General features: G+C 35.2%; 3 long non-coding RNA genes across 3 annotated transcripts; 2 read left to right on the top strand and 1 right to left on the bottom strand.

The window, feature by feature from the left end:
- The first annotated feature begins 10,406 nt into the window (after positions 1-10,406).
- LOC144291889 (uncharacterized) lies at positions 10,407-13,709 on the top strand. Its single transcript, XR_013359447.1, has 3 exons — positions 10,407-10,852; positions 13,123-13,162; positions 13,517-13,709. It is a non-coding gene; the product is annotated as an uncharacterized LOC144291889 (long non-coding RNA).
- A 4,493-nt stretch (positions 13,710-18,202) lies between these two features.
- On the bottom strand, positions 18,203-201,316 carry LOC144291890 (uncharacterized). The gene is made up of 3 exons (XR_013359448.1): positions 201,223-201,316; positions 21,141-21,188; positions 18,203-19,966 (listed from the first exon to the last, which is right to left on the bottom strand). It is a non-coding gene; the product is annotated as an uncharacterized LOC144291890 (long non-coding RNA).
- Positions 201,317-245,384: 44,068 nt separating this feature from the next.
- On the top strand, positions 245,385-276,432 carry LOC144291891 (uncharacterized). The gene is made up of 6 exons (XR_013359449.1): positions 245,385-245,602; positions 250,332-250,439; positions 252,258-252,310; positions 264,839-264,914; positions 267,117-267,242; positions 276,304-276,432. It is a non-coding gene; the product is annotated as an uncharacterized LOC144291891 (long non-coding RNA).
- Positions 276,433-288,358: the final 11,926 nt, after the last annotated feature.

Here is a 288,358-nt window from a genome sequence, read left to right on the forward strand (position 1 = left end):
TGAATTTCCTGTAAACTACATGCAAAAATATGTTTCCATTTTGAAAAGAATGAAACAAAACATGTAAATTTTTGTCCATATTTGTCTTTTTAGAGCTAAAAATAAAGTTCTTCATAGCTCATATCATGTACTCTAAATATGTACAGCCTAAAGCACAATTTTACAGCTGAATTTTAAGCCCCTGTGAAATGGGGTTTCTAATGGAAATGCTGACAGACTGCTAGCTGCAGGGACACCAGCAGGCACCATTATAATAAATGGGTCTGAGGGAGACATGATACAGGCCCACAGGTAATTAATGGCAGGAGTAAAATAAAATATAGGCGCACCATCCCACTGAGAGCATGACGCAATGGAAGAAACTTGTAATAAAACACAAAGAATGTCTTCAGCAAAGAAGTGTGAGGAAAGTCTTGTAAAATAAATCATGAGCCCGGTCTGTAACTGTAAGAGTCATTGCATATTCTTTTATAATTAGGATTTTTTAAAAAACATACTATAAAAATCATTTTTGGCTAAGCAAAAATGCTCTGTGTTGTCAATGAAATATAAACTCAACTACTCAAAACAGCTAATAATAACCAGAGCTTTCAAGTTGGAAAGTCTACTTGTAAGAAGTCCAACATTATGACTCCAGATTACAGAAGAATTAACTGTAAAATATATTCTTAGATTGCAGAATGATATAGTGGTTTTTTCTCTTTCAAATGTCTTGATTTGGTCTCCTAGTTGCATTTTTTATTTAATTCTGTTGACCAAGAAGGTTCTAAGTACTTTGACGATAGTTTTTCTTGACCTTTTAAGTCTGTAGTAACTTTTGGCTTTCTCTTTTTTCTTAGAGGGTAGCTGAAATCAACTTAAGTGACTGAAATCCACTTTAATTTCATTTCTACATAGGATGTTGGCTTAGCCATTGTCTTCCAGAAAGATTGCACTTCCAAATAAGTGTTCAACTATTCCTTTTTGGAAAAAATTGTATCTTAAGAAGCAGAGCATGCAGATTAAGACAGTACAAATCAGTTAGAAGAATACATAGTGAGGTGGGTGGTAATTGGGGGAGGATAGAAGAAAAATGAAAAGGAAAAATGAATGAATTACTATGACAGATTATTGACCTAAAATTTTTAAGAGATTTCCATCAATACTTAATCTTGCTTCGGCCTCAGGGTAGCAATAAATTAATCCCATATGTTAAATGGGATGACTGAGTCCCCAAAAGTTTGAATGACTTGGCAAGGTCTTGTAGCCAAGAAACTGGAGGAGAAATGACAAATATCAACCACTTCCTCCTGCTAACATTTTTCCATTTTAATGTAGTGCTCTTGTAATTTCAGAAAAGAATACAATTTTTGCCTGAGTTGGAAATATTCTCAGTTGATTTACAAGCATAGATTTGGGATGAATAATTCAGATAAACTGACTTTTGCTAAGAATATCTGCATAGATGTTGAGATACAGTTTCCTATACATGAAAGTATCATCAATAAAAATCCACTACCAGTATTTTCTCATTAATTACTTATTAGAAAAAATTCACCTTGTCAAGTGATCTTTTTAATGTCTTTTTTTTTTCTGGTAAAATTTGTAAAAAATGCTGAAAGCCTATTACATTTTTGCAAATTCATTTCTTTTTTCTCCCTTTCTTATTTGACTAACAAAAGCTATCTCCTTGACAATGTTTCTGAGTCCAATTCTCTGAGATGAAGGAAGAATAGAGTAACTTATGAAAAATTCATTAATTCTTTATTTCTGATTATAAAATCGTGAAATTTACAGGAATGTACTTCATTTACCTTTGGTTGACTGACTGATATTATCTACTTCAAATTTCTGGGTTAGTCAAATTATAATTTTGCAGTTGAAATGTGTCAATAACTGAATTGTTTTCAAATTATTTATCTTAGGAATAAAATGGAAGTATAGTAGATCAGTATTTTTAAATTCTAATTTATTTATTTGAGAATAGAACATGAGCTGGGTGGGGGAGGGGAACAGAGGGGGAAGCAGACTCCCTGCTGAGCAGGGAAACCCCCCCAACAATGTGGGGCTCAATCCCAGGACCTCCAAATAATCACTTGAGCTGAAGGCAGACGCTTATTGACTGTGCCATCCAGGCACCCCTTAAATTCTATTCTAATTGCATTTCTGACCTTGTATGATAGTAAGAAAAATCCTTTAAGATATAAATTGAATGTGGGAATCTAGGGAGATGAGCAGGTGAGATGAAAGTATCTACAATCTCCATTCACCTTGTACTTGTGTTTTGACAGCTACAGGAGGCAAAACCTAGCACCACCCAACATAGGATGTTGACTGGAAGATATGCAATAAAGTCCCAAAGAATACACCCTAAGTGAAAGAATGAATTTGGATAAGGCTCACTCTATTAAGATATGCAGTTAGGGAACCAGGCCCATTTTTCCCAAGTGGAGGAAAAGTATTTACCATGAAGCAACTTCATGGAAAATTCACAGGACAGCTTTTGTGTGAATTTGTAGCCTAAGTACATATGACCTTTCTTGTCCAAAATACGTTCAGCTCAGTGTTTGGTTGTATGATCTCTGATATTTATTTACTATGTAGTCAGTGAACTTCCTGTGTGTCTAGGATTTGACGTTAATTTCTTCAAAATCAGGATGTTTTCCTTAAAGTCGTTAATCAATAAACCAGGTGCTAGGCCTCAAAGATTATCAAAGCACAGTTAATGATTTGGCTTCAAATTATTCATAAAAATGATACTCACTTTTGTATTTTTTATTGCTGTATAGTTAAGCAATGGAAGTCCTTTCAATGATATTATCAGTATCTGATTGGAATTTTTATGTGTAAATGACTATTTGCATTGCCTGTGTTTAAATCAATAGTTTACTTATTAAAACCATAAGTTTTAATAACTATTTTTATCAAGTTTAACATATAAGTTTTGCTTTTAATTTATAAATCTGATAGCTTTTGTAAAAAACATTCCTTTCATTCTTTGATCATTGTTATCTCAATTTAACTTACATAATTGATTATATTTAAAAATACATCTCAAACTATAGCCAAAGACTTCATATATCTGAATCTCGCAATTATCAAAATGATGGATTTACAAATCTACCAATACAACTTAATGCACTTAAACTCACAAATTAGTGTCTAAATTTTTAAATATAAAAATTCATGTTATGTATCAATCCAAATATAGTTTGAAAACCTAAGCTAATTTTCTTATACTATTAAAGTTAAAAACTTAATATGATCGGTCTTCAAATAGATGATATTCTTTTATGAAGAAATGATCAACATGGTTAGAAAACTTGTTGCTCAGCTTAAACAATGAATATTATTGTTCTGATTTGCTTCTTTTTGTATTTATTTCAGTACCTTCCAGAGGTTACAAACTGATTAATAATACAAATAAGGATTGGAATTAAGATCTCAGCCAGACTAAAGTTTCTTGGGCCAAAATACAGTTATAGATTTGGATTATGGCACAAAATTCTGATAGGCATATAGAATCTGTGCTTGATTACTTGATAATTTCACTTGAATTGCCGGTTAATATGGCCATTTTAGGGGTATAGTTCTATGTGTATTGACAAATGAAGGAAAAGTGGATACTTAAAACTCATGCTTTTCAGATTGAATTTATCTGATTTAATTTTTAAACTCCGTTCATAGTGTTCCCTAGGTAATTTTGAAGGCTCATCCTCACCATATTTTGGTTTTAACCAAAAAGTCTTTTGACTTTTTTTTAAAAAAAATGTTTTTTTGCCTTTTTTTTTTAAAAATGTTTTTTTAAAGATTTTATTTATTTATTCATGGGAGACACAGAGAGAGAGAGAGAGAGAGAGGCAGAGACACAGGCAGAGGGAGAAACAGGCTCCATGCAGGGAGCCCTACATGGGACTCCATCCCAGGTCTCTAGGATCATGCCCTGGGCTGAAGGAGGCGCTAAACTGCTGAGCCACCTAGGCTGCCCCTCTTTTGACTTTTTAACCTTATTTGGAAGATGGGATTCTGTACTCTACAACAAAGAACAACTGATCTCTTTGCTCTTGGATCACAATGAATACGATTGATGCTGCAGTTACTGGTAATACAACTTATTTAAGTAAAAAATAATTGACCTCTGCATGCTTTTTATATTTTACTTTCTTATTTGTCTAATTGATTGCCATTTCACACTAGGACTCAATTCCTGATTACTTTCAAAATTAGTGATTTGTAAACCAGTTAGTAATACTTTTTTTGTGTGTGTGTGTGGTGTTTCACAATTTTGTGAGCCAGGAATTTGAAAAAAGTCCAATTGTTGGTTGTAGCTACAGTTATTTTCAGGCTTGACTGAGCTAGGCATCCAACATAACTGACTCATGTGATTGGCAGCTAATGTTGTTGGCTGGTTGTTCAACTAGAACAGACAACTAGAGAGCCTAGTCTTTCCATATGGTGGCTCACAGAATAGTGACCTTAGGGTATTTGAATTCCTTCTGTGGCAGCTCAGAGCACCACTGTGAGAAGCCCCACAAATAGGTTGGAAGCTGCATTTCTTTTATGACCTAGCCTTGGAAGTTACATAATTTCACTATCTCAATATGCTAGTGATCAAAATGGTCACATGCCCATAAAATTTCAAGAGAAGAGCATAGACTTGAACTCTAGATGAGGGAAGTGTCGAAGACATTGTTGTTGCCATTTTAAAGGGAAATTCTATACATATTTATTGATAAAGGTGAAGTAACTTAAATGAAATTGACTTGTTATATGGACTTTTTCATTTACGTCAATTAAAAAAAACCTCTTTGTATCTGAACTGTTTAATTCATTAAATTTATCACCTAATTTTGCGTACCATAAATTAAGTTGGTACTTTTAATTCAAGTAGCGAACGGTTGCTTGCAATGGAAGATAAGAAATTAATTATGATTCACTTTGTAATATTTTCCCATTTAAGAATATTTTTTAGTTTGTGATATTTTTAACGAAATATGCTCTTACTACCAGAAATAAGGCATTCTTAATTGGTTAATAAAACTTTAAGGGCTTTATTACAGATGTTACAAATGAAAATATCAAGGGCACTTCTCTGATCAAGCGAACAGAAAGACGGTTGCTTGCACATAAGGTACATCAAATCACACAAGTACCAATGGAGAACCAAGGCAGATTCTTAGGAAGAAAAAAATGGCAAAGACAGTTTTAAAACCAATGTTCTGATTTGTGGTGATCAGATGGATATGTCCAGGGGTAGGATGCTGACCAATATTTCCAGCAGCTCTGGACGACGTTCTTACAGTATTGCCGAGTCACAAGGAATCTTACCTAGACGTATATAGCGCAACTGGAATCTGTGATTGTCTGTGAATTAATACCTCCTTGTCTTCCTTGACTCTGTCCTCTCCCTGACCTCTCCCTTCATACGAGTTTCCTGAGTTGCTTTTGTTTCTAAAGTACTTAAAAAAGAAACTTTTATTTTGAGATAATTGTAGATCCACATGCAGTATTCAGAAATTATGCCTTCCCACGGTTGCCCCCAATGGTAACAGCTTGCAGTGGTATGGTACGGTATCATGGGCTTGAAAATGACACTGATGTCATCTGGTAATCTGAGATTTCACTAGTTCTACATGTATGTGTGTGTGTGTGTGTGTGTGTGTGTGTGTGTGTGTGTTTATAACACATATAGATTGGGCAGCCTGGGTGGCTTAGCAGTTTAGTGTTGCCTTCAGCCCAGGGCCTGATCCTGGAGACCCAGGGATCCAGGGGATCTAGTCCCACGTCAGGCTCCCTGCATGGAGACTGCTTCTCCCTCTGCTTGTGTCTCTGCCTCTTTCTCTGTGTGTCTCATGAATAAATAAATAAAATCTTAAAAAACACACACATATAGATTCATTTATTTAGCATCATAATCAAGATTTCAGAAAGTTATATTACCACAAGAACCCCTTTCCTGGGTTTCTTTTCTTTGTAAACTCCTTCGGTTGATTTTGTTGTGGGCTCTCTATATCTCTTGGATTTGGATTTCTGTTTCCTTCCCCAGATTAGTGAACTTTCAGCTATTATTTCTTTATGTTTTTATTTTTTGTTTTTTATTATTTCTTTAAATACATTTTATGCCTTCTTTTCTCTGTCTTTTCCTTCTGGGATCCCTATGATGTGAATGTTATTACATTTGATGGTGTTGCTGATTTCTCTAATTCTGTTTTCATTTTTTAATGTTGATTTCTCTCTCTCTCTCCTGTTTAGGTTGATTGCTTTTCATTACTCTGTCCTCCAGGTCACTGATGCATTCTTCTGCTTCCTCTAGTCCACTATTTATTTCCTCTAATATATTTTTAATTTCACTTATTGAGTTCTTCATCTCTGATTCTTTTTGTTTTCTGTCTCTTTGTTAAGCGTCTCACTGAGGTCCTCCACTTTTTTCTCAGGTGCAGTGAGTATCTTTCTGATCATTACTTTAAATTATCTATCAGGCATATTACTTATCTCTTTTTCATTTTTAGGTCTCTTGCTGTGATTTTTTTCTCTTCTCTCATTTGGGACATATTCTTTGGTCTCCACATTTTGTCTAATTGTCTGTGTCTATTCCTGTGTGTTAGGAAAGTCAGCTGGTCCTCCTGCTCTAGAAAGCCATGGCCTTGTGAAGAAGAGATCCTACAGTGTCCTGCAGTGCAATGTACCCTATTCACCAGAACCTGGCCCTTCAGGGGTCGTCGCCCTACTGTTGTGGCTAAGCCATGCTCTCCTTCAATGCAGTCATCTACAAGGCTCTTCCTGCCTGTTGTCATCAGGGTTTGGTCTCTGTGGTGGCAGTGTGCCTGTCTGGGTTTGTCTCAGGCTTGAGTTGGATCAGACCAGGCATTTGCCAGAGCTGTAGTTGTACCAAACTGCAGGGTTCTCTGTCTGTGGTGTTTTCTGAGAAGCATCATGGGTGGGTGGGGCCTGCAGTATACCAGAAGTCTGCCTCCAGCCCAGTGGTAGGCCTGTCAAACTGGTGTGTGTGTGTGATCTTCTTGGTCTTCTTCCTCTCTGCCTGGAGCAGGAGTTATTTTGGGGTGGTGCTGAGCCCTGTTGGGGCTACATACACACTGTCACTCTCGTGGTGCCACTTAGGGTGGACTCCCAGCAAGGTAGGTGGAGAGTGTTAGTGCTCTGCTGTCTTCCCCTCAGTTGTCCATGAAATCCAGGCTGGTGGGTGGGAAATGACACCCACTTGCTCCTTTGTTCTTAGAAAAATCTCTCAATGATCCCTACTCCTCCAGCACATGCTCTGAAATTAATAAACAATTCTCCCTCCTGTGTATCCCAGGCATTTTTTGAACTGCTGCTTCTGTGCTGTATCTCAGTGGCGGGGTTAGTCATGCTGTCTTTTTTCAGGGCGGGGACTCAGTGTCCTATAGTCCTGGGCTCTCCCAGGGCAAAACCAGCTGATTTTTAAAGGTCCAGGTGTTAAGCCTCACTGATTGTAAGGACTTACAAAGTTAAGCTCTTCTGGTTACCAAAGCCAAATGTTACGGGTACTTGTATTCCCAGGGCAGCTCATCTATGTCTCCGGTGCCTTGTGTGGTGTCTGCTCCTCTCCCCTCTCTGTGCCAGTGGCATCCCTCCTTTCCGCGGAGAGTCCCACAGGTCCATTTGGCTCCAGACCACGTCTCTGCCCTTCCTCACCTCTGTGCTATTGGCTTTTCCCCACATTTACCTGCAGAGAATCGGTTTTGCCAGTCTGTAGGTCATTTTCTGGGTTATTTAGACTAATGTGGGTATTACCAGGTATATCCATGGGACAAGGTGGGACTCTCCTACTCTACCATCTTTCTGTTTGGATCTTGTTTTGGTGAAAAATAAGATTTTCTAAGTCATGCACTGCAATAGCATCTACTCTGTGTCCATAATCTATTTCATTGATAATTATGGGAAATATCTGTTCTTCCATAAATCCAACTTTTGTTTTAGGCCTGAAAACAAGTAAGATTAAGTCCTTAATCTTATCTAGTATTTTTTTTTAAATGATACATTTTTTTTGTTTTGTTTTGTTTGGATGTATTAAAATTTTAAAACACTAAAGATGAATAATCAAGTGTGGTGGAACAATTTACATCTTTAACAGTTTGGACAAAACCAAAACTTATTTTTAGACACACTAAGAATTTGTTCCATAGTCCCAACATTAACACAGAACCTTTCTCCTTGATAAGCATTGTACACTTGCGTGCAGTGACAGTTATTTATGATAGGCAACCGATTATAATTTTAATAGCATAGTCTTTAAGGGATTAACTTTTATATAACATAATTCATGTTATGTTATGCGACACACTGTTCAGTTTAGCTGATATTTATCAGACTTTCTCAGTGAACAAAGCAATGAGTTGATTTATATTCCGGTGCAATCTTAATCTGAGTATCTACTCACACATATTATAAATAAATATATTTTCCTGGGGTTACAGCTGGACCATCAGAAGGTAATCCTATCCAGAATTTAAACTCCAAACCGCATTTATCTGACAGGGATAACATATTCATGTGGCACAGCAATGTCAAATGAATAACAGATGCCCTCTCAATTTCTGAATTTAGCTTGTTTGATAAGTTTAAATTGTGTATCAGTGTGTGTACCAGCACTGGTCTCTGTTCTACACTTGGAATGACACTGCTTTAGATCCTTTTTCAACCTAAAATAGATTCTTTCTCAACTCCTGTGTGCCTCCTGAGGATGAAGACTGAACTATCACACTTGTATTCCTCAAGAAGAGGCATTGGGGGGTGCTAAGAATATCGGATTTTAAAAATGCATGAGTACATATTTTTAAATTTTCTAAAATGAACAATCTGAGAGAAAATAACCTCTGTATTTTTGATATGATGGTTTACTAGGAAAGGTTACCTTAAACACTACCCACCAATCAATAGTTTTTTCACTTATGAAGCAAATAACCTGTCTGAAAAATGACTAGAAATATTTCCCTAAGCCTTCAGTTTTGAGATATCTTGGCTTAGCTTTTCTTTGCTTTTTATTTTCATCTGTCTCACCAGTGTTGGTGTTCTGGTGGTTTCCACTGCTATGAAATAAAAGTGATCCACGTGTCATCTGTTAGATGTGATCCTATTATGTGCTGTTCTTATTCTCAGACTTCACACAAGTTAAAAACTGTCCAGGAGAGAGAACTCCTTTTCAATTCAATTTTGGTCAAGTACAAACAGGTTGTATGTACCATAAATTCTGCTGATATTCTTTGGTAGAGTATAAACTTCCAGTTTCAGGGATTTTTTTTTTTTAAAGTTGTGATCATAATACAAATTTATAGTTTTATCTTTGTGGTTATACAGGTTTTGAGTTGTTAAAAACCAAACTGAATGGTTTTTGGAGCTATTGTTTACGTGCTTTTTCTGAGCACTGTAGTTTCATTTGTACACAGATTAGCAATAAACCAATCCATAAACCATTCTCCATATATAATTTCTGAATTTCCTCCTTCCTTTATAACTAGAAAATATTTTACGTGCATTTGTGACATACACAGTATCCAAAAAATAATATCCTTGGGTGGCTTTTAAAAATTACATTGATTTTGAGACTTCTCACACACAGCAGTAAACTTTTTAACTGAGGAAAATATGATCGGTTAGTGTCATTCAGGGTATATACCAAGAGGAAATGTGAACACCATAAATGTAAGTGCCAAAATGGTTAAAATCATACCGATTACATTTTACAGGGAAAAATCACCTCATCTTAACATTTATTAGAAGCAGGAAAAACGATATGCGTACCTTTTTATTTATTCCACTTAAAGTTTCTCACATTGAAAATGTTTCTTATTTGCCTCTTGGAATGACATGTTTGTTAGTAGCATGGGGAACTAGCTCTGAGGGTATAGCACGAGAGTTTAAAGTCTTTCATAGTTTAAATTTATTCTGTGAAACACTTCTGCTTCTGCATGCAGATGGGCTAATGGTACTGCGACTGTCATTAACCCAGAGTCATTTCCAAAGTGCTATGCTGAGAGATTATTTTCTGTGATTATAGTCTTGGGCTTTCAGTTGCATGGCCTATTTTTGAGCGTAAAGTCATTTTTTTTTTTCAGTCTCTTAGCAAAACACAAAGATTTTGCTAAAATGAATTAACTCTGTGGTTGATTGCCTCCCGACTTCATATTCTCTCAACTGCAGCTCCTGTCTTTTCCAAAGCACAATGCATTGCTCCAGGTCATGCCCCAGTAAGTCACTGACATATCTTTAAATGTGCTTGCGTCCATCAGTTCATTGGGTGGCACGGCTCTGTTCCTCATTGATTCTTTTCACACAACCAGCTTAGCAAATCTGAATTCAAATAAGCAGCACTTTGGTGCTGATGAAGTCGCTATTCTGCAGCACTTCCATTTCATGGCAACAGCAGAATGTTGATGGCACTGGTAAAATGGAATCTGAGTAAGACTTCCCACATGTTACTGTTCCATATTTCATTGGGATTTGTATCTTGGCTCCTTAACTCTTAGCTTCATCAGGGATTATGTCCCTTCTTTACATATCTAGATTATTAATCTCTGTTATATGTGTCTATCCCATATCTAATCACTTCCCTTGAAAGTTTCTTGTGTTCTTGTGTCTGAGTTTTTTCAGAACCACTGCTGCTTGTCACCCAGGTGTGAAAGCCAGAAGCCATATATACTTCCTTTTTCAGTCTTAACTAAACATCCTCTCACCCTGTCACTCTGTAAATCCTGTTTAAACTTCTTGTGTTCCTCAAATTACTCTTTCCTTTGCTTCACTGCATTTCAGCCCTTCGGTGACTTCCTATTTTTACTCAGTAAAAGCTGAAGTCCTTTAATGACCCACATGGTGGAAAACAGAGCATTGTAAAGTGGTAAGCTGGGGGGATTTGGGGCACAGGCACATTTAGTAAGAAAATAATCTGAAACGGACACAATAGTCTATGTATGAATCTACTGCACACAATTAAAATTGCCTTTCATTATAATCTTCCTGTGGATGATGTTTCTTTGTATCAACTCTGCCTCTGGAGCCATATATATCCACTTGTTAATGATATACTTGCTAGAAATTCTGTTTTGGAGAATCTTCACAGAAAATTATAATTTTTAGACTCTTTGCAGTTCCTTCCATATTAACTTTTATCCTCATTTCAACCCCAGGTTGTCTAATGGATTTTCATTCTAATTTTATGCATGCCATATCTTTTTTGCATTGTTCTTTTAGAATGGCAAATGTTTACCTGTCATTTTTTTCTGGATACAGCAGTAGAATAATTTCAGAAGTGTTTACTTTCTATAAATCCTCAGGATGATTTCACAGTCCCTCCACCTGCCCCCCCCCAACCCCCCACTGTTTTTTGTTGTTGTTGTTGTTGTTGTTTTGTATTGTTCAGCAAACAAGAACAGTCTTTTTCTTGCTTTACTCATTCTTAGATGAGCTCCCACGAGTGTTGGTTTTGGTTAAAAGATAAATGGTTGGAAGGTACTTGCCTCAGATCACTGTTGTCTTGGTGATGGTCACAGGCCCCTCTAGATCCACAGCTGGAGTTTAGGTTGACTGGTCCAAATGTTAGTCTAACACTTGATTTCTGGAAAATATTCTTCTCTTAAAATTTCCTACCTCTACTACTCTAAAAAGACATGAAAAGTAAAGAAAGCCTTCTATTCTCTAAACTCAGTATCATTAGGTTTGTATTTTCTCAGAAATATTGTCCATTACTTATGGAATCATTTATCCCAGGAAGCAATAGTGGTGACATCCCATCCCCATCACCTTTCTTTTCACGGCCCTCTCACTACTTGGCTTATTCCAGGTTGTTGCCTTTAAGACTAGCTATTTCAGAATTGACGTACAAAGCTAAAAGGGGATGGAGAAAGAACTCCCTGCCTCAAAAGTAATTAAGAAGACAAATGCCTATTTTTTCTGACTGGTACGAAGTTTAGATCTAAGGCAGTAGGTAACTCGCCACTTTGTGACTCTGTGTCATGAGATGAAATCTGCATATTATTGAAACAGAGCTAGTATTTCCTAAAATCAGTGATATTTTTCTGTTAACAATAGTCCCCCAAATGTTTATAGTAAGTTGTCTTTGAGTCTTGTTTTTAAGGTTTCACATTTTCTGAGTCATTTAAAAATATTTAGGAATCTGAAAGAGGTGAGCCAGATAACATTTAAGCTGAGAAGTTTTATGGTCTTGGTTTGGCTCCCTTGTTTTGAGATGAATTCCCAGAATTTCATTGCAGTTTTCCCTTTCAGAACTCAGTTGTGAGAGTAGAACACTCAGGGTGATCTCTGTTTCAAATGTAATAGTATATAAATTGAGGGTTGCGGACAGTTCAGCCATATTGTTTTAAAGCTGTTGAATTGGAAATATTTCTTACCATTAAAATATATTTTAAAAAAGTGACTTCAACTAATTTAATTTAAAAGCAATGCTTCCTTAATAGAACACTACAGATTGTGTAAAAAAATTGAATGTCATTTCAAGAAGGTAGATATAATCATAATAAAACATTTGGCAATTGTGTGCTTGATATTTAATATGTGTATAAAAATAAGGCATAACTCAATTCAATCATCTGGCACAGAGATAAACTAAGTACTGAACTTAAATTTGAGATCTGCAACTGTAGACTCTGTTTGTAGCCCCTAATAAGGAAGTTTAAAATTGCCAGTGGAATAGAGAACATGATTTCTGACCTTAGGAAATTTGCAATTTGATGGATATCCCAAACTTTTGATGTTATGCAGACCAAATAACTCAATATATTTTTTAAAAGTAAAACCAAACACATAGCTGATCCTTGAAATGCTGATTTTTCAGCACAGATCAAAACAGCAATAAACAGAGAGGAAAAGGAATATTTTCCCATGAAGGGTAAGTGAGTTGAAAGAACTTACACTTTGAACATTTCATCAAATCAGTATGTTTTAAATGACTAATCTGTTCATAGATGTTTGCCTTCTCTTAGTCTTGACTACACTGAACTCTCAAAGGCCAAGGACTCGTGATACTGAATACATAGTAGACATATATTAAATGTTTCTTGAATAATAAACAACGAATATGTAATGTTATTAACTTAAAATAAGGAAACATGATTGACTTGCATCTGAAACTTTTTTCTATTTTACTTTTAGATTTCTTTAAAACTTTGTCAGACTCCTAAGAAATGTACAGGTGAATAAACCATTTTTATGCTTTGTTTAAACAACAGGCAGATTATTAGTGCATTAAAAGTCACGCCTTATCATTAATCTTTTAATGTCTACTAATCTTATTTGCTGTTTTCTTATAGTAGAATCTGCTATCAGAGGTTGTCAAAGGTCTTTGTAACATGGGTTTTTAGCTTAGCAAAATCCCAGCAGCATTTTGTTTTCCCCCAGATAACAAGCTAAGAACCTGGGAACTTAATCTGAGATTTTTAGATGCTAGGTTAATCTCATTTGCCCCTCAGGTCAGCTCTTTACTTTGAGTCTTTGTTCTGTTCCCATAAGGCTGTTCTGTTCCCATTCTCTGTTCTGTTCCCATAAGGCTGATGCGAGTGTACATTACTGGCTTCCAACAGAAGAACCTATGCAGCAGATTAGAAGGATTCAAGAGTGGGAGATAGATACAGCTTCTCTCCAGGAAGCTCTTCCCTGTAACTATACCATCCTTTATTTCTCAGGCCGAGCCTTGGGGATCTAGAAACAGTGCTGTGATCTGACATTATCACTAAGTTTCTTTCCATGTACCCTGTGTACTTGTTTATTAATATTCTTTATTAAATCTTTCTAGAATAATCATAATTGGAGTATTCATTCTATTTCCTATTGGGAGCCTGAAAGAAAAGAGCTTTCTTATTTTTATACTCTATGCTATAATATCAAAACATCACCTTTCTCAAAAAGAGTCTGACATGTTATGATTTTAAGACAAACTTTAGGAAAATAGTTAAAGCACCATTAAATTTTTTAAAAATATTTTAATTTATTTACTCATGAGAGGCATAGAGAGAGGCAGAGACAGGAAGACAGAGAAGCAGGCTTCATGCAGGGAGCCCGATGTGGGACTCGATTTCCAGACCCCAGGATCATGCCCTGAGCCAAAGGCAGACGCTCAAGCACTGAGCCACCCAGGCGTCCCACCATTACATTTTTATTTGATTCACTACAAACCTTTTTTTTTTTCTTTTTCAAAATGAAATGATGAAACCACAAAAGGATTTTTCAGTTGGTGAAAGATTTTTTTCCTGTCTCATTCCTACAAGTGTATTTATCAGAAAGAATGCAACTATCATGCATTATGAAATAAAATCATTCACTGGGAAATGCTCACAGACATCTAAATTAATGAACTAAATCTGTCAATTTCAAAATGCTAAACTCATTGGATTTTTCAAGGAAACGAAATCAGGTCTGCTGCCTGAAATTTTTTTAGAAAGACAAAACATTCCACTGAAACACTGACAATTGATATTGTAAAATCTGTTTTAACAGTGCATTGCAAGACTTTTTATTAGTGTTGTATAAATCAAACTGCTTCATGGTATTTTTATTCATCAGATTTTAATTTGGGAATGTTATCCATCCTTGAATTCAGGCTGTTTAAATCAAATTATATTCATGATCTACAAGTAAACACGATCCACATTAATCTTTCGGTTATTTGGTATTTTCTTAATGCCTGTACAACAGTCTTTATATATCATATGCTCTTGCTTATTGCTACCTTAGATGTTTTCTTCAAGTTGTTTACCATAAGAAAAAATTCATTTCTGTATCAGGATTATGAGTGTCTTTGGTTCACAGTTACGTACTTCTTTAGGATTCTCCAAAGCACATGTTACAAAGCAATGCAAGCCCTACAAATGTGTGTTGGTAGATTTCAGTGATTGGATACTCTGTAGCATATGCTGAATTCTCTGATTATGTAATTTCTAGGGATATAAAAATAGTTATTTGAATCCAGCTTTAGAAAACATGGAATATTGGCCTGAAAGAGACTATTATACCTCTATTCAGGAGCCTGTTGGCAGGCGTTAAACTGCATACCTTGTAACCAACTCTGCTTTAAGCAGGGTGAGGAATGCAAAAATGAGGTACAAATGAATCCGTGACATCAATGAGTTTGTATTATAAATTGAGAAATATGGTAGGCCCCTCTACCCTTTTTTGCTTATTCAAATTTAAACATTTTTGCCATTTGGGAGGAGCCCTCATAGAGTAAGTTGTGTTAAGAGTCAAGGCTCCACTGCCACCATATTGAAAATAAATAAGCTAGATATTTCTTCTTTTAATTGCTGGGGAGGGAAGATATAACCTGCTGAGACTTTGAATCTAAGAATTTAATGCAAAAATATAGGGAGGTTAAGACATTATTTTTAGCTTTGAGGTTGAGATATTGTAGCAGTAGAGATGAAGAGTACATCTTATTCAGACTGTTTTTGGAACCAACCTGGACTGTTTTCCTGTTTGCTAGCATCCTTGGATCCTGCTTCTATCCCAAGCCTGGTTCTACAGGCTTCATTGATTCTGCAAATTCTTTTTATGCTGAAGTTATCTCGAGTTGCTTGCAGTCAAAAACTTGAACTGATGCATAAGATAAAAACAAAAGCCTATGCGAAACATTAATCAGTGCTCATATATGAACACTTTTGTACTGAATCAATTGGACCCAATCTGTTGAGCTCTTACATGTACTAAATCCACAGGTGCTGCTGATGTTCTTGCCTTGATTGGTGGTTATGAAAAGAGGCAGATATAGGAACTTAAGAAATACTTTGAGTCAACTCTTGAATGTCTGGCCCACAGTTAGATCAAAAATATTTCAGGGGTGCCTGTGTGGTACAGTTGGTTAAGCAGCCAACTCTTGGTTTCACCTCAAGTTGTGATCTCAGGGCCCTGGGATTAAGCCCCAAGTGGGCTCCATACTAAGCATAGAGTCTGCTTGAGATTCTCTTTCCTTCTCCCTCTGCCTCTCCCGCTTGTACATTCACTCTCACTCTCTCTCAAATAAATAAATAAATTAAAAATAATATTTCAGTGACTTAGGGCAATGTTTACAAAGGTCAATATTAAATCAAATGTGAATTTAAATATATCAGGTTGAGTACAAGCAACAGAAATTTAAGGTTCAAAGTGCTATAAAATTATTATATTTTTGTATAAAGAGGTGTTTTTATTTTTCTTTCTTTTAGTTATTTAATTATTTTATCTATCTCTACCTCTCAATTTCAAAAACAAAATAATCATTAAGGCCATTTTTGTCAGTTCAAGTTAAATCTCATAATTTGGCTGAAAACAAACAAATGTTTGTGCTTTAGATTTAATTAAATTAAGCTCAGTTTAAAAAAAATTAAGCTCAGTTTTATTGAGTTTCTTCCCATTTGCTAGTCAGTTCTTTAGTAGGAGAAGAACAATGAATGATAAATAGGAGGAGATGCTTGGGCTTCAAGAGGCTTTCATCTTAGAGAAAAAGACATTTTTTTCTTCCTTTCTAGAGGACTGTGTGGGCTTCATCCTGAGGTATGAATGCAAACTCATCTGTGGGAAGGTGGGAAATGCAAATGAAACTTCAAAAATATTGACTCAGAAAAAGAAATATTGACTCAGGAATATGCCCCTCAAAGATTAATATTTCCCATTTAAAATTGAGAGGTAAATTACTTTTTATCAGAATTATTAGATGTATTTTATAACTGCTTTTGTGATTCTTCAGGAAGGGGAAATAATCTTAATTATTAATAAAGAAAAAATTTAGGAGCACCTTGTCTCTTGAACTTAGAGCTGTTTCTGCAATCACTCTCAATAAATTCTTTATGCAAAACCACTATTTAATAATATCCTTTAATGTGTAACGTTGTTTTAATGGTTGCAGCTCTTCCATGGACAAGTTTCTTTAGAGAGAGATATAAGAGACTGAGATAACAAAATTCTTGGTATAACTTTGGTTCTTGTGCTTACCAGCTGTGTAACCTTTTAAAAGTGCAGTAACCACACCCAGTTTGCCTACATCATATGCTTGTTGTAGGATGATATACAATAATTAATATAAAATTTCAAATGAAGTGTGAAATGCTACAAATAGAAGCAATTATATTTTTTAGTTTAAAAATGATGCTAAGTAGAAAATGGTACAGTACATTTATCGTTTAACAACTAATCAGTTTCTTATAGTCCTTGACTTTGAAGACCTTGTAATTTCTTAGGAGAGAAAGACAAGATTTTGCATTTACCTTACGCCCAACAAGATATACTTGACACAGATTTGTCATAGAAGTGTTCAACAAGGATTTATAAAGAGGTAAATCTGCTTCAATGCAGCTTGCCAAAATGTGTGCCATGACTATGGACTAAGTCAACTTTGAGGAGAGAGGATCCTTTTTGCGTTTGTAACCTATTTTCAGTTTGCACAAGATTCTCTGATGTGTTAGGAGCATCCTAACTACCTTCCATACATTAGGAAAGAACCTTTAAAATTATCCATTTTTATTTATATTGTCTGCAATATACTATCCCCCACAGTAAAATGTGGTCTCTTAATATCAGATTTATTATTTGAGGTTGAAGAAATTGTTCTGATGGTTTTTTTGTTCTTCTTAGGACTAGTAAACATAATGCGTTCTATTTCTGTGCATGGACTAATTTAATAAAACTATCAAATTGTAATATTTTAATTATAAGCATAATTTAGTTATTTAAAATTATTAAATTGTGACAAACAAGTATTCTTCTGTCATCAAAATAGTCACTGTGGTTCACTATTGATCATCTTAATGATTAATTTATTAATCCTCCCAACCCATTTAACAATGGCTTCTGATTTGTTACACTATGATTTTGGAATTATACCAAATTTCCATTATATTTGGGATATCAGTAATTACAGATTAAGAATTCAATGAGCATGAAATAAAACTATCATAAATTAAACACTTAGAACCATTTAAAGCGAATATATATATATATATATATATATATATATGTCCTATATTAAAAATATTCTACATTAATACCCATGCAAAATTTTGCAGAATACAAAAGATTGCTCCTCTTCAAATATATGTAGAATGCCTTTTCATTGTTAACTGGTCTATTAAAATTTTAAAATTCAACACAGACACAAGTATTCAACACAGACACAATTTCCAACACTTCATGCCTCCTCTTTTAGTAGTTAAAAATACACATTAAATAGTCACGATCACATTCAGTTTTGTGTATATTTTTACTGAAGTAACATGATGAACTTTAAAACAAAAATAAATGTATTAATCTACTACTCTTTGCTTTTCCTGCATTATTATTTCATTATTATTATTTCCTGCATTATTATTATTATACCAGTTTATTATGAAATCCAGATGAGATATCATAATAGGAAATGCCATCAACAATGGAGTGTCTTTTTTTTTTTTTTTCATGGAATAGACTAGCTAGGTATCTTAAAATTCTGAGATTGCCTTCTCATGTTTGATATATATCTACCACAGGATCTCCTCTTCTTGCTGGATAATGTTTCTCATAGACATACTTACATTTTAGTATTAGAAGAGTCACAAAAATGCATCAGAGCAATTAGTTTAAATATTTAAACAAGCAGTCCAACTCATATTTAACTGGTTTTTAATTATTAGGACAAAATATATTCTTTTGGTTAATTTTCATAGATTACCAGCTTTTGTTCAAAAATTAAATTAATTTGCAGGAGTAGTAATATTCTCTAAAGAAGAGCCTACGAAATATTTTTTCTGATGAGTTTCGCATGCTGTGGTGAAAAGGTATGCTGGAGACTTGAGTTCAAGTAACACACATCCACACTGTATGTAGTAAGGCGTAACTTTTCACAATACAATGGGAGAAAAAATGATCTTATAAAACTTGTCTGGGACCAAACCTCTATTACATGATGGAGTTCATGATCTTCTGGAAATAAATTAACTCTCCTGGTACAAAGCTTAAGTTAACACATGATGAATTTTAATGGGAATAAAACGTGTTTAGGAAACTGCTCCTCATCCAATTCTAAATTGACTATGAAATAGATTAAATATCTTTAAAAATGCATTAATTTCTTTTTGTATATAGTTTAACAATGGCTATTGAATAATTCTCCTGTAATTTGAATAATTATTGAATACTGAATAACTTTCCTATAAAGTATCTCTACCAAAAATTAATCTTTGAGTTGGATTAGGTATTTTTTTCTTTAATTTTTAAAGAAGTTTTAGGGGATGCCTGGGTGGCTAAGTGGTTGAGCATCTGCCTTCAGCTCAGGGCGTTATCCTTAAGATTTTATAACAGCCTTTTATAAGAAGTCTTTTGCAACCATTTTCTTCCAGTATGTGGTTTGTCTTCTCATCTCTTGACGTTGTCTTTTGAAGAGCAGTTCTTAATATTAATGAAGTCCAGTTTATATCAATTTTTTCTTTCATGGGTCATGCTTTGGTATTATATCTAAAAAATCATCACCATGTCCAAGGCCATCTAGATTTTTTCCTATTTTCTAGGAGATTTATGGCTTGGCATTTTATATTTAGGTCTATGATCCATTTTAAGTTAATTTTTATGAACAGTGTAACTTCGGTGTCTACGTTCATTTTTTTCCTTTCTTTCTTTCTTTCTTTCTTTCTTTCTTTCTTTCTTTCTTTCTTTCTTTCTTTCTTTCTGTATGTGGATGCCAGATGTTCTAGTACCATTTGTTGAAGAGATTATCTTTGCTTTATTATATTACCTTTGCTGTTTTGCAAAGAGCAGTTGATTATATTTCTGGATATATGATTGTGCTATTCTGTTCCATTGATTCTCTGATTAATTGTAGCTTTATAGTAAGTTATAATGTCAGTCTTCCAACTCTGATCTCCTTCTTTTATATTATTTTAAATATTCAGGTATTTTTCCTCTCCATATAAACTTTAGAATCAGTTTGTTGATAACCACAAAAATAACTTCTTAGAATTTGTTCATGGTTTTTGACAATAAATTATATTGAAGAAATTACCTATATGGGCCAAGTTAATGACAAAAAACATTAATTATTCCAGTAATTCAAAATTCAAATCTAGTAATACATAAATTATTGTTGAATTTTTAAATTAAATTCACCTGGCTAGCGAATTAGTCACTAGCATTGGCTCAAAATGTGAGGCAAAATTTCCTTATGAACTTAATCAGCTGCCCATAACCAGAAGACATTTATCCTGTGTTTGTTCTCAATAGTGTCTTTATTATCAACTTGGGATGTTAGGAAGGTGATAAAATAAATATAATAAAAAGAATTTAAAAATGTTTATACTATATTTGAGATGTATGGAAAGAGAAATACAACAAATGTGAAAAACTAATCCACCAGAGAAAAGAGTTTTGCCTTCCAATGGTGAGAAATATAACTTAGTATAAGATGTGAAAATATCAGTATGTCGATGTTTGGGTTCCTCAGTGTATAGTGTTTTAGTTAGCATAAAAAAAGAATGCAAGAGCAAAATGAAAAGCCTATGTTAAAAGGGAAGTGCATTATGGTTACATTGTTATTGCATATGTATTAAGGAATTTGTGTACAGAAATAACCACTATAGGTTTATCCTTTATTTTTTAAATTACAGATTAAAAAAAAAAACTCCTACAAATCAAAGCCTAATTCTTTTTTATACTTTTGAGTTGGGCATGAGAAATTTTTAAGTTTTGTAAACCTGACAGATTTTAGTAATAATTTTCATTAAAACATTGGATCATGACTGGTCCCATTTAAAAATTCATTTAAACACTTTAGGGGCACGTGAGTAGCTCAATCAGTTAAATATGGCATCTTGATTTTGGTGGCTCAGCCTATGATCTCAGGTCATGATCTCAAGATCAAGCTCCCTACTGGGCATTGAGCCTGCTTATAATTCTCCCTTTTCCTCTGTCCCTCTCCCACCTCTCTCTCTCCCCCTCTCTTAAATAAATAAGAATAAATAAATAAGACTTATTTAAACATTTTATAATATTTTAAACTACATTTATACATTCAATATTCAGTTTAAGTAGCTCAGTTTTTAAAAGATCTTTCTGCATATTTAAATAGTTAGAAATGCAATGCATTACACAGAATGAAGCTTAGTCTCTTTGATATTTCAAAATTAAATATAAATATTTTTGAATAATCACACATCTAAATTACCGTATTACATACGTACCTTGAAGTCACAGAATTCTAATTCTCGTCAGGAAAGAATGTTGAATATCTGGAAGGAACATAAAAAACTACTGGGTACAGAGCTCTGGGCAATGTCAACTAGACTCACAGCATTATAGTATTTTTGTGGAGGGGAGCAATTTTGATTGACGGGTGTACAATTTGGTAGAGACAGAGGTTAAGTTGTAGAAACTGATAACAATGCAAGTTGTTGACCCCAGAAATACAAATCATTCCTGTAAATGACAATATAAATGAATTCAGTCTCATAGGTAATAACAATCTCTGCCAGTCAAATTTTCATTTGAACTGGTTTTAACATCTTACAGGTTCCCTTGGCAATTAATAAATTAAATATAATCTTTGATAGTAGTCATTTTATATTTTTATGAGAATCATGGTTTTACTCTTTTGGAAATTCTACTTTAACACTAATAGGACAACACTCTAACACTCTAGTAGTTGACATAAATTATCAAAAAAAGGAACAATGTCTTTCTTAACACAAAACTAAAATATCAGTGTCTTATTTGAACTTTACTTAGCTTGTTTTCTTCTCAGAGTTGAAAGATAGATACTAAAAAACACAAAGTAATTCAATTAAATCATGCGCTACCAGAAGTTTCTTCCTGGTAAGACCTGAAGCTACAAGTATTCATAGATTGTTCTCATCCCTAAAACTATTATGTTGAGCTCTTTTTTTAGAACGAGCTCAATTGGTCTAAAGAATCTTGTTTCTGTTAACTAATGGCACTTCCTCCGCTTTCACCCAAGTTACTCACTTGATGGAACTATACATTGTGTTTTCTCTTAAAGGACAGAAATGTCAGTCTCAACACCTTAGAACCTGACGAGATTCTAAATTCTTCTATATTTTCAGTACCATTCTATTTCTAAGGGTATTTAAAATGCTATATAATTGGTTTATAGGTATTTTTACACAAGTTTTTTTTTTTTTTTCTCTGTTAGGTTCGTTCTACTGACAGGTTGAATTCTTAATAAATACACATAGATTTTTTTTTACAAATATTTGATAATTTTAGGGGAGACAGGAAAGCTTTACGACATAGATAAAAGTCTTTCAGGGCTAAGTAACATAAACATTTACAGGTTTTATAAAGATTTTCTGGATTAAAAACTGTTGCTCTACTTCTGTTAAAAATGCTTTTGGTATTTTGCAGGGGCATGCATTAGATCTGTAGATTGCTTTGGGTTGTATGGGTATTTTAACAATATTTGTTTTCACCAAACGTGAGCATGAAATAACTCTCCATTTTTTGTGTCATCTTTAATTTCTCTCATTAGTCCTTTATATCATCAACAAAACAAAAAGACAACCCACCAAATGGGAGAAGATACTTACAGCTCAACATCAAAAAACCAAATAATTCAATTTAAAAAATAGGTAGAAGACTTGAGTAGACATTTTTCCAAAGAAGATGTCCAGATAGCCAATAGACACATTAAAAAGATCACTCGTTATCATGGAAATGCAAATCAAAACTGCAATGACATATCACTTCACACCTGTCAGACATGCTAAAATAAAAAACACAAGAAGCAAGTTTTGGTGAAGATATGGAAAAAAAGGAACCCTCATGGGAATGCAAGCTTGTACAGCTACTGTGGAAAACAGTATGGAGTTTTCTCAAAGAGTTAAAAATAGAATTTACTGTGTAGTCTGGTAATTCCACTCCTGAATATTTACCCAAAGAAAACAAAAACACTGATTCAAAAAAATACATGCGCCGCTATGTTTACTGCAGTATTATTTACAATAGTCAAGATATAGAAGCAACCTAAGTATCCATTGATAGACGAATGGGTAAAGAAGAAGTTTATATAAATATACAATGGAATATCGCTCAAGTAGGAAAAAAATGAGAAAAAAAATAAAAAAAAGTCTTGCAGATGGATCTAAAGGGTATAATGCTAAATAAAATAATTCAGAGAAAGACAAATACTTAATGATTTCACTCATGTGGATTTTTAAAAAGATTTTATTTATTCATGAGAAACACACAGAGAGAGGCAGAGACACAGAGGCAGAGGGAGAAGCAGGCTCCCTGCAGGACCTGAACCCAGGACTCTGGGATCACAACCTGAACCAAAGGTAAATGCTCAACCACTGAGCCATCCATCCAGGCGGCCTTCATGTGTAGAATTTAAGAAACAAAATGAACAAAGAAAAAAATATAACAAAAAACCTCAGACTCTTAATGATAGAAAAAAAACCTGGTGTTTGCTAAAAGGGAGATGGATAGAGGAATGGGTGAAATAGGTGAAATAGATTAAGGATACACTTATCCTGATAAGCACTCATTAATGTATGAGTTAAGTAAATCTTAGAAGATCTATTAGTTTACTGTTATTAGCCAAATGATATGAAAGAAATCACAGTGTACCTATGAAAAATGGAAAGTTCATATATTTAAGATATTTTACATTTTTATTTCTCATCCACTCAATTACCATGAATGTTTACCAAAACCAGTACTTGACCTTCGGTGGTGATTTATACCCTTATTTTAAGCCCAGAAATGACACCTTTATTCAGTATGGGTTTGGAAATCACATGGCACTCCACAGGCCCTTTGCTTAAGGGAGACCTTCAGGGCAGTTGCACTGGTTTAAGACAATAATGAGCTCTCTATAAGGCTGACTATGGAAACTTATCTGTCATCCTGACATGTTAGAAGAAATCTACTGGAAATGTTGGTGGCAAGAACATGAAATGGACTTGTTGCGATATAAGATATCCAAAAGGAGATACATTTAAAGACATCCCATTAATCAAACTGACAGTGGAAAAGCCCAAACAGAAAGAAAAGTACAGATGTCTTACTAAACTATGGCTCATTAATTTTTCTTTTTTCCCCCCTTTCTTTTTCTGTATTTCCTATTGCAACATTTCTTGAGTCTGAATATAATCAGTTTCATGGGGATGATTTAAAGCTTGGCAGTTACATTACACAGCAATTTATTTCAGAAATAATTAAAAAAATCCAACCTCACTCTTGAGATTTAAACTTATTTTTTTTCTAAGCTAGGATTAAAATAGCATGTAATGGAATGTACCATGGGAGATCTGTAAGGGTTTCCACAAACCAGTGGAATCCAAAGTGTTAATGAACCAAATGCTTTGCAAAGGATGTCCTACCACATGTTAGTCAAAGTGCTCACTCTGGTATTAGCAATAGCAAAAGTCGAAACACAATGTAAATTTTAAAAAGACCTTAAAACCTTATTTTTAAATATTATAACTGGTAAACAAATGTAACTCATGAAATGGGAATATGAAGATCTTTTATTATTTTTTTCCTACTGACATTTTATTTGTAGTTCTAGTTTTTCCCCCAACTAGATAAAAAGACTACCTTGCTTTTCTTGTGAATATTAGGCATAAGAAAATTATTTGGCCACTTAGTCTTACAGGAAGCGGAATGTTGGGAGTTAACGTGCCTGGTCCAGAGCAATAGTAATACAAATTCAAATTCCTTTTGGGTTTCCATCTCTTGAGCTAAGTCAGGTTGTAATGAGACAGAGCTGGCATGGTCAGGCTCTTCTCACTCTCCTATGTCAGTTCCAAGCTCTCTGCTTATTTAGCCATGACTTCTGATCCTTGGAAGGAAGGAAAATAGAAAAGGGACAGGAACAGTCAAACTTATTTGCCACTATTCCGGCATTATCCCTTTCTGAACCCACTAGACTCTCCTCAGTGGCTGTCATTTTTCTTTTGAGAATGTTCCCATCTGCCACCCCTCAATTTCAATGGATTAGTCAACTGTGATGTTTTTGATGAGGTAAATGAATTGCTGCTTTCCTGGTTCCTTGTTTGTTCTTCAGTGGCTATACATTCAGTGTCAATTTTACCTTATTTCTGCAAAGGTTTTTTTTTTTTTTTCCTCCAGATGGTTGTCTTGTCAGTATCCAGCATGATCCCACACCAACTCTTTCAGCTAATTAAAGTCCATATTTGGTCCGAGGAAATATTCGTTCTCCTAGAAAATTCTGGAAATGAAATTCTGCTAAAAATGTGGCTCATGTTCTGCTATGACAAAGAATCTCTGCCAGTCCTTCTATCCATTTAAATTTCTAAAGAATGACTCAGACACCAGTTTACTGATCACCCTACAAATAAAGGATGTTGACCAAGCTTTTACTGAACACCTTTGAAGCCTTTACATGAGGCTTGCATTCGAGGGGAAGCAAACTCTGTGTTCTTTGGGAGTGGTGAGACTATAAAATTCTTTTCAAGTAAACCCTCTTTGAATGTCATTTATTCTAACTTTCTAGCCATTTTTCTCCAGAAATGTGTGGTTAACTAAGACTATATGACTGGTGTTCTTACAACTTCATTATATGCCCTGCATCTGGGTCTCAGATCTTAATTTTGAAAACTTAGCAAATGGTTCCAGCAATTTAGCTGAAGCATAGACTAAGAGAATTCCATTTTAAAATCCAGACCAAGATAACTTTAGGAGACAAAATACATGGGGATGGTCCTTAGTCACATTTCTCCCCCAAGTTCCTCTTCAATAACTTAACAGTTGACCAAGTAGAAGAATAGTGGATTATCAGCTATTAAGATCACTCGTCCACCAGGGACCTTCCGTTGCTTCATAGACACAAATACGTTTCCTGCTCCTCATTCTCATAAATCTGAAGGGCATTTCAAAGATCAAACTCTTCTCTAGTAGGACATTTGCCATGGTGCATACAGTCTAACTTTATCTGGTCTAAGAATGCCTCCGGTTATGGGGAGCCTAAAGGGTCCAGTGTGCTTTGCTACTTCACCAATTATTTTTTTCTTAACAAACTCTGTTTTGTATTTCTACTAGCTGGATCTGTGTGCACCACTTGCACAGGAGTTGGCAACACTGAAGGGACAAATACCACTCTGTCCCTGTGCTATGTGTTTTTGGAAGTGACAATGTTTTACTGGCTTAGCTTGCAGATGAGAAATATTCCTTTTTAGGGACAGTGGCTGTAGAGAGAAGTACTGAGAGAGGCATTTTTTCTGCCATGGGCAGGGGTCCACAGTGTTATTTCATAGCTCAGGATGAAGCTGGGTGGCCAGTGTTCAGAAGCCCTAGAGATGGCAGAGTAACCATGGAATCTAGAAGCCCAGTAGCCTGTGGGGGCTCTTGGCCTATATCCAAGGACTGGAAGAAATGGTATTAAGCCGCCATAGGCCCCAAAGAAGCAAGCTTTTCTAAAGGGAAGTAGATACATTACAAAAGGAAATCACGGATAATCGGGATTACAGTTAGCCAATGAAAAGGAGGCTAGATTTTGTGGAGTCTGGGGCAAACCCACATAAATGATAACGTGTTGTAGCTAAATACTGGAGGACAACACAATTATAAGGATGAGTCATCATGGTTATTGTTGCAGCCCTTTCTCGTAGCATGAATGGGACATTCCAGCTCACGAAAAAACAAAACGAAACCTGGAATTATTATTATTATTATTATTATTTTTTTTTTGCTATTTCCAGGGAGCAAAAACTCAAACCAATTGACAGAATATAAATTCCCACGTAAGAGAATTATGTTGACAGAATAAACTGGAACAAGTCTAAGATGTACTGCAACAATCTGAACCACCCCCTCCCCAGGCCCCAGAGGAAGCTCTTCAAATTCCCAAACTTAATGGAGTAAGAGTTAACATGACTTTTGTTTTTGGATTGACTTGCTATTTTTTATGTCAACTTACATAACTGATAGGGATATCTAGGGTGTGCAAATGTACATTCTTTTGATTGGATAAATTAATTTACAGCCCTGTTGTTGGATTCTGTAACAATTGGTTACATGTATGGCCAAGAAAGTCTTGAATGATGCCTAAAGCTGACCAGGATCGTACAATGGAAACATTGTTCCTCTGCTAAGAGGAGAATATGAATTTCATCTTTTCATACAAGATTTAACATAGATGGGAATAGTAAGCAATGTCAGCTTCTGCTTTACTGGCCTTGTCTGGCTGGTAAAAGTTACTGATGCTATAAACCACGGAGGAAGTAGTCACCATCGTTCCCAATGTGCCTGACATCATTGCAAATTGCTGGCAGTTGGCGTGCTGCTCTTAATATTGCACATGCTCTCCTTTTAAAATACCTTTCCTGAAATACAGTCATGCCAGTTTGTCTTCATCTGGAAAGGCATCCAATGTACTTCCACGGCCCCATATCCCAAACTATGGTATTTATTTGCTGGACCAACTCTAGAATTTTGTATACTGATTGAAATTTAACCAGTCTATTACATTGATGACATAATGTTAATTTTAGAGATGCTAATAAAAATGCCTTCATGACATTGCAAGACATCCAAGCTAGCTGACTATATGGGTCACAAATGGGCTCAAAACTTAAGACTCCTGGTTGTATTGCCTAAGAGCCTGAGAGGACATTCTACTTCCTTCTATTAGAAAGAAAAAAGAAAAAGAAAAGAAAAGAGAAAGAAAGAAAAAGAGAAAGAAAGAAAGAAAGAAAGAAAGAAAGAAAGAAAGAAAGAAAAAAGAAAAGAGAAGAAAGCAAGCTATGCCTGTAGTCACTACACAGCCAGAGGCCTGATCCTTTTTTTTTTTTTTTTTTTTTATTTATTTATTTATGATAGTCACAGAGAGAGAAAGAGAGAGAGGCAGAGACATAGGCAGAGGGAGAAGCAGGCTCCATGCACCGGGAGCCTGATGTGGGATTCGATCCCGGGTCTCCAGGATCACGCCCTGGGCCAAAGGCAGGCGCCAAACCACTGCGCCACCCAGGGATCCCTAGAGGCCTGATCCTTGATTGGGCTTTTATATTTTGAAAACAGTACACTCCAGACCTGGGTGTTTTGCGAAATTCTCTCTACCAACTCAACAAACAATTTTGAATGAGAGTCTTACAGTGAGGAACTTTGCAATCAATCTTGAGAGCAATAAGACAAAGTCTTCTCTCGAGCCATGTATTTCCTTCAGAATCCATAAAATTACAGGTGTTGGTGACCACAAATTTTTAATGTTTAGTCACGAAAATTTCAGAACTACTTGGTGTCTTTGGCACTGATACTCACCTGTACTTTAAATTTTGGAGTACGGGCCTCCTCCCCCCCATCCAACTGTTTTGTGGCAAGTGTGAATCTGCAGCTGGGCCCTAGTAAAGATCATTTCTCTGGTACAAAGTCAGGATTTTCAGGAGTTTTACCCAATATCCTGACTCTGTAATGGGTTCTCATTAAGTCAAAATCATATAGGCTGCATAAGTCCCAGAATTTCACTGTGAAATGGAAATTGCACTTCTGATCAAGAGACAGCCTCTTTTAATCTAAATAAGCCTTGGGGACTCCTGGGTGGCTCAGCAGTTGAGCATCTGCCTTTGGCTCAGGGCATGATCCTGGAGTCTCAGGATCAAGTCCCACGTCGGGCTCCCTGCATGGAGCCTGCTTCTCCCTCTGCCTCTCTCTGTCTCTCATGAATAAATAAATAAAATCTAAAAAAAAAATCTAAGCCACATGGGGAGATAATAAAATGAAAACTAAGAAACAACAGAAAACGGAACCAAATCTACAGGAGTTCTAATTTAGATAATTATTGTTATATATATATATATTTTAAATTTTTATTTATTTATGATAGTCACAGAGGAGAGAGAGAGAGAGAGAAAGAGAGAGAGAGAGAAAGAGGCAGAGACACAGGCAGAGGGAGAAGCAGGCTCCATGCACCGGGAGCCCGACGTGGGATTCGATCCCGGGTCTCCAGGATCGCGCCCTGGGCCAAAGGCAGGCGCTAAACCGCTGCGCCACCCAGGGATCCCTGTTATATTTTTAATAAGTAAATCGTTGCTTAACGGGGACGTCATCTATACAACTTGCTGCCCAGCCAAACATAGGCTATTTTCTTACTGTATAGAATTAAATACATATGAGAACTTTGGGAGAGATATGAAAACTATAAAAATAACCATATGTGAATCCTACAACTAAAAATCACAGTAACTAAAGCAAAAAAAATAAAAATCAAGAACTAAAATGAAGCTAAGTAGACATAACAGGAGAGAGTGAGTAAGCTACAAAATGGATGAGAAGAAAACACTCAGAAAGAGGTAGACATGGATAAATGGCTGAAAAATGCAGAAGGGAAAATAAATTTCACAGGAGAAAGATGAAAATGGTCTAATATTCACACAGCTTCTGTGAGAGGATAGAGGACTTGGGCAGAAGCATAAGGAAATAATGGCTAACAATGTTGTTTGTTTGTTTATTTATTTATTTTTGGCTAAGAATTTTCTAAAACTTTACACATAATAAATTCTCTCAAATTTTTCTTACTCCATACTGGTTTCTGGGGGCTCTGGAGGTTTTTACCACCAAATGAAATGACATTTCTACATAGAAAAATAATACTGGTTCCAATGCATTTGAAACAAAACATTGTAAATTTGGGCTCCTTATTACACATGAGAACACAATTTGTGTTTTTTTTAAAGGTAGACCTGTTACATTGTTGGATGACTAATTTTCAATAATATTTCTGCCATGTTAGTGGAATTCCCTAAGTGTTACGTTGTGTTGTCACCTGTAAATGTTAACCATCCAGGGCAAGATCCACATGGACTTAGATTCATCTGTAATAAAGATATCTGGCAAAAACTCTTGATAGAAGTATTGGCCTGATGCCTGTAGAACATGAAAGTGGGTAAAGGAATGGCCTCTTAACTAGCCACAGGGATTAAGACTCACTGATGATAGTCATAGTAATTTTTTTTAAATGAATTAGGACTTATGATCATTGAATGTTATATTTGCTTTTTCCAAATAGTCTGTACAAGCTATATTGGCAATGTCTGAAAGTTTCAAAGGTGACAGAATGACATTAACCTCATTATTGGATTTTTGATCCTGGAAACAGCATATATCATAGAACTGTAGTGTTAACTGTTAACAGAATGAATTGACTAAATGTCTCTTTGAGGAGAGAGTAGGTGTTCTTAACTATACGTGGGGTAATATTAGGTGTATGGATAATATTAAAAAATGCTTGGGATCATAGTGCTGAATGTATTATTATTCCTAACTCCTGCTTGCTCATCATCCTTCTTGTCTAGTCAGACATGTCAAATGAACAATAATTTATACCATGTAATGACCCTTTCCTCTTACACTCCCCGCTGACCAGAGTTGATTGACTCTGATATAAGAAAGTCAGGCTATGAGCTGATTAAATACACATGGTTTATGTACTAACTGAACAAAAAACCTCAGGAAACATCTTTTTTTTTTTTTTTGGTTGAATAGAGATTTGGGGAAATGAGTCAATCAGCAGTAGAACTGGAGTCTAAATACAGTGTAAGGATAGGTCTGGGGAAGCAATTATGGCCAAATTGCTGGTCCTATGAGTAATTAATGCATGTTTATTCATATCCTTAAAATTTTTATAGTAAATATTTGTAATGAGGTATGGAAAATCTACAGGACCCAGTCCCTATTCGCCTGGGGTGGGGGGAACTGAAGACAATGATGCTATATTTATATATCCTTTCCTGATCAATATTCACAGAATTGAATATAGATTTAACAATCTTGGTAATTTCTAACTTTGCATCGAGGCAGTGGTGAAAATACAAACCAAATTTTGCATATTGAGACTGAATCCATGCTTCTTTTTAAAGTTAGAATTAATTTATTACTACTTAGAACTGTGAGATGAGGATAAACCAAGAGGGAAAAGGCAAATCCAATCTAATCCTCTCCCAGGTCAAATAAAACCTTATTAATTTTTTTCTACACTTAAATACTATTAATGCATTGAGAAAATGGGAGGAAAGGAATAAAAACATCAGGAAATGCACAGTAAAGCAAAAAGAAGACAGGGAATAATAGCGGGTTTTAAAAAAATTGTTGTTTAGGGTTTTGTTTTTACCTTGAAGGACCAAGGACTGAAAACTGAAAGTTCCCAACTAAGCACAGAAAGCAATTTTTTTTTTTCAGAAACCAAATTTTATTTTTTTACTTTCATTTATGGTTACCTCCAGGTCAGTTGTACAATGGAGTGATTTGACAAGTCTATATGCCGCGTTCACCATAAGTTGGCTACCATCTGTTACTGTACGATATTATTACTATTGATTCTACTCCGAAGCTGTACCTTTTGTTGTTGTGACTGATTCAGCCCATAACTAGGAGCCTGCATTTCTTCTCCCTTTCACCGGTTTTCCCTATTTCCTCAACCACTCTCCCCTCTAGCAACCTTCAGTCTGTTCTCTGTATCTACAGATCTGTTTCTGCTTTTGTTTGTTCATTTGTTTATTACAAGTGAAATCCAATGGTTTTTGTCTTTCTGTGTCTGATTTATTTCACTTAACATAATATCCTTGGGTAGATCCATCCATGTTGCAAATGGCAAGATCTCAGTCTTTTTTATGACCTTTTAAAAAAAATGGTTATTTTTATTTTTAATTTTTATTTTTTTATTTTTATATTTTAATTTCAGTACAGTTGACATACAGTGTTGTGAGTCAACAATCTATACACTAGTCAGTGCTCGTCATCCTAAATGCACTCTTTAATCTCTATCCCCTATTTCATCCATCCCCCCTCCCACATCCCCTCTGGGTAACCATCAGTTTGTTCCCTATAGTTAAGAGTCTGTTCCTGGGTTTGTCTCTCCTTCCCCCCACCCCCCAACTACGCTCATCTGTTTCCTTTCTTGAATTCCACGTATGAGTGAAATCATTTGGTATTTGTCTTTCTCTGACTGGTTTATTTCGGTTACCACTACACTGTCTACCTCCAACTATGCTGTTGCAAATGGCAAGCTTTTATATTTTTTACGGCTAAATCATATTCCTGTGTATGTGTATTTGTGTGTGTGTACACACACCATCTCTCCTTTATCCATCCACCTATTGATGAATGTTTGCGCTGCTTTCATAATTTGGCTATCGTAAATAATGCTGTAATAAACAGAGTAGTGCATGTATCCCTTTGTGGAGTTTTTTTTTTTGGGGGGGGGGAGGTAAATACCCAATAGTGCAATTACTGAATTGTAGGATAGTTCTATTTTTAACTCACTGAGGAACCCCCATACTCTTTTTCGCAGTGGCTATAACCAGTCTGCACTCCCACCAACAGTATACGAGAGTTCCTATTTCTCCATATCCTCTCCAATGCTTTTTGCTTTTTTTCTATTTTTGGTTTTAGCCATTCTGACCAGTGTGATGTGATATGTCACTGTAGTTTAATTTTGATTTGCATTTCCTGAATGAAGACTGATGTTGAGCATCTTTCCAAGTGTTTTTGACCATCTTTTTTTTTAATTTTTATTTATTTTTATGATAGTAACAGAGAGACAGAGAGAGAGAGAGAGAGGCAGAGACACAGGCAGAGGGAGAAGCAGGCTCCATGCACCGGGAGCCCGACGTGGGATTCGATCCCGGGTCTTCAGGATCGCGCCCTGGGCCAAAGGCAGGCGCTAAACCTCTGCGCCACCCAGGGATCCCTGTTTTTGACCATCTGTACATGTTCTTTGGAGAAAAGTATGTTCCCGTCTTCTGCCCATTTTTTATTTTTATTTTTTTCCCCTGCTCATTTTTAAATTGAATTTTTTTTTTTTTTTTTAAGGTTTGAGTCGTATCACTTCTTTATATATTTTGGGTCCTAACCCTTTAAGATGTAATTTGCAAATATCTTCTCCCATTCAGCAGGTTGTCTTTTAGTTTTGTTGACTGCTTCCTTTAATGTGCAGAAGCTTTTTATTTTGATGGAGTCCCAGTAGTTTACTTATGCTTCTGTTCCCCTTGCTTCCAGAGACATATCTAGAAAAAAAGTTGCTACAGCCAACACCAGAGAAATTACTGCCTGTGCTCTCTTCTATTTTCGTAGTTTCAGGCCTCATGCTTAGGCCCTTAATCCACTCTGAATTTATTTTTGTGTATGGTGTAAGAAAATGGTCCAGTTTCATTCTTTTGCATGTAGTTGTCCAGTTTTCCCAACACCATCTGTTGAAAAGACTTTTTCCCATTGTATATTCTTTCCTCCTTTGTCAAAGACTAATTGATCATATAAATGAGGGTTTATTTATGGCCTTTCTATTCCATTGATCTATGTGTCTACTTTTATGCCAGGGCCATACTGGGTTGATTACACTGGCTTTGTAGTGTACTTGAAATCTGGAATGGTGCTATCTCCAGATTTTTTTTTCTATTTTTCAAGATTGTATTGACGATTTGGGGCCTTAGGGTTCCACATAAATTTTACCATTGTTTATTCTAGAACTATGCAAAATGTTGTGGGTATTGTGATAGGGATTGCATCAAATCTATAGATTACTCTGAGTAGTATGGACATCTTAACAATGTTTTTCTTCCAATCTATGAACATGGGGTATCTTTTCACTTGTTTGGGTCATCTTCAATATCTTGCGTTAATGTTTTGTAGTTTTCAGAGTACAGGTCTTTCACCTCCTTGCTTAAGTTTATATCTAGGTATTTTATTATCTTCGGTGTATTGCAAATGTGACTGTTCCTTAATTTCTCTTTCTGTTGCTTCATTATTAATATATAAAAATGCCACAGATATCTGTAGTTTGATTTTGTATCCTGCAACCTTACTGAATTCATTTATCAGTTCTAGTAGTTTTTTGGTGGAGTATTTAAGGCTTTCTATACAGAGAATCTTGTCTGCAAGCAGAGACAATTTTACTTCTTCCTTACTAAGTTGGATGCCTTTTATTCCTTCCTCTTGCCTGACTGCTGTGGCCAGGACTTCCAGTACTATGTCAAATAATAGCGGTGAGAGTGGACATCTCTGTCTTGTTCCTGACCTTAGGGGAAATGCTCTCAGTTTTCACCTTTGAGTATGATGTTGGCTGTGGGTTTTTCACATATGACCTCTATTATGTTAAAGAATGTTCCCTTTAATCCCCCTTTAAAAAAAAAAAAAAAACTTGAATGGATGTTGTACTGTGTCAAATATTTTTTCAGCATCTGTTGAAATAATCATATGGTTTTTATCCCTTCTTTTACTAATGTGATGTATCACATTGGTTAATTTGTGAATATTGAAGCACGCTGGCATTCCAGGGATGAATTCCACTTGATTGCGGTGAATGATCTTTTAATGTATAATTTTTGTAATGATTTGGTTTCTTAATATTTTGTTGAGGATTTTTGCATCTGTGTTCATCAGCAGTATTGACCTGTAGTTCTCTCTCTTTTTTTTTTTTTCCTGATGTCTTTATCTGGTTTTGGTATCAGGGCAATGCTGGCTTTATAGAATAAATTAGGAAGTTTTCCTTCCTCTCCTATTTTTTTTTTGAATAGTTTGAGAATAGGTGTTAACTCTTCTTTAACTGTTTGGTAGAATTCGCCTGTGAAGCCTGGTGGCCCTGGACCTTTATTTGCTGGGAGTTTTTTTGATTATTGATCCAATTCCATTGCCAGCTATCTGTTCAAATGTTCTGCTTCTTCCTGATTCAGTTTTGGGAGGTTATATGTTTCTAGGAATTTATTCATGTCTTGTAGGTTGTCCAATTTGTTGGCATATAATTTTTCAAAATATTCTTTTACAATCTGTTGCATTTCTGTGGTGTTGGTGGTTATTTCTTCCTTTTCATTTCTGATATTATGTCTTCTTTTTTATTTTTTTTTCTGATGAGTATATCTAAAGGTTTATACATTTTGTTGATATTTTCCAAAAACCAGCTCCTGGTTTCATTGACCCGTTCTATATTTTTAGTTTCCATTTTGTTTATTATTCCTCTAATCTTTATTATTTCCTTTCTTTTATTTTTGGGCTTATTGTTTTTGTTTGTTGTCCTTTTTCTAGTTCATTTAGATGTTAGGTGTTTTTATTTGAGATTTTTCTTCATGAAGTAGGATTTTTGGATATAACCTTCCTTCTTACAACAGCTTTTGCTGTATCTCATAGATTTTGGACCCCTACAAGTATTGATACTCTGGCTTTCCTTTAATGTCCATTTGTATGATAATTGTTTCTCCATCCCTTCATTTTCAGTCTGCATATGTCTTTAGGTCTGAAATTAATCTCTTGTAGGCAGCATATACCTGGGTCTAGTTTATTTATTTTTTAACCATTCTGTCACACTGTGTCTTTTGATTGGAGCATTTAGTCCATTTGCATTTAAAGTAATCATTGATACATGTTTATTTTTTGCCATTTTGTTATTTGTTTATGGTTGTTTTTGTAGTTCCTTTCTGTGCCTTTCTTCTCTTGTTCTCTCCTATCATGATTAGTTGGCTTTCTTTAGCAAAATGCTTGGATTCCTTACCCTATATTTTTTTGCATATTGATTACTGTTTTTTGATTTGTGATTGCCATTCATTCTATATATAACATCTGCATATAGCAGTCTCTATTAAGCTGATGGTCACTTAATTATGAACTCATTCTTCTCTCACCCCTCTACATTTCAGATATTTGGCATTATATTTTATATCCTTTTTATTTTTTTCATATTTTATATCCTTTTGTGCTTCTCTTGGCTGATTTTTACAGATATACATATTTTTTGCTCTTGCTTTTGTGCTTCCTATGATTCTTACTCTTACTTATGATTTTTGTTTTCCACTCAGAGTCCCTCTTAACATTTCCTGTAGCCTATGTTTCATGGTTATGAATTCTTTTAACTTATTTCTCTGGGAAGCTCTTCATCTGTCCTACTATTTTGAATGATAGCCTTATTAGATAGAGTATTCTTGCTTGTAATTTTTTTTCCTTTTTGCATTTGAATATTTCATGCCACTTTTTTCTGGCTTGTAAAGTTTCTGCTGAAAAATCAATTCATAGTCTTACAGGGTTTTCTTTGTATATAACTGTCCTCTTTCCTTTTGCAATCTTTAACATACTTCCTTTATCACTATTTTGCCATTTTAATTACTATGTGTCTTGGTGTGGACCTCCTTGGTTTAAATTTGGGGACTTTCTGTGCCTCCTAAATTTGGATCTCTTTTTCCCTACTCAGATTCAGGAAGTTTTCGGCTATTATTTCTTTAAATGTATTATCCACTTCCTTTTCTCTCTCTTCTTCTGGGATCCCTACAATGTGAATGTTACTATCTTGATGGTGTTGCTGAATTCTCTAAGTCTATTCTCATTATGCAGTATTTGTTTCTCAGCTGTTCAGCTTGATTTTTTCCATTACCCTTTCCTCCAGGTCACTTATACATTCCTCTGCTTCCTGTAGTATTCCATCTATTGTATTTTTAATTTCATTTATTGTTCTTCATCTCTGATACATTTTTAATCTTTTTGCCAAGGATCTCACTGGTATCCTTCACCATTTTCTGAAGTCCAGTGACTATCTTTTTGATCATTAACTTAAATTTTCTTTCAGGCATATTACTTATTTCTGTTTCACTTAGATGTCCTGCAATTATTTTGTTCTGTTCTTTCATTTGGGATGTATTCCTTGGTCTCATTTTTCCTACCTTTGTGTTCGTTTCTGTGTTTTAGAAAAGTCAGCTACTTCTTCTGCTCTTGAAGGTAGTGGCTTTATGAAGAAGTCCTGTAGTGCCCCCCCCCAGTGCAGTATCCCCTGTTCACCAGAACCTGACACTTCAGGGGGGTTTCCTGCATGTGTTGCTTGCATCCTCCTGCTGTATCTGAGTCACTTTCCCTTTCACCCAGAGATCTGCTATGACTCTCTGGCTGTTGTGGTCTATGCTTGCTCTCTGTGGTATTAGTGAGACCCAGACAGGCTGGCTCTGAGGGACTGTGATTGCAGATGGAATCCTGGGCAAAGTTGTGGTATTAGCAAAATTTGCACTGAGCTGCTAGTCCTAGGCCAGATCCACCAAAGCACAGTCACTTCTGGCTGGGGGCCCAGCACAGAGAGATTGCAGCAGGACAAAGCATATGCCATGTGGTATCACTGCACGTGTTGGTTGGGTAGGGCATGTGCATGCAATGTTAGCAAAATTTGCACTGAGCCCAAGGCAGAGGCCACGAGGCCTGGGGTAAGCAAGTCCTCAGTAGAATGTGTGAGCAGGATGCACTGCTAATAGGTTAAGTAGCAAGGGGCTATACAGTGCTGTGCAGGAAGATTCAATAAAATGGATGTTTCTCCCATTTGTCCTAGGTATTATATGAACTATTACTTCCATGTTGCTTCTCCAAAAGCTCCTATCTCTTTAAGGAAGGGATCCAGTTGTCATTTGCCCTCCTGGCTCACCCATTGCTGAGTCAGCTGATTTTTAAAGCTCCAGACTCCAAGTCCTACTGATTATTCAAATTCACAGAATTTAGCTCCTCTGTTTTTAAAGCCAGACATTATATGGATTCATCTTTCCTATGTGGGCTCCCTAGTGTGAGGAACCATTTATTTCCCCTAACCACACCTATAGCATTTTCTCTCCTGTGAGCAGCTCATGACCACCATTTTTGTCCTTCTTAACCTTTTGCCCAGATGTGGCTTCTTCTCTACATTTATTTGTGGAGTGTTTTGCTGCTGTTGTTTTTAGAGAGAGAGCACACAGTTGAGTGAGGAGAGACAGAGGAGAAAGAGAGAGAGAGAGAGAATGAATATATATTAAACAGGATCCAACATAGGGCTCAGTCTCACAACTCTGAGATCATGACCTGAGCTGAAATCAAGAGTCAGATGCTTAACTGACTAAGTCACCAAGGCACCTGAATTGGGGAGTTGTTCTGACAGAGTTTGGATCACTCTCCAGTTTCTTTACACAGATGTGAGGTCTTATTGTAAACGTGAAGTGGTTTACATCCACCACCTTCCCAAGCTCCTTTCCTAGTTCTTCTTTACATATATATATGTGTGTGTATACATCTTTACATATATATGTATATATACACATATGTGTACACACACAAACACACCCTTCATCAGTTCAACTATTGATGGACAATTGCATTCCTCCTTTATCTTGAATGTTGTAAACAATGCTGCAATAAACATAGAGGTACATGTATCTTTTTGAAGTAGTGTTTTTGTTTTCTTTGGATAAGTACACAGTACTGGAGCAAGTGAATAATCTGGTATTTCCGTTTTAATTTTTTGAGAAAACTTCACACTTTTTACTAGTGGGTGCACCAATTTATATTTCCACTAACAGTGAACAAGGGTTCCTTTTTCTCCATATCCTCATTAACATTTGTTATTATCTTTTTTAATTCTAACTATTCTGAAAGGTGTGAGGTGGTATCTCAATATGGTTTTGATTTACATGTCCCTGATGATTAGTGATGTTGAGCATCTTTTCATGTATCTGTTGCCTATCTGTATGTCTTCTTTAGAAAAGTTTCCATTCAGTTGTCCATTTTATTTTTTTTTTATTTTTTTATTTTTTATTTTTTTTTTTAAAGATTTTTTTTTTTAATTTTTATTTATGATAGTCACACAGAGAGAGAGAGAGAGAGGCAGAGACACAGGCAGAGGGAGAAGCAGGCTCCATGCACCGGGAGCCCGATGTGGGATTCGATCCCGGGTCTCCAGGATCGCGCCCTGGGCCAAAGGCAGGCGCCAAACCGCCGCGCCACCCAGGGATCCCAGTTGTCCATTTTAAAATTAGATTATTTTTATTATTGTTATTAGGTATTGAGTTATATAGTTATTTGTATATTTTGGATATTTATCCCTTACCAGATACATGATTTTTAAGCAACTTCCATTTTGTAGGTTGCCTTTTATGTTTTTAAAATCATTTTATTTTATTGTATCTTTTATCACAATAAGTGTACTCTTTAATCTCCATCACCTATTTTTCTCACTCTCCACTTACCTCCTCTCTGGTAACCATCAGTTTGTCCTTTACAGTTAAAAGTCTTTCTTGATTTCTCTCTCTCTCTCTCTCTCTCTCTCTCTATTCCTTTGCTTATTCGTTTTCTTTCTTAAATTCCACATATGAGTGGGATCATATGGTTTTTTATCTCTGACTGGTTTATTTCACATACTATTATACTCTCTAGCTCCATCCATGTTGTTTCAAATGGCAAGATTTCATTCCTATGGTTGAATAATATTCCATTATACACACACACACACACACACACACACACACACACACTACCTCTTCTTTATCCTTTCATCCTTTGATGGACATGGGCTGTTTCCATAATTTGGCTATTATAAACAATGCTTCAATAAACACAGTGGTGCATATATATCCCTTTGAACTCATGTTTTTGTAATTTTGGGTAAATACCCAATAGTACCATTACTGTATCATAGGGTATTTCTCTTTTTGAATTTTTTTGAGGAACCTCCATATTATTTTCCAGTCACTGTAAACCAGTCTTCATTCCCACCAAAAATGAATGTGTTCCTTTTTTTCCATAACTCTCCAACACTTGTTATTTCTTGTATTTTTGGTTTTAGTCATTCTGACCAGCATGAGGTGATATGTCATTGTAGTTTTGATTTTCATTTTCCTAATAATGACTGATGTTGGGCATCTTTCCATGTGTCTATTGATTGGCCATCTGCACATATTCTTTGGAGAAAAATGTGTTCATGTCTTCTTGCCCATTTTTTAATTGGATCATTTGTTTTTTCGGTGTTGTATCAGTTCTTTATATATTTAGATCTTAACCTCTTATCAGAGATGTCATTTGCAAATATCTTCTCCCATTCAGTAGGTTGTCATTTAGTTTTGAAAGCTTCTTTTTTTAAGATTTTATTTTTTTTTATTCATGAGAGAGACAGAGAGAGAGAGAGTCAGAGACACAGGAAGAGGGAGAAGCAGGCTCCATGCAGGGAGCCTAACGTGGGTCACTCGATCCTGAGTCTCCAGGATCACTCCCTGGACTGAAGGCGGCGCTAAACCGCTGAGCCACCTGGGCTGCCCTGTCATTTAGTCTTGTTGATTGTTTCCTTCACTGTGCAGAAACATTTTTATTTTAATGTAGTCCTAGTAGTTCACTTATGCTTCTGTTTCCCTTGACAATATATCTAGAAAAATGTTACAGCTGATGTCAAAGAGATTACTGTCTGTACTCTCTTCAAGGATCTTCATAGTTTCAGTTCTCATATTTGATCTGTTATCTATTTTGAGTTTATTTTTGTGTATGGTGAAAGTGGTCCAGTTTCATTCTTTTGCATGTGGCTGTCCAGTTTTCTGAAAACAATTAGAAGAGACTTTTTCCCATTGTATATTCATTCCTCCTTTGTTGAAGATTAATTGACCATATATTGTGGGTTTATTTCTGGGTTTCTGTTCTATTCTATTGATCTATGTGTCTATCTCTATGCCAAGACCATATTGTTTTGATTACTACCGCTTTGTAATATAACTTTAAATATGAAATTGTCATACTTCCAGTTTTGTTTTTCTTTTTCATGACTGCTTTGGCCATTTGAGGTATTTTGTGTTTCCATACAAATGTTAGGATTATTTGTTCTAGTTCTGTGAAAAATGCTGTGGGTGTTTTGATGGGGGTTGCATTAAATCTGCAGATTGCATAGTGTAGACATTTTAACGTTCATTAAATCCATGAGCATAGACTGTCTTCCCATTTCTTTGCATTGTATTGAATTTATTTCATCAGGGTTTTACACTTTTCTGAGTACAGATATTTTACCTGCTTTTTAGTTTTCTTAGTAGTTCTGTCCCTGTGCAAAAGCCTTTTATTTTGGATAGTCTGGATAGTTTATTTTTGCTTTTGTTTCCCTTGCCTGAGACAACATATCTAGAAAAATATTGCTACATCCATTGTAAAAGAAATTACTACCTATGTTTTCTTCTAGGAGTTTTACAGAAAAATCATTTTTATCTCTATTTCCAACAAATGTAATTTCTTCACCTATCCCCAGCACTTGCACATATACACGCACATGCCATAAAGCCCTTCATCCGTGTTGTTTGTTCACCTTAGGTTACAAGTAACTTTAAAAGGGTCTACGTTAAGCATATTTCTGGACTGTGTTAGAACTGGAAGAAATAGTAGGCACTTAAGCATAAAGGTTACTCTTATCTCAAGAATTCTGTAATTTCTCTCTGTCTCTCTGTCTCTCTCTCGGTCTCTCTCTCTCTCTCTCTCTCTCTCTCACACACACACACACACACACACACACACACACACACACACAAAATCCCAGGACAGCTACATGGTGCTTAGCAACTACTATATACAGAAATAATGCTTTTGAGGTGATCATTTGCATCCTGCATCTTAGCAAATCCTCTGGGATATCTGATATTGTCATAAATCTCCTCCTCCTTAAAAATAACTTTTCCCTTTATGACTTACCTCTTAACATTCACTAAGTCTCATGTCCTGGAATATAAATCTGTTTCTTCCTATGTATGGAATTCTCAAACCTGAATCTCCAAACTCAGTTTTTCTTAGTTCTTTTCTAGGATTTTAATGTACATCTCTGAATATTTCACAAGTTATTATTTTCATTTTAAACCAACTGTGTTTTTTTAAATCAGTTTTTTAAATTAACTTTTTAAAACATTTCAAAGCACTATGCATATTATATCAGTCTTAATGCCTGTGTGGTGTTTGAAGAAGCAAAAAAATCACTCATCTATCCTAAGTTTTGGATTAATTTGCACATAGGACAAAATAATAAGTAGATGGAGAAGACAAATCTAACTTTTATTAATGTCAAAGCTGTTTTGGAAAATGTGGCTAACATCTAGTCTTAATATTGAGACTCAGAATCAGAGAGATTCAGCCACCTATCCCAGACAGCTCTGGACTGGGGTAGGGGCCTCACTGAGGGGATCAAGTTTGATTTTCTATAACTACTGGAAGTGGGACAGAGTAGAGTACTCTCTAGATACAGATCACCTCAAAGGAAATAGAGAGGAAGGGGCTGGGATATGCTCTTTAAATAATTGTCTATCCTCTGAGAAGAGTGAGTCAAGGTTGAGAGAAGTCAGGAAAGCTAAACTAATGCTACTCCCTCCATAGGGGAGGAAACACTAGGAAGCAAAAGAATAGATGTTCACACCACCAGGAATTATAACTGAACTAATTCACTACCAGTTCTTTTTAGCCTTTTCCTTTAATGTATTTAAGGTGTTTTATTTTGTTTGGTTTTGTTTTTTGCTGGTTAAAAATGGATATCTCAGCTTCAAAGTGTTTTTATTTGGTCTTATATTTCGTTCCTTGTTCTCTTGTTTTGTCTGTTTACCATTTTTTTCTTTCCAACCAATAATCATACATTCTGTACTCTTCAACTTATGTCTTTAGTTTCTGATAATCTTCCTCAATATTTCTCCTTTCATTACATCTGCCTTCAATCTATATTTCATGATAACAAGAGTCATCTTTCATATACATGATTTTCATTCTATTTATCTGTTTAGTTCTTTCTTCATACTACATATTTAGAGGTAAAACTGAATAATAGTTAATAGTGGTTAAGAGTGTAAGCAATGGAATCAGTGAAACCTGAGCTAAATTTTCATCTTTGCCAGCAAATGGCAATGGAAAATTGGATAAATTAGTTTTCTGAGAATGAGAAAAAAATAACCTAACAGATCAAAAAGCAATAAAGAAACTAAAATGGTCATTGAGGTTTTCTTTTCTCAAAAGGCTACAACCTGAGGAGGATCTATGTGTGAGTTCTGTGAAACTTTGAAAAACAGCTATTTTTCTATTAATGAAAATAAATGCAAAATTCATAAATAAGGTATTGGCTAAATAAACATAGTACATTTGAAATAAAATTATGGAAAAATTGGTTTTATCACAAAATATAAGTTTCTAATATCATATAACTGATTAATGTATTTAATGACAGGCATTAGATAAAAAGAAAAATAATTATTTTAACTAATGTGGAAAAACATTTGATAAACATTTTTTTCTGCTAAAAATTAAACTCTTAGCAGAATAAGAAGGGAAATTCCTTAATTTGAAAAGGTTTTATTATTTCCCAAACCCAAATAAAATATTGCATTCGTTCCTTTTAAGTTAGGGAACATGACAAAGATGCTCACTATCTGCATGTTAGTATTTAAAAGAAAATTGAAAATTCTAGCCAACTGTATAAAAAAAGAAACATAGAAAACTGTCATAAAAATTGAAAAAGGTTTGATTTATGGATTGTATGATGGTTTACCTCATGATTTATGGATTGTATGATTGTCTACCTAGAAAAAAATAACCAACAAAATCAACACTTAGAACTAATTATTGTTCTTCATTAGTTCTGGAAAGAACAGTTTACTAAAGCAATAACCAAGAAAAAAATAGTAAACAGAAATGCTTTTTATAATAACAATCTATAAAATACCAAGGATTTTACCTAATTAAATTTACAACAGAAGTGTCTGAGGACATAGAAAAATAGAAGATAATCAGGCATTATAGGGAGACATTCCATGCACTTAGATGATGAGTTAATACTATGTTAATTGTCAATTGACAACCATTGCCAGGTCATGCCCAGTGTCACTATTATCTTCCTAGATAGTGTCCACACAATCACTCCACATTGAAAAGCTATAGGAAGCACATAGGAGAAAGCTATACATTGTCATAGAAAAGAAAATCTATATACTTTAGTGAGGAAAAAAAAAAGTAATAGGGATTTTCTTTTGTGCAATGCTATTAGACAATAGATCTCCAAAATGCTATACAGTAGATAAACAGATGATGGAAGGTGATAGCTAAAATATAAGGGAATTATTAATGTGACATTTCTTAAGCAGGGTGGCTAGTGCATAGTTCCTCATTTTATTGTTACTTAAAAAAATACATACCAGCATAGCTCATTTTATTGCACTCTGCTTTATTCCACTTCTTGGATATTGTGTGTTTTTTTTTTTTTTTGTTTTGTTTTTTTTTACTAATTGAAGGTCTATGGCAGCCCTGTGTTGAACAAGTTTATCAGTACCATTTTCCCATCAGCATTTACTCAACTCATTTGTGTCACATTTTGGCAATTCTTGTAGTATTTCAAACTTTTTCATTCATATGTTATGATTATCTGTGATCGGTGAACTTTGCTGTTACTGTTGTAGTTGTTTTGGGGTGCCACAAATTGTACCCATATAAGACAGCAAACTTAATAAATGTTCCATGTGTTCTGAACACTCTTCAACCAGCCATTCCCCCATCTCTCTTCTCTTCTTGGGTCTCCCTATTCTCTAGGACACAACAATCTTGAAATCAGGCCAGCAAATAGCCCTACAAAGGCCTCTACAAGTTCAAGTGAAAGGAAGAGTCACTTATCTCTCACTTTAAATAAAAAGCTCTAATTGATTAAGCTTAGTGAAGAAGGCATGTCAAAACCCAGATGAGCTGAAAGCTAGGCTTTTCCACCAAATAGCTAGCTAAGTTATGAATGCAAAGGAAAGGTTCTTGAAGGAAATTAAAAGTTCTACTCCAGTGAACACATGAATAATAAAAGAACAAAACAGCCTTATTACTGCTCTGGGAAAAAGTTTTTGGTAATCTGCATAGTAGATCAAATTGTCATAACATTCCCTTAAGCCAAAAAGCCTAATTCAGAGCAAGGCCCTAAGTCTCTTCAGTTCTGTGAAGGCTGAGAGAGCTGAGGAAATAGCCGAAGAAAAGTTTGAAAATTGCAGAGACTTGTTGATGAGGTTTAAGGAAAGACACCATCTCCCTGACATTCAGGTGGAAAGTGAAGCAGCAGGTGCTGCTGGAGAAGCTTCAGCAAGTTATCCAGAAGACGTAGTTAAAATCATTAAGGTGGTTACACTAAACAACAGATTTTCAGTGAGGCAGCCTTCTACTGGAAGCTTTCTATGAAATGGTTTCCTATTGGAAGAAGATGGCATCTAGGAGTTTCATAGCTAGAGAAGATAAGTCAATCTGGCTTCAGATCTTCAAAGGACAGGCTGACTCTTGTTGGCTAATGTAGCTAGTGACTTTAGATTGAAGCCAGTGCTCATTTCCATTCCCAAATCCTTGAGCCCTGAAGAATTATGCTAAATCTATTATGCCTGTGACCTATAAATGGAGCAACAAAGCCTGGATGACAGTATATATGTTAACATGGTTTACTGAATATTTTAAGCCTGCTGCTGATATCTACTATTCAGAAAAAAAATCCTTTCAAAATATGACTGCTCACTGACAATGAACCTGGTAATCCACGAGCTCTGGTGGAGATGGACAGTGAGATGAACGGTCCATGCCTGCTAATATAAGATCCATGCTTACATTTTTAAGGCTATAGCTGCAATAGATCCTGATTCTTCTGATGGATTGGGCAATAAACTGAAAATCTTCTGGAAATAATTTATCATTCTATGTGCTATTAAGGACATTTATGCTTCATGTGAAGAGGACAGAATATCAACATAAATAGCTTAGAAGAAGTTGATTCCAATCTCACAGATGAATTTGAGAGGTTCAAGACTTCAATGAAGGAAGTAACTGCAGATATGGTGGAAATAGAAAGAGAACTAGAATTAGAAGTGCAGCCTCAAGATGGGGGTGATACTATAATACCATGATAACACTGGAATATATGAGTTGCTCCAAATAGATCAGCAAAGAAAGTGGTTTCTTAAGATGGAATCTCTTCCTGGTGAAGATACTGTGAAGGTTGTTGAAACAACAACAAACAATTTAGAATATTGCATAATGTTAATTGAGAAAACAGCAGCATGGTTTGAGAGGATTAACTGCAATTCTGAAAGAAATTCTATGAGCAAAAGGCTTTCAAACAGCATTGTATACTGCAGAGGAATCATTCATAAAAGGAAGTCAATCAATGCAGCAAACTTTATTATTGTCTTATTTTAAGAAATTGCCATGGTCACCCTAACCTTCAGCAACCATCAACATCGAGGCAGGAAACCTCCATCAGCAAAAAGATTATGACTCATTAAAGGCTTAGATGAGGTTAGCATTCTTTTTTTTTAAGCAATGAAATACATTTAAATACGATATATACATTGCTTTTTAAGACATAATACTATTGCGCATATAATAGGCTATAGTATAAATATAACTTGTATATGCACTGGGAAACCAAAAAATTCATTTGACTCACTTTATTGAGATATGCATTTATTGCAGTGGTTTGGAACTGAGCTAACAATATCTCTGAGGTGGGCATGTGTAGGTTATGTATATTTTCCATGTAAAATAATTCTAAATTTACGTAGAAAGCAAACTATATATACATGCTTTCATATATAAGCATAAATATGTTTAAAAGTATACTAAAGATTCATAACATTAGATGCCTCTGGTTAAGGGAAGAGTGTTTTAGGGAAGCAAGAGAGACTTGAAATATGCTAATAGATATTAAAAAGTTAATAAAATCATTTAAAGTAAATGTTGAAAAATGCTACTGAAATAGCGTCAAATTTAGAAGTTGACTTAGAAATAAACATTGAAAGAAGCACGGAACTATAGAAAATAACAATAATGCCAAAATGCACATAAACATTAAAAAACTGAAATAAAATGAACTAAAATAATTGTATGGAAAGATTTAGGTAATCAGTATATTAAGTATGTCAATTCACTAAATTATCCTATATATTCAACTAAAGCCACAAAGAATTTTTAGTGGAACTCAAGTCTCTTTTACAAGTATCATGGAAGGGTACATGATAGAATAATTTTGACAAAAAAAAAGGAACAAATATTGTGACTTGCTCTGCCAAATATCAGGAAAAAATAAAGATATGGCAGTTAGGACAATGTGGTTGGCTTCCAGATATAGGAGACCTGGGAAACAAAACAGACAACTAAGAAACAAGCTCATATAGTCCATAAATGGGATGTCAATGCTGATGAGGATGAAAAAAGGGCAATTAGATAAGCGGTAGTAGGGGAAATTGCTAATCTCACAACATAAATCTGTTCTGAAGTTTGTAAGATAGAATTCTAAAAGTCAGAAGGATATTTAGGAACATATATTTATGACTCGGGGGCAGGGAAAAGTTTTCTAAACAAGTTAAAGATGGAATCTTGAAAAAGAGATTGGTAAATCCAAATAAATTAAACCTTTAAAAATTTGTATGTCAAAGGAAAACAATACAACACAAAAAGACAGCCTACACACTAGAATACTAAATTCGGAATGTGTAAAGAGTTCCTACGAACCAATTAAAAATACAGTTCTATAGAAGACTATTCCAATCATATGTAGAGACCTTTGTCAAAAAAAGGAAGCCTAAGTTACCAATAAGCAAATGAAAAGATGCTCTACTTTGCTAATAAATAGATAAATGCAACCTGAAACCACAATGTGATTACACACTCAAGAAATTAGGAAACATTAAAATATTAGAATACAAAAAAAACCCAAAAAAAACAAAAACAAACAAAAATAATATTAGAATACACATTAGTGAAAATGTAAAATATTATGAACACATTAATTTTACTTGTGATACTCTAAATTACTTCTACTACTTTTTTAAGAATTTGGAAATTAGCTTACAAATGCATACATACTTTTACCTAGCAATTTCTTTTGTAGGAAGAGGCAAATTTAGATAAATATTTTCAGGTATAAGAATGCTCATAGCTGTATTTTTTCATTGTAGTAGAAAAATAAAAAAAAAAAATCCTTGAGGCAACACAAATTAATAAATGTGAAATTATCCATGAGTAAATAATTCTCAGAAACCTGAGTGAAAAAAGAAATTATACAAAGATGATGCAACTCCTATAAATTTTGTAAATATTCAAACACTATATATGGTTTAGATACACATGCATGTATAGTAAACATAATCCCTTTCTTTTTTTTTTAATTTTTATTTATTTATGATAGTCACAGAGAGAGAAAGAGAGAGAGGCAGAGACACAGGCAGAGGGAGAAGCAGGCTCCATGCAACAGAAGCCCGATGTGGGATTCGATCCCGGGTCTCCAGGATCACGCCCTGGGCCAAAGGCAGGCGCCAAACCACTGCACCACCCAGGGATCCCCATAATCCCTTTCTAAGACTGTTTACCTCTGAGGATGTAGGAAAGGAATACAGTCAGGAAAAGAATTTTAGGTGGGGTTTCCTAGAAACAGAGATTGAGATGGGAATTTTTGTGAAAGTTACTTATTAAGGAAATTCTTTCAGGGGAAGGAAGGTGAGGGAAGTAGGAAAGGGCAGGGGGAAGACAGCTAATCAACAACGTGGTCTCTGCTGGAAAATAGACTTAGTCTGGTCCTACGGGAAAGCTGGAGCACAAATTTTACATCACAAGACACCACCGCATTGGCTTCACCCTGATGCCTCATTACCCTCTGTCAGTTGTTGGCTAAAGTTTGCCACCAGGGTCCTTCCAGAGAGAAAAGGCTGCTTTTTGGCAAGCAAAGTCTTCCAGAAAAAGGGCAGCTGTAATCTGCTGGCAACGTAGCATCCAGTTGATGGATGAACTCACTGATCCCAGTGAAGAGGATCTGGGTGGAGTACCAAGAGCATCTATTACAGTTGACTGTACCATTCAGGTCCTCTTGCTTGTCACATTTCATTTGTTACATTCAAGCACAGCTTATTTAGGATTCTGGTTGGCCACAATTTCCAGGAATCATAGAAGGGTCTGTGAACTGAAGTCCTAGCTATTACATTTATTCTTGAGGGATTAGCTAGTTATTCCTCATCTCTTTTTTCTACCACCTATTCTATATTTGCTTACTCCCTTGGCTAGCCTTTCTTCTCATCTAGATGGCTTCCCATTTAGGGGTGACCTTCTCATAGGTCTCTCTCAGGTTTGGAAACTGGGGGGAAAAGGATCATGATTTTCCATTTGTATAGCTGACCTCTACCTTCTCATCTGTTCTTGATTTTTTTTTATTATATATAGTAAGAAATGACCTTGTTGGTGGCCCATCAAACATGCCTTTGATAAAATTGTATTCTACTAGCTATGACAATAGATCCCTACAGATCTTTATTATTTGCTGTTCTGACCCTGCTGCTCATTATAAAAATTATGTCCACTGCTATTTGGAGATAATATCATCTCACTACTACTTGGGGCGCCTTGTACGTTAAGAGCATCTCTTACCCTCAATCCCAGCCTGCAGAGCAACCATTAGTGAGTTTCTCAACAGACCTAGTGCCCCTTTGCAATCTTTTGTTGTCCTTATTTCTTTGTCGTTGTTGTTGTTGTCGTCCTTATTTTCTGTGGTAAGTGTAAACAAGGTCAAATTTTTGTTGTTAATTCTTAGATAGTAGAACCGTTCTAAATCCCCTCAGCTTTGAGTTTTCAAAATTTAATTTCATCTAATTTTTGTTGTTGTTTTTTAATCTCTTCCTCCATAGTCTGAATTGGCACTTCTGGAACTTCTAACTTATTTAATTTGGACCATCACTTTCCTTGAGCTTCTGAAAGCCATACCCAGCAGTGTATTTGGCCCATCTCCTTGGGGATATTAAATCTTGCATCACAGGAATGTACCCCATATCCAGTTTTACATTCTATCTCTCTTGACCCAACAATCTTAGAATTCACTTCCAGGCATACTCTTGTTTCCTGTTAGTAGAAAGTAGCCAGATTCTGTCACTGTCCTGTCTTAGCAGGCCTAGAATACTGCTAGCCAGATTTTTCTAAAATTTGACCCCAATTATATATGAATTATGGGGGGCAAAAAATGGAGATGAGAGCAAATCCCAAGGAACACAAGCATTATCTTATAGGGTATCTATAGATCACCTGCTATATTTGGGAACTCTATGGTCGTTATGTAAAGGAGTCCCCCTATCTTCAACAAGGGCTTCTTTTTCTGCTGTTATTACAGGGCTTAGAGGAGTCTGGGAGTTCAACTATTCAAGGACATCTATCCTGGATATGTCTATCCGGAGTCTCAGGGCTTGCAGAGATTTCCTGGACTATTGATACTATGTGAATAATTGGACTTCTAAAAATGTTATATATATTTTGAAAATGCATTTTACTTTTTGAATATTGTAAGAGGACGTTTGTTTCTGTAGTCCTATGTGCCTAGGAATGACAAATGGTTACTAGGGTTAATTATCTCTTGGTTTGGAAACTGTTTTGTCAGTTTCCATGGAATTTTTCAATATTCAACTTAGATTTTGAAAGGCTTTTCTGTTTCAAGTTGGTTGATCCCTTCTAAAATGGACCTAGATAAAAGTGTTTATATTCTGTAAGTGCTTCTAGGAACTGACAAGAAAAGACCCAGGATTACTCTGACTTTATGTTGACATCTAAGGGAAGATGAACCTATTCATCCAGGCAAGGTTGAAAGTTGATGTTTAATGTTTAAAGTGTAGTTATAGGGCTTACACTCTAGAACCTCAGACCTAGACATAAACATGGGGTAAAAGTGCCACAAAAGGGCAAAGAGTCGGCCAGTACTTTCTTTTTTTCTAGATGGCTATAATAAATATGAGTCATATTGGCTAACAATAACTGACACAGATGGTGAGCTGAGTCATTACTTTAAGCTTATCAGAAATATGAAACAATTTCAGTGGCTAGAAGCAAGAATACTGGTAACCTAGATCTGTAGAGTCACAGGGCTCTGATAATTAATAACACTAAGATCTTGGGCAAATTAATTAATCTCTGTCTCTGTTTCCTCTCTGGCATCACGGGGATAATACCATCCTCAGTAAGCTATTGTGAAGATTAAATGAGATGATGTGTGAAAAGCTTCAACACAGTGCCTGGGAACAATTAGGACTGGAAATGATAATTTTAAAATTAAATTGCTCTATTCCTTTTCTCTCACTCCGGATGTAATTCTAGCAAGGCTTGAGACATTTGGAGCTGTTAAAAGAATTCTATGTTATGTTATTTGTAGAGATTCGTGTTAAAAGCAATGAAATTGACTCTTACTGATGAAGCAGAAAAGGCATTTTTTTTTTTTTTTTTAAATGGGCAGTTCATGGAATGCTAAGGTATCTGAAGAACCAAACTCAAGATTCAGCTTCCAGGAACATTGGCCCAAACCATGTCACAGAGCTGACTTGCTGACCAAAGTCGGCCACTCCCAGCCTCCACACCCTATAGCCAGGAGCCACAGTTTACTGCCCCGTCCCTCCCCCACCAGACTCCTTTCAGAGCCAGGAATGCAATCTTGCAACCACTGCCCCTCAGAAAGCCAGCCCCCTCTGCTACTACCCTCAGAGCAAAGTGAATTTTGTGCAGATTCTTTGTGTGGCTCAGTGCCGAAGTAATTTTTTGCATTAGTGATCTCTGATCTCATTAGTTTAGCTTAAATCCCAAAGATGAGGGAATCAAGTTTTGTGGGTTCTACCTTGGAGAAAGCTCAAATCATCAGGGTGGAAAATTTCCAAAATAATGAGGCTGTTCAAAAGTTGCTAAACAGCCAGAGAAACAGAAAATCATCTATAGTAAATCACTATGGAGAAGGCTTTTTCTTTTTTTAGTGCTTCGGGCAACTACTGTTTAAATAAGAGCTACATTGATGGGTTTGTTCTTAAGTGAAGGGTCTGCTTGATTTGTGGAGGTTTGCCTCTGAGCTAGCTCAGAACATTTTGGCTACTTGTCTCCTGGTGTATTAGAATCTACTTCTTTCCTTTGCATCGTTCCATAGGACTTTTAAAACCCTATGGAAAAGCAGCATGGTAGATATTGTCAACTTCTAAACTATCTATTTGTACATATAATAAATCTGGCTAATAAATATTTTAGGATTTCATGCTTGGAGTAATGGTTCCATTCAGCTTAAAGGAAAAAAAATGACTTAAATACAATGGCACAATAAGGTTGGTAATAGTAATGAGTGGGTGTTAGTTAAAAAACCTCATTTGGGGGACGCCTGGGTGGCTCAGTAGTTGAGCCTCTGCCTTCCGCTCAGGGTGTGATCCCCGAGTTCTGGGATCAAGTCTCACATCAGGCTCCCTATAGGGAGCCTGCTTCTCTCTCTGCCTGTGTCTCTGCCCCTCTCTCTCTCTGTGTCTCTCATGAATAAATAAATAAAATCTTTAAAAAAAAATCTCATTTGGTTCAGCATGATAAAATATCAAGGGAATGAGTACTACATGACATGCTCTATCACAGCAAATGCTACACATTGGAATGAGGAAGTCATAGAAATGTGCTATTAAAATTTCATAACCAAAGGAGAAAATAGTAGAAATAGTTAAAAATTCAATCTTTCCATTAATAAAGTTAATATAAAATTAACCCTCTAAAAAGAATACATCTAAGGGAAAGAATCTATAAAATTATGCCTGGAGTCATAACTCAGTAATCCTGAGAAGCAATCTAAAAATAGCAAGAGAGTAAATATTTTACCTTTACTACATAGAAAAAAAGAAATAGCACTTTTTTTTTTCTCCAGATGGGCCAGTTCATGGGAAGTTACTTTTCATTTAAGTTACTATTAATTTTAATTTCTTGAACTTGGTACTCCTGAACATTTGCACCTAATGTGCATAGTCGGGGCATCTATTTTTAATTAATTTAATTAATTAATTAAAATGAAAAAATAAATGAATGATAAAGATTCTCAAGTGAGGTTAGAGGAACTGAAGTTTGTATGTCAAATTTCCTAATGCTACAGCTGTAAACGAACAAGATTTTAACTTAAACAAGAACTTTTCTCTCTCCCAAATCAACTGTCTAATATGATCTAACATTAGCATTAGTTGGTTTGTTTTTACTAAGCACTTTTGGTTACTCTGATTTTATGGGGAAGAGGAACTTGATGCTCTGCAAAAGTGAGTTAGTTGACCAAGATGACAAGATTAGAGTGTATCAAAGCAAAGCTTTGGACATAGACAGTCTGGCCCTACATTTCCCTGCTTCAAACTTTAGTAATAATAATAATAGTTGGCAGATATATTGTAGGTTTACCATGTGCAGACACTACTGCAAGCACTGTGAAAGTATTATTTAACCTTCACAGCAAAACTGTGAGGTATGTATGACTATCTTCATATTAGAGGTGAGCCAAAGAGCATAGAGATATTTCAGTAACTTGCCCAAGGTCACACTGCTTGTAATGGGCAGATCTAAATTATGAAATCAGGCTATAGGTCTCAGAACCCAGGCTACTCAATAACCCTCTTCCTCAAATGTAAATTGGCGTAAAAAAAAAATGTTTTAGGTTCTGATGTAGGATGTCCAAACCCTGAACCTCAAGTTCGAAATTACTTTTTTTTGTTTGTTTCTGCTTCAAAATGCTGGGCATGTGGTAGAAATTCATATTCCACCAGAGAACAAGGTAGAAAGATCCACAACCCCCACACACTTAAAAAGCTCATGAAAGACAACTAGGAGAGACAAGAAAGAATACAGGAAGAGTGTTAATAAAGAGGAAATACAAGGATCTTTGGGAATTCATTCAGGGACATGATTTAATGTAATAAGCCAGAGAAGGTCTCCTGGCTTATCTGATGTTTAGATTGATATGTGAATAATGGGCAGGTGTTATTCAGAGGCTTGTGGGGATGAGTATCAGGCAGATATTAAGGGTGTAATGGTAGAAATAATAATTTATTAGAGGAACTGAAAGCAGTTTAATACAGTACCTCTGAAGGGATGGTGAGCACACCAGTGTTTGAGGGTGTAAAATGTTTTGGGAAAAAAATTGTGGAGGGAATTTGCAAAGTGTGGTCTTTATTCTCATTAAAGAAGGGGAGTCATCAAGGAATTTTTAACAAAGGAATGAATCATCGGTTTTGTGTTTTAGTTGAGATTGGCCTGCAAAATGGAGGAATGATTATAATGGAGCAAGACTAGAAGCCGAGATCATTACAAAGCTGTTCTAAATGCCTAAGCAAGAGATGTTGGTGGCCTGTATTGGGAGGCTCTCCCTGGGGGAGAGAGAGAAGTAAACAGATGGTGGAAATATTTAGGAGGTAGGATTTATCATCATGGCCAAGTAGATGAGGTTTAACACCTAATGTAGTAGCTAATGCACCACTAATTTATAACCAGGTTTACTCGGGTAAATGACAGTGCTATGTACTAAAACAGGGAACACAGTAAGCAGGTTTTGGGGGAGGATGGTGCTCAGTTTTAGAAAGAGAAATAAGTGGATGGATCAATAAGTAATAAAGATTAAAAGCCAGAGAAAGAATTTTAAGCTGGGAATGAGCATTTTGAAGGCATTGGGTGTATACCAGGTATTACTAGGGAGAAATTCTAGAGAGGTTACCCCTCTCTCTTGCGAGAGCCACAAAGACAAAATGTTTTATAGGATCCAAAAATGTGGAATTTTAGCCAATTAAATACAGAATACATTTATAAATATTACAATGGATTGTTCATAATTATTTTAAAAATAGTGTACATTCATTATTAGAAGATCTGTTTCATTTTTTATATCATTGATGTCTGTTATAATTTGAATTATTCGTACCGCTTAATGTTGTATAACATTAAAGCAAGGAGAACACTTTAGTACTGAGATCCAAAGACGGGAATTCTGAAGAATAAAGGTGACAGTTTCCTTGTACTGAAAAGAATGAGCCTGCTCTCCTTGTAATGACTTTGCTTGCTTGCAGTAATGAGTGAATGACTTTGAATTATACGAAGGTTAATTAACTGGTCATTCTTGATGAGAGTATAACTCTGTTGTGGGTCATTTGTGAGACATAGTAAGTGCATGGCAGATTTAACTTGCCATTCCTGTTTTAGGCCATCCTTTGTTTTGAACACGGTTCTAAATTCACTTTCTGTTAGATTTTGACTGCTGCCATATGTATGAATTAGCAAAGTCTAAACAGCTGGATGAATGTACAGCTTAGATGTATTAGATTTATTCAAAGTCACAAGTGCCTGTAGAGATAGGAGTTTGAAATGTCTCTAATGGAAAAATGGCTCCAAGAGGGTCCCTGCAGTAGCAGCCAAAGCAACACTAATTGATAAAAAAGAAGTTTCACAAAAAGTCAACTACTCCACATTAAGGCCAAAAAACATTGGAAATGTCCAGAAAGGCTTATGCAAAGGATAAGTATAATGGGTAGGAATTAAAGATGATGTATCATTTTCTTAAATAGTGGATTCTTCAGATGATTCCACTCAACGCCACCACAGTTCATTGTGTAAGCCATAAACTGCACAACTGGGTAATGTGAATGGTGCCTCCTAGACGCGAGGCTAGCAGGAATATTCACCTATCCCTCTATGACTTTGTGAAGGATCCTACTTCTAGCCAACAATCTTTTTTTTTTTTTTTTTGCTTTAGCCAAACATTTCACCTTAATGAATAAGATAAAAAAGAAGTACATTCCATTTCTATTAAGCACTACCATAAGTGGTGTTTTTATAAATACAGAATGGCATAGTTTAGTGAATTAGAAATTTATGGTTCAGTGCATAATTCCCTAACCTATAATTTTGAAAATCTAAACTATATTAAGGATGTTGCTTTATGTATGTAACATAAAATATATATCGTCTAGTAATACTTTATATATTTAGCGTTTTTAATTATTCTACTCAGCCAATTACATAGCTGAAATTATTCTAAAATTGTTGAAAATGTCAATTCACGTTAAGGTGACAAAATGACATCTGACTGGAATCTGTTATAACTGACATTGTGGTTCTTTTGATTTATTTTCAGTGCTGAACACAGATATCATTTATTTTAATATTCCTCTTTTCTGGCAATGTAATAAGAGCCTAGTAAGCCAAGACTTATAAATAAAGCATGTGCTCATTTCATTAATATTTTCATGATTAGCTGTTTGGGGATTTATGAATATGTTGTAGGGAACTATGATTGAGCTAGAGTATGGATTCCCTCCAGATAGAGCCAGATGCCATGCATTTTTGTAAATACAAATAAGTTGTGTTGATTGTCAAATTTTTTATTATAACTATAAATACCCAAATTCCCTTATTTTATTAGTCCATGGATAACAAAATAAAACAAAATATAAGGATTGCTTATTTAAAGGCATCTCTCATAATTGTTGTGTGAAGAAGGTATTGTTCTATACTATAAATGTTTTTGTATGTATGTGTGTGAGTAAAATGAAAGAGAAGAAATCTCCCATGTTACCCTAATTTTTCATACTTTTTTTATATTCTCAAGTGCACACACACACATACCCCTACAGCACTTGCCTAAATCAAAACTGTTACTTTCTATTTTCAAGACTTTATTTAATCTGATTTGAGTTTAAGTTGAGATCATCTGCTTATAGTTAAGGAAGTCAAAGCATATATAGTTTTAACAGTGGATATATATACTGCATGCTCTATGTCTCTGATAATTTGTGATTTCTCAGTTTGGCGGTTAAGCACACGTTCTAATGCATAGAAATGTTTTCCTCATACGTTATTCAAATTGTATAAAGATATGATTCAATAAATGTCACGTAAAAATAAGTATTTGAATATAGATTGTGATTTGTTTTAAAATAGTGCTCAATATAACATAAAGACTCTGTTCCTTCAATTTTTATATATTTGTGTCTACTCCATATTTTACATGATATGCATTTATAAACGGTAGTCTTAAAATCTACGTTTTCTTCTGCAAAATGGGATGGCAATTCTCACACATAATACTTTAAACACTGAATGACTAGAAGGACATGGACCAATTGGAAGAACTGCTGCTAGTTACATGGCGATGGGCGAAGCACCTGAATGTCAGTCAGTCCCTGTAACATCACCTTACATGTGAAGTGAGATAAGTGTGAGAATAAAATAAACTGAATACGACAATATATTGATAGAACCAGGAGAGGGTGTTTAACAGAAGTCAGTCAAGTTCACAAATATTAGCTGAGTGCTTTATTTCCTTATTTGGCTGACCTCTCAACATTAATTGAACAATGTAAAGCAGAGAGCAAGGTAGTTTAAAATATTTAGGATTGAATTAAGGACTGATAAAATGGATGAATAATTTTCAAATCTTGTTTAAACCTGGCTAAAGGCAAAGTAAACCATCGCAAAGAAGTTGTTTCTATGTTCTATGATGAGTTATAATGTAAATTCCATGATAAATGGAGGACATAGGAATCAATACATTTTCTGCTTCATTGTGACCTCTCCTTGTGCTTATTTGCAATTCCCTGATTGCTAAAATGAAGGTTGAGAAGTTAATGCCTGTGCATAAAGCACATCCTAATCTCTCTGGAAAATCTTAGTGGAAGACATAGTGACTAGGACTGCATTTTCAGGTTTTTTTTTTTTTTTAAGATTTTATTTATTTGAGACAGAGCATGAGAGCGAGGATGAGCATGGGGGTTTGGCTGAGGGAGAGGGAGACGCAGACTCCCTGCTGAGCAGGGAGGCTGACTGTGGCTTGGTCCATCCCAGGACCCTGAGATCATGACCTGAGCTGAAGGCAGATGCATAACAACTGAGCCACCCAGGCACCCCCTGTGTTTTCAGTTTTAAGTCTATTCATAAACACTAGTGGTTAAATTTCCAAAGCACTGTAAAAAAAAAAATTCAGTGAAAATGTTTATCTCAAAAGGAACTACAAGTCTTTCTTGACTTATTGTGAGGTTTTGTCCTAATAAACATATCATAAGATGAAAATATAAGTCAAAAAATATACTTAAGTCACCTAGCCTACTGAACATCATAGCTTAGCCTAGCCTACATTAGCCTACAGTTGGGCGAAATCATTTCACAGAAAGCCAATTTATAATGAAGTGTTGAATATATCATGTAATTTATTTATTTTTTATTTTTTTAAAGATGTTATTTATTCATGAGAGACACATAAAGAGAGGCAGAGACATAGAGGGAGAAGCAGTCTCCATGCAGGGAGCCCGATGTGGCACTCGATCCTGGGACCCCAGGACCACACCTGGGACGAAGGTAAGCGCTCAACTGCTGAGCCACCTAGGCGTCCTCTCATGTAATTTATTGAATATGGTACTAATAGTGAAAAACAGAATGATTGTTAAGCAAATCCTTGTTTACCCTTGTGATTGTGTGGCTCACACTGCCCAGCATCATGAGAGAGTCTCACGCTGCATATCGTAAGCCCAGGAAAAGATCACAATTCAAAGTATGGTTTCAACCAAATGCATATTGCACTCAAACTGTCATAAAGTTGAAAAATCTTAAGTGGAACCATGGTAAATCAGGGCCTGTCTGTACTTAGTAGAGCTCACCACAGCATAGTCAAAAGAGATATTAATCACAAAACAATTTGTTTGGCTTTTGAACAGGGTTATTGCCCAGGATGCCATTACAACTTCTATTTTAAGACTCCCCTTACCAGCTGTGAATATCCATCCTACACAGCAGTTTACAACCTTTAATAACTGCTTATATCATTAGTTTCTTAACTTGCAGAATTTTCTTCTTTTTGTAATACATTTATCATTGGCTTACAGAAAGTGAGTACTAAAGGAGATTTTATTATGTTTTCCTGTTAAATCAACAAAATGCTTAATAACAACATTTTGAGCCTAGATCCTTTTTGTGGAATATTGTAACTACCTGCTGTAAGAGCCTGGTGTTCAGTGAGGTATTGTACTTGTATGTAGTAAAGTAAAAGATGTGAAATACCTACTAAACATTTTCATGTCTTGCATTGTTCAAGGAATGCCACTTTATATGTATAAATGATGAGAAATCAGGCATGGGAGAGACGGGCTGGGTGTTCATCACACTCATTTATTTTGCCTCTTAGCTTCAAACTTCAATTCCCTGTGCTGTGAAATGTGGCTGAATGATGAATTCCTGATAATTAAATGTGGGTGGACGTGCTGCTGACCTCTTTTAAGGCCTGGCCCATAAAAGGCCTCTGTTTGCCCTTTAAGATCTCCTTCACCAGATCTGCAGGGGAGTGACAGATGTATTTCACTAGTTAGCCACATTTTGAAGATGGTGGGGCCACTGACAGCCTGAACCCCTGAATGATGGTTGAGCAGAATCTTTCTGTGCCAAAACAAAAATACCCATTCCTATTCTGCAGGGTCATCAGAACAATTTACAATCCCACTAGTAATGGATGAGAATCCTCTTTCTTGAATCTCAGCTGAAAGCATGATGTCTTAATCACAATCTTTTCTTCTGGAAGCCCTGACCTTTGACCTTGATTTTTGCCTCCTCAGCAATATTAGATTGCTGAAAGCTCTAATGTTTTAGCCTGTTAGCCATCACGCTACTAATCTTAGTTTCTCATCCTATGAAACTTTGGAGTGAACAAATCTCGAGTGAAAATGAGCCTTAGAACACTGCCTCACTTCTCTGGCACTCCTATTATTCCTAGGATTTGTCTTTACACTTTCTGGCTGCTTTGGTACCCAAATTCCAACTATTCCTTCCCAGTGGTGTAAGATTGCTAAAAGCTCTGCTTAATGTTCAGTTTCGTAGATGCCATTTTCTTTTAGGATTCTCTTAATGCATGCACATTAAGAATAAGTAAGTGTCTCAAGTATAATAGAAAAGAAAATGTCAGGGGAATACCTGAGTGGCTCTGTCGGTTGAGCACCCAAGTCTTGATTTCAGCTCAGGTCATGATCGGTGTTCTGGGATCATGTCTCACAGTGGTCTCTGCATTGACTGTAGAGCCTGCTTAAGATTCTCTTTCTGCCCTACGCTCATATGTTCTCTCTCTCTCTCTATCTCTTTCTCTCAAAAGAAAGGAAAAAAAAAAAAAAGAAAGAAAATGTCAGGTTCACTTCAGTGATTTTGCCCATTCTCTGAGACCTTGACCCTTCAAATCTTGATGCCTTGATTGCTTTGTAATGCCATAAAAAAATCTTTGTTTTTTTTTGTTTGTTTGTTTTTTCTTTTCTTTTTTTAATTTCTATTTTATTTGACTATTTTGGCTACTTTTGAGAGGTTTGGACTAAAACAAACTACGTTGTCTGCATATCTAGAAAGAGAGATCTCTTGATTCCCTTGCAAATGCATGTGACCATTTCTTTGTAGAATGATGGTAATTTACCTTAGTGCTGATACTGTGAAATGCACTTTTTTTCTGAGGCCATACAACTGTATGCACCAAACACTAGGCCATTTCAGTTACTACATGGTCAAGTCTTCTACATGTGCTCTGTGTTGCTCCTCATCTTCCCAACATTACCCTTGGAGTATCTTCTCCCAATTCCAACATCCTTTAAAATAGCAAACAATGGGTGGTTTTCAATAATGACAATCTGGAAATATAATGCACGATTGGCAGTTATTCAAGAGACTGAGAAAAAATTCTGATACTCAAAATTCCTATAATTTTAAATGATCCTGGCTACTCAATAGGAAGTAATCTTCCCTCCATTTGGAGAAACCTATAATATTGTTTAGTCCCATAATGTCATAGTTACTACATGCTTTTTTTTTTTAACAAAGTAGAATTATACTTTAAAAGTATATTTTCCATGAAAGTCTTCTAGGTTTACTTATAAAAATATTTTTATAATTTTTTAAAAAACATTTTTATGTTTATGTAATGCTGTATGTGTAAACTTTTCTGGGCAAACTGAAGGTGTCAGGAAAGTAAGATGATTATTTATATCTCCCTTTCTGTGGCTGCTAAAGTATTAACTACATGCAATGGATGATTACAAGAAAACTCATGTGTGACATGAAATAAAAGAATGTAAAATGTTTGAATTGCTGAAGAGATCTTGATGAGTCCTAGAGGAAAGACAGTTACCATTTTCACCCAGGTCACATACCTTCTCTTCTCTTAAGCTTTATTTGACTGCATGCCTTTCTTGTGTCTAAATTTTACCATATTTATGAACATTTACTACACATAAGGGATCATATTAGGCAGTTAAGATAAAATATTTGAAAATTTTGATATGTTTCTCCAGATACATAGAATTCATATTTTGCGTTTTTCTTATTTGAAATCCTATGTGTAGATTGCTGAGTCTTTTAAAGTATTTATTGATCTTTTTATCTACTGCTTTCTAATAAACTACTCCAAAGCTTAGTAACTTAAAACAACAGTTTATAATTATCTCTCATAATTCAATGTTGACTGGGCTCAGCTGAGCAATTCCTACATGTCTCCTCCAGTCATAATACTGAAAGCTCAGCTGGGCTCAATGTCCAAGATGGCTCATGCACACGGCCTGTAGTTGATATTGACTAATAGCTGGGGACTGTTGACTTCTCATGACTCAGGCTTCTTACTGCATCCTGGCTGGGGTTCCCAGAGGGAACAACCTGAGAATATTCCGAGAGCAGAAATCGAAGCAGCAGGTTATTAAGGCCTGAGCCTGGAAACTAGTGCAACATCGGTGCCTCCATATTCTATGGTCAGTGCAGCTCAAGAGATGGAATGTACCCTGATCCAAAGGGAAGATGTATAGATGCCACTCGTCAGAGGGAAGAATGTCAAAGAATTTGTGGCCATTCATATAATGTGTGTGTGTATTGTTTTATGTGCTTATGCATTTATAAATGAACCCGTGGTTACTTTAGAATTTTAAATATACAGAGTAAAAGTGAAAACTTTCTTTTTTCCCCTCCCCAAATCAAACTATCTTTTCCAATATTATTGTTATTAGTTGGCCTTTATTCATGTGTATCTAAATGCATTTTGGTTTTATTTACTTTTACATAAGTAGAATCAAGTCTACATTTTTCTGAAAAATACTATATTTATTTAACAATATATTTTAGATACTCTATATGTAAATAACATGTAACTGATGAATTACTGAACTCTACATCTGAAACTAATGATGTACTATATGTTATCTAATTGAATTTAAATTTAAAAAGTAAATAATACATATGATTTTAAATCACTACCTAATATTCTATAGTGTTCATATATTTACTTAATTTTATATATAATTTAGATTGTTTATAGCCTTTGATTATTGCATGAAATATCATTCTTTTTCATTCCTCTTTGTACATGTGCAAAAGTTTCACTAAGATATATACCCAAAATGGAATTGCTAAGTTGGAGAATATTAAGTTAAAAAAAAAAAAAAGGATGCTGTCATCTTGTTCTTCAAACAGGCAATGCCATTTTACTCTTTCTTAAGCATTATATGAGAATCCCTTTTTCCTCATCATTGTCAACTCTGGATATTATCTGTGTTTTCAGCTTTATGAATCAAGGCAATTTTGTATTCTGTGAATTGCCAGTTTTTATAATTTATGTATTTTCCTATTGGGTCGTATGTCCTTTTCTGAAGTGATTTAAAGATACCATCTACAGATTCAGTACCTTAATTTTTTTTTTTTTGTCATCATATGTCACATATAATTTCATCAAATGGGGCCTCTGTCTTGCTCCATGCCTTATAACTCATTGGCATAAATGTGTTCTCATTGTTCTCCCTACCTCCGGGGATGTCAGAGCCAGTTTCAGGTTGATAAAGTTTTGTGATCCACAGCATTGGCACCAGGAAAACAGAGTGTACATGGTGGAAGATTGGATTGTGTATGCTGCCCAGGATGCTAAGACTGCCAGGCATTGAAGGCACCTCAGTGGTGAATTAGTTAGGCAATAGAAACCACAATGCCCACAGGTATCTGAATTAGTATATATCTCTTCTTATTTTAGTTGAAATGAAAGCATAAACAAAAATAATTTTAAGTCACCATTTTTCTAGTATATGAACTTGGATTTGATTGTGTGATATGATCAATTTGTTTGATGTAGTCTATGAAGTAGGTAAGAATGGCATCATACTTTACACGGATGGTAAGTGGAGAAAAATGACAAGCATCGAATCTGAAAATAGTGGATTTTACCTTTTTCTTCATATTCATTGCTGGGCAAAAGACCTATAGTGTTGCCACTTGAGCAACAAGCTCTTTGTGAGGCATTAAGAAAAATATTATGGTGTGGGAGGCTGATTAAGTGCTGCTCAGCCACTCTCTGAAGTGTTGTAAATGATATAAGAAAGTTTTATAGTGGGACAGTGTTAGATCCTGCCCCTCTAGCCAGTCTAGCTTTGGCCTCGTGGCCACAGCAAAGGAGACCATGCCACAGGTTGTCTCAGGTGTGAGAGAGACCTGGAAAGTTGACCTGGACTTCCCAGGGAAACCGCTGCACCCTCCACACTCTGCTATCCATTTGTGGCAGCTTGATTGTGGTAGAGGAGTAGCTTGGAGTCAGAATCTTCCTTCTTCTACGTATGTGCCTGGACAGAGGTTTTAGAGAAATTACAGGACTCCTAAATTTGAATTTTGAGTAAACCATGAAAAATTTTAGTCTAAGTGTTTCTCCTGTAATATCTGGATATAACCATATTAAAAATGTGTTCTTATTTATTTGAATTTCAAAATTAACTGGCTGTTCTATATTTTTATTTGTGAAATTTGCCAGCCCTACCCCTGGGTTTTTATTTTGTGTAGTTTCTTCTCTTAGTCTGCACCTTTACTCGATTTAGAACTAGTGCAGAACAGAGAATTATTTTTCAACATCATGATTCCAGAGCCCTTATAGAAGTCTGTGGAAATTATCAAGTCCATGAGGTCTTTGATTGCAGTCATTGGCACTGTTCAAGATAGAACATGAAGTTTAAAGGAGAATTTGAATCTTCCTCTGGTTTCATGAGTGTGCTGCAAAGATTGGGTCTGTTTCCCCTCAGATGAAGAGAAGGGATGTGAGTTTCCAAGTAGTCTCCATCAGCAGCTCCCTGCAGTTTGGTGCCCCTGGTGCCGACAACCCATAATGGCACCAACTGAGTGGAGCGGAGGAAAACATGCATCCGTGTTATTTCCTCTATCAAGCTATTTTACCCATGTGAACACTGACAAGAAGGGGGTCCATACCTCAATCTTAGATGATTTTCAAATAAAAACCACCAGAGAATGTGAACTTCTCTATTGAGGATTTAGTTTTATGGGACAAATATGCAGATTAGACATTCTGAAATGACCTGAGCTCCAAAGCTGGACTAAAAAATAGACAAGTTACGTTGAAAAGGTGAAAATATAAGGAAAATTGGGATATTCAGAGTTCACATCCTCCAAATGGAGCCTGTTTTTTTTTTTTTTTAAAGAATTTATTTATTTATTCGTGAGAGACAGAGAGAGAGAGAGAGGCAGAGACACAGGCAGAGAGAGAAGCAGGCTCCATGCAGGGAGCCCGATGTGGGACTTGATCCCCGGTCCCCAGGATCACACCCTGGGCTGCAGGTGGCGCTAAACCGCTGCGCCACTGGGGCTGCCCAATGGAGCCTGTTTTAAGAAAAAAATGAAAGCTCCTCCTTTTGTCTCTGTGTGAAATCTACACCAAAGGTTGAATGTTCCCAGAAAAAAGAAGTAGAGGTTTTGATAGGTCCAAACTTTTCCTTTAATACCTCGAATGTGTCTTGTTAGAAAAGCAAGCTGAATGTGTGGGACCTAGCAGATTATTTTGAATTAAATAAACTGTCGTGCCATCATACTGGCAGTAATAGAGACCAGGTTGCTGTTTGAAAATACAGGTTTTATTATAATTTAGGTATGGTAAGGCCAACAGATTAGGAGACAACTGCCATTGAAAAGTTAGCTATACTCACACTATGCTATGAAGGACCAGATGGGGAAGCATTCTTGTAGTTGATTAGGAGGCAGAGAGGAAAGGGTGAATGGGGAGGGGATGAGAGCCTTTACCAGTGGTTTCCTAGGAAGGAATGGGTGAGGGAGGTTAGGAAGGCTAAGCAGGCTTGGTATTGATGAGTTTAAATACATTCAGCAGGCTCTGGGGTATAGGGTTCTTGGCCCAAGGGTGTTTGGTGTTGAAGGGTTGGTGGCCTAAAGTGTGAAATGTGGGCTCTGGATTGGTTAGTTTGCACATGAGAGGCCTGTTTTCTAACTCTAGGAATTAGCTAACTCTGAGAGGGCAGTCCCTCCAGGATCAGTAAGGCCCCAGGTGTCAGAGCGTCACAATACAGAAAAATTATGAATATGGTTAATACAGTTGTCCAGGCACCAGTAGAATGGTATGAAGTAACTGATTTTAAAATTTCATTTTCTCCATCCCAACAGTGAAGTTTAGCTAGCAACAACTTTTTATGGAATACCTAGAGCTGAGAAGATGGCTCTGAGTTTTCACAATAAAGCTGAAAAACTGGTCAGGACCCCCAAATGCTTATAGGGAAACTTCAAAGGAGGTGCCTTCCACAACAAAGGCACCATTGTGGCTGGGTCTCACGTAGAATATGATTATAAATGGGCAGGTGGATTTTAATCATCTCATGACTAAAGGTTCTGAAAAAGGGTAGCTGTACAGTGGTGGATGCCTTTTCAGGGGAAGAATTATAGTGTCTATCTGAGCTTCTTTAGATGTGAAGAAATCATACAAATTTTGGTGAATGGATAACCTTTAACTTTCACCAATCAAGAAAGCCACTTCATTGCCCATGAAAGAATTAAGCCTGCTCTTAGAATGTGACTTTGATTTTTCATCCATCACACTGTCTTTAGGAAAGAGGGATAATTGAGACATGGGATGTAATTCTAAAGGAGCAGTAAAAGAAAGAAAACAACTTCAATTAACACCATTAGACACTTTTCCTGTCAAAAATTTTAAAGATTAATAGAACTTACACAAAAAAGAGGAGAAATCCTGTATTTTTCCTTCATGGAAGTCTCCAGAATATCAAGTAGACATGTATATAGAACAGATACCACTCCTCTTTTCATTATGGCACTACCGCTAATCTGTAAATCAGAAATCCACAAATGAGGACTATGATGCTTCATCTGAGGAATGCTGGACCCTGAAAAAATGGCAAAAACTTACAGAAGCTACAAAAACACCAGCTCTCCGGGGTGGCTGGGTAATTGCACCAAATGGTAGCCATGGTGGTAGTATACAATGACTTATTTTCACTGTTGTGGGGAGGATAAGAAAATGATATTGTGACATGTGCCCATTTAATAGTTGCCCGTTTAATAGTTGCAAGGTAGTAGTCTTCTTGCCTGGCTCTTTTCTCCAGTCTCTAGGTAAAGGTAAAGGCCTGGAAAGCTCCAGAGATACTACCCCTGGGAAATGAGGGTTTAAATTTACATGGCCATTGTATAATTCCAGGTTGAAACTGGGCCAGCCAGCTAGGCGCATTGAATGAATGCAAAGAGAGGAACGAAGCTGAGAAAATTGCATTCTTAGGTTAAACTAGATGCAATGGTAATGCATTCTGCATCCGAGAACAGAGCAACTCCCTCTGTCAGATATTGCCCCACTAGACCAGATAGTCTCAGCTGTGGGTTGAACATGTGGAGCCTGGTTTTCTGTTGCAAATGTTGCTGGTCACAGCCAGCATCAACCTACAGTCATTGTAAAATTAGCTATGTTCTTCCCATAGGGTAGGGAACCATGAAACACATCCTTGTTAGTGAGTCCTACAGAGTAGACAAGTCTTGAGGATCTGTCTGGTGGTGAGGGCAGGCCATGTAATCACAACTTCGTAACTGAAAACTGTGAGATAAAACACATCAAGTCACTCTAACGGCCTTACAAACTCAAAGAGTCCTATAATATACAGTGCAACTAGATTTCTGCCCAATTATAAAGTCATTTGCATGTACCATCAAGAGTTAGAGGTTGATAGTCAATAGGGGATAGACACCCATGTTTACAATCAAGGGTTGAATGTTTGAAGAGTATGACATAGAGGCCCTTTGCACCAGAACTTCCAGTAGTCGTATGATGTGGGAAAAATATTGAATGTGAAAATAAATACTTATATTTTCTTACATAGTAAGAAGATGGGTCCTAGAACATTAGCATGACCTCATTCCCATGTATTTAAAAGAAAGTCCAGAGATATTACTTCCTGACCTGTGCATCCTTCACTCCATGTAAGCTAAGATTGCAGAATTTCAAGAATACGTCCTCGAGGAAGTCAGAAAGGCCTGTCTAATCTTTGATTAGATTCTCCAGACACGGGGCTTGGGATGGGAATTCTTATTCAAGTGATTTGCCCGGGAGAGTGTTGTCAGTAGAAGGGAGATAGGAAAGGGAAAAAATGCTATGGAGAGGATGTGAAACTAGCTTTATCCTGATCCCAGAGAGAACTCTAGAGTTGAATTATATTACACAGTTGTTCCAGCTTTGAGGCTGGTGAGGTGAGTCATTGAGGGTGAGGGACAGCCTTTATTTCATATCAGTTGAATTGTTGGGTAGGGTTGATGGGGGGAATTCACATTCTAAGGCACCTCCGTTTGGCCCAAGTCAGTTCTCTAGAGAAAGGGGCAGCAGCATGAGCCAATAGTAAACAGTATCCACAAATAGTTAGGATGGAGTCATTACCCTGGTAAAGAGGGTCTACAGAGGCTTCAACAGCATTTATACACCATCTCATTAGTTTCCTTGTGTGTGTATGTTTCTTCCTGTAGGTTTTGTTGATTCTATTTTAAAACAATTCTATGATCACCAATACTGGTCCCAATCTAGCCTTATTTTCTGGCCCAGCTCTACCCTAATTCGTTCAAATATCCTGATTTTTTCCTGCCAATCACCTAAGAGATTTTATTCATAGTTTGGATTCATGTGCCTTTGAGTAAATGGAAAACTCCATCCACCAATTTTATTAGGGACCATCTGTAGGAATCTAAGTACTTTTTATAAAAGTCTTTCTTTATTCTCTGATTTTTTTTTCCTTCCCAGTATAGTTAAGATCTGTTCTTACCTGTGTCTTTAATCATTCTTGTACATCTTTTACATACAGGGAGAGAATCTTGCTTATTACTGGCTCTACTCAAAATCACTATGTGGATAGGCTTGCTAATAGACTAAGATGAATTTTTCCACCATGAGACTCCCAATAATTGATAGTGTTTGCTTATTTATTAACAAACATATTTAAGATACGAAGACAAAAAACTAAGTCCTAGAACACAGTGAGGGAGAAAGATCCTCAAATAGAGTGATAAACAGAAATACCTGAGCTAGGTTTAAGCATTTGTATAAATAATTAGTCTTGAAGAAGTAATCTATTTCAGAAAACCCCAAACTAAGTAATAAAATGTCTGAAACTCTGTATCTCCATGCTAAAAGTATCAATCAACTATTTTGAAAATGCTATGAAATAAGAAAATGAATATCTCAAAGAAAATAATAGCCAGCTTCTTAAAATTTAAGAAATGTGCCCATATTTAAATGCAGAAGTCTAATAATACATAATATGTCTATAGTTGGTGCCCACAGACTTTTACTATTATATGATCCAAATAAGAGTTTACCTTCTAATAATCATATTGCAACAGTAAGGAAAAAAAAGAGTGTGTTACTAAAATACTCTCCTATATGAAGTTCATTTACAAAATAGGATAAGCCCACGACACCTTTTCTGCCTATTTGGTACACTTCTCACAGAGATTGAATGGAGAGTGCTTTTCAAATATCACTGTGAATTATACTTAGATTCCTAACTTCATGATTTTCAGGTCTCTGTGGGTGGGTGAGGGTGATGCACCCTGATAGACTACTCTTTGACTAATATACCTTCCTCAGTAGTGCGACTCTACATAGGATTTTAACCTCAGGTTAAACCACAGGTTCCGGAGTATTTTGTTCATATTTTGGTCTTTACATGCATAAAACTAATGCTTTACCTTAAGCTATCTACACGACAACCTTTAGACCTTGGGGCCATCAATCGTAGGCTGGTCAGTTTATCCAGTGTCAGGTAAAATTAAATCCACATGGGGCACTGGGTTTTTCAGGGTAGAGTGATTGTGACTTGTTCTAGCATAGCAATTCTCAAACTTGGCTGCATTTTGCAAACTCCTGCCAAGATTTTAAAATGAACTGCTTCTTGGGTCCCATCACCACAGATCCTGATTTAATTGACTTGGGTGTGGCCAGGACATTAGAATTTTAAAAATAACCCTGCAGGTAATTTCTAATATAGGTTAAGGGTGCAGCCACTGGGGAAGTTCACATGCATCTGCCTGAGGTTCTGTTAAAGACTCTGCTTTCTAGAAGGTAATGTGCTTGAGTTAAGGCACCAGACAGAAGGGCAAACGTCATTAGGTTCTGCTATGAAGACTACTCTTTTAAGGTCTTAAGAGTCGAGAGAGATATTTTAGGGTGGTGAACATGTGGCATTTATTCTGTAAACGATTATGGTCCTCTCAATTCTAAAAACCTGCTTGTACTTCTTTGTGGTACGTGGACTTAAATATTACACTTTTCCAACTCTTTAGTTTTTTATGTCACAGATTATTTTATTTGCCACAGTATTTTTTAATTATTAATTACCATTTTAGAGGTTATACCTAGTAAATATTTCTCTCAAAGCTAATGACAGTATCCTTTGATTAATATTGTTTTTAAATGGTTTTATTCCATGCAAGCATAACAAACATTTATTGAAGGTTTACTGTATGCCAGTGTTCTAATTTTTATTTTACAGATTAAGAAGCAGGTAGAGAGAAGTTATGGATATTGTCAGAAGTTTCGTTAAATATTAAGTGCATACAAAATTACATTTATAACCTTTGGTCAGTTATAGAGTAACAGGCACACACCTGTGTACCTATCAGCCACCCAGCATAAGAAATACAGTAGCATTCCTATGTTCCTATAGACATTATATATATTACAACTATATTCTGTGCTATTTTATATATATTTCTATACTAGTATTTCTTTGTATTTTGAGTTTCTTTGAAATCCCTTATGCTCTTTTCCAATCCTATTAGCTTTCCCTCACGTTCCATAACCTATATCCTAAATTTTGTTTCTTATTTTCTTTAATTTAATATATATTTATCTCTAAATAATACATTACATGTATATATTTTTAAAAGTGTATCAATTAAAGCATACATGTGTACTGTTCTAGAATTTGATTTATCTAACAGTTTCTAAATTTCATTTTCATATTTCTACCTGTAGCTATATTTAATTTTTTCCTTCTATATTAGTGTAGTACAATTTATCTTACTGGTTTTGGTATATCTTTGGTTGTTTTTAGTTTGTTATTTGCTATTACTAATATTGTTCCCATAAATATTGTTACCATATCATTTGTCTCCTTGCTCTAGGGTGTATGTCTAAATGTGGCATTCCAAAAAAATAAAACGTGGCATTCCTGGGTTGTAAGATATGTACATCTTCACCTTTAATAGGTAAGCACTAACTTGATTTCCAAGTAGTCACAGAAATTTATCTTTTACTGACATTATTTAACAGTTGCACCTGTTCGCCATCTTTGTCATTATTTTATCTTGTGAAATTTTGAAATCTTGCTTAGCTGGTGAGTGTAAAGTCTGATCTCACTATGGTTTTAATCCTAACTTCCTTAAAAGCTCATAATGTACTGCATCTTTCATGTATTTAATGGTCATTTGTCTTATTTTCTCCTCTGATGTAAGAATTACCATCTTGTCATATTTTTCTAAAGGATTTTGTCTCATTTGTAGATTTTTAAAAATTACACTTTCTACATAAAATTGTTTTACGTGATGCAAATGTTTTCATGAAGTTTGGCTAATATTTTAGCAATATAGGCTCTAATTTTTAATGTAATGAAACTTGAAAATTATTTTTGTGTTTTTACATTTATTTAAAATTTCTCCCCCGATATATGTATTCCACTATGTTGTCTTTCAGTAGCTTTATGGTTTGCACACTGTTTGTAACACACCTGTGATTTTTTTGTGTATGGTAAGAAGTAGGGATTCAATTTCACTTTTCAATATTTCACTTGTCCAAACAAACACCATTGATCATGCTTCCATGCACATCTGGATGCCTTCTCTGGTGCTCTCTTCTATTACATTAATTGGTCTATCTCTACGTTCATGATATTTTGCATTTGTTTCTGTGGCATTGTGTCGGGGGAAGGCAAATCTCTTTATCTTGTTTTATTTATTCAGAAGTGTCTTTGAGCTCTTCAATTGAATTATTTCTTTGATTTATTCTTTTTTATTAAAGTATAGTTGACGTGCAATGTTCTATTAGTTTCAGGTGCATAGCAGAGTGATTTGACAATCTATTAAAATACGATTTACTATATTCCTACGTTTTATTCCTGTAACTTATTTATTCCATAATGGAAAGACTCTATCTTCTACTCCCCTTCACTCCCTTTTACTATTCTCACTTGCATCTTCTCTGGGAACCATCAGTTTGTTCCCTGTATTTGTGGGTCTGTTTCTGTTTTTGTTGTTGTTGTTTTTGTTGTTTGTTTGTTTGTTTGTTTTGTGTTTTTCTGATTCCATATATACATGAAATCACATGGCATTTGTCTTTTTATCTGACTTACTCACTCAGCATAATACCCTCCAGGTCTTTGCATGTTGTCACAAATGGTGAGATCTCATCCATTTTATGGTGAGCAATATTCTTCCGTTATGTATATATACTACGTCTTTATCCACTCATGTATTGATAGGCATGATTTGCTTCCATCTGTTGGCTATTGGAAATAATGCTGCAGTAAACATAGGGGTGCACATATCTTTTAGAATTAGTGTTTTCTTTTTCTTTGTATAAATACTTAATAGTGGAATGACTAGGTCATATGATACTTTTTTTTTCTTAAGCTTTTAAAAAAGTTTTGAGAGAGTGCTTGAAGAGGAAAGAAGGGGAAAAGGGAGAGGGAGAGTGTCTCAAGCAGGATCAATGCCTAGCATGGATGCCAGTGTGGGGCTCAGTTCCACAACCCTGATGTCATGACCTGAACTGAAACCAAGAGTCGGACACTTAACTGACTGAGCCACCCAGGCTCCCTGGTCATATACTATTTCTATTTTCAATTTTTTGAAGGAAATCCATACTGTTTTCCATGGAGGCTATACCAGTTTACACTCTCACCAACAGCACGTGAGGGTTCCTCTTTCTACATACCCTTGCTAACACTTGGCATTTCTTCTCTTTTTGATTCCAGTATTCCAACAGGTGTGGGGTGATATTTCATCATGGGTTTGATTTGCATTTCCCTGATGGTTAGGAATGTTGAGTATCTTTTATTGTGTCCATTGGCCATCTGTATGGTTTCTTTGCAAAAGTGTCTATTCGGGTCCTCTGCCCATTTTTTAATCAGATCATTTGTTTTTTGGTGTTAAGTCGTGTAAGTTCTTTATGTATTTGAAAACTAACTCCTTATAAGATATATCATTTGCTAATATCTTCTCTCAGTAGCTTGCCTTTTAGTTTTGTTCATGCTTTCCTTCACTGTGCAAAAGCTTTTTGTTTTGGTATAGTCCCTTCCCTGAGGAGACACATCTAGAAAAATGCTGCTAAAGCCAATGTCAAATAAATTGCTGCCTATATTTTCTTTTAATGGTATCAGGTCCCACATTTAGGTCTTTAATCCATTTTGAGTTTATTTTTTGTGTATGGTGCAAGAAAGTAGTCTAGTTCCATTCTGTTACAGGTAGCTGTCCAGTTTTCCCAGTATCATTTGTTGATGAGATTGTGTTTGCCTACTGTATATTCTTGACTCCTTTATCATAGATTAATAATCATATAAATATGGATTTGTTTCTGGGCTTTCTACTCTATTAATTTAGATGTCTGTTTTTATGCCACAACCATACTTTTTGGTTACTATAGCTTTGTAGTATATCTTGAAATCCAGAATTGTGATACTTCCAGCTTTGTTCTTTCTCAAGATTGTTTTGAGTATCAAGGTCTTTTATAGTTCATACAAATTTTAGGATTATTTGTTCGAGTTCTGTGAGAATTCCTGTTGGTATTTTGATAGATGTTGCATTGAATATGTACATTGTTTTGGGTAATATGGAATATTTCTCTTTCAATCCATGAACATGGCATGCCTTTCAGCTTGTTTGTGTCATCTTCAGTTTCCTTCATCAGTGTTTTATATCTTTTACAGTACAGGTCTTTTAATAGATTAGGGAAGATAGATATTAACTTTTCTTTAAATGTTTGGTAGAATTCACCTATGAAACTATTTGGTACTGACCTTCTTGATTCAGTTTTGGAAGAACGTATTTCTAGGAATGTATCCATTTCTTTTAGATTTCCAACTTGTTGGGATATAATTTTTCATAGTAATCTTTTATAATCCTTTGCATTTTATTTTATTATTATTTTTTTAAGATTTTGTTTATTTATTCATAGAGACACAGAGAGAGAGAGAGGCAGAGACACAGGCAGAGGGAGAAGAAGGCCCCCTGCAGGAAGCCTGATGTGGGACTCGATCCCGGGACCCAGGATCACACCATAGGCTGCAGGTGGCACTAAACCTCCATTTTTTAAGTGAGATCTTTTTTTTTTTTTTTTTTTTTTTGGTATTTTGTATAAGTTATTTATATATTTAGATATTAACCCTTTATCAGCTATATTATTTGAAAATATCTTCTCCCATTCAGTAGGCTTTTCTAGTTGATCTTTTAAACAGTAGCTATTTTCTGTTCCCCAGGTTGCCTGAGGCTGGTGTGGGCTAGGTCCCAGGGCTCACTGAGGTGGTGGGCTAGCTATGGTGACTGGACCCTGCTCTTATCAGCATTATTAAAATGGAAGGGGAGTGTAAGCCATGGATGGCATTCACTAGTCCTTCCAGCCCAGAGAGAGTCCCAGCAGCTTCCTCACCATTTGGTGGAGTTCAGGATTAGATCTTTTACATACCAGTTGCTCCTTTGAACTGCTCTTTTTCCTGTGTTTTAGAAAGATGAATCTGCTCATGGTCCCTCAGTATCATCTTCCCCCATTGTAGTTTGAAGCATTGGGGGTGGAGATTCCCTATGTTAATCTTTATCTTTTGTTCTGCAGAAACTGGTTTGTCACCCTTTCAGTGCTTCTTCAGGAGGAGTTGCTCTATAAAGAGAGGTCCAGTTGGTGTGTCAGTAGAGGAGGTGAGTTTAGGGTCTTCCTACATCACCATGTTGGACTAGAATTCCTCAATTCAATTTTTATTTATTTTTTATTATTTTTAAAAATATCTTATTTATTTATTGATGAGAGACACAGAGAGAGAGGCAGAGACATAGGCAGAGGGAGAAGGAGGCTCCTTGAGGGGAGCCTGATGTGGGACTCAATCCTAGGACCTCGGGATCACGCCCCGAGCCAAAGGCATTCCTCAACCACTGAGCCACCCAGGTGGTCCCCTCAATTCAATTTTTAGAAAGTGATTTACTAACCTGATTAATTTTAATATTATACCAAACTTGAACTCCCAAGATAAATCCAACCTGCTCATAGTATATCTTGATTTTATATCTTAAAAGATCATCTTCTTAATTATTTACTCAGGATTTTTGTTTTCATATTTATGAATGGAATTTATTTTCTTACTTTCACATGCTCTTCCCTGCTGCTGGTAAGATAATGCTGGCTTCCTACAGCGAGTTGAGGTCTTCATCTTTTCTTCTCATCCTCCTTTCTCCTTTTCTCCTCTCTTCCTTGCCTCCTCCTCTCCTCTTCCCCCTCCTTTTCTCTTCCCCCTCTCCTTTGAATGAGTCTTTAGAGAGTCGTAGTTGTCTTTTGATTACTTGGTAATCCTCATAAGTAATATCGCTAAGGTCTGTGGGTTTTTGTGAGAGAAAGATGTTTAATTATTGATTCAATCTTAAGTATTTACTATTCAGATTGTCAATGTCTTCAATTTTGATGCATTTTACTTTTCTAGAAAGTTGTCCATTTCTTATAGCTTTTCAAATTTATTAGACAACATTTTTATTATTCTCATCATAGGTTTTTAAACATTAATCTTGATAAACTTTTATCTTTTGACTTTTCTACCTTTGGTTTCGATGTCATGCATTTTTTTCTTTTTATCGTTCTCTGTTTTCATATTCTTCTAATGTAGTCTGATGATATTTTCCTTCTTATATTAGTGGATTAGCCCAACAATTTTAATCCTATATACAATTCTAAGATTAGCACCTAAAAGATGCTTTAAACTTAGTTTAATTTTTCTCAATATATTTCATAAGCTGAATCCTATAAGGATTTCCTTATGATTCACATCTAAATTTAATGTTTCTTGGTATAACTTCTCTTTGATCCAGGGTTTATTTAGATTTGCACTCTTAAATTTTTAGATGAATGGGAAGTTCTAGTTATCTTTAAAATTTTTAAAATTAATTTAGAGCATGATGTTTTTTTTTTTTTTAATTTTTTTATTTATTTATGACAGTCACAGAGAGAGAGAGAGAGAGGCAGAGACACAGGCAGAGGGAGAAGCAGGCTCCATGCACCGGGAGCCCGACATGGGATTCGATCCCGGGTCTCCAGGATCACGCCCTGAGCCAAAGGCAGGCGCCAAACCGCTGCGCCACCCAGGGATCCCTAGAGCATGATGTTTTATGTTAATCATTTTGGTTTGTAGAATTGATATAACTTTTAATTAGCACTTAATGAATGCTTAAATATCTTGAGGAATATGTTCTTCATGCCTATTGTGCTAGGCTTATTAATTTTGTTATTTAGTTTATCTAATACTTTTTGGTTTGGGTTGATGGATCTATCCAAGAAAGCTCTGTTAAAATCATACTACTGTGGTGAATTTGTGAATTTCTTCTTGTAATTCTATCCGTTGGTTTTCACTTTACAAAATCATTATTTTATGTATAGAAGTTTAGAACTGTTTTTTCTTAAAATAAACGGAAATAAAATAAATAAATAAGATTTATCAATATATGAATCCATTTATTTTTAATATTTGTTTTTATTTGTTTAAAGTCTAGTTTTCTATATCTATGAAGCAGTATGAACTTTCTTTTGGATAAAATTTTCCTGCTATATTCTTGTTTGAGTTCTTAAAAATTGCAACCTGATAACCTACTTTTCACTGTGGGCTTACTGTGCTTTTTTTTTTTTTTTTTTTTTTTTTTTTCGTATATTCCCATTTTTCATAATACCTATATATTTGGATTTACTCTATCATCGTCCTTTGGACTTTATGCAAGAGCTCCTTGCGCCCTAGGAGATGGTCCTAGTTTTCGTCTTTTGTTCTCCTGTCCTTGACAGCCATGAAAATGCAAGGTTCAGAACTTACTTAGCCACGCTAGCTGAAACTGCTGAGAAATACAAAGAAATGAGCAAACATGTTGGTGAGTAAAATATTTCATCTTATCCCAGATTTACTTAGCAAACTCTAAGTACTTAGTTAGCTGAAAGATGTTAGTAAAAAATCTGGGCTAGAATGTATAATTGGTTTGGGATACTGTGAAACTGCATATTTTTATGAGAAAGCTTTTGAATTATTGGTTATATATTCATGATTTGACTAAAAACAATTATTTGTGCTGAAGTTTTCTTACTAGTTTGCAAAGTGGAAATGCTGCTGGCCACCCTTCCTGTTATTCAGTTCTCTGCCATCCTTGGGCATGCCGCTGCTGCTTGGCCCAGTTTTATAGCTGTTTTGCTACATGCTGCCATCTCTGCGCTTTTCTCCTTTGTTCTGTGCCAATAATAACAGCTGCTGCTGTTTGTTGCCTGCTTTCCCAGATGTTTTTTATATTTAGGATGGCAACAGGAGAAAGAATAAGCTGCGGTGATTTTAGAGGTTTGATAAATGAACAACAGAAAGCTAGACCTGGAGTATTTCACTAATGCTCTCACCACTTTCCAGTGGCCCCTGGGGGTGATTTCTAGTTTCCCACCATCCATGGAATCTTACTTCATGACTTGGCCTCTTTTCATTCTCTTACTACGCAACTGTTTCAAATTTTATTGATGAGTTACAATTTAAGAACTCTACTATAAAAAATACCCTAATATTACCCTTTCTCATTTTTTCTCTTCAAACATCATGGTGCACTTTATTAAAATACACGACAACTAAATATACAGCTTATGCTTTTATACATGTGTACCCATATAATTACTGGCCAGATAAAAATTTTAAAACTTTTATTTTTGCAAAAGCTTTCCTTCTGTCCCTTCCCAGGCAATGCCTAGTAACCAACTCACCACCAGAGCTATCCATTGTTCTTTTATTACCACCATTTAGTTTTGTCTGTTCTTGAATATGATATAACTGGAACACATGGTATTATTTGTGTGTGTGTGAAATTTTTTACCTATATAAAACCATATCCCTTATACTTTGATGTGTAATAATGAAACAATGGAGAGACAAGAACAAACAAAACTAAAACCCAGTTTATTTAAAATTGCTGGTCAGGGATTCCTGGGTGGCTCAGTGGTTGAACATCTACCTTCAGCTCAGGGTGTGACCCCAGGGTCCTGGGATTGACCGACATCGAGCTCCCCACAGGAAGTCTGCTTCTCCCTCTGCCTGTGTCTCTACCTCCCTCTCTGTCTCTCTCATGAATAAATAAATACAATCATAAATAAATAAATAAAATCATAAATAAATAAATAAATAAATAAATAAATAAATAAATAAATAAATGTAGGTAGGTAGGTAGGTGCTGGTCAGGATATATAGGTATATACTTTTTAGTATAAGACCCTCTACACAGGAGAGGGACTATGGACATGTTAAAAGTCATCATTACAGTAGCACAACAAATGCATGTGGCTTCGGAAATGAAATAGAAACCAGATTTATGACTGTCAAATTAAACCTTACTTCAGATCACTAACAAAGTTGCAACTGAAAAGGAAAATTCCATGAATATTATCACATAACTTGACAGCAAGTTAAAAGCAGAGGTATAAATGAAATATAAATATTAATTTATGAAAATGAGGATTTTTGTACCAAATCAAATTCATATCTAATCTTAAAATTTCCTAGGAAAGACAGAAGTTAGTGTTCTTTGAATCTCTCTTTATTAAATATCTAAACCATTAACTTGCCTGCAGAAATCTTTTACAGATTTAGAGAGCAAACATAGAAAGACTTTATGTACTTTTCTGGGAGAGTCTTAACTATATGCATCTGGTATTGTGTTTAACTCATTAAATATAGTGAAGGAAAATTTTTTCTATTATTAAAAGCATTAAATTCTTAAAACACACAGAAAAAGTATAAAATGCATCATTTCTTCTCAGTGTTGTAGCATCTGGAGTATATTATTTTGTTGTTTAAAGGGTTAAATCAAATGGGTTAAGTAATACAGAATATGGACTTGTATTTTTTTGTGCAAACAATCCTGCCACTACATTAGAATGATATTCTTTTCCATAATCTCCCCATCATTTTTAGTCTTTCACTTACCACACAAAATGTTTTTTCTCATTCTTTTCTATGCTTTAAGTATTATTCTCAAGATTAAGAATAGCTCTGCTATTGACCTTTAGCTCTTTATTAGGATTAATATAAGCAAATTTGTGAATTAATTTATATTACTTTGTTGTTATTACATAATATCTCTGAATTTTGAAGGTGGTTTTCCTGGAGATAAATGTTGAAAACGACATTTATGTTTATAAAACTTAAATTTAAAAATGTAGTTAAAAGCAAAAATTGCTAATTCCTCTGTTAGGCTGTATTTTGATGGCCTCCCATATAATAACCCATAGAATTCTCACAACAACCCTCTGAGTTGTGTGCTACTATGATTAGAAATCAAATATTGATGTACAGAGATAATATGTCCCTTCATAAGGTCTCAAAGGTGGAAAATGGAGGAGTCAGGGTTCAGACTTCAGGGCCTATGCTCTTAGCAGCTCTCCCAACTTAAAGTAATAAATGTTTGGTTTGGGAAACCTTTTCTTTTGTATGTTGCTAGGATGCAGCAATTCCCAGACTAATAAATAATCTGTCATATGGAAACACACAGGGTACAATTGTTAAGGTTGCCAAAATATTTATAACTAATAAACCCCAAAATCTCAGTGGCTTATGGAAACTGATATGAGGATGGGTCAAGGAAAAGACTGATAAGTGGGTCTCTTTCTTTTGATTTTTTTTTTTTTTTGGAACAATGGTCAATTCAGTTCTAAGAATAGCACTAACATTCTACAAAGAAAGACATTTTCTCACAAAGTAACAATATGATATAACAAATCAGGAAATTAACATACACGTTACTATCATCAAATCCTCAGCACCCTTTCAACTTTTGCTAATCGTCTCAATAATGTCTAGGATCACACATTACTTTAGTTGTCATGTCTCTTTAGTCCTCTTTAACCTGGAACAGTTCCTCAGCTCTCCTTAACTTTCATTTCCCAGGTACTTTTGAAGATCACTATTATTTTGTAGAATGTCCCTACACTTGGATTTGTCTCTTTTCCTCATTAGATTCAGGTGACACATTTTTGTGAAGAATGCCATAGAAATGATACGGTTTCCTTGCATTCTATTAGATGGAACTTGATCAGAGTTTTCCTTTTCCAGCTGATGTTAGCTTTTGTTGTGTCTGGTTTTATTGAGATATAATTAACACACAGCACTATATAATTTTAAGGTGTACAGCATGATGATTTGACTTACATATATTGTGAAATGATTACCACAATAAATTTAGTTGACATCCATCAACTCCTATAAATTAAAAAGTATATTTTCCTTTTGTGATGAGAACTCATAAAATATAGTCTTATAACAATGTTCAACTACACCACACAGCAGGGTTAACTAGAGTCACCATATTGTACATTAGATCCCGGGGCTTATCTCATAACTAGAAGTGTGTACCTTTTGACCATTTTCCTCCAGTTCCTCTCCCCTCCCCCCTGCATCTTATCTCTTTTTGTAGGAGTTTGTTTGCTTAATTCCACATATAAGTGACATCATACACGATGTGTCTTACTCTGACAGACCACACCTAGTATAATGCCCTCAACGTCCATCTATGTTGTTGCAAATAGTTAAGATTTTACTTTACTTGTTGCTTAATAACATTCCATTTTATTGTTGAAGACTTCATTCTGTTTTCCATAGTGACTGTATGAATTTACAATCCTACCACAAGTGCACTAGAATTCCCTTTCCTTCACTTCTTCCCCAGCATTTATTTCTTGTCTTTTTGATGATAGTCATTCTAACAGAAGTGAGGTGAATCTTATTGTGGTTTTGATTTGCATTTTTCAAATGATTAGTGCTGTTGAACACTTTTGCATGTACCTATTGACCATTTATAGATCTTCTTTGAAAAAAAATGTCTATTCCAATCCTTTGCTCATTTTTACAATCAGGTTATTTGGTCTTATTTATTCATTTTGCAATTTTATATTTTTTTAAATTTGGAATATTGAGCCCTTATCAGATATACGGTTTACAAATATTCTTGTTCAATTCTGTAGGTTGTCTTTTGCCTTTGTTGATAGGTTTTGGGTTTTTTGTTTTATTGCCATGCAAACTTTTTCGTTAATATAATCTCACTGTTTTAATTTTGATTTTATTGCTTGTGCTTAGTGCATTATGTGAACATTATTTCTAAAGCCCACATCAAGAAGCTTACTCTTATATTTTCTTGTAGGAATTCTATGGTTTTTGATCTTACATTTAAGTCTTTACACTATTTAGAGTTAATTTTTGTGAGTAATGTAAGATACAATTTAGTTTCATTCATTTACATTTGAATATCCAACTTTCTCAGTAGCATGTATTGAAAAGACTATCTTTTCTCCAATGAATATTCTTGACTTCCTCACCAAGTCTTAGTTGGTTTTATATACATGAGTTAATTTGGCGGCCCTTGATACTGTTCTGTTGGTCAATGTGTCCATTTTTGTGCTGGTACCATACTGTTCTGATTACCAGAGCCTTATAATGTAGCTGGAAATAAGATAGTGTGATGCCTCCTACTTTGTTATTTCTCAGAATTATTTTAGCTCTTCAAGGTCTGTGGTGTTTCCATATATGTTTTAGGATTATTTTTTTCTGTTTCTTTAAATAAATGGCATTGGAATTGTTTTTGTATTTTATTGAATAATTGACATGGAATATGGTATTACTTTCAGGTGTACAATATAGGGATTCAATAGTTATATACATCATGAAGTAGTTACCACAATAAGTCTAGTAGTTATGTGTCAAACTACCAAGTCATTACAATATTGTTGGTTATATTCCCTTTGCTGTATATTATATCCCCATGTCTTATTTATTTTATGACTCTAAGATTGTACCTTAGTCCCTTTTACTTATTTCATCCATCCTCCGACTCTCCGCCCTTTTGGAAACCATCAACTTGTTCTCTATCTATAAATCTGTTCCTGTTTTGTTTGTTCATTTTTTTTATTCTACATATAAGTAAAATCATATGGTTCCTCTGACTAACTTATTTCACTTGGTATGATGTCCTAGTTCCATTCATGTTGTTGCAAATGGTGAGATTTTATTCTTTTTTATGGCAGAGTAATATTCCTCTGTGTGTGTATACACATCACATTTTCTCTATTCATCTGTCAATAGACATTTAGGTTTTAGGTTGCTTCCATATCTCAGCTATTGTAAATAATGCTGCAATGGACAGAGTGATGTGTAGGTGTTTTTAAATTAGTATTTTCATTTGCTTCATGAAATGCATCACATGACAGTTTTATTTTTAATTTTTTGAGGAACCTTCATATTGCTTTCATAGTGGCTATACCACTGTTAGTTTACAGAAATACCATTAATTATTGTGTATTAATTTCGTTTCCTGGAACTTTCCTGAATTGGTTGATTAGATATAACATTTTTTTATGGATTCTGTGGGATCTTCCATGCATTAGTGCCAATTTTACTTCCTTTACAATTCTGATGACTTTTGTTTTTTATTTTTTTGACCTAATTGCTCTAGATAGGACTTCCAGTACTATATCGAATAAGAATAGTGAGAGCAGGCACCTTGTATTGTTCAGCTTGGAGAAAAAATTTTGAAACTTTAGCCACTGAGTATGATGTTAGCTGTGATCTTCTCATATATGGCCTTTGTTATGTTGAGGTACATTCCTTCTATATCTAATTTGTTGAGTTTTTTTTTTTGTCATGAAAGGATGTTAATTTTATTTTATTCTATTGATGTAATGGATCACATTTATTGATTTGCATATGTTGAACCATCTTTACATCACACCACTTGATCATGATGAACAATCCTTTTAATGTGCCGAATTCAATTTGCTAATATTTTGTTAACAATTTTTTTATCTATATTCATCAGGGATATTAATCTGTAGTTTTCTTCTCTGATAGAGTCCTTTTCTGCCTTTGATATCAGGGTGATGCTGCCCTGGTAAAATGAATTTGGGAGTGTTCCCTCCCCTTTGATTTTTTTGGAAGAATTTGAGAAGGATTGATATTAGTTCTTTAAATCTTTGGAAAATATACCAGTATAGCCATCTGGTCCCAGCTTTTACTTTGTTGGGAGATTTATGATTAGAGATTGGTCTGTTTCAATTTTCTATTTATTTTTTAAGATTTATTTATTTTAGAGAACATGCACAAATGAGAGGGGCAGAATGAGAGAGAATCTTCAAGCAGACTCCCTGCTAAGCGCAGACTCTGACATGGGACTTGATGTCACAACCCTGAGATCATGACCTGCGCTGAAAAATCAATAGTCAGCCTCTTAACCAAGTAATCCACTCAGGTGCCCCTAGATTTTCTATTTCTTATTCAGTTTTGATAAATTATATGTTTTTTTAAGAGTTTTTCCATGTATTTTAGGTTGTCCAGTCATTGATTTATTGTTGTTCAGAGTAGCCTCTTAATGATCTTTTGTATTTCTGTGTTATCATTTGTAATATATTCCTATTCAAATTTTGTTGATTTGTATCCTCTCTTTGTTCCTTGGTTAGTCTAGCTAAAGGCTTACTCAATTTGGTTGATCTTTTCTATTGTTTTCAACTTCATTAATTTCTTCTTTAATCTGTTTATTTTTTCCTTCTACTTTTGGGCTCTTTTTTACCCTAGTGTTTTTTAATTTTTATTTATTTATGATAGTCACAGAGAGAGAGAGAGAGGCAGAGACACAGGCAGAGGGAGAAGCAGGCTCCATGCACTGGGAGCCCGATGTGGGATTCGATCCCGGGTCTCCAGGATCGCGCCCTGGGCCAAAGGCAGGCGCTAAACCGCTGCGCCACCCAGGGATCCCTACCCTAGTGTTTTTGAAGTGTATAGTTAGGCTGTTGAATTTTGTTCATTTTTTTTTTAATGTAGGTATTTCTTAATATGAACTTCCCTCTTCAGACTGCTTTTGCTTCATCCTGTGAGTGTTGATATGTTGTATTTTCATTTTTGTTTGTGTCTATATCCTTCTTTTTTTTCCCCCTTTAATTTAAAAGCATTCATGAGATTTCCTCCTGTTACTGATTTCTAGCATCCTACCATTGTGGTCAAAGATACTGGCATGATTTCAATCTTCTTGAATTTGGTAAGACTTTCTATAGACTAACACCTGGTCTGTCCAGGATAATGTTCTGTGTGCACTTGAAGAAAATGTGTATGTTGTTAGAATAGTCTTTATATGTCTCATAGGTCCATTTGATCTGTAGTTTTATTTAATTCTACTGTTTCTTTATTGATTTTTTTCTGGATGATCTATCCATTTTTGAAAGTTGTGTATTAAGTCCCTAACCTAATGGTATTGCTATTTGTTTCTCTTTTTAGTTTTGTTAGTTTTGCTTTATATATGTAGGTGCTCTGATATTAGGGACAGAAATACTTATAATGATTAATTTTCCAGATAGATTGAACCGTTTATTATTATATAATTATCTTCTTGTCTTCTTTTTACTATTTTAAAAGTCCATTTTGTATTAAGTAAGTATAGCTACTCCTGCTTTTTAGTTACCATCTACTTGAAATAACTTTTTCCGTCCCACTAGCTTTAGACTGAGAGTAAAGTGAGCCTCATGTAGACCACATATTGTTGGATCTTGTTTTTTAATCTAGTGAGTCATTCTTTATCTTGATTGGCTAGTTTTATTGGTAAGAATCTACTATTTCCATTTTCTTCATCATATTCTAGCTGTTTGTTTAATTTATTATTTCTTGTTTCTTATCTTACTGTCTTTTTTAATGTTTTGATGTCTTTGGTATCAGTAGTTTTGTCTTCTTTATTATGTTCTTTTGCATAATTACTGCATGTTTTTCTCTTGTAATTACCATGAAACTTATTTTTATATATGGCATCTTAAAATCATAACACCTTGAAGTGATGGCAACTTAACTTTGATAGCATTTCTACACTTTCAGCTTTATATCTTTCCTTTCATCTTATGTTTTTGTTATTGTTACAGTTTATATAATATTATGTATACAATGACATTACTATTACTTTTTTTAGCTTTTAAATGAATTGTGAATGAATTATGCGCCAACATTACTCTATTATATAATCTAAATTTGACTACAGATTCTTCATAACTGGTGAGTTTTAGGTGCTTTTTAATGTTTTTATGATGTTAATTAGTATACTTTTACTTTCAAATAACTGTCTTTGGCATTTTTATGTAATGCAGACTTAGTGGTGGGTGATTAACTCTCTTAGCTTTTGTTTACTTGGGAGAGTATCTCTCTATAGTCAGCAATGCTGTCCCTTTAGTATTAAATTGAATTCAGTGTTGAAGAAATTGAATTTTTGGTTGACTTTTTTTTTTATTTCAGCATTTTGAATACTTTATCACATTTTCTTTTAGCCTAAAATTTTTGTTCAGAAATCTGCCAGTTATTTTATGAGGGTTTGTTTTATGTAAACTCTCTTTTCTCTTGCTGAAACGCTGGGACACCTGCACCCCGATGTTTCTAGCAGCAATGGCCACGATAGCCAAACTGTGGAAGGAGCCTCGGTGTCCAACGAAAGATGAATGGATAAAGAAGATGTGGTTTATGTATACAATGGAATATTACTCAGCTATTAGAAATGACAAATACCCACCATTTGCTTCAACGTGGATGGAACTGGAGGGTATTATGCTGAGTGAAGTAAGTCAGTCGGAGAAGGACAAACATTATATGTTCTCATTCATTTGGGGAATATAAATAATAGTGAAAGGGAAAATAAGGGAAGGGAGAAGAAATGTGTGGGAAATATCAGAAAGGGAGACAGAACGTAAAGACTGCTAACTCTGGGAAACGAACTAGGGGTGGTAGAAGGGGAGGAGGGTGGGGGGTGGGAGTGAATGGGTGACGGGCACTGGGTGTTATTCTGTATGTTAGTAAATTGAACACCAATAAAAAAATAAATTAAAAAAAATTTTTCTTTATCTTTGAGTTTGGGCAATTTAATTTTAATGTGTCCTAGTACAGCCCTATTTGTTTCAATATTTTTTGGATCTTTTGCACCTCATGGATCTGGATGTCCATTTTTATCCCCAGATGTGGGAAGTTGTCAACTATCTTTGTATTAAATATACTTTCTGTCCCTTTCTCTTCTCCTCCTGGAATTCCCCTAATGAGGATATTGTTTCTTTTAATTTTCTTTTACTTTTTCTCCTCTTGGTGTATAATTTTAAATGTCCTGTCTTCTGGAGTCAATGATATTTTCTTCTGCATTATTGATTCTGCTTTTGAAGCTCTCTGTTGGGTTCTTCAGTTATAGTATTTTTCAGCTCTGGGATTTTTTCCCTAACTTTATTTAGTGGTGTACTCTTGTATTTTACTGAACTCCTTTAAGAAGATTATTTTGAATTCTTTGTCTAAAGTTTATGCATCCCCATTTCTTTAGGATCAGTTATTAGAGCTTTATATGCTTCCTTTGCTTGTGTCATGCTTGCCTGCTTTATTTCATGGCCTTTGATTTGTTTATGTTGGTATGTGCAGATTTGAGTAAATGCTCTCTTCCTCTAGACCTTATGGGTTTACTTTGGCAAAGACAAATCTTCAGGGCAGCTCACTTTGGATTTCTGAACATGTTTGCTGGTAACATCCTTGGGGATGTGAGGCTTTCAATCATAGCCTGTTTTGGGGTGAAACCACTGATTGTGCTCTGACATCTAGAGAGAATGGTACCATTGGATGAAAATAGTTGGGCAAGATTGTTGGCTTGACTTCCTGTCTAAGTGAGGCTGTATGATAGGCTTGGCAGTTAGTTGCCTGAATTCTTTGGTCAGTCTAGTGGTCAGAACTTGGGGTTATAAATTAGCTTCCTTGCCCTGGCAGTACAGAACAGGCCCTAGGGAATCCTTGTGGTTTGGGGACCTAAATCACACAACCATGCAATGAATTCCCTGGACAAACAGGCCACCAGTTTTGCTTTACTGAAGGAGAAAGCCACAGAATGTATTCTCTACTCAAGTTATACTGTGAGCAATTTTCCTAGATGGGCTATACAATTTCCCATGTGTTCTGAAGGCTGTATTTGGCAATGGGCAGGGCTATGGATTAGTTGCTCTACAAGTAGAACTGGCTCCAAGCCAGCAAAGCTCTTTTTTTTTTTAAGATTTTATTTATTTATTCATGAAAGACAGAGAGAGAGAGAGAGAGAGAGAGATTGAAAGAGAGAGAAAGAGGGAGAGGCAGAGGCATAGGCAGAGGGAGAAGCAGGCTCCATGCAGGGAGCCCAATGTGGGACAACATCCTGGATCTCCAGGATCAGGCCCTGGGCTGAATGCAGTGTTAAACCGCTGAGCCACCTGGGCTGCCCCTAGCAAAGCTCTTTGTGATCTTTAGTCAAATTAACCTAGGCCCCAAGTTTCCTGGCTGAACAGGACCACTGGCTTAGCTCTGTGGATGATTGGTTCTACCTACCAGAATTTTCCACTAAAGTGTACCTGGGTTAAAATTTTTTCATGTGTCCTGGCCAGGTTTTCTGGTTGGTTGGGGCTGAGGGGCTGCACTCAGCAGAAATGAGGCTATTAATTAACTCTTTACTGGACTGAAATAGGAAGGCCAGCTCCAGGGAGACTCTCTGGTGTTCCTGGCCAGGTTTTTGGTCAGCAGGTGTCAGGAGCTATACTCAGCAGTAGGCTACAGTATGATTAGCTCTTTCCCTTGTCTAGGTTGGGGCAAACCAGTCAAAGAGGAGCTTGGGTTTAATACCTGAATCAGGAAGACTTACACCTCATTAAGTTCCCTAGTCAGATTGCATTATCATCTTGACTTTATAGATGAGTACAACCACTGTGATTACTATTTGAGCACTGAAAGTAGAACTTGGTCTTCTAAGATTTGAAAGCTGGTTATTGGAAGCCTCTTCTCTCTCACAATCAGATTCCCAGTGGCCAAGACCTTCATATTCTCTAGCAATCCCCATGTGGTAAAACCAAAGTAGAGGCTCCCAAGAAGAGACCCATAATACTAAGGGAGATGGATCTCTCACCTGGGCTCTCTTTTCCCACTAGGGAAAAGGTGATGTGATCAGTCCTCTTACCTCTCTAATGTAGTCTGTCTATAGTCTGAATTTTATAGCACTAATTTCCCCATATGATTTCTAAATAAATTGGGAAATAAGATCAACACAGTAAGATAGATGAAAGATCAAATATGACTGTTTCTTTAATTGACATAGTTAATATTGGCATATATCTGCAGCCAAATAACATACTTTATTTTGAAGGATTAAACAGCTTTACCTACTAATCAAAGCAATGCTGGAAGTACGAAGACCATCTTCTATAAAACTTTCTTTACATGGTTTATCGTACAGAGGAGCAAAACATAGAATTGGATACATCCTGGTATCTCATTCTTAAAGGAAAAAACTGGCAAGTCATAGAAATTATCCATTTGCCATAAGGTAGAGTGAGAGGCAGGAAGAAGCAGAGAAATGCTAGGAGAATTGAGCTGGAAGAACTCTCTCCCTGTGGAGGGTAACTAATTTGATTGGGACAGACGAGAGCAGTGTTTCCATACTCTAAGTTTGAATCAGTCACCTAGAGCTAAATAATAACTTATGAATGTACGTAAAATTAAATTTTTATTGTTTTCTTAGAAATATAAATAGCTGCTTATTTTTTACATTGATGCCTTTGTATATTTCCTTAAGTTTTAATTGTACATCTGAATGAAAATAGAAATCAACTAGAGACATATAAGAAACTGTTATATTAACGGTGCCTTCAAAGTTTCATAAATCCAACAAGGAATTTATGATACATTTAATGAGAATACAACCAGATTTTAAAGATTTATTACTGGGAATTTACAATTGAAAGGTAGATGTGCTCATGTAAAATCAAATGGTCTGATATGCCAAGAAAGCAAAACACTAAACAAAGCTGAAAAAGTAAACCATTAATTGATACTGAGAGAACATTTTTGTACCTTTTACCCTTTTAAAATATGCAAAAAGACTTTCAGAAAGAAATAAATTTGACACTATTTGAGAAAGTGATATTTGAGAGTTGTATATTTTTATTTGAACATGCTCTCCTTTTCTTATTAAAAAAACTAATAAAATAACAAATGGTTGCTAGTTCATTTAATTGTATAGTAATTCATTTAAAGGGTGTGAATATATCTCTTATATCAAGATATGCTTTTTCACTTTCTTTAAAGAATTTGGAGTTCTATTTTGAAGATTTGTTATAATTTTGCAATATGTCATGTGAATCACCACTGCATTTAGAACTACTGTCCTGTAAAATCCACTGCAGTGAAAGTGACTTAAACCTTTCCTCAATGGCCAGGTAGTTGATGTGAAAGTATAAATGCAGAGCAAGAAATGCACTGTGGATTTCATGGAAATACATACATAATCAAGTGAGCTAGATTCAATTCATAAAGTGAAATTCAGAAGAGATATATAATCAGTGATCAAAATGAGAATAAAAAAAGATTATAAAGAAAGATGGCAAAGCAGTAGCCTGTTTATATTCCATTACCTTCTGAAACCTAATAAAAAAGTGTGGATGAAGGAAGCATACGTTTATGAATCAACTCTATGTTCTGCAATCTCCATTACTGGTGCAAGAAAAGCATTATGGTGGGTTAATCATAATGAAGGGAGAGAATATGAAAGACATTCAAGTTTATAGCAGAGGACTGAATTGACAAAGTAGAGATCAATACTAACCATCAAATAAAATACATAAGGACTACAAGCTTCAATGAGAATGAGTATCTTCTATCTGGGTGACCACTTGTTTAAAGGAGGGGAGATGCCAAAGCTGATTTATCAGTGCAGGGTTCTTTTTCCCTTAAAGTTGTGATCCCAGATCAATACCCGTCTGCTTGGCTTAGTATAGTTGTTTGCTAAGAAGTGATTAACTAGGTAAAATTTCTTGTTCAAAAATTAATTAGAAAAAAAGCTTCAACACTAACCATATGCACAGGGAGAAAAAAAAGGAAAGAAAAGAGTAAAACAGAGCACACTTGAACCAGAAAGCAAGAGGAATAAATCCTACTGGAAACAGAGACAGGAATAATAACCAATACCAGAAGAATATGCAAAATAAAGTATTTAATAGCAAATAAAAATGTAATTAATAAGACAATACACATGGGAAAATAAAGGAAATCAAAGACAAATTGTGATTACATTTATAGAAAAAAAAGTGAATATAAGAAAACAAACCAAAACAAAGAGATATTAACTGAAATAGAATTTCTAGACCAAAAATGCAAAATAGGTTCCAGGAAAAGTTGGTACAAAATGATGAATACTGATGTGTATGTTAATAATAGTAATAAACTTGAAGGATTAAGAATGAATCCTATGATATTCAGACAGGAAAATTGAGTTGCATGAAAAACTGGTTTCATTATTCTCTTCAGCAAATTCGATGTCAGCCAACAGTTGAGCAATACACAGAGTTCTAGGAAGAAATATAACTTAAAATTTTCTATCACTTTTATTTAAAATATGAATAGAAAGTCTTTCCTAATATGTATACATTCAACAAATGGAGCCATCTATAAACTTTTCCTGAGAAAGAAAATTACCCAATAGAAATATTTAACCAACTAAGAGATAAATTAGCATATACAAACCACTCAGATCCTCTGCTTTGCGACAATGGCAGGGTTTTGTACACACTCATCTACTGGGAGCCACTTAAAAAATAGGCTGAATGGTCAATCACAAAGTATTGAGAGACAACCAAGATCTAGGGAATCATTGAATGATAAGTTTCATTTCATACACAGGGCTACTCCCTTGATACACAGAGAGGTAGAAGTATATAAGAACAAACACAGAGATAAGCAAAATGAGAAAACAGAGGAATGCATTCTGAAGAAAAAGAAGCAGTGACAAGTAATTTGCCTTATAAAAAATTCAAAGTAATTGTCATAAAGATGGTCTGTGAAATCAGAATGAAGGAACACAATGAGAATGTCAACGAAAAGAAAATATAAGAAAGTACTATACAGATGTTACAGAGTGAAAAAATACAATAACGAAACTGAAAAAAAAATGCAATAGCAGGGTTCAAAAGCAGACTAGATGATACAGAAGAATGGATCAGTGACCTGGAAGACAGTGTGGTGGAATTCATTCAAATAGGCAAAAAGAAAAGAATTTTTGAAAGAGAATGTAGCTTAAGGATTTTATGTGACAACATCAAGTGGAGTAACATTTGTATTTTAGGGATCCCAGAAGAAAGGAGAAAGAAAAGAAGAGGCAGAGAACTTTATGAAGAAATAATGGCTGAAAACCTCCTTAATCTAGAGAAGGAAATAGACATCTAGACCAGGAAACCCAGAGAAGTTCAAATAAGATGAACCTAAAGGAACCCAAATCCAGATGCATAATTAAAATGTCAAAAGTTAAAGACAAGAAAGAATCTTGAAAGCAGCAGCAAGAGAGAGAGAGAGAGAGAAAAAAAACTTGTTATATACAAGGGAATCACTGTAAGACTATTAAGTAGATATTTTTGTTTTAAGTAGGAACTTTTCAGGCTAAAAGGGAATGGCAGGATATAATCAAAATGCTGAAAGAAAGGAAAACAATTTAGAACCAGGAATACTTTATAAGGCAAGGTTGCCATTCACAGTTAAGAGATGGGAGTTTTCCAGACAAACAAAAGCTGAAAGAGTTCATCACCATTAAATGAGTCTTATAAGAAATGTTATAAGAAATGAGTCTTATAAGAAATTAAATGAGTCTTATAAGAAATGTTATAAGAAATGAGTCTTATAAGAAATGTTAAAGGGACATCTGTAAGCTGAAAAGAAAAGTTTTTAACTAGTAACAGGAAAACATATGAAAGTATAAATTCCACTAGAAAATATGTACAATAAAATTTAGAATAGTCTAATGTAAAGGTGGTAGATTAATCACTTGCAAAGCAAGAAGGAAGGCTGAAAGACAAAATAAAAATATATAACTACATTAGTTAAGAAATATACAAAACAAAAAAGATATAGAAAGGGACATCCAAAACATGAAACATTGGAGAGGAGTAAAAATGTAAAATTTAAGTTTGAATGCATTCTAGAGTTGTTACTAATGTAGACTATTAAAAATGTGTTATATGAAAGCCACACAGTAATTAAAAAGCAAAATCCTATAGTAGATCCACAAAAGATAAACATGTTACTAAAGGAAATCATCAAATGCTAAAGGAAGAGACCAAGAGAAGAAATTACAGAGTAATTACAAAACCTATAGAAATAAATTAACAGAAGGGAAATATGTACATACTTATTATTGATGACTACAAGTGTAAATGGACTAAACTCACCAATCAAAAGACAAGGTGGGTACATAGATTAAAAAAATAAGAACCATCTGTATGTTCCTTACAAAAAACTCATTTCAGTTTTAAGGATACACAGGATGAAAGACAAGGGATAGAAAAAGATGATCCATGAAAGTGGAAATGAAAAGGAAGCTGGGGTAGCTATGCTTCTATCAGATAAAATAGACTTTAAGACAAATACTGTAAGAAGAGACAAAGAAGGGCATTACATGACAATGAAGGAGTCAATCCAACAATGGATGTATCATTTGTAAATAATTATGTACCCAACAAATCTTAAAAAAAATTATGTACCCAATATAGGAACACCTAAATTTACATATATATATATATATATATTTATATATATATAAATTGCCATACCTAAAAGGAGAAATATCTTTTATCATGGATAATTCATCCAGACAGAAAGTCGAAACGAAACACTGGCCTTAAATGACACATAAGACCAGATGGACTTAAAAGGTATATACAGAACATTCCACCAAAAAGCTCCAAATATACATTTTTATCAAGTATACACAGTTTATTCTCTAAGATAGATCATGTTAGACCACAAAACAAGTCTTATTAAATTTAAGAAACTTAAAATCATATAAGGCATTCTTTTCAACCACATCAATTACAAAATGCCAAGTGGAAAATTCACAAATACATGGAGATTAAAAATATGGTAATGAACAACCAATGAGCAGAAATGGAGACAAAAAATAAAAGACCAATGAAACCAAGAGCTGATTCTCTGAAAATATAAGAATTGATAAACTTTTAGCCTGATTCCTCAAGAATAAAAGAAGACCCAAATAAATGAGAAATGAAAGAGAACAATTAATATGACAAAAATACAAAGGATTATGATACTATTATGAAAAATTATATGCTAACAAATGGACAATGTAGATACAATGGATACATTTTTAGAAACACAGTCTTCCAAAACTGAATCATGAAAAAATAGAAATCTGAACAGACCAATTACTAGTAATGAAATTGATTAGGTAATCAAAAATCTTAGAACAAATGTCCAGGACCGGACAGATTCACAGAGAAATTCTACCAAACATTTGAAGAAGCTTTACTACCTATTCCCAAAAAGAGAAGAGAAATGAAAGCTTCCAAATACATTCTATAAATCCAGCGCTACCTTGATACCAAACTCAAACACACTACCAAAAAAAAAAAAAAAGGATGAATAATAAGAAAACTATAGGCTAACATCCCTGATGAACATGAGAGCAAATATCCTTCACAAAATATTAGCAAATCATATTCAATAGTACAGCAAAAGGGTCATTCTTTAAGGACCTGTATGTGTGACCTGGAACCATATAAATCCTAGAAAAGAACATAGGTAGTAATTTCTCTGACATTGCCCATAGCAAGAATTCTCTGGAGATGTCTCCTGAGGCAAGTGAAACAAAAGCAAAAATGAACTATTGGGAATCACCAAAATAAAAAAAAAAAACTTTTGTACAGAATAGGAAATAATTAAGAAGTTGGAACAGAACCTACTGACTGGGGAAGCTATTTGCAAATGATATATTTAATAAGAGGTAAATATTCAAAAAATACAAAGGATTATGCAATTCAACACACCAAAACCAATCAAACCAAATAAAAAATGGGTAGAGGACCTGAATAGACATTTTTCCCAAGAAGACACATGGATGGCCACCAGACAAATGAAAAGATGGTCAACATCACCAATCATCAGGGAAATGCAAATCGAAACCATGATGAGATATCAGCTCGCACCTGTCAGAATGGATAGCATCAAAAAGACAGGTAGTATTAAGTGTGGATGAGCATGTGGAGAGAAAGGAACATTTCCGCACTACTGGGGGAACATAAATTGGTGCAGGCACTTTGGAAAACAGGATGGGTGTTCCTAAAAAAGTTGATATAAAAATACCGATGATCCAGTAATCTGTATTTACCCAAAGAAAAATAAAACACAAATTTGAAAGGACTTATGCAGCCCTATTTATGGCAGCATTATTCATAAAACTTGAGATATGGAAGCAACCTAAGTGTCTATTGATAGATGAAAAGGAAGAGAAGGAAGAGGACACAACACACACACACACACCGGAATACTACTCAGCTATAAAAAAGAATGGGATCTTGCCATTTGTGATAGCATTAATGGACCTACAGGATATTATACTAAGTGAAATAAGTCAGAAAGACAAATACTGAATGATGTCACTTACGTGTGGAATCTGAAAAATGAAGCAAATAAATAAAGAAGCAGGCACATACCCAAACATAAAGAACAAACTGGTTATTGCCAGAGGGGAGAGGATGGGGGAACAGACAATGTATATGACTGGAAGTGGGAGGTGCAGGCTTGTGGTTGTGGAACGAAGTCACTGGGATGAAAGGTGCAACGTGGGGAATATCGTCAATGATACTGTGAGAACATTGCATGTGACAGGTATTAGCTACTCTTGTGGTGAGCGCAGCACATTGTCTAGAGTTGTTGACCCACTGTACTGTGCCGCTGAAATTAATGTGACGTTGTGTGTCAACTATACTTCAATATAAACAAAACATAGGACAAAACCATTCGGAAAGGAAAAGGGAGAGTACACAATTAATAAAATAACTGAATAAAAGCCCCAAATACATATGATGAATATAAATTGCATAAAATTACTTAGTGAAACAGAAGTATTCCTATATTGGAAGAGAAAACTAATCCAAAATATATGCTCTTGTATTAACGAAATCTAGGTCCATAACGCAGCTTTCCCTTTTTTTGAGCCATGTATCCACAGATAAGCTACTTTACTAATAAAATTATCTATCCCACTGGATTGTTCTGGAGATGAAGTCACTGATATTTGTATAGTACTTAGGACAATAATTATCTTAAATGTTACAGAGATATTATTAAATAAGCAAGTAAATTAATAGGGTGATTTAGAAATAAACTGTGAGGCATGCATAGTTTGGAAAAGGATATCTGCAGTGATTGGGAAAATGTTAAAGACGTGCAGTTAAAAGATTGCAGAATTGCATTATGCCCTTTGAATGTTTTGAAGTACTAAAACGCAACAACAACAAAAACACATTTTAACAATGGCACCCTCTGGTGTGAGATCGGCAAATTTGGAGTAATTCACCTGAAACAATTCTCTTGGTATTAATTAAATTTTTCACAACGAGTAGGCATGATTTTACACTAAATTTATGGAGGGAGGACATAGAATCATTTGAGGAATGGTAGTAAACATGCTTTTTTGTGCCACGGCTGCATGACCATGACCATGGCAAAGTGACTTTGCTAAACTCCAACGTCCATCTCATTCTGCTTAGTTGCCTTGCCAACTAGGGAAATTTCAAGACTTAGCTGATGCGGGTGGGCCCATCAGCACAGGGTCTTTTCTCACTTTTTCTGTTCTTATCACTTCCCAAAGTCTATTTCGTGCTCAACTCCTTAGCTCGCATTTCTGACCGTTAGCCATCTGCTCGACTTCTGTTTAGATTCTTTTCCACCTCATTTGTAGAGGCAAGTAGGTAATAAATATTGTGGGTTCCAGGCTGCTTTTGAATCCCAGCTCCACCCTTGACTCAACGGGTACCTAGATAAAGATGACACTCCCCTCGGACTGAGAAGATTGAGCGGTATATGGTCATGTCTTTCTGTCCTTCTGTCTTTCTCTCTTTTTCTCCCTCAATGTATTTTTTCCTCCTCTTTCTCAGCAGTCAGTGGGTCATAAAATATGCAAGCATTCATGTTGTAATAACAGTAATATGCTTCCCTGTGTTTAGTGGCTGCTTAAATAATTCTTTCTGTAGCTCTGAAGGAAATGAGAAATCTCCGTCTGCGTTCCTTGTTCCTCACCTGCAACATGTTACCAGTGAAATGCAGATTTACAGACTTTGCCTTGAAGTTATCTTTCGTAACAAAGTGCCTCTTCAACCTGTTCTAACTTAAATTACTTTATTAATTCTGCATCCTTACATCCCAGCACTTTATGTGTCCCATAAAGGATTAATCATTTCATTCTCTTGCAGGTCACCAATAAGTTATCTCAAGTTTCTAGAATTTTGGGAAATGCCAGCAAAACAAGGGCTAAATCTTAATTAATCCAATTTAACCAGATCAGTAAGGATCTTTTTTGGACTAACGTACAATGGCTTTCTCTGCAGGTAAACCACAAGAAAGAAGAAATCGTGTTTTAGCGCTCATTTATCCAAAAACATTTATGGAGAATCTTAATTATCAGTGACAGTTTGATGTCTGGCAAGTTTGATAATCTTGTTTCTTTATAATTAAAAGAAGTAGTGTTAATACTATCAGTAAAATTTACAAAGGATATAACTCACCGAATTATTATGATTAAATTAAATGATGCAATGGAAAATCACTCTGCTTTGTGTCTGGGATATATCAAATGCCCAGTAATTATTCAGTTTTCTTCTCCCAGAGAGTTGGCCCATACAACACATGCACATAAAACAGCCACGCTGTCTACAGGGTGCAAAGCCAAGTAAACAACATAGCAGTCCCGAAACAAGATGATTCTAGCCAGAAATCATTTTGGGGGAATACAAAACTACAATGCCTCTTGCCTCTCAGTTCTGAGATATGTAGCTTGGATAGGTCCATCTCCCAAAGAATGGCTTTTTTGGCCTTTGCTCTATTTTCCTGTTCGTCCAAACCGGATTCCCTGCCAATCCTATTTCAAGATTGACGTGATTCCAGGAGCTATCACTGCCAATTCTACATCTTACCTGATTCCCACCACAGTATTGTAAGGACAGTTAATGAGAGAGACAGATCTTCACTGCCTTCTGTGGCAATAAGCCTGCCCCTATGGTCACCTTGGCTTTCACTTTCTTTATGTTGGATCTGGCTCTATTTTTAAATTACCTGTCTTGGATTTGGATGTAGAGCTTTTGAGATTAATACCATAAGCCTTACCTCCTAAATTACCCAGAGTATCCTTTCCATTATATAAATGCTCATAGCATGAATGCCATTTAGCAGACATTTAGGAAGCAAACACTAATGATCAAGTACATCCTAAGTATTAGGGACGTAAAGATCACTAACCATGACTCCCCACCCTTAAAAGCGTCAGCTAATAAAATAACTTTTCAGCGTTTTTTTTTTCCTAATTATTTTTGTTATTACTCACATCCCTAAGAGGACAGAGATCCAGGGATCAGAAACTCTACATGTCATTCGGCCAAATTGCTGTACCAGATTTCTTAGCATAAGCGGTCAGGGGATATTGGCAAAGAAATTCGACAAAGTAATAATAAAAACAACCTCCAACGTTTACTGAGAGTGTATTCTTACAAAAAGGGTTTTACATATATTAACTCATTTATTCCACATACTCATAGTGTGATTCCATTAGTATTTCTGTTTTACAGATGAAATGGAAGTGGTGGAAAACTGACGCAGGCCATATAACTAGTAAATTACAGTCATATTTTGAACTCAGCTCCCCAGGACTGGAAAAAATGACTCACACACAAGCACACACACACGCGCGCGCACACACACACACACACACACACACACGATTACTAGTAATAGATATAATTATAGGCAGAGATGTTACTCCACCAGTGGAATGCTAGACTATTACTAGACTAGACTCTTGCATTGCTACATTGGTATTCTGAAGTTCACCTACTGCAAATTGAGTCATATACTACAGCCATTTCAATCAATATATATGGGTTTTAATTTCAATAAATCTTTGCATTATACAGTATAAACATATCCTTGACACATAACTGAAAGTCTAATAGCACGCAAAGGCCAAGACCTAGCATGCATATACCAGCCATCCACTGAATTATTTTCTTAGGCTTATACTTCTGGTGTCTCAATTTGAAGATTACTATTTATCGTCCTACTTAACATTTATTTATTCATTATAACATTTATTTATTGGGATCCCTGGGTGGCGCAGCAGTTTGGCACCTGCCTTTGGCCCAGGGCGCGATCCTGAAGACCCGGGATCGAATCCCATGTCAGGCTCCCGGTGCATGGAGCCTGCTTCTCCCTCTGCCTGTGTCTCTGCCTCTCTCTCTGTGTGACTATCATAAATAAATAAAAATAAAAAAAAACATTTATTTATTTATTTATTTACTTACTTACTTAACATTTATTTCCTACTTAACATTTATTTATCTTCCTACTTCACATTTAGGCTTTCTCTAATCAAACGTGAGTACATGCAAGAATGTGAATTTCTCAACAAACTTGATGCAACTGTCCATTTATACGCAATTTGCTTTCTGTGAGCATGAATTTTGTTGATGTAACCAATATTGTATTTTCAGGTATATATATCTCATCTAGTAAACAAGGAAAGAAAGAATTTCATAAACTTCACAAGCTTTAGTACTAGAACAGAACACTTTCAGAAGATGGTTATTTTCAGTGCAGGGATTGTTTCAAATACCAGACATATTCAGGTATAAAGGGCATACTATAATATGTGCAGTAGCTTTTTTATATTTCCTTTATGCTCTCATTTCTATAAACTTCTTACTACATTTAAGTTGCTACAAGATAGGGTTCCCATGTAGGGACAGCCATGCTTTTAGCTTTTGTAGATGTTCTGGTATCAATGTCAAGCTTTATAGGCTGCTACTCAGGATTAATCTAATCTAAAATCTATGGCCTGACACATTCTGTATAGTAGCCTTTTCAGTATTGCACACTGATTTGAATTCTAGCTAAACTGGAAGTTCTAAATTCCTGAACTTCTGAAGAAATCAGAGCTATCTAAACTCTATTTTTCATACTTTCTAGAAAATGCATAGTGGCATTTCCCCCATCTCTCTAAAAGACATTTTTTTTCAGCTTATTTCTCCCCCAGTATCTATTAATGAGCTTTCTATGCCCAGCTGATTCTGAATAAGTTAATAGTCTTATTGGGTATAACAAATCTCATGTTCCTTGGACTTTTATCCCTCTAATTAGAAATGTGGCACTTCAAATACCCATGTGTAATTGAGAATTTATAAAGCTATGGAAAATAAGACCCTTTAAATATAAAAACATCTTGGGCACCTCACCTATGTGTTGACTGCTGAGCAACAGTAAATGCTGGAGCAATAATTGCCAAACTTTAGGATGTCCATAACAATCACGTAGGGGGTAGTTAGGTGGCTCAATGGGTTAAGCCTCTGCCTTGGGCTCAGGTCATATTCTTATGGTCCTGGATCAAGCCTCATGTTTGGTCAGGCTCCCTGCTCAATGGGGAGTCTGCTTCTCTCTTTCCTTCTGCCCCTCCCCCCAGGCTCATCTATGCTCTCTTTCTCTCTCTCAAATAAATAAATAAAATCTTTAAAAAAATTACCAGTCACTCAGGATACACAGACATCCTTGAGGTATCGGATAACTAATTGACACAAGTGTTAAGAACCACATTTTAGGGGATCCCTGGGTGGTTCAGCGGTTTAGTGCCTGCCTTGGGCTTAGGGTGTGGTCCTGGAGAGCTGGGATCAAGTCGCACATCAGACTCCTAGCAGAGAGCCTGCTTCTCCCTCTGCCTGTGTCTCTGTCTCTCTCTCTCTCTCTCAATCTGTCTCGAATAAATAAATAAAATCTTAAAAAGACCCACATTTTAAGAAATGTTTACTAGGAGATTAGGGTATCCTCAGAAAATTTTAACCATTTAAAAAATATGGAATGTGCTAATAAAACCAAGAAAGAGAATGGACACTAATACTGATTTTCTTTGCCGAAAAAGAGTGCAGTGAACAGGAGCCTTTAAAGATGCAGTATTGTAAGGTGTGGCCAGTTGTGGAAATATGCTCTGTAAGTTCATACTTGACAGTAAAGATTGCATATGAGGTTTGATTCTTGGTATTTATAATTTTACACACTGTCCTGATTTGTAAATATATGATTAACTTTACAACTTATTATTTAGGAATGAAACTGATTTTCTCCTTTAGACTTACTCTGAATGTTGAACAATGTGGTTTTTAGTCCAGATGTTAGCTATATCTTGCTTACATGGAATTGTCATGCTGTATGTTGGCAGAAATGTAGGTGTTTTGCAGCTTGAAATAAGCTGGCTCACTTTTTAGATAGAAAAAAAAATGAACAATCAGAGGACTTGACATAATCTCAAGAAATCCATTCAGTAGCTAACATTAGCTCTAAGATTTGACAAGCTTGGACAATATTAAGTTTTAAATTATGTCTATAATATGCATATAATTTATATAGCCTTATCAGTACAACTTTAAAGATTGTAGCACATTGGCATCACAACAGAGGACATTAATCATTAGAATCTCAAGGAATGCAAAATGAAATCCAATATGGATTTTTTGTTGTTAGCCTTAACCTATAGAATATTTTAATCTAATAGGTAAGACATGTGAAAGCGATTTAAAGAATTTTTCTAAATGCCCTTTTTTTCAAAATATATAATAAACTCTTTAATATTTGATTTAATAAATGCTTGGTGTGGCTTAATTCCCCTTTAATAAGATAATGAGCCTTTTCTGAACATACTTCACTACATTCTCATAAAAAATGCTCCTGAAGCATCTGCTGTAGACTTGATATCCAAGAGACTGTCCTTTACGTAGAGTAATGAAAAGCCATCTGTCTCAGTTTTATAATCATTAGAGTTGTACTACCTAAAAATGAGACCTAATTCCAAGATCTTCTTGGAATTAGAAAGTATGCCCTTCCAACTAACTTTGTAATATAAAATTGTCTATTCTAAATGGAAGGACAATTTTTGAAAAATAAATTATCTTAATTTTCTCTTAGTTCTTAATATTTCCCTTATATTTTCATGGTCAAAATAATGGAAGAGTCCTAAGGAAGGAATTTGTTTTATTGAAAAACAAATCCTGTTTTTTATATACGAAGATTAACCAAAGCTTATATTCATTGTAATTTAGAAGCAGCATTGCACTTGTCTTATTGCTGACTTTTGTAGTGCCACATCAGCAGACACAAATGTATGTTATAGAATATATTTACCTCTATAGGAGAAATTACAATGCGTATTAAAGGGCTCCTGTTTTTCAAAGCGTATCTAGTAATCTTAAAGATATGCCAAAGTGAGCAGTCAAATAAGAACATGGACTGTTGAGGTTAAAGATACAGAACTCAAAGATGTTGCAGTTTGAGTGGGGGAGTGGAGTTCTTCCCAGTGGGGGAGGGAAGAACTGGATTGCAGGACAAATTTTATTCACTGGAAAGTAGGAATCAATTCTGTAAAAAACAACTACCAATCAAAATTAGACTGACAAACATACCTGAGTATTATGAATCCAAGAGAACAACTAGTATATAGCAAAGTACTCAGGTTAATTACACTTCATCCAGAAGATGAAGAATAAGTGATGTCGGTCTAGGGGAGGATGAAAACACAGAGGGATAATTTAGTCTGGAGATTTGTCTATTGGCAGATGTTGGCAGAGCACATGGGGAAAAGGTCTAGTCTTTCAAGAAAAGAGAATAATGGAGGTGTGTTCTTACTACTGTAAGATTAAGTATTCTTTCAAAAATCCATTTAAAACTTTTTTTCCTCTTCACAGAGTGTTTCTTGTTTTCCATTTGATTTGTTGAGATCATTCTGTAGTATTTTCATTTATATGTGTGGTAAATATCTTCTCCCTGTGGATGGATTGACTTTTAACTTGTTTATGCTGATTTGAGTGTCCAGATATCAATTTTAAAATAGTCAAATGTATTGTTTCCTTAGTGATTTATGCTATTTTGATTCTTGCCTAAAAAATTGTTCCTTGCCCTACATTCAGAAAGATTTTCTCCTATATTTTTTACAGAATTTATATTTTGCTATAAATATTTAGGCTGAATTTTACTGCAATTGTTTTTATGCATGCATATCTATATATAGTGAATAGATGTAACTTTGTATTTGTAAATGTTCATAATACATTTTCCCAGAAAAATTACCAAATGTTTTTACATTTTCCACAGATTTGGGAAACTATCTGTATCAAAAAGTAAAGTCTCACTATTCAGTTTATTTTGAACTCTATTTCATGGTTTCCTTGTCCCTCCACTGTCTTAATTCTTTGGGTTCTCATCCTCATTTCCCTTCTCCTTATTTTCTCTGTATAGAATTTCACATTTTTTATTTTCATTTTTTAAATTACCACATCAATACTATTTTACTGTTGATCCAAATGAGGTACCATATTCACATAGCTTTTCTTATACTACCTCTTAATCTTTTCTCTGGCTTAATTCCCTATTGGTTTTCTTTTTTAATTTGCATTTATTAACTCTCTGGCTAATTTTGGATAGTCTCTAATCTCTCTGGAAGTCACCTATCAAATGTTTATTATATTCCTTAAAATTTTTTCTTTCTTGGAAACATCCTTTTTGTATTCCCTGTAAAACTTACACCTGGTATCTTTTATTCCCCTTTCTTTTTCTTTCTTTCTTTCTTTTTTTTTCTGTTGATACAACTTCCTTAATGGTTATTGATTTATCCTGATTTTTTCTTCCTCTCTTATGATAATTTTTATCTTTTCTAGAAAATCATCTACTTAGTATAAGCTTCTAAATTTATAAACATTAATTTTTCACATTCTTTTTAAGTTTATTTAAATCTCTATTTTATCTATATTAATGACAGTTTAAAAAAAATCTTGTTCTTGAGCAGCCCCGGTGGCTCAGTGGTTTAGCACTGCCTTCAGTCCAGGGCCTGATCCTGGAGACCCGGAATCAAGTCCCATGTCAGGCTCTCTGCGTGGAGCCTACTTCTCCCTCTGGCTGTGACTCTGCCTCTCTCTCTCTCTCTCATAAATAAATAAAATCTTTAAAAAAATCCTGTTCTTTTTCTATCTGTTTTGCTGTTGGTTATTATTTACGTTTTACAGGGTGTGAGCTTTTGGTTTGGAAGATTCTTTTTATCTCTTTGTATTCCATTATTTTTTTATGTTCTAGTTCTTATTACATCAAATTTCTTTAGCTTCATGATATTTCCTCCTTCCATTTGTTTATGTACACAAATATATGTTTCCTAATACGCTGGAGAGGCTCTGAATTACCCTCTAATTACTTCATTATACCCCACAAGTTTGTTTTTTTTCTTACTGTGAAGTAAGATAAAGTAAAAGAAAAAGTAAATAAAGTTGGACAGTAGAAGGCAAGGAGCATGGAAGAGCATGAGGGCATCAAGTGAGGATATACTACGAATATTTTCATGTTTGGAATTAAGCATTCCCCAAGGTTTTTTCAGATACATTCCTATTATCAAGGACCAGGTGCTACCTTTCTTCTCTGCCATTTTTAGTACATAAGTGGATTCCACCACAGAGTCAGAGCTCTAAGGAGCATCCTTACCTGAAATAATCCTAGACAAAATTGTTCCTCAAACCAATTAAGAAAGAGGGGAATAGGGGCATGGGTGGTTCAGTCGATTAAGTGACTGACTTGATTTCTGCTCAGGCCATGATCTTAGGATCACATAATCAAACCTACGTTCCTGGTGTAGCAGACCCCCTCCATCAAAACACTTGTGCAAAATCCCACCAACATCATAGCTCTCAACCCATACATTTGTGGGGTTTTGGTTCTGGTGGTGACAGCAGCAGGTCTCATTTCACAAACAGACCAGCATGCAGTTTGTTAAAATGTGTCCCACCCCTGCTGGAAATCAAACATTGCCACAATAGGCAAAGAGAGCTTCGGTAGATGACTCAACAGAAAAGAAAAAGAGCCCAGACATAATAGCAGAACACATACAACACACATAGGAGACACTGCCCAGAGCACCAGGTCCTGGGGAACAGGGGACATTCCACTGTAGAGCACTAGAGGACCTCTTCTTCATAAGGCCATTACCTTCAAGACTAGTATATATAATGGACTTTCCTAATACACAGAAGCAGACAAAGAGAGTTAGATAAAAATGAGGAGATAGAGGAATATGTTCCAAATGAAAGAACAGGATGAAACCACAGCAGGGAATCTAAGTAAAATGGATATAAGTGATATGCCTGAAAGAGAATTTAAGGATACCCACTGGCCTTGAGAGACTGTTAACATCAGTGAGACCATTAACAAAGAGATAAAAAAGAACCAATCAGAGATGAAGAACACAGTCATTGACGTTAAAAATGCACTTATAGAATAAATAGCAGTTTAGAGGAAGCAGAGGAACAAATTAATGACCTAGAAGACAGAGTAATGGAAAGTAATCAAGCTGAGAAGAGAAAAAAAATATTATGCAAAGCAAAAATAAACTTAGGGAACTCAGTGACTTCATCAGGCACAGTAACATTCACATTATAAGGATCCTAGAAGAATAAGAGGGAGCAGAAAGTAAAGAGAGCAGAAAATTTAAAGAAACAGCTGAAAATTTCCCTAATCTACGGAAGGAAATGGATAAGCAGATGCAGGAGACACAGAGATCAGATTCCTCAAGCACATTAACCTCAGAAGGTCCATACCAAGATACAGAATAACTGAAATGGCAAAAATAGTCATAAAAAAAGTTTTAAAGCAGCAAGAAAAAAGAAGACAGTGACATACCAGGGAAACCACATAAGGCTATCAGTGGTGTTCAGTGAAAACTTTGCAGGCCAAAAGAGAGTGGCATACTTTATTCAAAAAGCTGAAAGGAAAAATTTTCAGCCAAGAATACTATATCTCCCTCTCTATTCTGAATGATAGCCTTGTTGGTTAAAGAGTTTCTCAGATAAAAACTAATGAAGTTCTTGACCACTAAACTAGCCCTAAAAAAATATCAAAGGAGATTCTTTGAGTGGAAAAGAAAGACAAAAAATAAGAGTATGAAAAAATATATACAACTCTAGAAATCAGTAGAGGGATTCACAAAATAAGAGGATATAAAATATAATATCATATGCCTAAAACATGGTGGGAAAAGGAGTAAGAATGAGTTCAAACTTAAGTGACCATCGACCTAGTATAGACTACTATATGCATAAGATGTTATATACAAACTTATTGGTAACCACAGATCAAAAATCAATAGAAATGCAAAGAACAAAGAGTAAGGAATCCAAGTATATCATTAAAGAAAACCAGCAAACTACGTGAGTGAGAAGGATCAGAGAAAAACTACAAAACAACCACAAAACAAGTAACAAAATGGTAATAAATACATATCTATTGATAATTACTTTGAGTGGAAATGAACTACATGTTCCAATACAAAGATATAGGGTAACTAAATGAATAAAAAATAAACAAAAGAAACCTCAAGCCCCATCTATTTGCTGCCTACAAAAGATTAATTTCAGATTCAAAATTACCTGCAGATTGAAAATGAGGGGATATATAAAACACTTACAGTGCAAATGGATGTCAAAAGAAAGCTGGGGTAGCAAATCGACTTAATATCTAGTTTATATCAGACAAAATAGATATTAAAACAAAGACTGCAACAAAAGACAGAGGGCACTATGTAATAACACAAGGGACAATGTAAGAAAAAGTTATAATAATTGTAAGTATTTAAGTGCCCAATACAGGAGTACACAAATACATAAAATGGCTAACAGTAAACATAAAGGAACTAATTGATAGTAATACAATAATAGTAGGGAACTTTAATGCCCTACTTACATCAAATGGACAGATCATCCAAACAGAAAATAATCAAGGAACCAGTGGCTTTGAAGGACATATTGCACCAGATGGACTTAACATATATTGAGAGCATTCCACTCAAAACAGAAGAATACATATTCAAGTGCATATGAAATGATCTCTGAAATAGATTACATATTAGGTGACAAAATAAGTCTCAACAAACTCAAGAAGGTCAAATTATACATACCATGCGTCTTTTCTGACCACAACACCATCAAACTAGGAATGTCACAAGAAAAAAATCTAGAAAAAGCATAAATATATGGAAGCTAAATAACATGCTACTCACAATGAATTGTTCAACCAAGAAATCAAAGAAGAAATAAAAATTTACATGGAGACAAATGAAAATAAAAACATTATGGTCCAAAATCTTTGGGATGCGGCAAAGTGGTTCTTAGAAGGAAGTTTATAAGCAATACAGGCTTACCTCAAGAAGCAAGAAAAATCTCAAACAACCCAAACTTACATGTAAAGGAGCTAGAAAAACAAACAAACAAACAAGCAAACCCAGAACCAGCAGAAGGAAAGATATCATAAAGATTAGAGCAGAAATAAATGATATAGAAACTTTAAAACCCTTAAAAGAAAAAGAAAAAAACCAAACCGAAAACAAACAAACGAACAAAAACAGAAACAAAAAACAACAATAGAACAGATCAATGAAACCAGGATCTCGTTTCTGAAAGGGTCAACAAAATTGACAAAAATTTAGACAGTCATAAAAAAAAAGGCTCAAAAGCACAAATAAGAGAGGAGAAATAATCACCAACATCAAAAAAAATACAACTGTAAAGGAATATCATAAAGAACTATATGCCAACAAATTGGACAACCTAGAAGAAATGGATAATTCCTAGAAACATACAACCTACCAAAACTGAAGCAGGGATAAATAGAAAATTTGAACAGACCAATTACTAGCAATGATATTGAATCAGGAATTTCAAAACTCCCAGCAAACAAAAGACCAGAGCCAGGTGGATTCCCAGGTGAATTCTACCAAACATTTAAAGAGTTAATACCTCAAGCTATTTCAAAAAATAGAAATAGAGGGAAAACTTTCAAAATCATTCCATGAGACCAGTATTATCCTGATACCAAAACCAAAGACACCAGAAAAAAACAAACAAAAAAAAGAGGCCAATATCTCTGATGAATTAGATGCAAAATCCTCAACAAAATACTAACAAACCAAATCTAACAATTCCTTAAAGAAATTATTGACAATCAAGTGGAACTTATTCTTGGGATGCAAAAGTTCAATATTCACACATCATTCAATGTGCTATGTCACATCAGTAAGAGAATGGGTTAAACCATATGATTATTTCAATAGAGTAAGAAAAAAATGACAAAGTACACCATCCTTTCATGATAAAAACCCTTAACCAAGTAACTTTAGAGGGAATATACCTTAATAATAAAGACCTTCTATGAAAAACCCATAGCTAACATCATATTCAATGGGGAAATACTGAACACATTTCTCCACAATTCAGGAACAAGATAAGGATGTCCACTTTCACCACTTTTATTCAACATAGTACTGGAAGTCCTAGCCACAGCAATCAGACAACAAAAAGAAATAAAAGGCATCCAAATCAGCAAGGAGGAAGTATAATTTTCACTACTTGCAGATGACATGATATTATACATAGAAAACCCTAAATACCACCAAAATACTACTAAACTAAGGAATGGATTCAGTAGTCATAGGATACAAAATCAACATATGGAAATCTGTTACATTTCTATACACTAATCATGAAGTAGAAGAAAAATTAAGAAAACAATCCCATTTATAATCACACCAAAACAATAAAGAACCTCGGAATAGACCTAACAAAGGGGTGAAAGACCTATTCTCTAAAGACTATAAAGTATTGATGAAAGAAATTAAAGACAACACAAAGAGATGGAAAGATACTCCCTGCTTATGGATTGGAAGAACAGATATTGTTAAAATGTCTATACTACCCAAAGCAATCTACAGATTCAATGAAATCCCTATCAAAATACTGAGAGCATTTTCTACAGAACTAAAGAAAAAAATCCCAAAATTTGTACAGAATCACAAAAGACCCCATATAACCCAAGTGATCTTGAAAAAGAAAAGCAAAACTGGAGGTATCACAAGTCCAGAGTTCAAGTTACACTACAAAACCGCAGTAATCAAAACAGTATGTTATTGGCACAACAATAGATGCATAGATCAATAAGGTATATCAGAGAACCCTGAAATAAGTTCAAAATTATATGGTTAATCTTTGAAAAATGAAAAATGAATATACAGTGGGGACATGACAACCTCTTTAACAAATGGTGCTGGAAAAAGTGGACAGCTACATGCAAAAGAATGAAAGTACGCCAATTTCTTACATCATACACAAAAAATAAATTCAAAACAAATTAAAGACCTAAATGTGAGACCTGAAATCATAAAAACTCTAGAAGGAGGTACAGGCAGTAATATCTCTAACATCACCCATAGCAAGAGTTTTCTAGACATGTCTTCTGAGGCAAGGGAAAAAAGCAAAATTAAACTATTGGGACTACATCAAAATGAAAAGCTACTGCACAGCAAAAGAAACTATCAATAAGACTAAAAGGCTGAATGGGAGAAGATATTCAAATGGCATGTGCAATAAAGGGTTAGTATCCAAAAATATCCAAAAGACTTCTATAACCCAACACCCAAAAAACAAATAATCCAATAAAAATGGGCAGAAGGCACGAACAGATATTTCTCCAAGATGACAAATATTTGGCCATCAGATACATGAAAAGATGCTCAATATCACTCATCAAAACTACAATCAAAACTACACTGAGATATCATTTCATACGTGCCAGAATGGCTCAACTCAAAAACACAAAACAAGTGTTGGCAAGAATGTGGAGCAAAAGGAACTCTCCTGCATTGGTGGGGAGAATAAAACCTGGTACAACCACAGTGGAAAACAATATGGAGGTTTCCCAAACAACTAAAAATAGAACTTCTATATGGTCCAGTAATCATTCTACTGGGTATTTATCCCCAAAATACAAAAACATGCATTTCAAGTGGATGAAGCACCCCTATGTTTACTGAGCATTATTTACAATAGTCAAATTATGGAAGCAACCCAAGTGTCCATTAATAGATGAATGAACAAAGAGGAGGTGGTATATATGTACAAAAGAATATTATTCAGTCTTAAAAAAGAATGAAATATTGCCATTTGCAACAACTTTGGTGGAGCTAGAGAGTCTAATGCTAAGCAAATAAGTCAGAGAAAGACAAATGCCATATAACTTCACTCATATGTGGAACTTTTTAAAGATTTTATTTATTTATTTATTTATTTATTTATTTATTTATTTATTTATTTATTTATGAGAGACACAGAGAGAGAGAGGCAGAGACACCGGCAGACAGAAAAGCAGGCTCTCTGCAGGAAGCCCGATGAGGGACTCGATTCCGGGACCCCGGGATCACACTCTGAGCCAAAGGCAGACAGTCAACTGCTGAGTCCCCCAGGCATCCCTCATATGTGGAATTTAAGGAACAAACGAACAAAGGCAAGAGAGAGAGAGAGAGAGACAACCAAGAATCAGACTCTTAACTATAAACAAAGTCAGGGTACTACAGGGGAGGTGGGTGAGAGGAGGGTGAAATAGGGGATGGGGATTAAAGAGTACACTTACATGATGAGCACTAAGTAATGTATAGAATCGTTGAATCACTATATTGTATAACTAATTAACATAACACTATATGTTAACTATACTGGAATTAAAACCCAAAGTTTAATTTAAAAATATGAGAATATATTTTTATTTCTTATTTTTATTTTTTTAATATTTTTAGATAAATTTAGATTTCAGTAAAAAATATCTTTTTTTAAAAAAAAACACAGAGTTTAGAAACACAGGAGAGAGAGAGAGAGAGAGAAAGGCAGAGGCACAGGCAGAGGGAGAAGCAGATTTCAGTAAAGAATATCTAGGAGACCTCGATGTGCTTTTTTTTTTTTTTTTTTTTTTTTTTCCTGCAAGGAACAGAATAACATATAAAAATGAAGAGAGAAGGGATAGTTGCTTTTTAGGTCAAGTAAATATGTTCCATTTTTTTTTTTTTAAATCATGTGCTTAGTTTGTTTGATCAGAACTTAGAGCATTTACTTTTCCACCAGGTCTTTTCGCTAAGAGGGAAGATTAACTGTCATCATAGTAGGTCTTTTACTTCCTCCTCTATGTATATTAAAAAAGAAATATATCCGTGTCAAAATCCATTCCTTCCATTTTAGTTTCTTTGAAGCATCTAGTATTTTCTCAGAAATTGATAGGCCACATCTTCAATGTGTATTATAATTCAGTGAGAACTCCATCGCTTTGAAGTTGGCTCTATTATATTTCCCAAACACTGATGCTCAAGCTAACTGGAAAGTCTACGGTGCAGCACTGTTGCTCTGATTCTGCCCTGTGTCATTTTCGGCCCCCTTATTCCAGGTCTCTCTCTACACGTGTGTGCATACGCACACTTTCCTAAGTGATATAATCCTTAACTCAAGAATCCTTTCAATCCTCTGTAATTTCTTTAAAGCATTCTTGAACAATGACATAAATCTTCGACACTAGCTGGTAGTACTCTGTGTCACCATGGAGCACAGCACAGCCGTTTTCTAATGTTCTGACCGGAGTCACAGCCATCTACTGGCTTCATCATGTCAGAGTATTTTTAAAGAACTTTGCTCATGACACAAGACATTTAATAGGACTTTCAGTAGGGTCAGTGGGTACCCAGTGCTGACTCCTGAGGACCAAGAGGATTTATGTGCCTCAGTTCTAAAGGGAGTTTCAAAAATTAGGACTAGATAATCCCTAAGGTCTTTATGAAGGGACATAACTGGCCCAACCACAGTCCAGCGCTACCATTGTTGCCTTGGAATTAGAATTCTATGTCTAGGAGCTGGTGTAGGGTCTTTCAGAAGAGGCTCTTCAGGATAGAACCAGTATTTTATACTTACCACACAGAGGTCATCAAAGGCCAGACTGTATTGGTGAAAGATAGAGACAATCAGTAGAAGGGTCAGGGTGTCAGACTCCTCTGCTCTAAGGTGGTACAGTGGGAAGAAAAGTAAACAGCACGACAGGCTGGCCTGCACAAGCCCTGACGTTGCTTGCCGGACTGGGTGAGTAGGTATGGAGAAGACAATCAGACTCTTAGTTACAACATTATGAAACGCTTTCTAAATTATGAGCTATGCTCCAAGTGTCAACATTTAATTATGTACTATTTAGCGTTCCTCTAGACCCTTAATTTGACATAAATTAAATGGTTCAACTGGCTGGAATTGAGATAGCAAAATAAAACACTATCTTTTGAGCTTTCTTTATCAAGAATTGGGCATATTCCTAGAATATAGTCCTAGGGTCATAGTCAATACACTTCCTATAACCCTTAGGCATTTCTGAGGGATTCTTTTTGTGAAAACACATACACACAATCCCACAATAGGTTAGTGTGCCTTAGAAAGGGATAGAGGAAAAGTCAAAAATAAAGGGAGGGGAAAATGAAAGGCTAATAGAACAGAAGTTGATGGATATGTGGATTGTAAGAGACGGAATTTGTTTTCTATGTCTGTATTTATTTATTTGAGTTTGTTGAGGTAAAATCCCAATTAAGAGAATTGATATGTACATAGTTGTGACTGTCTCTTAAGCTACAAAAATTTCTTTATGTTGTTACTTCTGTTGTGACTATGAGAAGTCTGTAACCTCCTGTTATCCTTAGATTAGACTCCATTTCCCACCCCCTAACTGCAGAGCACTTGCTATTTCTCCCAGACCACTATGGACTCGATCACATAAGCATGTTTTACATACGACGCTTATGATTTAGTAATTGTAGTATAAGATTTTATCTGCTCAGAAGTCAGAAGTAATGTTGAAGTATAAAGCCCAGCTATAAATATGGTAAAACATCAAAAGAAGCGAAAACTTTTCCTTTTTGCTGGAAAAAAAAAATCCTTTGAAAGAGAATACAACAATCCATTTTGGGTTAGACATATGTGTTACACAAAGCAGCCATTTTTTTCCAGAACATTTCATGTCTACCAATGCTATTTTCCTAACCCAGTTCCTCTGTAGACTTTAAGTGCCTGAACACTTGCTTTATTTCCTGAGCATTTTGGAGTCTTCATTCAAATTAGCAATATCAGTGGTGTGCTTCTGAAAATATGACTTCACAAGATTCAAATTTTATGATCGCTGAGTTTTTTCACTGGGATAACTAATCAATTGTTTAACATTTAACCGAAGCTATAACGGCAAAGTTGTTAGGCTCCACCATTAAAATTATCAAAAAAAGAAGAAAAATTAACAGCTCAAAGTTCAACTAAGCTTTGGTGAATTTCCCTTTAAAGCAGCATTTATTACTTTTATTGATAAATAATGTGCTCTACATGTAAATGCTACATAATCCATTTCCATGCCTCACTTGATTCAAGTGCTCAACTCCCTAATTAGGCATCTGTTAGACAATGAAACTTTGTTTTCCTGCACATAATATTGGTCTCTTTACTAATGTAGCTTGAATAATAACAACTTCTTTCTCAAGAGATTAATTTGATGCCTAAAGTGTCAGGAACAAAGATTCAACATTTACATTATATTAATTGATAGGGTGTGAATATTGTTATTATACAAATCCATGTATTTTTAAGTAATAGAAACTAAAATTTGACAGTCTTGAACACACAAAAAACTGCATTAGTAACAAAAATGAGATAGGAATATAGTTTCCATGACTATTTGTTTTCTAGGCTGTTATTTTCAAATAGACCAACGACATATCCCTCTTCTGGGCTCTGTAGATCTGCATATACATAGCCTGTATTTTCATCTATATTCTTAGAAGAGGATATCTTCTCCATTAGAAAATTCACCATGTGAGCAGCCCAGGTGGCTCAGTGGTTCAGCACCTCCTTCAGCCCAGGACATGATCCTGGAGACCCGGGATCCAGTCCCATGTAGGGCTCCCTGCATGGAGCCTGCTTCTCCCTCTGCCTGGGTCTCTGCCTCTCTCTCTGTGTCTCTCATGAGTAAATAAAATCTTAAAAAAAAAAAAAAAAGAATAAAAATTCACCATGTCCAAAAATTTCTGTTGGTAATGACCAAATGGTCATTAGTTTTATAAAAGGAAATTGTTCAATGTAAACTATCAAGTGAAAAGTGCAGAGTTCTAAATCTCACGAAGCTCTCCAAACTCCAGGTGGTCAACGAAGACAGGAGCTGAACTGCAGGTTAAGAATCATGCCTACTCACTTACTGTCATAGGGGAATAAGAGGCAAAAATAGATGCCAGCCCCTCAATGTCCCATTTCTCCACATGGAACAGCAAGGCAACGGTGAGATGGGATGAGTTCAGACAGGGCATCATTGCCTAACAGCCAGGGAGCCCCAAAAGAAGGCCCTGCCTTTTTGTGGGCCTGAGGGGTTTGGGGAAAAGAGAGGGGAACAGTGAAGAGTGGAGAAAGGCTGAGCCAAATTGGGGAAAAGTGTCTTCGTTCCCCATGTGGAAGGTCTTGGCTGAGACACCTGAGAAGTGCTTTAGCCGGTTCCCCTGATGAAGAGATTTCTGGATGGAGCTGCCTAGGATAGGAATACAGATATGTATATGAGCAGAGCTAGCCTGAGGGACCAGTCCTTAACTGCAACTCCTTCCAGAAAACTGTAATGCACAGGCTGTGCACCAAGTCTAGTCTGAGAGGGCAGCTTTCCCTGTGGGGCCTGCAAGCCAAAGCCTGTGCAATCGCCTATGGCCAGGCCTGAAAGGTCATGTAGGGCATGTCGGCCTGCAGCCAAGCTGCACTTCCCAAATCAATAGTGTCACATTCGACAAATTATTCCATATTTCTCAAGACCCGTAGCCTTCACAAATAGCATAACAGAAATTGCGCTCTGTTTCATCACTGATACTAAAGTTCAATTCTCCATTCAAATATTCTACTCTATGTCTTTTTCTTTATATATCGTTGAATCTGGTATAAGCATGGTGAAGTGTTACATAGCTGTAATTTCAGTGTTCCTAGAACACCTGACCTCAGATGCTATGGCATGTGACATTTCTCCTGTGGATGCAATACTCTCTCAGCCTGTGAAAGACCACTTTCTGAGGCTGGGATTTACTGCAGCAATGGGTGTAGCTTCTCTAAAAGAAAAACAATATTTTGTAAAGATGAATCATTGTGAAGCAAAAAAAATAATGGTTACAACGATGCAGTTATGCACAATAATGAGGAAATAATGAGGAAAAAAGAATTATTGTTGAGCTGGAAAGCTTTGAAATTAATAGTTAAATAGTTATTTATTGAAGGGAACTGTACATGAAATGTTATAAAGATGAAAATTTTACTGAAGTAATTTTCTCTTCATTATGGAAACATTTCTGATAATATTGAAAAAGCGATATAAAGAAAAAAAAATCCTGTGTAGCTTTAAAGAGTTGTTTGAAAAAAATAATGGATACATAGAGAAGTTATACTAGCTGTAAATCCAAATTATTATTACCTTACTAAGAAATCACAGCTTTTAATCAAATACAACTATCATCTCATTTTTAAATCAGTTTTTTAAGGCAAAAAGAAATATATGAGTTCTATAGAATAATGAGAAGAAATAAACAGGGAAATTAACTTAGTTATATTATAAATGTATATTACATGTTTTTAATATAGTATAGCAGAATACATAATATAAATATATGTTATATATTATGAATTATTATATATCCCACATTTTTACACAAATCCTAACTCTTGAAAAAGTATCACCAAGTTTCAATTGAACGATTTTGCTGTAAATGTTTTTATTAGTTTTAAGTCAGAATTTCATCTGACTTAACAAAAATATGAATAGAATCTGAGGAAAGCACTGAAAGTAATAACCACAAAAATATACACATGCAAAACGTGTACATAAGAGGATGTGATACACACTATCTTATAGTTCCCTTTACAAAATCACGTGGCTTACAGAGATGATCTAGAGCCCAGAAACTGCATTTTCCCAGATGTCTCTGGTTTGTTCCCTGGCTTGTGAGGTAACCTAAGACATTGACATAGCAGTCATGACAAACTCTCTGAACTAATGGATCTACTCTGAGTAGTTCAAGAATAAAAAATATGAATGACTTGGGAATTACGTAGGAATGTTTAGACTAATCTTTAAAGTAATGACATATTTTGCAGAAAACTGAGCCATGACACCAATATATCTTCCTAACCTAGAGCTGGAAAATCATAAAATTATACATGAAATAATATAAACAGAATTCAAGTGTCCTTGCACTGTCATGACACAGATCACATTACTTTATATTTCTCTTCTTATAGTAATGTGGTGCTACTAGCAAGATTTTCAACATTCATATCCTTAAATAAGTTCTTTCACACTTAATTAATCAGGTAGTTTGATTACTTACGGTCCTGTGATTTCAACAAATGTAAATATTGCAAACAAGTGTAACAACAATTTAGTCTTATACAAAATCAAATGTTTTTCTTTCAAATATATGTTCCTATATAATTTAAATTACAAAGAACACACGTATAAAATTGAAGCTGTAGTTATTAATTCATAAAACTAAACACATACTGTCTTATCAAGGATAAGGATAAGTAACAAGGATGCTCAAAGACTCCACATATAACAAACCAAGTCATATTTTTGTCCTGATTCCTGTATCGCACTTAAACATCTACCACGTTCAAGTGAAACTGACAGTGCTGCAACAATTTTTGTTTGCTTTAGATATTTGTTTATTTATTTGTTTGTTTGTTTGTTTATTTATTTATTTAAGAAAGAGAGAGAGCTAGCACAAGCATGAGCAAGGGGAGGGGTGGGTACCAGGAGCAGACTCCCCACAGAGCAGGGAGCCAGATGTGGGGCTGGATCCCACGACTTTGGGATCATGACCTGAGCCAAAGGCAGACACTTAACCAACTGAGCCACCCCGGTGCTCCCATTTTTTGTTTCCTAAACAGGCAAATAGCATAGTGAATTGTATGGATCTTCTTAATTCTAATTCAAAAATAATTCTAGCATCAAATTATTTTTGATATTTGAGTTAGAAATTCAACATAAGCAAGTATAGAGTTCCAAAAAAAATGATAAAGCAAAATTCAAGTAGTCAGATTTACCTCAGCTGCTTCTTCCTTGCAGTGTAATCAAATTTGTGAGACTTTATAACTTTTGGGGAGTCATAATGTTACAAAATACTTTTAAGAATCAAAAGACAGAGTCAGTGCTATGCTTTGGAAACTGAAACTACTTTTAGTAGTTTTACTTCACAAAATAGCATGACTAATTTAGCAACTTTGCTAAGAATATACGTTTCTGCTTCATCTATCCTGTGTCCTCTAAACATAATGACAAACCCTGTGCTAGGGTAAAGAAGTCCTTACTTGCAGCATAGAAAAAAAAGATTCAGTAGCCAAATGATAATACCATCATGTCTTTTTTATTTTTGACTTTTCTGGAGATTTTCACTTTGACCTAAAAGTGCGTATAAAACTACAAGTCAATCTCCAATTACAAGGATTTAAGGAACATATATTTGTATATCCCTTCAGTATAGCTATAAGCAATCTTCTTACATAATCTTGATATAGGATTTCAGTCTTGAAAATTTATGCAGAGTAAATCTGGTTTTGGATATTTGGATAAATTGATAATGTATCTTTAATCCCTGATCCTGACCTCGAAAAACTAACCCTGTTAGAAATACAAGGTAAAGTTTAAGAAGCGCTCTCCCAGAGGGAAAGGGAAATCCCCCAGCAAAATAAGCAAAATAGACCTTTGGCATGGATTATAACTAAATAAGCAGGCACTGGGGCCATGGGGAGGTCTTGGTTATTGCTCTTTAGAATCTAAGGATTTAGTACAGAGATCCCATGTAGAGTTAAGACCCTCAGAGGCTCCATTCATGTGAAGAAGGTGCACAGAGAAAATCTGCCTAATTGCACATGGGGATGAGGAAGATAGTGTGTCTATCTGGATCCTGAGTGGGGAAACATATCTTGAAATTCAAAGCAATACATCCTCATTCACTGAGTTTTTAGTTCAGTTTATAGTAATCAAATGGTTCTGGAAACCCTACGCTAAGAAACCTATACTATGAAATATGCATTGGCCCCAAACACAGAGGTGGGCTTGGGGTGCTAAGAAGAAGCAAATGCAAAATCTCTCTGACCATACAGAACCCCTATAAATCAAGCCCTGGGAAGACAAGCTCACAATCCAAAGTTACAAAACACTCAAAATATATATGTATCTATATCCCCTATAAGAGCATCACAACCATGACAAACTCGATGAATAGAACCTCAGAACATTCGATATACACTAATTAGATATACACTAGATTAGATATACATTAGATATATACTAATTAGATATACATTAGATATGCACTAATTAGATATACACCTGTTATGCCAACAGGTGGACATTATGAAAATGGGTGTGCAAAATGATTAAAAACACTATATAAAATTGAAATAATAAGAAATAAAAAATAAAAAATGAGAATAGGAATATTTGAAAAAGAACTAATTATAAATTTCAGAAATGAAAAACTGCCATTGGAATTACAATTTTAACAAATCGGTTGATTAGAACTAGGTGAATAGAAGATTAGTGACCTGGAAACTGGATAATAACAATGCCCGTTGAGTGCTTATCAAGATTGTGGAGGATGAAATGTAAATGTCTAATATTTATCTCTAAATACTCTTCCTTAATGCTCTTTTGAGATGCACACATTCCTGGATTTCTCTAGGTTCTTCACTGGCTACTATGTGTCATGCTCTTTTGCTTGTTCTTCCTCTTGTCTCTGACTTCACACTGACCCATCCAGGGTCCAGTCTGCAAACTAGTACTCCTCTGTGGGTTATTCACTTGATCTCATATAGTCCCAAAGTTTTCAATCTTATATATCCTCAGGCTGATAATTCATATATATATATATATACAACTACCTATGTGGTATCCCAAATTAACATTCTCCCAGTCGGTTCTCACAGTATTTCCCATTTTAGTTCCTTCCAGGTCTCCAAGACATTTATTTTCTCTTATAAACCACATCTAAAAACAAAACAAAATGAAAGATAAAAACATACATCTAATTTATCAAAAAATCCTGTTGACTCAAGGATCTAACCACTGCTCACCACCTGCACCAGTAACTACCCTAGTCCAAGCTACCATTATCATTAGCCCCTCCTAACTCAATCTACTTCTGTCTTAGATCCCCTTCAATCTATTCTGAATATTGAAGTTTGTATGATCCTACTTAAATCTAAGTCAAATGATGTCACGTCTTTGCTCAAGGTTTCCTAATTCACCTAGAGAAATAAAAGCTTCTGATTTTGTAAATAATTAGGCTATCATAAGTAGTCATTCTTATAATTTTCCACTCATCTCTTTTTTCACTGTAATTCAGTCACATAGACCTCCTTTAATATCGTAGGCATACTTTTACCTCAGCATATTTGCACAAGTTTGTCTCTTCATGGAAAATTCTTCCCCTAGATATCCACATGGCATCTTCCTTTACTTCCTTTTTCATTCACTTGTATATCATCTTCCCCTACCATCTGCATAAAATTATAACCCTTAATAATTAATCATTTCCTATACCTGCTTTAGGTTTCTCTTTAGCACTTACTACTGTACGTAAAATATATTACTTTAATTTTGTTTAGTATACATCTCCTTTAAGGTAAACTTACATGTTACTACTGAATCCTCAAAGCCTGAAAAGAATGTGGGCTCATGCAGGTCCCAAAGACATAAATAAGTTGCATGACCAGAAAGCTTGCACTCCCAGTGCACATATTCACCTTGTTTTATTGCTATTTGTTTTTCAATTTTTAGTTATGGTCTCATGATAAGTTCCTATGAGTAGGTGACTAAGAAAAAAATTGTACCTGTCATCTAGATGATTCTGTGTGGTATGATATCACCAAACTAAAATGGAAATCTATAGCATTAAAACCTTCTTTATAGGGCTAATGGGAAGAGAAATCTTTGGAGTGAGTAGAATTTTGGTTGTCTACCAAACTTGTCTATTTTGATCTATACTGATTTATGAATGATGAAGAATGGTTGAATGACGAGGAACTTAGATAAAATAAAATCAGTAGGTTAAATAAAAGACAGAAAAAGGCTACAAGCCTCTGACTCTGGGCTCTTCAGTTCCAGCAGATTCTTTCCACCACACAGGTTTCTCTGACCAAAAATTCATGTGCACCTTTGTGAGGCTCTGGGGAAAAAACTGAGGAGCAGCTTTCAATCATGTTGATTCTTTCCTCATTTTCATGGCTTCTCCTGGTTCTCAGATTAACAACAACCTTGAACCCATCTGAGATTCTTTCTAATAACTTTTGTAATCTAGTTGCCCCCAAAGGTTTGACATAGCTTGCTTTAAGTTCTTTATGTTGGACGTATTTCAGAATTAAAATATAAGTATTTATAAATGGAAAAGAAAAGCTATGAGAATATTTCAAAAGTGGTACAAAGCATCAAAGCAGATGGGTCAAGACAAAATAGTTAGGAGAGTTATTTTAGTCTCCTTTATATGTTCTAAATCTATTCATCTCCATAATCTTCAGTAACTTTTACTTTACTGTTCTCTAGTTGACCATACCCTACCATAACGTCTTATCCAGATTGCCCCCAAACTCCTAAATTTCTTCTATAATTTTTGTTTTTCATTTCTAGGTCAAAATTCTTCTTTCCTTATATTTAACATTTCTTGGTTTGAAGTCTTCATACTTAAATCCTCAAACTATAAAACTATTCGCATTCTGATTTCTTCAAATTTCTGGGAATTATGAAAGAGGATGCTGTTGATCTTAATGACTATTCTCTCTCAAATTCCATTTCCTAAAATAATAGACCTCTTTTTTTTTCTTTTTTTTTTTCAAATAGGCTCCATGCCCAGCATGAAGCTCAATGCAGGGCTCAAACTCATGACTCTGAGATCAAGATCTGAGCTGAGATCAAGAGTTGGATGCCCAATAGACAGAGCCACCCATGTACCCCAAGAGACATCTTTTTGTCAGACACCCAAGAGAGGAGAGTAAGATCAGCTTTGGTCAAGGGAAAGCCCAGAAGTGGTTTCAATTTTTGCCCTTCCTTTTTCTCTTCTGCCTCTCTCTTCCAGCTCCTGCCTGTCTATCCCATCTTAATTTACTTATCACAAGGAAAATCTTCTCGCACGTATAAATATTTTATAGTTAGTAATTATGTTACTTATTTTTTCTTTGCATATAACATGATTATTTCCTGCTCCGACATTCAGAGCCCCTGATTTTTCATAATCTTATTTCTTTTGTCTATACTGAATGTGGAGGATTTTGAATAAATTATTGTCCAAGAGTATTAAATTTTAAGACAACAAGCATAGGCCTATCATAAAAATTTATATTAGCTTACTTATATATTAAACCTTAAAACCATGAGTAAAAGGCAAGCTAATTTTAATTTAAAAATAAAGCAAGTTACAAAGAAAACAAAACCACTAACTCAAAAAGATACATGCACCCCTATGTTTATGGTAGCATTATTTACAATAACCAAGCTATGGAAACAACCTAAATGTCCATCAATAGATGAATGGATAAAGAGTATATCTATATACATATCAGAATATTACTTAGCCATAAAAAAGAATGAGATCTTGCCATTTGCAACAAGAATAACAGGCCTCAAAATTAATGCCAAGTGAAATAAATCAGATGGAGAAAAACACAATACTATATCATGTTACTTATTGTGAATCTAAAAATCCCCCTAAAACCCAGAAACAGACCTATAAATATAGAGAACAGATGATAGTTGCTAGGAGGTGGGAGTGATGAGCAAAATGGGTAAGGAGAATGGGAGGTACAGGCTTCCAGTTAGGAAATGAATAAGCAATTGGGATAAAAGCATAGGGAATATGGCCAATGGTATTGTAATAGCTCTGTATGGTTGATAGATGGTGGCTATGCTTGTGGTGAGCACAGCACAACATACAGAGTTGTCAAATCAGCATATTGTATACCTGAAAAGGATGCAACATTGTGTGTCAAGTATACTTCAATTAAAAAAATAAAAATTTCAAAAAATAAGGCAAGTTAAGGAATAAAATCCTACCCCTAAATAGGGCTGAACATTGAAAATTCCTTGTCAAAATATGGAAGCATTTTTATGCCCCAATTGCAATTATGGATCTAAAAAAAACTAGCATTTTTACATTTATATAAAATGTTTATATTATCCAGAATAAAAACAGGTAAACATTAAATTACATTTCCCCAGCATTTTAATGCTTAAGGGGGAATCTTTGGAAATACATTTATTAAGCAGAACTTTACTTTGAAAGTATTTCTAAATTTTCTATTATGTTTTTCAATTTTATAAAAATGAAAAATCTCTACAATTGAAATACCACTTTATCTTAAAGTCCTATATAAAAATGCCAAATGACTTGATATTTTGTATCATTGAAGGACACTTAACCTGAGTCTTTGAAATGTTTTGGAAGAAAAATCTAGTGAAGAATTGGTTGGGGGCACCTGGGTGGCTCAGTGGTTGAGTATCTGCCTTTGGCTCAGGTCATGATTCTGGGGTCCTGGGATCGAGTCCCACATCAGGCTCCCCATAGGCAACCTGATTCTCCCTCTGTCTATGTTTTTGCCTCTCTCTGTGTGTCTCTCATGATTAAATAAATAAAATATTTTTTTAAAAAAAGAAAGAATTGGTCAGCTGTAGATACTTGTATGGTTAGATCTAGTGTACCAAAAGATGATTGTGAAGAATAACTTAATTTATGATAAAAAGTAGCCATTTCAATGATCTTATTGCCATTATTGGGTGGCATATAGAGCCAAGGGATTATTTCTAGTCTTAGTGCTTCCATATGTGATATCTATCTGTATCTTAATAATCAAAATGCTTTGGGTTTGGGTTCATGTTGGTAATATAGGAGACTCCTGAACTTAAACCCAGACACACCACATCTGCAGCTACATATGAACAAACTTCCTCTGGGAGGAAAAAACCCTAAAAACTGGCTGAGCAACTTCTACACATTGGGATATAAAAGAAGGTCCACATCAATGTAGGTAAAAGAGGCTGGGGAAAAATGTCACCATACACTTCATCCCCACCCTAACAACTCACATTTGGAAGGGAACTTAAAACCTGGAGCTTCTTTCTTTCTGAGGAACAAAGAGTTTGAACCCCTCATGGGTACCATAACTTTTAGACCTGCACAAGAGAGACAAGACCCTAAAACACTTAGCTTTGGAAACTACTCTTAAAGGGCTCACACACAAATTCACTGCCATGGGGCTCAGAGCAGAGGAAGGTTATTTGAAAGAAACCTAGACTTTATGTGATGGAGGCTCGTTTGCTTATCATAAGGCATCAGCCTAAGGGGCAGCCATTAACATATATCTAGAGGCCTGTTGGTTGATGGGCAATATATTTGCACTCTCATTCTGTCTCCAACCAGTAGGCACTTTTTTCTTCCACCAGTCTGATGGCACCATCTACACATTCTCTTTCTGTCTTATTGTATCCAGGGGTACCACTTTTTTCATTGCTGTTTTTAACCTCTAAGCCTTTTTATTTTCTCCAAGCACTACATGTATGTCTCCTTCTTCCTGTTTCAGCTGGTGGATTCCATATTCACTCTCCCCATGTGCCATACTCCAGAGCACCAGTTTCTTCCAGATGGGAACTTGGACATGCATCTGGTTCCCCAGGATTTTTAGCTGCTACCCAGAGGATACCCCTTGATTGGCTGGCTTTGGAGGCCATGGGGACTTGTGATCCTGAGGCACATGGGACTGAAACAGTTGAAGAGACAGTTCTTGACAGAATTCCAGAATAGGGCAATGCACACATAGCAGAGCAAAACATACCTCAGTCTTTCTGTGAAAGAAACCTATTTGCTTGTTGCAGACCTTTGGCCTGAGGGACAGGCTTCAGGTGTGGCACATATTTAGAGGGTCTATGCAATGACTCCCAGGGAGTGCAAACCGATGGATGCCATCTTTGTTGTCCTTCTCTGCCTTGCTATAGCTCCCTGGTAACTCACAGAAAGAAACTTATATGTTCATCTGGCTCCCTGAGTTTTGTGACTGACATTCAGGAGATACCTATTGACCACCTGGCTTTGGTGGCCGGTGGGCTTATACTTGAAGTCCAACAGTACTGTATATACTTGCATACATTAAAAGCTGCTGCCTGAGTGACTTCCAACAGCCCGAATCTAGGTGCCGACTCAGACTTTTCCCTTTGGGACAATGGCATGTCTTGGCATCCTTATCTACTTAGAGCCATAAAATGTAAAATACATTGCTTGTATAATCTCCAAGGTTTGAGAGACAATCAGGATCTAGGGCAGGTTTGAATGAAACTGTTAATTTTCTCCAGGAGGCCTCTCATTCAAGACTAGAAGTCATGGCTGTTTTATCTAATGAATAGAAACTAACACAGAGTCAAGAAAAATGAAGAAATGGAGAAATACATTCCAAATGAAAGAAGATAAAACCACAGGAAAAAAAATCTTAATGAATTGGAGATAAGTAACTTACCTTATACAGAATTCAAAGTAATGGTTATAAAGGTGCTCACTGAACAAAGTGAGAACTTCAACAAGGACATAGAATATAAGAAAGTACTAAATAGAAGCCACAGAACATAAGAATGCAATAATTGAACTTAAAATTACACTGGAGAGGCTCAACAGCAGACAAGATGAGACAGGAGAAAGAATCAGGAACTTGCCAATAGGACAGTGATCATATCGAATGAAAGTGGCTAAAAGAAAAATGAAAAAAGAGTACAAATAGCTTAAGATACCTATAGGACAACATCACATGGACTAATTTTGCATTGTAAGAGTTCTATAGGTATTATATAGCTTCTAGGGTGCCTGAGTGGCTCAGTCTGACTCTTGATTTTGGCTTATGTCATGATCTCAGGGTTGTGAGATTAAGCCCAACATAGGGCTCCATGCTGGGTGTGGAGCCTGCTTAAGATTCCCTCTCTCTCTGCCCCACTTCCCCACCCCCCAAAAAAGCTTCTCTACAGCAAAAGACACAATGAAAAAAGGAGGCAATTAGATAAGGGATTAAAATCCAAATTATATAAAGAACTCATAAAATTCAAAAAACCCAAATTAAAAATGGGTAAGAGTAACTAAATAGAAAATATAAAGAATTCTTAAAAGAAGAAATTAAAATAGCCAACAAGTACATAAAACATGCTCAAAATCACTAATCAGGGACGTGCAAATCAAAACCACAATGTATATCTTCTCATATCACCACACATCTGCTGGAATGGCCATCATGATGAAGACAAGGGATAACAGGTGTTGCTGATAATCTGAAGAAAAGGGAACTCTTATACACTGTTTGTGGGAATGTAAATTGCTCAGCCAATTGGAAGTTCCTCAAAAAATTAAAAATAGATCATATGATCCAGCAATTTTGGGTATATGCCCAAAGGAAATGAAAACAGAGCATCAAAGAGGTGATGCACTTCTATGTTCATGAGAGCATTATTCATAATGGCTAAGAAATGGAAACAACATAAGTGCCTGTCAACTGATTAGTGGTTAACAAGATGTGACATATACATAATGAAATATTATTCAGTCATGAGAAATAAGAACATAATGCCATTTTTAAAGATTTTATTTATTTATTCGTGAGAGACACAGAGAGAGGCAGAGACAAAGGCAGAGGGAGAAGCAGTCTCCATGCAGGGAGGCGGATGTGGGACTTGATCCCGGGTCTCCAGGATCACGCCCTGAGCTGAAGGTGGCACTGAACCACTGAGCCACCTGGCCTGCCCCCATAATGCCATTTGTTACAGCATAGATGGAACTTGAGGATTTTATGCTGAGAGAAAGACAAATATTGTATGTTATCGCTTATATGTAGAACCCAAAAAAGCCAAACTAAAAAAAACAGAGTAAAATGGTGATTACTGGGGGTTGGAAGTCGAAGGGATAGGATACATGGGTAAGAGTAAAGAAGTCCTAGAGTTTTAACGCATCGTATAGTGAATATAAACAACAGTACTGTATTATAATCATCAAACTTGCTAGGAGACTAAATCTTGTTTATTGCAAACACATAAAAGAAATGATAAATATATGATAAGATAGACATGCTACTTATCACCATGATAGTAGTAACTAAATGTACCAAATTGACATACATCTTAAAATCATACATAAGTCAAATATATTAAAAATTTAAAAATAAAAAAAAACATGTAATAAAGATATTTGGAAGTGCTATATATGAGGAAAAAGAAATTTATTTTTCAAATAAGATAAAATTGAAGCAGGGGATTCCTGTTTCTTTAGAAAATCATTTTTAGGTCAACTGCCACATTTTTGGTCTCATAGAAGAAACTTTCACAGAAGTTAACAAGTTTAAATTATTAAATATGATTAAAATACAGCAACTTAAATAATGTATGGAATAGTATGTAGAGTAGCTCCATCCAGTTTAATAGACTGATGATGTGCTTTATTAATTTTAGTCCTAAGAGCTAAGAAAAATTGGTTATCTCAACCGCTTCTAATTTTTGTAAAACCTCATGTAGTAAGCACTATTGTTATCTCCGTTTAATAGATGAATAAGACCAGGAGTTGTTATTTCTTCACAGAGTCAAATCTGTGCTTCATACCCAGACAATAAAGCTCTCTGAATCACATTTTCAACCAATATACCAACAGGTTCTCAAAGTGAGTTCTGTAGAACCCCAGGGTTCCCAGAGAATTTTCACAGTTTGTAAGGTAAAAATTATTTTCAAAGTAATACTGAGGAGATATATATATATATATATAGAGAGAGAGAGAGAGGATAGAGAGATAGAGAGATAGGTAGATAGATAGATTTATTATTATTATTATTTTTTACTGTGTTGCCTTTGAATTGATGGTGCAAAAATAAACAATAGCAACAATAAGGAAACATAGGAAAAACTACTGGCATCTTTGCATGAATCAAGGCAGTAGCATCTAAGTATATTAGTGATCATTATATTCATCATCATCATGTATTTGCTAAAAACAATTTTTTATAAGCTACTTTAAGATTTTCCTTAAGGACAAACATTATATGGTCTCATTCATTTGGGGAATATAAATAATAGTGAAAGGGAATATAAGGGAAGGTAGAAGAAGTGTGTGGGAAATATCAGAAAGGGAGACAGAACATAAAGACTCCTAACTCTGGGAAACGAACTAGGGGTGGTGGAAGGGGAGGAGGGCGGGGGGTGGGGGTGAATGGGTGACGGGCACTGAGGGGGGCACTTGAAGAGATGAGCACTGGGTGTTATTCTTTAAGTTGGCAAATTGAACACCAATAAAAAATAAATTTATTATAAAAAAAAGATTTTCCTTAAGGAAACACTAATAATTATGTTTTTAAATCTCTACTTGTGAGTGTACATCTTTCTTATTTATCCATATAACTAAATAGAAAATACATACTAAGGGACGCCTGGGTGGCTCAGTGGTTGGGCATCTGCCTTCAACTTAGAGCGTGATCCTGGAGTCCCAGGACCGAGTCCCACATGGGGCTCCCTGCAGGGAGCCTGCTTCTCCTTATGCCTGTGCCTCTGCCTCTCTGTGTCTGTCATAAATAAATAAATAAAATCTTAAAAAAAAAAGAAAAGAAAATACATATTAAAAAACTCAATGCTATAATATCATGGTTGTCAATAAACTACTCAAGCAGGGAGCAATTGTTTGAGTTGTGAACTGAAATGGCCACTTTTTCACAAATGCTATTTTTTTTTTTTTTTTTTTTTTTTGGACAGTCAGGGGTACCTGGGTAGCTCAGTTTGTTAAGCATCTGACTCTTGGTTTCTGCTCAAGTCATGATCTCAGTGGTCATCTGAGCCCCATGTTGGGCTCTGTGCTAAGCAATGAGTGGGCTTCGAGTTTCTCTCTGCCTGCCCCTCCCACCACTTGCACACTGCTCTCTCAAATAAATAAATATCATAAAACAACAAAAAACAATAGTCATACAAAGTAAGATTATCCAGATATGGGGTATTTTGTAGCCCTTAAAATATGAATGCAGTAAACTTGTTATGTCAAGGAAAACTACTGATAGTGTCTATTGTCAATAATAAAATTTGAGCTCAAAAGCTCAAGTTTTAAAAGATTGTATCTACCACTAAATTTCACAGCTTCCCAATCAATATACACAGGTTTCTTTGAGGAGATTGGTGATAGTATAAATGAATGTGATTTTTTTATACTTTCTTTTCTTTTATACTTTGTAATGAAATAAATTCTCTTTGAAGATCTGCATAAGTCAGTGAACCAATATTTTCCAAATGATTAACACGTGATGTTACAAGATCATTCATGATAATCCAGCCATCCATCCATTACATCCAGTGTAAAACAGATCAAAGGATTTTATTAATAGCAGAGAAGAACATATTCATTGATATACTTTTAGATTTCACCTTGCAAATAACATTTACTAAGCCACCATTTGTTGAGTTTTAGTATAATATTAAAAAAGCGGGGGGCGGGGGGGATGCCTGGGTGGCTCATCCTTTAAGCATCTGCCTTCAGTTCAGAGTCTGATCCCAGGGTCCAGGGTCTAGTCCCACATGGTGCTCCTTGCAGGAACCCTGCTTCTCCCTCTTCCTGTGTCTCTGCCTCTCTCTCTGTTTTTCTCATGAATAAATAAAATATTTTTAAAAATACATTATTGCCTGAAAAGGCTACTAAAATATTCTTTCATCTGTATGTTTCCATGAGGCCAGATTTTCTTCCTGTGTTTCAACTAAAAACCAAAATAGATTGAATACGAAAGCCGATATGATAATCCACTCTCTTCAAATAAGTCATCCATTAACAGATTTGCAAAAATGCTATTGTCACTATTGTTTTTTGTTTTGGAATAATATGGCTGCTTCTCATAAAATATTATTTACATGAAATAGGTTTATTACTAGAATATTGAATTAATACAGATATGTTTTTAAATTTTTATCTTAATCTTTTTTTTTTAATTTTGGAGGATCTTTTGTATGTGGATTGTTTATTTGGATATATTCTCAACAAATTTTGCACTTTTGAAAACTGTAATAATTGAGAATACCCAACCTTCAAAGGTAATTCATTTTTGGATAGCTCTACAATGAGAAAGGTTTTGGTTATTTTCAACCCAAGTGAACACTCTTAAATCCTTTAATCTAATACAATTGCCATTCTATTAATGTAGGCTAGCATTGTATTTCATATAGGAGTTGGTACATTATACCAGTGTTGACTATTACTTGAGGCTGATATTGAACTTACTAACAAAATATTCTAATGCCATGCATCCTTACTTCCTAGATATTGTGCTCAAATTGCCATTTTCTTCTTGTTTAGATCCAAATATAACAGTTTATATCTACCCCCTTTCAAGTTTATCCTAGCAGACTGATTGCTTTATTACATTAAATTCCTTTAGATTCTAGTTACTTCATTAATGACCACTTCCTGTTATTTGCAAATTTTATAAAATGTACTCAATATTTGTTCACATTATTGGTTAAAATGTTTTGAAGAAATCTCTCTATAAACTTTTCTGCATTACCCACATTTCTTTTCCTACCCACTACGTTATATGAAAAACCTCCATAAATGCCGTGTGAATTCCACATAACTGAAAAGAGACAATTAGATTAATCATAATGACATTTACTAAATGAACCCATTAGTACATCTAATGATTAATGGTTTAATCTTCTAAGCACACAAATTTTAAATATCTATTCTAGAAACTTACCAAAGATCTATATAATCACATCTGCTTATAATTTACAGAAACTAATTTATTCTTTTTATGGAAAACACAAGCTGCATCTCTCCTCTATGATTTTTGCAACAGTATTACAATTCCTTTAGTGAATATCAGAAATATCTCTCAGTATCTTCTACAAAATTCATCAGAGTTTTGTTGTCCAATAATGCCTAGGTCAGATTCTTCCTGTCTGGGAGACCTCTCTTCCTAATAAACTGAAGAGCTTTCTCTTAAATTTGGGGGATGCCCAGCAGCGGGGAATGGAAGTGTGCTGGAGTCAAAGACTAGCCCTCAAAGGCCCCTGCTGCCTCCTACAGGCTGAAGAGAAGGAAGGATGGTTAGTTAATTTATTAAACAGCTTCTCCTAGTTACATAATTACCTAATAATAGCCCCCTCCGCTATGGAGGGACTTGGACATTAAATATTCCAGGTGTAATGCCTAGTGCTAACAAAATTTTCAATAGATTTCCTCTTTTATGGTCATTCAGTGCCCATTTTCTAATTTTTACATTTCTCTATTCTCTGTGTTTTCTTTTATTCTTTCATGGCTCATGTTCATCTTATCTGTAGACTCATACAATTGGAGATTTTCATAGGTTTGTTTGGTTTGTAGAGGTGTATTGGGCATTGGTTCCGGTAATAAATGCTCTTTTTTTTCTTCCTCAAGAGATTTTGTAATTTCCTTCTTTCTTAAGAGATTATAATCTTGGATTCTTTTCGAACATAGACATAGGTAAAGCAAAAAGTCGCACGTGATAATATTATTAATGAAATATAGAAAAATATTACTAGAAGGTGAGAACTTGGTATTATATTAATGGCTTCAGTTACTCCTATTCTTTATTTTTTACCCTCTTTGATGACATATGTTGTCTAAAAGAAATAAGCTAAAAGGACATATTTTTGGGTGCCAAGGGTGAAAAATATTTTTGCATTGTCTATTATACTTGCTTTGTCTTAGGGACTGAATATATGATTTAATATTTACAGTGATGTCTAGAGGGGTATCTTACCCATGTGAGTAATGTGCTTACACATGGTTATACGATTCAGAACTAGACAATTAATTCCCTAAGTGCCTCCATGACCCTCTACATATTTCATGAAGCTGCTGCTAATACATTTGCCTTTGTATTTTGTGTTTGAAGATTGCATAATTATTATTTTAGTAATTTGTAATTTCTATCAGTTCTTAATATCATTAGTTTCCACATTTGTAATACAGATTAACTAAACCATAAAATAGATTGTTACCCACATTAAATATCAATGTTGTCCATTAACCCCAAAACTCTCAGTTTCTTCGTTTAAATTATAGTAGCAAGAAAATTTTACTAATTTTCTCCTCAAGAGCATGGGGCTACAGCACGTTCCTTTTCAGTGAGGACACATGACATTTATAGTTTCATATTCTATATGTTTACTACACTAAATAAAATACACGAAGCAATAAAAAAAGTGAAAATTCATTATGACATTTGACTTGACATAACAATTTAGGTCTGGCTTTTTAGTTTGGATTTTTCTGGTTCACCCAGCTGCAATAATGACTTTATTCATCCTAAAGCGAGGAGTGCAATGTTATTGCAATCACAAAGGATCACAGGAATCAAAGTATTGATTTTTTTTTTTTTCTTAACATGTAATCAAAACTTCTGCAACGTGTAGGTGCTGGCTTAGAGTTTCTAAAGTTGAAAGCTGTAGAATGTGAACTTTTCTTTCCTCAAGGCTATAACTTTATTTTTCCTACCCAATTCTAGGGAGATTACGGAGAAAGAGGGGTAAACAAACCTTAGCATTTTGCAATTGCTCATAGAGCCTGGTTGGTGCCTCAGCTGCTTGTGCAAGCAGCTGTAACAAAAAACTTTGCCTACAGGCAAATGTCCACAGAAACCATTTTTTTTTTTCCTAGCTTGCCTAGGAGGAGTGCTCCAGGCTAAACTTATGGCTTTGGTTACTTTTCAAATCTGCATTTTCAACAATTTTATTTGAATACCAAGTCACATTTCAGATTTTTCTGTATTTTAAAAATTTATCACCAACACGTCCCTGATTTCTTGTGTCCCTCACCCTCATAGTCAAATTATTAAAAAAAAAAATTTCTTGGAGCAATATATACTAATAAGGTAGTACTAGGCCCTACATTTCATCAATATTAATGCTTATCTATTGGAAAATTCTCAAAAACAAGGAGAAAAACTAATGTTTTTTTAAGTTTTACAAAGCTGGTATTTGGGACTGACTCAGAAATCAGGTGTATGATGACAAAGTCTCTATGATAGAGCATAAAGCTGTTCCACATACTCTATAGTAAGAAATTATCTGACATTTTAATAAAGGTAAATTAAATGATAAATTGGAAAACACAATTGTATACAAGGAAGATATAGATAAAATCTACTAGAAAATCCTTAAGACTTTATTGGCCAATATTTTCTGTACTCCTGACGATGCTGTCTTAGGAGATATGGTAATGTCCCCTATTCACCCCTGTCTCATATTCTGTGGCATCATGAAATTTATGCAATTTCTGTGAATATTTTTACATGCATCCAATAGAAATTTCAATTTATCTACAGACTTTTGTCAAAGATATCTGTAAGTTTCTGAAAGCATCTTTAAAAAATTCTCTGAATTTATTTTGCTTGAGGATGTTCCTGATTAGGTTGAAATTCTACTGGGATTCTCATTTTTATTATCACCATCCAGTTTTCTTCTCAAGTACTCAGAATTATACAAGCAGAACCTTAAGCCTTAAAATCAAAAGAAAATCAACAATGACAACAGATTCATGATACACACACACACTAAATTGGCACTATTTACTTTGCTAATGTTGACACGTTGAAGTGTTACATTTATATATTTTTATTGTCTAATGGAAAATTAATATGTGCATATGATAAATAAAAACAGAAAAGGAAAGGTTATTTCCATACAAGATTCTAAAATACTCTTTTTGATATGCAAACATTGGTAATATTATTTTGTGCATTCTGGCATCATTTGACTAGAAATTTGCACAAGTATAATTTTAACAAAAATGAGATGTTACACATTTCCTCTTATGCAGTTTTCTATTTTCAGCAAATAATATATACTTTGGATTTCTATCATCAAATTAGATCTAGTCATTATTTTAGCAGCCAAGGAGTGAATATTCATTATATAAATATATGATACAATTAATTAGCCTTATATTAATGGATATTGTATTCATTTTTAACATTCTGCTAATAGAAACTATGGCACAATGAGAATCTTTGTTCACATGTCTTTGCACAATTTTGACCCAGTGATGTGCTTTGACTAATAGAATGTAGAAGACATGGTATTTTCCTGCTTTTGTGCCATCATGGGTAGCAAGTTGTCAAGTAAGGAATCCAACTGCCAGAGATGACCAGATGGCCTCCCAAACTATGGAATTGTGAATAAATAATATAATGTTTTAAGCTACTGATTTCTATGAAAGCTAGTTACACAGCAATAGGTAACCAAGGAATACTTCATTAAATTTAAGGCATTCTATTCATCAAAGACACCATTAAGAGAATGAAAAGAAAATAGATAAGTCATGGATTAGAGGGCATTTATGATACATAAAACTGAAAAAGAACTTCTATTCAGTTTATGTAATGAACCTCTACAAGTTAATAGAAAATCCAAATTGTAAATGAGCGAAAGACGGAGACACTTTATAAAAGAATATATTAAAATAGATAATAGGGAGACAGAACATGGAAGACTCCTAACTCTGGGAAACAAACTAGGGGTGGTGGAAGGGGAGGGGGGTGGGGGGGGTGACTGGGTGGCAGGCACTGAGGGGGGCACTTGACGGGATGAGCACTGGATATTATTCTGTATGTTGGCAAATTGAACACCAATAAAAAATAAATTTATTATTAAAAAATAAAATAAAATAGATAAAAGTAGCTGAGCATCATCAGTAATCAGAAATGCAAATTAAACTGCAAGGAGATAAGAAGAGGTCAGTACTCATGTATTGATGGCTAAAATAGAGTTTGCCAGTACAAATTGTTGACAAGGGTTCCAATAGCAAGTGAAATTTGGATAGTTAGTGAGAGTTTAAACAAGCCCATCTACATGGGAGACACTAGGCAGTCCTTACTAACCCAGGAGTTTGCCTTCGATCTAAATTCTCAAGTGAGATGAGTGCACATGTCCTCCAAAGTCAGATAAAAAAATGTTCATAATAACTTTACTAATAGCCAAAGTTAGAAGCAAGTAACGAAAGACAAAATGCTACATTTGCAGTGAATACACAGCAATGAAAAAAAGTAAACTATTGATACTTGCAATTACATGGATGATTATTGTTTTTCTCTTCATAAATGGCATCTTTCCACCTAAAATTTTTATTTTGCTTATGAAGCACTTCCCCAACTAAAAGTCTTTTAAAATGCAGAAATACCTTGTTTTTTTGTGCTTCACCTTATTGCACTTCACAAATACTGGCTTTTGGCAACCTTCCACTGAGAAAATCTAACACTTTTTTTCGATAGCATCAGCTCACTTTATGTCTGTCACATTTTGGTAATTCTCACAATATTTCAAATTTTCATTGTTACTGTATTTGTTATGGTGATCTGTGATTAGTGATCTTTGATATTAACATTGTAACTGTTTGGGGGCTCCACAAACCCTATTCATATAACCCAGGTAACTTAATTGACATATGTGTGTGTTTCCTCAGCCCCCATTTCTCTCCCTCTTACCAGGCCTCCTTATTTCCTGAGACACAACAATACTGAAGTTAGGCCAGTTAATAACCCTGCAATGACCTCTAAGAGTTTAAATGAAGAATCATATGTCTCTCGCTTTAAAAAAAAAAAAAAAAACTAGAAATAATTAACCTTCGTGAGGAAAGAATATTGAAGGCTAAGATAAGCTGAAAGCAAGGCCTCTTGCACTAACCAGTTAGCCAAGTTGTGAACGCAAAGGAAAACTTCTTAAAGGAAATTAAAAGTGCTACTCCAATGCACACAAATCATAAGAAAGCAAAACAGTTTTATTGCTGGTATGAAAAAAGTTTGGGTGGCCTGGATAGAAAATCAAACCAACCACAATTCTCTTAAGCCAAAGCCTAATCTAGAGCAAGATCCGAAGTATCTTCAATTTTAAGGAAACTAAGAGAGGTGAGGAGGCTGCAGAAGAAAAATTTGAACCTAGCAAGATGGGTTCATGAGATTTGAGGAAAGAAGCTGTCTCATAAGGTAAAAGTACAAAGTGAAACATCAAGTTCTCTAGAAGAGCTAAACTCATTAATGAAGGGAGCTGTACTAAACAACAGATTTTCAACATAGATGAAATAGCCTTTTATTGAAAGAAGATGCTATCTACGGCTTTCATAGCTAGAGAGAAGTCAATGGTTGGTTTCAAAGTTTCAAAGATAGGCTGATTTTATTAGGGGTTAATATAGTTGAGAGTTGAAGCCAATGCTCATTTACTTTTCGGAAAACCCTAGGAGAATTATGCTACATCTAGTCTGCTTGTGCTCTATAAATGCAACAACAAAACCTGGGTGACAGCAATCTGTTTATAATATGGTTTACTAAATATTTTAAGCCCACTGCTGTGACCTGTTTAGAAAAAAAAAATAGATTCCTTTCAGAATATTACTGTTCATTTACAATGTACCTATTCCCTCAGGAGCTCTAATGAAGATGTAATGAGACTAATGGTGTTTTTATTCCCCGTAACACAACCTCCATGATGCAGCTCATAGATCAAGAAGTCATCTCAACTCTCAAGTCTTATTAAATACATTTCATAAGGCTCTAACTGCTATAAATAATAATTTATCTGATGGAACTGGGAAAAGTAAGTAGAAGACTTTCCGGGAGGATTCACCATTCAGCCATTAAGAGCATTCATGCTTCAGGGGAGGTCAAAATATCAACATGAACAGGACTGAGCAAAAGTTCATTCCAGTCTTCATGTATGTCTTTGAGGGATTCAAGACATTAATGGAAGAAGTAATCGAAGTTGTTACTTTGGTTGAGAAAATCTTTAACAGATGAGGAGTTGCTTCTTATAGATGAACAAAAGAGTGGCTTCTTGAGATGGAAGCTATTCCTGAAGATGCTATGAAGATTTTTGAAATGGTAAATGAAAAAAAAAAAAAGAAATAGTAAACTATTTAGAGTATTACACAAACTTGGGGCAGGTGGGTGGCTCAGTCTGTTAAGCATCTGACTCTTGATTTCAGCTCAGGGTGAGATCTCAGGGTTTTGAGCACCTCATCACGTTCTGTGCTAAGCATATAGCCTGCTTAAGATTCTCTCCTCCCTCTGCTTCTGACCCTCCCTCTGTGCATGTACATGCTCTCTGTCTCTTTCTCTCTCTCAAAAAAAAAAAAAAAGAATATTTTACAAACTTAGTTGACAAAGCATTGGCAGGGTTTCATAGGTTTGACTTCAATTCTGAAAGAAGTTATATTGTGGGTACGATGTTTTCTAACAATTTCTCTATCTTCTATAAGTAAGATCTCTATCTTCTTATAGAAGATAGAGAAATTGTTCATGAACAGAAGAGTCAATGGCAAACTTCACTGTTGTCTTATTTAATTTTTTTTCATTGTTGTCTTATTTTAAGAAATTGCCACAGCCACTCCAACTTTTGACCACTGTGATCAGTCAACAGCCATCAACACTGAGGCAAGACCCACCAGAGGCAAAACAATTAGTACTCACTGTTTGCATACTTAAGCAATAAAGCATTTTTAAATTAAGGTATATAACACACACACACCATCACCCTAACCCTAATCCTTTATTTTAGAAAAAAAAATGTGGTATATATACAATGAAATATTACTCTGCCATAAAAAGAATGCCATCTGGCCATTTACAATGACATGGATGGAGCTAGAGAGTATTATGCTGAGTGAAATAAGTCAGTCGGAGAAAGACAAATGCCATATGATTTCACTCATCTATGGAATTTAAGAATTGTTATTGTAGTGGTCTGGACTGTACCTACGATATCTCTTGAGGTATGTCTTTATATTATTTTATTTTAGCATTTTTATAGATTCAGGTTTTAATATTTAAGTCTTCAATTTGTTTGTTATTCTTGTTCGCTGCAAGAGCAGCTTAGCAGTTTAAAATCAGCATTCTTTCTTTCTGATGGCTAGCCATCAGATGTTTTCTAACATTTACAGACTTCTTGTATTTTCTCTAGTAATTTGGAATGAAAATTTGTCATATATTCTGTTCCTATACTTGTTCATGTTTGTTTCTCAATTTTCTAATTAGCACCATTAATATGTATATGTGCCAACATGAAGCTATGTTAGTTATAAAAAAAAATCTTATTTACCTTTCACTCATTTTCTCTTTAGAATATCCTGGCTTTTCTTAAAAAAAACATTTTTGTTGTTGTTAAAAACCTTAACATTAGAACTGTTGAGTTCCAGAAACTATTTGATAGGATTATGGTTCAGATTACTTGAGGAGAGAAATGACATATTTAAATAAAAAAAACTCTAATCAAAAACAATGTTTATGATTCCATTTATTCAAGTTTTATTTTATGTCATATACAAAAATTTCAAGTTTTCTTTATATATACCTGCAGTTCCTATGTACATTGCCACTGGATATCAGCTACAATCATTTTTCTCTTCCTGACTTTCTTTCTCCTTCTCTACCTCCCTCCTTTCTTTCTTCCAAGAAATATTGCACATAAGGTCTTTTTCTCATTAGATTTTGTTATATTACACAAATATTATATTACACATTTTTAAATTAATTGTGTAGCTAGCCTCCTTAAAACAATTTCTTAATAGAAATCTACCAGTTGCTAACCATATCCTTCCTGGTTGAGTCTTCAGAGTTTTACAGAAATCTGACAACAGCACCTACCGAAACTATTCTTATTTATCTACTGCATGCATAAGCGGTCTACCTAATACTATGGGAGTATTTAAAATAATTGTTTTTTGGAAATCTTGATATTTTCATAATAATATTTAGCTAAGATAATTATTTTAATTCCTTATTTGCTAGCCAGTTATTCCTGAAAGATGTCAAACTGTTTTCCCCAAACCTCACCTTCATTTTAGATAAACTGCGTATATAAGTGTGTTTGTTTTCATTAATAAATGTAGAATTTCAAGTGCCTCTCCTAGCACCTATTATCTGTTTTTCTCCTTTGAATCAGTAAAATTAATGTGTCCTAATATTGAAGAATCACATTCTTTAGATAAAATTCACTCATTTAATGATACTTATGTATTAATATTACATTTAGCATTTTTTGACAGATATTTATAGGTGATATTGGTCAGTAATTTTCTTCATTTATTCTTTCCCATTTTCAAGTTTGGGTGATAGCATTTTCCTAGCTTTCTAAAATGAATTGTACAAATTTCTACCTTTCTTTATGACCTAGACAAATTTAAATATAATAGGAGCTGTTTATCCCCTAATAGAAAAGAATGCACCCATAAGATATCTGGACATAATGTTTTTGAAGGACAGTTAATAGCTTTTCAAACGGTTTAGAATTATTTTTTTAGAATTTCTATCTCTTTTGGGTCAAGTTTTTCCTAAGTCTGGGTTTTCAAATTAACTCATGATACTGAGAGAAGTAGTAAAATGTAAATATATTCTGCTACTTACCTTTCTAATATCATTTGTGCTTAATATTTAAAAAAAAGATTTTGTTTTTTTATTCATGAGAGACACAGAGAGAGGCTGAGACACAGGCGGAGGGAGAAGCAGGCTCACCGCAGGGAGCCCGATGTAGGACTCGATCCGGGGTCTCCAGGATCACGTCCTGGGCTGAAGGCAGATGCTCAACCGCCGAGTCACCCAGGTGTCCCGATTTGTGCTTAATTTTTGCCATTTTTTCTGATTTCTATTTTATGAATGTTTACTTTTATCTTTTAAAATTATTTTCTTTTCTATTATATTTTGTTTTTCTTTTAATTATTGCATAAACTCAAGGTTTTACTTTGCTTTCATTTTCTTGTAACCTAAGTATGTGTATTGATTTTCATCTGGGCATTTTACCAGTATCACTAAAGATCTGGTAAATAGTGTGATTGCCTTTATGTCTGCAATTTTATAGTATTTTAAGAGTTAAGATTTAAGTTTTAATTTTCTACTTGGTATTTCTTTTTGTCTCTTTTCAGTTTAAAATATTTTTATTATTATATTTATTTCTAGTGTTACTACACTTGAATCAGAAAAAGTGGTTGTACTCTTTTGTTAAGAATAATGTATAGAAAACCTGGTAAATGTATACTTAAATATTTTTTGAATGGTTGCAAAGTGTATTCCAAGTAGTCAGTGCATGTAAGTACATAAACATATCTGTCTTTGTATCCAACCAAAATTATTTGGTTCTATGCGAAGTCTGATAGTGCTTACCTTCAAAAGTTTTTATTTTATACTTAAAGCTGGAGGAGTCTTTTAAGCTTTTAAATTTAGGCATTTTAACTTGACTCATAATAAGATGAAACACTTATTTTTTTCACTTCCTCCAAGCTGCTCTTCCTCTACTCTACGTAGACATATATTTTAGTTATTCTAGCTATGAAATGCTATGCTTACATAGTTATAACTTAAACCTCTACTTTGGTAGAAGCTATGTTCTTCCTACACAAGTTTAGGAAATCTGTTACGTTGTACATCCCCTCCTCTAGATTACCTCAGTCTAAATCTCTGTTCATTGTATCTTTATTACATTTTAAAATAATTTTGGGGGATCCCGAGGTGGCTCAGCGGTTTGGCACCTGCCTTTGGCCCAGGGAGTGATCCTGGAGTTCCTGGGATAGAGTACCACATCAGGCTCCCTGCATGGGGCCTGCTTGTCCCTTTGCCTGTGTTCTGCCTCTCTCTCTCTCTGTGTCTCTCATGAATAAATAAATAAAATCTTTTAAAAAATAAAATAGAATAATTTTTAACATTCATGTCTCTTACCACCATTGCTTCGTTCTTGAGCTGTGGTTTGTGGATTCAATACTCATCATTAAATTCAATCAAAATTTTCTATGCATATCTTTATTCATTACAGTTTATTCTCAGGAAGGAATAATGGGTACTTTGCTTCCTGAGTTTCCTTTTTTTGATGATAGTATCTGTTTCTTGTGGATTCTGAATGCCAGATTGGCACATTTGGAGTGCAAAGTACTTAAGTCATTGTTTCTGATCTGGTCCTGAGAACACTGTAGACATTGCTCCACAGTTTTGTTTTAGCACTAGGTAGTGTTCTTAACAAGTATGAGATGCGCTCTATATTTTTGTCCCTTTTAGATTACTTATTTATTCCCTAAATCCCCTTGGAATTTTTTTGTTATTGAAGTTCTGTAACTTCATTCACATTGACCAGTTATTAATAAATCTGTTTTTCCTTCTCTGGGAGAGTGTGTGCTATTTAAGGTAATAATACAGGTCATCCTTTATTAATTTTTTTAATTCAATTCATATGTTTTTTTCTAAGTTTGTTATGTTCTTATTTGTTACATGATATGTTCTATATTGCTTATCTATTTCTTTATAGTATTTGTTCATTTCTAATTTGATTTTGTATATGTGCAGACATTTGACCAATGACCTATTAACTAATACTATTTGAATTTTACATATTTGAATTTTATATATACTAAATATAAATATACATATACATATTTGTATATATTTCAATTTATTTCCTGAAACTGGTTTGCTCACTTTTCATCTCTCTATGTTAGCTTATCCTTGTCACGGAGCTATATAAGAAGCCATATATTTCATTGTTCTTTGTTTCATTGATTTTTAAAATTTGATCTACTTTGTGGTATAATTCATCTGTCATGTGTTTGTCCACCATAGGCTATTTGGAGATGTCTTGGCACAGGTTTATTTGCTCAGTCCCTTTTAGGTTTCACTTGTTCCTGAAAAGAGACCTTTCTCCAAGGATCAACTATTGGTAGAAGTGTTTTTGAGAGAGGAAAAAGGTCAATGTGCTGTATATGCTCATTTTAGATATTTTTTCTGTGGTTTCCAAATTTTTCTTCCTTGAGGTAATAAGCAGTCAGTCCCCTTGGCTCTCATTTTTCCTTCACAGGCTTCTTGTATGTTAATGTGGTAGTCTCTTTCTTTCAGCAGGCAAGCTCGAAATCTGCATTTCTGCATGCTCCTTCATCCTGCCTCCTAACAGCTGCTTCTTGACCAGACCATAGGTCTGGGTGGGCTCTTTTCCAGGCCCCTTTCCCCTGACACAACTCTATGAGGAATATGATTTAAGGACATCTCCTTGCCTGTCTATTCAAACATTGTAATTTCAATGAACACCTTAAGATGGCCCCTTGGTAAGTGACATCAAGTTTGTAATTCTCTGTGTTCTTTTCACTCTGATCTAGATATGCAGAGATGATTTTCTCTATTGCCTCTCTTCATTGTACTGATCCAATAGTTTCTGCTGGTTGGCAACCTTATTCCATGTGTAATTTGTGTGCATACATTTGGTCCTAATTTTATTGAAGGTGAATTTTCTATTTCTCATTTTCCTTTTGTCTTAGAGAAGTAGATTCAGGAAAAAAAGTGGGCAAAGTGAACTTTGATATATACAAATTGAAGTTAAAATGTGATTTAGACCTTGATGTCTCTTGTAAAATACTCAGAACACAGAATGTTTGAAAGTTAAAAATGACCCGATGTAAGAGGAATGGCTGAGTGTATTCACATATTTATGATTGTACTCCTTTTTAAAGCTTGCAGCTTTACATCTCATCCATATATGGCATTATAATATATCATATTCAGTATAATATGCACCACTATATGGAATTTAAATTCTGTGCAGGCATTAAGTATCCCAGCATCTATTATATACTGGCATTAAGTATCCCAGCATTAAGTATCCAATAATAAGGCATTAAGTATCCCAGCATCTATTATATGAATGAAAAAGAAAACCACATGCATAATACTAAAGGAAAAATGTACCAGTCTTTATAATGTTATTATTTAAGGCTTTTATATTTTTTATGATATTGTCTGGATCTCTGAAACCTAAATTATAAATGTCTTTCCAGATACTATGTATAAAAACAAAACATTTTCTCAAATTACATTCTCACTTCCAAGATAGTATAATTTTTCTTATATATTTTGATTCATTTCAAATTTATTTCCATTAGTTACTGCTGACTTGGGCTACTTCATTTGAGTACTTGAATAATACTTCAAATGTTATTTGAATTTAGCAGGTTAGATACTCCATGACAATTTGGGACATTTAGGTTGGAGGGAAGATTTCTGTGTCAAGAAGTGAAAAAGTGATGTGTTGTGCTACTGTATTATTTATTTATTGCTGGGGAGCAAAATGTCTCAAACTTTAGCTATTTAAAAATAACAAATATTTATCACTCACAACATCTGTGGGACAGGATCTGGTCACAACTCATCTAGGTGCTTCTGGTTCATGGTCTCTCTTGAGGTTTCAGTCTAGGTCTTGAAGGAGTCTGTGGTCTCTTCTGAAGGCTCTACTAGAGGGAGGGAGCCAATTCACAAGATCCCTTATATGGCTGTTGGCAGTCCTTGGTCCCTTGCCCTGTACTCCTTTTCAGAGATGCTTCATAATGTGGCAGCTGGTTTTCCTCAGGGCAATGAAAGTCACAGTTTAATTTCCTGATCTCAGAAGTGACATATCACCTTTTCCAATTCTTTTTGTAAGAAAGAGTTGATCAGTTTAGTCCACAGTGAAGGACAGAAAATTGCACAAGGGTAAGAGAATACCAAGGGGTGGGGATCATTGCAAGCCATCATCGAGGCTGCCTACCACAGCTAGCTCCTAAAAAGAGTGTGAAAATGGATCAGAAACACCAACATTAAAATAACCTGTTAAATCCATAATCTTCTGATTATTATCTTTTAAATTTTTTTAAGAGTGGTTCAAGGTAATTATCTACAAAATTCTTTCAAAAAAGGATGTACAATGGGTATAACAGGCTGTGTATCTGTGACTGATGGAAACAAGAATGTTTATAAATAGGAAATTGTTCCACTCCATAGACCGTCTCAAAAATAGCTTAGCTATTTGGGGTTTGTTTCAGGAGAAAAAAAGGAGGACACAGAAAAATAGCTAGGCTATTAGTTGTCCTGGTTTTAAAAGAGGAATATTTATGGGGTCCCTGTAGGTTTCCAAACATCTCATCTAAATGTTGGAAAGAAGATTCACTCCAATTCTTTAAGCTTCATCTTTAAAAGGAAGTATAGATAGAGAATCAACAAAGCAGATTTGCCATTAATATTAATAAATAAAGAAATATACTGGCAGAGTAGGCATCTTTCTGCTTTCCCCTTATCCTACTATAGTTTCCACTCTCTTTGCATCACTTCAGTAACACTGAATAATTTTCTGCTCTATCCAACCTTATGTGATTTTTCTCTTCTCCAAAAAGTTACAGCAGTTTGTATTCTCAATACCACTGATTATCACTATATATAATATTATTGCTCATCTTTCAATTTTATAGTATTTAGACAAGTTTGTGTACATTGTACATGTTCAACAGACGTACTTATTTAATTCTATTGAGTGGAATTCATAAATAGGACTATTGATACATTTACACTACTCAAAATAAAGTTTGTGTGCTAGTTTACATTAGTATTCTACAAAATAATAGATGCTAAATTTATACATTTTTATTATTTGCAATAGTTGCAATGTTGTCCTTCAGATGTAATTTTGCTGGCATTGAAATTAATTCAAACTTCAATTGATTCCATTTTTCAGTTTATTTTTTAAAGAGCCAAGTTGGTTTCCCATATGAAATAAATCAAGTGGGATCATATAAATAATACTTAAATTATTGACATATATATTTTGACATTTAAATTTTTTCTAGCTTTTGCTGCTTTGAAGATATTTGGCATTCTCACATAAATTCATGTACATATAGGTTAGAATAATCCCACAATTACTAAGCAAAACTATACACATCAAGAGATGTGTAAGATCTATTACTACTATTTTATACTACTATTTTACAGCAATATGCCATTTTCAAATTGTGAGTCACTTACTTAGCTAAAGAAGAGTAACAAGCCTTTTAGGAGAATAGAAGCTACTTTTATTTGCTGTGCAGCAGTTGGTAGTTTGGAGAAATGAATATTATTTTCTATGCCTATGACATTGATTTAGTCTTATGATAAAGAAGCTATTTTTGAGAAAAATGTAACTATATTTTTTCTACTTTTGCATGGTAAAATATATAAGATGATGAAAAGTTATACAATTACCTTAATTTGCATTTTTTATTCTCAAAATTATTTTCATAAAACAACACAAATGATTTAGAAGATTGCCTGGTACTCAATAAAGTAGTTTAAAAATGATCATTCACTTTTCTTATAAGAGTTATATTATTTTTTCCATTAATAGTAATTAAAATATGCAACAAAACCAAAGTGCAGGAACTGAATCTGAAGCCATCTTTTCAGATAAATAAAAGCACATTTAATTTTGTCTTCATAATATGTGAGTGTGTAGACACATAATATGTGCGTGTGCATCTACACTCTCGTATAGAATGTGCAGATATATGTATACTTATATGAGAACCAGGATATGTGTTTACTAACTAAAGGTAATTTTGAAAATGTACATAATAATTTGTTCTAAGTGCTGACATTACAGTATATTCTATAATTCTTATATGTGGTAAAATTCCAATGAAGGAATTTTCCTAACTTGTATATTTCACTTGTCATTTTCCTTCTTGTCCTCTTTCAAATGTTCTATTATTCTTCCACTCATTAAGTCACTCATACATGTATGTGTGTGCATATGTGTGTATATATATAGATATGTAAATATTGATACATATACGTACACAAATATCTATGGAATGCTTTGGCCTTTTTTTGTACAAAATGCCATAATAAATACACTTTTCTAAAATTTTTCAATATATTTTGTCATGAAAATCTCTCCATTTCTATAATTTATGAAAATTATGGATACCCCTAAGAAGTTTTCCCGAGTCAAGAGAATTTGATCAACACACAAAAAAATGACATAAATGAATAAATGAAAGCATTCATTAAAAGAAATAACTCTCCCTCCTCAAAAGCTAATGGTAAAAGTGAACACAACAAACCATATTGATAATTACATTGAATATAAATAGACAACAATCCAAACAAAAGGGCAATACTGTGAAACTTGCTAAAAGGCAAGAACTGACAATAAGAGATCAGTTTTTCTTATAGAATAATTGAAAAGTCAATATATTGTACAGATATAACAATTATGAATGCACATGCACATAACAGCAGAGCTTTAAAATATATGGAGCAAAAATTGACAATACCTATGTGAGAAATAAACAAATACACAATAATAGGTGGATATTTTAACAATTTCCCTGTTATTTTTTCTAAAGATTTTTTTAAAGTTTTTTTAAATTTTTATTTATTTATGATAGTCACACAGAGAGAGAGAGAGAGAGAGAGGCAGAGACATAGGCAGAGGGAGAAGCAGGCTCCATGCACCGGGAGCCCAATGTGGGATTCGATCCCAGGTCTCCAGGATCATGCCCTGGGCCAAAGGCAGGCACTAAACCGCTATGCCACCCAGTGATCCCAAGATTTTTATTTATTTGAGAGAAAGAGAGTTCGAGTTTGGGGGAGGAGTAGTAGGGGAGAGAATCTTAAGCAGCCTCCATGCTGAGGGTGGAGCCTGATATGGGGTGCAGGTTCTGACTTGAGGCTTGATCCCACACCTCTGAGATCATGATTTGAGCTGGAACCAAAAGTCAGATGGTTAACTGACTGAGCCACCCAGGTACCCCTTTCTTCTCTGTTATTGATAAAGGGAATTTGACAAAAATAATGAGTAAGGAAATAAAACATTTGACTGATGTTATCAACTGCTCAGTCTAATTAACACTTAAAAAAACATTATATCCAATAACTTCAGAATGCATATTCAGGTACACATTGCGCATTCAGCAAGAAAGACTATTTGCTGCACCATAAAATAAGTTTCAATAGATTTCAAAAACAAATAATTTCCCAAGGAATCTTTCCTGACTACAATAGAAATAAATTAGAAAGTAATAAAAACATAACATCCAGAAATGTCCCCAAATATCTAGAAATCAGACAAATTACGCTTAAATATTTTTCAGGTAAAAAGAAAAATAAAGGAAATGGGAAAATATTTTGAACTGGATGATAATAAAACATCAAAACCTAAAGCATTTAACTACAGAAACACTTAAAGGGAAATGCATAACTTTAAATGTTTCTATTGTGGATGCCTGGATGGCTTAGTCAATTAAGTGTCTGCCTTCAGCTCAAGTCATGATCCTGGGGTCCTGGGAGTTGGGCTCTTTGCTTAGCAGGGAGCTCTCTCTCTCTCTCTCTCTGTGCTCTCTCACTCTTGATCTCTCTCAAATAAATAAATAAAATCTTAAAAAAAATGTTTCTATTGGAAGAGTCTAAAATTACTGTTCAAACTCCCACTTTAAGAAGTTAGAAAAAGAACAATTAAGCTCAAATAAGTAGGATAGAAAATAAAGACAAGATTAGAAATTAATAAAATATAAAGCAGATGAAAAATAGAGAAAAATTAAGAAAATCCAAAGTTGTTAGAAAGCATCAACAAGAGTGGCTCCTACATTGAATGATTAGAAAAAAAAGAAAGAGAACAAAATTATCAATACCAAGAATGAAAGAATGGGCCACACTAAAGGGCCTTTGGAAATTGAAAGTATAATAGAATATTAGAAATGTATTGTCATATTAGACTAATATTGACAACTTTTTTTTTAATTTTTTTATTTACTTATGATAGTCACAGAGAGAGAGAGAACCAGAGGGAGAAGCAGGCTCCATGCACCAGGAGCCCGACGTGGGATTTGATCCCGAGTCTCCAGGATCGCGCCCTGGGCCAAAGGCAGGCGCCAAACCGCTGCGCCACCCAGGGATCCCTAATATTGACAACTTAAATAAATGGAAGAAATTCCTGAAAGACCAAAGTACTAAAACTGATACAAGAAAAAACAGAAAATATATTTTTTAAATATTTTATTTATTCATGAGAGACACAGAGAGAGAAAGGCAGAGACATAGGCAGAGGGAGAGGCAGGTTCGACGCAGGAAGCCCAATGTGGGACTCCATCCCCGGACTCCGGGATCATGCCCTGAGCCAAAGGCAGAAGATGCTCAGCCACTGAGTCACCCAGTCATCCCAGAAAAAAATAGAAAATCTTAATCTTTATATTTCTATTAAATAAATTGAAATCAGAATAAAAACTTTCCCACAAAGAAAGATCCAAGGTCATATTACTTCACTGTTGAATTGTCTCAAATATTTAAGGAAGAAATAAAATGAAGCCAAGATGAATACTTTCCAGAAATATATGAGTAGGCATCTCATTTTATTTGCCAAGATTTCTCAGTACCAAAACCAAACAAAGATATTACAAAAATAAATTACAAACCAATAGCTTCATGAACGTCAATGCAAATTCTTTAACAAAATATTAGCAAATCTAATCCAATGACATATAAAAAGAATAACACATTGTGACCCAGCGGAATTCCAGAAATGCGAATTTGTTTGACAAAGACGATACAAAGAAGACAAATGAGCATGTGAAAAGATGCTCCACATCATCTGACATGAGTAGAGATGCAAATTAATACAACAATTACACTCCTATTCGAATGGTCAAAATCCAGAATATTGACAACACTGAATGCTAGTGAGGTAGTGGAGCAACAGGAAGTTTCATGCTCTGCTGGCGAGACTGCAAAATGGTACAGCCTCTTTGGAATATCGCTTGGCAGTTTCTTACAAACAGAATCTAACCATATAATCCATCGATTGTACTCCTAAGTGCTTATACAAGTTGAAAACTTAAATTCAAAATGAACAAATTTATGTCCTACTTTACTCATAATGCCACAACGAAGAAGCAGTCAGGTATCTAAGATTCTTGGGGTAGGTGAATGGATGATTGCTAAGTCTTGATTTAGGAAAAAGATAAGGAATGACAGAAAGGAGAATCCGTAAAGCCAAAGTGGCTTCTGGTCAACCTCTGCTTTGAAGTCCTCACCCAATCATTGTGACTGCTGAAAGGAGGAAACACATACCGGAGGAAACACTTACCAAAGGAAATTGGAGGTAGTAAATCCACAATAGGTGGCAGGGGTAGCTAAATAGATTAAAAATACATTCAAACAAGGAGGAAGTCAGCCACTTAGTATGGTAATTTGGTTGCGTTTGGTTGCTTTGAAGAAAATAAAAGTAACTGATAAAAACCTTAAGGCTGCCAGGCCTTCGAATTATAGTTCACGATCCTGTGTGTTCAGAGGACAAATATGACACCAAAAGAGAGATAGGCAGAAATCTTTTTAGATTGAAATGTGCTACTCATCCAATAATAAATCACTGAAGAGATTAGAGAGGTCACAGGAGACAGGAATGAAAAGATTTAAAATATGGGAAAACTGATTAAAAAAATCAACTCCTATTCTGGGACACTGTCAGTAGCTTCCTTTTCAGGCACTATTGAAATAGATCCCAAGTAATGATATCAGGGAGCTATTTCCCTTGTGCTAGAGATTACCAAGTGAAAAGGCACATTGGGTATTACTCAGGATTTTCATTAACTTCAACTTTTGCAAAAATATAGCTAGATGGATGAACTCCCAATCTATTGAGTTAGATAAAAATGGAGATATGTAATTTGTAGCCAGAGAAGGAAATTGTCCAAATCCATCCTAAGCAATTAAATGGAATGTTGTTTCTGAGGCTGAAATGTAGAAAATGCAAACACATGTGGATTGATCTTACAATAATACAGAAATATGCCCTAATTCTACCTTTGACCCAAGTGATGTGGTGATAGAAGATGCCGTAATGAAAGAGGTTCCAACTGCTTGGACTCTTTATGTGACCTTATTGTCACCACAGGGTCACACAAGGCAGATGATGTGACAAATGTTGTGAAGTACTTCCTTGCTGAGCTTCCTCAGAATGGAGTTGAATAATGCAAAAATAGGATTTCAGAAGAAAGTAAACAATATAAATAGAATGAGCGAAGTAGCCTTGGGACAATTAAATCATGTAGTAGTTTTCAGATAATTGATTAAAAATGACTTAAAAAAGGAAGAGATAGATGGGGATAGATGGAGTAGCTATTAAAAATTTAATGGGCCACTATAAAAAATAGTTGGTTTAGCTGGTCTACCAAGTCCTAGTACTGCAAAAAGACCACAATGAATTTATGCAATTGACTGGAGCCTGGATGAAGTTTTAAAAATTGTCACACAAGGGGATCTCTGGGTGGCTTAGTGGTTTACCACCTGCCTTCGGTCTAGGGTGTGATCCTGGAGTCCCGGGATCAAGTCCCACATCAGGCTCCCTGCATGGAGCCTGCTTCTTCCTCTTCCTGTCTCTCTCTCTCTCTCTCTCTGTGTATGTCTCTCATGAATAAATAAATAAAATATATTTAAAAAATAAAATAAAAATAAAAATGGTCACACAAAGGAGGAATCTAGAATGTCAATTTAATAGTGTGAAATAAAGGAAATGTTATAATTTTGAGTGGCAGGATGGCTAGGATCTCTTAGTACAACCCCAGCGAGGGGACTCAAGTCTATTTGCCTTGTCTAGTTATGGTGAAGAAACTATGCTGGACTTGCTGGGCACTGGTGCATAAAGTACCATAACTAAACCTACTAATCAACACTTAAAGAGAAATAGAATTATGTTAGGAAGATATGGGGATACAGCTTTAGGATTTCAAAGTATGAGTATGGATAAAAGTAAGAATTTGAGAACAAGGTCATCTAAAAATTTAAGAAATTTTGCTGTTTTAGCCCTACCAGGGTGTATTATTTTAATGGAAGTGAAGTTTGAATTGGAGACTATGATCTTTTCTGAACTATTGGAAATTGGTTATTTTTCAAATCTGTTCTTTGTTCTGTTTTAATATTTATGCCAGATAAGAACCTTTATAATTAACTACACACACTCTGGTGGTTAATTTAAATCAATATCAGATATCTTAGGAAGCATCTAGAAATTTCAGCTTTAATGAAAGGCATCTTATATTCAAGTCTATAACTTCCCACAAATTCTTTGGAGAATTTGAAGAAAAGGTGATGAATCCAGGAAGTTAACTTTAGACTGTATAGAACAACATAGAGGTTTGTCTTCAATAGTATCATTTCTGTCCATTACATATTAGTTCAAACTATACATAAAAATAAAAGAGATTGGTATTCTGTGTTCAGAGGATCAGTATTCTGTGTACAGTTTAGCTAACAATTACTTTTCAATAACTATTTCAAAAAACTCTTTAAAAAGAAGAAAATTAGGTGGAAAAGCTAGAAGCAAATGCACAATCTTGTGGGACAAACTGTAATATACATTTAAAGTTTATAACGTTGTGCTTTTACAGGGATATTTAAATTCTTTATATTGCTAGAGTCTTAAAGAAGAAATTTATACTTGATTAATTTGTAAGTACTAATACAGTATTTTGAGGATATAATGTTCCTTCACAATCTGAAGATCAAGCTAAGATTAAATTACAAATTCTGATTAATCATATGAACAGTGTACAGCTGATTAATCGAAGATACATTTCCTAACACAAATGGGAAAATTCTTTGGAAACTTCAATTAGCAAATCAAATCTAACAGTGTATAAAAGGAATTATCCATCATGATCAAATGTTTATTCTAGGTATGGAAATCTGGTTCAAGATTATGAAAACAATTAATATAATCCATCACATAAACAGGCTAAAAAAGAATAACTCATATGATCATATCAATAGATATGATCTTTGACAAAATCCAACAATCATGAGAAAAATTCTCAGTAAAATAAGAAGATCGTTGTCTCAGCTGCAGAAGGTATACAAAAAAACTGCAGCCAAAACAATGGTGAACAACTTAAAGCTGACCTACTAAGATCACATGCAATGATCACTAAGATCACTATGATCTCATCCACTCTTTACAAAATCATCCTAGAAGCCCTTGTTAGGCACTACGTCAAGAAAAGACAATAAAAGTTACACAAATTGGGATGAAAGAAATAACTGTCTCTGTTTGCAGATAGGATCATCCATGTAGAAAATCCTAAATAATCCACAAAAAAAATTTCTGAGCTTAAAGGCATCATAGCAAGGTGGCAGGATACAAGATTAATATACAAATGTCAATCACTTTCCTATACATCAAGAACAAACCAATGGAATTTGAAATTAAAAATATAAAACTATTTAAATTTTAGTTAACATATAGTGTAATATTAGTTTCAAGAGTAAATTAGGGATTCATTTCTACATACAACACCCAGTTATATGGGTGCTATATGTAAGTGCTCATCACAAGTGCCCTCTTGAATCCCCGTCACCTATTTAGCTCACCTCCTCCAGCTACCTCCCCTCCAGCAAAGTTTAGTTCATTCTCTATAATTAAGTCTCTTATGGTTTGCCTCCCTCTCTTTTTTTTCCCCTCTGTGTTCATCTGTTTTGTCTCCTAAATTCCACATATAAGTGAAATCATTCTTTGACTTATTTCACTTAATATAGTACTCTCTGGCCCCATGCACATCACTGCAAACAGCAAGATTTCATTCTTCTGATGTCTGAGTAATATTCCATTGTATACATATACATTACCTCTTCTTTATCCTTGCATCAGTGAATAGACATTTGGGCTCTTTTCATAATATGGCTATTTTTTAAAAATATTTTATTTATTTATTCATTTGAGACAGAGAGAGGCAGAGACACAGGCAGAGAGAGAAGCAGGCTCCTTGCAGGGAGTCCAGCATGGGACTCGATCCCAGGACCCTGGGATCATGCCCTAAGCCAAAGGCAGACCTTCTCAACCTCCGGAACCACCCAAGCATCCCTATAATTTTGCTATTGTTAAGAATGCTGCTATAAACATTGGGGTGCATGTACCCCATCAAATCAGTATTTTTATATCCTTTGGGTAAATACCTAGGAGTGCAATTGCTGGGCTGTAGGGTAGCTCTATTTTTAACTTTTTGTGGAACCTTCCTACTTTTTCCAGAGTGGCTGCATCAGCTTGCATTCCCACAAACAACATAAGAGGATTTTCCTTTCTCCTCATTTTTGCCAACATCTCTTGTTTCCTCTGTTGTTCATCTTAGCCATTCTGACAATTGTGGTTTGATTTGTATTTCCCTGATGCGTCACCTTGAGCATCTTTTCATGTGTCTGTTAGCCATTTGGATATCTTCTTTGGAAAAAATGTCTATTCATGTCTTTTGCCCATTTCTTAGCTGGATTATGTTTTGTGAAGGGTATTGAACTTGAGATGTTTTTTATAGATTTTGGATACTAACCCTTTACCAGATATGTCATTTGCAAAAAACTTCCTCATTCCAAAGGTTACCTTTTAGTTTTGTTGATCATTTCCTTCACTGTGAAGCAGCTTTTTTTCTGTGTTCTCCTCTAATATTTTAATGGTTTTCTATCTTATATTTAGGGCTTTTATCCATTTTGAATTTATTTGTGTGTATGGCATAAGAAAACAGGGTAGTTCATTTTTATTCTTCTGTATGTTGCTGTCCAGTTTTCCCAACACATTTGTTGAAGAGACTATTTTTTTCCATTGAATATTCTTTCCTCACTTGTCCAAGATTAGTAGACCATAGAGTGGAGGGTCCATTTTTGGGTTTTCTATTCTGTTCCATTGATCTCTGTGTCTGTTTTGTGCTAGTACCATACTATCTTGATGACTACAGCTTTGTAATACAGCTCGAAGTCTGGAATTGTGATGCCTCCAGCCTTGCTTTTCTTTTCTAAGTTTACTTTGGCTTTTTGAGTTATTTTGTTGTTCCGCACAAATTTTAGGATTGTTTGTTTCATCTCTGTGAAAAATGCTCTTGGTAATTTGATAGGGATAGCACTAAATATATAGATTGCTTGGGGTAGCATTTTAATAATATCTGTTCTTCAATTCTTGAGCATGTTTTGCTTTGTTGATTGTTTCCTTCACTGTGCAGGAATGTTTTTCCATTTCCATTTCTGTGCAGGAATGTTTTTCCATTTTTCCATTTCTTTTCAATTTCTTTCATAAGTGATATATACGGTACAAATCTTTTACCTCTTTGGTTAGGTTTGTTCCTAGGTATCTTATGGTTTTTGGATCCAATTATAAATGGAACTGATTCCTTGATTTCTCTTTCTGCTGCTTCACTACTGGTATATAGAAATGCAAGATTTCTGTATGTTGATTTTGTATCCTGGAACTTTACTGAATTCATTTATCAGTTCCTGAAATTTCTTTGATGGAGTCTTTTTTTTATTATTTCTACAGAGTATCATGTCATCATAGAATCACAGAGTATCATGTTTGAATCCTTCCTCGACAATTTGGATGCCTTTTATTTCTCTTTGTAGTCTTATTGCTGAAATGAGAACTTTCAATACTATGTTAAATTGCAATGGTGAAAGTGGACATTCCTGTCTTGTTCCTGACCTAGAGGAAAAGCTCTCAGTTTTTCTCTATTGAGGATGATAGTAGGTATGGGTCTTTCATATATGGCCTTTATGATACTGAGGTATGTTCCCTCTTTGTTGAAGGTTTTTAACAAGAATGGATGTTGTACTTTGTCAAATGCTTTTTCTGCATCTATTGAGAGTATCATATGGTTCTTAGCCCTTCATTTATTAATTTTATTAATGTGGTGTGTCACATTGATTTATATATGAATATTGAACCATATTTGCAGCCCAGGAGTAAATACCACTTGGTTGTGGTGAATGATTCTTTTAATGTATTGTTGAATTCAATTTGCTAGTATTTCTTGATCATTTTTGTATCCCTGTTCTTCAGGGATATTGGCTTGTAATTCTCCTTTTTAACGGGCTCCTTGTCTGGTTTTGGAATCAGGATAATTCTGACCTTGTAGAATGAGTTTGGAAACTCCTTCCATTTCTATTTTTTTGGACAGCTTGAGAAGAATAGGTATTAACTCTTCATTAAATGTTTGATAGAATTCCCCTGGGAAGTCATGTGGTCCTGGACATTTGTTTGTTGGGAGATTTTTGGTTACTGATTCAATTTCTTTACTGGTTATGGGTCTGTTCACATTTCCCATTTCTTCCTGTTTCAGTCTTATTAGTTTATATGTTCCTACGAATTTATGCCTTTCTTCCAGATTGCCCAATTTGTTGACATATAATTTTTCATAATATTCCCTTATAATTGTGTATCTGTGGTGTTGGTTGTGATCTTTCTTATCTCATTTGCGATTTATGCTTCCTCTTTTCTTTTTGATAAATCTGGCTAGAGGTTTATAAATTTTATTAATTTTTTCAAAGAACAAGTTTCTTGATTCATTGATCTGTTTTGTTGTTGTTATTATTGCTCCTATATCTTTTATTTCTGAACTAATCTTTATTATTTCCCTTCTTCTGCTGGCTTTCAGCTTTATTTACTGTTCTTTGTTTAGCTCCTTTGGTGTAAGGTTAGTTTGTATATTTAAGATTTTCCTTACATATCGAGGTAGGCTGTCTTGCTATATACTTCCCTCTCATGAAGGCTTTTGCTGCATCTCAAAGGTTTTAGACCATCTAGTATTAATTTTCATTTGTTTCCATGTATTTTTTAAATTTCTTCTTTAATTCCCTGGTTAACCCATTCATTCTTTAGTAGGACGTCCTTTAACCTCCCTTTATTTGTAGTCTTTCCAAATTTTTTCTTGTGGTTAACTTCACACTTCATAAAATTGTGGTCAGGAAATACATGTTATGATCTCAAGCTTTTTGGATTTGTTGAGGCCCGATTTGTGACCCAGTATGTGATCTGTTCTGAAGAATGTCCCTGTGCACCTGAAAAAAAATATGTATTCTGATGCTTTAGGGTAAAATGTTCTGAATATATTTGTTAAGCCTATCTGGTCCAGCGTGTTTTTCAAAGCCACTGTTTCCTTGTTAACTTTCTGCATAGATGATCTGTCTATTGCTGTAGTGGGGTGTTAAAATCCTCTACTATTATTGAATTATCAGTGAGTTCCTTTATGTTTGTTATTGTTTTATATATTTTGGTGCTCCCAAGTTGGGAGCATAATTATTTGCAATTGTTACATCTTCTGGTTGGATAGATCCCTTTATTATGATATAGTGCCCTTCCTCATCTCTTGTTGCAATCTTTAGTTTAAAATCTAGTTTGTCTGAAAAAAAAATCTAATTTGTCTAAGGTAAGTATGGCTACCCTGGCTTTTTTTTTTTTTTTTTAAGGTTCATTAGCAAGATAAATCATTCCCCATCCCCACACTTTCAATCTGCAGCTGTCCTTAGGTCTAAAATGAGTCTCTTAGAAATAGCATAATAGATGGGTCTTTAAAAAAAATTCACTTGGATACCTTATATCTTTTGATTAGAGCATTTAGTCCATTGACATTGAGAGTGATTACTGATATGAATTTCATGTCATTGTATTACATATAAAGTCATCGTTTTTTGGAGACTTTCTCTGTTCTTTTCTAGTATTTGTTGCCTTTGGTCTTTCTCACTCAATGGATCCTCTTTAATGATTCTTGCAGGGCTGGTTTTGTGGCCAAACACCTTTATTTTTGTCTGGGAAACACTACCTCTCCTTCTATTCTGAATGAGCTGGATAAAGTATTCTTAGTTGCATATTTTCCCATTCAACACATTGAATATATCAGGCCTGTCAAGTTTCTGTGGATAAATCTGCTGCTAACTTTATTTATCTTCCTGGTAAGTTAGAAATTTCTTTGCTCTTGATGCTTTGAGGATTTTTTCCTTATTTTTATATTTTGCAAATTTTATTACAATATGTTTTGGTGTTGGTCGGCTTCTGTTGATTGTGATGGGAATTCTCTGTGTGTCATGGATCTGGATGTCTGTTTCCTTCCCCAGAATAGGAATGTTTTCAGCTATGCTATAATTTCCTTAAACACAGCTTTTGCCCTCTTTCCCTCTCTTCTTCTTCTGGGATTCCTATGATATGTTATTAAACTTTGTGGAGTAGATAAGTTCCCTTAAGTCTATATTCGCTATCCAATATTTTTCTTTCCTCTTCTTTTCAGCTTCACCATTTCCCATAATTTTATCTTATATGTCATTTATTTGTTCCCCTACTTCTCCCATCCTTGTCATTACATACAATCAGTTTTGCATCCCAGTTATAGCATTTTTTTTTCTTTCAGTCTTACTAGTTTTTAGGTCTTTTGTCTCTGTGGTAAGAGACTCTCAGATGTCTTCTGTACTTTTCTCAAGCCTACTTAATATCCTTAAGATTGTTGTTTTAAATTCTGGGTCAGGTGTATTATTTATATCTGTTTCAATTAGATCCCCAGTCATGACCATTTCTTGTTCTTTATTTTGGGATGAATTCCTCTATCTTGGAATTTTGTCTAGGTCTGTGTCTTCTTCTGTATTAGAAAAGCCTATTATGTTTCCCGTTCCTGAGACTAATGGTTTATTAAGAGGTCATATAATGTCCAGGTCCTGGTGCTTCAGGAAGTGTTTCTGGTGTATGCCGTGTGCAGTCTGACTGCTGTGTTTTGGATGTTCTTTCCTTCAGATCAGTTCTCTACACAGTTTCTCCTTGCCTGCAGTGGGGAGTATTTGAACCTTGTCCAATGTGTGATGAGTTTTATCTAAGTGTGCTCTGGTATGCTTGTTAAAAAGACACCTGATCCTATTTCCACTAGAGCTGAAGATTTATAGCTCTTTATGGTCAGTTGACTTCTTACATGTGGGTGGCTTGTGTTGGTCTTCTGGGAAAGAGGCTCACCGCTCTGGTTATGAGGCACAGTTGCCCTAGTAAAGAAGCATCTGCAGAGCACAGGATGGTGGGGCTTGCTGTAAGCAGCTCAGGCCTCCACTGTGGGTGCTGTGCTGATCCCTGAAGTCAGTTCTTGGTGATGGGTAGGGGAGAAAAATGTTACCTGCCCTTTCCTTCATCCATAGAGAGTAGAGTTTGAGCCTGCTGCTGTTTGGGAAGTCCTAAAAGAAGAGCAAATAATCTTCCCTCATGTATCCTAGGCATCTCTGAGATCCCTGCCTTCTCACCCTGCCTGCCATCTGCTTGCCCGGCGGTGCAGTGCACCTGTGTTTTATCTTAGCCATGCCAGCTGGGTTTCAAAACTCCAAGCTTTAGGTACCTGATGTGGCATAGACTCATGCTGGTCCTCTGGGGAAGGGTCTTGCTGCACTGGGACGTATTTGTCATAGAAGAGCTGTTGCACCAACATGCAGGATTTGCAGTTTAAAGTACAGCAAAAAGCTGGTATCCAGTTTAGCTGCCCTCAGCAGGTGTCTCTGCCCCTATGCTAAGGAACGGGCAGCATAATGGCATCTTCTAGCTCTTTTGTTCCTTGAGAGGCAATGGGCAATGCCTCCTCTCCTGGATGCACTCTGATAACAGGGAAACATATTTCCCAGTGCATCTTAGAGGACCCTCATATCATGCTGTCTGCTTCCAAGCCTCTGCCCTCTTTCTCCACACGAGCACCACTGTATATGCCAGACTCCACACCAAACATGACGTGGACTTCTAGAACCAGTCTTGAGCTCTGTTGGTTGGAAAAACTCACAATAATTAGCCCCTCTCTTATTTTCCCAGTCAGTGGATTTGGGGAAGTACTTTTCTTGTGAGATCTCCTGTGTACTGCTCTGTCATCCTTTCTCCCTCCCTTCTTCTCATCTCTTCGTGATCAGGACTACCTTTCCTCCAGAGCATTCGATTCTTTTCTCCCCAAAATCATATCTCCACACCTCCTACCTTCCATGATGTGGCTTTTTCTCTTCTAGTTGTGTGGTTTGTTCTCTCAGTCCTCAGACCTATTTCTTGGGTGTTTAGATGATTTAATGTTTATCTGGCTGTGTTTGAGGGACAAGGGAAGCATAGGGGGTTTTCCTACTATGCCATCTTTACTACAAAATTCTGATGAACAAAATCAACTATATAACTGGAGACATTATCCATGTTCATGGATAGGAAGATTCAATGTAATTCATGATGTCAGTCCTACTCAGTTTGGTCTGTAAATTCAATGTAATCCCAATCAAAATCTAGTTACTTTGTGGAAATTGACAGTCTCCAAAGCTTATATGAAGAGGCAAAAAAGCCACAGTAGCCAACACAATATGAAAGGAGAACAAAGATGGAGGGCTAATGGTACCTGAGATGAAGATTTACTGTAAAAGTGAAATTATCAAATCAGTATGATGCTGGCAAAAAATAACCACATAGATCAATAAAACCCCTCAAAAAGGACCTGGAAATTAACCCAGATAAATATAGTCAATTGATCTTTGACAAAGGAGCAAAAGCAATGCAATGGAACTCTTCAATGAAGAGTGCTAGAATGACTAGACATATATATGCCAAAAAAATATTCAGTTTAGACACAGACCTCACTATCTTCACAAAAGTTAACTCAAAATGGATCACAGAACTAAATGTAAAATGCACAACTATAAAAATGCCAGAAGCTATCATAGAAGAAAGCCTAGATGGCCTTGGATAATGGTAATGACTTTTTTAGATTCAACACTGAAAGCATAGCACATAAAATAAAAATGGATGTTAGGCTTCATTAAAGTTGAAAACTTCTGCTCTGTAAAATATAATGCCAAGGGAATATAGAAGACACACAGAATGAGAGAAAATATTTGCAAAAGATATATCTGATGGAGGGAATTTATCTAAAATACACAAAGAATTCAAAACTCAACAACAAAACAACATTATTCAAAATGGACCACAAACTTTAACTGCTCAACAAAGACACTTCAAGGAAGAAGGTATACAGATGGCAAAGAAGCATATTTAAAGATGTTCTATGTTATATATAATCATGGAAATGCAAGTTAAAATACCAAGATACCACTACATACCTATTAGAATTGCCAAAATCTAGAACACTGACAATACCTTATCCTGGTGAAGATGTGGAGCTAAAGAAACTCATTCTTTGCTGGTGGGAATGCAAAATGGTACAGGCACTTTGGAAGACCATTTGTTTTTTGTTTTTAAGATTTATTTATTTATTTGAGGGGGGAGGGACAGAGAAAGAGAGTGAGAGAGAGAGTGAGTCCCAAGCAGACTCTGCTGTGATCATGGAGCCTGACATGGTGCTCTACCTCACTACATGAGCCAAAACCAAGAGTCAGACATTTAACCACCCAGGCACCCCCAGTGGTTTCTTAAAAAACTAATTATACTATATCATCCAGAAGTCTTGCTCCTTGGTATTTACTCAAAGGAGTGGACAACTTATGCCCTTACAAGAAACTGAACATGTATATTTATAGAAGGTTTATTCATAATTGCCAAAACCTGAAAGCTACCAAGATGTCCTTCAGGTGATTGGATGAATAAACTACATCCAGAAAAAAATTGAATATTATTCAGGACTAAAAAGAAATAAGCTATCAAGCCATGAAAGGTTAGAGAGGAATCTTAAATTCATATTCTTAAGTGAAAGAAACCAATCTGAAAAGGCTATAGACTGTATGATTCCAACTCTATGACAATTTTAGAAAAGGTAAAACTATAAAAACAACAAAAAGGTCATTGGTTGCTAGGGGCTGAGGGTGGAGGGAGGTAATGAATAAATGGAATACAGAGAGTTTTTAGGCCAGTGAAAATATATGACAACACCAAAATGGGATCCATATCATGTTTCCTAATCCATAAAATGTACAATACCAAAAGTGAACCATAATGTAAACCATAGACTTAGGGTGATTGTGATGGTGATGTATCCATGTAGGTTCATCAATTGTAGCAAATTTACTACACTGGTAAAGAATGTTGGTAATACAGGAGGCTATACTTCCATAAGGGGAATCTTTGTACCTCCCTCTTAATTTTGCTGTAAATATAAATTGCTCTTTAAGTCTTAATATTAAAGAAAAACAAATCACAAGTCCAGCTCGTAAGTCCTGATCACAAACAAGAGTGGAGATAGTGTGAGGTGGACATCATAGCAGCCACCTTAGGGTCTTTCAGGGACAGTATATTCCTTTATGTCCAGTGATAGAGTAGGATAATGTTATTTCCTTTTTTTCTTCAAATAGTACTTCTCAAAATTGCCCACATCTTCAGTGCATCCTTCTTTTCCTTTTCATAGAAAATCACACTTTCAGAAAAGTGTACAAACACACATTTCCTTTTCACTTCGAAGAAATTTACAGTAGTGGTAAACTTAGAATAGTCAAATGTAAAGTTGATTTTGACTTGCAGTTAGGTCTCATGAAGCCCACCTCCCATTGAATCCTGATGTCAACCCACTATGACATCAAGCTAAATAATCTCAACAAATACCCTTTAACATGAAATACTTAGAATTTTACTCACTAGCAAAAGCTTTGGAGATGTAGAAATTAATAGTTTGCACTGTAAAAATGCCCCATTCGTATCTATAGACTTGTTTTGGTTGCTTGTTAGATGTTTGCCAATCAGGTCATTTGTACCTATAAACTCATCATACAGACTCAGTCTGAAAATTGTAGCATTTTTAAGCATTCTAAAGCACATTGAGAATTATTAAAAGTTAAACCTTTCTCAGGGAAAATGATTTCAGAGCACAGAAGTAGTTGATCTTAGGAAATTGAATTTGCATTCCATGTAAATTAGTTTTAGTAAAGAAACTGAAAAATCCTATTTAGTTTGGCTCTCATTTCTGGTGATTTTTCTTTTAAAAAAATGGCAGTGTTAATTCCCCCCCCCCAAAAAAAAAGATGTATTTGTTTCACCATATCAGTTTTTGTCAGAACTTTCACATAATACTGATAAATTCAGATCCTGTTTATTCTTTTTTTGACTGCTTAAGACTGTCAGAGATCATCAAACATTTTAAAGAAACAGCATATACATTTTTATTTTATCCTAATCCTTTTCTCCATTATCATCCTCATTACATTTCCTGATTATAGGAGGTAATTTTTTTCTACAGTTTGCAAATATTTCAAGACAATATCAGTATACAGTAGAGGCCAATACTTTAGCACCTTTTATATGATTTGCAACAATAAAAGCCATCTTATGGATACATTTCAGTCTCACGTGGTTTAATCCAGGACAATCTCATCATCACAGGATTCTTTTTAGATTTTGAATTCCAGTCAGTTAACATGCAGTGTAATATTAGTTTCAGGTGTAGTTTAGTGATTCAGCACTTCCATATAACACCCAGAGCTCATCACAACAAATGCCCATCACCCATTTAACCCATCGCCCACCAACCTCTCCTCTGGTAATCATCAGTTTGTTCTCTATAATTAAGAGTCTGTTTCTTGGTTTACCTCTCACCACCACGAGATTCTTAATCACAACTGTGAAATTCCTTTGCCATAAAAATAACATGCACATATTACACAGATTAGATGCCGATATCTTTGGGGACCATTACTCAACATATCACATTTATCCCTAAACTTCATTATGAGAGTCTCCATATCACAGGTGAGAAAACCATATCACATTTTAGTAGTATTTTTTACAACATGTGTAGCACATTAGACAGGCAAAATTTCTATTTTTCTTTGTATAAAATTTATAGACATAATGAAATTTGCCAAAATTTACATTTTTACTACGTGCTAACTAAACAACTTCTAGGTTGTATTTTGAAAAGATATTTATGTTTCTGTGGCTTCATTAAAATCTTCATAGAAACAGTGAGATGATTTGAAACTAAGTATTTTTCAAATAAAGTATCTAAGAACTAGTAACATTTTTTGGTTGCATGATTGAATGGATCACTTTACATATTCCAGAAAGCATGACATTTGGTAATGTATGACAAAATGAGCTCTATACTTGTATTAGTTTTCTATGACTACCATAGCAACTACCACAAACCGAATGGCTTAGAAGAACAGAGATTTATTTTCTCACAGTTCTGGAGGATAAAAGTTCAAAATCAAGGCATTGGCAGCAGTATGCTCCCTCTGAAAGCTCTAGAGAATAATTCTGTGTGCCTCTACCTAGCTTCTGGTGGTAGCTGGAAATTCTTGGTATTTCTTGACTTAGAAATGCATAATTCTAATCTCTGCCTCTGCCATCACATGACATGCTCCTTGCATCTGTGCTTCTTTACATGACTTTCTTATAAGGACACCAGCCATGGGATTTAGGGCTTATTCTCTAATCCAGTATGCCTAATTTTAAGCTAGCCGGATTACATCTGCAAAGACTTCCTTTCTGAACAGATCCATATTTTGAGATTCCAGCACGATATGAATTTGGGGGGATACTATTCACCCCAGAACAATACTATAAGGTACCCAGACATCTGTTATCAAAATTCCTCTTTTGTTTGCCCCCAGGGTATTTTAGTTACAATCCTTGAGTCAGGAAATGAACTGTATCCATTTTTAAGAAGCAATAAAAAGAATAATATGAAGTTCCTGGGTGACTCAGTTAAATGTCTGACTCTTGGTTTCAGCTTGAGTCATGGTCTCATGGTCATGGGATTGAGCCCCACATCCACTCCATGCTCAGTGCAGGGTCTGCTTCCGATCCTTTCTCCCCTCCTCCTCTGTCCCTCACAGCTCATACTCTCTCTCTCTCAAATAATAATAAAAAAAAGGAATGATATAATAATGCAGATTCATTTATGCAGTATATCTAAGCTAATTCATTAGCCACTATTTTTTTTCCTGAACATTGGTGTCTCTTTTGATTTATGTAAAAATACTCAACTGTCATTATAGACTTGTGGGAATCAGTCTCCATAGGGGATTTCATATCCCCCTCTCCATGATGACCAATCTCAAATTGTTCTTTTTGCGTATTATACACATGCTCTGCTTTGGTCCTAATATCATTGTATACATCCTTCCATTGCTAATAAAATAACCCAGTTATTAACCCTTTTTGTCAGTGATATCTGAATCTTGCTAGTGTTGGTATTGTAATCATCCTCATTTTCATTATGCAAACTCTTAGAAAACATTGTTGCAATATTCACAGTGTAATAAAGAAACTAGCACTATTGCATTACAAGACATGATAGTTAATCCACAAATAATCACAACACGCTTATGTTGCATTGCTTAGAATGATGAAATAATGGATGATTCATTATTTTGAACAGTAAATGATGGTTTCCTATATCAGAAGTTTGGTAAAAAGAGGGACCATGACTATGAAAGGTGTATAATCTATACAATATCTCTTTGACACTAAAAACAGCTCTGCTTTCAGTCCCTATATCTGGCTCATAACATGAGTTTAATGTTATTCCACAACCATGTACATTGGTTACTGAAACTTTTTACAGCCCAAGGTAAGGTTTCCTGGGATTCAAAATTTTCAGTATTAAAATTATGGTCTAGACAAATCAAGACAGTTGATCTCCCTTTTAGGACCTTAATGCTCAAGTGATATTGTATCCTCATGCTGCCTAGAGACTTAGTCAAAAGCCCATGACTGCTACCCAGCAGCAACTTCTGGGATTTGGGGCTAGAATTGAATCTACTAACAATATATAAACTCTGAAAGACAGTTAGTAGGTTATTTTCTGGCTTTAGTTAAAACTATTTCTATTAACAATATAAAAATATATTTTGAAATAATACTCATGGATTATATCACAACAGCACTCCATTGGAAAATGAAATGCAAAGAAGAGTTCTATTATCAAATGGACATTTCATGTTTAGGATATTGGTATAGGCACTACACATAGGAACACTTGTTGCATTTATGAAGAGGTGACTGGCATGACTTTGGGTCTTACTTAGATACCCCTGAGGAGTTACCTAACTCTAAACCTAAATAGTCCCCCCACTATGATCAGTATCTGAGAATGCTAAACAAGCAATAGAATTTAAAGATGGTAGCTCAAGGGTGGAGGGGCAAGAATTAATTTGGAAAATATCTAAATTGCCACAGCTTAACAACTGTACCTTAAGGTAGGAAAAGGCAAATGTGCTCAATAGGCAGACTTAAGAGCATCCCAAAGTCTAGATACATCCCAAATGCATCCTACTGGCAGCCCAAAGGACTGGATGATTACAATAATGATATGGTAGGGATTTTAGCAAATCTGGGTGGTAGACAACAGATTAACAGTATAGTTTAAAATAGGTCTTAGATAAGCAAAACATTAAATTTCAATTTGGTGTGACACATTATAAAGTGTGGTGGATTTAAAGGGAGAAAGGCAAAGGGGTATGTTGATAGTCTCAAAAGAACCCCTTTTCTGACTTCAGAAGGGGCTGGAACCAGTAAGTGGATTCCCTTATTTATTCTTTCAAAGAATTCTCTTTTGTTTATGAAATGATTTCCATGAGGATATTTAATCACTGAAATAATAGGTAGAGAAAAAACTCACTAACTGAAGCCAATGCAAAACTTGAAATGTAGTAACAATTGCTCTGTTTTTCAAACAGAAACAAAAAAAACTAAACACAGCTATAGGCCTCCTATTGAGAATGTCTTACCTCAGGCTGCTATAACAAAATAAACTGGGGAGCTTAAATAACAGACACCCATTCCCCCATGGTTCTGGAGTTTTAGAAGCCCAAGATCAAAGTGCTGGTAGATTAGGTTCCTGATGAGGTGCTCTTTCTGGCTTGCAGAGAGCTTCCCTCTTTCTATATCCTTGCATAGCAGCAAGTAAAAGCTCTGATGTCTCTTCCTTTTTTTTAACAAAAAAATATTTTTATTTATTTATTTTAGAGAGAGAGAGAGAGCATGCATCAGCTGCAGGAGGGGCAAAGGGAGAGAGAGAGAGAAAGAGAAAGAGAGAATCTCAAGCAGACTCCATGGTGAGCATGGAGCCTGAGGCAGGGCTCTATCCCATGACCCTGAGATCATGACCTGAGCCCAAACCAAGAGTCAGACACTTAACTGACTGAGATACCCAGGTGCCCCTCTTCTTTTTTTTTTAGGAGTAATCAAACCACAAATGTTCTACCCTTATGACCTCATATAAATCAAATTATTTCCAAAAGGATTCACCACCTAATATCATCACATTGGGGGTTAGGGATTCAACATATGAATTTGAGGGAATAGGGGTTGAGACACAAACATTCAGTCCATAACAAAGATTCAGAATTGGCCGTAGCTGGCCTATTACCCATGGCTCCAGGTGATAGTAATAGGTCTCTCCAGGGATATACACTGATTCTGGATTTGGATTCGCATATCCAGTAATGGAAGCAAGTGTTCCTAACACTACTATAGGTCTGGAGCCAAAAATTTTCAATTTGGATTCCCTGCTGGTATATCACCTGATCAAGGAATGTTTTTTTACTACAGGTAAATATGACAGTGGGCTAAGAAGAATCATATAGACTGGATTTATCATATACTTTATTATCTACCAAAATAGTGGACTGAGAATTGTAATGCACAATTGAAACACACCTTTACTGAATTAATGGGGTGGAGGAGTGATGATGAGCTGAATGAGTGGCTTGCATGACTAAATAAATGTCTTAAAAGTGAATTTGTTATAGAAATAAGGTGATCAAGGTGATCAATCCTGAAAAGTTTTTGAGATATCATAGGAAAGATATGGAAGAGGGGTGGGGGATGACTTAAGATCTTGTACAAACTTCCTTACTACTAAGATTTTATACTGTTAAGGTCTAAACTGCATATAAAATTCCAAAGGAAGGCTCTATTGCTAAACATGACACCATAAAAATACCTGTAAATAATACATTATTTAAAAGATTCCACTTACTATAACAAAAATAACAAATGATACATAAAAAGAAATAAATATAATCAGAGGTGTTCTGGGATTTTTAAAAGGGGTGGAGCTTTAACAAAAGTTTTGAAAATATATAGAAGCATACATATTTGTAGATATAAACACTAGACATTTATATATATATATATTTCCTAAGTTAAACATATAAACTTAAATCCAAGGAACAGTTTTCAAGAGAACATTTTTGAAACTTGACAGAATGCTTACAAAATATGGAAAAAGAAGATATTGTTGCAGGACATTTTGAAAGAAAGGATGGGAGAGCTGGGCTATTTTCCTTTCAGAAACTAAACTTTAAGCTTAAGACTAAACTCTTTTCAATCGAATATACTTAAAATTCTCTTTTGTGTTCAATGAAGCATTATTTACAATTGGCAAGACATGGAAACAACTTCATTGTTCACCAATAAATGCATGGATAAAGAAGTGGTGGTACATATAAACACTGGAATATTATTTAGCCATAAAGGAAAATCCTACCATTTGCCACAATGCAGATGGACCTGGGGGCATTATGCCAAGTAAAATAAATTAATCTGATAAGGACATATGTCACTTATACACAAAAACCAAACAAACTCATAGAAAAAGGGATGAGACTTGTGTTTACCAGAGGCAGCAGATGGAAAATAGAGGAAATGGATGAAGGTGATCAAAAGGTACAAACTTTCAGTTATAAGATAAATAAGCACTGAGAGTGTAATGTACAATATGATGACTATAGTGAACACTGCTACATGGCATATTTGAAAGTTAAGAGAGTAAATCTTGAGTTCTTACTACACAGGAAAAAAAATCTTTTCTTTTCTCTTCTTTTTCTTTTCTTTCTGTTTATCTATAGGAGATGAAGGATGTTAACCATACTTATAATGGTAATTTTTATACATATATATAAATTTATTTTTATTGGTGTTCAATTTACCAACATATACCATAACGCCCAGTGCTCATCCCGTCAAGTGCCCACCTCAGTGCCCATCACCCAGTCACCCCCACCCCCTGCCCACCTCCCCTTCCAGCACTCCTAGTTAGTTTCCCAGAGTTAGGAGTCTTTCATGTTCAGTCTCCCTTTCTGATACTTCCACTCATTTTTCCTCCTTTCCCCTTTATTCCCTTTCACTATTTTTTATATTCCCCAAATGAATGAGACCATATAATGTTAATTTTTTAACAATATATTTAAGTCAAGTCATTATGCTGTACACCTGAGACCTACATAGTCCTGTATGTCAATTGTATCTGAATAAAGCTGGAAAAAGGTTAAAAGCATAAATAAATAATTCAGTGGAAAATACAACGTAAAATTATACATGGTGGAATGTTTCAATACGTATTATATACATGATAAATATAATACACAAAATTACCAGAAGCTTGCTGAAATTGTGGAATTATGGAGTTCTACTAACTTTTTATTATCTTTTCAATAAAAACAAGTTTCGAACAAAGTTACCATACAGTAAATATCCCCTACGTATGAATTTAGAACATTATGGATATGTTGGTATGCTACTTAATTATATATTTGACTACTTTCTTTGTAGAAATTTTAATTCTTCACCCATTTCACAAATATATATTGAATATCTACTATATTGTAGGGACTATTCTAGGCACTCTGTGAGGAAAACAGGAAAAAAGAAAACAAGCAAACAAAAAAATAATACTTTCCCTCAAGTGGTTGATATTCTAGAGGAGAGGAGATGGCAAATACAATAACATTTGTAAGGTAATTTAGAAAGTGGTACTTTGGGAAAACTAAAAGCAAAAAATGAGAAATGAAAAAAGTTGATAGTGTGGGAGAGATAGCAATTTTAAGTAGAGAAGTGAGGGTAGGGAGTTTAAAGCAAAGTTGTAAAAGAGACAACACAACAAGCATGTGAGAGAGCATTCTAAGCACAAGTAGCTGCAATTAAAAGACTGAGCAGGAGAATGCTGGGAATATTAAAGAAAGAGTAGTAGGAAAGCCAATACATTTGAAGCATAAAAGCAAGGGGAGTTTATGTGGATAAAGGTAGTAAGAGACAAGAGTGAGGAATAAAAATCATCAGTAGTTAATATCTTTCTGTATTCTTCTGAAATAAAATTGGGGAAAGTCTATAGGGAAGGTACAAAATACTCCTTCCCCCTGCCCTTCTTTTCTTCCATGTGTCTTTAGCTTCTCTAAAGCAGGAGCTTGATAAATACTTATCTAAAAAGTGGCCCAATTGACAAAGTTTATGTTTGAGAAAATAATGACAATATGCATCTGACATGTATTATAGATAATTATTATGCTACTTATATGTTTGATTTTGCAAATACCTTGTTAATTAAAATGAAACTCATACAAAATTTCACTCTACATCTGCACTTGGGTGATTATTTTCCTTTGATACCACATTTTATTTTGCATATTTACGCATTCAGATGCACACTTAAAAATCCTAGGTCCAATGCAAGTTGAAATATGTGGTGTAAATACTGACTTAAAAAAATACAAAGAGTTGTTCCAAAATGTTATAGTAATAGATATTAGACAAAAATTGCATACATCCTAAATAGAAGAGCCATTTGTACAACAAAAATGTCATTCAGGATGAGGGAGACTAAAAAGCCAACTCCATTAGGGACAAAACAAACCATAGCATTAGCAGAAGGAAATTATGTATGTGTGGCATTTTTTATAAGCATTTTTTAATACTAAGCAGAAATCTATCATATCCACATCTTACTGTGCCTTCCATTCTCCAGGAAAACATAATGTATTATACCTTTGCAATACACCATCAATACAAAGTTCAGAGCAGATTTTTAGAGATATTTGCAGTGAGTCCCTGATACAAAACACTCAATGAAAATATTAATTATATTTTATAGTTACAGTTAATGTTAACAGTTACATATCCTTATTTATAGTTTAAGAGCTAGAGGCTATTTACTCAGCTTAGTCCCTTATATTAATTGATGTTTTTAAATTCAAATGACTTGGGTAAATATTTTGCAGGGACAGATGTGTCAATGTTTTGTTTTTGTTTTTGTTTTTTGTCTACATTGGTATCCCACCTAAAGTGTGTCATATATTTAGGAAAAGACTCTGAAAAGCAATAGCACCTCAGGTAAAGTTGGATTACCAACTTTTTCCATATTTTGTAAGCATTCTGTCAAGTTTCAAAAATGTTCTCTTGAAAACTGTTCCTTGAAAAAAAAAAAAGAAAACTGTTCCTTGGATTTAAGTTTATATGTTTAACTTAGGAAATTATATATATATTTAAATGTCTGGTGTTTATATCTACGAATATGTATGCTTCTATATATTTTCAAAACTTTTGTTAAAGCTCCACCCCTTTGGATTTAATAGATGGAAACTGACAAAAATATAAACATAGAGGGAAAGAATAAAGAAAAAAGTATAGTTTTAGAATACATTAGAATGCATTCAAACTTAAGTTGCTACCATCTTAAACTGTTAGAAGTTGTTTTATGTAAACAACACATCATGATAACCACAAAGCAAAAACCTATAGCAGATACACAAAAGACAAAGAAATCTAATCATGCCATTAAAGAAAATCATCAAACCACAAAAGGAGAAAGGAAACAAAGAAAGAACAGAGGAATTCTGAAACAGCCAGAAAACAAAGAATGATGTGGCAATAAGTGCACACTCAATAATTACTTCAAAAGTAAATAGACTAATCAAAAGATATAGAGTGGTATATGCTCCCTGCAAGAGAAAACACTTTAAATGTAAGGACACACAACTGAAAGTGAAGGGATGGAAAAGGATATCCTATATAAATGGAAACCAAAGAATGATGGAATAGCTATAGTTGCAGACATAAAATAGACTTTAAGATAAAGGCTATAATAAGAGAAAAGGTCATTATATAATTATAAGGGCCAATACAACAAGAAGATATAAAATTTGTAAATATTTATGCACCTATGCAGGAGCATGTAAATATATAAAGCATATATTAACACCTATAGGTAGAAATTGAGAGCACTACAGGAGTAGTAGGAGACTTTAATACCCCACTTTTATCACTGGGTATATCATCGTATATCATCTATATAGGAAATTGATAAGGAAACAGTGGCCTTAAGTGACACATTAGACTATACGGACTTAGACATATAAAAAACATTCTTCCAAAGGCAGCAGAATACATGTTCCTCTCAAGTATACATGGAACATTCCCCAAGATAGATTATATGTTAGGCCAAAGCAAGTCTTAATAAATTTAAGATTTAAATCATACCAAATGTCTTTTCTGACACAATGAAATGAAACTAGAAATGAATTATCAGTAGAAAATCAGAAAATGCACAAATATGTGGAGATTAAAGATGCTACTGAACAACCAATTGGTCAAAGAAGAAATTAAAAAATACCTTCAGATAAATGAAAAAGAAAACAAAACACGAAAACCACTGGTATGCAGAAAAAGTGTTCTAGAGGGAAATTGGTAGCAATTAATGCCTATATTGAGAAAAAATATCTCAAGTAACAATTTAACTTTACACATCAAGCAACTAGAAAAAGAACAAAAGAAGCCTAGATTTAGTGAAGTAAAAAATAAAAATATAGAAGGAAATAAAGATCAAAGCAGAAGGAAATCTAATAGAGACTTAAGAAAATTAAAATAGATCAGTGGAAATAAGTTTTTTTTCCCCAAAGACTGACAAATATTTACTAGACTCAGAGACAGAAAAAAAAAAAAAAAGGATCAAAATCAGAAGTGAAAGAAGAGAATTACAACTGATACCACAGAAATCAAAAGATCTTATAAATATACATAAATAACCTAGAAAAAATGGGTAAATTTCTAGAAACAACTTATCAAGAGTGAATCCTGAAAGAAAATAGAAAATCTGAATAGATGAATTACTACTAAGAAGATTAAATCAGTAATTAATAAACTCTCCAAAATAACACTGGGGCAAAATGGTGAATGGATGAATTGGTGAATTCTATCAAGCATTTAAATATTAATTAATATCAATTCTTCTCAAACTCTTTAAAAAATTAGAAGAGGGAACACCCAAACTCATTTTACAAAGCTAGCATTACCCTGATACCGAAACCAGACAAGAACACCACAAGAAAATCATAGCTTCTCCTCCAAGATCAGGAACAAGATGAGGATGACCATTCTTTCCACTTTTATTCAATGTAGTACTGAATATTCTAGTCTGAGCAATTAGGCAAGAAAAAGAAATAAGAGGCATCCAAATTGGAAAGGGGGGTGAAACTCATTTGCAGATAACATGACATTTAGAAAAACCTAAGGACTCCTCCAAAATACCATTAAACCTAATAAATAAATTCAGTAAGATAGCAGAATACAGAACTAGTATGCAAAAATCTGCTACATTTCTATACACTAACAACAAAATATCAGAAAGAGAAATTATTAACAATCCCATTAATAATTGCATCAAAAAAGTTTTAAAAACTAGGATTAAATTTAACCAAGAAGGTGAAAGACCTATACACTGAAAACTTAGCACATAAATGAAAGAAATTGCAGAAGACACAAATGGAAAGATATTCCATGCACATGGATTGGAAAAAGTATTTTTAGGATGTCCATACTACCAAAAGCAACCTACAGATTCAATGCAGTATCTATCAAAATTCCAATGGATTATACCTTCCAGAAAACCATTAAATTACCCAAAATTTATATGAAACTACCAAAGATTCCAAAGGCAAAGCAATCATGGAAAGAACTAAGCTAATGGCATCACACTTCCTGATTACAAACTATATTACAAAGCTACAGTGATCAAAGTAATATGGTGTTGGCATAACAAAAAGATACATAGATCAAGAACTGAATAGAGGACCCAGAAATAAACCCACGAATATATAATCGATTAGTTTATGACAGAGGAGCCAACAATACACAATGGGGATAGGACAGTCTCTCCTATAAATGGTATTGGGAAGACTGGAGAGCCATATGCAAAAGAATGAAATTGGACCACCCTCATAAAGAAATCAATTCAAAATGGATTATACTTAATGTTATATAATTTACCTCAATTTAAAAATGTTTAATTAAGAATACAAGCAGGCAAAATGTGTGGTTAATTTACAGAACTCAACAGCACTAGAACTCAGGGAAATACAAACTGAAGCAACAAAAGTTATAATCTCATACCCTTCAATTTGACAAAATTTCATAGTGTTAGTGACAAAATAGAAACTCTCCCTCACAAATGGTGGGAATGCAAAAATAAAAGAACATGAGTTAGATAATATTCATTCTTATGTTAACATAATTATGATGATAATAGTGCGTATTAACTGTTCAATATCACATGTATTCAGAGTTTGTTATGTATGCAGATGTTGAGCTTTTCATGTATTATATAATTTATTACTCATAAAAGTCCTATGGTGTAATTACTATTAGACAAAGCAAATTAAAAAGTAAAAAAAAAAATCTTTAATTTTTGTTAACGTTTATCAATAGTTATACAAATATATCCAATGGGAAATAAACTTAAGCACATTTATTCCATCAATAATTCTCATTGAAGACTGTAATATATTAAATTTAAAAATGTATATACCTTGTAAATAACATAAAAATTGAGTTTTTCTCATTAAAGGGAATTCTTTGAATGGAAAGTAAAAGCCATTATCGGGAATAAGAAAATTAGAAAGGGAAAGATTTTACAGATACATACAAACATAATGAAATTAGTAGATTAATCACTTATAAAACCAGCACAGAGGTTAAAGCATAAAGAAAGTAAAATCAATTGTATCTATAAAAATCTGTCAGAGGATTCACAAAATAAAAGGATATAAAGTATGACACCATATACATAAAATGTGGAGGGGGTAGAAACTGAGTGCTTTAAAAATGGGTTCTAACTTAATACGTAATACAGAGTGTTATATTTTCAGGATTTTAAATATAAACCTAATGGTGATAACAAATCAAAGCCAGTAATAGATATGCAAAAAAAAAAATACAGAAAAAATCCAAAACTATTCTTTTTATCCAAGACTCCTTCCTCCTTCCTCCTTCCTCTTTCCTCCTTCCTCCTTCCTCCCTTCTCCCTCCTGCCGCCTTCTTCTTCTTCTTCCTTCTTCTTCTTCTTCTTTCTTCTTCTTCTCCTCCTCCTCCTCCTTCTTCTTCTTTCTTCTTCTTCTTCTTCTTCTTCTTCTTCTTCTTCTTCTTCTTCTTCTTCTTCTTCTTCTTCTTCTTCTTCTTCTTCTTCTTCTTCTTCTTCTTCTTCTTCTTCTTCTTCTTCTTCTTTCTTCTTCTTTCTTCTTCTTCTTCTTCTTCTTCTTCTTCTTCTTCTTCTTCTTCTTTTCTTCTTCTTCTTCTTCTTCTTCTTCTTCTTCTTCTTCTGAAACAATGGCTTTCAATGACACATTGGATCTAATAGATATATGCAGAACATTTCATTTCAACAAATTCAAAAAGATTTAAATCATATCATGCATCTTTTATGACCACAACGATATAAAACTAGAAATTAATGACAAGAAAGAAAATGAGGAAAAAACACAAACACATGAAGGTTAAACAACATACTACTTAATAAATGGGTCAACCAAGAATTAAAGTGGAAATAAAGAAATACATAGAGACAAGTGAAAATGAAAATACAATGCTCCAAAATCGTTGGGATGTAGCAAATCCATTGTGAGAGACAGGATTATAGTAATATAAGCCTACCTCAGTAAGCAAGAAAAATCTGAAATAAAAACCTAACTTTATATCTAAAGGATCTAGAAAAAGAACAAATAAAACTCAAAACCAATAGAAGGACGACAATCATAGGTTAGAGCAGAAACAAATAAAATAGAGACAAAACAAACAAAATAAACAACAACAACAAAAAAAAACAATAGAAAAGATCAATAAAACCAGGAGCTGGCTTTTTGCAAACATCAACAAAATTAATAAACCTTTAGACTCATCAGAAAAGAGTGAGAGGACACAAACAGAATCAGAAATGAAAGGAGATATAGCAACTGACTCACAGAAATACAAAAGAGTATAAGAAAATATTTTGAAAAATTATATGCCAACACCTTGAACAACCTAGAAGAAATGGATATACACCTAGAAACATATAACTTACCAAAACTGAATCAGGAAGAAATAGAATAGATAGTAAGAGCTATTTTCCTTAGGTGCCATCACTGATATAAATCAGCCGAAGAGCAAAATCTCAGGGAGAGTCCAGTTGCCTGAATCTGAATTAAGTTTCTGCCTCTTGGTGGATAATGCATTCGACACACTGAATGACATAATTTCTAAAAGGCAATTTTACTAACATGAGCATAAATAAAAGGTGACTGGGTACTAAGTGGTCTAAGGGATTGAATGGCTATCACTTAGATTGAGTACTTGTGGAGGTAGACTATGGATTATGTTTATCAGATTAGTAGCTTAGTACTAGATTAACCCTAGATTAGTAGTTTATGAGACTATACTCTACTAACTTGCAGTAGAGTAGAATCTCACATATCAAGATTTCTAAAGAGCTCTATATTTACTTTGTATTTGAAACATATGCAAAGACTATGCATTGAGAACTTAATCGCAAAGGGAGACAGTAAAGTAGAACATTTAGAAGCCGATAAAAAATAAATAAATAAATAAAAGCTAGTGGTCTGCATTTTTTGAAAGCCAAAATGCATGTTTCTGCGGTAGGCAAGATTCAAGAGAATTGCATTCTTCCTTGTTTAACTTTAGTCTATTATATTTCTCTAGTGTTAGCACACTTTCAGCAGCTTTCCATCATTATGTCAGGGTAGTACTTCATAATATTTTTCACATTTTCTGCCTCATACATCAAACTATAGAATTTTATCCATAAGGCAGAGCTGTCATTCTGTAAAATTTTTAGCAATGTTCTCATTTTTATCTGACATCTAGAAATACCTAAAGTAATAAAAAATCATTTTCACCTCATATTTGCTTTGGTTTTCATTCTGTCCCTGTCAGTCTATATACAGTATAGCAAGGGAAGATTTATATAACATCATTTTGGGTGTTCTAGAATCAGACAAAGAATCCTCACCTTAGCTGTTTTTTCCCCCACAGAATTTTATACAAAAGCATAAAACCTATACTTAAAATAATACTCTCCTTCCCTTAAAACTTTACTTTTTGCCATGAACACTTTTCACTAAGTAGAAGTTTCATTTATATATATACAAACATATCTACACATATATTTTATCTATCATCTATCTATATTATCTATCTATCTATCTATCTATCATCTATCTATCTATATATCATCTATCATCATCATCTATGACTTAACTACAAAGAAAGATAGACTTCATTTCCTCAGGAATGTCACTATTCTGGACAATTTAATGGAAACATTAGAAAATTGTATTTATGTTGCTTAGTTTATCTCATAACAGTGTTCATCTATTAAGATACTCAAAAAATATTTTATTGAACAACCAGGTCTCAATCTAATTGTGGGAGTGAGAACTAAGCATTAAAATGGATCCTTATCTCAAACAGCTCATTTTCCCAAGTGGCGTCAGTGAAAATGTAGATCCAATTGTAAACATGTTCAACTTCAAGGTATAAAATTTTAAATTGAGAGGTATCAGTTACCTGAATAATCTAAAATATGATACAGTCTCCTTAAAGATGATCATATATTAAATTTTATATGCTTTTTAAAAATTTTTATTTATTAATGATAGTCACAGAGAGAGAGAGAGAGGCAGAGACACAGGCAGAGGGAGAAGCAGGCTCCATGCACCGGGAGCCCGACGTGGGATTCGATCCCGGGTCTCCAGGATCGCGCCCTGGGCCAAAAGCAGACGCTAAACCGCTGCACCACCCAGGGATCCCAAATTTTGTAGTTTTGTTGTGAACTTATTTTCAGTGAGTTCCTAGTATATGCCATGTATTATGCAAATGAATTAACTCAATGGATCCTCAAATAAAACTAGCTATGATTAATCTTACTTAATATTGAGGAAACTAAGCTTAGTTAACCAACTTGTGCACGTTCATAAAGGCTCGCATTTGAACCAGAACACAGACTTGGGCCCTCCCCCTCTGCCACTCCTTCTCCCAAAGTGGCTTCATTGTACAAAGACCAAAGAATACCAGACTGAAAAATATTACAATTTACTTTAATCAAGCTTGTATTTTTCATAGTCATGACTTCAAAACGGAGACAAAAAGGGATCATCCAAATGATATACTTCATTATTTCACTCAAAAATCTTAGTTCTGACATAAATTCTAAAATAGAACTACCAAAATAATCCATCAATTTACAACATAAGAAAATGAATGTGTGTGTATGTATCTATGTATGTATTTATTTTAAAATGAATGTGTGTGTATGTATGTATGTATGTATGTATGTATGTATTTTCCTAGTCTTTGTACTTTTGAGAACTAATTGTATGTTCTGGGAAAAGGGTGAAGGGCGAGTGATCCAAGAGTTTGGGAAGTGATACATATTCCCTTCTTCTCAACATACGTTATCATATTGATAACAGATAATATGGAATCCATCTTACCTTACTAAGTCCATACTTAGTTAAAATAATAAATATTTGGGAAAGGTTCCTGAAGACCAAGTGAAAAGTCTAATTTTGTGATACAGTATAAAAAGTTTGGTTCTAATGTTATAACTAGAGAATATTCCACCTGAAAGTGTTTTTGAACAAAAACCAGATGGAGTGACTAGATTTCATCAAGGATCGCTGGAGAATGGAACTAATTATTCCTGAATGTTAAGAACGTAATTGGGCCATAGAATTAGCAAGAGTACGTGCATGCATTATCAACTTTTGAAGATAGGCTTTTCTGTTGTTTCCCATTGATTGTTTTGCATATAAAACTAGAAGAGACAAAACCAATCAGTTCATAATTATTTCTTCTACTAAATCTTCTAGTTACTATACTTTAAAACATTCAAGACATCAAGTTATTTTGCCTTATGTAGTAGCAATACATAGCTTACCTACACTCATAGCATGAAGATGAGGACTTTTAAAGTTTTTATTTAGGTTGTCATAAAAAAATAAAAGGCAAACAATACTTCATTTTATTTTAAATAATGATAATATTAGTTTTCTTTATTTCTGAACCATTTTTAATGACATCTTGGTTTTAAGAACTACATTTTGCCTCAAGATTAATTTTAAAGAGCATATGATACACACAAAAAGCAGTTTTTTAAAAAAAATAATAACTGAATTTTTAAAATATCAGCATTTCCGGACCTGATTCTGTAATTTAGATAATTTGCCACCAGGTGGAAGTAGTGTTTCCATTACCAAATTAAAAGTGTTGGCTCTAACAGCAAAATAACAAAATATTACATTTTGTGTTTATTTATAAAAATATAATTCTTTATTATATAAAAATATAATTCCTTATTATATAGCCAATTCAGTAGCAACAAGTAGATATATTCCTGAAGCTTGATATCTTTGGCTATGCTTTTAAAGGTGAAAAGAATATTTTATGGAGATGAACCAGAAAATGGAGTTCAAATGTTCATTACATACAGAATTTCATTCGTAATCATAGCAAATGGGTGGCAAAGGAAGTATATTCCATTTTTGTTATTTCACTGATGAAGAAACAGAGCTTAGATTTCTCCAAAAACCATTGTTTTGAGACACAGATCTAACAAAAAGACCCCCCCCCCTTTTTTAAGCTTTATCACCTTTATCTTATCCTAGAATACCAAGCCTTAGATAACAGTGAAATTACAAATCTCCATTTTCAAGTTTCAGGTCTTTAATACTTATCTGATCATGGGATAAGTATTATCCCTGTCTGGGAACATCGTCATCTCCTAATTCTACTCAGATAGTATTGGAAAAATGTTTGTGAGGGCCAAGAAAAATGGTGTGTGCTCTTCATACTGTGTTCAATCTGTATTCTCTCTTACTTACCACTTGGTCTGATCTTGTCCAATGATCCCTACCTCTCAAATTAGTGAACATTTTGTGTTTTCCTGGCCTATTGTCTTCTTTCCTGAACATGAAGGACTGGTGACCTATATCACCAGACAATCATTGACATTTGAAATCTTGATTCAAACTCCAGTATCTGCCACCTAATGGCTATTACTTTTCCTCTTTGGGTTTTCAGCTGTTTGTTTGTTTTAAAATTTATTTATCTTAGAGAGTGAGAGAGGGCGAGCATGGGAGACCACAAGTGGGAGTGACAGAGGGAGGAGGAGAGAGAATCTCAAGCAAACTCCAAGCTGAGTTTGAGCTCCTGGAGGGCTCAGTCTCCCCACCCTGAGATCATGACTTGGGCTGAAACCAAGAGTCAGACACTATCGACTATGCCACCCAGGCACCCAGGCACCCTTTGGGTTTCCAGTTTTTTTAGGGAAAATTCTGAGCATGATCTGAATAATAATGCTCCTTTGCATTTTTAATATTCTATGATTATAGATGTAAGTTGCTATATTGTAATGCTTCTTAATATGATATGGGTTTTTTTTTTTTTTTACAAGAATACAAGTTTTATTATAATGATTACAATCAATATGTCCTGACATGGTTTCTAACAATAGAATTTTTGGCTATTTCATCAGTGCCATGTTTTCAGCCTTCAACATTTCTAAATATATTGAAATAAGTTTTAATCTCAGTGGGGCTGGCCAGCATTAAATAAAAAGATGCAAGGCATTTCAAATTGAAGTAGGTTTATTTTGGGAGAAGAGAGGCAGCACTTTGCCAGCTTCCATGTCAGCAATTAGAAGGAACAAAAGCACACTACCCACCCTACTTGTTGGCAAAACAACAAGCTTAGATAAATACTTCCCCCATTAAATGAGACAAAGCTGGAAATACATTAAAAAAAAATAGGCTCCTCCCCACATACATACACACAAGATAGAAAAGCGGAGACTAAGTATGTTTGTAAAAATAACTTTCTAGAATAAAAATATGAAAATATTTTGAGTTACATGCTTGGTGTTATCAAATAATTGTGAAAGGATTTCAATCTAAAATAGAATGGAAGGATATGGAGACTATCACACGTGTGCCTTCAGAAGAACAGAACTTAATAACTGGAGTATGATTTCCATTAAATGCCTGATTTATGGAAGACCAATACTTATCTCCTGACCAATGAACATCCACCAAGAATTTCTCCCCATCCTTAAGCCAGTGAACTTATTGTTCAGGCTAAAATCTCTTTGGCACTTCCTGCCCATAAATAAAGCCCATCCTACCCCCTCAATGGATTTGCCTATAGCTTGCTGCAGCATGCATTCACTGAACTGCAATCTCTCTGCTATCCCGAATAAACTCAAATTTCTGGTAATTTGAGCTTGCCTCAGTTTGCCTCCTTAATTAGGTTGACAATATCAGAGAAGATGTACTGTCTAAGAAACAAGAGCTCAGACCCACCATGGGAAATGAAAACGGGGATGAAGACAAAAATGCTAAGATAATTCTCTGACAAAAAAAAAAAAATTGCTTGGAAATTACTGGCAAGGATCAGATTTGAAATTTTGGGTAATGCAAATCAGTGACTTGCATCATACAGTTGAAAGACTTGAAAGACTCACCAAGAAAGCAGTGGGAGTTCAGAACTGATTCTCATGAAAGAGTAGATATGAGCCCTGAAGATGAGAGAATGATAATCCAGTCTAAAATAGTTGCTGACAAAATAGGAACTAACTCAAAGGAACAGAAGCAGTAAAATTCATACTATAGGAAACAACACAACCATACAATGTAATACAAACTCATTAAGCCAAAAACTGAGTTTACAAATTACATTCCAGAGAAGAGTCGATGTATTTAATAAACTAAGGAAACTATCAGAATTTAAAATATTTTATCTCCAAAATAACCATAAAATTTAGGACAAAATACAATCTGTTTGTGGTAACAGGAAAAAAAGAACTACAAAGAAATTTCCCAAAACTTCAGAAATTGAGCTAAATGTTTTGCTTACTAGGGCAGACACATTTATTCTTTTTGTAAGCATTTAAGAAAAGGGGATATAAAAAATAATTACATTATCCAAAACAGCATCCATAATAGGGGCATAATATTCTGATGTGATACATCAAAGCTTAAAATGGTAAAACATTCAGAGTACAAAGACAAACCTAGAGAAACAAAACCATAGAGATAAACCCTTTTTTTCCCAGTCTTTACCACATTAAGTAGATGAAAACGAGTAAGAAATTCAATAGTATAATTATTAAATGCATATGTAATTTATATACAGAATAGTATACTTTACACAGAATATATGGAACTATAAGAATGCATCTCTAAAATTGCTCATAAAAGCCATAAAAAGTTGAATGAATTGAGATATCTTCAATATTCCTGGATACAAAAGCGATTGTAAAGAGAATAATTTTCCTGCATAATTTATAGGTTTTAATCATACTGTAATAGAAACCAGTGTGATTTTTTTCAAGGAAGCATAAAAACTATGGTCCTAAGGTCCATTTTGATGAATGGAAAATAGCTAAGACAATATTGAAAATGAAAATGAATAAGAGGGCACTTGTATTGTCAGCTCTTAAGCAATATTATAAACTATAGTAATTAAAAATGTGAAGCTGGCACCAGAAATGATAGTTCAGTGTAGCAGAACAGATAGCTCTGAAAAAGAACCTACATACAAACTGAGCAGGCATTAAAAGCAAATACATCTGCCAACATAGAACTGTTAGCTGTTCAAGATACTATGCGGTGAAATAAAGGGTACTTAGGAGTTAAAAAATCAGGTGAACTGTTCATCTGAACATATGCTAATATAAATTCCAGTGAATTAAATGTGAAATGTGAAAGAGAGACCATGAAACACTGAGGAAAAAAAAAATATTATGTAACTGATTGTGGAAAAGTCAAGATCTTCCAAAACATAGTAGCAATGAAAACACAAAATAAAATACTGATAAATTAGTTAAAATATATATTTAAAACTATATTGAAACAACATATTTTTTTAAAAATTTTTATTTATTTATGATAGTCACAGAGAGAGAGAGAGAGAGAGAGGCAGAGACATAGGCAGAGGGAGAAGCAGGCTCCATGCACCGGGAGCCCGATGTGGGATTCGATCCCGGGTCTCCAGGATCACGCCCTGGGCCAAAGGCAGGCGCCAAACCGCTGCGCCACCCAGGGATCCTGAAACAACATATTAATACCAATATTAACTGAGAGTTTATCACGAAAGAAAATTAGGACTGGTGCTAATGGAAGAGCGTGAGCCATGAAGAACAGAGAATGAAAATTCAGTCTAACATTGCAATTGTTGAAGGGCAACAACCAACTTAAAAGGAGTTGGAGATTTTCTAAGAGTTTTACGTTTACTGACATATCTAATGCTTAGGTTAACTCAGTGAAACAAGTGCTATTATTGTCTCCATTTTGTGGATGAAATGGTGACAAAGGAATTTTCACAGCGCAACATGGCTAATAAGGGCAGAGCCAGAATTATAATCCACATGGTCTGATTTCATGGCACTTGTTTTAACTAGTGCTTCATTAGATTACAATAAAAATAAGAAATGAAGAAAAATATTTGTTACTAACATGACAGGGAAATAATACATGTGTTCAACTGTTTAAATATAGAAGGGGCATCATTGCAAAAATCAAGACTCCTAAAAATCAAATGTAAATTTAAAAAACTGTTTAAATATAGAAGAGACATCATTGCAAAAATCAAGACTCTTAAAAATCAAATATAAATTTAAAAAATAATCAATGCAGTCTATGTAAGACTGGGATTATGTACAGGGGTGCCAACTTTCTGGATATTTTCTATTACGGGATTTAAAAAACTGAGATTTGGCCTTTGGCATTTGGTCTGGGATCTCACACCTAAGGGCTGTCCTTAGAAAATATTTAGTAAAGCAGAATGTAAAATGTTGCATTATTAGTCACATTAGTAATTTGAAAATAACTATACATACTATAGTGGTGAACCACTTTTTAAACTTAACTGTCCATTGCAATCCTCTTTATATTTTGACCTAGAAACACAGATTCAGAACTTTTAAAAAGGCCCATGGATCCTTTTTTTGCAGTGTTAAATAAGTTATAGTACCTATTAGAATTATGAATTATGTTATCCACTACAATATTTTTGAATATTTAGTGCTATACAATAAAATCTGTATTTTTCAAATATTTGTAATCGAAACATATTGATTTTACAGTTCAAAGAACATAAAGAGTAGACTATATTGACATGTCTAACAAATTTGGGCTCATATTTAACAAATTTGGCATAAAAACACCCTAGTCTACCCTTTACTAGAAGAAATGTTTACATGGTATAGGCATCCACTCCAAGGCTCAGTTAATTTCACTATTTTATCTTGTTAATCCTTAAATCTCTAGCTACTAACTATCTTACAGAGTTGGAATTCAAACATGAATAAGAATGGCTAATGGAATATGAAATTACATAACTGTATAGATTAATATATCCTTAAAATGTATATATGCTTGTTCATTTATTTTTTAATATAGATTTCTTCACCTTTACAGTTTGGGGTAGTATTTTTTTCTACTTTCTACATTAAAAACATCAATATCCTAACATATATATACTGTTTCTCTGTTGAATTCTTTCTTAATTGCCAAATGCCCTTTTTCTAAGGTCTGTAGACTTGAGTTTGTTGTCAGAATTCTCTGTCAAGTATTAGAATTGCAAATAGGGCACACTTGCTTTGTATTAAAAGAACAAGAGCTGCCAGTGTCTGAAAAGTTAATTAGACAAAACAGACAATTAATTACATCTTATTAACGTGTAAAAGACCTGTGACAAATTGCACTAATTGCATGCTCTTATACATCTGAAGAGGTCAGGCTACTTTAAAAGTATGTTGTTAATGGAAGACAAATGTATCTTTATGCTCTTGATAAGAATATTATAAACTGCATTATTTATGACTCCATTGGAATACTTAATAATTTTAAGCTTTAAATTAAACTGCTCATTAAACAGGAGAGCTAGTACCAAGTTCTTAAAATAGGCCATAAAAGCTGGCTGCAGTGTAAGATAAATGTGAAGGTCTAGCATTTCCTCGGAATGTGTTTACACCCTTATTTTTAAATGACTGAGCCCTAGAGTTGTTAAACTTATCTTAATGTGCCCTTAGTAAAGGGGACAATACTTCCACTAACAGTTTTCACCCCCAAAGAAATACAGGATTCATTTAAAAAGCCTATAGTTGCTTAAATTCGGGAATATCCAGTTGAATATGCTCGTTAGCTCTCAAGCTTTTTTTCCCAAGCAAAAAACATGGAATAGAAAAAAAAAAAAAAAAAGAAAAGAAAGAAAAAAGAAGAAAAGAAAAGAAAAGAAAAGAGAAAGAAAAAAGAAAAGTCATGGGTGTATATTAGTCTCAGAGAACTGAGGGGATCTTAAGAGATGGTCACAATTAAAGAAGAAAGAGTAGTGGTAAAGAAATATGTTAGAAAAGTGGTGAAAACACCCAATAGAAGCTTAAAGAGAAAAAGAAGTAGATGGAAACAATTTAAAATGAGGAATGAGTCAGAGTAGGTCTTGCAGGCAAATACTTAATTACACAAAGGCGCTTTAGTTTCTTTCATTGAGTACCTGTCAAGGGGAGGGAACACTAGCAATTCTAGAGGAAATTGTTTCTATTTCAGTTAACAAACCCGGATGCTCATTCAGGTCCCTCAGAGGGGCTTTACAAATAATTTAGATTATTTTTCTTCTGTTCCCAGGACCAACGGCCTTATAAAATGAACCTGACTGTCACCACACTTTAAATGTTTATGGTTGGTGAGCTCAGTTCATCAAAGCAGGGCACTAGCGAAGTCACCTTGCCAAGCTTCACTCTCCCAGGAGTCTGGAAACTGCACAGAGGCTTATAACTAAAAAGGGGGTGGGGACGTGGGCGAGAGAAAAGGACAAACTCACACCTTCCACTCTCCACATACCAGTCTGACAGCTTCATGCTGTTTTAATGGGCAAGTACATCAGAGTAGAGCAGAGCCCTCATCTCTGTATGAACAAACTCAAACTGATGATGGAAACATCTCAACATTAATAATTATTTCAGTTGGCTCACAGAATTTATACCTTTGCTTTTCTATATCTCTTCCTGTTGTCTACAGATTAGACTCGTACGTCAGATGGCAAACAAGTATATCGTCCCTGAGAAGGTACTTTTTAAACTGATGCATGTATAAAGGCCTATTATTATAGGCCCTTAAAATAATTAAGAGTTGAACCTAAACCTAGACCATGGGGAAGTCAACCCCAGAAAATTTAACCCCAAGATATTGGCAGAGTATGGTGAGATTTATTAAAGAATTAAGTAGAAGATGACCTTGAGATTAGAAAGGTAAATCTTAAGAGGAGAATATATCATATTAATGGTCATGATGATGCCAATGTTTCAGTGGAAAACTTGTGAATTACCAAGAAATCTATCATTATAGGAGTATAGATTGAGTTTGTTGTCCAAATGCATGGAAAATAATGTTACACGTGAGTTAATCACATTTCCTTGAGAAATTATTGGTGTATCTTCCATACTAAACACTTGGTGATAGTCATTTTTTCAATGTGACCATCTGTTCCACACATTCACATTTTACAAACTTTCTTCCTAGTGAAAATCTGTTGTTGCTAATTAATTTGTCAGCATATTTTTTTCAGGTAAAAGATTATGTTTCAGAGAGATTAAAGGTATATGTTTTGGAGAGAAAAACTCATGTATGAAAGGTTAGAAATTTGGGGGGATCCCTGGGTGGCACAGCGGTTTAGTGCCTGCCTTTGACCCAGGGCCTGATCCTGGAGTCCCAGGATCGAGTCCCACATCAGGCCCCCTACATGCAGCCCACTTCTCCCTCTGCCTCTGTCTGTCTCTGTCTCTGTCTCCCTCTCTCTGTGTCTCTCATGAATAAATAAATAAATAAATCTTTAAAAAAATTTGGTGTGAGAATTTCTGTTGAAAATGATGTGGTTGATTTAAGATCCTTTTATCTCCTTATTCTAGAGATAGGAAAGCTGAAATCAAAGTTGGACAGTTTTTAGGGTATAGATCCTTTACCTCTTTGGTGAGGTTTATTCCTAGGTATCTTATGATTTTGGGTGCAATTGTAAATGGGATTGACTCCTTAATTTCTCTTTCTTCAGTCTCATTGTTAGTGTATAGAAATGCCACTGACTTCTGGGCATTGATTTTGTATCCTGCCACACTGCCAAATTGCTGTATGAGTTCTAGCAATCTTGGGGTGGAGTCTTTGGGTTTTCTATGTACAGTATCATGTCATCTGTGAAGAGGGAGAGTTTGACTTCTTCTTTGCCAATTTGAATGCCTTTTATTTCTTTTTGTTGTCTGATTGCTGAGGCTAGGACTTCCAGTACTATGTTGAATAGCAGTGGTGAGAGTGGACATCCCTGTCTTGTTCCTGATCTTAGGGGAAAGGCTCCCAGCGCTTCCCCATTGAGAATAATATTTGCTGTGGGCTTTTCATAGATGGATTTTAAGATGTTGAGGAATGTTCCCTCTATCTCTACACTCTGAAGAGTTTTGATCAGGAATGGATGCTGTATTTTGTCAAATACTTTCTCTGCATCTATTGAAAGGATCATATGGTTCTTGTTCTTGTTTTTTTCTCTTGCTGATATGATGAATCACATTGATTGTTTTACGAGTGTTGAACCAGCCTTGCATCCCGGGGATAAATCCTACTTGGTCATGGTGAATAATCTTCTTAATGTATTGTTGTATCCTATTGGCTAGTATCTTGTTGAGAATTTTTGCAACCATGTTCATCAGGGATATTGGTCTATAATTCTCCTTTTTGGTGGGGTCTTTGTCTGGTTTTGGAATTAAGGTGATGCTGGCCTCATAGAACGAGTTTGGAAATACTCCATCTCTTTCTATCTTTCCAAACAGCTTTAGGAGAATAGGTATGGTTTCTTCTTAAACGTTTGATTTCTGAAAGAAATTGAGGAAGACACAAAGAGATGGAAAAATATTCCATGCTCATGGATTGGAAGAATTAATACTGTGAAAATGTCAATGTTACCCAGGATATTTACATGTTTAATGCAGTCCCTACCAAAATACCATGGACTTTCTTCAGAGAGTGGAACAAATTATTTTAAGATTTGTGTGGAATCAGAAAAGACCCCGAATAGCCAGAGGAATTTTAAAAAAGAAAACTATAGCTGGGGGCATCACAATGCCAGATTTCAGGTTGTACTACAAAGCTGTGGTCATCAAGACAGTGTGGTACTGGCACAAAAACAGACACATAGATCAATGGAACAGAATAGAGAACCCAGAAGTGGACCCTCAACTTTACAGTCAACTAATATTCGACAAAGGAGGAAAGACTATCCACTGGAAAAAGGACAGTCTCTTCAATAAATGGTGCTGGGAAAATTGGACATCCACATGCAGAAGAATGAAACTAGACCACTCTCTTGCACCATACACAAAGATAAACTCAAAATGGATGAAAAAATCTAAATGTGAGACAAGATTCCATCAAAATTCTAGAGGAGAACACAGGCAACACCCTTTTTGAACTTGGCCACAGCAACTTCTTGCAAGATACATCCAGGAAGGCAAAGGAAACAAAAGCAAAAATGAACTATTGGGACTTCATCAAGATAAGAAGCTTTTGCACAGCAAAGGATACAGTCAACAAAACTCAAAGACAACCTACAGAATGGGAGAAGATATTTGCAAATGACATATCAGATAAAGGGCTAGTTTCCAAGATCTATAAAGAACTTATTAAACTCAACAGCAAAGAAACAGACAATCCAATCATGAAATGGGCAAAAGACATGAACAGAAATCTCACAGAGGAAGACATAGACATGGCTAACAAGCACATGAGAAAATGCTCTGCATCACTTGCCATCAGGGAAATATAAATCAAAACCTCAATGAGATCCCACCTCACACCAGTGAGATTGGGGAAAATGAACAAAACAGGAAACAATAAATGTTGGAGAGGATGCGGAGAAAAGGGAACCCTCTTGCACTGTTGGTGGGAATGTGAACTGGTGCAGCCACTCTGGAAAACTGTGTGGAGGTTCCTCAAAGAGTTAAACATAGACCTGCCCTACGACCCAGCAATTGCACTGTTGGAGATTTACCCCAAAGATACAGATGCAATGAAACGCCGGGACACCTGCACCCCGATGTTTCTAGCAGCAATGGCCACAATAGCCAAACTGTGGAAGGAGCCTCGGTGTCCATCGAAAGATGAGTGGATAAAGAAGATGTGGTTTATGTATACAATGGAATATTACTCAGCCATTAGAAACGACAAATACCCGCCATTTGCTCTGACGTGGATGGACCTGGAGGGTATTATGCTGAGTGAAGTAAGTCAATCGGAAAAGGACAAACATAATATGGTCTCATTCACTTGGGGAATATAAAAAATAGTGAAAGGGAATAAAGGGGAAAGGAGAAAAAATAAGTGGGAAATATCAGAAAGGGAGACAGAACATGAAAGACTCCTAACTCTGGGAAACGACCTAGGGTTGGTGGAAGGGGAGGTGGGCCGGGGGTGGGGGCGACTGGGTGGCGGGCACTGAGGGGGGCACTTGATGGGATGACCACTGGGTGTTATTCTGTATGTTGACAAATTGAACACCAATAAAAAATAAACTTATTGAAAGAAAAAAAAAAAAAAACAAAGTTGGACAGAAAGCCAAAAGTAAAGATCAGAGAAAGAACTTTGAAATGTCATTCATTGGTATATGAACCCAAGGATTCAGACATCACTGGGAAAACATTGATCAAACTATTAAGTGATAGTATAAATAGCATGGTTCTGGCCAAGTAACTGGGTTCCACATTGGTTCCGGTAAACTTCTATGTGTGCACTGTGCTAAAAAGAACTCAGTTGCCCCCTAAATTTAAGAAACTATAAATGGAGTAGGTAATAATGGTCATGCTTTTTAAATAATTATATTTTTATTGTATATAATGAATATAATATAATCACCTTATAAACACTGATTAAAAAATAGAAGGAAATGACATTAATCATCTTCTCTTGATCATTCCTGAGCAGTCTTAGACTTGTCCCTTCTGTTCCTAAAAAGTACCATGTGCCATTAATTTCCTATTGACTCTGTAAGAAATTACCACAAAACGTTTTAAAAGAACACAAGTTTTTATCTCACATGTCTGGGCAGTCAGAGGCCCTAAGGGGAAAATCTGTTTCCTTTTATTTTCGAGATTCCAGAGGCTGCCTCCATTCCTTGGCTTGTGTTCTCTTTCTCCAACTTCAGAGCACCAGTGGAGCATATCAAATCTCCCCCTCTCTTCCTTTGCTTCTGTTATCACATCATTATCTATTTTTAATCTTCTTGCCTCCCTCTTTAAAGGATCCTTGTGATTATTTGGGGGCTCACACAGATAATCCATGATCTCCCCATCCTTAATTTAACTATATCCTGACTACATAACAAATTCACAGGTTTTGGGGAATCAGGTTGGGGGATCATGATTCAGCCTATCATAGCACGGTTTCTGGAACCAATGGACAGAGAAGTAGATAATCAATGTATCAACAACCCTAAATTTACAAATTAGTGAGATTTGAAAATGAGTGTTTCTTCTTGCTGCATATTTGTTTTCCCAGGGAACTGCCTTAAGGCTTTGTGTCTGAGAAGTTGGGGAATATGCTAAGGAACGTTTGTGGAAGTGAGGGAAGTGAGATCAGAAGTTAAGCTATGATGCAGTTGCAACTGGGACCTCCAACAACCACACAGAGAGCTCTGAAGCTGGACTGTATTAGGGTCTGGCATTTGTATTCCTTCTTTGGTATGACTATTGGTGGGAGATGGCAGGTAGGAAGAAAAACCTTGAGTAAGGTAGATTCTTTAGGCAGAGGAACATAGTTATGAGATGTCAGCAACTAACAATGCTGACAGCTACAGGCTGAGTGTCTTGGCTCTGAAAAAAGGTCCATAACAATCATACACTGTGTCCTCTCAAGTGTTGAATCTACATATATTCAACAATATATAAATAGCCAGTCATTCCACCACTTTCCTTCATGGTATCAAGGGTCCCAATTTTCTTTTTTTTTTTTTTTCACAAGGTACTGGGCCTCCATAAAAGAGATTTATTCTCTGTGCCAGCCAGTTTGATAAGCAAGTGACTAACTGCTCTCTCCTGATCCTACAAGCTCCATCTTCTAGGAAACAGCATTCCTCTGTTGCATTGTTCTTACACAGAATTCTTGGAAATTGCATAGCTTGATATCGGACATGACTACTCTACTAAGTTGTTACAAGTTTCCTTATTTGCTATACTTTTCTGCTAACTTCCTGCTAAATCTCCTCTATGTAAGCCATTCAATTACTTACTCATTTGTTCATGTATTCATTGCTTTATGAAAAAAAAATACATGGTATTCACAAAATAAGGGTTAAGCTTGGTGAATAAAACAAGGATACCCAGTCTCTTCATGGGAATTATTTTTAAGGAAGATGCACAAAACTCACAAAAGTTAATAGAGTTTTCCTAGAATGTAAAAAGCTGAATAGGATTACTTCCAATCTGACAGAGATATAGCATCAAATAATCTATAAATAAGATTGCAAACTTCTTGAACCTGTCTGAGAGCTGTGGTTTCAGGGAACCAAGTGAGCCAATAGCTAAGGAAAGACAGACACCTCCATGGAGATACAGGTTATTAGCACTTGTTTATCTAGAGTAATCACAGGACACCTTTCAAGCCAATAAGAACACAGCTAAAGTTTTTGATAAGTTGCTAAGTATTGAGCATGGGTACATGTGTGAAGTACCAGAAGACACATACACACAAGAGGAATTTGCACAAACATACAGGTTCTTTATTTTTTTTTTAAGATTTTATTTATTTATTCATGAGAGACACAGAAAGAGAGGCAGAGACACACAGGCAGAGGGAGAAAGCAGACTCCCTGAAGGGAGCCCGATATGGGACTCGATCCCAGGATCCCAGGGTTATGCCCTGAGCCGAAGCCAGATGCTCAACTGCTGAACCACCCAGGAGTCCCAAATATACAGGTTTTTCCCCAAGGATCTCTGTATTAGCTCCTGACAAAAAGTGGGGGCAAAGGACCCAAGTAAAACTCCTTTCTGGTTCATGCCTGGAAAAGAAATAGACATTTAACTTCTATCTCCCCTATGAAACAAAAGCTTTAAAATAGGAAGATGACCCATTCCAGCTGGAGAAAAAGAATAGAAAATAATCCCCTCTACCCTTGGGGAAGGGGCAGGAATACATCTTGGGCCAAAATAATCAGCATTCTCTTATAACAGATGGACATGGGCAAGAGCACCGAAAATGCGTTGAAACCCAAAGTCAGGGACATGGTGTTTACCTACAATGAAGTCTAAACCAGAACAACTGAGAACAACTCCCCTCCCTTCCACCAGTTTAATAATCTGTGTTGTAAGTAATAGCAGCCCACTGCTGGAGGGAATTCAAAAGCATGGAGAAAGACCTTCTGTGAAGTATAGTTGAAAGGAAAGCTGTAAGCTATAGATGAAACAGATGTTGAGTAAAAAAACAAAATCTTCTGCCAAACTCATCCCATCCCAAACACAAGAAACAAGCACTAGATGAATGTGAAGCCTTTGGTGCACCGTGCATAAATGTAAGGTAGGCAAAATGCTAAGATGTCTCTCAACATCCTGAAGTCAGAGAGATTTTCATGTTGGCTTTGAAGGAGCAAGCCACTCGAGTTTGCAGAGAATGACAGGTGCTTCCAGTTGCTGAGAATGACTGTTAACAAGTTAACAAGAAAATAAGAAACTTAGTTCTGCAATCGTAAGAAATTCTATTTTTGCCAACACTTGAATGAGCATGAAAGGGGAACCAAAACCTCAGACGAAATTGCAGTCCTGGCCAGAACTTGATTTCAGCCTTGTGACCCTAAGGCAGACCCTGTATCTGGACTCCTGACTAAAGAAACTATGATATCACAAATAGGTGTGTTGTGTTTTGTACTCCATTTTTAACATTTTCAATTAAATAGGATCTACATAGCTCCTTAAGGGAATAAAAACCCTTGGCTCCAACAAATATTTTTTTTTATTTATTTTATTTATTTTTTAAGATAAAATTCATGTAATATAAAATTAACCATTTGAGATACACAATTTAGTGGCATTTGGTTTATTTACGACATGATGCATCTAATACCTCTCTTTAGTCCCCAAGATGGGTGTTGTTTTAAGTCACTGTGGTAGCCTGTTGAAGAGTAATAGAAAACACATATTTTGAGGCCTGATACACACTGCTGGAGGAATAATGGAATAAGTGAAAGAAATGAAGGGCACTGGGGGTGGCATGAATTAACATAAATGTAAAACTTTTAAAAATTTAAACTGCTGTAGAACTACCTAAAACAAAAGGAATAGCAATTTATTGTGAATTGATAGCATTTATGAAAGTAAAATATATGGCAACAATATTACAAAAGATGGGAGGGAGAAATTGAGAGTATACTGTGTAAGGTCCTTACAATATATGTAAAGTATCAGTTTTCTATGGCTATATAACAGCTTACCAGCTAACATTGCACTCTACCTTAATTTTTAAAAATTGTACATTCTAAAGAAAAAGGTATTTTTTCATGAAATGTATAAATAATAACAATGGAAAAAATAAAATCATAAAAACTCATAAATCCAAAAGAAGGCAGAAAGGGGTATGGGACAAAAGACAAAACAAATAGAGAACATCTAGGAAAATAGACATTTTAATGCAGTCCTATTAATAATAACATTAAATATAAATACTCTGAATACCAAATAAAAGAGACCTAACTGGATACTATCTCCAAGCAACCTACTTTAAATCGAATTGAAAAAGTTTCTTAAAAAATCTGATGCAATATAAAAGAAATCTAGAGTGATTATATTCATATTGGAAAAAATAAAGCTCACCAAAAGGAATATTACAGAATAAAGAGGGACATTACATTCTGATGAAGGGGTCAATTCATCAAGGAGACATAACAGTTCTAAAAGTTTACACACATAAGAAGATAGCCTCAAAATATACAACGTAAAATGAAACAAAAACACTGAGAAGAGAAATAGGCAAATTCATAATTTATTTGGAGATTTCAGTACTCTTTTTTCAGTGATCAGATGAACAAGTATGGAAATATCATTATAGTGATTAGAAGAGCTAATCTTGAAAATTCCCAAATACATGGAAATCAAACAACATACTTTAAAATATCCTGTGGGTCAAATCAAAGTCTCAAAATTAAGAACTATTTTTAATGAATGAAAATGAAATATATAAGAATTTATGAGATATGGCTGAAGCAGTGCTTAGAGAACAATCTATGAATTAAAGCCTTTTACTATAAATGAAGAGAAGTATCAATGATCTAAGCTTCAATTTTAAGAAAGTAGAAAAAGTAATGCAAATTAGATCCAAGGCATAAAGAAAGAAATAATGAAAATAAGAGCAAAAATCAGTAAAATCAAGAACAGAAGACTAATAGGGAAAATTACTTAAGTCATGGATTATTCTTTGGAGAAAAAATTAAATTGATAAACCCTTGTCTACGAAGATCAAAAAGTTAGATTTTATTCTAGTGCATTTCAATGGGAATCTTTTGAGAAATCATAAGCAGGAGAGTGAGTAGGTTAGATGTGCATTAAAAAAAAAAATTTTTTTTTTTTCTGATTTCTCTGAGGAAAACAAGTTGGAAGGATATAGGAAAGAGTCCAAGATGAATAAAGGGAGCATTACCACTGTCCAGAAATATAGTGATGCATTCTACTACTGTAGTGGCAGCAGAGCTCTAGAGATGTGGACATGCTTGAAATAGTCTGTAGTCAAAATTAAAGGTCTTGCTCGAATATTAGATGTGGAGAGAGAGAGAAAGAAGTTTGAGCAACCGAATTACTGAATTGGAGAAGACTGAGAAATGCGAAAAAACATCTTTGAGGATCCTGTCTTTGTGCCCTTTACTTTAGATTTTCCCAGCCAGTAAACCACAAAACTTATAGGAATTGGTTGGGGGTCTATGGTTAAAAGTCAATCTAACCTTCTCAATGTCTTGCTGTTCAACTAGTATCTCAAGAAATACTGTTTTAGGTAGTATGTTCTTATGAAGGTCCTCAATGGTTAGAAAGACTCAAAGTGCAAGATTCGGAGGCTCTCTATGGCACATATTTCTGAGCCGCTCACCTTGATTCATGCTAAGGTGCAACTTTAATATGGATTTGTTTTTTTTTGTTTGTTTGTTTTGTTTTGTTTTTACTATTATTGCAAATGTCAACACAGTGAAAAAGCAAATAACAGTACTATTATAAAAGATAATTTGATATGATAGATCCCAAAAATAACTTGGGCAGGAGGGTCATTGGACTACAGATAGCTCCCTTACTCAAAAAAATATACTAGAAAAAATAAAGTTTAGGGATACACTTATCATAACCACTAGGGTAAAAGGATATTTGTAGTTGTGACTTAAGGCTATATTTAATATTTTTTTTGTCATTCTTACCTAAAATCTAAAATTAGCAGTGACGATTAGTCACTGCTAATCCTTGGCTCTGTGAAAGGAAGAGTACATACTCCAAAAATAAAAGGAATAGCATGCTTTTTAAGCCTAAAGGTGAAACAGAGGAGATATTTTTATCTTCTGACCCAGTCCTCTCAACCCCATTCCATTTGGAATGAAGATTTAGCCTCTACAGAAGGCATCCTTGATACAAAGAGAAGTCTTGAATTATAATGTCCTTGAAATACAACTATCCAGGGAGTTCAGTGAAGAAGTCACTTACAAATAAACATAGAAAAGCGGCTACTTATATTCTAAGTATAACCAGTTAGAAAATATAACAGAATAACCTTTGACAATCCAATAAAAATGTAAAATTCCTAGTAATAAACTTAATAAGAATATGCAAAACCCCTCTGAAGAAAACTACATGAATTTACCGAAAGACATAAAAGGATACTTGACAATAGTTAGAGGCATTCCATTCTACTAGATAGAAAGAATAAACAATTGTAAACAATGTAAATCTTGCTCTAATTGACTCCTATGTTTCACGCAAGCATAATAAAAACCAGAATAAATTTTTGCCTTTCAATTTGACAATGAGATTTTTTAAAGTTCTTCCATTAGAATATGTGAGACTCGCCAAAATAATTTGACAAAATAGTTGTTAAAAATACACATGTCAAAGCTACATCCACTGAAACAATGGAATACTGGGGCAAGGTGCACACATTATCCAAAGCCACAGAACTCAGAGTCGAGAAATCGACCCAAGTTATATGGTAAATGTGATCATGAAAATTACAGCGATCACACGCTTGGTATTTATTATGTCTTGTAATATTCTAAGTGTCTAATATATAATAACTCATTTCGTCCATTCTGAAACTATGTGAGAGAGGTATAAGGTCCTCACTTTAGAGATGAATTTTCTGAGGTTAGCAAATCGAGGATGATTGGATAACTGATTTGGGAAAGTACAGAGTAAATCATGTTAGTGATGTTGTGTATAGATGTATATATCTGTCCCAAAATACATTTCAAGTGGGTTATATTCAATATGAAACATAAGACAAAACTGCAAAAACATGGCTGATTATTTACATAAACCAGTGGCAAAAATATCACTTTGTAAAGCATCGTATGAAGGACATAAAGCAAAAGGTTGATTAGTTTAGATATGTTATATTTTTATTTCTCCCTTCAGGCAAAGATTTAAGAAAGATAATAACCAGAATAGTGGAGTCATAGAGAAATAACCTCATTTCCTGCTGGAGGGGTTATGGATCAACAGCCTTAAACCTATGTATACTCTTTAAGCCAAAAATGATATTTCAAGAAAATTTTCATCAGGAATCATAAAAATGAGCAAGCAAGTATATATGAGATGTTTATAAGTATTTTTATAAGCACAATGAATTGGATATAAGGTAAGTATCACACAACGGTTGCCTTTCAGGATAGAAGTTGCAGTATATCTGTGGTAAAGTAATAGGTATGCTTTATGATGACCCTGTAGATCTGCTCTTACGAGAATGGAAATATGTTTGGTTGTATATTAAATGAAAAATGCTCATAAATTGTACGAGTAGTTTGATTCCATGTTTATTATACACACACACACACACACACACACACACACACACCCCTTCTGCCACAATGATTCTTAACCTTGGTGGCATGTTAGAATCACCTGGAGAGATTATAAAAATCCTATTATCAATACTATAATCCAGACAATTCAATCAGACTCTCTGGAGGTGAGATAAAAGTATCAATATTTGAATGCTTCTAAGCTGATTTCACTATGCCACCAAGTTTGAAAACTATGGATGCAGAATGATAGGCTAAGTTGTTAACTATGAATGTCTTTGTGGAATAGGATTAGGGTACATTTTTTTCTAGTTTTCCTTATATGTATTTTCAATTGAGATAGCGATCATTTAAGCGATAATGGTAGGGGGTGTATTCACATTTGCAATGAGGAGTTTGACTCCATTTTTTATGTCTGATGGTTGACAGCTTTAAGCCTTACCACCCCCCACCCTACCTCCCACACCCTGTCTCCCACATTTGATCATTGGTAAGAAGGCCTGGGTTTGCCCTTCTTTGGCACAAGCTGTGGATTCAAACCAGGCCAACCTCTTCTTGCATATGAACCCCCATTCTGGTCCTGTCCCATAACCACAATAAAAATCCAGGCCAGTCTCCCTTTTTTTTTTTTTTTTGCTTTTTTTTTTTTTTTTTTTTTTTTTTGCTTTCTCAGGCCATCGTAGACCTGCTTGAGAGGCTACCCTACACTCCCTAGAGTCTTCAATTATGTAAAACAATTTTTCATACCTTGTGTGTATGTGTGTGGCATCATCAGTCTCAACATAAACCAAATTTTGGATGGAGCAACCTTTGACTTCTCAGGGGACTGTCACATGAAGAACAATTCTTTCTGTTTTGTTGTTGTTGACTTAAAGATTGCCTTTGCAACTCCTGGTAAGACCACATGACTTCATGAACCAGCAACTACTCTCTTTATTGCAGAGGACCAGGACTTTTATTGTCCTTAGCTGCTAAATGCTCCTGCTTTGTTGTTTGGGAGCAGACTAGGGGTTTATATTTCTATTATCCTACCAGACACAACTCCCAGGGATTTTGCTAACCATGCCTTATCTTCAAACTGAACTTTTGAGACTTTGAGGGCAGAGACGGAATCTGCCCTTTCTGGAAGAGCTACTGTCTTTGTTCTTCCGATGTAATACAACAGCACTATCCCTTGATTCAAATTCTTGACTTTTAATTCTATGATTAGAAAGAAGTGGACTGAAATCTCATCTCAATTTTAGAGTCTCAGAGTTGATTATTTTTGGTACATCCTTCTCTAGAACATTTACTTCGACTGTAGCTTTGACCTTGTTGTGTTAAGCAATTTTTATTTTTTTTTATTTTATTTTTTTAAATATATATTTTTTTTAAATATATATTTTTTTTAAGATTTTATTTATTTATGATAGTCACACAGAGAGAGAGAGAGGCAGAGACACAGGCAGAGGGAGAAGCAGGCTCCACGCACCGGGAGCCCGACGTGGGATTCGATCCTGGGTCTCCAGGATCGCGCCCTGGGCCAAAGGCAGGCGCTAAACCGCTGCGCCACCCAGGGATCCCGTGTTAAGCAATTTTTAGCTATCTCTCATTCATACTTGCTTTGCCATGCTCCTGGCAGTGTTAGAGCATGCTTAAAATATTTGTTAGCCACTAGTAAGCCTTCTTCACAATCATCTCTACCCATGTATATATATTTTTTCCAGTTAGGATGATGAAACAAGTAAAATTCTACATTCTATTAGTTTATAATTCTGAGAGTTCTAAATAATCATTATTTTAATAGTTTTGTAATAAGCTCTTTTATAATAAGCTCTTTGTAATAAATTCAATCATAATCTATCTCAGTGGTTGGCAAACTATGGCCCCCAACCCAATTCTGCTTTTGTGCATACAATTTTGGAACTTATTTGGAATTTTATTGGAACTCACTTGTTTATGTAGTGTTTGTGTTTTGTGTTATAACAGTAGAGTTGAATAGTTGTGACAGAGCCCATATGGCTTGCAAAACATAAAATACTATCTGTCCCTTTATGGAAAAAGCTTGCCAATCTTGACTGAGGTCATTGTGGAACAGCTAAAGTTTTAAGACTGCACAGTAAAAAAACACTAAAACAAACAAATAATAGAACATTTAGGAATATTTGATAAGTGAAAAACAGTGACAGGATAAGAACTGCAGTGGGCTGAAGGGGGATTAAGTGGGATTAAGACTTTTTGACATCTAGCATGCAGTATGGACTGCTGTGCATATTATAAGTCTTCACTCACTAAACCCTTACAACCCCTACGTCTTCCTTTTATCTTTTCACAGGCAAACTTCCTCTGATAGGTTTCGGAGGGGAAGGGAATTATTTTTCACATTTTCTTCTTAATCCAGATGAACTCCAATGTTTCCCAAAGTAGCCTGGTTTCTGATAGTCTTGGCTTTGGTAAAGAAAAATTTTTTGGGATTAAAATTGGACTTAGAAATATAAAATGACAACCTGCCAAATATTTTGTTTAACTTGGGGAGGGAACTAGTGAGATGTTATTACTGAATCAAAAGGAAATAATTTGCACCCTAATAAATAGATTCAAAAATGATCTAGCCAGTCAATAATCAGCTGCTTTCTACTGGATGCAACAAATTTATATTTCTATAGACAAGAATCATTTGCATTATTATCAGTTTTTTTTTTAATAGAGTCATAAAGTAGCTCAAATAGAATCAAAAGCAGGGATAACCCACATGGAATAAATGAGTTTGGATCTCACTAGTCTTTTCTGACCCATCTCAAAGTCACAAATAAGTCACTTCTCTCCTTTCCTATTTTATTACCAATATGGAACTCTGCCTTTTTTCACTTGTTCTTGTAACACTGTGTTTTTCAGAAGGAATATACCACCCTCTGGGGGCTAATGCCCAAACGTAGCTACATAACTGAAGCACAACAAAAGGAAAAATTTAACCTTTAATATTAGACACTACTGCCCAAAGACCCTAGTCACTCTTCTGTCTATAGAGAAGATACTTCTAAAAGTTCTACTATTGAATATTCTCATTCAGCTTTCTACTTTGATGGCTTGTAGAAAGTCAGTATTCTTTATTGTATAAAGAAATTCAGCATTCTCTTTATCTCATCCTTGGACCTGACTATGCCCAATGATGTGAAAATGTCGAGGTTTGGAGAGAACTGTCAAGAAAGAATTCTTGAGGCACCTTTGGTGCAAAAAGGTGGTTTTATTAAAGCACTGTGATGGGACCCACAGGCAGAAAGAGCTGCCCTGGGATTTTAAGGAGTGGCTGATTACCTCCTTTCAAGTAGGGAGGGGCTTAGGGATAGGGTAAGTCCCTAAGGAATTTGGAAGCAAGGTTTCCAGAACTTCGAGGGGCTAGCTGTTATTAGGGAAAGGTCATTTATTACTGTCTAGTAGTCATGAGACCTTTCAAATATATATCAGTGGGCCATATGCTGGGAAGATGATTGCTAACATCTTGGAGATGGGGTGCAGGTAGAGATGAAGGAAGTTTTCAAAGGAATTTTAATATATTAAAGGAGACTTACAGGATCCTGGAGGTCAGGATAATGCTAAGCTAAGATTGCCTTTTGCTCTTAGCAGAGTATCAACATCGAGGCAGTTGAACTCCTAGAGGAGGTTCACTTTGCCTATCTCAAGGACATGTCATTGAGTTGGAAGAAAATTTAATTTTTTAAAAAATTTTTAGATTTTTTTAAATTTTTTTTCTTTTCCCTTTGTTTTCCACATCACTCAAGAAGATGCAAATTGTCAACTGAAAATTTCCACTGAGATCAATCAGGGGTTTTCCCTAAATTAAAGAACCAAAGAACCAGCCTTTCTAAAGGTAAAAGTATATCAGCTTTCTAGAGGACAATGGTGTCTGTAGTTGGTTTTTGCTTTTAACTCAATAGCAGTTTCTTTTTCTGAGATGAAAAGATTGCAAATAAAAAAAAAAAGTAGGATAAGGAATATGGTTAGTTCTAAGTTCAGAAGTAGGTTTGGTTATTTGTATTGAGTTGCTAGGGAAGGCCTCCCTGGCAAGAGATTCAGATGATGTAAAGGAGGATCTGGAGAAAGAGCAGTCCAGACCGAGGACTAGCCAGTATAGAATTCCTAATTGTTAGGGTATTTGAGGAAGAACAAATAATCCAGTATGGCTGAGCAGACTATGTAAAGAGGTGTGTTAGAAGATGTCATACGATGTGATAGAAGCCAGCTCATGCACGGCCTTATTGGTAAAGACCTCATTTAAGCTATCTTTTTTTTCCCTCCTGAAGAGACAGTTTTGCCTATTTTCTCAGCATGATTGTCCATTGTTTTCATTTACTTTCAAAGTGTTCCAGTTTAAAAAAAAAAAAAAAAAGTGTTTCAGTTTAGATGATAAATTATATGATCACCTTATTTATACATTGTTGTAAAAACATTAGCCATTTTTTTAGTAAAATAAAGGCCAGTGTAAAATAAATAAATAAATGAATAAATAAATAAAATAAAATAATATAAAATTAAAAATAAAATAAAAAATAAATAAAGGCCAGTGTAAAGTTTTGAGAAGGATGACATGAAAGAGGATAAAATTAACTAAAAGAATACTGGTATTATCTTCATGGATACTGAAATCACCAACAATTATGCCGGGAGTGAATTACATTGAGCTGTAGAAGAGGAAAAATCGCTTTCCTTATCTGTCTGAGGTTCTTAGCTACGTCACTGAAGTAAAAGATAGCAAGAGAAAAATAGACAGAGTTAAGTTTGACACAGAAGCCCTCGTAAGGAAATTAAGACTCAAAGAAGTATTTAGGTGAGTTTTGCACTGGGCATGGGGCACTTGAACTCATGATCCTGAGATCAAGACCTGAGCAGAGATCAAGAATCTGATGCTTAAGTAACTGAGCCACCCAGGTGTCCCGACCCAAAGAAATATTTAAACCAGAGCACTTTTCTGCTAACTTTGATGAAGAGTGCAAAATCTGATAGGATTGAGGGTATAAACTAAGTATAGTAAACTTTGGGAAATTAGCAAGGCCTATTATTTCAGATTTTTCTTGGCATTCCTCCTTCTTCAGAGATAAGGATGCTCTTTTCCTCCCATTATAGGTGGAACACCTCTCGAGTGAGGGTCTTATGACCTGCTTGAAAAATCTACCATTCCTCAAATTCCTTCTGCTTACAATAGTCAATATCCAAAGGTGTCATATTTTTGGGGCACTATGCCCTGAATTTCATCAGAGTCAATTGCTAACATCTTCTAGGAATGAGGAAGAGTAATCTAAAACTTATAGAGATAACAAAAAAGAGAGGTGGCAGGTGATATGGCCTGTAAGTACAAGTGAACTTCAAACCCTGAGGGTGTCATGGAGAAGGAAGGACAACATTCTGAAAGTAGCAATGAGAAGCAAGAAGAATGCCTGTCCCACCTCCAGATCTACTGATTTGGGGGAGATCACTGATTTCAGGGGAGAGCCAGATTTCAGTTAGAACAAGGTAGAGATTTCCATTTTTCGAAGGTTCTTGTTATACAGTACGTTAAATGTAGACAGTATGGGGATCCCTGGGTGGCTCAGCAGTTTGGCACCTGCCTTTGGCCCAGGGCGTGATCCTGGAGACCCGGGATTGAGTCCCACGTCGGGCTCCCTGCATGGGGCCTGCTTCTCCCTCCTCCTGTGTCTCTGCCTCTTTCTCTCTCTCTCTCTCTCTCTCTCTCTCTGTGTCTATCATAAATAAAAATAAATAATAAATAAATCTTTAAATGTAGACAGTATTCGTAGCGTCTCAGAGCACAGATACTGGAGCTAGACAGACTTGATTTTGAAATTTATTATCAAGTGTGTGAAGTAGGGGAGATGCTTAAACCTTCTAAGTCTCCTTTTCTCATTTGCAAACTGAGGATACTATAGTTACCTAATTTTTGTAAGAATGAGTTGGAATAGCCAAGAATCAAGTATCTAGCATAAGGTCTGCCATATTATAATTGTCAAATAAATAGTAACTCAAATAGATGCTTAACAAGCTTGTATTAATAGATGGAAGTCTGTAGCCAGGTGTTAAGGCAAGTCATTAACTGTATTACATGATCATTGTCATAAACAACAACAACAAAACAAAACAAAAAACAAAAACAAACAAAAAAAACATGTACTGAGCACAGTCTATGCACAGAGAAATGGACCAATTCCTTAATTTCCTCCTTTTAAACCATGTATGTTCTCATGTCCTTCTTATGCTCCAAATTCTACAATGGCTCTCGATTTCACTGATAATAAAAGCTAAAATTTTACAGAGTTGGTGTAAATGCTTTACCTACACAAACGCAATTTTAATATTGCTTGCTGCCTTCAAATCAAGACAAAACTGGGAGTTCTATTTTAGGCCAAGATGAAATAACATGGATTTACTCTTGCTTTAAATAGGAAAAATCAAACCAATTCACAGTTATTTGCAAGAGACTGGATATCAAGCAGCAAAAAACCATGACCCTTGAGAGAGAAGTAGCAGATGAGGGTGGAGAAGGGAGTGGAGAGGGTAGACACCAATTTACTGTCCTGAGAGGATTTTTAGCAACAGGGCAGCGAGGGAAAGCCCAGGGAAGCCCGGCAGTCTCTCTGTGCTGAGGGGACACAGAGGAGGACCAAGGCCATGACTGTTCACAAGGCACAGTACAGAAGAAAGCACGCTGTCCAGAAAGAGAACTATGAGATCCAGCGTGGGTGCCTCCTGATGTATTCGGCTGAATATTGAGAAGCCCAAGCATGTGCACACTGTCTGAATGCTACAAGAACCCTGCGAATGGATTAGAGATATCAATTTCTGGAACTCACCAAGGGCCTAGAATAGTGCTTGTTCCCACCAGCCAGAAGGGAGGACACCCAAAGAAGACAGGAAACAGAAAAAAAAAAATATATCACTAGTTGGTGTTAACACAGGTTGTATCAGAGTTTTGAGTCTTAACAGTTACTACCAAAAAGGTTTAGCTGGAATAGTGCCCAAAAGACCTAAAGAAGGGGGAAAAAATGATAGCAATTTTTCCAAAGGCAACACTATTAGAGGCTGGTGAATTGAGGATACTGGTAAATAGTTGCCACAGGGTGGTGATCTGGGCTGAAGGAAGCTACGGAGTCCAAGCATTAGGATGTGCCGTCAGTGAGCCTCCCTACGTAGAGACCCGTATTTTGTCTTTCCCAAAATCATCTTCTAAAGAGATGAGAGCAGAAGTGTAGCTGCCTTCCTCTGGTGGAACAGGATACAATATAAAATGCCTGAAGAAGTGCTTCTCAGACTTTATTAAATAAAATTTATCTGGGAAATCTTGTTAAAATGGAAGTGATTCAATAGTTTGGAGGGGGGCCAAAGATTCTGGATTTTTTTTTTTTTTTTTTTTTTTTTTTTTTTTTTTTTTTTAGATTCTGGATTTCTAAGTTTCCTCATGGAGCCTCTGCTACTGATGCATAGACCACACTCTCAATAGCAACGGTCTCGAGGCTTTAAAGTACTGTGTACATTCTAATTAGGGGTTCTAAAAATTGGGTGGTGGGGTCTAGGTCTAAGTTTTTGTGGAACCAAGGAGTAGATACTACTTCCGCTATGCTGTTAAGTGGTACTTATTCCCAGGGAAGTTGCCTAATGGAAATGCTATAGAAAGGATACCAGAGGGATCCCTGGGTGGCGCAGCGGTTTAGCGCCTGCCTTTGGCCCAGGGCGCGATCCTGGAGACCCGGGATCGGATCCCACGTCGGGCTCCCGGTGCATGGAGCCTGCTTCTCCCTCTGCCTGTGTCTCTGCCTCTCTCTCTCTCTCTCTCCTCTGTGACTATCATGAATAAATAAATAAAATCTTTAAAAAAAATTAAAGGATACCAGAGCAATAAACCTTTTAGAAAAAAAAAAGGGGGGGTGGGGTGAGGCAGACGACTTTATAAGCTACCTTTGCAGTATATTTTCAAGATAAAGCATACAGGCTTACATCATTTATATTTGGTTGCCCTTTTGTATGTAAAACAATTTCATCGTGAACCTCAAGAGAACCTCAGTAAGATAACTAAGTGTTTATATACAAAAAACGTAATGCTAGAAATGTGAGAATTATGAGGGTTAACCCACTGACGATGTAATGTCAATTTATGTGCTTCTACATAATAAACTAAATCATTTCTAAAAGCCAAAGGAACTACAGACGGATGATGACCTCAAAACTTCCTTCTATTGCTGACCTTCATTTTTTTTTATTGCTGACCTTCATAGTTGCCATTATTTAATGCCTTGACAACTGTTTTCTTTTTTTTGTTTTGTTTTGTTTTGTTTTGTTTTTTTGACAACTGTTTTCTGAAGACACTAAGTGACTTAGAATCAACTTAGAAAAAAAAATAATAATTCCTTTGAAACCGTCTCGGATCACACGTGGCCGGGAGGAAAATTGATCTTAGAGATCTACTAATATCAGTGGACATTCGGGCAAGATACTTCCTATTATATTCTCTATGTCCTTGGGCTATCATTTTAGAAAACTGAAGGGAGTCCAGGAAGTCATGAACTGTAAAAAGTAGCCTCGTCTTCAAGGTATTCTTCAACAGAACTGAAACTTTCCCATCAGCCAAAGGCAGGCAGGCCAGAGAGAGGGAGTGACTTACTAACCTGGGAACAGGTTACTAACCTGGGAACAGGTCACTAACCTGGGAACAGGTGCTTTTCATCCTCGAGTCTGGGCACACCCGGGAGCTAGACTGGTAAGATCCTGAAACTTTGTGACTTGAGAACAAACCATAATGTTTGTTAAGACTGGCCTGGGTGATGTAACATTCAGGCAGTTTGTTTCATAATGGGATTTGTGACCTAGTGACAGACCTGTTACTTCCTCTGATTTCAGCCAAGGTCCTGTTTCAGTAACTGTTGGGGCTGAAGGTGGTGATTTTCTCCCCACTGTCATTATCCCTCCTTTTGCACACCCCCCGCCCCCGCCAGCTGTGCAATTTGCTGGGGGGTTTGGCATGGCCACTGGAGTTCATTATTCAGTACCGTATCTTAGAAATGCTATTTTCCATTTATTTCCCATGAAATGAAATGAAAAGACCAGTGTTTCTAAAAATTTATTCAAGCAACCATTTGCTTCCCTTTTATTTCCTTTGGGAGAGAGTCTCGTTGACTCTGGCAGGCATTCTGTCTTTTTCATTAGGTGCCTCTCGCTGATAAGTAGAAAGAAAATGTTTTATCATATAGAAACCGAAAGAATCTCTTGCAAAATTCTCCTACTGATAGACAATTATTTCTTTGCTTCTAAAAAGATAGCCAAAGACCATCCGCTTATCCAACATAACATCTGCCTAATTTTCAGGCCATATTGGAATATGACTTAAAGCCCCAGGAGGTACAAAAAATATACTGTGCATTCAGTGTCCATAAAAATTTATGACCAGCAATTGTAAAAATACAATTAAAAAAAAAAAAGAGTTTTCGTTATGCTATGGGAATAGTAAAAGCTTCTCAGCTTGGGTAGAAAGTGGGAAATGAAAAAAGGGGAAAGGAGAAAAAATAAGTGGGAAATATCAGAAAGGGAGACAGAACATGAGAGACTCCTAACTTTGGGAAACGAGCTAGGGGTGGTGGAAGGGGAGGAGGGCGGGGGGTGGGGGTGACTGGGTGGCGGGCACTGAGCAGGGCACTTGACAGGATGAGCACTGGGTGTTATTCTGTATGTTGGCAAATTGAACACCAATAAACAATACATTTATTAAAAAAAAGAAAAAAAATAGTTCCAAAAGGATTTGGAACTATTCTTCTCTCTCCCTTCCTCTCACTTCTCTCTCTCTCTCTCTCTCCCTCCCTTCCTTCTTTAGAGTTAACACCACCAACCATGACCACCAAGATGTTAGGACAATCCCTAGGCGGAAATGAGGTCTAGACTTAATTATATCACTTTAATGATGCTATATGGTTTTCTAAGACTTGGCTCCTGAAACAGGTCACTGTTACACAATTTTAAGCCTATTTTGTAATTCAGGTGTAATATTCAGAGTGTGCCTATCTGTGGCTTCTTTTTTTAACGTCACGTGCCCTCAACTGAGAAAACAGTTATTGAGAGCCAAAGATTTGAAAAGCATTGGGCAATGAAAAACTGGCCTGAGTACTTGGTAGGACTGCATTTCCCCACTTAAGCTTTTGAAGTCAGTTTGGCCAATGTCATGTGAGTGAAAACAATGTGCACACTTACATGAAACCTGGATTAGTCATTGTGTTCTGCTCCCTGGGCCCAAGTGATCAGGAAAGGACACTGAAAAAGGCAGAGCTATCATCCTAAGTCCCTGAGCAAGAACAATGGGCAGGGCACTCCTGTCAATCCACACTGCTATACAGTATGAATTAAAAAAATAAACTTTTATTTTGTAAAACCAAAAAAAAAAAAAGAAAAACTGGCGATGCTCAAATTGATTAGAAATGACTTCTGTCGATTTATGGAGGAGGCCGTTCCTTGTAAAATGATACACAAGACAATTTTTGGAAAGCACTGTAATTAGCCATCCATTCGCTGAGCTTCTGCTACGTAACAGGCATTACGCAAAGCCATGGTCATACCAGACAAAAAGACACATCCTTGCCCTTAAGGAACTTGTGGTCAAGGTTTAGATTGATAAGGAAGCACACCATTGGGATCTATAATATTTGCTCCAAAAACCACAGGCACATATACAGTGAGTCTCTGAGACTTATTTATATCAAAGGTGATACGTACTATCCCCACGTGCATTTCCTGCCGTTTCGTTTACTGTGAGATTATAACACTTGCTAGGCCTGGACAGAGCCGTATATTCCAGGCAGTAACTATAATCTGAGTGATGACAGAAGGAAGTCGTTAGCCATCTCATCTACCTATCCATCCCCCTTTCTCTGTCGTTCTTCAAACAATATGATCTTACATGTGTGGGGAAACTGAAATCTGTGTTTCGGATTATAATCTCACGCTGGCCTGGTTTACAGTGGACAATCTTACATTCTTTCGTCCATACCACACCAAACCACCAAAAAGCTCACTTGCACATTTTGATTTTAAACACAGCCTTAGTGTCATGGTTTTGCTCTTCTTTCCACTCCCTTCCAAATCAGTCGCCAGTTCTCTCCGGAGGCCTTCCACTGTCATTGTTGCCCATACTTACTCAGATTTTACTATGCTGTTTTTGTTTGCTGTGTTCCGGTTTCTTTTATATTTGTATGTTTTGTTTCCTTTAGCTCTTCAAAGCAGAGTACATGCTGATATTTTAGAATGAAATTGTTTGCACGTAACAAATATTTACTGAATATTTGTCAATTCATTAACGGGCCTTTCCCACTGCACATTGTCTTATTATTTTTAAGACATTTTTTTTTTTTGTCAGCCTCTATCGTAGGCGAAATAATAGCCTCCCAAAGATGCTCATGTTTTAATCTCCAGAAACTCTGAATAGATCAGATTCAACGTAAGGTTGCAGGTTTAGCTGACTAGGAAATGGGGGAGATTATCTTGGATTATCAGAGTGGGCTCAATAAAATCACAAGGATTCTTATAATCAGGAGAAGGTAGAAGAAAGAGAACCAGAGAGATGGCAGTATGAGAAGGACTTAGCAGTATTGCCGGCTTCTAGGCTTCTAGATTCAGGAATAGGCCATGAATAAAAGAATGTTGGCAGGCTCCAGTAGCTGGAAAAGTAAAAAAAAAGAAAAAGAAAAGAAAAGAACACTTGCTTCTTTTCTAGAGTCTCTAGAGCAGCCCTGTCAACATCTTGATTTTAGCCTAGCAAGACCAATTTCATACTTTCATCTCCAGAACTGTAAAATAATACATTTGTGTTGTCTTAAGCCACTAAATTTGTGATAATTTGTCACAGTAGCCACAGGAAATTAATATACAACATACCATTTTATAAAAATATTACAAATGGGCTTTTATGGAAACTCTATTGAGACTTTCCAGTCATATGAAGACTATATTCCTATGCAGCTTAAATTTTATACAGGGTTTCCCATGTATATGCAACCTCATTATTATGTGATGCGTAACTAGATGTCAGCTAAATATGAACTGCCTTGGGAGGACCCCTACCAACCTCTCCAACTGCATTTCATGATTCCCCTCTTATTCAAGGCACATGCCACCACCGCAGTCAACCACTTGCAGTGTTCTAAGACAGTTAACCCCTCCCCTAAGTGGTGGGTTTTTCCCCATTGCCGCTTCTGCCTTCCAGACACTTAGGTTTCAAAACTCACTTTGGACATCACTTTATGGCAACTTTGATGTCCTTTCCTTTGTGTTTCCTTTGCCCGCTACACATTCCTTGCTGTAGTCACCTTTTAACATCTCAGTTTTCCTTAGCTTTTACACAACTTGAGGGCAGGAACTGTGGGAGAGCAAGAATTTCCTATCACCTTCAAGGGCTTTCCAGCCGGACTAAGAATCAAATTAACATGAGACCTAGTAAGAGAAGAAAAATCAAATTTGGTTTTCCATGCATAGAGGACCCACACAGACATGAACACTCCAACGACATTCCAATGGCATATGTGACACTTTGAAATAAGGAGTAAGGGGTAGGGGTCTGGAACTTCAAAGGAGAGGAGTGCAATCCTCAGAAAGACAAAAAAAGAGTAAATATTTGGTAAAACAAAACGTCACTGGGCCACTCAAACAGTGGGACATACTGAATGTTGGCCAAATAGGTCTTGCTGTGCTCCTCTCTGTCTACCACACCTCGCTGATATCGTACTGTAGTTATCTATGGTGACAGCTCACTTCCTGGAGCAGATTCTCCAGATTCTCTTTAGGCAGTTGAAGGGGGGAACTATAGAACGTTTTCTGAATCTTCTAGGTTTCCATTGCTTTCTTAAACTCAAAATAGTTGTCATCGTAAAGAGGCCCAGTTGGGGTGCCCTACACTTGACTCCTACAGAACCATGCTTCAGTTGTCCTTGGAACCCCAGTGTTTGCAGTGCTGTCTATACACAGTAGTCACTCAATAAAAATCCTGTGCGGTGGATGGAAGAACTGTCTCCCTAGCAAACCTCTTATTTATTCCTACAGCATATTTTCAACTTACATTCTGCATTTGATTCCTTTTTATCCATGCCTCCTTTGCTGACATTTTAAATTTCTCCTTTTCACAGAGCTCCATGTCAACATTCTATTTCCCTTCTTCCTTTTATTGCCAATTCCTGAAATGTGTGATCTACACCTGTGCCACAGCTTCTACTCATTTGCTTTTTAATCCCCTGCATATCTGGCTTCTTAAAACCACCCCACTACTGAAATTATTCTCTTAATATCACCACCTGCCTCCCCAAATTCAATAACCTTTTCTCAATTTGTGCTTTATTAAATCTCTCAAATTCTTTAGATTCTTGATCTTTAAGCCTCTTTATTATTTTTATCCTTCTGCTCTTTTCTACTAGTTTCTTTTCCTCCATAGCTGGCAATTTTCTCAATTCATAACTGTGATTTATAGTCTAATTTGATTCTATGTCTCCTGTTCTCCTTAAATACTCACATGATATGTCCTCTCAAAGCTTCAAGCACCACTTTACATATGGCTTCCCGATTTTTCACTTTTTCTCATTCCCATATATGCAACAGCTAAAGTGCAATACAAATGTGTTACCCTGACATTATTGGAAATTCAACCTTTCCTAAACAAATATTATTTTCCCTGAAACAGTTGCCCTTCTGAATATGCCATTTACCATCAGTATAATCTCTTGAATTCGGGCTCCCTGTATTTAGAAACTTGGCAAAGAATAAATTCCTCTTTTTACTTTACCCATTAGATTCAATCACTCATACAATTCTCATATCATGATAAATTTTATTAATACTCACCATTCTTTTACTAACAATTACTAGTCACTCATTAGCTCCTACCTTTAAAAAAACTGTGAGTGATTTGAGTGTAAATTGTGATTCCTTCTCTGGCTGTGTAGCCAAAGGGAGGTTGCATAACTTCTGTAGGCATTGGTTTTCTCAATTTGTAGAAATAGGACTATAGTTATACGTGATAGTATAATTCATACAGACTTTTTCAGAGTGAATAAATATAAGATACTTAAGCACAGTTTATAACCAGCAGGAATAAAAACACTTACTAAATAGTAGATATTGTATTCATCTATGAAAGGACACATTTTTTTTTTCACATTTTCACATCCTGTGAATCAGATTGTGTTTACAATCAATATTAGGTCATAGATTATGTGCCGAAGTTTTTCTCCTGATTCTAGAATAATCAACACACAGCTGTGCATCTTTCAATTGATTGGCGTCTAAGAGTCAGTGAAATGAAGTTACTTATATTACTATTGTTTTAACTTATTCACTGGTCTTTATTCCTTTCGGCTTTCTTTGTAATATATCGCTGTCTGCCTACTTTTCCTAAATATCACTATCATTTTCTCCCTGGTTAACATTTTACATGGTCCTTTGTTCCTGAGGGTCTTCTGTTTTGAATGTTCTCTAGCACTTAAATTACTATCAAAATTTAGAGTTATATGCTTTTCTTCCAAATCTTGATGAATCTGGCCAGATTGGTTTTAAAACCACCATACCATCCTCCTACCCCCATCACTTTTCATGCAGGTTCCCATCTGCTTACATTTGATCCTGTGACTCTTCTCTATAAGATTTTCTCTACTCCTTCCTAAATATTTATCCTTATGGACCAGATTCAGTTTCAAAGAATCATTCTGTTAAGATATTTTTAGTTTGAGAAAAGTCTTAAAAATTACCCTAAACTGGTCCTATATAGATGCTCAGAGCATATTTTAACATTTTATGCACACACAGCAGGATAAATAATTTCCGAATATTTTTTCTTTTCTGATATCTTTGATAATGTATGTATTTAATCTTATTTTCTTAACTAATGTCATAGCACTATAAAGCCAGAGGATGGCTCTCTTCATGAATTCGTCTGAATTTGCCTTCCACCTTGAATCAGAAGAGGGCAATATCATTGCCTCTCTTCTTCCATTAGGATTATTCAGACATTTGGGACATTTTCCCAGAGGCTGTTTTAGGTGCCTCTCATCTTTGTCCTTTTTTGCATTCATTTCTGAGAGCAATATAAGAAAGGGCTCCAGCCAAATGTGAGAGCGGCCATCAACCTCTGGTGCGGAGTTAAATCCAGATAGAACTACAGATTTGGCAATGGGCAGTAAGCTGGCAGTGAAAATGGAGAGGACACCTGTTCCCTTGAGTGATGTTTGTTTCCTAATGAGCAGAGAAGAATGGGCAAGTTTCCTGATTTTCACATTCTCTGAATGTGCATAATAGGATGACACTCAAGCTTTTGGAATATAAAATTTGAGTACTTTATGTTCAAGGCAGCATGTGCAGTAGATTCGAGAGGAGATAATGTGTATCTCAGGGGACACACTTAAAATTAAGCTATTTATATGATTTATTTTAAGAAAAATGTAATTTTGAGCAACCAGTATAGACTATTAAGGGATTTGCCTTAAAATACTGCTGTCCCGGGATCCCTGGGTGGCACAGCGGTTTTGCGCCTGCCTTTGGCCCCGGAGCGCGACCCTGGAGACCCGAATCGAAACCCACGTCGGGCTCCCTGCATGGAGCCTGCTTCTCCCTCTGCCTGTGTCTCTGCCTCTCTGTCTCTCTCTGTGTGACTATCATGAATAAATAAATAAAATCTTTAAAAAAAAAATACTGCTGTCCATTGGAGAACAGGATTTGAAGTTTAGTAGGATACAGACTGGATGGAATGGTGCACATTTGAAAAGCAATTTGAACTAGTTTATATTTAGGTGTTATTTATGGATCTGCTATTCAGTAATGCAAAATGGTAAGACATCAGAATGCTAGTGATTTAGATTTCTGTTGACCATACATATACTTAAAAGATACACTTATTAAAAATATTTTAAATATCTGTTATCTTTAAGTGAATATATGCACATTTCTTTAGTCACCAAGATTTTCTAGTCTTACTAATGCAGAACAATGTTAATGATTGTTGAATAACTGAATACCTTCGTATTCGATTCCTTTCCTTTTTAATGCATCTACCCTGCTTTTGATGGGATCTAACTCCTACTCTGCCCAAACTGTCAGAATCCAATCACTTCAACTAAGTTTCTCTTACTTTTGCTTTCCTGCAATCTAAAAATTTCTTGAAAAATAGCTGTAGGGATATTTTGAAATTATTCTTAAAAAACTCAGTCAGATCTATCTAAATTTAAACATTGCACATGCTGCCAAAATGAATTTAATGCAACTTACAGTTGCTATAGTTTGTCCTTCCTTTAACTCAATGACTCTCAATTTTGTGTTTACAATATACTTTTCTAGATTCAAGGTTCAAAAATTATTTTAATTAGTTAAAATAGACAAGAGTAAAATATCAATTTTCTTTTTAAGGGAAATATATTGGCATATTTACTCTGAGTCTGATGGGGTCTAAAGAGGAATCACAGATAATAACATAGGCATTGAAAATAGGGAATGGACAATTTTGGAGAAATCTTTATAGATAGGTTATGCTTTCTGCTGCATTCGAAATACCAGTTAGTGAGATGATAACATAAGTAGAACATGTAAAGTCTTTCTGTACCTGTGATTATTCGAGATTAACCAAGATAATCCAAATCACCTGCATATACTCACTGCTGTTCAGTTGAAGTCTCAAGTATAGCTAGAGAGGTTGAAAGTGGGGCAAGAGACATTTGTCTGAATCTCTTTTTTCATAGGGAGATCTATATAAGTGGCCATGACTTCTGAAGATTTTTCTCTAGGGATTTTACACGTGTAATAATACACTTGACAGGCAAAATGATTACATAGCACACTAACATTTAAATATAAACATTCCCTATGTATATCTATCTCCTACACATAAAACAGGATAAGAATCTTCTTTATTTTGTTTGCCTTCACTGTGGCATCAAACTAACACTGGTTTCTACATAGTAATGGTTATATTTCATAGGCAATTATCTGTGTTTTCGGAAAACACGTACATTATAGGTGAGATTGCTCACCTTAGTGTTTCAGTTTCTCCTGAGGGTTCTTTTTGGCTTGCAGATGGGCACCCATGTGCTGTGACATCATCATATGGGTTATTCCCTATCCACGAATCCCAGCATCTTCCTCTTTTCAGAAAGGACACTAACCATGTTGGATTATGGGCCATTCATTTGAACTCATGGAACTTTAATTACTATTTAAAGGGAAATCTAATTTAATCTCCAAATACAAGTACATTCTGAGGTGTATTTGCCATTTAGAACTTCACCACAAATTTTGAGGGGATACAGTTTGGTCAATAACATGAAGTAATTTGTGGAACAATTGATAGTTGATTATCCTAACAGTATCTTCTTTGTTTCAGCTATGCCCTCTCTACTATAAGTTCAAATAATTAATAATGCTCTCTGGGACCAGTAATTCTTTCATTAATAATTTAGGTTAAATGTACATAAAATTAGATATCTAACTGGCAGGACCTTGAAGGAGTGACCTAACAACAATGTCTTCTGGGTAAGAGGGTCAAAGAAACTGAAGTATAGGTACTGAAATGAAATGTGAATGTCCTAGATGGGACATTCCGAGAGAATATTATCAACCACTCAGATGTAGAGGTGGGTACTGGATAGCTGAGAAAGGAGAGATTTCTGACATATCAAGTTACTGACACTTGAAGAGGCTCCTCAAGGGATACTGATAAGGGGCAGACAAGGTCTGGCCCTAACTATATTAGCCTGGAAGAAGGCAATATTGGCACACTTAATTTTTTGATTAATTATTCCCTGTCTCACGTAGATCTTCACCTGGATCTCTCCAGCTACTTGTATCATTTTTAGGCATAGGCCAAAATCCTGCAAAAAATTAATTAATTAATTAGTTAATTAATTAATTAAAAAATAAATAAAAAATGATAGTCAAAAATATGGTGGTCCAAGTTTAGAAATTTAGTTCTTTCTCCTAGATGTACATATCAGGGCTGCCAGGAGGCTACATGTATTCCAGCTATCTAGATTTTCTCTTCTTTTTGCTCTGCTATCCCTTACAGTCAGCAGTAGGTTTGTAAATGTTGAACAACCAGCTTTTCAAGTATAGTACTAACATAAGGTTTGTTTACATTTTTCTAGATTAAAAAAGACCCAAAAAAGTGAAATGATAAAAATATATATCAGACTTTGAGTATTTATTGGTCAATGTCTTGAGTGGCTTATTCGTTGAATCAGATATTTGACTCCTGGAAGGCATTTTTCTCAGTTTTTATTTTTAATGTGTGTACTATTCATAATGTAAAGACTATAGATGCAATGCACTTTTAAGTTTAGCTAACTTGCATTAACATTTTCTCCATTACTAGCTTAAGTCTATACAGTCTACAAAACAATAAATCAAGCCTTAATTTATAGCATTTGCTGATTTCTAGGATATAAATATTTGCAACCTGCTCAATTACAAGCTACCAATGTGACATTACTGGATGCAGCACTGGGAAGAGAAAGATAGTAGAGCACCATTAGTGCATTAGTATGTCCACCATATGAAAACAAATATTAGAGCATGTATAATATTTAAAATTATAGGTGATGGATTTTGAATATTTATTATACTTACAATTATATAAGTTATATTTTTAAGTTTATAAGATTTTTAAATAATACTTGTATTTAATAGCTTATAAAATTCTTTAAAAGCTGACCATCAACTCTTTTAAGCCAGTACAAATCAGCTCTTGCACACTACTGCCTAGTGGCTTCCCTCATTCCTCATTCACTTGGTCAAAATTAGTTCAATAGCAACTCATTTGAGTTTCTACTTTGTGGGAGAGAATAAAAAAAGAGGAAAAATGGAAAAAAGTCTTATGGCAATCCTACAGACTATGCACACTCCATACAGCGACAGCCTGGTCCAAGACTCCTGTAGAGAAAGTAATGTAGTGTCTAGTTCGGTAAGTGGTTATATTATTTTTTAAACATTCACTTATTTTAGACAGAGAGAAAGCACAAGCATGAAGGGTAGAGGGAGAAGGAGAGAGAATTTCAAGCAGACTCTGTGCTGAGCTCAATCTCACAAACCTGAGATCATCACCCAAGTTGAAACCAAGAGCTGGGCACTTTACCGGCTGTGCCACCCAGGTGCCCCAAGTGGTTATATTATTTAAAGAAAAAGAGCAGACTAGATCCTAGGGGTCAGGTGACTATCTTTGTCACAATCTTTCCCTCTGGCCACTCCCATATCCATGTATTCCTTGCTATATGTGTACAGATTGAAAACTATGAACTCTTTAATTCCCATCTTTTATTGTGCTCAAAATGAAGGATCTCTGAGTACTGTCAGCCCTCTGTTTTTTTCTAATTATGGCTCCTCTTGGTCCAATGATCTACAAACTAATAAGTAATTAGTACCCCTACACTCAATGTATGATGGTATCTTAGTGCTATTATACTATTAAAGCAGGAACATATTTGAAGTAATACATTCAGTTGAATAAAGTGAAACCCCAAATTTCAGGCAGTGGCCAGGAGTCAATGATCTGCTGACATCTAGCTGTGTTGGCTAACATTTCCCACAGTGGCAGGAAAATAAATCCTTGGTAAGGCCCTACCTTGTTTGAGAAATTGCCCCTTCAGTCAGCCTCCACATCCTTAGCTTTTCATTCTAGTTGATTCTTTCTTATCATCCTTCTTGACCATATGGAGGTGGGCACTGGAGGCCTCTTAGCAGCTGCCCAGTTTCAGATGTTCACTGGTTGCTAGGGGAGGCCTGTGAGCCAAAGAGTTGCTTTAGAGTTGAAAAATCATAAAGTTTTTAAATATCTTTAGAAAATATCAATATCAAACCCATCACCTGTATCAGAAATCTGGCTGAGCTCAATTTCCTTTTTTCCTCCCTCAATTGAAAACAACTACTATGCTTAGCTGAGGTTCCAAACTATGTATTCCTTTAGTAGTTTCTCCAAAGTATCACCAGAGATCATTTTTCTAAAATCCAAGCCTGTTAATTTTGCTTTTTATAACTTATCAATCATCATCCACTGAGTAAAATGTAATTCCTTAGCATGATAGCAAGATTGGTCCTGGACTCTCCAATTCTATCTCTTTCCAGCCTGATTGATTTGCTTGATTTCCACACTCCAGGTAAAGCAACCTACCGGCAAAATTGTAATTCTTTGAACAAATACAGCATTTTTTTTTCTATGCTCCATGTGTTTTTACATACAGTCCTACTACCTTGCCATCTTCCATCCTGTTACTGTCTACATATTCATTTTTCAAATCATACTTCAAAGACTTCCTCCTTGATAGATCACCTTCAAATAGGGTCAATTACTCCCTGCCCTAGGCTACAATAAATGTTGCATAGACTTTCAGTACTGCTCTCATTATATGAACTAGTTTTATTAGCTAGAGTGTAAAATCTAGACAACCAGCTTCTATGTTTATTTGTATATGCCTTATACTTAATATATGACATGATTTTTGTATTCAAAACATTATTTACAGTAATAATAAATAGTGGTAAGAACTTGCACTTAATAGTAAGATAAGCACAATCCTGTTTTTTTTTTCCCCCACAATAAGTTTTGTGACCTTATCTAAGCTTTCCAAGCTGTAACTTCCACATCTGCAAAATGGGAACAATGATAGAATTAATCATTGTTAAGATTTAGTAATGTAATCTCCATGAAGAACTAAGCATAATGGCTGGCTAGTAGTGAGTTTCTTCTAAATATTAAGTTGTATTATTTTTGTTGGATGAATTAAAGAATTGTCCTCTTTTGATTCAGAATTCTTCCTATACAAGGTCATCTTGTATAGCACTTAAGAGACCTGGTTATTATTATTTTTTTTAAGATTTATTTATTGGAGAGAGAGAGACAGATAACCAGAGTGGGGTGGGAGAGTTTGGGGAAAGGGAGATAGATTCCTCAAGCAGATTCTCTACTGAGTGTGGAGCCTGATGCAACCTCGATCCCAGGACCCCAAGATCATGACCTGAGCCAAAATCAAGAGTAAGAGGTTTAACCAACTGAGCCACCACATGCCCTGAGGTCTGGTTATTTTAAATACCATCACTATCTCATTATAGCTGACAAAATTCCCCTAAGTACTTCTACAACCATCCTATAATACTGTTATATGTTAGTTCATATGACAATATGAATTTCTGATAGTTAAGACCAGACATGTTGCCACTGTATTTACTGCTGAATATATAACTTCATAGGAAAACTGATTTTACAAACTACATTAGAAGTAATGGTGGAAAACCATTATATAACCGGTAGGACTTTTATAGTTATACAGGAGCCGGGCTAGTAGGGTACCTGCCATACCAAAAACTTGTTTTCTAATCTTGACTTTCAATTTTTGCCTTATTTATTTTAATGCATATTCATGAGTCACAGACTACTCATTGTTCACCCTGAAAACTTTTTTTATTCAAGACTATTAGAAGTACTGTTAAGGCTATAAAGTGAATAAGTCATTACTAGGTTTCTTTCAAGTATCTAAAGAAATGGATGATGTGACAACCTCAGGAGGCAGGAATTATAAGACAAAAAAGCAAAACAATATTTCTCTTGTATAATAATCTCACAGTGACCTTTGAACAGAGCTTATTAACTCTGGACCACATTTCCATTTCTAATTTAAATGTAATGATGCTAACTTACTTGTGGAACTCTAATCATAGCTACCAACCTTATTCTTATTGCTGCTTGAGAGCTCACTTTATTCCACTTACTTTAGCATGGTGGCACAAGCTATTTTAATCCATCCGCAATTTAACCTAGTAGAGCAGAGAAGCAAAACCACCTTGAATTCTAGAAAAGGATCCAAAGCACATGATTACTATGTTACTCCTCTTACTAGTTCAAAGAAGAGTTATCACAGAAATTAAAAGTAGGACCTTTTTCAACATCTGTGTGTTATCTGCTATAGTTCCAGCATGCATTAGGTGTTAATGTAAAAAGAGATCCCTGAAACACACTTGAGAGATCTGCTCCCGACCCCTATTGTCATAAGAACATGACTACTGGACTAAGCAAACAGATGATGCTCCTGCTGAAAAAATCCTTCTGGGCCTGGGCTAGACTGGCATAGTATGTTATTCTTCATTTGGGAAACATGGAGCTGATTTGAGGTCTGTCCTTGAAATGGCTAGGAGACCATATTAATAAAGAACTGCAATGGCTAGAATATGATAATTTTCTTTCTTGAAAATTTAATAAAGATTTTCACATTTCACCAGTTTGATTCATGAAAAATTCATGCATTATGTGCGATATATACATGTTTCAGCAAGTCTTCCATGCCATATGATGCCAAAAGGAAAACAAAAAATTTAATAATCTCCCAAATATTTTTAAAAGAGGTTACCATGTTTTATAAGAATGCAATAATAACCACAAATCAAATTATTAGATAAAGATAATATGTACTAACTCCTACCTCAAATCCATATAAAATATTTCCAAGGAAGAAAACTTTGTTGATGAGTTCAGGCTATTCAAGTTTCTGACAGCTTAAATCTGAAAATATGTAGTTTGATGTGGGTTTTAGAAGTCTGTTGGATATGTATGTGTGCATACTAGTAGTAATGGCAGTCATCAGAGTTCTTTTTAACTCTGTGTTTGACAGGAGTAATTGAAATGCAACAATAATGGAGAAAATACATATCTCATATACTATTTCAATTATAAAGGAAGATGTTAACACCTGTTTCACAAAACGTTTTTAAACTTTATTATGTACCCTTGACCCTATACCTTACTGAATTTGTGAAATGCTACTTATTGATAAAGAGAAATTTGTATCCACTGCATGTGAATCATCATCCATCTAACAGAGATGCCCACTTAGAAATGAAAAAGAACAAGAACAGGAACAGAGAGGAAGAAGGTTCAAAAATGTCAAATAAGAGGTACCAGAAACTGTGCATGAATTATATAAGAAGTAAAATAAATGTGGTTACAACTTACAGGGTGGCAGTAACAAAACTCAAGGATATGTGAATTTATTTTCATGTTCACTTATAAAGTCAACATACCCAGTATTCAAAATATGTAAAGAACTGATACAACTCAACATCAAAAAACCAAATAATCCAATTAAAAATAGAAGACATAAACAGAAATTTCTCCAAAGATGGCATCCAGATGGCCAACAGACACATGAAAAGATACTCAACGTTATTCATCATCAGGGAAATACAAATCAAAATCACCATGAGATATCACCTCACAACTGTCAGAATGGCTAAAATTAAAAACACACACAAAAAATATAAGTGTTGGCAAGGATGTGGAGATGAAGGAACCCTTATGCACTGTGGTGGGAATGAAAACTGGTACAGCCACTATGGAAACCAATATGGAGTTTCCTCAAAAAATTAAAAACAGAACTACTCTGTGATCCGGTAATCATCCTACTGGATAATTACCTAAAGAATGCAAAAACACCAATTCAAAGGTCAACATGCACCTCTCTGTTTATTGCATTATTTGCAGTAGCCAAACTGGAAGCAACCTAGGTGTCCATGGATAGATGAATGGACAAAGAAGATGTGGTATGTATGTGTGTGTGTGTGTGTGTGTGTATGTGTAGGTGTGTGTGTAGGTCTGTATACACGCATACATACATATGTATACACACAATGGATTGTTCTGCTATAAAAAGAATGGAATTTTTCCATTTGTAACAACATGAATGGAGCTAGAGGGTATAAGGCTAAGTGAAATGAGTCAGAGAAAGACAAATACCATATAATTTCACTCAAATGTGGAATTTAAGAAAAAAATTAAAAAAAAAAAAAGACATACATGAAAAATCAGACTCTTACCTATAGAGAACAGGTGGTTACCAAAAGGGAGGTTGAGTGGGAAGATGGGCTAAATAGGTGCTGGGGATTAAGAGTATACTTGATGAGCACTGAGTAATATATGGAATTGTTAAATTACTGTGTTGTACCCCTGAACCGAATTTAACACTGCATGCTAACTACAGGAATTAAAACAAACTTGAAAAATAAATAAGACAAACTTGGAAAAAAAAAATCAACACATATTGTGGCCCGTATAGTTATAGAAGCCCAAATTCTGAGTGACTTAAATAAAACCTTTCTTAAAACAGAGAATTTTCTGAGGTGTCAAAATAAAAGACATTTTTTCATTTTCAGAAATGACACTACATTGCATTTAAAATTATAGAGAGCACTTATTTTTAATATGTTCTAGGCGCTCTGCTAAACATTTCAGATATCGGCCTTATTTAATCCTTACTATCATTCTATCAGGTAAGGACTGGGATTATCCCCATTTCTGTCAAGAAAACTGCATTTCAGAAATATTAAATAATTTGTGCAGGGTCAAATAGCTAGTAAGTGACAGATCCAGATATCAGACCCAGTTCTTTGTTCACTTCTAACTATTATAAGATGCACTGTTGATACGCCAGTAAATAATAAGCAAAGAATATAGGTAATAAAGGTTTCTATGATGACCTAATTGGCTCTGGAAAGGAATCCAGATTTCTAAAATGAGATTGAAGATAATAGAGGGTGCATAATTTTTCATACCACACTGTAATTTTGGGACTTACCAAAAGTAATAGCATACTTTCCAATTCTAAAAAAAAAAAGAAAAGAAAAAAGAAAAAAGAAAGAAAGAAAAGAAGAAAACCTCAAAACAACAAAAAGCAGTCTTTCCAACTTTTGAAGCAAGTTGTAACAATTAACTGTATTTCTGCCTGGATTGGATATGAAATTCTTTGGGACATTTGCGTTCTTACCCTTTTAAGTGACAATTAGTCACCATAAATGCTGGTAGCAAAATGTAGTACCACATTCAAAAGAAATATAAGATTTTTGAAAATAACAAAGGGTAAATCACCAGCTGCTTTTAACCATTGGCGATTGTGATGTCAAAATGTTTATATAAAGTCATGGGTCTGTAAGAGATTTGAAAAGTTGAAAATATGTTTGTTAGAAATAACTTTCCCTCCAAAAATTTTATAGGCATTTGGAAGTGTGACATTACCCTACAGTGCTTTCATCTGGAGGAAATTTTGGTATGAATCCATTTACAAGACGAAGTTATACTTTACATGTGTAATTACAAAGCAGCGAGGCATCCAATTAAAGACTTCCAGTGGGAGGAAGCAATGTGAGCCTGTAATGATGAGGTGCTTTCAAGGATAGACTGAAAAGTAAGGCGCACATAGAGGTTAATTTAAACCTCTATGTGATATTCCTCCGAGGGGATGAAAAAATGAGATTTTTTTTTTCGAGGGTGGAGCTGGAAAAAGAAACAGTAGTTGGACAACAACAGAATCTAGGGGATGACTTGGGGGGGGGGAGTGGGAATCTCCAACATATTTTATAAAATATTTGCTCTAAATACTCATTCTGCTGGTTAATTTTATGTGTCCCCTTGACTGAGCCATGGAGTGCTAACATACTTCATCAAACGGTAGAGTGGTTGGCTCTACGAGGATGCTTCTGGATAAGAGTCACATGTAAGTTGACCAACTGAGAAAAGCTGATCTCCCTCTCAAATGCTAGTGGACCTGATTCAATCCATTGGAAGACTGAATAGAACAGAAGGCTGACCTTCTCTCAAGTAAAAATTCTCCTACCTTGATAACCTTTGACCTGGGACATTAGTCAGCTCTTCCTGGATCTGTAGCAACAAGCACATTCTCAGACTTGAAGTAGGGTATCAACCCTGCAAAAACTTTGAACTTACCACACTCCATAATTGCAGGAGCCAATTCCTTATGACTTTAAAGAAAGAGCTCCTAGTGGTTCTGTTTTTCCAGAAAATCATGATTAATACCCTTTATAAAAGACTAATTTTTGCCTAAATTTCAAATATGGTCTGCCTCACGTGCAAATAATAGAGCCCTCTCCTAAGCTGCTATAAGGAACTGGTAGAAAGAAGGTATTGCAATAGATCTGTGTTGTGATAGCATGTCAATTAGCAGGGAAGGTACCAGAGAAATCTTTAGAAAGTGCTTGAGGTTTAAGAATTAGGAAAGGAAGGGATGCCTAGGTGGCTGAGGGCATGATTCTGGTCCAGGATCCAGTCCCGGATGGGGCTCCCTGTGAGGAGGAGCTTGCTTTTCCCTCTGCCTCCCTCTCTGTGTCTCTCATGAATAAATAGATAAAATCTTAAAAAAAATTTAAGAAAGGCATAGGACACAAGTTTATAGATGTGAAGGATCATTTTGTTTTGGTTTGCAATAGTAAATCTGTATTGGTGACCTCACTGCAGCATAACAAACCACCGCAGAATTTAGTGACATAAAACAACACGGATTATTTGTTCTATTCACATATAATTTTTTTTAATTTTTTTTTATTCATGATAGACATACAATTGGAACAGGACTCAGTGAGATCAGTTCTTTGCTTCTCCACAGTGTTTGCGGCCTACAGGATCTACTTCCAGAACAGGTTGCTCACATGCCAATGAATCAATACTTGTTTGAGGGCTGAGGGCATGGTTTTCTCTTACATGGGCCTCTCCTGGGGCTGCCTGGATCTCCTTCCACAGCACAAAGCCTGGGTCCCGGGGCCAATCACAAATACAGGAAATGGAATCCACCAGTTTTTAAGCCCTGGGTCCAGAAACTAGTATGAAATCATTTCAGCCGTATACTCATTGGTCAAGCTGTCAAAGAACCTGTTTTAAGGAGAAAAAAACCCATAAACTCCTTTCTCCATGAGGGGAACATCAAAGCATTTTGGAGTCCTGCTTTTAAGCTACCACAGTATGCGCCGTGGCCACAAATTATTTATATTCCCTCCACCTGTGAAATATCCTCACTCTCTTTCAAGACCCTAAAATGCCTTATCCCGTCACCAAATTGGTCTCAGGTCCAAAGCTCCTGACTTTCATCAACCAAAGCAGGCGCAGGTGCAGGTAAGCCTCCTTGGGTTTGGCTCCTTGGCAACAGCTCCTTGAGTATGGTTCTGCTAATCTGAAGACCTGGGAACTGGATAAATAAGTTTTCGGGCCCGTAACACACGTGACACAGAACAAGGGAAGAGGCCTAAGATAATTGCCATAGATGGTCCCATTAAGAAGGGAGTCACAGGAGGCACATGACAGTCAATCGTGACCTCCAGCTGGGCCCATTTTGATCCTCATAGGCAATAATGAGGCCTCAGTGCGGCTCTCCAGAAATTATTCTCTGTGGTTCTTGTCTCTACTCTCTGGGCTCATGGTTCTGCCTTTGAATCCTCCTCAATCAGCTTCTGGCCTTTTGATTAGGGAGCCAAAGACCTCCTTCCATTTTATTCTAAGTTGGAATTATTTTAAATAGAACACCTCTCTTAAAACTTGAGTGGGTTTTCTGTGAATGTAATTAGGGCTCTCTATTAGGAAAAAGCCATCAGCACAGGCTTCCTGGAGTCAGTCCTTCTCGACCTTGGGATCATTTCTGTGAGACAACAGCTTTAAGATTTTTAGAAACCCCATTGTTCATTGAAGAAGATTTGAACACACGCCCTTTTGATTCTTAGAAGCCTTTGTGTGTGTCTGAATGGGCTCCTGATTTACCGCCTCAATTGTTTGTGAGATAATAAAAACAATCTTGTAGTTCCACACAGAATTACGTTTGGGGCATCGGCTACTTATTATTTTGAGAACTTTTTGTCATATGGAAAGGCCTGGAAAGTATTTTGTTTTTGAATGTAGCAAATTCTGGCTCCTTCATACCTAACACTGCACTCCTTACCTCACACCCTCACACCTCTTGCATTTATAGCATAGCTGGCAAGGGCAAGAAGCAGCTACGTGGGATTTTTTTATATTCTCCTATACCATTAAGTTCATCAGGTTCATTTCCTGTTTTCCACGCCCTATTGCAGGAGACAGCTCATCAACGTTTTCACGACCACATAATAAGAGTCTCCTTTCCTTCAGCTTCCAATGATGTTTCTTTCATTTTCTTTTAAAAGCTCACCAACAACCTCCTCCAAGGTCTTTGGGATATTTCACTAACACATTCCTCACAGCTTTTCTGGTTTCCACCTGCTACCAAACCCCAAACCAATATCACATTGTTTTTTGTTATGGAATCACCACCCTCCTTCCGTGTAATAAAATCTGTCAGTTATCTATTACTCGGTACCAAACCATCCCGAAACTTGGTGAATTAATACAATAATAATTTGTTATTTTGCTCACAAATATGCAATTTGGGCAGGGCTTCGTGGGAGCAGTGTCAAAGATTAGAGGCCATGTTTTAAAACCTCCAAATGTCCAAGTAAAAAATACGAGGAAAAGATGCTCACTTCAGGGCTATATCATGATTCTTGAGAGCAACACAACATGTGGTTAGCACATGATTATGATTTTGAGATGAGAAATGATTCAGACTCAAGATATAAACCTATTTGAAGAACTTATAAATCTTGGACAATTTCAAAAAGCAATAAAATAATTTATTTGTAATTGAAACAAAGGGCGCCTGGGTGGCTCCATTGGGTATGTATCTGCCTTTGGCTAAGGTCATGATCCCAAGGGTCCTGGGATCAAGCCCCACATCGGGGCCCCTGCTCTGCGGGGACCCTGTTTCTCCCTGTCCCTTTGCCTGCTTGTGCTCTCTTTCTGCCAGATAAATGAATATTTTTTTTAAAGAAACTAAGGGATACGATTTATGATGGAGAGGGAATTTGATTCAAGACAAGAAACACACTAGAGGATAGATTCTAACTTCTCCCTTTGAAGCAGTATGGACCACCCTCCAATAAAAACTCCCCATTCACATCACCTAATATCTTTACCACATCACCTTTATTTTCCTTCTGTTTCCCCTTTCTACCAATTTCCTTGAAATCTTGTTCATGCATTGGTTGGTTGGATGACTTATGAACTAAGCCATCTCTGTTTATTCTTGTTTATATCTCTTTTGATTTTCCGTAGTACTTTGACCACATTTCTCTCTTTTAGTATCAAGCTCCTTTTTTGTTGTGACTTTTGTTTGTTTTCAAACGAATCTACCCTCACATCTACAGACATACTTAAGTTACAGAGCTTACTTAATGTGTGAGTGCCACCTAGCCTTCCAGGTTCTGAAATAAATTTAAAAGTGTTTCATTAGAAAAATTGAGTGTTATATGGCCCATAACAATCACAGAATTTCCCTTAGTGCCTGAGATCACTTATATTCAAGATCTAAATCATTCCTCCGAAGGTAACCAAAAAAGTCCCAGAGGTATTAGCTGTACAACCAAATGAAATGACTATGAAATTCTTGTCTTACTCTAAAAGAAGTCCTCCCCAAAGTAATTTCATTTCTGGCTTGCTATCAGTGAAGGAAGAGTCAACTTCATGGGTTCAAGCTGAGACAAGAAGGGAAATATTTTGGTATGAATATGCGAGAGGAGAGGCTCAAAATGCATACTAAGTTCAAAAATACATTTCACTGAAAAACTTTAAAGGATTGGAGAAAGGAAAGAGAGAATGGAAAAGGCAGGGCAAAAAAAAAATGTTTTTATCCTCATCCAAAATAGAGTGACACTGTATATAGATTTGATTATTGCGAAGAGTCAAGTTTGACAAAAATGAGAAATCATATCTTATTTTTTACAATCACACATACTTTCCAGAAATAGCATTTTGTGATTAAAAGGGACCCTGCAAACTAAATGTTCTCTAGGCCGTAAAATGATCATGCAAGGATTAGATTTCCAATGAGAAGTCTAACTATAATTGCCTACGGCTGCTTAGGAGTTTTATTAAGAATTCCAAACACTGCAGAAGTAATTTTCAAACATTTTTATTTCTGCTAACACTGTGACTCCTAAAATAGATGAAAAAGATAAATTAAATATTTTCAAACTTCATAGGGATTTTAACTTTAATTTACTTACCACTGAATATTGAACCAGCTTCCAGAAAAAGTATCTTTTTCAATGATTCATTCAAAATGGATTACCTGGGAAGCCTTTGATATTTCAGAATTTTCTTTAATATTTAGATGTTCTAATCCTGACCTGAGCAGACTTTTTTACCTGGGGCTAGAACCCAGAAACAGTGTAGGCCTGTATCAACAATGGTTTTGACCCCATATAAGAATTATTAGAAACGTCTGTGATATAATATCTTTAAACGATGGCAAAAACAGCTGGTACAACATTGCATTTAAAAAAAATAATCTAGTAAATATCTAAGTCCTCCATTTACAAAAGACTTCTCACCACCTCTAGTCTTTCTTTTCTCAGACATCATGTCCCCATAAGTACATTAAAAATTGTTACTAATATAGAACCAAAAAAAAAGGAGTTTTGATTTTCTTATTAAGAAGGGCCTTTGAGGGACACCTGGGTGGCTCAGCCGTTGAGTTTCCCTTTGGTTCAGGGCGTGACCCCAGAGTCCCGGGATCTAGTCCCTCATGGGGCTCCCCACATGGAGTCTGCTTCTCCCTCTGCCTGTGTCTCTGCCTCTCTCTCTTCTCTGTGTCTCTCATGAATAAATAAATAAAATCTTTAGGGAAAAAAAAAAAAAGAAGGGCCTATGAAAGTTTCATTGCCTATTACTTTGCTAGAAGTTTATCCATGAACTATGTGGATTCTTCTGTTTATCTTGAATTATTCATTAATTTTATTTACTTTTACTTACTACCTTGGAAATATGTGACTAAATGCAAATTTAGCAAAGGTTTTTGGCAAAAGCATCAATAATAACAGGGAAGACATGTCTCTCCTTCCACACATCTGCAAGTCATTACCTAAACCTTCTAGAATTTGTAAAATTACATCTCTCTAGCCAAATGGGTAATATTTATCTAAAACATTAATTTTTATTATTTATGCATTACTTAACATGTGTATATAGTGCCTAGTGTTAACAGTGAAGAACATCATGAATGTCCCTTAATAAACTCAGAAGTGAGAACACCCAGTCTCGGGTCAGTTAATGAAAGGAAGGATGTCATAGGATAATTTAGTTTCCATCCTGACTCTCTCTGCTCCAGTGCAAATACTTTTCTGTCCATATCTATGGGTTCTGAGATATTTCTAGCTGCAATTGGCCTTCGCACATGCAGGGAGTAGAAGAGAAACAAAATATCTCAAAATAAGCCAAAAAAAGTATTGCCAAGCATAGAAATTAACTAGAAAATCTAGAACTCATTGGTGAATATTTTGGTTCCCGAATATTTTTCTTTTTTGATAAACTGTCTTCCCCTTTCATTTTTTTTCCTTTGGATCTTATATTTGGTTTTAATTTTGTCTTATTGCAGACTAGAGTAATTACATGTTTTCTGCCTTTAAAATGCCTAGATATTTCCAGGTTCTGTTTCTACTTTGATCATTGACATATGAAAACATAGCTTTATCCATGTGTGTTGTTTGTAGACTAAGTTTTGTTTTGGTGTCCCTAATCCAGATCCTTTCTTCCATATATGCATCTTCCTCATATCAGCTTGTTGCCCAAATGGTGAGAAAAACGGTTGCTCCGGTTAGTGATAAAATATGCCTTTCTCAATTTTTGTTTAAAGATCAACATATCCTTGTGATAAGTTCAATTCTTAAAGAAAAGGGATTTATTTCTGAACAAAGATTTGAGTTTCTCGAAAGTTACTTATTTTACTTACCTAGATCAGCTGTTAGTAACACTGGCTGCACAACGGACACACATGAGAAACTTAAAAAAAAAAATACTGAGGTAGTATCCCACTCAAGACTGAATAAAATATCTATTGGCAAACCCTAGGCATTATTATTTATTATGTATCTTAGATGATTCTGATATAAAGCATGCATTGAAAAACACTGTTCTAGATTAATGTGCTTCAGACTTATTCATATATAAAAATCACCCCTGGATTTGATCAGACTGTAGATTTTAATTCAGTAAGTATGGGGTGGAGCAGAGAGCCTACATTTCTAACAAGGTGATTTCTAGGTGATTTCAGTACTGCTGGTCCGTAAACTACATTTTGAGTAGCAAGAGTCTAAATGAAAGAAGTTAACTACCCAATGATGTGATTATGACTAATATAACAATTTATGGAACAGAATTGCTTAAATAAATGGTGTGGTCTTTAGGCTGTGAATATTTTAGGAGACTTGTTGCTTGTGGTTGTGTGTCAGTATAGCCACCCTTGATGTTGCCTCGGTAAGTACTATGTTTTATATTATTTTGTTGACTATTTTCATTCACTCCCCAACCCCACAAAGTGTTTGGGATTTCAAAACATTTCTAAAGTAGAAAATACAATATGTTCGATTTGATTATGACTTGGTTAACCTCTGAATAGAAAGGTTCGTGTGAGTGTACGTGTATAATGGAGCTAAGCAGGACTTTATACCTTACTTGAACTCTCTTCATTTATGTATTTAGGAAAGTGCTAGCACTTGAGCAGTGGAGCTGACATTACTGTCCCACGGCTGTAACAGTAAAGAAGAGACTAATCTTCTCATTTTGTGATAAGCTTCACTCTTACTATTGTTCCAAATCCTTTTTTTTTTATTCTTTCAAGTATAAGAGATCTTCAAGATATCAAAGTATTTAAGACATCTTGGAAATATCTGTGACTGTGTGAGTAGATAGTGATAAAAACATGAAACCATGGTTAAAAAGACTGGTTTAGAAAAATCAGGTGAATGACTAAACTAGATCTTAAACTTTAGAGATACTATGATAAGGGAAAAAATAATCACACAAGTTTGTTAATCAATATTAGGACTCATTGCCATTGGATTTAAAAATAGAGACTCCTGGGGATCCCTGGGTGGCTCAGCGGTTTAGCGCCTGCCTTTGGCGCAGGGCGTGGAGACTCCTGACCACCCTCACTCAATCTTATACTTCTTTTTTCATCAGGTGTTATTCTCTGCCTTACTGAGAATACTTACTGTTAATTATTTTTCCCATTATTAATTGCTTGTCTCTAATCCTTCCCGCCTTGTACCGTCCAAATTATCTCCGCCCTATACTCTTTGAATAAAAATGGCCAACTTTTATAGGTTACAGATCTTCCTCAACTTTCGATGGGGTTATGTCCTGATAGACCCATCATAAGTTTAAAGTATCGTAAGTTGCAAATTCATTTAACACACCTAACTTACCAAACATCCTAGCCTTGCTCCAGCCTACCTTAAACATGCTAGAACACTTATGTTCGCCTGCAGTTGGGCAAAATACTATCACAAAAAGCCTACTTGATAATAAAGTGTTGAATGTCCCATGTAATTTATTGAATGCTGTCCTGAACATTAAAAACAGAATGGCTATGTGGGCACAGAATGACCGTAAGCATATGTGTAGTTCACCCTTGTGACTGTGTGACTGACTGGAAGCTTCAACTGGCTGTCGCTGCCCGGCATGAGGAGAGAGGAGCCCCCTGCATATTGCTAGCCCAGGAAAAGATCAAAATTCACAATTCAAAGAATGGTTTCTAAATGCATCCTTCTGGGGCAGCCCGGGTGGCTCAGCAGTTTAGTGCTGCCTTCAGTCCAGGGCCTGATCCTGGAGACCTGGGATAGAGTCCCCCATCGGGCTCCCTGCAGGGAGCCTGTTTCTCTCTCTGCCTGTGTCTCTGCCTCTCTCTCTCTCTCTCTCTGTCCTTCATGAATAAATAAATAAAATATTTAATAAATAAATAAATAAATAAATAAATAAATAAATAAATAAATGCATCCTTCTGCACCATCATGAAGTTAAAAATCGAACCATTGTAAGTGGGTAACTGTCTGCATTTACCACGTGTGCAGATGATGTCCCAAATTCTCTGAATATGGTAATTCATTTCATTTTGCCCCCAACTTTGAGATGTAAGCATGTCTCCTACTTTACAGGAGGGGAAACTGAGATGCAAAGGAGTTAAATATCTTTCCGCAGGTAATGGTGCTAGTAGCAAACTCAAGTTCAAATCCAGGTAGTCACCTCACCTGTAAACAAGATCATTATTGCATCTCCTCATAGCATTACCCTGAGGGCTGCATTCATAACCTGTAGCTCCCTTGGTGGAATGTTCCCTTATTTTCTTCTGTCTCAGGCCATAGTCTGCCACAGGCAGTTAGAATGAGGGGAGATACTACTTTAACAGTAGCTTACGCGTACATAGTACTTACTGTTTGTTAGGTTCCAATCAAAATATTTTAGATGGTTAAGCTCAGTCCTCATGACAAGCCCTTTGAAGTCAGTATTATTTTTATCTGCAATGCAAGTCGGGAAACTGAGGCAGTGAGGAGCTGATGAACCCCACAAGTGCAGTCAGAAGCAGAGTGGTATGGACTATCAGGCTCCAGAGCTGGTGCTCTCAGCCACCTTGCTTTGTATGCACGGAGGCTAATGAGGATACATTACCCTTCTTGTGTGTGGGTCAACCCGACTGACTCTCCTCAAAGGGAAAAACACCACAAGCTCCCACAATGCTGCTTAGTGACTTGCGAATGTGCAATTTCATCTTCGAATTTAGACATATTTCCCACAAGTAGGCCCTAAGGAATTATACGATGCCTGTTTGCATGCTATCGAGCTTCTTTAAAATTCTGACCACATCTTGAGTTAGGAAATATGGATTTAAGGTAAATACATTCTCTGCAATCTTTGTCAGTTAGCCTTGAGATTGACTGGCTGAATGAATACGTTACATTACCATTTTTATAACCGATATAAAGAGTGACTGCCAACAGTTTGGAAAAGTCAAACACTCGCTACTGGGGTAGCAACTGCACGTATGGGTTCAGGTTGAGTAACAGCACTTCAGTGCCACCACAGATCACCACCAAAGCCGCGCCATTGGCTGTGCACATGGCCTTGTATGCCAACAGACTGCTCTAGTAGCACCTGTTCCCTTAAACCATGTGTTTGTGTCTGGCTTCTCTTTACACTTCTAGAAAGGTCACTTTCACTGAGGCAGAGACAGTTAACCAGAGATGTCCTAGCTAATTTCATTTTCTCCCTTAGACTGGTATGCTACTTTAAAGAGGGCCCAAATTGTTCCAGGGGATAACCATACTGCTTGGTGTAGTGCAGTAATAATTTAAGATGTTTTTCTTGTCCTTTGATCTCAAAAGAAAATCAGGTGTTATTTTTCCAGCAACCTTAAGAGATCAGTTTTAATGGACAAGTCTGAGATTTGCTATGAAAACAAAATTTAAGCTCTGTTAATTTACTTATTTTTAAAAAGATTTTACGTATTCATTTGACAGAGAGCGCAAGAGAGCGCAAGCAGGGGGAGCAGCAGGTAGAGGGAGATGGGGAAGCAGACTTCTGTTGAGCAGGGAGCCCAATGCCTGATGCCCGGCTTGATTGCAGGGCTCCATCCCCGGCCCCTGGGATCATGACCTGAGCTGAAGGCAGATGCTTAATCGACTGACCCACCCAGGAGCCCCTTTAGTTCTATTTAGAAGAATTTTCCTAAACAAACACAAAGATACAATCTATAACGATTTACTTAACTGATGACCTAGAATCATGTTTCTTCAGGATATGAGATTTGTAAGAAGATGTCTGAAAACATTATTTCAACTACATTTTGCATTTATAATGACACAATCATATGTATATTAAAGCGACGTGAGTAATGATCAATGGTGAACATTGTTTATTTTTGACATTTACCGACTTCAGAATAAAACAATTTTGAAGGAATAGCAACCTTAATTATCAAAGAAAGAAATCTTAGCTTTCAAATGACAGGTCTTATGGAAAAATTATAAACTAGATCAAAAAGACGCGGACATCTAAATATCACAAGTTTGCATGTGGAAGACCTAGTGGCTAGTTTTGACAGCAAATGGTTATGTTTCTCTAATATTATGGGGTAAACTTTTTGTCTCAGCATTTTTCTTCAAGCCTTACTGCACTTTGAACCTTCTAACTATCACTAAGAAAAATAACAACAGCAACTAAATATAATTTCATTATCCATTTGTTCATTCTTCATTCTACAAACAGCCCATGTTATATTAGTGTTATTTAAATCGCTTAGTATAGAGACACCTGGGTGTCTCAGTGGTTGAGCTCTGCCTTCGGCTCAGGGAATGACCCAGGGTCCTGGGATCGAGTCTCCCATTGGGCTCCCTGCAGGGAGCCTGCTTCTCCCTCTGCTTGTGTTTCTGCCTCTCTCTGTGTCTCTCGTGAATAAATAAATAAAATCTTTAAAAAATTAAAATAAATTGTTTAATATACCAAAAATTCTATGTAAATGCATAAACCTGTATATTGAACATTCTGAGTCTTTAAAAATAAATCAGTCCAAGTTAGTATTGAGTGTCTTGCTGAACTTTTATTACGTAAAAACTACAGAGTAACAAATATGCTCTGTGTAGAAGTGGAGGTCCATGTTAGAGATGACTAAGGTCTTCCTCTTAGGCAAGTGACCTCATTCCTCCAAACCACATCTATAAAAGGAAGTAATAATAGTATATCCATAAAAGGAAGTAATAATAGTATCTCTCCCTTATGGCTGCTAAATCTATTACAAATAATATGAAACATACTTAGCATCTACAACAAGAGCCCAGAAATCTTGTGTGATTTTTTTTAAAGTTAATAGAAATATTAGAGACTTTAGAATCTCTAATCACTTGGAAGCCTTGGTCACTTCCAAGGGAAGAAATCACTTGGAGCCTTGGTCATGGGTGTTAGGGTAGCTTTTCTTGATATTATAAATAATGGGTAAATTATCATAAGCATAGCTTTAAATCACTTGGAACTGTCATTATGCTATTTAAATTATTTCCTAGATATGATGTTAATGTAAGACCATTTTGATAAGAGGAGTTTATAGATAGAATCCGAATATAGTTCTTTATAGACAGTCCAGGGAAGGCAACAACAATCTAGAGGATCAATATAAAAAAACTTTATTTTATATTGGATTTGAGTTATAATGAGGTGTTCTGACACTATCATAACTTAATTATTTTAGGAAATAATGTATAACAGTACTTGGACTTTGTCAGCATACTGGTGTGGGTTTTGCTTACAGTTACCTGATATTATAGTTTTAACCCAAGTCCCTCCAGGGGACTTGGAGCATGAGAGCATCATGTTACCTCAGTGATGCTCTCGTTTTCTCTAAAGTAGCCAGGTCCTGAAAACGGTTTCCTGTTGATGTCCTATAATCATACAAAGTGTTTGAAATATACATTAACTAAAACTACAGATTACACGGATTTAAATCAGTCGCATACTGTATTTTTATCCATAGGAGTCTGCAAATAATAGCACTCATGAAGATAATAATATAATGTTCATTTGATAAATATTGATATTTACCATGGGAAAATCACTTTCTTATAAAATTTCAAAGTGCATAACAAATGTTCTATAAACCTGTAGCAAACCAAGATGATTACTCTCATTTCATACATTGCTAGATTCTAGAAAATAAGGTTTAAAATACTGAGTGGTTAAGGGAACAAATAAATGCAATCTGGACAGCAGTCAAGTGGAAAGAAGTGCTAATTATCTTGCCCAGTATATCAAATAAATAAAGTATGATAGATTCTTATAATAAATGTTACCAGAATAGCTTTATTAATATCAACGCTTAAAATATTAGTCTTCATAGGACAAAACTACCAACTTCAACTTGTAGAACAAGCAAATCCAAATGACAAGATTTTTTCTCTGCGATTCCACCTAAGTTTGAATTATACAGATCCCACTCTTTTGATTATAATAGCCATATAAGATACCTGCTCTGAAGTGGAAAATGCCTTATGACCTGAAATGTAAAATATTTTGCAAATTGTGTTTTTTTTTCTTTTTACACTGCACATCTAAATTTACCAACTGTTAGTAAGGGAAGAAACTTTAAATGTTTCTTTTTTATGTGATTTTTTTGTTGACTGTGTTTTTGACTTTGAGTCATTTCTTATGACATTTTGATGAGATTCTTTCAATTTAATGGATAATTGGAGTTATATCAAAACATGTTATTTGGTTTCAGTAAACAATTTTTAAAAACTGCACTTAAAAATTTGAGCTCGATGTGTAAAGAATGTGCAAAATCCTGTTTCAGTATGAACATAGTTTCTAAACAAAACCATATGTTGCTGGAAGACCTTGGATAGTACTTAAAATCTGTTGGCTATATATAAACATTACATTCTAGAAGAGAATGTTAAGTTCTACCCTTTACAACACTGAACTTAGAAAAACTACTTTTTATAGGTAACATTTTATTAGATCATATTAAAAGCAAAATAAAGGGAAAAGAAAGTGAAGATGGATGAAAGAATGAGAGTTTTTGTGCTTTTGAGCGTATGTGTTAATGAGGAGATGAAAAGTAGTGCAGATAAAAGAACTGGAGATGAAGATGTCTAAACCCACCCTCTGCCATAAAGGCTACATTTTGGCAAAGGCCTGGTTGTCCATGTTAGAGGCTGGATTTTCAGAAGCTAGAGCCAGGGAAGAAGTCTCTCTTCTAAGGAAGTCCAGGATTGAATAATTTGAAGTAACAAATCAATTAGGGTAAACTTACTAGGAAATGCTAGCATGACCAAAACATAAACTCTGTCCATGGAACTAGAAATGGGATCCAGTAGGGTGTTGATCCAATAGTTTGAACTAAGAGTAAATTTGAAAGTAGGTTTGGAACCAATAAAGTGGTCACACAGCAGTAGGTACAAACAACCTTAGGAGATCTGTTATTCTCTCTCATGTACTAATGCTTGTGGTCTCAGGGAGGAAGAGAGTGTGAGAACCTGAAGTGGGAGGAAAACACAATGGAGCAGGTAGTGGTATGAAGCAGGTAGTAGTGGTGTAGATGGAGCATATGTTAGCCTTCCTAAAGATAATGACTTTTCCCCCAAAATTATAGAAAAGAGAGGAAGGGTATATGCATAAAAGAAACTTATAAAATGTGGATACACTTATACTCAATGGATAAACAGTGATGGGGGATGCAGAATATGGTAGTCGTATCACACTTAACTCACACTGAATGTAAAGCCAACTAAAAAAATAAACATTTTGATCCCTGCATTTTAGCTATGTCTTATTAATAAATTAGATCTCTCTTCTTGTTTGTTTTTTTCTTTTTAGGTAGGCTTCATGGAGCCCAACTTGGGCTTGAACTCACAACCCTGAGATCAAGACCTAGGCTGAGATCAATGGTCAGACATTTAACCAACTGAGCCAAGCAGGTGCCCCTAAGGAAGAAAAGTGAAAGCAGGAGTTCCCTTAGGTTTCTTGGCTAAGGAAGATAGTGATGATAGAAATGAACCCCTCGAAGTCCCTGAGACTTTAAGTAGATCTATGAAACAAAAATCATTTTCATAATAATTTTAAGACACCATATACCTTTTTAATTCTCATTCTCTCATGAATGTTTAGGGGAATTTTTTAGACTACTCATCATGTGATAGTATCATTGCTCTGTTGGGCAATAAAATGATAGTATGTGTATCTTGTGTTCAAATGTTAGTTTTAATTCCTAATTTAGTAAGATAGCTATAACTCTTATAAGGAAAACTCTTTGGAGTCCTTCATTATTCAAAAAAATCTTAAGATAGTCAATGATTTTAATGAAACAGAGTCCTTGAAAGTGATAGACTACCAAAGATCATTTAAAGAAAAATTTATAGCTAGAATAAATCTTTTTATCTATTAAAGAAGGTAAATTCTTTCCTCTAAATAATATTCCAGGCCCAAATGGCTTTACTGTTAAAATCTAACATTTAAGGAAGAGATACCAATTTTATATAAATTATCTTAAAAACCAGAGAACAAGGAACAATTTCCAACTCATCTTATTAGGTGTGCATTGCTCTAATATCGAAACAAAAGACCCAAAGATATTATAAAAAAAAAAAAGAAAGAAAGAAAGAAAGAAAGAAAGAAAGAAAGAAAGAAAGAAAGAAAAGAAAGGAAAGTACAAAACAATGTACTTTACAAATATGGATGCAAAAAAATCTTCATATGTATATATAATCTCTTATATCCAAGTGAGATTTACTGTAGGAATGAAAGGGTGGCTTACATTTAAAAATCAATCAATTTAATTCACCATATTAAGGTTATAAGATGGAACAATTATATGATTAATCCAATAGATGCAAAAGAAAGCATTTAACAAAATTCAACACCCTTTCACAAACGTTTCTCAGCAAGTTGGATGTTGAAAAGAAATTCCTCAATTAAATAAAGGTACAAAAATCCCAGGGATAACATCCAATTTAATAATGTAATTTTGAATTCCTTCTTCCTATGATCAGAATAAAAGTAAGGGTGACCTTTATCACCACTCCTACTTTAAATTGTAATTGTAGTTCTATCCAGGGTAATAAGGCATATAAATTGGAAAGAAAGCAAAACAATTTGTATTTGCAGAGGACATAATCACCTATGTACTGTAGAACTATTAAGTTTACTGCAAACAGCCTCTTTTCGGAGACTTGTCGAGAACAATCAGAGGCAATTCTTGAATATAACAAAACAATCAGAGGCAGTTATTGAATATTGAAGAAGTAGATCATAGTTGAGGTGAATAGGCTAGCCAAAAGCTTAGAAGGAAAAACTGTATAATGAGATGTCTCTCTATAAGGGACAATGAAAGGCTATGTCATATTCTTGGGAACGTAGACTATTACACACATATGTACAGCTGTGCATATAGACAGGACAGTGTGCATGCTCTGGAAAAACTAAGAAGTGCCTAATTTCTCCCTTCCAGCTAATCTTGAGACTTTGTAAAAGGAAAAAAAAAAAAAAAAAAGGAAAGGAATTCCATTCCTAAAATGGAATTGCAAAATCTGGATGGTGTTGAAGGCATGTCCCAGAATATATGCGTAGCCCCTTGGCATAAAATGGGATACTGACTGGTTTGAGACATCTAAAAAAAAATTTCTGTCTAATCATAGGCTGATGGCCAGAGATTTCAATGACCATACATGATAAAGTGATTTTACAGAATTAGTTCAGAGATGTTGCTAAACAAACATCAACAACAAACAGCAAAACAACAACACTTTTAAGGGAGAAACATCTAATTTTCTAAGTTGTCACACTATATGATTTAAAACGTTCAGTTTTCAACAAATAATTGTGAGATATGCAGAAAACAATAATTAATGTCTCTTATGTGGGAAAATAGTCAAGAGAAATAATCCCTAAGAAAATCTAGATGTTGGATTTATTAGACAAAGGGATTAAATCATTTATTTGAAAGAACTAAAAGGGTCATGTCTAAAAACTAAAGAAAAGTATTAGCATAATTACTTACCAAAAAACCCCAATATCAATGAAACAGAAATTGTAAAATAGAATCAAATAGATACTCTGAGGTTGAAAAGTATAATACAAAAGCATAATAACTAAAATGAAAATTTACTAGAGAGAATCAACAGCAAACTTTAGCAGATGAAAGGAGAAGTCAGCAAATTTGAACATGAATCAATTGAGATTATCTAAAGGACAGAAAAAAATTGGAAAAATAAACAGAACCTCAGAGACCTGCAAAATACCATCAAGCCTATCAACGTACATATAATGAGTTCCAGGAGGAGAGGAAAGAGAAGGAGAAAAATACTTGAAAAATAATAGCCAAAATTCCTCCAAATTTAATGAAAAATATTTATTTACATATCTAAGAAGTTCAACAAAATGCAAATAGGAAAAGTAAGAATCCAAATTTCTTTTTCTTTCTTTCTTTCTTTCTTTCTTTCTTTCTTTCTTTCTTTCTTTCTTTCTTTCTTTCTTTCTTTCTTCTTTCTTTCTTTCTTTCTTTCTTTCTTTTTTAGAAACCAAATTCTAAATGTAAGAGGGAAAGATATTGAATTTTACAAGGAAACATAGGTGTAAATCTTGGTGACCTTGGGTTAGGTAATGATTTCTTAAATATAACAACCAAAAGCACAAACAACCAAAGAAAAATAGATAAGTTGAACTTCATCAAAATTGGAAACTTCTGTGCATCAAAGGATGCTATCAAAAAGTATAAGACAACCCACATAATGGCAGAAAACATTTGCAAATCATACATCTAATAAGGATCTAGTTCAAAATATATAAAGAACACTTACAACTCAACAATACACAGAAAAATAGCCCTACATATTTTTTATGAAGGGCCTTTATATTTAGTGAAAAACTCTATATAACCCTTATAACTCAAGTATTTCCCAGGTAAGGAGGACTTGTTCTTGATCACTGTGTGGTGGGAAAATCAGGCTTGTCTTTAGCATACATGAGATAGGTAAGGAGCACTAAAAACTCAGGGGCCTGGACATATTTCAAGATATTTCCTGTTGTAACAATATTTACTCTGTTCCAATCCCTGAAATCCAAATTGACCACAGTATTTCAATTCTCTTCAGGAAGGAAGACTGGATCTATAAATTTGAATTGTATTCTAGAAGGAAGAGGCCATCAAACCTACATCTATCTTAAGAAGGGCAGTGATACAATTTGATTGACACAGGACAATTAGGATTATGCCTGTCATCCTACCCTCATTACCAATAATGTCTCTTTTATTTTACAATTTTATTGGTTTAACATGTAGTTATGTGGTCATGCTAAATGGAAGCCATAATCAAACGAACAGATAAACACCTGACCTCCTTTGAAATAATTCTTCACGTAGACCAGGATGGGAGAATGAAGGGATAAGCAGATGTTGCTACTTCTGTGTTCCTAGAACCCACATCAGTATAGCATTTTAAAATTATTATTATTATTAGAGCTTGGTTTAGAGTTGTGAAAATGTTCCAAATGTAGAGATATCCTGGGAGTGGTTAAAGAGGCAGTGTCCAAATTATTAACAAGCCATTTTTATTCTATCTTTCTGGCCTTCAGTTTTCTAATATTTAAAATAGAGATGGCACCGTCTTCCTTCCATATGTCACAAGGATGTGCTAAAGGTCATATATGATAATGTATCTGACTGCAATTTGTAAATTCCAGTGTGAATTATATAATTGTTTTGAAAAAAAAGTTTTGCTTTTTCATCCCAAAATCTCAACTTCCATTTAAATTTTCTTGAAGCCTATTTAGTAGATATTTCTTGAATATCTTCCTCATTCGCATTGCTTTCCTTAAATTGTCCTAGTCTCTGATGATGAAGATAAACCTAGAACTCAAAGCTTGCACCAAAAAAAAAAAAAAAAAAGCTTGCAGCAAGTGACTAAACTGAGTTAGGCATACAGTCCAGGCAGGCTCTGTGATCTTTCTCTCAAGAATTTGAATTGAATTAACACAAAGTACTTTCCAGATGATGCCCCTGGAATCCTAGGACTATATAAAGTCATGGTCAGAGTTGGCTCCATGTTTACCTAAATTTTCTGGTAAGCCAAAATCATGAGGACACTGAAACTAAGAACCTTGAGGATGAATGTCTTCCAAACAGAAGGGGAAAGAGCAAATGGAGAGATAAATAGAGACTGGCTGCCTGGGGGTGTAGCCTAAAGAGAACTGCTGCCCCGTGACTGTCTACATTTGGGTTCTGTGAGCTGTCTTGCATTTTTAACATAGCTTCCCTTTTACTTAGGACAGCTGATATGGGTTTCAGTTCTTAGCAACCAAATGATCCCTAGCCGAACCACAACAGTTACTCACTGTACAAAAAATCCCTTGAATCAACACCAATAAAAAATAAATTTATTATAAAAAAATCCCTTGAATCATTTCAACTTTCTTTGATAAAAATATAGCATTAAACTTATTCTTTCGCTCCACTCACATAATTACTACATTCACGTCGCTGTACCTTAGGTTTAAGCTTTTACTTTCAGTAAGTGTTCAGAAAGAAGAGTATTGTCCATTCTTCCATATAAATCTGTGGCACAGACGACACTTAAACTATTATCGATATATGTATCTTTCAAATGATTATTTTGGTATACGCAGAAAAAAATGGATTTCTTGGAAATAAGAAAATATTAGGATTCCGGTATTTTTTTCCTAGTAGGACAACTTATTTCTCCATTCCTAGTTTTCTCTTGCTACAAAGTTTTCTGTTTTAAAGATTGCCCGGCTAATGAAGCACTTGCTGGGAAGTTGAGGCTTTATCCATGCAGCTTAAATATTTATGAGTAAAAAGAAACTACAAGCTAAGGGTGTGCCATTTATGAAAGCTGTAATGGATGTCGTTTAGCCCAAACTGAAACCTGTTTGGGGAGCACAACTGCATTTGTTTAATGATACATGAAAATATTAGTCTATACTTGGCATAGCATCAGCAAGTAATTGGAAAGCAGAAAATGCCTAACTGTAGTTGGTGAGACTTTTACTGCTGGAAGAAAAACTGCTATGATTATAGCAGAGGACTATGTTAGCTAAATAACTGTGCTTCTGGGGCTTAAACGCAGGGAATATTATTGCACATATGTCATGACAATGCAGTCCCTGTCTTCTTAAGTGTGGGTTTGGTCCCACGTGGGCAGTGGTGAGCAAATATTGGATAACATTGGCACTTGGCAGTGACACCTGCAAAACACAGACGTCACTGGCAAATGTTGCACTTATTCTAATTCAGAGCCACGTTGGCTTCTAATTAGACTTCTGAGAAACAGTGGGATGGTGGATATTCACAGCTCCCAATTAGACTTAGGAGAAAAGAGAAACAAGAATGTAGAGCGATTATTTGGGAGCCTTTGCCTTTGTTGCGTTGGCATACTCTATCCACGCCCTCCTTCCTTTTATTTCTATTCGGTTACTTGAGAGACAAAGACCAACTCAGGCTGAGTGAGTCTCAGAGATTTGTTGCAAGTGTGGGTAGTTCCTAGTCACAGCTGATTGAATTTGCTATTGTGTGTTGGTGGGTTGGTTGGAGGCTGACAGATGATAGAGAAAAGAAAGCAAGAGCCACACTGCAAGGGGCTGAGGGTGAGAAGTGTCAGCTGGGATTTCCTTTGCAGTCTGAATGGAAGGAGATCACCTCCACCAAAACCTTCTTCTATTGCCCAGGAAGAGGAACATTCTTGAAGTACATCAGACCAGAAATGTCAGGTCAATTCCCCTTACCTTGTCAGCTTCCAGTCTTCTAGGACGAACTGAAAAGCATGTAGCTAAATACAAGACATCTATCCTGGGAACAGCCTAACTCTTCATTAAATGACTCAAAATCTCACCCTAATTTAGTAACTAAGGATTTAAACGTGATAAACAATGATTTTGATTTGATCTATCCAAGCATAAAAACCCTATAGATTGTAATCTACGCGTGTAGATATAAACCCACATGTTGAAATTTTCTTTTTCAATTCAGTATCATGTGCACGAAAAAATATTAAAGTTACAAAAGTTATACATACACATAGTTTCAAATAATTCTGCAGGGTTTTTGAAAAAAGAAGCAACAGGACCTTTGTCCCCTTTCCAATAGTAAATCCCAACTCTCCCCGCCTCCCCTTACCTCCAAGGGAAGCCATTTAATTGTCTCTTTAGATATTTACTTCCATGTGTTTAAAAACATGCTAATATTGCTATGTTTTGATTATTTTTTAAGGCATATTGCTTTCCCATGTGTAAGATTAACATTTATTTTCATATATGCCCATTAAAATGTATTCTGATACTCATTGAAACAGTAAGGAAGAGTTTTTCCAGGACTATTGCAATAGGTGTCAAGACCATCACAATAGGGAAGAGACATCCAGCTTCACTCTGAATATAGTGAAGACAGCTGGGGGTTTGTAACCGAGGAGCAGAATGATGGAGTCAACAGATAGAAGATTACTAAAAGGAGACACGGAGTGTAGGAAGTTTATTGCTAAACTAAGTTAACAGGACTTTTGCTGAAGGCAGGCCAGGGTGACCAAGTGTCAAGAGTGGGGATTTGGAATTTGATCAAATATCAAGAGTAATAAGACATCAAGGATGGGAGGAATTCTTGCAAAACTGACTTAGGGATTCTTTCTACAACTGGACTAGGCAGGCTGAGGACAAAGCTAAGGAGGAGGCCTAGTAGAAAAGAGAACTCCGAGGAGCCTGCCTACACTTTGGCCCAGAGAGCCTTTGTCACACTCTCTTCCCTCTTACACCTAAAGAAGTCTTCTCTTCCCACGTGGTTATGTGATAATTTTTAGTTTAATCACTGTGTGCCTTATGATTTCACAAATGTGCTTGATGGCTCAGCTATGTCAAATGGTTTATTATGATAATATTTCCTTTCTTTTACAAACCTGTTGATTTCCCTACGGTTAATAATTACCTCATTTTTTTCTATAGTCAAATTATTCCCCAAACTTCTTCATAAGAATAAGTCTCCCCCCAAAACGTTCAAACATGATTTTCTCTCTCTTTCCTCGCCTTCCTCCCTCCCTTTTTTTCTCTTTTCTCATCTTCCCTTTCTTCCTTCCATCCATTTCCTTTCCTTTTTTTCCTATTTTCCTTTTTTCTTTTCCTTCCTCTCCCTTCTCTTTATTTTCTCTTTCTTTGCTTTTCTCTTCTTTACGTGTAGTAATGCTAAGCATTTTTAATCACAAAGAACAGGGACCCTGGGACCCCACTGAGTAGGGCCCAGACCCTTCTTGATGACACAACAGAAGCTCACCCTGCACACAGCACTGCTTTTGTTCCATGTCTATTCTTGTGGACACTTGGGTGCAGAGAACAAGCTGCTGTAGACAAACATTCATCCTGGACCTTCTAGATGCACAGCTAGAATGTGTACTCCACATCCAAGGTGTTATGTGCGGCCAAGTGATAGGCTCAAGGTCAGAGAAAGTGAGCAGGAGAGATGCTTGCCAGGGCTGACCTGTAAAGCCTCCCATGAACAGCCTCCCACTGTGTTTGGACTTTCCACCAGCTTGACTCAGATCACCAGGGAATTTGGAGGCCAAAAAAATGGAACTAATGGAACCATAAGAAGTAAGTGACTTGGGCACCTGAGTTGTCCCTGGAAAGGACACACCTTCAATCAGGAGCTCGTATGGTGGACTTTGAGTGACACATAACTAATTTCTTGTTGACCACTAAATAGGTGAATGTTCATTCCAGCAACTTGCGCTGCCTTAACTTATTCATTCCACCCCACCATGGTCCGTGGAGCAGGATGGCTTTTAAGGGGTTCAGGGTTCAACTCTTGACCACATTCCACTCTGGGTAAGACCAGAGACCGGGGACCTGGCCAGAGTCAGATCATGTACGGATATGTCTGACACCATGTCAGAATGTCCCAAGCAGGTCTTAGCAGTAAGTTTTATGGAACCTACCTTTCACAGGGAAAAGACTTTGCTAGCAAAAATGGATTTGTACCCAGTCCCAAGGATCTTATAACATCTTGGGACTCCAGCCTCTGAGCATAGGAGGTCCCACTCAGATTTTGTGTGTGGGCTCCTATCCTCGTTCTCTGCCTGTTGTTTTTTTAATGGAAATACCATCACCTGTTAGATCATGGGACAAGGTATCTCCTTTATGGGCTATAGACAGACTACCCATTGCAGGTTGATGTCAGACTGTAGGTCCTGAAGACCATGTGGGACATGAGGAGCTGACAGGTGACATCGGAACAGCTGGTTCAGTACATGATGTGGGACGTGCAGATTTGGCAGATGTAAAGTATGGATAGGACAGTGATTGTGGGATGCAAGGATCTGACAATGTTGGATGCAGGGATCCAGGAGATGATTTGGGACAGTTAGATCTGAGAGACATAATGCCTGCTGGGAAGAGTAAAGATCATTGCTGGCAGAGTGTTTGCTATGCAACAAATATCCTGATCTTATAACCTAATCCCACAGCCCCCTGTAGGACATAAGGTAAAAGTAGATGCACTGACTGTAGGAGCCATTGAAAGTTTTCTGGGCCAGAGTGTAAGGGTTAGGGGCTATGAAAGGAAGCATTAAGAGCTCTTTTTTTTTTTATTTCCAACCAGCCAACTGTGGATATGGCTCAGTAAAGGAGTCAACATGGAAACTATTGGCCATTCCAGGTCTTTGGACTCTTTGAGGACTAAAGTACAAGCCAAAGTAGAGAATGTGGGAGAGAATAGGGAAGGAAGGGAAAGAAGGAAGACATATGATAAACAAAAGGAAGATGAAAAGCACATAGCAGAATAATGTTCCTGTGGACCAGGGAAAATCATGCCATGCCATTGTATAAGAGTTCAAAGAGCTGCATGATACACACAGCCTCTATGAATCATGGACTGATGATGGAGACACAGGCTTAAAGATAAAATAGAAGACAATCAGAGATGATGAAAAGTAAGTTGCTGGCACTTAAGAAAGAGGAGGAAGAAAAAAAATTGAATAAAAAGTGAGGTGAAATTAACTACCGAAAGAAGGAGAGAGGATATGGATGAAACTAGAGCAGCAACAGGGAGAATGTATTTGAAAAATGGGCTAAACAAAAAATAATTTTAAGAAGAATTAAAGAGAAAGTCATTGATACGAAACACAAGGAGATACAGGGTACGCATAGTTTGTGTCCCTGAAGAAGGGGAAAAAAAGAAATGGAGAAGTAAAATATTCAGAGATATAATTTAAGGAAGCTTTCCTGAAATCAAGGAAGGGTTGAATTCACAGATTAAAAAGGTATAGTGTATTCAAATAAAACCAATATGGATTTATTAACCCCAGGATATGTCCTGATTTTATGAGACTTCAAAGAGAAAGAACTACTCCCATAAGTTTCAAGCAACAATAATAACAGCGAAAATTACAACAAATATCACATTACTTTTAGGAAAAAATTCACTTTTCCAAGCAAGATGAAACACCTGAAATGCAACCATTGTGGATGGAGGGAAGCAAGTGCAGGACATAAAGAGAGGGAGAGGTATAGAATAAATGCATAGAAGGGCAGGACCCAGATTATGCTTGATTTTAAGTTGCAATAAGAGATTTAGATTTTAATTTTAAGTGCACTGGGAAGAATTTGGGAGATGCTGTTGCGGTTGTCCAGGGGAGAGATGGAAGCAACGGAGACTGGGGAGACAGCAAGGGTAATGGAGAGAAATGGATGGATGAAATACATATTTTGGAAGTAGAGTCAACAGGAATAAGTGGTATACTGGGCGTAAGCAGCCATAGAGACAGTAGAGTAAGTGAAGAAATGAGGGTGAGCAGGTTTTGGGATTGAGCAACCAGGTAGTGGTGATGCCATTTCATTGTGATGCAGAGACTGGAGGAGGAACAATTTTAAGAGTGAAGAGTTTGGTTTGGGACATGTTAAATTTGTGATGTCAGAAGTGATATTAAAATAGTTAATAAAAAATAAAATAAAATAGATAATAGGTGATGTTTTCATAGGAACTGTTAAGAAGAAGGGCCACTTTCCAATGAGGACCGTATAATTCAGTATACATAACTGATTTGTACCATGGCTGGAGTTTCCTAACGGAAATTACACTGTTATATTGAGTAGACACTATGTGAAGTGAATAGGAAACTCAGGACAGAGATCAGGGCCGAAACGAAACAAATGTAGGGTTTGCTGGAATATAGGTGATGTTTATTGCCTCAAACTGGTTGATATTTCTAGGGGCATAGAAAGGAAATTCAAGTGGTCCTAGGACCAAGGCCTTGGGGTACATTAAGATTTAGAAATCAATAGAGGAATAAAAGTAAACCAAGGGATAAGAAGAAAACTAATTATGAGTAATCATGGAAAATAGGGAGAGACAGTGTTTAGGAAGATCTAAGAGCAGTCAGCTGAGTTGAACTGTGTTAAGAGCAATAGTATAAAGACAGGAGGAAGTCATTCGTTTGTCAACATGGAAGTCCTTGGTGACTTTGATGAGAGTAGTTTCAGCAGTGGAATGTGGCTAGGCTCTCTCTCTCTCTCTCTCTCTTTTAAAGATTTTATTTATTTATTCATGAGAAACACAGAGGGAGAGAGAGGCAGAGACACAAGCAGAGGGAGAAGCAGGCTCCCTGCAGGGAGCCCGACATGGGACTCGATCCCAGGACTCCAGGATCACACCCTGAGCCAAAGGCAGGTGCTAAACCACTGAGTCACCCAGGGATCCCCCAGGTAGGCTTTCTTGACTGAAGAAGGTAAAGGGGAATACACATGAAGTAAGTTGCAGAGGCAGTCACTAGACAATTTGATCAAGAAGAAGAAATAAGAAATGGGGTGGTATGTGGAGAAAGATTAGCGAGCGAAGGAGATTTATTTTTTTTAATATGGCAGATATTGAGACACATTTGTACACTGGGTGGACAGATCCAGTATATAGAGAGGAGCTGATGGTGCAGTAGATATAGGAGAGGGTCACCAGAGAAGGACCTGGAATAGGCAGGAGGAGGTGAGATCCAGGACAGAAGTGCAGGATTAGACACTGACAGGGGAAGGGACACATCAAACATTGCACCAAGACAGAAGGCAGAGGGCATGGGTGCAGAGATCGCAGATTTGAAGGTTGAAGATTTGATGGTAAGACAGTGAGGAAGCTATTGTCTATTTGTTTCTGTTTTCCCCATGAAACATGAGGTCAGGCCATGAGCTGAGAATGGAAGGAGGCAAGTGGGAAGCTTGAAAAGAGAAGGCAAAGTGTGAAAGCGTCATTTTTGAGAATAAAAATGAAGTTCACCGGGAAAATATGGTGGTCAAAATTAAGATTTTGAAGACTAGAGCTTCAATTTCTAAGAACATCCCTCTCTCTTTTAAAAAATAATATCCTGTTTCTTTTCTATTGTCTTCAACACATTCTCTTATCTCTGTAAGTATGTTGCTTTTCTTTTCAAATTTTAATCTTTTGGCCTAGTATTTTTCTTCCAAATTTCATATACCCATTTGCTTGTTCTGGGTTCTATCTTTCATGTTCCTGGCAGTCTTTGAATGATTAAACTTACCTAAGAGTGGGAAATTAAAAGACATGCAAAAATCTATAAATGTCTGGATGGGTCTTATCAACTGTAATCTTCACTGTAGGGTGATATTCCCAGACGTTCAGTTGGGATTCATCCAAAGTCAGAACCTTTATATTTCCTCCTGAGCTGTTTAGATTTCCCAGAGGGTGAAATTCCCAGCAGTGTTCTGGGACCCAAGGGAAAGAGCCCTTAGGATGGGCTGAGGTCCCATGCACCACGGTGCATATAATCACTGAACATCCCTGCAGTATAGTACTTCTACTCTCAAATAAACGAGGTGTCCACAAGTCCAGAGATCCTTTAACAAATGCTCAGTCTACTTCCAGAGTGCTAGAGGGCAGTTTGGAAGGGAATCTGAGAAAGTAGTTTATTCTCACACAGACTTTCAACTTTGCCTCTTATTATAGCTTTCTTTTTTCTCGATAATCCCTTCCTAAGGTAATGGTGCTACCACTTTGTGAGTCTTTTGGGAATTCTGAATTGCTCATAAGATTATCTCTTGGTCGCTTTTGGCTTAGAATTTAGTTTTCTCGTGTTTTTTAAGCTCCTAGCTATATCTTTTTTTTTTTTTTTCCAGCTTTAAAACTCCTATCATTCCTTCCATCCTCTTTCCATCCTGTAGTTTTCAAGAGTGAAACAAAACTGGCTTAGTATATTTTGGTAGGGAGCATTTATGTTGTCATTTATACCTGGAAGTCCTATCCACTCTGCTTGATATTTCTGGTCCAATAATAAGAGCTATGTAGTGTCTCTCTTCATGCTTTTATACTAAATACTGTTGGTCACCAGACTTAGCGCCACAGGGATTTTTATTGCTGTCTCCTTATTCTCTCTCACTCTTGACTACATTGATCTTCAGGGATTATATGTATATAAATAAGGGCTTTGCAATTAAAGTTCTTTTTTAAAAAATATTGAAGTTCAATTTGCCAACATGTAGTATAACATCCAGTGCTCATCACATCACATGCCCTGTTGAATGCCTGTCACCCGTTAACCCTATTCGCCTAACCACCTACCCGCCTACCCACCTCCCTTCAGTATGCTATGAAAGTTCTATTCAGTTTCCCATTGTCCATTCCCCTCCCCAATTTACTTATATAGTGCTTCTTGTCAAATTTTTTGTAACACTAAAACTATCACTGATTTCATGTTTAATGAGTGAGATTAAGATTTACTTAATAATGGGATTTGCTTTTGTAAAGCCCTTTATATTGCATAGGATGTGTGTGTATGCGCGTGTGTATATGTGTGGGTGTGAAATCTCATTTAGCACTCAAAATATATCTCTAGGGCTGAGAGGTTATTATTAGAGTTATTATTCCAATATTAAAAATGAGGTAACTGGGTCTTAAAGAGGATGGTAGTTTCGCTCAAAGTTGCAGTGTCCAAAAAAACCTAGGACTTGAACTCAAATCCTTTGATTTAAAATTACATCCTCTTTCTACTTAATTAATTTACTTTTTATTGTTCAACAAATATGTCTTTTTGTTCTTGTTTCTATCTGGCAGACATTAGAGTAGTTTACAAGATTGTTAACTTCTGTGATTTTATAGAGCTTATTCTTGGTGAGAGTCAAAATCAATGATTTTACAAATAATTATTTAAGATATCAACAGGCTTTCAAGTAAAGATAACAATTTGAACACATTCATCTATTTTCCTCCCTCCCCACATTCTACAAATTACTCTGTGTTTTGTTGTTGTTGTTGTTATTGTTTTTTGTTTGTTTGTTTGTTTGTTTGTTTGTTTGTTTTGGAAGACTCCATGGATGAAATTTGAATTAAGACCTGAATATGGCCACTGTGACTGGCCTATATAACCAGCACTATAACTCTGAGCTTAAACTTATATGAAAAATCCAGGTATTCTAAAATTCAGGGGAAGAATATTCCAGGGAGAGGAAATAGTATTCTGTACAAAGGAGAAAGTTTCTCCTAAGCTAAGATAGAAGGAATGTCAGTTTGATTGAAGCACAGAGAGAAAAAGGTGCCCACAGAAGTAAAAACACGAAATCAGGATTTTGTAAGCCAGAATCAGAAATTTATTCTAAGTAAATGTAAACATTCTAAGCACAATGTAAAGATTCTATGTGATGATAAGGGGTCAGTCACTGAAGTAAAGTGTTTAAACTATATGTATGGCTATATAATGGGGCTTGGCTTAAGTTTTAAAAGAACGCTCTCCCTGCTAGGTAGAGAGTTGAGTGAAGGGAGACTATATTGTCAGGATACATTTTGGAAGTTACATCACAGGATTTGCTAGTGGATTAGATACTATGATGAGAGAAAAGAGAAGAATCAAGAACAATTCCTAGTGTTGGCTTGGGCAACTGGGTAGGTAATGGTGGCATCAACTGATACAAAGAAATGAGCAGAAGATGCATGTTTTAGAGTAACAAATATTTTTGTTGGGTCCTATTAAATTTAATATGAATACGTCTCACCCAAGGGAGATAATTGGATGGACTGCTTGGAAATGAGATTACAGACTTTAATTATGGAGAAATAGATTTTAGATCATATTGATATTATTTAAAGCCATTGCTCTTGATGAGATTAGTTATCTAGAGAAAAATTTATTTGAAGCAGAGAAAGGGGCTTAGAACTGAGCTCTAGGTCACTTCAACATTATGTATCCAGTAGAAATACAAGAAAGTAGCAATGAGATTTGAGAAAGAGAAGCCAAAAGAGAAGAAAAAACTCCCAGGAGAATAGTAGAACTGAAGTCAAAAGAAGAAATTAGTTTAAGGCTTATCAAGTGTGTTGACTGCTGTTCAAAGATCAATATAAACTCATACAAATGATAATAAATTTTGCAAAGCTACTGTTATAATAGTAGCTTCCATGAAGAGTAGAATGTGGAGTCATTTGGGGATGATTTTAAGAAAAAAAAATAGAAGAGGAAGTGAAAATGTGATTGAAGACAATTTTTTCAAGTGATTTGTAAAAAAGAATAAAAAATGTGAAGACAATAAAAATATAGCAGTAAATGGGGAAAGAGATGAAAAGAGGATTTTTACTAGTTTGTTTGTTTGTTTTAATCTGAGCTTCTGTGCATATTTCCATGTTAAATGAACTGGTAGGGAGGGTAAAGAGAAACCAATCTTGAAAGAAAGAGGGGTAATCAAGAAGCGAAATCCTTGAGAAGGAAAGGGGATGGCATCCAGAGCAAGAGAGGTTAGTATTTGATAAAAGTGGTAACATTTCCTGCAATTTTAACTGGAGAGAGCCAGAAAGTATACAAATGCAAACGAGCTGGGAGATTTAATGGAGATAAGTGAGCAAATTCATGTTTGATTGTTTGTGTAACATTAAAATAGGAACAAGTTTATCTGCTCAGATAGTGAGGTGAGGAGCATATTGGAATTACTGCCTTTAAACTAAAACAGACTATGTTAAAAAAATTACAAAAGCTGAATCAAAATGCATTTCTCAGTATTATTTTAGCATATGCCAGAATTAAAAAATGAAGATTGTGATTCTTGAAATACATATCACTAATCACAACAACTTCTAACTCAGATATAAGTCCTGATATGCTGCTTATACTCACTGAACTCCAAAGTTTTCATCTTGGGGTCAAAATATAAGGATACTGATAGCATAACCACATTGAGTTATGATCACTGGTAGAAATTTTTTAAATAGTCGTACTTTTTGTGCACCATGTAAATCAACATTTTCTCAGATTTCAGGCATATCTATAAGTGTATAAATATTTCCCACAGTGTGTGTAGGCAAGTAATGCAACAATAATAGCTTAAATCCCCACTGTGGCCTATATCAATCATCATCATCCACTTGTATTTAATAAGCACTAAGTGCTATATTAGAAAATACTTCTGTTACTATAGCCCCAAAACAATGAAGTATATAACTATTTAATCTTATTTGAGAAAATGTTTCATTTTCCCAATAGAGCCTCTCAGGCATTGCATTAACAAGAAGAGAATAGATGCCTAAGGATATAGGAAATAACTTCCGTGTATCCTATTTGTAGGTTAGTTGAATAAGATGCCAAAGCTGTACAAAACAGAAGACCATATTGAGCTTCGAGATTTTGCTAAGTAATATTTGTTTCAATAAAAATACATACTCATCCATTTTTACTAATAATGTTTGTTTTAAAATGAAAAAGTAGAAGATAGCAACTCACGTTGTCTAGATCTTCTACTTAGGGAGCCTTTTAGCAGAAAGTAATTTATTATAATAAAACTGTACCATTGTACATAATATCTCACTTAGTGTTTTAAGGAGAAGGATATTGTCTGGGAGAAAATAAAACAAGTGTAATAATTTGTATGAAACTTCATCTATATAATCAATTAGTTAATAATAAATGCGTGAATGACTTTTTTCCCCTTATAGATCAATAGTGAATTGTCCTCAATTCCAACATGGAGATTATCATTTTTTGTTTTGTTTAGTTTTTTTTTTAATAAAATGAGCTTATGGGGTACACAGCATTTCAACTATTCCTAAACATGGAATTTTAAAAAATGTTCAATAAAATTTCTCTACAGAAAAGTTATCACTTTGACATTGAAGACCTTAGGAGTACAATAATTAAGTAGGTAAACTGAGGCCATAAAAAGGTGAGTTATGCAGCATCACTAAAGAAATATTCTCTAAATAATTTTCTTAGACCCGTTAATGTTTTACCTCACTTTCCCTCCAAATAATTCTTCACTACATTTCCCCCAATCATTCTTAAAAAAAAAAAACAGGTAAATAAAGTAGAAAAGAACAAATAAAAATAAGTTGAACACATCATCTTTAGAAAGCCATTCCAGAATGTACTTATGTTGCTTTAATGCCCTTTAACCCTCTTTCATGAACACTTATCATGAATAAGTTTACTGATTGAATGTGCACAGGTCATCAAATTCGATCATATTTTCTCCAATTATAAAATGAGATATTTGGAATCTTTTATCTCTAAGAGCCTTTTGAGTTATTAGCTTGTATTTTTTGAATCAGATTACCCAGTGGAATGATAGGATTACAGTAGGGCTAAACTAGAATTGGTTAGGAGGAGGGGGAGGCAGCAGCAATCACACAGTTATAGCACTTACCACGTTTCATGAGGGTCAGTCCATTCACATGTACACAGCATTTTGAGAGCTGTCATTCACTCCCTTACACAGTCTTGCATATGACTACCACAAAATCTAGGGATTTCAAAAAAATGCTCGTTGGATTGGATTGGACTGTATCTGCACAATACAATTTTCCCAAACTGAAGAGGTCAGATTCGAGGTCAGGGAGCTCCAGGGGGAGAAGACAGCATCATAACCAGTGGTATCATTACCCTCTTGAAATGTTACTTTCTCCATCTAGTTATGAAGCCATGTTAATCTAGTTATGGAACCGATAACACCTTTTGAACTTTCCATGTACATAGATTTAGCCTTGCACAGAGAAGTGAAGCTTGAAATGAGTTTAAAACACAGACTCGTAATTCTTAGAAAGGTTATTTAAAATCAAATAAAGGGATGCCTGGGTGGCCCAGTGGTTGAGCACCTGCCCCTGACTCAGGGCGTGATCTGCGGTCTCAAGATCGAGACCCACATCAGGCTCCCTGCATGGAGCCTGCTTCTCCCTCTGCCTATGGCTCTGCCTTTCTCTCTCTGTATCTTTCATGAATAAATAAATAAAATCTTAAAAAAAAATCAAATAAAGAGATTGTTGCTGGGGAATAGAATAGGAGAGGTGGTAAAGTGAGGGGGAGGACTGTCACTTTTACTGTATATACCCCCTGTGTTGTTTGGTTTCTCTTTTTCTTTTTTGCAACAAGTGTGTTTTCATAACTAAATAATTTACCAAGCTCCTAGATGACAGATAGACAGATAAATCATAGATTAGATGATAGATAGATAGATAGATAGATAGATAGATAGATAGATAATAGGTAGGTAGCTAGATAGATAATAGATACATACATACATACATACAAAGATACATGATGGATGGACGGATGGACGGATAGATGATAGGTAGAACCAAAAAACAATCACTGGAACAGCAAGTGAGTAAAGAAATTACAGAGGAGAAATGACTTTAAGAACTTTGACCTAAAATAGTCATCTGTTCCTTATTCATCATCTGTTAACATCTTTAACTTCCCTCTCACACACCTCTCTTTAATTCCTTCATACTCTTAGGTGGTCAGGGATCCTTTTTCTGTAATCCTTCTTAGTTGTATTTAATGGAAGTGAAACCAGCCAACCTTCCTACCCTAGTGAGTATTTGGAAACTTGGTTTATGTGTTGAGAAAGGGCATTTTTCATCACTGACTATGGAACATTGGCTGTTTAATAACAGGAATGTCAAATATCCTGCAATGCATGGGAAAATCCCAGAAAATGAAGAACTTTTGTGGCCTACATGCCTACTGCATACCTTTTAAGAAACAGTGTGTGACTTTTTCTAGTATAGCTGTTGTCCCTCAATGCTGTGTGATTTTCTATAAAGATCCAAGTTTATGATTTAGGTGAATATTCCTTCTTTGAAGTGACCTTAGGAAAATCTATTACATCAAAACTTAAGAGTATTCTTTTCCTGTGTGTAAAACATGCATCTTTATACCATGAATATTTTGTATAGTTAAAAACAAGTTCTACTGTCAGAGAAAAGAAATTAAAACATTTAGAATAAATTCATAAAACTGACAAGTATTTCTCCATGCTTCCAAGTCCCTGATTTTTGTGCTTCACTTAAGATAACTCACCTGTTCTATCCTACTACCTGTTGGAACCTACCACCTCCACAGATAGTATTTTTCATCTACTGCTCCCAACTCTAGCTTCTGTTATGCCACGGGGCCTCTAGTTTGAGGGCATTTGGGAATATGCAAACTGCTCTGGGACAGTTCACTCATTTTCAGCTATGTATTCACCTTCCTCTATGATTTCAAGTGTAAGAATAGCTTGGAAGGGAGAAAGAAAAGGGCATAGGGAGAGAGAGATGACTAGGTTTTTTTACATTACTATTTATAATTTATTTTTTGAAACAGCAGGACCACTATTCTAACATTAAATATCACTTTTAACTTCTTTTGTAGGTCTTCTCCTTCATCAGGTCAAAGATCTTGTTCTCACTTTTTCCCTCCTGGTCCAATTCCATTGACACTTGTGGTTAGGCCCATCAACATGCTTGATCTTCCCTGTTGGTAAGATGATTACAATTGCAATTTAGCATTTATCAAATCTTCATGACCACAGCCTTTCCATGTGGTAAATATGTAAACTTAATAAAATGACAGCTTCCCATTTACTCTCACTTTATTTCAGGACAAAATGGAGTATCTTCATGCAAAGTCTGGTTTCAACGTTCAGTCAAGATTTTTTTTTCTCTGTCTGAATTTTGTTGTGCCAAATAACTGGCTATATGAAAACTTTTATTTTTATTCAGTTTGGCTTTGCAGAAATCCAGTTATAGTGTACATCTGTGGTTGAAAATACATTTACTTTTATATTGCAGTTTTCTCAAATTGTGTTGAAAACCATTCTTTACTCAAAACATCACAATATGTGCTCTTTGGTTCTTCCAGGAAGAAAAATATATCATTGATTTTGGCAGCATATATACGTATATAAATTTATATGCGTATATATTAATTTATATATTTGTATACATTATTTATATTTATATTTATTTATATATATTTATATTTACATATATAAATATATATGTACGCTTAAATTTAGTGAACTTTACTTGAGTATATTTTGTAAGTATTTATAGCTATAAAAAATCAGGAAAAATCTAATTTAGGTTTTATTATAAAAATAAAACAGGTGAAGATGCCATGTTTGTGATCATAGTGAATTGAAATGGTATAATTTCACAAAATAATGGATCTGGAACTTGGCCATTCAGAACTAAAAAATTTAGAATTTATCCCATATAGTTTTATGTTGGTTAAAGATCATGTCTCTTCTATCTTCAGTATCTTGAAAATCCTGAACAACTTACTTTTTTTTTATGATACCCTATGTTCCAAGGCAAATGTTCAGTGCAAAATTGAGTGATGAGTGAATGAATGAATGAATGAATTATGGACCCAGAAAACAACTAGAGAATACACAGGTCATTGGACAATTCATAAGTATTTAGGCTTGGGGAAAGACACATCAATTCATTATAGAGACTTAAAAGGATGCCTAGAAAAAATGAAAGGGCCTAAACTTTGTAAAAGTAAGGTGCAATGCCTTGAGTCAGGATCTGAATTTGTAACTATGAGAGACCTTTGGATGATGCCAGGCACCTTAGAGTAATGCTGTCCAATGGATCTTTTGATTATATCAAAAATATCCTACAACTATGCTACCCAGTAAGTAGCCTCTAGCCATATATAGATATTGAGCCCAAAGTAACCAACACTGGAAGTAAACAGGAGTAACCCTCCTCTATTTCTCATCAATGTTGGCTGTTTGCTCTTCAATGAATACACACAAATATCACACATCATGTGCAATGACAACAGAAATCAGTTATTATATACACAAAGACATAGAAATCATGCCACCCATGAATATTTTCTGAAAATTTTGCATGATGAATACTCCAGCTGGGAGACGAGTCAGCCAAACAAGCCAAGATATAAAAAGTTTGCTGCTACTAATGAAGCAAGTAACATAGCTTTGTCCAAACAATAGCTTTCTATTTAGTGATGAAACACTACATATGCCAAATGAGCTTGCTTTATATTTATAACCAGAAAAAAAAACAAGATTGTAAATGCTTAAATAGTAAAAAGTGGTGCTACATTTTAGACATATTATATTGAGTGAAATGAAATTATTGTATTCTCTGAAGTTATTCTAGCATAAAACTCAAATTCTAGGCATATAAAGGGGACTTAATTCCCATTTCTTTTATAATGAAAATATAATATTGTTTGAAGTGTTTTATGATGCATTTTTAAAATTGATTGTTGTAAGACTGTGAGTTTAGTAAGGCAGGCATTATTATCACTATTTTTCAGAAACAAACAATGCAGAGGATTTATGGACCTAACCCAACACCCTGTAGTTATAAGTGAGTAGAACCAGAACTTGAAATGGGTTCTTGGGAAATGAGTGCAGTGTTTTTCCTACTGTATATCCCTGGCACATTTTAATGATGATGATAACTATAGTGAGAAAATGATGGTATTAATGATTAACATCATTTATAAGGTCTACAGATGTCCTTATAAAGATATTTACACACATCATATTATTCTTAAATTGGGGCACTTTCTTGAACTGGTTGTATGATGTATCATTTGTCACATTTGCTATGTTTGAAATTATAGTCTCCTTTAAAAATTTTATGTTGTATTCAGATAAGGTTTTGAAGTACTGTTATATTTTTCTCTACCCTATGCTATTTTTTCATATTCTGATTTGCAATATTTTCTTTCTTTCTACTTTGTTGTACTTTTTTCTAATGATTTTAATAGTCAGAAAGGTGTTTTTTTTTAAAAGCTTAAGTATAACTCAGTTTTACACTATTTGTTACAGGGTTCAAAATATAGAGTTAGTGTTAAATATTGTTGTAATCCACTACAATTGGTGAATTATATTTTTAAATGTATTCTATTTTTTAAACTCAAATATGACTTGAACAAATCAATTGTGAATGAGAATTTTAAAAAATACTCAAGGCACATAATTCTCATGCTATTACACAGATAATTATCTTTGTGATGAAGCTTTTTATCTTTACCATCTATTTCAATAAGATTTAACATTAGTTTTGCTTTACATCTATTCTGACACAGGGTGCTAAAATTAATGTAATTAGCAAGTTGAACTGATACAATTAAGGAACAGAGATTAAGTATTTTATCATTATTTTTAATATACAATGATTTTCCCCAAAAGAGTTTTCTTGATTTAACATATTTTATATTCTGAGTAGTTTTAAATAATGGCTTATTTCCTAAAATATCTAATAAAATGCAATTGCTAAAAAAGTTCATCTGTTGAAAAGTAAGTATTCTAATTAGGTTTCATGTATGGATTTATTGAATGTTTGTATAATTATCAAATAATGAGACTATTACACTGGCATTTCCCATAGTGGAAATATTTACTGTGTATGAAAATATTATCTTGAAAACATTTGCATGCAGGATCATTCTTCAAGGATGTAGAAATCATTGAAAAACTATTAATAAAATCACATTTTTTCAATAAAAACCCCAAATATCAGAAAAACTATGAAGATCAGATTTTTTTCAATTAAAAATCATCCCAAATCAATAAAAAACTCAAATCAGGTTAAAAAAATCATTAAAAACGAAAGGCAGGCTTATATTAAGTTTAATATATTTAAAGAAATAAATGCTTCCCACACCCCAAAGGAGTAATAAAACAATAACAAAAAGAAGTGGGAGAAAGTCGTTATATGAAGTTGGTGAACCTTAGTCACTTTCTACTTTCTTAGTACAAATATACATGCACCCCCAACTATTACAAAATAATTCAATATATAGCTGTGAATATAATATAAGGGAACTCCTGAATGCCTGAAATAGAGGAGGATAGAGAAGGCAGTCCAGGAACCTACAAGAATGGACCAGATGTTGGCCCTCATAAACATATGCTTCAGTGCCTACACAAGGACTGTAAACTGGCCATGGGCCCAAAAATTAGGAGCAGCTGGAACTGAAATCCTCATCTAGCTCCAGCACACTGGAAGAGATATCAAAGGGTAAGTAGTGAACAATGAACTGGAGAACTCTTATCTGAGTACTAGAGAAATGGCTCAGGGCAGTAGCAGGGAAGTATGTCTCCATTCATGGTTGGAGACACAAGTGACTAAAAAGCTCAGGCCCAAACTACATGTGGATTTAGAATGTAGAGTATCTTGAGGGAATCCCTAGCCTAAAATCAACACCATCAATAAAATAGATCAAGCCAAGTTTAGGACAAACCCTCGGAGATACTCTATAGAAATAAATGTAAATTGCTTTTTCAGGGAAAGTTCATCATCCCAGGTTTCATGTGAATCCCACAGAAAACAAAATAACAACTTATCCTTCTCAGGCCTGGTATGCAACTCTACCTCTCAGGCACACATTCACGTAAAAAGTAGCTGCTAATGAGCTAAAAGAGGGGAAGAGAGAGAGAGAGAGAGAGAGAAGAAAATGTATAAATATTGTTTTAAAATGATTAAAGATATAAAAAAAATATAAGCTATAATGAAAATAAAACCTGTTATGAAAAAAATAGCAAAAGGATCTGGAAAAGTACCTACTGGAATGTCTAGAAATAACATATGTAGTCATTGAAATTAAGAACTTAGTGCATACTTTGAATAACTTAATTTAGTTAGGCTGAAATGGATTATGAAATAATAGTGTTATTAATAAGCATAAGTCTAATGATATACATGTATTCTATGTGAATGTACACACTGCCAACAAGACCGTTTCCCCAAGGCCTTCAACCTTATAACCACAGGGATCCAGGGGAGACCCAAGCTAAACAGATTACATTTTCCAGATGTCCTCAACTTCATCAATCATCTTTAAGAGGGAGTCATGTTTTCTCCAAGCAATCCTGCCAGTCAGATCAGCAGTTAGCACCGTGGGATTAAATCAGCATTTAGCACTGGGATTAAAATCAGGTTTCCCCAATATAAACAGCATAAATCAAAGGGGGAAACTTTTAATAAATCTGAGGCATTCCTACCAGAGATAAAGAGTGGACCTCGCATTTGGGACCAAGACCACTCCTCCTAATACTATTTTCTCCCATCACCAGGGACCAAAAGAAGACAATGCATTCAGAATAAATTCTAACTTTCCCACATATTCTTAACATAGGATGAACACAGGTTCTAGCTCACCTGAAATAGTCTCAGTTTGAACTTCTTATCCCAGGAATTATAATGCCTTCTTCACTCCCCAAACTATCCAAGAATTGTCAATATATTATTTGATTACCCTATATAAACTTCATGAATACATCCTTGTATTTGTAGATTTGTTTCTTCCCCAAAAGCAACAAGAGTGATTCCCAGATCATAGCTTATCTTCTGGATTTCACCCCATGTAGGGATTTTCATATTTCCTATTTTGTCCTCTTCTTTGACTCTTCCTCAAATTGTGAAACTCACCCATAACATCCTCTAGAATTCATGGACTATTATTATCAAAATTCTGTATATCCTCCACTACCTCTCTGAAACTCTGAAAACCTGTATCTCTCCTGACAACACTACTCCCTCAAGTGGTGATTACTCTACATTTCCATTAGGTTACCTAGTACATGCAACTAGCAGATGCATCCAAAGATTAATTTCTGACCTTACTCTCAAATCTCTCCTCCTGCAGCCTTCTTCCAATGCTCAGTCCAAAACTTTGGAGTCATCTTTTCTCCTCAATTTTTCTCTTATACTAATTCTAAACTGTCAACAAATTATGTTGGCACTATCTTCAAAACATACCCAGAATCTGAATATGTCTTGCCATCTTCTCTTATATCACTCTGGTACAAGCTATAATATCTTCCTCAGCTTTCTATAATATCTGTCTGATGTGTTACCCTTATTTCACTCTTTCCCAACTCTGTAGCCAGAGTGGTCCAGTTGTGCATTAAATCATGCCACTTCTCAACACTCAAACCTGAAATAGTTCATTTCATTCAGAATAATTTGTAACTTCCTTAAAAATCCCACATGATATCTCCATTTACTCTCTGACCTACCTTCCCCTTCTGTTTTTTTGATTCAACTATGGACACATGGACACACCTCCTTACACTCTTTAAATGGCTATTACTTCTGCTTCTTGTGCTCTGCTTTGCATATTAACATAACCAACTTCCTACCTACCTTAAGTTTTTGGTCAAGTGTTCCTTACACAATGAAGCTTACCCTGAAGACACTATTTTAAAATAGCACTTCAAGGATACTCTCAGTCTCTTCTATCCTGCATGATATTTTTTTCTTTTACATCACTTGTGGTGACTACTCCCTAAATATACCAATGTCCTATTCCCTAGAACCTGAGAATACCTTATGTAACAGAAGAACTTCACAGATATAATTAAATTGAGGATCTTGGGATGGGGATATTATCCTGGATTATTAATGTGGATCCAGCCCTAAATGCAATTACAAGCATACTTATAAGGAGACAGAGGGATATTTCAATACAGAAGAGAAGATGTGATGACAGCAGAGATTGGAGTGATATGAGAAAGGGGTCATGAATTAAAGAATGTAGGTCATCCCCAAAAGCCAGAAAAGGCAAAGAAACAAGTTCTCCGTTAAAGTTCTGCTGACACCTTGACTTTATCCCTTCAGACATCTGTTCTCCAGAACTATAAGAGAATAATGTTTCAAGCCACCAAATTTGTGGTAAATTATTACAGTGGCCATAAGAAACTAATATACAACCTAACATAGAAATTACTTACTGTCTTTCTTAGTGTTGTGCCCCTCTCTTCACTAGAATGTTCCAAGAAGATATTTTGTTCATGAGTGTAGCCCTATTTGTCAGAAAGTTCTTGATGCAAAGAAGCTGCTCAATAAGTGTGAATGGAATTTTTTAAAAATCCCAGTGATTAAAACCATGAAACATCCCTAATTTTAACTTATCTTGTTTATAGAATGCTCAACCATATATTTCTGGAATGTCATGTTTGTTATTCAGTTGTGTATATTCTTTCAGTACTCATCACATAGTTTCTTTAAGTCTAGTTAGTTTGCAAATCAAGCCAGACTTAAAATTTTTGGCACATCTAGATTTATAATTTTGTCTCAATTATCTTAAATTTAAATGATATGTTTCTTTCAGTTAGTATCATCACTTCAATCACTTCATTTTCTATTTCTTAATTATTTTACTAAAATGAGTTTCTATGTTCCAATGCAACATATTAAAGGAAGGCTGCTCTGGTTGAAATCAGGTAGGGGCACTTGAATTCATCCAGCTACTACTTCATGATATCCACCAGACATTTAATTTTGATCTCAAGATTCTAACACTTTGTGTACAAACTTTCAAATTCCTTGCAACAAAATATTACTGACGCTTGCATATTTCTCTGTACATATGATGATGCTGTTTGAAATGAACCTAAGGGCAAGGAAAATGGTGAAGTAGAATTTTGAGCTCACCTTGTTCCATAGACACACAGAGTCAACAACTATGCATTGCAACTAACTCTGAAAACAACTTGAAGACAGGAAGAACAGATCTTCCACAGCTACTTGTACAGAGAATGCCATATTGAAAAGGGTAGGAGGGGTAGAAGGGTGGAGGTGCAGCAGGGATCCAAAACTGCTGGCATAACTAACCACAGACATGAAGGACATCACAAGTGTGGAGGACTAAGAGGATCATAACCCCACACATTGTGCATCCTCAGCCTTGCGGATCTGCAATGGGAAGATTAGTCTCTGTAACACTTGGCTTTAAAAATCAATGAGGCTTAATTCTAGGAGAGCCAGAGTGCTATAGGAAACAAAGTCTCCACTCTTAAAAAACTAGAACACTAAGTAACTTAGCCAATACATACCACAGAAGCAGAAGTTTGAAGAGAGCCTAGGGTACACATAAAGAAGATTTATTAATTTTAGTTTGTGTGTTGGTGGGGCAAGAATCTGTAGATTTCTCTAGGAAAAGGAGGGTTCATGGGTGCCATTTTCCTGCTGTCCTCCAGACTAGATGGCTGGAAATTTGCAGGAATCAGTTCTAACACTCTTCATCTATCTTGCTAGCACCATGTGCTCCAGCTCAGCATTGTCGCATGGCCCAGCTTCACACAACCTAGCTGCCTCATCAGGAACCCTTGCAAAGTGACCCCTGCCCTGGAGAGAGAACCTATAACTTCACACATAAACATGTCTATACATGCTTACAGTCCCTGTAAGTATGCTTAGTAGCTGGCTGCACAGAAAGCAAACCCTGCCCTTAAGTGTGCTCACAGCTGTTGCAGCAGCTTATTGCAGATAGCAAGGTTGAGGGCAAGGCAGATATACCCATTGCAACTTCAGTCAGGCTTCCCAAGGGTCCAGGGAGCAACCCATGTTCAGTGTACTCACATCATGTTAAACAAGTCATAGCAACCAACTGGGCTGAGAGTATCCTCACCCAGCAGTATGCCTACAGAAATGGTAGCTCAGCTATACAGGAAGGTTTACAGAGCCCATACAGAGGATACCCTTGGAGCATCTGGTTCAGGTAATCAGGAGAGTTCAGGGCACTACTGAACATCTTCTACACAAGGCCACTACTTTCAAGATCAGGAGATCTAAGTCTAGCAAACTTTCTACTCAAAGCCACTACTTTCAAGACCAGGAGATCTAACAAACATAGTGTTAGAAAAAAATTAGGGGACAGTAAAGTATGTCCCAAATAAAAAAACAAGACAAAATCACAGAAAATGAACTAAACACAATAGAGATAAGCAATATGCCTGATAGAGTTTAAAGTAATAGTCATAAAGATTCTCGCCAACTTCAGAAAAAAAATTAATTCAGTTAGACTACATTGAAGAGATAGAAAGTGTAAAAAAGACCTAGTCAGAGCTGAAGAATATAATAACTTAAATGGAAAATACATTAGAGGAAATTAATAGCGGATTAGAAGATACAGAAGAATGGATCAGTAATCTGAAAGGCAAGGTAATAGAAAGCAACCAAGCTAAAGAGAAAAAAAGAAAAAGAAACCGAGAATAATAAATAAGAAGAAATTAAGGGACCTCTGTGACAGCACTAAGCATAATATCATTTGCATTATAGAGATCACAGAAGGAGAAGAGAGAAAGAAGGGGACAAAAAAACTTATTTGAAGAAACAATAGCTAAAAAATTGTTTAATCTGGAGAAGAGAACAGACATCCAAGTCCAGTAAGCACAGAGTGGTGAGCAAAATGAACTCAAGGAGATCTACACCAAGACACATAATAATTGAAATAGCAAAAAAAAAAAAAAAAATTTGAAATAGCAAAAATTAAAGAGAAATTTAATAGCAGTTACGTTCAAGGGAAACCCCACAAGGCTATCAGCTGATTTTTCAGCAAAAACTTTGTGGGTCAGGAAACAAAGGTATGAGAAATTATGAGAAATTCAAAGTCTGAAAAGGAAAAAACCGGCAACCAAGAACACTCGACCTGGCAAGGTTAGCATTTAGAATTGAAGGAGTGGTAAAGACTTTCCCAGATGAAAAGAATATTAGAGGAGTTCACCACCAAAAAACTACCCTTAAAAGAAGTGCTAAAGGAAATTCAAGAGGAGATAAAAGGCCATAATTAGAAGCAAAAAGGAAAAAAAAAATTGTAAGTAAAAGCAAACATATAAAAAAGATAGTAGATTAATCACTTATAAAGCCAATTTGGAGGTTAAAATCAATTATATCTATAAAAGTTAGTCAAAGGGCACACAAAATGAAAAGATGTAAAATATATCCTATACATAAAATGTGGAGGGAGGAGTACAAATTTAGTGCTTTTAGAACATGCTTGAACTTAAATGGCCATCAATTTAACAAACTGGTATGCACAGAGAATATTTATTATATGTGAACCTCAGATCATAACTCAAAAACCTATAATAGATATGCCAAAAAAGAGAAAAAAATCCATGTATAACACTAATGAAAGCTGATTCTTTGAAGAGATAAATAAAATCAATAAACATTTAGCATGACTCATAAAAAAGAGAAAGAAAGAGGTTTCAAGTAAATGAAATTAGAAATGAAAGAGGAAAAATAATAGCTGACACCACAGAAATACAAAGGATTATAAAAGACTACTATGAAAAATTATAACAAATTGAACAACTTAGGAAAAAAATTCCTCCAACACTGAATTGGACATAAATAAAAAATGTGGACAGACCAAATTCTAGTAATAAAATCGAATTAGTAATCAAAAATCTCCCAACAAACAAAAGTCAAGGACCAGATAAATTCACAAGTGAATTCTACAAAACATTGAAAGAGTTAATACCCATTATTCTCAAACTATTTCAGAAAAATAGAAGATGAAAGTAGGAAAACTTCTGACTCATTATATAAGGCATACATCACTCTGATAAAACCAGAAAAAGATACTACAAAAAAGAAAACTACAAACCAACATCCTTGATTAACATAGATTCAAAAATCCTCAGCAAATTATTCGCGAACCACATTTAACAATACATTAGAAGGATCATTGGCCACAATCAAGTAGGATTTATTCCAGGTATGCAAGGCAGTTTATTATTCACAAATCAATGTAAACACATTTACAAGAGGAAGTATAAAAACCACATGATCATCTCAAAAGATGCAGTAAAACCATTTGAGAGAATACATTTGTTCATGATAAAAACTCTCAACAAAGTGGGTTTAGAGGGAATGTATTTCGACATAATAAAAGCCATATGTGACAAATCTAAAGCTAACATCATACTTAATGATAAAAAATTGAACGTTTTTCTCTAAGATCAGGAACAAGACAAGGGTGTCTTCTCTCACCACTTTTATTCAACATAGTACCGGAAGTTCTGGCACAGCAATCAGGCAAGGGAAAAAAAGGCATTCACATTGGTAAGAAAGAAGTAAAACTTTCAAAATTTGCAGATGACATGACATTATATATAGAAAACCCTAGAGATTCCACCAAAAAAATTACTACATTACAGATATTACAATAAATGAACTTAGTAAAGTTGTAGGATACAAAATTAGTATACAGAAATCTGTTGAACCTTGATGTATCTAACAATGAAGTAACAGAAACAGAAATTAAGAAAAAAGCCCTCCCATCTATAATTGCACCAAAAAGAATAAACTATATAGGAATAAATTTAACTAAAGATGTAAGAAACCTATGTTCTGAAAACTATAGAACATTGATGAAAGAAACTGAAGACACGAATGAATGGAAAGATATTCCATGCTTATAGATTAAAAGAATTAATGTTGTTAAAATGTCCATACTATCCAAAGTAGTCTACAGATTCAATGCAATCCCTATCAAAATACCAATAGCATTTTTCACAGAACTAGAATAAAGAATACTACAATGTGTATGGAACCCAAATGACCCTGAATAGCTAAAGCAATTTTGAGAAAAAAAGAACAAAGCTAGAAGTATCACAATACTAGATTTCAAGGTATAATGCAAATGCAAAGGTCTAGTGGTTAAAACAGTATGGAACTAGCACAAGTATAGACACATTGATCAATAGAACAGAATGGAGAGTCCCTAAATAAACCCATCAATCAATCAATCCATGCTTATGTGGTCAACTAATCTATGATGAAGGGGGCAAGAATATACAATAGGGAAATGACAATATTTTCAATAAATGGTGTTACAAAAACTGGACAGCTACATGGAAAAGAATGAAACTGGGGATGCCTGGATGGCTCAGTAGGTTAAGCATTGACTCTTTAGCTCAGGGCATGATCTCAGGGTCATGAGATTGAGCCCCAAATTGGGCTCCACGCTCAACCTGTACTCTGCTTTAGATTCTCTCTTCCTCTCTCCCTCTCTCTTAAATAAATAAATAAATAAATAAATAAATAAATAAATAAATAAAATCAAATCTTAAAAAAATAAAAAAAGTGAACCTGGACCACTTTCTTACACCATATACAAAAATAAGCTCAAGATGGATTAAAGACCTATATGTGAGACCTGAAACCATAATATCCTAAAGGAATGCATAGACAGTAATCTCTTAGACATTGGCTTTAGCAATGTATTTATGGGTATGTCTCCTCAGAAAAACAAATCAAAAGCAAAAATAAACTATTGAGACAACACCAAAATAAAAAGCTTTTGCACACCAAATGAGACCTTTGGCTCAGGTCATGATTCCAAGGTCCTGGTAACAAGTCCCTCATCAGGCTCACCACAAGCAGCCTGCTTCTCCCTCTGCCTATGTCTCTGCCTCTCCTCTGTATCTCTTAGGAATAAATAAATAAAATCTTTAAAGAAAAAAGACAACCTATTGAGTGGGAGATGATATTTGCGAGTCACATATACAATAAGTTACTAATATCCAAAATATATAAAGAAGTTACACAATTCAACACCAGAACAACAATAAATATCCAATACAAATATGAGTGGAGGATTGAAATGATAGTTTTCCAAAGAAAACAATCAGATGGCCAACAGGCACACAGAAAGATGCTCAACATCACTAATCACCAGGGAAATGCAGATCAAAACCGCAATGAGAGGGCAGCCTGAGTGGCCCGGTGGTTTAGCGCCGCCTTCAGCCCAGGGTGTGATCCTGGAGACCCGGGATCGAGTCCCACATCGGGCTCCCTGCATGGAGCCTGCTTCTCTCTGCCTGTGTCTCTGCCTCGTTCTCTCTATATGTCTCTCATGAATAAATAAATAAAAATCTTAAAAAAGAAAAACGCAATGAGATACCACTCCACACCTGTCAGAATGGCCTGTATCAAAAAAGGCAAGAAATAAGCCTTGGCAAGGATATGGAGAAAAGGGAATCCTTGTGCGCGCCGTTGGTGGGAATGTAAATTGGTTCAATCACTCTGGAAAACAGCATGAACTTTCTTCAAAAAATTAAAAATAGGAATATCATATGAGTAAGCATTCCACTATTGAGTATTTATGCAAAGAAAACAAAAACATTAATTCGAAAAGATATATGCACCCCTATGTTTATTGCAGCATAGTTTACAATAGCCAAGAGATGGGAGCAACCTAAGTGTCCGTTGATAGATGAGTGGATAAAGAAGATATAGGGTAGATACATAATGGGGTATTACTCAGTGATATAAAAATAATGAGATCTCACCATGTGCAACAACATGGACTGAGAGTGTTCTATGCTGAACGAGATAAGTCAGTTACATAAGGAAAATTAACCATTAACTTATAAGTGGAATCTAAAAAGCAAACAAATGAACAAACAAAACAGAAACAGACTCATAAATACAAAGAACAAAATGGTAGTTGACAGAGGGGAAGGGGTTAAGGGACAGGAAAGTAGGTGAAGAGGATGAAGAGGTACATGATTTCCAGTTATAAAATAAATGTTACAAGGATGAAAAGTACAGCACAGGGCATAGAGTTGGTAATAACGTAATAACACTGCACGGTGACTGGATTTGCCAGGTGAGCATTAAGTGATGTATGGAATTTTCAGATCTCTATGTTGTATACCTGAAACTGAAGTAATCTTGTATGTCAACTCAACTTCAATAATGATAAAAAAATGAATCTTTGGAAGAAAATGACATCATGAATAATGCCTACATCTTAGGATAGCGTCATGTGATGTTAATGACATTGGCATTCAAATATGTAGAACTAAAGATCACATACAGTAATTTTGAAAAATATTCTTTCTTTAGAATCCCTAGTAAGTTGTCTATAGTTGACAGAAGCAATACAATATAAGCCGTACTACTGAAATTTTAGTAGAGATCTTCAGACTAATTTTGTAGTTTCTTTTTATTTAATATTTTTTAAAAGATTTTATTTATTTATTCATGAAAGACACACACAGAGAGAGGCAGAGACACAGGCAGAGGCAGAAGCAGGCTCCATGCAGGGAGCCCAATGTGGGACTCAATCCTGGGACCCTGGGATCATGCCCAGACGCTCAACCGCCAAGCCACCTGGGCACCCCAACTTTGTAGTTTCGAGTACATTTTTATCTTGTGTCTTTATTTTTAATATTCAGATGGAAAGAATTATTTGTATTTAAAAGTCCAAATTGTTTATGTGAATTCTTTAATGTCTTTCTCAGTGACTTCATCTCCTCTGCAAATTGAGCAGAATTTATTTTTTTCTCATTTTCCCAGACTCTCTTACTGTAGCTCTTGACCCAAACTTCCTTTCTTCAAACCTGCTACCAAATTCTCAAACTAAATCATTTGATATTATATCCCATCTGTTCCACTTCCTATTTTGAAGAAAATATATTCAATGAGGAAATTTTTAACAACACTGCAACAGAGGCACTTGAATGGCTTGGTCGGTTTAGGCTTCCAACTCTTGGTTTCCACTTAGGTCATGATCTTAGGGTTCTGCGAGGAACTCTGGGCTCAGCATGGAGTCAGCTTGAGATTCTTACCCCTCCTCCTTTTCCCTCCCCCCAGCTCCTTCCCCTGCTTGTGCACTCTCACAAATAAGTTTTTAAAAAACTTAAAAAAAAAAAACACTACAACATAGACAATAGCATCATTGATTATTTGTTTCCATTTTAAATTGGAAAGAACATATTTTGAGAATGTGCAGTCCTGGTTCCAGTTCTGGTTGCACCTCTCAATAGTTATTTAGCCTCAAAAAAAGCATCTGATCTTCTCTAACATCTAGTTTTAAAATCTTTTTTCACAAACCATTAGCTTCCTGAGACCATGAGTTATATCTGTTTTGTTAAACTAGTGCCATAGCTCTCTCCCTCCAACACATATACAAACATCTTCATATACCACACTTGAGTCTGGATATTTTATTTGGGAAGGAGCACACTAAGGAACTGGGGAAAATGACATAAAGAAGGAAGTTCTTTGTAGAGTTGGTCACTGATGTGGACAACTGAGGTTCAGTAAATGCCAAGAGATTCTAAAAAGCAACGTTATGTTTTTCAGAAATGTTTGCTGCATTTGGAACTTTTACCCACCAGCTCCCAAGCTCCCTTGGTCAAAGGTCACTCCATAAAATAAGGTAACTTCTCCACATTTCCAAGATTGTACCTGCATGAGTGTGAGGTATCCAAGGCTGCTGAAATGTAAGTAGTTGTCAGTTTCCACCTCTAGAACTCTGTTGCCATTAAAATGATTATTGTTACGAGGTAAGGCACAAGAGCCTATTACTATTATTATTATTATTATTATTATTATTATTATTTATTTTTAAGAGCCTATTATTAGAGGGAGTATCTAGAACCTCATGCAGATTTAGGCACCTGATGCCCTAATACATTTTTAATTATGAATGACTGAAAAGCAGGGACCACTAATACCTACAATATGGTTTTTGTGAGGTTAATTGAGACTGTAAGTATCAGCTCTTAACTATCCTAGAAGTCAGTATACAGGTTTGTTGAGTTTGAATAGCCAAGGGTGCAATTGAAGTTATTTTTTTCTACTTTGCAACTGGATTTTTAAAAATTTTCAAGCCCTATTCTACTTGATGACCAAAAAAAAAAAAAAAAAAAAAAAAACCGTAACTCTACCATTATGCAATTCGTTTCGGTGCAGGGTCAGTTAGGTCTGAGGCCATGCTCTGACTTGCTGGAGTCCGCAGAGTCTATAGTTTTGAAGATGTAAAGGACACTTGTTCAATTTTGTATTTGTATTTGCTGCTGTTTTAGTTCACCCTCATCATATCCTCAAACCTCCCAATAGTTTCTTCCTCTTATTTTTTTAATCTTCTTCTTCTTAATTAATGCCTGAAAATTTGTTGGAGATATTGCAAAATTTGTGGGGTTTCCCCCCCCCCATGATATTCTGGGATGCAAAGAATGTAGAAAGATCATCTATTCCCATCTGCTTTCATCATCCCAGTCAGGTATCCTACTACACTACTGAAACTTGTTCTATTTCTACAAAGCCCCCCCAGAGGCTATTTCTTTTACTTTTTTTTTTTTTCTAACCTCTCTTCATCTCTCCTTAGAGAGAGTATCTTTACCTATTTTGGGTTTGAGAATGAAAGGTTTGTAGAACAGGTGGGAGTCATTAGGTTCCACAAGTAGTTTTTCTTGGAAAAGTCATGACTTCCAATGCTTAGGCTGAGAGATAAGATCAACCTAAGTAAAGGAATTCCAGGAACCCAAAGTATGAAAACTTATCAGTTATTACTTTAAGATTGTTTTCCACTATACCTGATTACATTTATTTCTTGTATTTTCAATACTGAAAGAATGTATGACATGTAAAAGTTTGTAAGATTATTTACTGAACAACTTAAAGACTTTCTTGTGACATAGAACACCTGTTCACAAGTATTTTGAAGCACAGGAATTTAATGTAATGTAATTATGACTAGTTCATAGGCTCATTAATTTCTATCAATATACACACATGGGCAACTATTCTCAAAATATCAGTTTGCTGTTATGTAGGTGAGATAGAGGGTTTCCATAACATTCTTGGTAGTTCCAAGAATGTTATTATTCTAATTTACAGATTAGCTCATAATGCAAGACATGTGGGGGAAAGAAAGTTAATATTATCTTCATTATAATACATCTGTCCAAACTAACTCTTAATGCCTCTTTTTAAAGTTATTTAAAATTCTTGATTTTAATCTTGATTTTAGATCTTGATTTTAATCTTGATTTTAGAATTTAAAAATGCTAAAAGAATCTTACAACAAATAGTTGTAACAGCACTATTTGTAGTGATGGCAATAGAATAACTTTCACTCCCTCTGTGCTCTTCTGTATTTTCTAATATTATTTGTCTTTTCCCCTTTTTTTTTGCACGGAACATTTGTTACTTCTAGTTTTTACTTTGGGCCTTTCACCTCTTTCTCCTTGTGTCTGGCTCCTTTGTATTTCTATTTCCCACTTGCCATAACTTTAATAAGTATCTGTGCCATCCACCTGCCTGAAATTCCATCCTCTGCAGTCTGCAGCCCACATTGCCCTCTCATGGCTCATGTTTTTAAAGACAATGTCTATGCTCATAACATTAAATATGCTGATGAGTCCTGGTACTCAGTGGGTTGACAATCCCCTGGCAACATCAATTGGCAGACACAATGCTCTCCATCCTCTCAAATGGCTCTGCCTGCCTCCCCATGCCGACTGAAACTGTCATTTTCACCAAACCCCCATTGTTGCAAATTAGCTGTTGCTGGCAAAAGTTCATGGTCTGTTTCCAGGCATTAATTCATGATCTGCGCATCTATTTCTCCATTCAGACCAGCGTAGCACAGAAGCTCTTCTGAGTTTGAGTCATTACTTATCTAGGCAACGTGATTGAAGAAACAAATCTATGTTGGCTTTTAGCAACTTCTACTATCTTGCAGTCATCTTCACAATAAGAGGTAAGTATGTCTTGGCTTTTTTCCCTAAGTAGGCTCATTTTTATTCATTGCATTGATTGGGATTATACACAGAAAGGAGGCATTTTTTTTTTCTGTATCTAGATTTACCTCAACAGTCATACTGAATGACTGACAAAAGCATTAATAAGACAAAGAGTGGGGATGAGATCAAGACGTCAACATTCTTCTGTCTCACCTATTATCTTGTTAATTGTTAGAGACCCAAAAAAGAAAACTATACTATTGTAATGGAAAAGAACTAACTAAATCTAATAGCAGTGCTTTCACTCTAGTGGCTTTTTTTTTCTTTTTAACTCCTTAGGAAATGCCTAAAAATATTACTACTTGCTGAAGCAGTTAGTTTTAAGACAATATTTATTTATCATCCCATGAAAATAATGAGATAAACATACAAGCTTTTCCACCTTATATCCTTAGTCCCTCTCAGAGTCCCTGTGGGCACACAGCAGATGTTCAATAAACACTGTGTTGATGCAAACTCTGGGAAGATGCAACTATTCAACAAAGAAACTCTATCAGAATTTATCATCTCAATATTATCAACGCAATAATTCTCAACGCAAAGATTTCAGAGAACCTTTGAGTAAAGAATAGCTTTAAATGTTAAAAAAATGGATCTCAGTGAATACTCAGTTTCTCTTTATCTCTCTTTCAACACACATGTGCATACACATATTCATGCATACAAATACTCTTTGAAATTCTAGATAAATATTTAGATTTTCTTTTTCACTCACTCACTCACTCACTCATTAAACAGATATGGATTGAACCAGGTAGCATCCTAAAGACTTTTTATATAGACATGATTATGCTGGGCAAGGCCCCTGCCCTCATGGAGCTTATATTTTGATGGGGAGCTTTAAGATGACCTTGGTGTTGGGGTGAGAAATAAAACTTTTTAAAAAAGTATTTGATTTATTTATTCATAAGAGACAGAGAGAGGGATCCCTGGGTGGCGCAGCGGTTTGGCGCCTGCCTTTGGCCCAGGGCGTGATCCTGGAGACCCGGGATGAATCCCACGTCGGGCTCCCGGTGCATGGAGCCTGCTTCTCCCTCTGCCTTTGTCTCTGCCTCTCTCTTTCTCTCTGTGTGACTATCATAAATAAATAAAAAAATTAAAAAAAGAAGAATACACATTAACTCTTCTTTAAAAAAAAAAAAAAAAAGAGACAGAGAGAGAGGCAGAGACACAGGCAGAGGGAGAAGCAGGCTCCCTGAAGGGAGCCCGACGCGGGACTCCATCCTGGGGTCCTGGGATCACAACCAGAGCTGAAGGCAAAGACTCAACCACTGAGCCACCCAGACGTCCTGAGAAATAAAAAATAAAAATAAAAAATCATATTGAAAATCATTGATTGGTTGAAAGCCTTCCACATTAATACTGCTTCATCTTAGAACAGCAGAGATTGTTACTAGATAATAACTTTATCTGTTACACTTTGGGTGCTAGAATTAGATTACCCCACATATCTCCAAATCAATCTATGGTATTCAAATAAACTAAGCATGAGAATGAGATTATTTATAAATAGCCAAATGCTGTCTATACATGTTACACAAAGAAAAAAAATATAGTTTCCATTAATAAAACAGCTTGGCCTTTCGCTTGGCTGGCAGCACAGAGGCCACATGATGCCTGGAGTTACTGTAAAAGATGTAAACCTGCAGGAGTTCATCAGAGCTCTGACAGCCTTCCTCCAAAAGCCTGGGAAGCTGGAAGTCCCTAAATGAGTGGACACTGTCAAGCTGGCCAAGCATAAAGAGCTTGATCCCACAATGAGAACTAGTTCCACACAGGAGCTGCTTCCATAGCATGGCACCTGTACTTCTGACGTGGTGCTGGGGTGGGCTCCATGACCAAGATCTATGGAGGATGTCAGAGAAGTGGGGTGAGGCCTAGCCATTTCAGCAGAGGCTCCGAGAGCATGGCCCACAATGTCCTCCAAGCCCCAGAGGGGCTGAAAATGGCATAAAAGGACCAAGATGAGAGAGGCAAAATGACATCTGAGGGACAAAGATCTGGAAAGAATAACTGGACAGGAGGCAAATGCCAATAAGAAGCATTGGAACAAATGATGATGGGTTAATAAATTGCCTTATTCATAAAATAGATAAATGATGGATTGATAGATAATAAAACAAAACAAAATAAAATAGCTTGATAAAGGTGAAAATTATTATATTTTTCAGGTTGGCAAATGCTATCTAAATAATGCAGTGATGAATTTACAAGCAGGAAAAATCTGTAATCCAATTCACTCTGTCTCATATGCATTCAAACAAATGTTTTAAGTAAACACCTGTCCAACATGTGGTTACTTTGCAAGAGCCATGATTTTTCCCTAAAGTTCTTTAGCAAATTTCTTTTAATACAAAGTCTGCCTTGTGGCTTTGCATAATAATCAAGGCAAACAAAAATATTATTCTTTAGACATATGCCAAGTGATGAGAAACAGTCTCCTCTACTCCCAAGCTAGGATAAAAATACTCACCTTTTTGCAGGTGTAAACTAGCATTGCCAACTTTAAATGAAGCTCATTTGATGGCTGGGTTATATATAAACCATTAGTATAATAGAGCAATTAACACTACTCCCAGGGTGGATGAATAAATCACTGCTATAAGACTTTGTAAATGTTGTTACTAAGTACAGGGTAATGGGAACATATATAAACATATATGAACATATATAAAATAAACATATATAAAATATATAAAATATATATATTACATAACATTTATCAATCTATATGCATGTACAAATGAGTGGAAACACACACACATACATACGTATATGTGATATATGCCATTGGCATATCCTGCTAATTCTCATATGATGATACATGGGTAAGTGGAAAAACAAACATCTGCTATAGTTTATTTCTTCTCCTGAATGGTTAAAGTAGCCCACCTATTGCAAATGAGTTTATACTCTGGCCTCATATGTCTGGTCCAATCACAATATAAGCCTTTTTTTGCTCAATGTTATGAGGAAATGGTAAAGGCAAATTGATACAGTGGAGTATGGCACCGATAGTTCTTACGGCGTGATGGTGTTTATAGGAAGAACAAAAACAAAAATTATGTCTATCAGAAGGCATATGAATGAGACAATAGATTCCAGTTCCCAATTCTTGCTTTGTGGTTTTGCCTCTATTTACAGAGGAAGCATCTGACAGTGGAAAAAAAAAATACCTCGTTTTTGTAATAAAAATCTAGAGGGAATGTTCTGTTTAACAGATGGCTTCTTACAGTAGTAGACAAATAAGAACCAGCCTCAGCTTGCTACAATGGGTTCCCCTATGTAACAGACGATGACAAAAGTAAAAAGGAGATGAGAAGGCAGAGGGTTTGAACAGTCTTCTGGAGTTCACCCTAGGGATATGAAGTAGCTCTCTCCAAATGAAAGAAAAAAAAAAACACTTTCAAAAAACAAAAATAATTAAAGGATCTCTCCTTGTAGAAATGATTAATAGAGAAGAAGTAATAATAGTATTAGAATTGAATTCATTGGATGGAGTTCACGAATATTGCAAAGATACCTTCTAAATGCATGATACTGAGGAAAGATCAACCTGAGTGAAACAATGGACTCCCTGGTGACTAGTTGGGGACTGAGAGCCATTAAAATGTGCACATTAAAATAAAAGTGAGTTTATTTTTACCCCAAGCTAGTAAAATTATTCATTTTCTTTACATATCTGTATGAATCACAGGAAGAGCAAAAATCATCTTGTAAACCAAAATAACTAATTCTTTTGTTAAAATATTGATTGATTGATTAATTGATTGATTGATTTTGGAGAGAGAGTAAGTGGGCAGACGGGCAGAGGGAGAGACTCTCAAGCCGAATCCCCACTGAGGGGTGGACCCTATCCTGAAATCATGACCTCACGGGAAACCAAGGGTTGGACACTCAACCAACTGAGCAACCAGGCACCTGGAACTAGTCCTTTTTTATACTATCCCTGTTTACAAAATGTTTGTATTGCTGATTTTTTATTTTTTTATTTTTTTAATTTTTATTTTTGCATAGAGACTTCGGTGTGTTTTCCTAATATCTCATAGTCACTGTTGACAACAAAGGTATTGTGGCTCTTCAGAATCTTTAGAAAAGGAAAGGGTTTTGTTGGGTGTATGTCCCTAGCTGTGTGCTGCAGCACAGGGAAAAAATAGTTCGATTATACTGGTAAAATGAAACTGAACTAAATTCCTGTTTCTACTGGCAAGGGGAAGGGAGATCAGAATTCCAATGAAAAGAGTCAAAGAGTGGAAATGTGCTCAAGAAGAGGCTTCAGACTTGGCTCCAAAGAGGTGTAAGGAAAAAGCTGGCAATAAACAAGATCCTACTTTTGTTACCACCTGTTACTGGTTATTTCCCTTTTCTCAGTTTGATGTGTTTTTCTTTTCCTGTCTGTGCCAGTAGAGAGATTTTGTTGTTTTACCTACCTACCATTCTCTCTTCTGTTTAGTACTATCTATCTGATGTTTTCCTTTAGGGAGCCACTGTCCTCTAGTCTCAGGCTATGTGGCCTAGAAGGGATTGAACTGAAAGCCAGTTCCAGGGGTAAACACATGACCTACCTTTGGTCATCCACAGTCACCAGGATTAGTTTAGGGAGTGAATGGGTGACGGGCACTGGGTGTTATTCTGTATGTTAGTAAATTGAACACCAATAAAAAAAAAAAAAAAAAAAAAAAAAGAGAATTAAAAAAAAAAATAAAAAAAAAAAAAAGGAATAGGTCAACTGGCCCAAGACACAGAAGCTGGTTCCAAGACTTAACCTGGAACCAGTATGTATCAGGCCTTGTCTTTCTGCTGAAGTCCTTAATTTAATATTGTGTAAGTCAGGAGCTTTGCAAACTATATGGGGAGGGAGCCCTTCAGAAGAAGCCTATGATGAAGAATCAGAGCCAAGATATAACAGATGTAAAAAACCCACAAATTCCTAGTGATACTGTGTGAGAATTTTAATAATCCAGCTATTCTGGAAGTTAATCCCAAATATTTCAGTACTGGGAGACATTTACTTCCGTTTTATTTAAGGTAGACTAAGTTGTACTTCTGTTACATGTAATCCAAGAATTATGTTAATATTCCATAGAACTGATACAAATAAAGTAAGGTTAAAATATAGAAATTTGTCCCTAGGTAAGCAAAAAAACCAAACCCAAAGAAAAATATCAACGGCACTGAATGGTAGCAAAAAGCAAGGATATTCAGGAGGGAAATCAACACGGATAAAGAGAAGGCATAAGGAGAATTTCTTAATTTTGCAGTTTTTCATCTGAGGGTTTCCAGGTTATGCCCTATAGGGTGGCTAACTCTCTGATAAAAAAAAAAAAAAAAATCCACAATCTTTCTGGTTTCAAGCAATCACAACTATTGGAAAATGAGGGGGGAAAAATCCCAGAAAAAAAATGTAGTAACAAAAAGGGGCCTTAAATTCTGCATAGAAATATGCACACATTTCTGCCTGGCTCTTGAACCATGCATTTGGGGTAGACTTCAAGCAACCTGGGACAAGCGTGAAAGCACTGAATTGACATTTGGCTGCCGTCCAAGATAGAGCTTGCAATTTGATTCCAACCACATTAATTGATTGCTAAAAAAACTACAAAAATCAACCCTCTTCAGGGGAATCTAATAGAATCTAGAAGTTTCACAGCATAATATTCACAATGCCTAGGGGTCAATACAAAATTTGAATTTCAATGGAAATTAAGGTCAAAATTTAAGATTTTTTAATTTACAGGGAGAGATTTTAAATCATCTGTTATAGCTGTGCTCATAAATTAGAAAAAAAAATTGCTTATAATGATTAGAGAAATTAGAAAAATTAGAAGAGAAATATAAAGTGTAAAGGATAGCTCAAAGAAATTAGTATAAGGGAGTAAGAGTAGGATTCCATAAAATGAATGAAGGATATGAGTAAATTAGGGATAGAAAATTCAACATTTCTTATATAGACTGGGAACCTATCTCCTTATTCCCGCAACATTTAATTATGATCAGAATTTTCAGGTGATTACCTAACAAATTCTTCATTGAATACATCATGAGTCCAGCAGCCACTGGATGCAGTAGTCTGCAAACAAATTCTAACTTATTACCTAGGATAAACTTTATAAAGAAATAAAAGAGTAAAATTCACTTAGGACAGAACTTGTCATTTTAATTTTAGTTGTTTTTATATATTAAGTTGATTTAAATCCATTTTAGTGCAAAGTAGAAGATAAAAAAAAGTCCATATTTTAAAGTCCATTAGAGAAACTAATTTTTATTTTTATTTTTATTTTTATTTTTATTTTTATTTTTTTTTTGAGAAACTAATTTTTAAATATCCAAAATATGACAGGACTTAAATGGTAATGGAATTTCTCTCCTACAGCATAGAAAGAACTTTTGCAAAATTCCAGAAAGAAAAAAAAAAACAACAACAAGCAGTTCCATGGGAAAGGCAAAACAACACAGTTCTAAAACACGTGGGCATTAGAACCAAACAGATATAGATTTAAGCTCCAGATCTATTATTTATTAGCTATATAAACTCGGGCACATTCCTTAGCTTTTTTGAACTTCAGATAGCTCATTCCAAAATGAGGATTTTGATATTAGCAGTTTCCTCTTTCCCGTCCTAATGCTTATTATTTTCTCAGGTTACTTTTAGCTACATTAACTTACTGGTGGCAATGTTTATTATTATCTGTCATGATACAGTATAGACAATTATTTGGAAATACTTTACCGGCCAGTGATTTAAAAAATTATCATTTTTTAAAAAGAGGTCAGTTTGAAGATCAAGTAAGGCAAACACGTCTTCATCCCAGAGCACATAGCAAGCCACGTTCCTTGTGATGCTGTCAATAAACCATTGTATTCTTGGTGAAGAGAAATCCACTATATTTTTTGCATTAGTAAGGAGTAAGGCAGTAGTGAATTCGGTTTCAGCACAGGGATTTTCAGATATATTGTTCTTTTTGCCTGTGTTCCATAACTGCTAAAAGGACACAGTTCAGTGTGTATAATTCCTCATAAGATTTACCGGACTTTTACACATTTCTTTTTGTCCTTGACTATCTGCCTTTCTTTTTATCAATGGAATAAAAACAATTTATAAAACATTTATAAATAATCCTATTTCCACTTTCTTCTATAACATGGGCCTGGCTAATTCTACGGGGATTCCCTCCATGCATCTCTCTATTTTGGAATCATTTACAATATTCTTCTTCCCTCTTTGCCAATAACTTCAGAGCACTGCTACTCCTCCATCTGGTATGAGAAATAGAGAGTTTTTCTTTTCGAGAACACTCGTGAATGGAGAAGCCAAAATTCTCATTCCCCCCTCACAACCTGGAATTTTAAAAAAGAAAGAATTAGTAGTCTACTGAAAATATACAAGCCGTTTGAGATTTTCAAAATTCTAGCCATAGCGTTGAGATGAGATTCCTTCAATTATGTATGAATCATCATTTTTGTGGAGGGTAAAGGGAGACAAGCAAAAGAATATAGTACTTTCTCTGGGAAATGACCTAATGGCTGGACAACTCTGCCAGCCTGTCAGTTTCTGCCTTAGAACTTTTCAAGAAAACACAATAGATCATTTATCTCTGCCTTCAGATGGGATGATTGGCTCTTGAGGTCTTCTGTGTAAATTAGAAGCGGTGCTGGCAATGAAATTGTCTTAGTCATTAAAAGGAAAGCAAAGATTGAAATTGACCCAAAGGAATGACTATTTCAATAGATCCCTTGACTCTGTGCTCAGAGGCTAGATGAACTCTAGACAGAGTGGTAGTAAATTTTTATTTTGCCATGACAAGGCAGTGCTTAAAAAGAACATAAAAGCATGCAGCAGCAATTTTTAGAATATTTTTGTGTCCATGGGAAGCCACCTGTCTGTTATATATCAAATCATATGCATGTGATTCACGTATTTTCACACATACACACATATTATGTTACAAATATATGGATATATATTAGCCAAGCGTGACATAATTAGATTGTGTGAGTCACCATTTTTTTATGAGCTTAAGTTATTCAAATGCATTTTCTACTCAATGACAGAGCCAAAAATTATTAAAATAGACATAAGAGAATTAGCTCACAGAATGGAATGAAAGCTATGAACATAAATATAATGATATAATAAGTACAATCATAATTATAAAATTATAATTATGAAAGTATAATTATGAAAGTATAAATGTATAGAAAATTATAATTATAAATATATATATACCATTTTAATGAATTTAGAAATAATTGTTTTACTTTCCTTATTATGAAAGTGACTCATGCTTATTACCAAAACATTCCAATGATACAGAATCTTATAATAGACAAGGTAAAAATCTCCAATAATCTTTTCTACCTGAAGTAAATTAACTGTTAATAATGTGATTCATATCTTTCCTGACTTTTTAAATTATCAAACAAATATACATATTATCATTTTAAAACCAAATGAGATCCTGCTGTAAGTAATGGTTCCCAAAATCTTTTGCGAATCCCAAACTAAACATATACACATGCATGCACATGTACACATACATAAATAACCATTTTTTTTAATTAAGAAGATATTTATATATTGATGTAAAACCTTGATATTTCCTTTATCAGTACATGAGCATCTTCCTAATTTTTTGACAGATTGTACTGTGTTTAGTTTTATGGCAGATATAGAAAGTACTTCATTGATAGTAATGACAAGTTAAGTCATGTATATTTTTATTTTGAGTTGCTGTATATTTAAAGGAAAGCATAACTGAAATTTTGGTATTGTCAAATTACTACCCTAAAAAGATTGTATGACTTCAAAAATGTATAAAATGGCCTACTTCTACATAGCTTCCCAATCATGTGCATGGATCATTTTTCACTTTTGCTAATCAGACAGGTAAGAGATATCTCAAATATATCTTTTATAAATTTATGGATATGTCTCATATTATCATTACAATTGAGAATCTTTTTGTGGTGCGTGGGTTGCTCAGTCAATTAAGCATCCAATTCTTGATTTCGTCTCAGGTCATAATCTCATGGTCGTGAGATCAAGCCCCAGGTCAGGCTCTCTGCTGAGTGTGAAATCTGCTTCAGATTCTCCCTCCCTCTCCCTCTGTCCATCCCCTGCCCCTCCCAACTCCTGCTCTCTTCCTCAAAATAAATAAATAAAAAATCTTAAAAACAAACAAACCCAAGGATCTTTTTATGTACTTCTTTAATGTTATAATTTATTCTGTAAATTTATTTTTACCTATTTTTTCAATATACATTTATTTTAAAAGTGAAACACTGATCGCCTGATTTCCCACATAAAATTTGATTTGATATACATAATGCTGTTTTTCACTGAAAGTGGATGATTAAAAATTTGATATCAGTGAATTCCTTTTTTCATTTGTTAAAAACATTTATTGGGTACTGATCTTATCTTAGAAAGGTATTTAAGTGATGAATATACAAATGTAAATAACTCTAAACGGGAATTAGGGAGGCCTCTCTTGAAAAATTGATTTCTCACCTTACTCAAAGAAGAGTAACTACTAATTCCTGAGTTGCCTAACAGAATCTAAGAGAAACACAATATTTAATTTTGACCTTTTATGATGTTCTGTAGACATTGTTTGCAAAGCTCACACACTATCTGCTGCCCTCTGCCTTCATGGAATTGTATTTTATAACTCATACAAATGAACCTACCTCAGCATCCTTGTCAGGCTCAGATGTTACCTGAGATCAGCCTAGAGGAAGTGTGGTCTCTCTGTAAACTTGGTGGTTGATTCAGACCATAGTACCAGCGCTGCTACAACAAGGGATTATGCCCCCAACAGGAGGTCTGAGTGGTGCCTATTCATGGCTGCAGGGAGCTACCTCTCACCTTTTGTTGGTTGTGTCCTAAAAAAGTGTGATGGTCAGCAAGTTTAAAACAAAGTGGTTAACATCAAAGCAATGTTGGGGAATTGGAGTTAAAGTAGCATTCAATGACAAGGAAGGAGAAACCAAGAACTCTAAGATTGAACATATGATTATCTATACAGGACAACAGGTAGTAGTCTTCTATCCTGGAGGTCAGACTGGGAGATATTGATGATGGTCTCAAGTCAAGCTTATATGGCTGAACCTTACAGAAGACCCAATAGATAGAAAATGGCATGTGATGCTGTTGAGCAGTTTTTAGTATTTAGTTCTAAGTGCAATCTAGGCATAACTAACCTACTGGTAAATAATCCCATTCTAAGCATTGTTTTCCTCTTGCCTTCTAGTTGAAACAAGTTCTCTTTTCATTCTCTTATCCATGGTTTTGGAGCAAAGATGGGAGTAGGAGTAGGGTAGGAAATAAAACAAAAAGCCCAAGCCTGTTCTGTGATATAAGTGAAGCTACCTGTCTCTGGCAGCAGGAGTAAAGGACTCCATAATCAAGCCTTAAACAGTTCTTCATGGTTACAAAAAGGAGAGTGATAGTGCTTTTAATTCTGAACATGCTATCCAAGTACTCTCTCCCCATTGAGTTGATGTCACTGCCACAACATGAACACCAGGACCCAGTGTTATGTTCATAGGTTTAATTATAAAAAAAATACACCAAAACATCTGTGCTCTGCCATTTTACATTATATTAATTTAAGATGACAGCTTCTTTGATGAAACTTTTTTTTTTTTCTGTATTACTTGCATGCTGTGCCTCATGGTGATTATTGTAGACATTATTTCACACAGGGTGGTCCACAGTCATTTAACACCTTATATCACATTGGGATCTCTGCATAAAGACTCATTAATTAAGTGGACAGAAGATAAATGTATCTGTAACAATGGCAAGGAGCCAAGGCTTACTCTTCCCAGGTGCTCAGAGAAGTTACTAGAACCCGATCCATCTTCAGAGAATGACTAACATGGGTTCAAGAGGGGAAGACACTGACGTGAAAGAATGCTGTTTCAAATAATCATTAAAAATGAGATGGATTTACGTATTCAGATGAAATTCTTTTAAATAAATCTCCCCCAAGAGTTACTAAGCAAAAATCTTGGAGTATTTCCAATTTGGGGCTGATACAGCTTCCTGGAGAGTCTAGTAAATGTTTTGAGGAATCCCATTTTAGGGTCATTTTATTATTTCAGGATCTAACAGCAATGAAGGTACTCATAAAATATACTAGAACTGGTATTCATTTGGAGAAAATTAGAGGGCCTTTTATGTCTAGGAAATGAAATTCTTTGAACAAGAAATGTTTTCACTCACATGTTTCTCTTTACTGAGGTCTTTTATATATTTCAAATAGTATGACTTTTTTTTTTTAACTGTCAATGTCTGTGATGTTTTGAATCAATTTTTGTTTGAAGATCAGGACAAAAAAGTTTAGTCCATGATGATTCATTTTCTGTGAATTTTTTTTTCCTAAGATGTCTATCCAAAATAAGGCTTTACCATGACCATAGGGTAACTTTTGTGGTAGTTGGTGAGGTAGTTGGCCAGGAAAAAAAAAAAAAAAAAAAGTGTCTGATTAGAATGTTGGCTGATAAAGTCAGCAAAAATGAACTTTTGAGGATTCCATGGATTTGTGTATATCTTGTAAATATATTCTAAGTCATAAAGCTTACTGGAAAAATTTTTTAGAAAATCAAGTTAGAACAACTAAAAATGTCAAGCTATTTGGAACATTGCATAACTAGGATGAGCACTGTCATGGCACAACATGCACACAGGCATTGGGTAGAATGGGGGAATAAAATTGTTTTGATATTGAAGAATATATTCTTACTCTTTACCTTACATTGGAGTATAAACTAATGTGTTGCTACTTACATGCAACTGGGATCACACATCATTCTTAAATGTTATAAATGAATCAAGTACTAGCAAAAAAAAAGCTATAATTGGAAAATGCCTATTAGTGATGTCCAGATATGTTTTCTTTCACTTCAAATGTTGATTATACAGTATTTGAAATAGGTATGTGTGTTATTATCAAGGGTTGTGTATTATTGTTAGCTTTTTTGTTTCATCTGCACTATGCCTTGGTTACCCACCAGAATAAAAACTAAAGGATTAGCAATTGCATGCCAAATCCCATGTCTTCCTTTGGTATATAAGAATAAAACTTCCCAAATTTTTATAGCTCACCATTTTCAGCATTGACTAATTATATTTTTGGCATATATTTTTACCATTGAGGAAGCGATATATAAAAAAAGCCATAATAATTAAAATTTCTCTTTCCCTCCCCTTTTAAAAGTACAACTTTTTGGAAAAAGAAATCATACATGCCTTTTAAAATATCTCTATTCTTTTGAAAAAAGAATTTCCTTTTTCATGCTGCCAATTATATTCTTATAAGTGCATGATGTTGTATACGTTTTCGATTTATTCCTACCAGAAGAAATGCTCTGGATTAAATTCTTTTTGGCTAATAAAACAGATTGTGAAATCAAAGTAAACTAAGAGATGTTCTTTAGATATTTTTCTCCTTCAGAGCTTAAAAAAGCGGTAATGTCTGCTAAACATTACAGAGAATTCTGAGGATCAATAGGAAGAAGAAGACATTCAAAGTTAAATAAGAACTGGACTTTGGATACAAAGACACAATAGTTCTTTTATACTTTGTCATACGTTAATTTATTTAACTGATATTTGGTGAACTCTCACTAGGTGTCAGGTACTACATAGGCAATAAGTTCTCTAGTAATAAAACCAAGATTATATCTATATTAATAGCTTAGATGAATGAATGATACAATAAATATGTAGTAAACTGCAAAGGTTTTGCATTTTTTGATTGTGGTATTAAATCCTTTCTATGATTTTTTTTTAAAACATTGGATTGTTAGTCAAATGTAAACCTATTGCTTGAGTCATTAACACTTAACAGTAACATTTATTACTATAATTTTCCTGAAGTCACTTTTCATTTAAAGTATGACATATTGTCAGACTTGCAAAATAACAATACTTTTTTTTTAAATAAGAGTTAAGACCTCGGATTAATTTTCCATGAAATTCCTGCCAGAGTGATTTTTAAGTTTGTTTTACTTTTTTAGAATTAAAAGCATATTTTCTCTGGATATCAACCCAGACTAATATATTTAGAAGTATAGTTTCCATTTGGGTTACATAAGCAGCTGATGGATAAAATGTGCCATCCAGGTTTGTTTCTTTGTATATGAACCAGATATCAGAATTATGCATATTTTCAGATCTATTAATCTCTGACCAGAACACAATCTCTCATGATCAATATTTAAAATTCTAATGTGTACAAAGCTCATTGTTACTTTCCCCCAATATTATCTCTTAGCTAATATTTAGATTCTTTTATTATAATAGAAATTCAAATGCTTTGCTTTTGCTCCATTTAACTTCATCCCCTGAACTTTGACCTTACACTGTTTGTGTGTGTGTGTGTGTGTGTGTGTATTTTGTTTTTGTTTAAATATAATCAAGGTAGTCATCAGGAAAATGGAAATCAGAACTATAGTGAGATGTCACCTCACACCTGTCAGAACGTCTAAAAAAAACAAACACACAAGAAACAGCACATGTTGACAAGTAGACTGAGGAAAAGGAACACTTGTTCATAGGAATGCAAACTGATGCAGCCACTGTGGAAAGTAATATGGAGGTTCCTCAAAATTAAAAAATATAACTATGATCCAGCAATCACACTACTGAGTATATACCCAAAGAATACAAAAACACTAATTCAATGGGATACGTGCACTCCTGTGCTAATAGCAGCGTTATTTGCAATTGGCAAGATATGGAAGCCGCCCAAGTGTCCATTAATTGGTGAATGGATAAAAAAGAGGTGGTACTCTGGAAAACAATATGGAGGTCCCTCAAAAAGTTAAAAATAGAACTACTTTATGAACCAACCATTGGACTACTAGGTTTTATTCAAAGGATACCAAAATAGTGATTCAAAAGGGCACATGTACCCCCAATGTTTGTAGCAGCAATGTCCACAATAGCCAAAATATTAGAAACAGCCCAGATATCCATCAAAAGATGAATGGATAAAGAAGATGTATATAAAAAAGATCGATCGATCTATCATCTATCTCTATCTATCTATCTATCTATCTATCTATCTATCTATCTATCTATCTCCTGAATATTACTCAGCCATCAAAAAGCATGAAATCTTGCCATTTGCAATGATATGGTTGGAACTATAGGGTACTAAGCTAAGTAAAATAAGTCAGTCAGAGAAAGACAAATACCATAGGATTTCACTCACATTTGGAATTTGAGAAACAAACTAAATGAATAGTGGGGGGAAAAGAGAGAGAAACCAAATAAGCAGACTTAATTACAGAGAATAAACTGATGGTTACCAGTGGGGAGCGGGGGAGGGGGATGGTTGACGTAGGTGATGGAGATTAAGGAGGGCACTTGTTGGTGATGAGCACCTGGTGATGTATGGAATTTTTGAATCATGATATTGTATACCTGAAACTAATATAATATTGTATGTTAACTAACTAGAATTAAAATAAAAACTTAAAAAAATATAATCAAGGTAGGGACTATTTCTAAAGTAAATTAACTGAATATTTTATCGTTATTGTTGTTAGTGGTACCTCAGATTTTTTCTTGTCTTTTATCTCACATTATCTCTTTAGGTCATCTTGCACTATACCTATCCTTGTTTGAGCTGTAGACTTAATGTTACTGATACACAAATCAGAAATTCCTCTGCAGGGGAGTCTTATTTTTTCAACATCAGCATATATCCCATTGCCAAAATTGAAGTCATTACTTTTCTCTAAATGTAACCTGGGTTTCTTTCAGTATTTCCCATTTTGAGATGTAGCTCAACCACAGTGCCTAATCACAAAGCCAAACGACTAGAACTCATTTCTTAGTAAGGATATCAATTTATAAGTTAGTTGACATAATTAATACAGCCCTCAAACTTCATGCTTAACTCAATGTAATTCATGTCTCACTCTCATCACTGTCATAAAACAGGTATTCCTGGTTAGTAGCCTTCCTGCAATATTGATGCTTTTAAATCTTTCATCTCCAACTTTACCCTTCTGCTCCCCAGGTCACTGTAGAGGACATCTCCATCCAGGAAGGTAACAAGGTAGAAAGCACAGCAATTCACTCTTAAGGGGTCTTTATGTAGCAAGCCTAGAAAAGCAGACATTTTTTTCTGCCATAATTTTATTAAGTAGAATTTTGTGCATGGCTATACTTTACTGCATGGTGACTGGAACATTTAGGCTACCTGTATGTCCAAAAGGAAAATAAAACAAAATGGGTTTTGGTGATTATATAGAAATGTCTACCCCATCATGGAGTCTTCTCCAAAATCTTGCCAGCCCATTTCCAAATGTCTTTATTGATGTTTAGCACCTTCTACTCTCTCTGTCTCTCTCACCACCCCTCCTTACCTCAATCTCTCTCCCTCCTCTGAAAAATTACCATAGGTTCTTAATCTACTTATAAAATTGAATGGTAATAGTGTCAAAATTTGCTTAAAGGAAAGGAAATGAACATTCTTCATCTTCACAATATCTGTTTAGTATCAAAATATAGTTTGGTAGTAGAAACAACACAGTGACACATATGTGAAAATAATAATTATTATTTTTTTTAATATACATCTCCAAACAGATAAAGGCTGTCAAATAGATATTTGAACCTGAAGACTGAGTAATAGCAATCTAGAGCTCTAGGGGAAAGCTGATATATAGCAAGAGGGAAGAGGGATATCAAGGTTTCCAGGACTTCCTGGCTAATTTGAATAATTTTTCAGGCTCTGGGGAATGAAGGTTCTTCCTAGTTTTCTGGCACCTGGCCGAGGGCAATTAGAACAGGTGTATGGTGGCTCCAGTGTGAGAGGTTGATAAGGGAAGTTGTTGGGGTGTGTATCTAATCAGCTCCTCATGAAGAATTAATTGGCCTCTACTCAGGGTTTCAAAACTAGGTTATGAAAATAAGTATATTTAAATATAAATGCCTAGAGAGTCATTGGTAAAAATGTACTTCATTAAATGGAACAAAATTAATATCTAAGAAAAATATTATTTAACATTATTTCTTAGACCTAGTGCTTAGTATTAACATTTGGCTTTGGCCGTGCTGACATCAAGACGAATTTGAACAGTATTACAATGCCTTTGATTAGAAACCTATTTAGGATACAGTGTTATAAACATCAATGTGTTTAGTTTCCAGTAGCCTTTTACAACTCCACAAGTTTTTGAAAATAGTAAATTTTGGATCTGACCTTAAGTTGACTCAAGACCTTTTGTTTTACGTTAGACAATGTCTCCAGATTCTCACCTCCATCATCTGATGGAGGAAACATCATGTGCAAATTTGTTCTTCATATTAGTATCATTCATTTTAGGTTTAAAAAATCTAAAAATATTCATACTAAGTCTCAATTTACCATATATTTTGTAGTAGTGGTCATTAGGAAAGGAAATAGTCACTTTCTGGTCTCACCATCTGTGAAATGTAATGGACATTCAAGAAGAAGGCTAAGAGTTGTTTTATTGAGCATCATGAGTCCCCGTTTTGACTATTTTTCATTCTTAATCATTTGGGATGCTTTGCACAATTCCATCTGCAATACAGAGTTGGCATGATGCTCTTCTTGGAATCAATATGTATTCCTATTATATCTTCCTCATCTTGATAGCAGAGAGAAGAGAAACCATTTTCATCTCTCCTAATGCCAGACACCTGCTTCAATTGTCTGGTTTGGTTCATACAATTTACTCATTTCCAGGATTATTATAAACTTACATTGGGAATGATTCTGGCAAAAGACACACTTTCATTTGAAATGCTTGCTTCTAGCTTCACCTTTGTACCATTTACTCTTCCATTGTTGCCAGCCCTTTCCCTTTGGTTTTCATCCATTTTGTTGTTGTTGTTGTTAATTTTCACTACTGAGTTATGAAAGGGTACTCTAAAGATTTCCTTGGTTCATATATGATATATTCTCTGTTCTGGTGATGATGAAATTCAGCTGAAAAGATCTTGGTTTAGATTATGCCCAAGAAAACCTGATACTACTCAACAATTTGCAGAAATCATGGCAGCCTGGTTAATAATAACTAGGTACTATATTGTGCTTTTATATAAATTCCTTCTATATGTATCAATTTATTAAATCTTTATAAAATCTTGCAAGCCAAGAAGTCAGTATAGTTATTCCTGTTGATAGATCATGACTCAGGTTGGAAGAGGTTAACAGAGCTGCTGAAAGGTCACCATGCTTTCTCTAGTAGTTATCACAAAATCATACATAATTCTTCATTATCTTAAGAAACCTGAAATAAGTATACAAAATTATTTTTAAACAATAAAACATAATATTTTCCTATTAATGTCAGAAGAAATAGCTAAAATGGAATATTTGCAATTTAAACTGATTCTTAATATTCCTCAGTCAAAAAATAAGCAGAAATTCTATTTTTAAGATATTTACCCTATGTCTTAGATTGATAGTAAATAAATGTAGGTCCTTTTATTTATAGTAAATAAATTATAAAATGTAATTATGAGTTTCTCCTCTATAGATGTTATTTTTTAATACTTCTTGGAATTAAAAAGAGAACATAATGTTATAAAGAAATGAAACACAATACTATTTATTGTAACTCACATTACCTGTCAATGAATGTAATTGTTGATACATTTTCAGTTCTACATTTTTTATGATGCTATAATTTATTTATATAACTGATACAATATTCTATTTGAAAAATTCTGTTCTCTATACTACTATAATCACATAAAGCCAAGAATTTTTGAGCATATAATTTAATAGAATCCCTAGATTTATTAAAATTAATACCAGGGCCAAACTTCTAATTTTATTAAACACTTGAAAAAGAGGAATAACTTTAGCAATGTTGAAAATAAAATTTTCTTGGCCATCTTTTCCACAGAAAATAACTTTTTTTTTTTTCAATAAAGTCTGGGTAAGTAAAAAGTATGTGGAAAAGTTAGCATTGTTCATTGTGCATATTCATTTGACAAATATGTGTGGCTACCTACCATGTGACAGTGCTAGCTTAGATCCTCAGTGCTCTGTTAAATCATGACTCCAACAAATAAAGCTATAGACAATGATGGATCAATAAATAGTTGTGACGGTAATGTTCAAAGAAAAGCCAATAGTATTGATATTTTTATGAAAAAATTATTTCAAACATTATTTTCACCAGTGAATATAAAAGAGTATTAAAGTCTCTTGAAAATCTGGCTCCTTAGCATCTTTAAGTTTGCTATGATCTTCACTGAAAGCTCTGCCTACTTCCCTAAATATAAAATTTCAGCCCAGGATAATTTTCCTACCCTATGGCACACCACCTCAGAGTGGAAAAATCTCATGTATCCATGTCTAGAAACATCTCTCTTATCCAAATTATTACATTTGTCTAGTCTGTGATAAAGGAAGGAGACAAGTAACATTTGAAAGCACTATGGCCTTTTCTTTTGAGGATGCCAAATTAGTCTGCTTAAGTTATCACAACAAAGTATCATAGACCAGATGGCTGAAACAACAGAAATGTATTGTCTTACAGTTCTGGAGGCTAGAATTCAAAATCAAGGCATTAGCCTTCTTCTGAGGCTCTTTTCTTGGCTTCTAGATTGCCATTTTCTCCCTGTGTCTTCACCCAGACTTTCCTCTGTGTATATCTGTATCCAAATTATTTCTTCTTGTAAACCACCATTCTTACTGGATTAGAGCCCACCCCGATGACCTCATTTTAACTTAATTACATCTTTAAAAACCATGTATCCAAATACAGTCACATTCTGAGGTACTAGGGGACAGGACTTCAACACATAAACTTTGAGGGAACACAATTCAACTGAGTAATAATGTTAATATCTACCAACTGAGATACCAAGGATCCATTCAGGGAACTTATCAAAACATAATTTCTTGTCTTTCCAAATCTAAAAAACTCATTTATTTTTTGCCACTCCATTTGTAGACCTTAAGTATTATCATAATGGAATTCTATATGTTATAGTAATTTTTTTTATTTAAAAAGATTTTATTTACTTATTCATGAGAGAGGCAGAGAGAGAGGCAGAGGGAGGAGAAGAAGGTTCCATGCAAGGAGCCCAGTATGGGACTCTGGGATCATGCCTTGAGCTGAAGGCAGACACTCAACTGCTGAGCCACCCAGACATCCCAGGGATCACATTGTGTATTGATCGTACATCTGTATGTATAGAATTCTTTGATAGGTATTTGTCTATTTTGTGTTGCACATTATGCAAGCCATTACAAATCACAGTTGCTTTGAGAAATAAATCCTGCATATTTAGAAAAGCCTGTGTGTCTCTCTAGATCTGAGTATTTTTATCTATTTTCCCTTGGAAAGCTGATTCCCTCTCATTTCCCTAGCAGAATCAGAATAATAAATATTTTAAACTCCCTCCACACTTAAACCGTGTGTGTGGATGTGTATGTGTGTTGTGTTTGCACTTTTTGGCTAAAACTTTTCTTATATAAAGAATTTAGCTAGTCTGCTTTCCACTCCAACTGGTCTCACTAAAATGGCAGAGTTAGGCTCCTTACCTTAACCACCCCCTTCAAAAGAGTAACAGTTTACTGCCTGACTATATTTAGAAATTTGCAATTCTCTAAATAAGGCTTTTAATAATAAGGTGCCTCATTCAGTATTCATCTTGCTTAAGTATTTTCCTATTCTATTTTCTCATTTTTTTATACACTAAGCAATTATTCACATACCCACTATACCTTTCATATGTTTAAGAATGAAAATATTTATATCTCACTATATTTTGAAATAAACAAGAACATTTCTCTGATCTTTTAAACTCCCATTGGGATTAAGCCTGCTGAAATAGTTCTTTCAAGACCTTTCTTTCTGTTTTGGGTTCTAAGTTTGTAATAATTAATTCTTATCAGTAAGCAAAGATATTTAAGGTGTTTGATCATTCCCATTATTAGCCAAAATACAGTTACACAAAGGTGAAAACAATAAAGTTTTAAGCATGCTAAGGGTGGCATTTGTTTATATTTGCTGCTTATTGGTTTGTGTTTTATCACTGTATTATTCTTAAATTTGTAAAGTGAAGCAGATATAAATTTATCAGAGAGGCATGAGATCGAGACTTCATATAAATTATTTCCTGGCCTATCTTTGAACATATATAAAATTAGTAGGAATTCAATCCAAATTATAATTTCCCCAATGCACTTCTACTCTCTGGTAAATATCCAGAATAATTTTAAGTTATCACTTTATATTTTTTTTTTATTAGATCAGTTCTCATCAGGAAATTGGTTATGAAAAACCTTGACAGTGTAAAGGACTTTCAGGGTTCACAATGTATTTCCTACATTCTTGCTCCCTTCAGCAGGGTTCCAAGATCTATAGAGAAGCTCCTAAAAAAATATATCCCTATAGTTTACCCTTTCTACATTTATCAGATGACATTTTTACACTCCCTACAGTATCACTCAATTCTGGAAGTGATCCTGGCATCCTTAGACTTCCATAATAATTCTTATTTCTATAATTATTATGGCAAATTTATTATTAGAAGTTACAAATATTTTATCAGCTCCTTCAATTAACTGTATACTATATTGCTCTATTTTATCTATGCATTATATTGATCTCAAATTTCTCTTGCTATAGGTTTACTATATTAGACTTCTTGACACAGAAATATTGTCTATTAGAAGTGAAAACTTTAAAGGTCAGGAAGGATTCCAGTGAGCTATACTCGTGAGATACTATTGTACCGGAATCTTATATTGGGGCAACAAAATCAAGGCAACAGGATTTGTATAACAATTTAAATTGAAACAAAAAATGTTTCACCTTCTTTTCCTTTTATGGTTGAAGGAACTGCATCTTAGATCATTGAAATGACAAATTTATGGCCCTAGAAATAAAGGGAAAGAGATGATATTTGAGGCAATGTTTTCTGGCTACTTTTAATACCAGAGAATTAAAGCATTTGTGGGAAAGGTAGAAGTATGGTGAATGGTGTTAAAGAATAATTATTATCCGCTATGTTGTCTTAGAAATTTAGTCTCAAAAACATTATCAATAGTAACAATGATAA

This window comes from Canis aureus, chromosome 20 (assembly GCF_053574225.1).
Source record: "Canis aureus isolate CA01 chromosome 20, VMU_Caureus_v.1.0, whole genome shotgun sequence".
Taxonomy (NCBI): domain Eukaryota; kingdom Metazoa; phylum Chordata; class Mammalia; order Carnivora; family Canidae; genus Canis; species Canis aureus.